Source organism: Topomyia yanbarensis, chromosome 2, assembly GCF_030247195.1.
Source record: "Topomyia yanbarensis strain Yona2022 chromosome 2, ASM3024719v1, whole genome shotgun sequence".
Taxonomy (NCBI): domain Eukaryota; kingdom Metazoa; phylum Arthropoda; class Insecta; order Diptera; family Culicidae; genus Topomyia; species Topomyia yanbarensis.
This window is the reverse complement of record NC_080671.1, coordinates 66,193,139-66,436,931: the sequence shown is the minus strand read 5'-3', so window position 1 is coordinate 66,436,931 and position 243,793 is coordinate 66,193,139. Positions and strand designations below refer to the sequence as shown.

The 243,793-nt window shown below is 38.0% G+C and overlaps 6 protein-coding genes and 2 non-coding genes across 18 annotated transcripts; 4 read left to right on the top strand and 4 right to left on the bottom strand.

Annotated features, from left to right (window-relative positions):
• Positions 1-361: 361 nt before the first annotated feature.
• On the top strand, positions 362-1,349 carry LOC131682905 (transmembrane inner ear expressed protein). The gene is made up of 2 exons (XM_058964717.1): positions 362-857; positions 914-1,349. Exons 1-2 carry the CDS (start codon positions 605-607, stop codon positions 1,024-1,026), a joined length of 366 nt encoding a protein of 121 aa, XP_058820700.1. The 5' UTR covers positions 362-604; the 3' UTR covers positions 1,027-1,349.
• Positions 1,350-5,168: 3,819 nt separating this feature from the next.
• On the bottom strand, positions 5,169-39,372 carry LOC131678251 (probable actin-related protein 2/3 complex subunit 2). Its single transcript, XM_058958262.1, has 7 exons — positions 38,726-39,372; positions 16,206-16,299; positions 15,661-15,950; positions 15,381-15,601; positions 15,224-15,315; positions 6,945-7,054; positions 5,169-6,878 (listed from the first exon to the last, which is right to left on the bottom strand). Exons 1-7 carry the CDS (start codon positions 38,797-38,799, stop codon positions 6,851-6,853), a joined length of 909 nt encoding a protein of 302 aa, XP_058814245.1. The 5' UTR covers positions 38,800-39,372; the 3' UTR covers positions 5,169-6,850.
• A 3,297-nt stretch (positions 39,373-42,669) lies between these two features.
• LOC131678250 (small ribosomal subunit protein bS21m) lies at positions 42,670-43,273 on the bottom strand. 3 transcript variants are annotated; one of them, XM_058958259.1, is made up of 2 exons: positions 43,181-43,273; positions 42,670-43,116 (listed from the first exon to the last, which is right to left on the bottom strand). In XM_058958259.1, exon 2 carries the CDS (start codon positions 43,008-43,010, stop codon positions 42,747-42,749), a length of 264 nt encoding a protein of 87 aa, XP_058814242.1. In that variant the 5' UTR covers positions 43,011-43,116; positions 43,181-43,273; the 3' UTR covers positions 42,670-42,746. The 3 variants fall into 3 exon arrangements, with proteins under 3 accessions (XP_058814242.1, XP_058814243.1, XP_058814244.1); XM_058958260.1 differs by having other exon boundaries at positions 43,204-43,228; XM_058958261.1 differs by having other exon boundaries at positions 42,670-43,110; positions 43,181-43,205.
• Positions 43,274-43,290: 17 nt separating this feature from the next.
• Positions 43,291-44,637, top strand: LOC131678249 (40-kDa huntingtin-associated protein). Its single transcript, XM_058958256.1, has 2 exons — positions 43,291-43,500; positions 43,571-44,637. The coding sequence occupies exons 1-2, from the start codon at positions 43,415-43,417 to the stop codon at positions 44,382-44,384; spliced, it is 900 nt and encodes a 299-aa protein (XP_058814239.1). The 5' UTR covers positions 43,291-43,414; the 3' UTR covers positions 44,385-44,637.
• A 6,200-nt stretch (positions 44,638-50,837) lies between these two features.
• LOC131678248 (uncharacterized) lies at positions 50,838-55,010 on the top strand. Of its 3 annotated transcripts, XM_058958255.1 has the most exons (5): positions 50,838-51,128; positions 51,279-51,326; positions 51,383-51,994; positions 53,136-53,239; positions 53,423-55,010. In XM_058958255.1, the coding sequence occupies exons 3-5, from the start codon at positions 51,517-51,519 to the stop codon at positions 54,758-54,760; spliced, it is 1,920 nt and encodes a 639-aa protein (XP_058814238.1). In that variant the 5' UTR covers positions 50,838-51,128; positions 51,279-51,326; positions 51,383-51,516; the 3' UTR covers positions 54,761-55,010. The 3 variants fall into 3 exon arrangements, with proteins under 3 accessions (XP_058814238.1, XP_058814237.1, XP_058814236.1); XM_058958254.1 differs by having other exon boundaries at positions 50,838-51,326; XM_058958253.1 differs by having other exon boundaries at positions 50,838-51,326; positions 51,376-51,994.
• Positions 55,011-62,025: 7,015 nt separating this feature from the next.
• LOC131678247 (tubulin monoglutamylase TTLL4-like) lies at positions 62,026-146,810 on the bottom strand. Of its 7 annotated transcripts, XM_058958252.1 has the most exons (8): positions 81,615-81,950; positions 80,786-81,514; positions 79,812-80,727; positions 78,754-79,676; positions 78,533-78,694; positions 78,195-78,473; positions 77,550-77,604; positions 62,889-63,044 (listed from the first exon to the last, which is right to left on the bottom strand). In XM_058958252.1, exons 1-8 carry the CDS (start codon positions 81,681-81,683, stop codon positions 63,031-63,033), a joined length of 3,147 nt encoding a protein of 1,048 aa, XP_058814235.1. In that variant the 5' UTR covers positions 81,684-81,950; the 3' UTR covers positions 62,889-63,030. The 7 variants fall into 7 exon arrangements, with proteins under 7 accessions (XP_058814231.1, XP_058814229.1, XP_058814234.1 ...); XM_058958248.1 differs by lacking the exons at positions 77,550-77,604; positions 81,615-81,950 and adding an exon at positions 146,107-146,810 and having other exon boundaries at positions 62,026-63,044; XM_058958246.1 differs by lacking the exons at positions 77,550-77,604; positions 81,615-81,950 and adding an exon at positions 114,709-115,199 and having other exon boundaries at positions 62,026-63,044.
• On the bottom strand, positions 115,958-116,056 carry Trnay-gua (transfer RNA tyrosine (anticodon GUA)). Its single transcript has 2 exons — positions 116,020-116,056; positions 115,958-115,993 (listed from the first exon to the last, which is right to left on the bottom strand). It is a non-coding gene; the product is annotated as a tRNA-Tyr (tRNA).
• On the top strand, positions 141,509-141,610 carry Trnay-gua (transfer RNA tyrosine (anticodon GUA)). The gene is made up of 2 exons: positions 141,509-141,545; positions 141,575-141,610. It is a non-coding gene; the product is annotated as a tRNA-Tyr (tRNA).
• Positions 146,811-243,793: the final 96,983 nt, after the last annotated feature.

Genomic DNA, 243,793 nt, shown 5'->3' with positions numbered 1-243,793 from the left:
CAAATAAATCCATATATGTACCTGATTTCCATTCATCCGACTTAGTTAAAGACGCGAACTTTAAACACCATACTATGTATGTATTGTGAAAAACATCCTTTCGGATTAGATAGCCCGTTATCATTGAACCACTTGATGTAATCGAAGAAGGTGCATGTACCAGCACAGCAGGTGGCACGCCTTTAACGACGCGCCCACAAGCTAAACTGTGAATAAAACTAACGCCTCGGCGATGCAAAGCGTGCAAATAAGATACCACTCCTTTCAGCCATCCTACAGCAAAGAGTTTCTGTATATTTTATATCCTTTGCGTATTTTCCATGTCTCTATTCCAGTTTGGAATTCAACTCCGTCGAATAGACAGAGCCAGACGCATAGGAAGAATGCCATTTAGTTGTGGAAATCAGCTAGTCCATCTCTGGATCATAACCTGACTGGCGCATTATTTACGTTGTACTCGATGGGAGGTTGCGAGGCTAGCAGCAGATGATGCCACAGTTACGATAAGAATCTTCAATCAAGCACAATAAAGGAAACTACGTACTACCAAAGGACTACGTTGATTCTGAAATCATCCACACGGTGCAATTAAGTGTACACCACAATGGACCAGGAGGCCGAAGCCATTTTTGAGCAGGAAACCACGTTGGGTTTGCGAGTGTGGCATCTATTGTTTCTCTGCCTTGGAGCGGTGCTGGGAGTAGTTATAATGTTCTGCTGTTGCATACGCTTCCGAATTCCGCGCACCAAACAGGAAATCGAAGCGGATTACCATCGGAAGAAATTAACCAGAAAATTTCGGGAACGATTGGACTGCTTGAACAACACCGAAATTGACGAGATGGATCTGATGAAAGGTTAGTAAGCGGTTCTCTATAGTACGCATCAGGTTCGAAGTTATTGTCTTTTTCAGCTCTGGAACGCGTACGCGAAGAGTTTCTAGCAGAAATGGAAAACACGAAAAGCAAAGAAGCCGAGCAAAGCAAGGATAACCATTCAATTAATGCAGTTTATCAGTGCGTTTAAATGGTCGGTGCGACTAGACAAAGTAAATTTACCCGTGAATGACGAATTGCGAAGAGAGATAATAAATGTGAATACGAAATCTACTAAAATGAAATGAAATCATTTCAAGGCGGCACTCCTTTAAATAGGTTTGAAACATTCGGGAAGGACTTGTCCAAAAATGTAACAAGGTTTCCCTTTTCATTTTACACGGACGATCAAAAATTGAAAAACATGAACACCATTTAGGAGATTAAGTTTGATAAACCCGTAATATCCAGCTACGGTTGAAAGTATTATCAATCTTCATTTGTTATTTTTTGGTATATGTTGACACAGTGTATCACAGGGTGACTTTAGCATTTATTGACATAACATAAATAAATATAATTTGTCTCATTGTGGAGGTCCATGAAACCAGAACCTCGTTTTTCTCAGTGCGAAGTGGATGTCACTCAGAACCTTTTGCATAAGCCTGCTCAAATAAAAGTATTCTTACAAATTATTAATCTACAAAGATGGCATATTCCAGCCATGAGCATAACCGGTGCCGGAACACTTTAAATTGGTATTTATTTCCTCTCAACTTTCTGCCTATAGTTTCCTGTTCCAACGAGTAACCGCAGCGAATATTTTATTTTATTTATTTATTTCTCATCTGACCCAGTTGGTCTTAACGATATAGTATGGGGATGGGGAAAGGCCAGTTCGAGTGAAACATCAACACTCCTCAATTTATTTCGAGAGTTGTCCTACTGGAGCTGTAGAGCTAGGATCTCAAAAGGGCTCCCCGACAGAATTACTCACTACAATTTCAGAATGAAACGGGACATATCACCCACTAAAACACTGCTTAAGGCCAATTGAAGCGGGCCATGATTCTGAATGTGACATTCATTGTACGTTTCAGATATGTGCAGGTATAAGGATCGCGTGTATTATCGCGAAGGGATCGTGAACGTGTACGATCGCGTGGGCGTTTGTATGTCGTGTATGCTAGCGTGTATGTATTTTTATGTAACTTTAATAACCGTGTGTCCATTCGCATATTCGCGTGCGTTCTTGGATAATCACGCACGGACCGTGAATCTGATAGCTAATTTTCGCTGCACGGTTCAGATGCTAGAAGAGAGTGAGTTTTTCCATATCACTAGAGTTCCCGGTCATGTCGCCATTGAATGTGTTGTCTAGTGAATATGAGCGCCTTTTTTTTGATTGCTCCAACTAAAGGCATGGACCTAGGATGCTAGGGTGTATAGTAGGGACTTCCGGACGTAACCGATTCATGAACACGCGACTACGGGCATTTATAGGTTCACTCTTGGAATCGTGTTTGTAAATTTATAAATGCTAAAACAATCACTTAATCACTGGGGTGTTTTCATGTTTGCGAAATCGCGGACGCAGTTGTGCGTGGACGAAGCTAAATCATTTGTATGTTAAAGTGTTTGTCCCAATTATTCCGGCGAATCTAACTTTCCTAAGAGTCTTAGCAACGAAAACAGTTTGGGCCACTCTTTTTCTTGTTTTAAGCGTGGGTAGACCTAATAATCTACAGCGGTCTTCGTATGGCGGTCCTGCCACGAAAGGCGTCTTAATGCATAACGAACGAATTTTCTTTGAATTGCTTCAATTCTTGCTATCCATGTTGCGTAATACGGACACCATATTATGGGGTTAGATTACAATATTGACCGTACCAATGCACAGTACAGTGAACGGAGACAGCTTCACAAATTCACAGGAAATTTTAAATATGAATCCCATCTGGCGGTTTGTCTTGTTAAGAATAAAGTCAAAATGAGTTCGGAAAGTGAGTGCAGAATCCAAAGTGACTCCACGGTCACACACTTGTAGTAAAGGGTCATGATGCTGATCTCCATCACAATAGTCGTATGAAATTGGCTTGTGCTTGTGATGATACACTGCACTTGTGAATACCGATTGGCGATTATAAGCGAGTTTAAGGAGAACCAGTCATTGAAAGTGTCCAAGAGCTGTTGTAAAGCTTAGCAATCCTTGATGCCCTTGACGATCATCAACGTAGAATGTACCACACCCCTGTGGTAATATTGTATAGATCATTGATAAATAGTATGAATAAGAGCGGGCCCAAATTACTTTGTTGAGAAAAAGTCAAGTTGTTCGAAAATGGGACAGAGAACACACATCCAATTTTTACTCCAAGTTGGCAATCTCTCAGATACGATTCGAGCCAACGAATCAAATCAGAAGACACTCCAGGTGTGCTTTCTTCGATTCGTTCGTCGAATTTCTTTGAAATACCCTGAGCCGGCAGATGTTAGATTTTCGGCGTACGTGACGAATTGATTGTTGTTACGCAAATAAAAAATGTACAGTCTCAGTTCTCTCACATCTGGTACTGGTAATACTCGACGGTTCTTCGTAAAATGAGCTACAGTTCATTCCTCTGCTTGCGGCGACATTGAGCATCCTAAGAACGTTGTCATTGGTAGTTCTTTCCTTTCGACGTGTATATTTACAGTATTTGTTCTTTATTGTCAAGACGAAAATACGGTACTCATCAGCCTGCCTGCTAAAGATCCGTCGCTGCTGTTTATCAAATATTACGAAGCTCACTGCATGGTCCGTTGACACTGTAATAGATGTAGTACTTTAACGAGGAGCACGCTGTTGGATTCATTGCACGAAAGTCTCGTTAGCCTATGTCTTACCATCTGACTTTCCGAAGAACAACTTCGTCTACTTTCTGCAGCTATCGAATAATTAGATGGACTCCCGCAGATTTCTTAAAAACCCTAAGAGCTTCAGGAACTTCATCAACTCGAAGCGAAAATGTTAATCAATTCCTCCGAACGTATGTCTCGATGATATTGAATGAACATCTTCCTTGGATTCGAATAGGCTGTTTGTAAAGTTTTCGCTTAAGTTTTTGTTGAGAATACTGCCTCCGACATTAAAGCTGAAGCTGGCTAATTATCAGCATTGCAAAATTCCAAGACATAGCTTTCCTCCGTATGCTCAGTCCGATACGTTATGACTACCAAATCGATGAGCACCTTTGTATTAGAGTTGATTGCGTCAACGACCTCGGTGTTTTGTTGGACACGAAGCCAACATTCAATCAGCATCGCTCAGATTGAATTTCGAAAGCAACCCGGCAACTGGACTGCTAAAATCGGGCGGGACTTCAAGCATCAGCATTGTATGAAGGCACCATAATGTTCTCTGGTTCACCGACTACTAGAAAATATTTCTTTGATTTGGAGTCCCCATCAGCTTACATAGAACTTACGGATTGAATGGGTGTGGAGAAGATTTGTCCGACTCGCACTACAAGACCTTCCGTGGCTGAATCCTCTCGACCTTCCACCGTATCCTGCTTGATGTCGCCTGATCGCTCTCGTCACACTGGAACAACGCAACAAACTTCAGGAAGTAGAATTTGTAGCAAAGCTACTCAACGCTGAAATTGAGTCTTCAAAAATGTTGTTCCTTCTTGATTTTTGTGCTTTGCAACGTTTTCTACGCTCATCAGGCTTACTACAACCTTGATTCCACCGCACGACGATTTGATTCCACGAGCCGATAACAGCATGTATGCGAACTTTCTCCACAGTCGAGGCTCTGTTCGTCGCACAATTTAACACATCAGGTTGCACGGTCTGCAATTTTATGACTTGATTCATGCTATTCATCAAGACTATTTTTTGTCAGCTAAATTATTTTAATAAAGAAATAAGTATATAAATAAAATGCTGAAGTCTGTAGTTTCCATTAAACATACTAATATACTAAACACGATTGATCGACCTTCCATTACACTTTTCGTGGTAGTTGATTGGCCTTCCGGTATGTTTTTTTTGTTCCTTTTCCTTTTCATGTTCCTTTCCGGTATGTTCCTTTGTACAAGTTTCAGTTAAATAGTTCAGCTATTTGACTGAAACTTGTACATTTTATAGTGATGGTACATTCGGTATAATGAGACTTACAGTAATGGTATTCGGAGTAAACAATCCACCATCATAAAGAATTGAGCTGAACAATAATGGGCTCTAACAATTGCTTCGAACAGACGTTTAAGATATAGCATTTAAAACTATCAGCATCACAATAAAATGAATTGTTTTAATATAAAGTATTCAGAACTGTCATCATTGAAATTAGACAAAAATCACATGCTGTCAATATATCTTACACGTTTCAATTTATTAGATTTAATTTGTTTCCGTAATCATGGTCGCATTTTCGTTTCTACCCACGTTAAAGCAGCAACGGTTCATACGGGGTCGTGTATTCTTAAATATTGCCTAAATAACAACTGAAATTATGTAGTACACTTCAAACGCTTCGGAAGCTTTAAGAGCTTGTTAAAGTGAACTATACAACTTGCCTAGTTATGAGGAAACGGCATCATCGCATTACCCAGACCGCACCTGCCGTGCGACCTTGTTTGACTATATTAGCTTCATAGTTGCTAATTTCGTTTAAACACTGTTCACCTCGAATGGGGCACGATTAAAGTTCACACTTCTTGGTAGAACATTCTAACTGACTACATCTCATAAACAACATTGGTTTCTTAGATACTACATCATCTGCGGAAAATCATTTGCTAAACGGGCGTTTTCCATTGTGTGCTCATGATTGCTCTGCAGCAGCACCACAGCAACGACTTGAATAATGTTGTAATTTCCAAAATCTAACATAGTCAATATTTCAATAGATTAGCTGCGAACTTCCGCCAACTGCACTCGCTCATTTAGAACTCATTTTTAAGCTTGTTCAAGAATACAGTTGTTTAAAGAAGTAGCACAACCCAAAGTTTTTAACTAAAGATAACAATAACAAAATCAAAAAGAGAAAGAGCAAGGTAAAAACGAAATGAATGCAAAACGCTAAAAATTACAATGAACAATACAATAAACAACCATGTTCCTATAAACTGTATAGCTTGCTGCCTCTTTAATCTCGTTAAATGGATTCCTCAAAATGTTAGTTCAGCAAATGGTTTTCTGAAAATGACGCATTATCATTTTTTCATGTAGTAGTTTTTTTGTATTTTTTTCTCTTAAGGTAATTACTTTAGTCGCTTTACACTAGATGGGGATGCTTTTTGATCGGCTGTTACAGGTTCTTGTGTCCTATGTTGGGGTTAACATAATCTCGGAATTGTGCGACACATTTCTTGGATTACTTTTCTTAGCACACAACGACACACGAGAAAACAGGAGCTAGGAGCTATCCCGTGCGCCAGTTGATGTATAGGCGTCTTTCGGTTGCTGGATGTATTTTAGATAAACTGAACATTGTCACCGCAATTTCTCACTCACTATATGACATTCTCTATTTATAAGTTTCACTTTCCCCGTTCAATTGCTTCCTATACTTTAGTAGTTTAGTAGTGGCTGTCCATTATTCATTCATTCAAAGTTAATTGCAATTTGTTCCTTTAGTTAATAAAATATTTAAATTTCTTTAAAAATGTTTTTTTATTATAATTAGTTTTATAATAACTGTAATTTTTTTCTTGTTGGCAGCGGCGATCAAGGATTTTGACTGTTAAAGTTCCTAAATAATGTTCCAAAATGCATGCGAATACATTTTACGTGTTTTATGCTTTTCCATTAGTTTTACTCTCTTTAAATGCTTGGATTTTTACTTTTCGCACATCTACACATGCTCATTCGCAATTTCTAAATTGTATCTCCCAAATATTTGCACAGCGGACGATCGAGGACAGGTTCATTTTTTCGTACTTTCCCCTTTAACCCAATCGCTAGACGTTTTGCTTGGTTTTGTTTTATTATTAGTAAATATTTACTTACACATTTAACAACTAGATGTCAGATGAGTTCCAAAATCATTCTTTTCTGATAAATGTTCGCCCACTGGAAAGGGTAAAAAAGTGCATTAATACGAGAGCAAACACGAATCCAAGCATTAGTGATACTCACGTAATAGTTTTCTTTTCTGTATTTTTCGGCTCGGGACGAGCACGATTGAGCACCTTCAGGAAATCCGACGTCTTTGCCCGCATTCTGGAGTGGATATACGCTTTCGAACACTTTAGGAATAGATATGGTAATAGAATACATTTGGATTAGTAAATTTTGCAAATAACACTTCATTAATTTATTAGTAGTTCATTGACCAATGTTTTTCAGAAAAAATAAAATCATTACATTTATAACTTATCATTAAACGAGCATTTTCATAATTCGAGTGGGTAACCCCAGGTGTACCTAACGCCCAAAAAAGGATAACCCACTATTTGTGTGTCTATTCTGTATCTCCGTTTTAGAGTCTTTGACCAAATTGCTATATAGCAAATTATTTCGTTATTCAGTAGCAAGGGAGACGCTGTTATCATCTGTTTAAAAAAATAGGGAAAGATAGAGACTATCACAAATTTGTAGGTCGTGTAATTGTAAGTAGATCTTCTGTCGTGTATTTGTAAGTAGATCCGTGTAATTGTAAGTAGATCTTCTCCTATCTGAAGATAGGGCACATTTTTTTAATTCAATTTGCCTTCTTACCCTACCGACTGACCGTGCATCAACATGCTTCTCATTCGACTAACGAACGATGAATGAAGCACAAAAATACATGAAAAACTTTAAATGGTAGAAAAAAAACTAGGTACCCTTTTTACCCCACCGACTGACCTCGCATCAACATGCTTCTCGTTCGACTAGCGAACGATAAATGAATCACAAAAACATATGCAAGCCTGATTGTACGTCGATTCCCGGTTTACCATTTCCCGGAAAACCATTTTCCGGAATGTCATTTCCCAGAAAACCATTTCCCGGAATGTACCATTTCCCGGAAAACCATTTCCCGGAATGTACCATCTCCCAGAATATCATTTCCCGGAATGTACCATTTCCCGGAATACTATTTCCCGGAATGTACCATTTCCCGGAATACCATTACCCGGAATGTACTTTTTCTCGGTAATTATTTATACTATTGAAATCTAAAGTAAACATGTAATTCGAACTTTAAGAACAAATCCAGAGCTATGTTGACTTACATATATGGTATTCTATAGCATTCAAAATCTTATCATTTTATAGAAGGCAATATCATGAGTTTATAGAAACAGCCCAACGAATCATGTGTTTTTTACCTTCCAAGATGTTTGTGGACCTGCATACACGTGGCCTGGTTACATAGAGAGAATTCTGGTTTCTAAAAACTTTAATTATCACGAGCGTTTACAATTAACCACTTTTTTCGTGAATGGTCTTCCAGAGGAATGGGTTAAATTTATCGTCGAAATCAAAAGATTTCATTTTCGCCGTTACAGAAGAGTAATCTTGGATTTGTTAAATTATTTTAACAAGGAATCCGTGAAAAAGAAATATTTTTCCTTTTGTATGAGTCATTCCATTTACGTATATTTAGATGGAACACCGAAAGAGCTACCAACTTTTAAACTAAACTAACCTATTCTCCTCTATTCTTTATTTCACATTATTCCGCGACAAATAAAATTTACAATCAAGATATGATAAGCTTTATATATAGTGATTGAAAGTGCTGGAATAAAACATGATGACATTCTTCTGCATTCCAAGTTTTTGTTTGGTTCGCTTGACACCTTATCTTTGCTCTCTGATCATATTAATAAAAAACAAGCTCTCATAAACCAATAAAGTACCTGAAAACAGATTATGCTTAAAAAAGGCAAAGTCTCAAAGAAGATTGTTATGAATTATTAATTGACAAAAAAAGTATTCAAATTTTAAAGAAGACAAATTCAAAAATATTTTTCATGATTTGCCCATCTCCAAAAGAAGGCGAATAAGCTCATAGAATAACAATTATAATTCAAAAAGTTATAACCCCACAGAAAATCCTCCCGATTTTCCCACTGACTAAATCGGTTTGCGTCGGCACAATCGGCCGACTATGCCACCAATTAATCGGTCGATTGTTGCTCCGACTCTTATGGGGGTTTAACATGGACGTCAGCCGACGCGACAACCTATTAAATATGACAGACGAAATCTGTTGAAATCGGTCTATTTCAACCAATTAAATCGATCGATTAGTTGATAGTTTAAAACTGGAACCAGATTCACACAGATTAAATCTGGCGATTAATACGGTGACGAAAATTGTCCACCGACGAAACCCAACTTGGTCGTTTAATTAATCTGTCGACCTCGAAGCACCCGTTTTCGTCGGTCGACTGTGAAATTTATGAACTGTCAAATTTTCTATGGGGAAGGTATGTTAGGACCACTAGTACTTAAATCCAATAAAACACCAAGAATATTTTGAAAGAGTACTTAAAAGAATGTGAAACTACATAGAAATAGAAAGTACATATAAATCAAAAATATGCCAAAAATAACGACAAGGAAGCATGCATGCATAAGAAAGAAAAACCGGATTTTTTAGATGCTCCATAAAAATCCCAAAATAAATATATCTGAAGCATTGTTGATATGTTATTCTAACTTACATTTAAAATCAATAAAATTCCAAACTACTTTGTATGTTCTAAAATAGAGAGAATTTCGTAGTTTGTTTGACATTTGCTGCGTAGCAAGTGTAATCAAAATGAGTGGTGGCAAGGTACGTGGTTTAATTTATGTTCCGGGAAATGGTATTCCGGAAAATGGTTTTCCGGGAAATGGAACATTCTGGGAAATGGTTTTTCCGGGAAATGGTACATTCCGAGAAATGGTTTTCTGGGAAATGGTACATTCCGGGAAATGGTTTTCCGGGAAATAGTACATTCTGGGATATGGTTTTCCGGAATATGGTATACCGGGAAATGGTATTCCGCGAAATGACGTACAACCGCAAGCCTTATATAACCTATCAATATTCGATTAGATCTCTTAGTTGCTCCATATTTTTTTCTGACTGATTATTGCAAACAGTGTAATTTTGTTCAGTACAAAGAAAGCTACTAACGTCCGCAAACTCTACATCTTGTTTCATCCGAAATTTTGAAATTATTTTTGAAAGTCACGACAAAACTAATAATGATACTTCTTGTTCCAGCTATTTTTAGTCGGCCTACATATTTCCGCTACGAGGCCAAACACCGACGCCTGAGAGGTGATTCCACTATCTGGACTAGATATCGGCCCATCAATTCATGGACCGGGGACCAATGGCTTTACTTTCCTTCCGAAGGAAGGCAAGACCACAGATTTTTTTTCACCACAGAAAAATCTCAACAACCTCGGCTGGGATTGAGCCCAGACCACCTTGGATGGCGGTCACGCTTACCACTCAACCATTGGCGCCGTTCACTACAAAAATAATATTCAAATTTCTCAAATGATACTACATTATATGGATTACTACTAAAATTAAAAAATGTAAAAAAAATATTTTGTTGAAAACTCTTTTTGGATTCCAACCAACTGAAGAATTTCTAGTCGCTGATGTTTCAGTAAATTCGTAACATGTCAAAATCGTCGTGCAAATCGGAATAAAAACTTAAACGATAAAGCTTTATTGATTTAAATTTGGCGTATTTTTTAATACAGCGGTATAAAATTTTTCTATGTAGCCTTTTACTGTTATTCTAAATTTCCCGTTAGAAATGTCTGCAGAAAATCAGGGATATCACAATTAATAGTGAAAAAAGCCAAGAAACGAGTCGGCAGTGACACCATTGAGATACCAAGAAAAACACCACAGCTAAAGCAAGAGCGCGTAAATTATACACAACATTGTTGACCAAATTTGATTACGTTGTAATGAACGATGAATCATACATCAAAGCGGATTGTAAACAACTTCCAAGTCAAGAGTTTTACATGACTACTGAACTACTTTTTTCTTGCTTTTTAACGACATTCAATTCGCTCGAGATAACTAAGTAGGAAAAGTTGTGAAAATTTAGAGCTATACAACTCAAGTGAGAGCAAGGATGTGAAAGATACAGATCGAAAAACTAGAAATAGCAGGGACATTACAAAAAATCTTACGGACTAATCTTTTGACTTCTGCTGGCAGGAGTCGAGCTTAGGTAAAGTTATTACGATGGGGTGGGCGTATCGTATTGGTAAATCGATTGCCTTGTGGTTCGAGTCCCGACCCCGCACATATGGTTAGAAATTTTTCATAAGAGATTTTTCTAACCCGAAGAGGCGAATGACCTTAAGGTTAAAACCTCTATGATCGAAACAAAACAAAAAGCAGTTATTACGAAATCGCTAAGGTCTACCAACATGGCACGGCAAAGACAGATCTATCATTCTTTATCATGAGAACCGACATAGATAAATTCCGGGAATTCAACTTGCAGACTCACCATCTGCTCGTGGATTTCAAGGCGGCGTACGGTCAGCGAAACAAACTGTGGCAGATAATGATTGAACATGGTTTTCCGACAAAGCTGATTAAGATGATTTGTATAAAAGCTTCAAATGTCAAAATAGCGGGAGGAATATCCAACTCTTTTGTAACATTCGATGGATTGAGACAGGGCGATGTACATTCACTCTTGTTCCAGAGAATGCTTTAATAAACCACAAGATTGTTCGATTGACTGCACTATCATTGTAAAATCATTTATAATTTCTTTGACTGTAGAATAACGAGAGTAAGATGCTGCTCTCATGAGCTATACGTCGTATGTACGAGCCCCAGCTAAGACAGGTCCTTAGTGGCCGGTAGGAACGTAGCACTAGCTCTACAATTGTCCTGCAAAATAAGAATTGGTTGCAAAGACTCTAGAAACAGTAAGTCAGTACGTCCCGCAACGGAATGTAGTACCAAAGAAATATTTTACAATAGATCATAATTTCGAAAAACGATACCAGACTGGAAACGACGGATTGTTGATAAAATTATTTGATTTGAAAACATAAGGCCAAGTCGCAATTTCAGAGATTTAGTGGTCTCTAAAAGAGTTTATACGTGTGATCTGTCGATAGGTGCTGGTGCGCAGCAGTCTGTTTTCTGCCCCAGCGAGTGCCATAAGCAAGCATAGCAAAAAACACGATTTGATGTAAAAGATAAAACACTACGGCTTTCATTCTTACGGTGGTGATCTTTTGCTGTTTGTTGATCGAAATTAGTGTGAGCTTTCGTAGCAAAGTGCGTACACGCGTCGGTTCAACACCGTGTTGGTTGATTCCAAATATTATATCCGTCCTTCTTCTCGCTGAAGTTAAAAACGAAGTTAGAGCTTACCGAAGTTACCTCTATACAACTCCATATACGAAATGATAGCATTCAATAGTTAACCGAGGTTGAAAGCTTTATTCTGATTAACTGTAATGTGTCGAAGATAAAATTTGGGGTACCTGTCCAAATTTCAGTAAAGAATATGTCAGTGTATTTCTCCATAAGAGGATTCTGAAGCTTGGTAACATCTTAAAACATCAACATTCATAAGTTTTCGGGTCAGCGGAACAACTTGGAATTTTTTTATCCCACAGTCCGACAGGCTAGCCGGATATCTACAAACCTGAAATGCTTATAACTATGGCAGTTTTCTAACCAAATCAAGCTTTTATTGATGTTTTCGAATTAGGATTTTGTGGGTTTCTGCTGAATTCGTTTAATTCCTGGAAATCAAGATTTCTGAAGGAGTGTTCCAATAGGTGCGCTCAACTTCCAAAAGAAGTAGAAACGTTTTGCTTTAGCTTTGAAGTCGTGACCAAGCTGTTTTGCACTCCTTTTTACCTCGAAGCAATTTTTGGGCATCGCAGGCCCAAAAGTGGTGTACGGGTAGCGAAAATGTTGGTGAAAGAGAACATTCCATCTTTTGTCACCAGTCTACAGCTCCGTTGTACTACGGTCAACATCAAATATGACGACACTGTATTAAGTTCATGCACAGTGCATCTTATGTTTTCAGAGCAAAAAACTACTGGCTTAGAAAACAGTTTCCAATGAGCAAAACGTTTGGTACGCGAAAAATGCTAAACAACCAGCCAAACCGAAACCGATCCAGCCACAGCGGGTGATACAAAAGAAATTAAACAACGAAGCATGTACCGCTGCTGCCGAATACATCGACAGCACTTCGGGGCCGTACACAAATGACGTAGCTTTTTTTTGGCGATTTTTGACCCCTCCCTCCCCCCCGTAGCATTTGGTCACAAAATTCTAACCTCCCCTTCATAAATAACGTAGCATTTACCTACCCCCTCCCCCTCGTCCCATGCAAAGCGCCCGGGTGATGAAAGAAAATAATTACATATGTTTTTCAATTATTTTAAATACATGTCCTTTCAAAATGTTTGACGACTTTTATCAACATTTTCATTATAACTGCAAATTGCGTGCAAAATGAGCCCATTTCATGACAAATATAGTGTTGATAGTTTTGTTTTGAATTTTTTATGTCAAGGGGAGCATGAAGACAAGTTCTCTCAGTTCACAATAGTGCAGCTGCCAATGATTCTAAGAACCATACGTTCATCTAAATTACTAAATTTTGTTTGGTTGAATCCGAAGTGAAAATTTAATTCAGCTTCCAAACTAAGTCTACTAGTTAGCAACATTAGCTAACTAATGTAGCCGCATACAAAATCTTTTCGTATTTTTGCGAACTTGTAATTCCGCGAATCGTAAAATTTACCTCATGAAAAACCGCAAAAAAGTAACTTGTTTGAATTTAAATTCATTTCTGTTGGGAATGGAGGATCATTAAATTGTTTTCTCTAAACAATGGGTTTTAAACTTAATGCTACGTCGCACAACTTTTGACCCTACCGTCCCCCTCGTCACACTTCGTCACACATTTGGTATACCCTCCCTACCCCCCAAAATGCTACGTCATTTGTGCATGGCCCCTTCCGACACCTCTCGTACACTCGAACAGACCACCACAAAAACATAAACCTTAGGAGTCTGACCAGCCTCCAGGTCGTGCTACACTGAACGGCGGTGCTTTCAAGGTGCCAACCCAACAGCCGGTCATAAGTGTAGATGAACAGTGCAGACCGGCGCCGAGTGAGCACAGAAACGATGGGCATAATAACGATCGATCAATGTCCTCCTCAGGCAGCAGACGCTCACTCCGTCGTCCACCAAGCAAAAAAAAACAATGACACAACGAAGGCAATGGCTCGCACGATGAAGATACAGTATTGTAATGGAGTACAACCGCTACAATATAACCACATACAACATGAAGCTGAACGCGCTACGATTTTTCGTCCGAGCGATGGAACTCGACATAGTTTTCCTGCAAGAAGTCGCTAAGTCAAAGTCGCCATTTCAGATTTAGTAGCTTTTAAAAAGAATTTATACGTGTGATCTGTTGATTGGTGCAACAACAATGAGCACGATTTTGTTTGCAACTTGCCCAAGCGAGTGCCGTGATAAGCATAGCAATAAAAAACACGATCTGAAGCAAGAGATAAAACACTACGGCTTTCATTCCTACGATGGTGATCATTTGCATGTTTGCTGTTTGTCGATCGATCAGTGTAAGGCTTCGCAGCAAAGTGCGAACACACATTCGTTCAACACAGTGACTGTTGATTCTAAATATTATTGTATCCGTCCTTCTGCTCGCTGAAGGTAAAAACGAGGTTTGAGCTTACTGAAGTTTCCTTCATACAGCTTCATTGTACACGAAAATCTATTCAGATAGCATTCAACAGCTAAGCAGAGGCTAAAAGCTTTGTCGACATCATGTAATCGTCATGTGGGGTAAGTTGAGCAACCACATACTAAATCATTTTTAATCAAATTTATTTTGAAAATGAATTCAATTTCAAATTGTTTTTATTTTTTTGGTTTCAGATTGATGTTAAGGTGCTCATATTGTCTCACATTTTCTTAACCGAGAATTTCAAAAGCATTACTCGGTGGAAAGCAACGAAATTCCTTGTGCAATATTGTTCAATATGCATAAATACTAATGATTCAAGACAGCATACACCTTATCTCGTTTATTCAATTGTTGCTAAGCGTACACTATCGTAAGATATTTATCAACTTTGTTGAGTGACATCGATTTCAAGAGGTCAGTCAGTAGAATAAATCTATGTTGCACGTAATGAAAATGTACGTTTATACAATTTGGAAGCCAACATTCGTTAAGCATATCTATATAATGATATCGTATTCGACAGCCATTATCTTATCACGATATATTTACGAAAGTAAACTAATCGTTAGATATGTGCTATGAATCACCATATACACATTTTTGCTAATGTCTCCAGAGAAGATTATTTATTCCAAAAAATAACTATTGCGAAAGTTGAACGTAACGGTTTATTAGTATACATACCTTGATGTGATAGTGCAAGTAATCACGGAACATATGGATTAAATTGATTGTGTTATCACGTGTTTCCTTGGATGTATGCCTTGGGAACAACACTAAAAACAGTGGAAAATTAATAATCAGAACAGAGAGCATCGTAATCGAGCAGAAAAGAACATACCAAACGTTACGTATCCGATGTTTTCGCCAACCCTTGCACCAGTGTTCGCTAGCTCGAGCGGAGGTTCCCGATGGGAGAACAGCACTTGGGGCGCCGTGTGTGATGCTCTTCTGCCTTCTCGCAGTTCCTGCATGAACACCTTGCCTAACACTACATCGTCTTCGTCCCGGAATATCGTACTAAATACGACGGTCACCCGGTCCGATTTGGCTTCCACGTACCTGGAATTTTAGAATCAGGTTAATTGTATTTTCTAATACCGCCCAGCAATCTTTCATACATCGTCTCGTCATTCCTGTAATTGATCACCGCCCGCTTCTGCCCTTCCACTTCACCTTGCGTCTGGAAGTCGAAGTACTTTTCGAATACGGAAGCAAAACAGTTCCGCTTCAGTAAGCCAATCTTCCGCACAGTTTCCTCCCAGTTGTCGGGAATGGTCTCGAGGTCAACCAGTACCGAAACGTTGTAGCCGTCTTCTGGTGTGATAAGCAGGTCTCCATACTCTCGCTTTAGCAGTTCGTCTGCTCCGTGCTCTTGCAGTTGTTTGTAGAATTTTAACGATATACTTATCTGCAGAAGTAAAGATCAGAGTGAAACATAAATATCTCATTTTTTTGTTCGCCTGCCTTATCATCCTCCAAGTGACCAAATGTCATTGACCTAAAAGCATACTCTCTGTCAGACTCACGGATCGGTATCAATTAGACAACGATCGAGTGAACACTTTTGCTTTCACACGGATGGGGCGGGCAGGCCAATAGTTTGATTGAATAATGCGATGATTGTTGTATGCTGAGTGTTGGGTTGTTATAACGCTATACTTACTCGCACTTTAGTTTTGTCTCCGTTGATGTTGGAAATGTGAAACAACACACCGTCAAAGTCTGCCACAGTGACATCGATGGATTCCGCTTTGTTACTGGAAGGCAAAACATAGTAAGTATCTGCACAAAGACCAACATTTATATGATAATGTAATTATAAATCATCAACAGTTTGAATAGTGCCGCCACACCAGTCACTGGTTTGATGATTCGTTCAAATGCAACAAAGTGAGTCATCGGTAGCGTAGATGAATATACGGCGCCCCCCTGGTGATGGTGACCATGTGGTGCCTAAGTGAATGATGCAAGCAAAACAGAAAAACAGGTATTTTAACAATATAGTTGACCTGTTCATATTGTCATATTGGAGACGGGTTTTCTATTTTTATTTTAAAAATCACTTCAATGGTTTGTCAGAATAGAATGAAGAATTTATTTTGTAATTTTTTAAACAACTTTGAACTATAAAGAGTTATAGTCATAGTCTATAGGAATTTGGACAAACATTTTTAGATAGACATTTACATGACAAATAAAGTTAGGGAAACTCTGTGTACAGCAGTTCACTCGCACGACCTTTTAAGTTGCCATGCATGACAAATTGAAATAACAGAACACAAGCCTACGAAAAATTCAGAGTGTAAATGGAATACTTGACTTGGCTGTACGATATGAATAGGATGGAAAGTCTGTTGAAAAGAGGATGTCAAATCCTTGAACGCAATGTAGTACCGCTTTGCTTTGAGGACATTGCAATTTTCAAAAAAATAGCGACGAATTAAATACACGCCTTAAAATGCAAACATTTTATCTAATATCTAGTAGTTTACTGATTTCGAACTTCTTTGTTAATTGTTACAAATTGATTCGAGGTTACTGGACGAAGTTGTTTAATTTTCAAGGTAAACAACTATTTCGAAAGGTACACAACCATTCTTATGTCGTTTTCGATTGAGAAGCTAGAAACTAACTTAGGTTAGTTGCTTCAAACAAACGTTTTTAAAGAAACTGAGTTGGGTTCTCGTCAAACAGCGGTGGTGTGAGCGAACCCGAAATATATTTCAGGTTAGAACCCAACCCGGTTTTCAGTTCAGTAACGCATAACCTAGGTTCAAAACTGGCTTCAAACAAACGGTTTGACAGCAGTTAGGTCCGAAACTGAGTTAGTTTCTGCCTCAAGCGAAAACGATATTAGACTGTAGGATACAATAATCCAATGGCATATTCGTTTTTACCTTTCTCGAACTTTGATTGATTGATATCGATTTAAAATAAAATTTTATATGACTGAGAATTTGATTTTTATTACCATTAACATCATGATCAGCGAGCAACGATATGTTGCAAAGGGAACCAAGCAAACCTTTAAAATGCAGAAGTCTTCGTCATCGATCACAGGCTTATTGGTGGTTGTGTTGTACTAATTGTAGTTTTTAGTACTAGTGTTCAATTGTTATGTGCTAGTCGTATGTCTATCTGTGTATGTGTTTGTCTGAGTATTTGTGACAGTTCGGTCAGAGAATGGATGCAGACCTGGCGAATATGATAGAATAGTGGGTAATTCTTTCTAGGATTCATTGGTCACTTTTTTCCGGTGTTCATTTCGTGCATTCAATTCGATTCATTCGGGAAGATGAGATAGGATAAATTAAGGTACGAATAATTTACCGACGCATATGAATCATCCATTCGCAGTCAGCATATACTATGAAAACCGGGAAAAAATCTAACAGTATAAGTATCATTAGCTGGTATTTACACGAGTTCAAGTAGTTTGATCGCATGTTACATATGTTCTTTTCTTATTAGTCTATTTTTGTTGTACTTCTACTCTCCCAATAATCGCAAGTCAGTCTCAGTAGGTTCTATGGGATTTCCTATCTACGTGTGACTTGACTTGCGATTATAGGCAGTAGGAGAGAGGGTTCAACAGTGAGACACATTTTTCTACAATTTAATTTTGATGATAATACATGTTAATTGTCTGTGTATGATAAATAGCTCCACTCTGTTGTTAGCTAATATATATATTCTTTCCAGCAGGTAAAAGTCACGGGGAAATAACTTTTCTTTGGATAGTAAATAGTCGGTGGTAAAATGTACCAGTGTGCCCTATGGGTAGGAACTATGAAACACAACGTCGTCTTTAGTGAAATATTGTACTTGTAAATTTAATTCTTTTGTTTTAACAAAGAAAGATCCTAACGCTTCGAATTAATGCTATATTGAGGCGTAAATTGTTTGTTTACGAAAGAAACCGCGTAACATCGGACCACCATATGTGGGTATTAGCTACGATCCTGAAAGAAGAGACAATTTCTTCAAAATTGACAAATTTTTCACTAGATTAGTAGTTTTTGCTATGGAAGATCGGAACCCTTTCACATTTTAAGATAGACCACAAAAACAAAAAAAAATACTGTTCCCCATACGTCATCGTTTCACAGTTACTTGATGGGTTTATTTATGACAATAGTGAAATTACACAGAACCATGACAAGTTACCAAAAAAAACTTTGTTCACGGCAAATGTTGAGCATAAAATTTGCTATAAATAGCAATAGATTAAACACCCGTTCATTCTATTGCTATCCACCGTTACCCTCTCCCCTACTCATGCGCGCCAAAAAATGGGATAAGCGGGAAGTCCCCCAATAACCCATTCTTGATTCATTTAACCCTCAAGAACGCCCTAGGAACGGAACAAACATAATATGTCTCTGCAAAAGAAACAAGAGGTACCCGAAACTCCTCCAAAAGGGCATACAACAAACTGCTGAAAATAGATCAGTTACCGATGGATAGAAGGTCGGAATTATTTCGCGTCCATTCCTAAACAAAATGCAAGGCCTACTATTTGACCTTGACACCACCAATAGGGAGGCGTCGTCCATCTTGGAAGTGCTGATAGAGCAAACGGTCATAGAGGTTCGAAGGATCACCAAAATGGTTAACGGTCCCATTTGCCGAAAGAAATCTTTCTAGATATGGCGCGCGTTTTAATTAGACGATACTACCCCAGCCCGACGCAATGTTTCCGTTGCGGACAATTCGGACATGCATCAAAGGCATACAATCAAAAGGAGGTGTGCCTCGATTAAGCGAGCGAAAATAAAAGGCGCAAGGACAGAACATGCTTCGTAAAACCCGTAAAACCCGTAAAACTTCAAACATAAAAATCGGACTGTGGGATTTCTTTGTAAGAGTCGGATAAAAAAACTTTCAGTAAAAAACCGGAAAAAATTATATCCGATTCTTACAAAGTAGTTTTTGTTAGCCGACTTCTTGAACATCAAGATATACGGATACTCCTTCGAACGATTGATTTATTTCTAAACGATTTTTATACTGGAGGTTCATTCTTGCCTAGTTTTACGGGTGAGAACTTTTTAAGCGATTCTTATACTGAACGATTTCCGTCCGAGTTTTATGCTTGAAGTTTATTTCCGATTTTTATATTCTAATACGTTTGAAACGGGTTTTGCGAAGCATGTTCTATCCTTGCGTCTTTTATTTTCGGCCGCTCAATAAAGGGGCGGGCCATTTGGTATAAAGTCAACGGCAGAAAGTCATTAGGCATAAGGTCATTGGGTATAATGGATATTTGGCATAACGGTTATTGGGTATCATCGTCATTTGGCATAATTTTGAGCATTGATCACACTGCAGGTCATTTGGCATAACGGTTATTTGGTATAATGGTCATTTGGCATAATTTTAAGAAATGATCACACTGAAGCATAATGGACACATGGCATAGATTATTTTATCTCCAGGATAACGGTCATTTGGCATAATTTATAATTTTGCGTAGAGTGAGGGTCATTTGGCATAACAAACATTTGGCATAGCGGACATTAGGCATAACGGACATTTGACATAATTTTGCTAAGTGATCTCACTGAAGGTCATTTGGCATAACAGACGCATTTTTATCAGGGGAATGACTAAGCTGACCAACCGTACGGAATTTGGGAGGACAGTACGGATTTTTGGTCGTGTGTCCGGAAAAAATACTTGTACGGATTTGTCCGGAATTTGTACGGAATTTCCAACTTCAGTGGAAGTGGAAGTACTCCCGGGACAAACAAAAATCTTCCACAAATGGAAACAGACTAAATAATGTTGCAAACTAGTTTCCCAGGTTCCAGAAATGCAATTTTTGTTAGCAAATGGAAACCGGTGAACAAGGAGAGTGCTAAAAACTTGATTTTTGTAAATTTTCTCATAAGCTGTGGAACTAAGCAAACTTTGCGATTTTTTCTAACATAAAAGAAAAAAAATTAACTTTTATGTGTCTCACTATTCGCCTCGACTAGTTGTTTAAGTCGTTCTCCCAAGTTGGGTGGTATTTTGAAAATCAGTGTCTAGCAGCCGCCAAGTCGTTCTATCTAAGTCGAAACGCAATTTACCCGATTAATTTCCGTTATGAAAAATATAGTGCTCGATGTACACATTTGGTTCAACTCAATTTGCCTCCTATGAAGGTATCTCAATATGAACCGAATTATACAATTTCTATCTATCTATTTTAATCTTTTTCGGAACCAAATTATTACCACTGCAGTTCGATTGTATTCTGTAGTTCTGAGATATAATACAATTAAAATATGCAGTGGATTTTAGAACTATCTCAAATTTTCCATTTACATAGATTAACACGTTTTCCTTTAATTTCATTTGAAAGGTTGAACCAAAAATTTAATCATACTCGAAGAACATTAGATACAGAAACGAGACTATTAAGTACAATAGAGTCTTTATATTTACGTTAGATTTTCAGCCAGATAAACTGATTGGGTAGCTTGATACACACAAGGAACATGATGAGTACAAGTGCAAAATGCGTGTACACTCACTTTTATATTCCGTAATGAATTTCTTCTTGTGCAAAGAAGCGCTTTTTTGACTTTAATACTATGTTCACACTACAGAGTTAAAATACGTTATTATAATTAGCAACAAGAAACATGTCATAGATGTCATAGATAGCGTTAAAACACGCTTTAACTCGTAGTGTGAACGTAGTATAATGTTGTGCGTTTCTAAAATTATGGCGTAGTGATGTACCAAATCGGGTTTTTATAATTTTCGGGGAAAAAACCCAAGGTTTCTTTCCCAGTTAAAACGGTTTTTTTTCGTGGGAAGTCTAGGTTTTTTGAGTTTTTGATGTTTTAATAATTGAAAATTAATGTATTTTCTGATTTATGAGCATTATTGTCATTAAGATTGGTTTGAATCTGAAAATTTTGATAAGTCTTTCTCGATATAATCATTGTCTGATCGCTGATCCATCATTTATTTACCAATTTTGTATTTAAATAGCTTTCCAACACAAGCTGAGCTAAGTCGATTGCGTTTCTTGCTGCGAATCAACCACCGGCCGAAAGAATTCGGATTGCAATTTGTGAGAGTTCTGATTGCGGTGCGATGTTTTTGTGCATATTACTCATTTTTACTTTTCACCGAATGAAGTGTTTAGTAAATTTTGGGTAAATTTTTAGTAAATTTTGGGAAGGTATTTAGTAAATTTTGGGTGAAAAATTATCTAACTTTGTTAAAAGTGAAACAACTAAAATGAGTAACAAGCACACATCACATGATTATTCTGATTTTTATTAGGGTAACTGCTTTAAATATTTTAGAATGTTAAAATCGGAAGCTAAAAGAAGCTTTTCCATGTAACAGTCGATTAAAAAAACCGGTATAAAATCCGTAATAAATATATTGGGTTCTTACAAAGGAATCTTCTTCATCCGACTTTCAATCTTGAATGTAACGTTATACGGATTTAGCTACAAGCCAATTATGCTGGAGGTTGCAAATTTTTTCGAGTGAGAATTTTCTAAGTGATTCTCATGCTGAAGGATCTCTGTCCGATTTTTATGCTTGATGTTTATATTCGATTTTAACATTTCAAGATAGTTCAAGTGGGTTTTACAAAGCATGTTCTATCCTTGCGACTTTAATTTTCGGTCGCTCAAATCTAAATACAAGATTCTTAAAAAAGCGCTAAACAAACATTCTATAGTCGATCAATCGAAAAAACAGGTTTCGGCCGGGTTAAAATGATTTGGGAAAAAACTCGGTTACAACCCAAATAGAAACCTCAGCGATACATAATAGAATAGCGGCATAATAGGAATTGTGTTATATATCAGGCTCGTTTGTATCAAAAACCGTCCATATTTACTGTTGTATGTTGTTGTGATGAGATTTGTTACTTCTATTTCAGTTATTGGGGTGATTTTATATTACGTGGATGCCTCTTTGGCCATAACCGGAAACTCTAGTAATATGGGAGAACTCACTCTCTTCTAGGAATTGAACCATAAATTGCAAATTAAGTATCAGATACGCGAAAATACACGCAAATATGCGTCTAGCCACACGGTTATAAAACCGAATTTATACACGAGAAGTTATATACACGCTAGCACACGGGACAAACACGTTCACATACAAACGCTTGAGCCCTTCGCGATCATCCACGCATACCTACGCTTACGATCTTACAAACAGGATAACACTCCGGTGACTAAGTGAACGTTCTAGCACTTATAAATTTACAAACGCGGTCTGAAGAATGAGCCTACATACGCTTGTGTTCGGGCGATCATGAATTGGTTATGTCCGGAAATTCTTCCTCTCGGCCCTAGCCGCCTAGGTCCATGCCCTCAGCTAGACTAATCAGAAAAATGACGCTAATATCTACTTGACAATACGTTCCATGGCGACATGACCGGGAACTCTAGTGATAGAGTTGATAGTGATAGAGAACTCACTCTCTTCAAGCATCTGAACCATAAACTGAAAATTAAGTATTACATTAACGGTCTGTGCGATCATCCAAGAACACACGCAAATATGTGAATGGACACCCGTTTTTAAAATCGAATTTAAGCATGCGAAATGACACGCTAGCACACGCGGCACACAAACATCTACGCGACAAACAAACGCCCACGCAATCGAACACAATAACATCCAAACGCTCGAGCCCTTCGCGAGGGTACACAAAGACGAACATACAATCGCGATCATCCATGTACAACTACGCCCAAGATTTCATAAACACAAAAACGACCCCAATGATTTAGTAACCCCTACAGCACTTCTAATCCGATTAACGCGGTCTCAAGCGCACACAAATAAACGCTCATTCCAACGCGATCGTCAAGTTCATTCCACTGTACAACTGAACCGTACAGTCGATATCACAATCAGACTCACGACCTACTGCAATTGGACTGAAGCAGTGATGAGTGATTCTGGTAGGGAACCCTTCTGTGAACTCAGCTCTACAGCTCCAGTAGGAAAACTCTCGAAGTAGAAAGAAAGGTAATAAAATTTAAAAAATCTATGAGAATCCTATTCTGTCAAAAAATTATGTTTTTGTCTGCCAGTTAGTATGGAATTTAGGAACATATTTAAAGCAGTTGCAAGAAAAAAACATTTTTACCAATTACTTCTCCGCGATGCAATCACATTAAATATATTTTCATTCTCTTCAGACTTTCGTTACCAAAAAATAAAACTTTTTAAAAAATGAGTTTTTTGTAGTTTTAGTTTATAATAATTTTTTTTAATTTTTTGATAAATTCACAACTTTTTATACAGCATTTGTTTTTTGCGAAGAAGAGAATATTCTCTGCAATATTTTCTCGGAGTGTTTTGCTGTGCAAAGTACAGATCTCGAAACACATTTTTTTAAACGATGCCTGCAAAAAATTTTAGGGCCTTTGAAAATGTTGCGCTTGAATCAAAATGCTTTGTTTTGCATGCAAAATGCTCAGAACCCATGCTGCTAAAACGTCTAATGTTTCAACTGTATCGAGGATGATCGTTCGCGATTTTAAAGATTTTTGGGTGAATCTTGGAGGAATTACTGTATTGTAAAATCTGTCGGGAAGTTCCAATTTGAACAACAATCGCTGTAATATTTTAATTCTTGCCGAAGTGATCGTTTAATGTCGAGATATGTGAATATTAAAAACAAAAGTGGAACTCTGGTCAAAGAACGGACTTCGAGTCTTTCCGTATTAGCCCGAGTTTTTGGAATATTTAGTTACAGGTTTCATAGCCTAGCCTTGCGAAAGTCACCTCTATCAGATGTCATCATATCAGGCATTCAATAATGATAATTTTCGATAGATAGCGCCAGGTAAACAAAATCATTTTGCAGAACAATCTACAACATGTCGTTGATCGTGAAGCACTATAATAAAATTCAATATCCTCGTGTTTATTGATAAAATCAAGATTCAACTGCCCGATACGGCACCTCGAACTTGTGATACGGTCTTTAAAAGTATCGCTGTACAGAAAAGTGGAATCGTTACAAAGGATACATGAAAAAACTAATTATGCCTAGATTATTTCAATGGTGATTACACGGTAAGATTGCGTCCTTCCTACCTGATCCGACAATACAAAACACGACAGTATTATTTTACAAATAATGCTTTGCAGTTATCAATGACAGATTCCTACCTCCATATTCTATGATGAAACGGCTCACTATCATAAAACGTAACAGCAGTCGTTAAGGTAACTCCTCTCTGACAATTAATACCAATATACAGTCTTCAATTCCGTTGCCTGATCCCCAAATGGTTGCCAACTTTGTGACACTTGTTCAGGCAATAACGGCAACTGCAAAACCGTGAAAACTGTGTGCAACTTCAAATCAAAAGCCAGAGTTCGCAGTTGGAACGAAGAAAGAAAGAAGATCCAACCGAAACGCATAAGCATTTTATTTTTAATTTGTCGATTTGTATAGAACTCTGTTCTTACGAACAGCTGTTTTTGTGAATTTGAAGTATAGAATACATCCTTTTTATTCCAAAATTTGAATTTGAAAAAAAAATCTGTGCACGTTTCGGGTCTTTGGTCTCTGTACTAAGATTCTAATCAAAATTCATAATCCCGGGATTGGATGGTCGTGGATATTTAAATTCGAAACCTAATTATTTTATCCAATGTGCTGAGCAACAGTCTGTTATAATTTCGTAAGATCATTTCGATCGGAATATCTAATTTTCTACAGAAACCCATATAATTTCAAAGAACCTTCCTGAATGGCAAGAAATTTCAGTTCGTCGTGAACGTAACATGAAGAATGTTAAAAAGAAGGTATTTTTTCTGGATTTTTTAAAAACATAATGCGAAGAACGAAACGATGTCTCGGATTGGTCGAACTAGACTTAGATGGTAAACTAAATATAGTTTGGTTCCATAAATTATAACTGCAAATTAAAGAACAAATGTACATGAAGAAAACTGATCAGGACACTACAACAGGATATAATTTTTGTGCTTCATCACTTACATTGAATCCAGAAAATATTTCGATTATAGAGGTTTTAACATTAGGGTCATTTGCCTCTTTTTTCGTGGTAGGTATCTATTTGAAAAAACTGTAACCTTCTGTGCGGGATTGGGAATCGAACCAATCGATTCACCAACTACGCTATGCCAACCCCTAAAATCATTGTTAAAAATTCCATTGCCTGTAGTAAAATATAGTAAACAAGAGAAACACTAAACAGTCTTAGAAATCAACCTCTGTGTTCTAAATTTTGAAATGAAATGTGTACGGATTTTTCATAGCCCACAGTTGGTCAGCTTAGGAATGACCCATAAGGTTGAAGCTGCACTAAACAATAATAATAATGTGTTGTTATCTATTACCTGATATTGATTATATTTGGAGTGAATACTGATTTTTATTTTATTTTTATTCTCGTTCATTTTTGCAATTATGCATTCGGAAACAGCAGCCCCTCGCGAGCAAACCAGTGATTCACTCGTTTGCCGGATTACTCAAACATAGGGACTATAAATTAGGTTAAGTGCGACAGAGCGACAGCGATGTCGGGCATCACTCGACTTGAAGCGATGTGGCGTAGCCACATTAGGCGTAAATGCTATTATTTGGTACAAAATAATAAACTAATAAATTTTGGTTCAAGTTAAATTTTTGGTACTATTGGTAAACAAACTCATTTAAATATTTAGGTAGTTGCCGTTATGCTCAAACATTCTTATCCACAGTTACCCTCAGACGCTTCCCTCCATCCAACCAGAATACTTGGAATAGCGCCGATATCCTTCTCACTGGACTCCGGATAAGACTTCAACAGAGCGTTCTCCGGGATACAATTAACAATGGCACTCGCTATTGCCCACGGCAACTCCACGGGACTAGGCGACGCACAGTGGCGGATCTTCAAACAAAAGTCTGACAAAACCTCAAATGTTACCTAATTTGGCTGAAAATCACAATTTAAGCTAATTTTGAGGTGCTGAGATCATTTTTGATGTCAAAAGTCGTAAAATATTAAATACATTTTTCCATACAGTGTCATTGAACCTTTCTTATAACTATGATCCCGTTTTCATGATAGATTTTCCGTTACTGTTCACCAATATCAGCAATATCATAAAAAATGAAGAACACTACTTTAAATCCATTGTATACCCTGTTGGTTTACTGTAGATTGTCTAATTATTTTACACAAAACACCATGTGCCTCCATATCAGCAACAAAGCTTCTAAATCTCCTTAAATCTTTTTGCGCACCTAGGCGCAGAATACATTAGTGAAATAAGTATTTTTGATCTGACCTCATCAAACATATTTATACGAAAAAGTCATAGTTCCAAGCAAATTTGCCGAATGGATTTTAATCGCTAACCAAGTTCTTTCGTTTCTCTACACAATGAAACTAGTTGTGCTAAAATCGGACCAAAATCAAAAGAGCAGCATGCATTTGAAGTGAACAGAGAAATTGTGGTTTCGGAAATGAAAATCATTAAAAAGTCAAGACTTTGCTACGTTTAAACTGATGTTAAAAATCGTGTTCTTATCCAATGATCCCAAAATTTTGAATATACGTCATTCAATATATGAGAAATTTAGAAAAAATATAAAATATGAATATTTCAAACATAAATTTTTGAGGTTTTGGCCAGCCTTCAGCCACTGTGCGACGTCGGCTACCCTATGCTACAGCATGCTCCACCCGAGATTAGAAAAGCGTTACTCTTAGAAAACGGTCCTTGTAATCCCCATACAAAAGGACAAAGGCTTATGACCTACCTGGAAGAAAACTCCCATCTTGAACAGTGCCAATTCACATTTCGCAAGGGTGGAGGGACTGGAGCCCACCTTGGAGCCTTTAGAGAAATCCACCGGCAGGCTCTGGCGGTCGATCTGCATGCCGACAAAGCAATATTAGACATCGCCAAGGCCTACAACACAGTCTACCGCGAGGGGATTCTCCGGCATCTAGCTAGCTGGTGAGTCATCGGAAACCTAGGGAACTTTTTCAAGGACTACCTCAACAATCGTGTCTTCCGAACGAGAGTCGGTAGCCTACAATCCAGAACGCATGTTGAAGAAAACGGTATAGCACAGGGATCCGTCCTCGCCACCACTCTTTTCCTCCACAGCATAAACTCCCTCTTTGCATCTCAGTCGTGGGGAGTTTATATTTTCGTCAACGCCGACGACATCATAATCGTCGTAGTTGGAGGATCGACCGCTCGAATGCGGATAAAACTCCAAGCCGCAGCAAACACTATCGGAAAATGGGCTGAAGCAGTGGGGTTCGACGTAGCCGCCGCCAAATACTGGGTATTACGCTGAACCACCGTCTCATTTTAGTATCGCACTTCTGGATTGTCAAACGAGACCGCGAAAGTAGGAAACGCCTCATTCCAACCATCAGTGCCCGAAATCCGACATGAAACAGGAGAACCGCTCTGAATGTCTCCTTTTCGATGGGCGTCCGCTAACATCATACTCAGGCGTACTCTGGAATTGCTCTCAAATTCCGAAAGCTGCTGAACCAACGATTCCCGATCCACGTCCGGATCTGCATTGACGCTTCTAAGTTGCAAGAAAAAACTTGGAGTGGGGGTTTGCGGAATAGGAGCTGGTCTGACCTACCGCCTGCCCACAAGCTGCTCCGTTTTCTCGACAGAAGCCGCTGCCATTACTCCTGCGATTGAAAGGAGACCAAAGGGAATATCTTTCTGACGGACTCTATGTCGATCATATTCGCCCTGGAAACGGAAACGTCACATCACGCCAGGCTGTAACAGACACCTGTTTTCATACCGGTGCACATCTCTTCCGTCCACAACAGTGCTACACAGGTTCTGCGGCGTCATTCCATTTATTACTCTGAAGATGAAAACAAATGTGTTATATTCAATACGTAGCTGAACTGACATCCATTGTAAACAATTGAGCATCAAATGTCACGGAGTTAGTCTGTCACATCGTAGTAACAGTCGCATTACCTTGTTTTGTAAGATCGGCATTCGCTTAAGCTGTCTCTTGGATGCTAAGAAAAGAATAAAAGCACAGTAATCAAAATGGGGAGCTATTATGGTCTTGTCATCCATTGCCAAACTTCCTGGCAGCTTTCCGGATTATATAGTTCACGTGCTCATTAAAACTTAGTTTATCGTCCAATGTGACCCCAAGATATTTGATAGTTGCAACTCGTTCAGCTATCTCTTCATCTTTTTCAACTGTTGCAGTACTTTCAGTTATCTGCCGCGTAGTTAAAATCATATATTTGGTCTTGGAAATGTTCAGTTTGAGTGTTTTCCACTTCAACCAATCACTAAACTTCGTCAGCTCAAGGTTCATTAGCCTGATGCACTCATCGAAACTATTACCGATGATAAACAAAACTGTGTCATCGGCAAACAGGTTTATTTTCGCATGTTCCAAAATGTTTCTCATGTCGTTAATGTATGAGATAAACAAAAGGGGTCCTAGTACACTACTCTGTGGTACACCTAGGTTAATTTCGGCTTCCGATGATGTAGCGTAGTTGTACCTTGTAACTTGCGTACGTCCTTCTAAGTAACTGCGAAACCACGCAAGAGCATTTCCTCTTACACCATATTTCTCCAAAACGCAAACCAGTTTACGGCGATCAATTGTTTCAAATGCTCGTTTCAAGTCAACGAAAACTGCCAAGACAACTTTTCCACTCTCAATGGCCTGCTTCCATTTCAATAATAATAGATTAAGCGCTGTTTCACATGAATGATTTTTCCGGAATCCTGATTGTTTACACAACAGTATACCAGCACTATCTACAAAGCCCATCAATTGTTCTTTAACAACCGTCTCTAAAACTTCTCGTAGATCTGTAGCATATTTATCGGCCAGTAATCCTCTGCTCGTGATGCATTTGGAACTTTTGGAACTGGAATTACGACCGTCTTATTCCACGCTTCCGGAAAACACCTTGTCGGAGCGACCCATTAACAACTGTTAACAGTTTATCAGCAATTATGTCAAACGGATCCACCAGCACCCGCTTAGTAACATTGACCGTTCCTGAGCAATTTTTAAGGTCCGAGACAATCTCCTTAAGTTTAAGCATATTGGCAGGCTTGAAAACACAAAACTAATTTTGGGTTACCTCGCTTTCCTCCACTAGTCGCCCTGTAGGTGGTGGAATAGCTTCGTGAATTTCTTCAACGCTTTTGATAAAAAAAAACTTATTAAGTTTTTCTGCCATAATTTCGTCAGAATACACCCCTGGCTGCTACTCGATCTGGACTAGCTGAAGTTGCACAATGAATCAGTAGATTATTATGCTTGGGAATAGCGAAACATTCTGGTAATCCTAAAGTGTTTTATTGATCAATACCGGCGCCGGCCCGAACGTAGATCGCGGAAGGAAAGGGAAGGAAAGTTTAGTCCGAAACTTGCTTTTGCTAGAGGCCGTATATACTACTGCGCACCAGTGTTGTCAGATATACCGATTTTTACACTCAATACCGATATACCGACAATGTCTCTAAAATACCGATTTTTGATTTTGTATACCGATACATACCGATTTAGTATATAATAAAACCAACGACACGACTAGTCACTGGCATTCCAAAAATGTATCGAAAATCCGGCTACCCCTCAGTGACTCAGGTAACTGGTACTGTCAAATTTGATATTTGGTTACAAAATATATGAGACTAGCAGCACTTATAAATGTTTTGTTATTTTTCTCTAACAACCGGTTTTGTTACTGTTGCAACCGTTGGTTACGCAGTGGTTTATAAACAACGAAAAATATTTCGCTGCTTCATTAAGTCCGGTTAGAAATTCTGTTAAATTCGCCAATCTATCTAGTCCCATCAAACGAAAAAAAAGAGTCACCCATTTTCAATCGTGTATACTGTTTAGCCTGTTTGCATTCGGCACGGTAAATTAGTGGTAAATTGTGAACATTATCCAAAAACTTGAACCTATGCCTCTTTATTATATTCAGTAGCCATGAACAAGGCCGTTACCGCTCGTCATCACACTGCAAATATTCAGCTGAGAATTGACTGCACGGTCTATTGATAGCTACCGGTTTTCCATCATGTCATGGCAGTCATGGTTTTACTCTATAACTCTACTGTAGATAATAGGTAAGGTTTGAGATAAGTTACTGTTTAAAACAGAGCCGAATGTTTTCTTAACCAACTAATCAATTTTCAGGTAAAGAACAAAAATGTCATCGCCGATGTTAATCATTATTAAAGCAGAACAAGACATTTTTTTTCAACAATGAAGTTGAGTTTACTAAAGGAAAAACCCGATTCGGGTCCACTAGAAGACGCGACAGAACTACAGTTTTGTTTGCAGGTTCTCCACGCGGTCAAACGAGTACAGTTCACGCCCGACTGGGTATTGATGTAGCGAAAAAATCGAACTATCAATTTAACTAAACCGTGACCAAGAGGCTGTCACAGTTGCTGAAAAACTTATGATCTATTCAATAATTTAATGTGGTCTTGCTGTATGGCATTGTTCAAAATTATATAAAATCTAGATTATTAAATGTTATGATAATCGCAGGGATGTTATGCACCTCAGAGCAAATAAAGAGAAGAATAACAAACGCTCTTTGCACTTTTCATGCGAACCACCGCTCTTCTCTTTCACAATAAAACTCTTCACTCCGATGTGTGTTGCTCCCACACGTATATTCTACTCCATGGCTGCACACCACAAAAAGTAGAAATAAAGAGGCTCTTTAATGTGTATCTTGGTCCCACGCGCAAGTAAGTAAGTACAACCAAAAAACATTTTTAAAACGTTCTTCCGATTAAACTTTATCTGAATTGTAGTTTGATTCGTCTTCCTACCTGCTTTTCAGTGAGGGGAGGCACAAAAAAGTGGCTCTTCATGGTGACTCTGAACGAAATTGTGCAGCTCTTGGTGCACAGATCCTACTCTTTTTCGTTTTCAAGTTTCTCTTTGTGCGATCGTTCTGCACATCGCAGTATTTTTGTGCTGCTCTATTTTTAATCGGTGTATTTCGCTCTTTGTGGCTCATTGTGGGAGCAAATAACAAGCCTGGATAATCGGAACCAGGATTTTCCTGCTCCAAAAACATACTTTACTTACTCTTGAATGGAAATGCGAAGGGTTTTCTGAGCATCGGCAAAAGTAACTAACTATTTATAATTTTCGGACCCACCACATTGCAGTGGGTTTAGCGTGAATTCGAAAGATTACTTAATTACAGGGATCGATGTTTAGGCCGAAGGTTTGTGTGTTCACATGCATATACAGGGTGTTTGGTTCATGGTTAAGAATCTCTCGGGGGGTAATAGACTGCCAAATTTGGAGAAAAAAATTGTTCTACACATACCATCAAATCTCAACCGTTACAGAGTTATTGAACTTTTTGTGTAAAAAACTTATTTGTTTTAAAATACCTCTAACTTTAAAAGTATACTTTGTATTTTAAATGTTTCAGTTCCATTCTAACGGTGAGAAAATTTACTATTGAATGGTGTTCTCATATCTTTCAAGTAATTAGTTTTAATTACATTTTAGCTGTAAAGTAGTTAAAAGTTAGTGTTTTTGAGGAGGTTTTTGCCAATTTTCTCGAAATAATGAAGTATGATTATAGCAATATCTATTATCCAAAAGTTGGGTTTTTGGACGATTCATAATTTGTTCTTGGACGTCATATTTCTATCTCTTCTCATTTCTTTGTAATTTCATTACTATACTTTTCCTGTAACCGACTTGCAAGTGCTTAAAAGACTCTAATCTAAAAAATATGCTTTATATCGTTATTTACAAGATTTCATTGGAAAGCTGAGAAAATTTCCTATCAGTGTATGTACAAATATCTTTTAGTTAAGTGTACTAAATGATTTTTTACTAACGAAATAACTCAAAATTTGTGTTTTTGGAGAGTTTTTTAATTATTCTAATTATTAATCAACAAAATTTATCGTTACTATTGTTCATTTGATGCCCCTTAATGTTCTCTATAACTTTTTATTTGACACATTGTCTATATCACTTTTCATTTTGCTGCTATTTAATAGTTAACACAGCATGAGCACGCCACAAATGTAGTGGGTTCGAAATCGTTATTTTTGCATATGAAACGATGTGATAAAAACGATTTTGCGTCGAAACCAAAAGAGATAATTGAATGGAGTCAAAGAAAGAACTGTAGAACTTGCTGAGATGCATTATTTCCATGATAATAATGGTGATGTTTATTATTTACTATTTTAAGAAAATTAACGAAAATGCTAATAATAGCACTAACTTTAAACTAATTTACTTTTAAAAGAATACTAAATTCACTTAACTGAAAGGTATTAATACTTTTTCCACTGTAAAATTTTCCTGGCTTTCGAATAAAAAGAAAAAAAGTACAATAAGTGCCATAATTTTTCAATTAGAGCTGGTACTAGTGAAAATGAGATAAAAATATCCATGTTGAATAACCCAAAATCATGAAAATAAGAAAAGGTAAGTGTATCATGTCAAAGAACGAATTAAGCAGCTCACCAAGACTAACAATTTGAATTATTAAAAGGATGAGGTTAACTATTAGGATTTTCAAGAAATGAACGAAAAATCGTTCAAAATTGTTTAATTTTCAATAAATTACTTTGAAAAGGCTACTTGAACTCATTAGCTGAAACATGTGACGGCATCACTCAATGCGAAATTTTCTCACCTTTCGAATGGAACTAAAACATTTAAAATACAAAGTATACTTTTAAAGTTAGAGGTATTTTAAGACAAATAAATTTTCAACACAAAAAGTTCAATAACTCTGTAACGGTTGAGATTTGATGGTATGTGTAGAACAATTTTTTTCTCCAAATATGACAGTCTATCACCCCCCGAGAGATTCTTAACCATGAACCAAACACCCTGTATAAGATTGCATTTGTCGCCTGTTCTGGAGAGCTTTTTGGAAAGGGGTGCAAGTTTATTTGGAATTTTATTATATAGTGTTAACTAGAACCTGGTACCTAAAACTAATTTAATAACTTCATTTTTCAACGAATGGAAGAACTAAATTTCTTTGGAATGTCTATATGGTTCGGAGCATGTAGTAGTTGATATATTTGTGAACATTTATTTTGAGAAAATTAATAATTCGACAAAACCACAAGGTCCTAACAAAGTCGTCTTTATCGAAAATTTTATAAATTGTAGTTTGTTTCCACTTCTACTCCGTCGATTATGTTAGACAAAATAGTAAAATTATGTAAAATTATAACAATGTGCTGTACGTGAGTAAATATAGCCATTAATGGATAATTTTTCGTCGGTTAAATACATTTAAATGCAGAATTGGTTTCTGGATCCCAGTCAGAGTAGGTTCGGTCTAATATTTACAAAAATGACGGTTTCGAACGAATCTATCCCGATTCGAATCTAAAAACAACCTAAAACGGTGTAATATGCCATGGTTCGGGGAAACTACTGAAATAATTGGGAAACTGCAGAAATTCAGTCTTGGGCAAGGTATATTATTTGGTCCTTGCATGCTGGTTATAATTTTCAGACTATTTTTCATATTGCTCTGAAAATCGAAGGTGCTTTAGTAATTTATTCAAGTATAAAATAATTGCTAAGGATTTCCGAGAAGACGTTAACAATTTCACAAACTACATAGCTCGATATAATTTCCGGTTCGACACTACCCTGAAGACTCGCCGCCATTGCAACGATGCGATCTGAAGCGTGATCTGGTTCGGGGGGGAGAGGGTGTTCGGGGGCGGCTCCAGGAGTGGGTCTTGGACCGCCGTGGCGATTTAGTATAATAACGAGTAATCGAACGATCGCGGGTTGTCTTCTTCGGTGTTTTGGATCGGGTACGGCAGTCACGACTTCGGTGTAGCTATTCGAACGAATTCAGAGTTCATGAGAGCGGGAATGTGGAATGCGGCTCCGAGATCTCTTGCGTCCCTCAGTACAATCCCGGGCATAATGATCTCGCCCTCCACACTCGTAGCATCTGTCGTCCGAATGGAAGTTACAACGACCTTCTTTGCCACGCTCGTGCTGGTGGACAGTTCGAAACGAGCACATACGTTTCTTAACGGACGGTAGTAAGAAAAGGCATCCTCATTCGCTTGCTTGCTGGCGTTGATGCCTAGCTCTCCAACATACGACAAATTTTTTTTTTTTTTGAGATTGCGAGGCTTTTTTCTTAATTGATAATTGGAACTATCACTTCACGTTTTACACTTTTTCCACCAAAATGCTACGAAAGAAGCAAATTTAGCCAAAATCTAACAAAAGTTTCCCTTTCCGAGTTCGCCTTCGATTCTTGCGGCAAACGAAACAAATATTTTTTTCCTTGCTGTTACGGACTTTGGTTGTTAAGGTATGCAAATAAACATTAAGAAAATTGAGGCAGTGTTGCGTGAGAAATTCATATTTCATCATTACCGAGGGGTCGCTCAATATACTGGTAACTGGCGGATAATTTCATGGACACTTTTTCTTCGGAATATTTCATGAAGTTTCAGGTCGTGTCGTTGATAAAACTTTCTAGTTAAAAAAAAGTTAAAAAGCTATTAGAGCGTATCTTTTTGAATAGTGCCATAATGTTTCATCATTCGGTTAGAATTCTGTCTGGCTTCCGGTAAAATACTGGCTCAAGTTCAACAAGCGATTACGATTGAATCCGAAAATTTCTAATCTACATATAACTTAACACTGGTTTGCAAGAATGGAATAGAAGTTCATACCGATAAATACTGATTTTTTTACTGTTGTATCACAAGTATCACGGGAGGAGGATATTTGTTAGTAAGTTGGATTTTACATTTTTTTACCGACCACAGAGAGGTGTGACTCCATTATCTGGACTAGAAATCGATCCATAAACTCATGGACCGGGACTAACGGCTTTTAGTTCCCATCCGAAGGAAGGCGTGACCTCAGATTTTTTCACATCAGAAAAATCTCAACGACCTCGGCTGGAATTGAACCCAGGCCAACTGGAATGAGTGGCGTTCGCGCTTACCACTTAACCACCAGTGCCGTCCATATGACCGGGTACTCTATTGATATGGAATAATTCACTTTCTTCTAGCACCTGAACCATACCCGAATATACGAAAGGAAACACGGGTAAAAGTAGAATTTATACAGGCGAAGTTACCATACGCGTTAACACATGCGGCACAAAAACGCACACGCGACTGAACACGTTAACGTACCAACGCTCGAGCCCTTCGCGATGATACACGCGATCGCGAAGTCCCTACGCCCGCACATATCTGAACCGTACAAGGAATGTCACAATTAGAATCATGTCTCGCCGCAATTGGCTTTAAGCAGTGTTTGAGTGGGTGACATTTCCCGTCGCATCTGCAATCGTAGTGAGTGATTCTGACGGGGAGCTCTTCCGTCTTTTTTTACAGCTATCAAAAATTAATTGATGAAAGATGTTGTCTAAATCGGATCTTTTTTGTTGTCAAAATCGCGGTGTGCTTAAAATAGGGAGCACGTCGTTTGGCATGATTTGCAACGTACATTAAATTCTCTATTATATTAGGTGTTGACGCCTAATGTGATTACATCACATCGCTTTGAGTTTGGTGCTATTCGACATCACTGCGCTCCGTCGGACTTAAACTAGTTCATATCTCCTATGTTTGAGTAATCCGAGCAAACGAGTGGATCACAGGTTTACTTGCGAGGGGCCGCCGCTTCCGACGGCTTTGAGCCGTTTCGGAATCTTGGTCACGGTTATGCGACAAAGCCAATGGCTATTTGGTATGTAGATTCAAAGAGCGGCTCAAATGAGCATCATGCAAAACGAAAGCATTTTTCACCTGCTGCTAAGTCAAATGCACATTATGCCAAATAAACTTTATGCCAAACGATGTCCTCCCCTTAAAATGGACCGTTCCAAAATCGGACACATACTGTATTTTAAAACAAACGAAATGCTACATAATTTGTGCATGGCCTCATCCAATGCTAACCCGTAACCCGGGCATGCAAAAAAAATCCAAAATTAGTACCGCGAAATGATAGTTTGAGTGCCTAAAAGTTCTTCTGCAAATTTAAGTTCCTTTGGTTGAGCAAAAAGCTCAATTTTGTGTTGGAAAAGTTAATCAAATGTAACAAGAGCATTCCATTATGTTGCTGCAACGGTTGTCCGCACTGGGACCTAACTTCCATACACGCGAGAATGTGCAATATACACAATCACTCACTTATCGAGAATGATGCATTTTCATTTTTGCAAACTACTCTTTTTCCACACTTATAAACATAAACATTAGCAACTGTATTTAGCACAAGGTTCAGTTACGAGCCGCAATTTAAAAAAAGGCAAGTAAAGTGTATCCAATGGTGAACTTTTTCATCACTTCTCTACAAGGCAACTTGGCCTGTCAGTCTGAGGAAGAAGTAAGAAACTCGACAAACATAAATAAATATATGTACATATCGTATCACGTACAGAAATGCAGTCCTCTCCCTTTAAGGGGCAGCTCGTTCAAATCAGTGGTTGGCGTTAGGCCAAACTACCTCTTGTAATAATTGCAATCGCTGTTCGGTAGCTCTATCAGCGAGATATCGAAAATCATTTTTCAGATATATGTACAACCGTAGGTACAGTAGATGTATGTACATAGCAGAATTGATCGGACGCGATGTTCGTCGAAGTGAAGGTTTACACAATTTATCGGGTATTATTAGGTGACAACCAACGAAGTCGTTTTTTTTTATCTCGTCTCTTATCAGCAAAATGCACATATGTGCGCAAAAGAACGAATCACTTTTTGATAAGACGTTTCCAGTGAACCGCTCGCTTATTTGTCAACTTGCCAACACCCCAAAACTGGGTGCGCGTTCCGAACTTGATTGACTAGCTCATCCAGAATGAAGGGAATCAACTGTCGAAAAATGAACGTTAAAATAAGCACTTGTTACTTTATCTCGCTTGCATAATTAAATTTGGTACCGCTTGCTCTTAGAGGGTAGAGACCCGCGGCAAAGTATGGGCCATTAAGTAAGACCAATAGCGGTATCACCACAGCGTTATGAGACATAAACAAGCCGGGCAGTGGGCGAGAGACGGGTACCGGACACTCGAAGAAAGCTGGAAAGAGCAAACATTCAATTCACTTCGCCAGCCTGGTCCGATGCTTCTGCGATGACAGAGTGCTCGCAAATTAATGTTGAAGGAACCGTTTTTGTTCTGGTGCAGTGCGGTAAGAATACAATAGAACAAAATGTGTAAATTTGAGAGTAATTTAATATTTATATTATTCACGACAGTACCGCAAAACGATTTCTGGTTGAAATTTTTGCAAGCACAGGGACAAAAATATGGAAACTCCATTCCAATTGTTTGGTAGAGATTATGCAGTGGCTATATTGCTTCGTCGTCAATGATTACTTGCTGCATTACTTGGTACTAAAAAGTGTTACCGTTTGGTTTATTAAATTCACTAAACTGTTCGGTACTTGAAAATGAAGTATGCTGTTTGTTGCTTGACAATAACCCGACATATTCCTAGACATTAAACTTTAGTTTGAAGAGATTCTTATATTGAAATAGGATTTCTATATCCATCAGATACCAACTTTCAAGCTTGTTTGAATGAGTTCAATTGAACAATAAAACAATATTATTTATTGTTAAACACAAACTCATTAGCTAGCAACATATTGTTAGTATTGAATATCCTTTCCGTTGTTGTTCCGTTGACTGTTTTTTCTTGACCCTAACGCTGAGTTGACTGTCAAATAGTCAGATAACATAGTGCTCCCAAGTTCCTATCTAATGCCCATGGCAAATCTTATTAGATAATCTTCAGGAAAACTTTCAACTGAGTGATGTTTTAATCCTAACATATATTTTAACAGCAGTTAGAGTTAAGACCCGACTCAGTTTCGCCTCAAGCAAAAACCACATAAGGAAAACATTATTTTTCCAGGTCATACTGAAACCTATTTTTGCAAAAACATTGCGAGCATTCTCTACAGCACAAATCGTTGCTGGTCTGCACATCTCGTCTCGGCCAGACGGCTACGTGACACATTCCTTGTATTTTGCAGCAATTCCATGAAATGTCTATTCCATAGCGACCTTCTCTTACTCCATCATCTTCATTCTAGTCACCACATGCGCCTCCAAAACCATGTTTTCGGGTCGACTAACTCACATCGTACATGGGGGTTCCGGAAGAATTACTCACCCTGCGATAGCATTCTTGTACTTGACAGTCAGCGTTTCCTCCACAATCCGGTTGTTGATCTCGAGCAGAATCATCTTGGATCAGTGCTTCTCATTCAGCTATTCCTTTGGAATTGTGTGCTGCTATTGCAGGATAATCTGATCCCGAGCAAATTTACGATTGGAATTATTTCTAGGGACACCGACACCAAGTTGACCAGCAAGAAAATCGGTCAAACATAAAACAACTCAACACACAGCACTTTTCTCCGGCAGGGCACTATCACTCTCTTTCACACGCACTATTCTTCCAATTTGAGCAGCTCTTCTAGCTTTCCGGGGGCGGCTTGTTATGTGGAAGAAAAAACACCAGCTATGTATACCAGCTAAAATTTCAGACCGTCTCTGGGTAGACACTGAAAAAGTCTACATCCGGTCGATCCGCCGCACAATCACAACTCGTTTTTCCATGCAATCGAAAAAGGACACTAAAATCCTCAGACTAACAGCTTAATTTTTCTAAAAACTGGCCGCGATTGACACACTTTTTCCTCCTCGGCGAGGCGATTGCTCTTTTTTCTTCCTTCTCGGCTAGCTCTGTGATAGAAGAGGCTCCATTCAGTCAGCCCCAGCCGCGGCGATGATGACTGTTCGTCGTATACGCGTTTTGACGGAACACAAAATGAGCGAGCTTTCCGAGAAGAGAGACCGAAGCGGCGAAATTTTGACGTTTCGGATTGCAAAATGGCGTTGACAATTGCAGTTCTCAATGTCCAAGGGGCTAATCGTTGAAGAGCAATGTGATTCAGGATGGTATGCACTGGATGCACCAACGACTACAAAATAACATTATTTTGTAGAAAATGAGGACAGAATTTTATAAAAATAAATTAAAATGAAATTTTTGGCTTAAAAAATCACTCAAACATATCCGTTAGCGTTAAATTTCGACTAAATCTCCTTAACCACTATTGTTTTCCTTGGTGCAATAAAACCAAATAAAATGGTGAAAACTCTGTGGTGACGCCAGCAGGGTCGATGTAGTAAGCGAGGTATGAGAAAGGGCTTCTTATTTTTTTACCTCTGAACAGGGTACCTGGATTTTCAACCGATTTGGATACATTTGTACGTTTTAGATTTAGAACTCCTCCACTTTTAGACTGTGTAAATGAACCGGATGACTTCCCGAGAACTCGGAGTTATGCTCCAGCATTGTCCAGTAGGATTGTACTGTTACAGTCGTGATTCGCTGGTTGGACACTTTTTAACTGGATCGCCTTTTAGTTGGACCTCCGCTAGTTGGACCATTGTCCAACTAAAAAGCATCTGAACGCCAAAATCTCATGTCAAATTAACTTTGACAATCAATCTGACAAAATTTAGAGATGTGAACGGATGTATTTACACTGCCAACATCTCCTTTGGAGAATTTTTGTCATTTGTCAGTCGGTCCAAGTAGCGAATCAAATTCGTTAGTTGGAAAAGGCTGTGGCCCACCCAGCGAATCACGACTGTATTTGCGAATTTCAATGGAGTCATAACAGGGTGCTACAGTGATTTTGTACTTCTCAAGTGACTTAATATAGGTCGTAGATCTCGCCAAATGCAACACAACACAATGTTTGAAAAATATTGTAAACCCTCAAAATCTTGATTTATGACAAAAAAAATATTTTTCCGGACTTTCGGCGTTAAAAAAGTTCTACGCGGTCATTTTCAATCGATTTTAAACTTTTTGAGTGTTCTGGAAAGAAGAAATAAATTTGTCAACAGTATGCTACGTTATGTTTTGTCAAAGATACTTTGTGGTTTTGGGTCAACAATGTGAAAACAGCCATAATTTTGCGATTTGTTCATGAAAATTACTCAATATTCTTTTAAAGAAGCGATTTTGTTTTAATAAAATTTCAGAGAGAACATTCAATTTCGCATGTAACGACCTATTTATGATCAAAATCGGTTGAAAAATGGCAGAGTTATTATTTTTTTCCAGATTAGAAACTTGCTGGCATCAACTCTTAAGGGGTTAGTGAGGTATTGTCTCGCACTATAAAATGCTATAATTATATCTCCCGTTGTATTTTTCCAATTTCAAGCTCAAAGCTCACACACATACTTTTGAATTTATGCGTAATCGAGCAAAAAAATCTATTCTTTGAAAATTTTATTTGAGACTGTCCCCTTAAAATTTCATGCGAGCAAGTTAATAACATTGCCATTTTTCAACCGATTTTGATCATAAATAGGTCGTTGAATGCGGAATTAAAGGCTCCCCTTAATTTCAATTTAAACAAAGACGCTTTCTAATAAAAATGTAGAGCAATTCTGGATAGACATGTGAAAAGGGCATATCGCAAATGAGTGCCTCTCTGTGTTTACTTTCTCTTCCGTCAATAACTAGGCTGATTTTACGTTTGCTCCTTAACCCTTAGCATAATATGCTAGACGACATCAGAGTCTTTCATTATTTATCGAAACAACGTTGGAAAATTTTATGATGACGCCATAATAATCGAATGAGAAGGTAAACACAGAGAGGCTCTCATTTGCGATATGCCCTTTTCACATGTTTATCCAGAATTTTCATATTTTTAATAAAAAAAATCGCAAAATAGTGGAACTTTCATATTGTTGTCCAACTACCGCATAGTACTTTCAATAAAAGTACATAACATAGCGTATCGTTGGAAAGGTAATTGTTCTTCTTTCCAAAACTTTTAGGAAATTTAAAATCCGTTAAAAATGATCGCGTAGAAGTTTTGTTCGTGCTGAAAATACTGAAAAATGATTTTGTGCTAGAAATCAAGATTCAGGGCCGCTATGATTAACAATAAAATCCACTTGTTTTGAAGTCATGCTGTTTCTTTAGATAATAACTTTTCTCAGTGAATGTATTTCAGTAGAAGAATACCTTTAGAAATATATGGTGTTCTGGGTAATTGATTGATGAGGTGATTTTTTAAAAATTTATTTTCAATATTAAGGTTGAACAGAGAATGGGAAAAAATCGAAAACTTTTGTCGAAGCTGTTTTTTCCCACACCGTGTGTTAGATCTTCATAAAACTCAATCAGCTTATGTAGAATGTACGGGTGATTGATTTTTATGAAGATCCAATACACGGTATGGAAAAAGCTGCTTTTTTCGTTTTCGATTTTTGCCCATTCTCTCTCCAACCTTAACCGATTTTTCATACTTATTTCCATATAACACGGACTCCACAACAACGTTCGTTCGATAGGATCACTAAGTAACACACACAAGTCTTGTGTTAGATTGTACAGTTTATAACATAGATTTACATGTAACTCTGTAAGTGAAACATGTTTAATTGTTGGTAGCTAAACGTCAAAATGTTTTCGTGCCGATAAGGCTGTGGTAAACATGTCACCGTCAAGGTTTGAGCCACCAAGGTAGTGGCAACTAAATTGCCATCAACAACGTCTAAAGCAGTGGCGCCACTATACTACCCATAAAAGCATAAGAGTCCCATATTGAAAAACAGCAAGCCGAGAAAAACACTATTGAAGATTTACATTCTCATTGAGCCTTATGGATGGGACAACCATGTGTTTTTTTTTTTTGGTATTTTCATAACAAACCATGTAATCTTATTTGTTCATTATGATTCAATGGTGATACAGAATACAATCCAACAGATAGCTCATTTTCGTCAAAAATCCATATGGGACTTTTATGCTTTTATGGGCAGTATATTACCACCAATATTTCTGGGTATCACTCTCCCACAAGCAGTGGCAGCTATAGTGATTATATTGCAGCTAACGGTTTTGGGCTTCTAAGGCAATACTGCCCAAAAGATTATTGAATATCATTTATCGTATTAAGCAAAGTTCATTTTGATATTTATCTAAGAATGTATTGATTCCGTATCCACGTTGTATTTGCAAATTGCAATCTTGCGTAAATTTTTCGAGTAAATGAAATGAAATATTTTTCTTGCTGTTTTCCTAACAGGAAGTATTCCTGTATTTTTTTTATTTTTGCTAATACATCAAATTAATCCATACCTTTGCTTACATTTTAAGAGCTACCAGGGAACGGATCTACCCGGTTCTTACGCAACACAAACTGAATCTTCCTGTTCATGTCCTCGTTGTAGATAGCTTTGCATCGCTCAAAGTTCACCCGGCGTCTGGTCTGAAATGGTTTCTCGTAGTAACGCGTCCTCCGAAACTGATCGAATATATCTTCCTTGCCAAGAATTCGATTCAAAACGCGACATGCTTCCTCGACATTGTTGTTTTGTACGAACACCGTGCGAGCGATAAATTTAGCGTGGCGCATATTGCTTAGGTTTTCAGATTGTTGACAATCTGCACGCAATCCTTGAGATGACGATGTTTGTGTGAAGATCAGATCACCAACCGGGAAGTACCAGTCTTCACTGTTGCTAGAAATAAAATAACTTTATAACTAATTGAAATTAAAATTACTTCAAGGTGGTAAACACGAACATGACGTTCAGCAAACGACACACAATTTCTTCTCTCCTTCTTTTCTGACAGTTCCCAAAACATATTACTATGTTCTCAAATTTTGACGTTCCTCATTATGAATGAACGAGAGTAGTAGTTATGCTTTTTATGCTGTTTTCATTTGTTTACATTCATTTAAATCCACCTCAGAATAGCGTGAAATTTTTTCATCGAGCCGTTCCTAAAAATTGATTCGATTCGAATTTGCATAAGATGTCAAGTCAATTTCATAAAGATTTAATTCATCAGTATAAAATAACTTGCAACAAACTAAAGAAAATTCAACGAGTGTTCTTCAAGTAAATATAATAAACTACAATTACTATAAAATTCCAATATCATCAACCAATTTTATCACAATTATTCCAGACAATTCGCACCGAATGTTTCCGAAGTGGCAGATGAGTTCGGAACACTGGCCAATAATTTCAACAATTCTTTCCTTCCGGAATACGCCGCCCTGTGCTATATGGGCCAGGGAAAATGCGAAAAAATGATCGGTAATGATGCGGCTGAAATTGATGCTTTACTGAAAGCCGCTCGATCTTTTAGAGCGGCCAATGAGAAGCAAGCTAAAATTTTAGTTCAGAACGTGTCCAGTGATAATCTGGAAGGGGCGTTCCGTTGCTACACACAAGCACTTTCCCGATTACCAGATGATTCCGTGACCAAGGCTGCCATTATTCGAGAGTTGAAGGAGATTAATCCAAATGTAGAAATTACGAGCAACTTTAGCTCGCCAAGCCACAGAATATGGGACCTAGAGCGTTCGGCAGAGGAAAATATTCAGACCGGAGATTTTGTGGCGGCGTTCGACAAACTAACGGAAATATATGATGATGTTACGGAGCGACGGTGTGAAGATCTCTATCTGGAAGTGATGGAAAGAGTGGAAGTATCACGACTGTTACTGCTTTGCTTGCTTCAGCTTCCACCGTCGGTTCGATACGATCACAAGTTTATTGAGCGATATTCATCGATCGGAGAAAGTAATTCAAAACATAGTGGGAACGGAATCCTCTCGGAGGAGCTGTTCTTTTTGCTGCAGTCTTTGGTTATTTCTTGTCAGGCAAAGGATGTAGCGTCGGTAATAGCAGTTCGAGATGAATTGAGCCACTGCAAGCAATTGACTGAATCACAGCAACTGCTGCTGAAGCAGCTTGTTTCAAAGTATTTCAAATGATATTAGAAGATAGTTTTTACCTGCATTGTTATACAGGTAAATATGTATAAAGCGTTTTTTTTTGTCTACAAGTAGCATTTTGTTCACGCGCAACTGTACTGGGCTATTTAAATATCTATTGTAATTCATGTTTATAATATTATTAAAATAGTGATAATAAGATAAGCAGAAGCCTAAAATATCAATACAATATATTTATTACTCAACTCGATTTACTGGTGTTTCTTGGAAGTTCTTGTGTCCGTGTACTTGTATTGTTTTTTTTTGTAATAAAAAAAATCACTTGCATTTCGGCACAAATAAGATTTTTTTGGGCGACGATTTCAACATAAAAAATACAGGTAGGTAGCATGCGAGACCAAAAATGCACTATATAACATGAAAAGGATCGTTTTTACCAATACAATTAAGATAATACAACGATACACTTGTCGGTACATATAGCATGTAACATGAAGTTTATCTACATGGGCTAGTGGGACATCTATGTATCATAGAGGGATGCTTGTCGGTCAATTTCGAAATCACACAATGCCATGAAATCTTATTAGAAGTCCATTTTTTTCTTGTAACAAATTGGTGCATCCAAATTCCAATGAGCATTTCTAAAATAATGTAAATTCCTATAGAACTAATAAAGACTGATCGAATTAAAGGATTGGTAGAAAGAGTAGAAGTATAAGAAATTGCTCATTGGCACAATACAACATAAACCACATCACTCTGAACCCGCATAATGTAACTGCATATAACAATACCTAAATTTCCAACCCCTAAAACTTTAAAAGGAACGATGTGAATTGCCATCACGTGTCAACCAATGTTCATTCCAAGGTTTTCCATCTTTAAAAAATCATTGCTGTTTTTTGTATTGTATAATTCAATATTAAAATATTCCTCAAAAGGGTCAAAGAGAAATTGGTAAGCAAACTTGTTTGGCTTTTATTTCGCTGTTGCCTGGAATTTCTTGAAAAACACACTTAGTTCCTCATATTCACCCTTTCAACACTGGCACAAGCTTTTCTTGACGAAATTATAGCAGATTGAGAGGAATAAACCGAACACGGGTTTTGTTGAAAAAATACTGTTAGCCCTTCAGTTATTATAAAAATTTCAAAATGGCATTTTTGTTGATAAAAAAACTTGGGATGAACGTTTTTGTCCTAATTCTTAAAAACAATAAAATTTCAAATGTAAACTTCTCTCTGATTACTTTCTCTTCCGTTAATAACTCGATCGTGTTTACCTCTACTACTGAACTTTTTAAATGACATCAATTGCGAAAACTTTTTCTTCTTCATGTTCCAATTATTTTTCGTTGGCCTATTTTCGCTACGATGCTAAACACCGACGCCACAGAGGTGACTCCACTATCTGGGACCGAAGGAAGGCGTGACTACAGATTTTTTCACCTCAGAAAAATCTCAACACGATCTCGGCTGGAGTTGAACCCAGACCAACTGACTGGGGTGAATGGCGGTTACGCTTACACTCAACCATCGGCGCTGTTTATCCAAAACTATCGTTTTTCAATATTTACTGGAGAATTGTTGGAAAGTATTGTAATGGTGCTTTAATAATCGAAAGGGAAAGTGAACAAGCGGCCCTTACACTTCAAACGTTTTTGTTAATACTAGAGTATTGACAAAAGTATTTAACGTGTAATGGAAAAAAGTTGGATTGACGATGTGCAAATGGGATTATTTATTTGTTGTATCTTCACCAACAAACCCCTTGACTAAAATGGTGGTTGCTTAAACTTATTATATTTAAGGATGGGCAATATTTTTAGGTTTTATCGAATTCCTTGTCAAGTGTAAGTCAATTACGCTGTTGAAAATACGCTGAAGTCTGGTAACAGTGCTCTTACGACCATAGTTGGTTCTCGTAAACGGTAATCGCAGGAAAGTGTGATTGCGTGGAGCTCGAATGCGAACTTACAGATTCAGGTATTCGTGGACTGTAGAGCAATCCATCTTGGCAGACAGCAAGTCCGAGACGTACAGGGTTTGAGAGCGGTCCCTCCGGATGCCTACATTGTCAAGCTGTATTAATTGACAACGGTTTTCGTAGATCAGCAGCTGGAAACTAAACCGAAACCACTTGTTTCTCCCAATCCTCATCCTCCCGGGGCCATCGTTAGGTATTGCTTCAAGAGGGATTGTGGCCTCTCTCTTTTTTAATTTGTGTTAATCGCTCGTGTCTTACCATTCCTGCCTTTTCTTGCTTTCTATCCAACCTTCGTAATATAAATGTTCTGCTCAGGTCTGCTGCAAATTTCATCAACTGCCGAGACGCAAACCGATCCATAGGTGACATAAATTCCACTTTACAACTACCTTCTCAGGGTTTCTTATCCTTCCTGGCGATAATAATCGTTCCTATTTATCTACTAGCTGGTGCTGAGAGTTCCCGTGCGGCGAAATTTCTTCCTATACCGATGACAATTTTCCGTAAACCACTCCGACGGAGAGATTACCGGCATTCTAGGCCCAAATTTTTTTTCAACATTATCCCGATTGTCTCCGACTTCGTGTTGTTCGTTCTTTGTTTTTCTTTGTTTGATCGACCTTTTATGTGTAACTGGTCTACTTACATTTGTTGCTTATATCGAAATTTATCGCGACGTGAGATACCGACCAACTTGACTCACATTCCTTTACAGTCACTCTCGCTACGTTTCTTCAACGAGTTGTTCCTAGAGAGACCGAACTATATTATATGTCAAATCGGTTTCCAGTCTAGGGACAGATCACTTTGGGAATGTAAAACGAATTTGGTTCAAATTAGAAAAAAATGCATTGATTTTTCATTTTTGCTTCAACTTTGCACTCCCTCGCAGAAATGATTGTTTAACAATCGTCCTACGCCGATCCCCTTTGTTCGATGTTTTGTTGAATGTAGGGCTGGTTTTTTTTGTAGGGTTTTGACGTCTTACACGGAACGCAAAATACATTGCACGCAACGCAAAATGCATTATGAATTTCTATTTTGATGGAAGAAATGCATTTAATTTCGCTGATTTTTAAAAATACATCACAGGTGATCTGCCCCTAGTTTCCAGTACAATTTTTTCCTGATTAGGAAGTTAAGAAATTTTCAAACGTAATTCAAACCTTGATGAGAGGGGTTTGATTTTTTTAAAAAAGCATTTTGGGTATCCAAATGGTTTTAGACACCTACAGGAAGTGACTACGTTTACGTCGAAAAGTAATTGTCTATGATTTTTATGCAATTTATACACATAATCGAATGTCAGCAAAATTTTGCTGAATTTTCATCAGCTGAAAGTTTCAGTACTCCAAAAAAGTTCAGCAATTTGTATTGAATCCATTTGACAGAATCATTTTGCTCGCGGCTTACTTACACTAGACTAGCTCCTTACAGTGTAAAGTTTACACTGTGAAAACATTCGACGAACGGTCGTCATCGAGATCGTCAGCGAAAACAATTAGATGGAATTTATATTTGTTTTGCCGCTTATGCGTAATCGGCACCTTGTGGATCACAAGAAAACGATGCCAATGTTCAAAATCATTTCTGTAAAAGGGGGAAATTACGGCTCGATATGTTTTCTATGTTATACAGTCAAATTCCCAAGCTTCGCTAATAATCACACTAATGATCCACCGTGTTTAGTGTAATTATGACATACTTTGCGTGAATAATTCCTTGCACATTATTTATTTTTTTCCGCCGTAAGAGCCTAAATATTAGGAATTACCACATATTGTCAGTTAGTTTTACTTATGTTGTATCAAATATAGGAGAAAACTATTTCAAAATTTTTGTCCGGTGTTATTTTACTCATAACGAATTTTACGCGGAGGATGCAGTACCGTCCTTACGCATGGGCCTGGTATTTACACACTTCGAATCGAGCCGATTAGTCTCTGCTAACACTCTTAGAGGCCATGCATAAATGACGTAGCATTTTTCGGGGTAGGGGGGCTATACCAAATTTGTGACGACGTGTGACGTGGGGGAGGGTAGGGTTAGAAGTTGTACAACGTAGAATTAAGTTTAAATTTTTTGACAGGCATCAAAACCCATTGATTAGAGTTAACAATTTAATGTTCCTCCATTCTCAAGAGAAATAAATCCAAATTCATACACATTACTTTTCATGTGGTAAATTTTACGATTCGCGGAATTGCAATCTCGCAAAAAATGAAAGGATTTTGTATGCAGATTTAACTTGCTACATTAGTTAGCTAATATTGCTAACTCGTAGACTGTTTGATAGCTGAATTAAATTTTCTCTTCGGATTCAATAAAATTTAGTAATTTAGATAAACGTATGCTTCTTAGAATCAGGAAGGATTGTGAACTGAGAGAACTTCTCTTCATGCTCTATGAAATATAAAATTTAAAACAAACTATCAACACTATATTTGTCATGAAATGGGCTTATTTTGTACACAATAGGGATCTTTAGGGGTGTGCGGGTTAAGGCATATTCTGATAAAGATTAGTACCGTGAGTTAAAATCTCAGTCCTTTTTCAATTTTTTGGCCCGAAACTATTGAAAAAAAAACATTTTTTAGTTTGTTTCCTTTTAGGACAATAGCACATCCAAACCCATTCGACTTGCACGACGCTATAGGTTGCCTTATCAGATGTACCATAGTCTGCAGATGAAACTTGGGATGGCAGGCTGCTAGCGGATTGACAAAGTACCAGATCATGCTGTGTGGGGTGCTGTCCCGGTTAACAATGAGGCGAACGAGATATTTGCAGATACGTCATTTAGTAGGACAACTGTCAGTTTGCTGGCTGAATTTAATTTGGTTTTTTTTTAAATTTAAAAAACATAAAAGAATAATTAAGGTTTAAGAATGATATGAGTGTACTCGTAAGGACACCCGCTTCCAATACATATGAATAACTGGCACAATTTTTCCAAAATAAAGATCCCTATTTGCTGTTGTAATGAAAATGTTGATAAGGGGAAGGGAGGGGGTGAAGGTATAGTGAAATGTTACGTTATTTCCAAGAGAAAGGTTTTAATTTTGTGACAAAATGCTACGAGGGGGAGGGAAGTGTCGAAAATCGCGGAAAAAGCTACGTCATTTGTGTACGGCCCCTTAGAAGGAATCTATCGATGGGTATTTAATAAACTGGCATCAACTTGAAAAAGACATGAAATTTCTTAATTTTGGACCCTTCCATATCAATTGGATAGTGCCAAAATATCAGAGTAAACTTTATATTGGACAGCGAATACTTTACAACGAGATTGTTAAGAAAATTAAGCTTCACTCTATCAGTACGGTTGTGTTTTACTATTCACACTACACTATCCATGATAAATCCGTAATCCTTAACGTGAGAGTGGCTTGGAATGCTCGAGTCGAACAAATGGTAGTTACACTAACGGCCAATTTCTTCTCAGGATGAAAACCGGTTTTCATCCAAGTGAAGAAATTGGCCGTAAAGGAACCTAAATACACGTTCAATTAATTTAAGAATGAATGAAATATAGCGGTGTCCAAAATAAAATAGTACCAATTTTTAACGACATATTTTAGCAACTATTTATTATTTCCTTGTCCTGATACTAGGTGTAAACCAACAGAATACCGTATCCAATAAAATTACAAATACAATTACTATTTATTTTATACCTCTAACACTTTACAAAAGCAGGGGTAGGCTGTGGTTGTCAAATCACATATATTTTGTGCGTACCCAACATCTCGCTTCGGTTTAGTACTTTGGACCCCGTTTTTTGTTACTTCACCCCAAAAAGATTATATAGGGTAAGCGGTTTCGCATGACTCGTGTACTAATCGTTGACATATTTGTAAAAGGTATTATTTATTGCTGCTTAACCGTGATAATCAGGTCCGGTCCAGCTGATGTTGGGTACGAAATACTTGCTAGACAGCGTCCCCCTGTACAAAAGAACCTTTTTCAACACTTAAAAACCACAATCCAAAGACGCAAAATTTCTAAATCATTGAAAAGTCATTAAATTATACATTTTAACCAAATTTTGAATTTCATCGCTACTACCGATCCCTCTTGGAAATCATGGAATCATTAATTATTTTCGATGACATTTTTACAACTGGTAATTTTGACTATACTGAAACTTAAAAATAACTTAATAATGTAACCACCTTTTTTAAACCAAACGAACTTGGCTTGTCGTAATGGAAAAAATCAAACCGAGATAAACGCTTGAAGATTTTTTTTATTGAGTCTTTTGGACCATTGCTTTAACGTTTCCTCTTGAACTCTACGCGATAGGTTAGTTAAAACGTGTACTGTAAAATTATTGTTACTGAAATTATTGGTACAAGTTTTACAATAAAACTATAGTACTCCAATAAATTTATTTAACTAAGTTTAACATTGTTTTCGAGAATCATAATTATAGTATATTTTCATTATAAATTATTTTTCAATATTCTAACTACTGCGATCATAGCACCAACATTCTTTGGCGTTCCCAGTCTCCCGTACCCTCATAATTCTTGTTGGAGTTTGACGCATATTTCTAATAAACAGAAAACATAAAACACTATCATCTGACTGTTAAGCTTACCAACACTAGTGCAAGGAGTCATATCCTGTTTGAACGATTTTGGGGCTTCTTACAGATTTCTGTGTAATATTCAGCTATGAATAACTATAGGAATAAGTTATTTCGTCCTGTGTTCCAAGTAGATTTTCTTTCTGTTTTTTGATGGTATATTGTTACATGTTTCGTAAGATGGTTTCAAGTTGTTTACCTGCGTAGGTCTACATTCGCGCATAGGCATATGCCTACCTACTACACCATTCATGCCAGTTTGTATTTTTATTTGTATTGGTTTCGGTTTATCTTCCTTTCTCGTACACAACGCCGTGCGGTATTTGGCGTTTGGCGGTTTTTGCTCCATTCAGTTTTGTTTCTGCCGGAAAGGAGTTCATTGAAGAATATTTTTGGCTGCGGTAAGTTATACATTTATCATTAATAATTTGAAATTCACTGATGTCATAGCTCATAGGCTGCTCTCGATGCACATTTGTGCGCAGAAGGATCAACCAAGGATTCGGATAGTTCAATTGGATTTAATTTCCCCCAGCGCAACCAAAGTTCCCATTACATTATTCTACCAGACAGAACAGCTGGTAGCACAATATGGCAACTGTGCAGAGTAGCAAGGTGGCACAGCAGTACAATCAACACTACATTCCAGTCAATAGTAATCCGATTCCCGGTGTCATAGCAGTTGGCCCGGCAGCGGTTCAACCCGATGGTCAATACACAGCCGTCACTCAAATGCAGCAGCAACATCAACACCAGGAACGGCAATCAGTGCCAATAAAACCAATAATCCTGAATCATATGGTGGGAGGTCCGTCGGTGAGTGGAAATCAGCTATCAAGTTTCTGCAAACTTGATCAACAGCCAGCGCCACCCGCACCGTCTCCGTCAAATTTATTGCTGCTCGTGGAATGGGATATGCCTCCCGGGGAACCGAACGCTTATTCGATCATCGATTCCTCGGAGCTGGTGCTGCAGGGTGGCAACACGCGAGAAACTATTCATACCGGAAAAAACATCCTTGTGAGACGGGGCAAAAAAATTCAACAAGCAACCGTAGTCATCATTTCCGGTAAGTGAAACTATCTTCAGTGGTTTTCTTGTTCTTATTGGATGTTTGATTTGTTATTTTAAAATATCGTTTCTCTTCTAGTTCGCGCCAGGTTGTTTGCTTTTTAAAATTATTATATATTTCCTAATGGCACAATTAATTGCGATATGCAAACTTGTTATGCCAAAACTATGTCAGGTTCTAACAATAACTGCTGTCAGTTCATACATATGGACAGAGGTTAGGGTTAGAACCTGATTCCGTTTAGCTTAAAGCATAAACCAGTTAGAAATTGTGATCAGACAGAACCTTACTACTACACCAACTAGTCGTGAATTACATTCCGTTGCAGAACTTGACCTATGTTGAAATATTTCGTAACCTATTCTTAGTATTACAATCCTACTGACCACTAATAATTCTTCGCCAACTATTCTCGCTCAAATTTTGGTGTAAACGTTTTTGTTTTCACACTGATGTGAAAACGAAAACATTGCACGATATAAGAAAAAAATATAGCGCTATTAAAATTCATATAGAGTGTTTGGCTCATGATTAAGAACCTCTGGAGGGGTGATAGAGGACCATATTGAGGGGAAACAATCGTTCTACAAATGCTATCGAATCTCAAACGTTACATTGAACTGTATCTGTAAAAAACTTTTTTCGTCTTAAAAAATCTCTAGCTCAAAACGTATCCCTGTATTTTAAATCTTTTAGATCCATTGGGAAGGTGAGAGAATTTCCTATTGGAAGGGGTCCTAATATCTTTCAGTTAAGTATCTCAAGTAAACTTTTAGAACTAAAGTATTTTAAAGTTAGCGTTTTTTACCGAGTTTTCAATCTTTTATCGAAAAACCAATTAGTTAATTTGCTTATTTGGAAGCAGGCCATTTGGTATAATGGACGTTTAGCATAACGGGCATTCAGCATAATTTTGAGAAGTAGATGTGATCATCCATACTCACTGAAAGTCATTGGGCATAACAGACAAATGTGTAGTTTATAAGCGAATACGCCGTAAGGTTATCACTCGAGAACCAAACACCCTGTATAACATTATTCGAATTGTTAATTGAGGTGATCATCAGTCCATTTAAAGACCCTGCCCAGAAAAATACGCTTTTCATTAACTATAGTACAACATATCTCTTATTTACAGATGATAAACAATTTATTGAAACCGAGCTGAAGCAACTTCGTAAGATGGCAGCCGAGAACCTGTACCGTAATATGGCGACTTCATCACTTGGTCACAGTGTGGATGTAAGTTATAATCTTTTTAAAACTGATCTAGAAATAAATTATCCAATTTGCAATGCTCAAAGTTAATGTCGACCTCATCGTCACATGAAGCGGAATGGTGATGATGGGCAGTTAAATAAGAATGCCAATGAGGAATTTTACTTACACATGTGTTAATAGTAGTTAAAACATTTCTCATTTCAGCAAAACGTCAAACGTCGACGAGTGGAACCTACTACCGCCTGTTCAAATGAGATGGAACCTGCCAGCCCAGATTACGAGCCAATGCCAACTCCCTCGCACATTGCGACTGCCAACTGGGTTAACAGTTGCAAACCGGACCGTGTCATATCCCCCTCTCCATCGGTAATGACCATGCATTTATCAACCCCGAAAGCTCCACCGATGACGTTCCATCAGCAGACACAGACGGATTGCAGATTCTTTCCGCAAGAACCGAGTCGCAGCAGTCAACCAGAGCTGGCCCGGCTAGTGTCACTGCAGGAAAGCATCTTAGCGGAGCAGAAAAGCGTTCGTATGGAGAATGAGTACAACAGAAAGATGATGTACGATATTATCGAACAGCTGAACTCATTTTCCGAAACACTGAAACATTTGGTATCAAAAGTTGATTCAGTGCAGAAGTATGAAATAACTGAGATGGTAAAGGAGGATCCAGTTTCCAATGTGTCCAGCTATGTAGTACTGGGAACCGGAGAAGAAGAAAGTCGCGATCGGCTATCAAGTGCAACCGAATCGGTTATTCCCAGACCCCCGCCTTCCAATGAAAACAGCAATAATTTAATGATAGACCAGATAAGTCTACACGAAGACAGTAACATGTCGTTTGGCCAAACAAAATTTTCCGTACCGGAAGACACCTCATCAGCGACGTCTACACCAAAGAATCTCAATTTTTCCAATCGCCTTTCTGCATCAGCACTTAGTCTCAGCAATGCTAGTATGCACTCCCAAAGTAGCAACACTTTGAATCAAAGCAAATCTATCGTTAATGATGTACTCAAGGATTGGAACGACGAGGACAGTGACGATTCAGAAATGACCCCAATTGGACCGAATAACACTATGGTCAAGAAGCAAGTCCTACGAGCAATCAACTGGACCAGCTATAAAGCTGCTACTCGAAAGCTGCTAATGACCTTGTTTTCTCGCTCCATGCTTGCATCACATACTCTTACTGGACGCCCATCGCCAGCCTTCATGGGGGATCGTGCGAAACCGTTAAAGGACAAACTTGACCAGAGAATTATTGCCGACATAATTGCCATTGTAACGAAATCCTGCAACGTTACGGAGTCTATGGTTCGCACTGCTATTACAACCAAATGTGCCGACGAGAACAAAATGAACAGAATGAAAAATAGCAAGGTATCCTCACAGACTGTGATGACTCAATATGTGAAGGATCCATACGTAGTTCCTCAGCCACAACAAAACTCCCCTCAAGTGTCCACAGCGGAAATAGCCGTACCAGTGCATTCGAGGCGGATCAAGCGCGAAAATAAAGAAAACGTGCACTGATGTCAAGAATCCGAAGCGAAAAATTCTGCCAAAAAGATGTTAACTGTTGCTTATTCCGTATGGCCATTACCGAGGCTGCCATCTGTTGTTTTATTCCTTTCTTTCGATAACCGGACGATATTTTTATTAGTACCTATTGTAGTAGGACAAACATTTCAATGTTTAGGATTACATTTCGTTCCATTCTGGGTGCGGCCGAAAAATTAATGTACAAAAAGTATTTTAAAATAAACGTATTAGTGTAAACTTCGACGCCTTTTATATTTTCAATAATTAAATGTACGGTGTGCGCTTATATCCTGGTGCGACGGTTCAGAAGGCATAACGCTAGTTTCCAGTCAAACAAAACTAAACAAGATGTTTTCTTTTTCGAGTGATCGTATACTCGAAGACTAACTAAATAAATTTTTATTTTTGTATATTTCGGATTTCTAAAATAAGAAAAACATGCTGAAGAAAGGATTTACTCGAATTCAAGTTGGTTCGTCCGCTAGAGCACATCAAACTACCAACTATCAATTTTCATACAAAGCTGATAAAATTGGGTCAAAAAGCTGATAAAATCGGGGGTAGATAGAATCGGGGGCAGATAAAATCGGGTCTTCACTGTATACTATTCAGCTAAACCAAATCGTTATTTTACAAAATAAACTTCGTGGGAATCTATCACCGATTCACAATTTGGCCCCATGCAAAACTAACTCAGACATCACTTCGTTAAAATTTTAATAACCTCTACTAAAGCGCAAACTTATTCGCAGTCTGAGAAAGTTGTAGGCTATAAACTTATCTTTCTTATTTTTACGTGTAATACTGATCCATAAAATGCCACCTAGCGGTGAAAATGCAAGTCAGTATGTTTTTCCATAAAAATTGTCGAAAAAATCCATACTAACTTCAAACGTATTTGTCTGGTGGCTAGACTTATCCGATTTGGCTCAAACAGACACTCCTGATCGGAATAGAAATAGACTCATGGGTGGGCCGTTGGAGGTCATATTTTTTCTGGTCACTCTAATAAATATACATGTAACAAAGTAGTTAAAACGCCGCATGCCATACGCATTTATTTACCATTAGTTTACCATAGTTCAGTATATAATTAATAGAAGAAAAATCAGTTCAAAAGGTAGTTATAATTTTGTAAGAGAAAAAGTTAGATATTGCTAAAAAATCTTGAATCAGATGAATGAAAAAATACTTACACCACCTTGTGACAGAAGCGGTGATGATTTGTGTGCTTGCATGTAGTGTCACCCTGTGAACTACAGATCAGCATATGTGTAAAAGATGGCAGGCCCATTTGGCAATAATCGTCGGAAGCGGCGACTCCCCTACCTGAGCTCGAATAGAATGGAAGTGTTATGCATAAAACTTGTTGATGGATTTTAAAATATTAGTAAGTAAGGTTATGTGGTGAAGCTAAAGCTTTGTACACTACCAAAGTTAAAAAGATGATGACGATCAGCCATCGGAAGAGACGGCCCCTTGCAAACAAACATGAGATCCACTAGTATGCTCGGTTTACTCGAACATAGGGATTGTTACGAACACGAGAATTATTTATACCAAGTTCTTGCAAGCACACTTGGGATTTTTTCGTCTTTCCGGTTTACTCGAGCATATGGGATGATTCCTTCTTTCAAGCTTTCTTTGAATCTGTATTAAAATTTAAACAAATACACATTTTGACAAAACTGGTGGATTTTTAGAGCATTTATCGTTATGCAATATTATTTCCCAAAAATAAAAAAAATGGATTTAACCAATTTGCGCATTTGGGAAACAGGACATAGCTTAAATTAAGTTCGATTTTTGTGTTTCGAATTCACAATTATCCTTCTTTTGTATTTGCAATATTTCATAGGTAAACCTATGATCCATCGGATTGTTCGGTTTACTTAAGCATGTGACAGTAAATACTTTTGAAAGTATTTTCATACCTTATGCCAAATGTTACTTATACTACATGGCTGTTATGTCAAATGGTCAACTAACATGTTGTCAAACAACTTCATGCCAAACAGGTCATCTGGTTCATTGAAAGTTGCTGTGTTATGTTGCTTTGCTTAATACTGATTAGTTTTCATATGAATACATTATATAAAAGATTTTCCTTTTTTCAACATGAGTTGTTCTTTTAGTTTCATTTTTGAAACATTTGTATTGATACATTTTAAGAGTTAGACAATGTTTATTTACTTTCGGGGTAGTGACTAGAATTAAAGTTTTTTATTTGATGCGTTTTATTGATCGTATTTTTATGATGGAGAGATATGATTAAAATCAATAAAAATTAAATTTTGACTGTCTCGATTACAATGAAAATGCTGCTTTTCAAACCACAGGTACAGATAGCCTGCCAAACCATATATTTAATACTGAACTTTGATAATTTCATTTGTCTCCAACTGTTCGTCTTTCGACTTCCGGCTTTGAATTTCTCCCTGATCCACTCATTTTGGCTATCAACAAATACTCAAATCAACAAATATTGATAGATATTTTTAACGATCTCGCCAACTTGGTGAGCAATGTTTGGATTTTCGGGATGCGCGAGCAAAATTTGATCCATTGCTCCTCTACAAAATGAGAGGTCTTAAGGTTTTCTAAAAACGCGCTTAACCTTCCGGCAGCCGCGCTAGTGCACCGAGTGCACGCTGCTCTGGAAATCCAGCGAAATCGTCTTAGGGTACCAGCGGCTGCTCGTTCAGTGGGCCATAAGTGCGACATCCGGAGGGTTAAGGGAGCACCAATAAATTACGTAACGCAAAAATTGCCCAAAATTGGCTGCCCCCTACCCCCATGTAAAAAATTGTCACAAATTTCTTTATCACCCCTCCCCTATTACGTACCAAATTCCTAAAAAAAAATTCTTCAGTAAAAACACGTTACGTAACGTTCTAGCCTACTCCCCCGCCCCCATATGTCACATGTTATGTCACAATTTGCCGTACCCCCTCCCTCCAAAAGCGTTACGTAATTTATGAAAGGTCCCCAATAGAAATGCGCCAAGTTTAAGTCGACCAAATTTTGTGCGTAACACTTTATGGTACACAAATACCTCATGTAACAATTCACCATTTCACACAGTCTGCTCTCTCATCTCGTACCGATCCAAAGTCCATAAACGTATCGCTTGTAAACAGCAAACAAACAAAAATACTACACGCATCGCTCCGCTGTAGCGTGTATACTAGAGTGACAGGAAAAAATGACCCCTATCGGCCCACCTCTGAGCCGATTCCTAGTCCCACCAGGAGTGCTTGCACCAAATTTGAAGCAAATCGGACAAGTTTAACTACCGGACCAACGTGGCTGAAGTTTGTATGGGAATTTTCAACAATTTACACGGAGAAAACCCACCAGCTCGCATTTTCGCCGCTAGGTGGCACTGTATACATCGTATTACCACAGTAAGTGAAAATAAGAAAGATAATTTAATTGTCTACAACTTTGTCGAAGACTGCTAGTCAATCCGGCTTTGTTAAAAGAAGTTATTAAACTTTTAACGAAGTGATGTCTGAGTCAGTTTTGCATGGGGCGTAGCAGTGCATGGTTGTGTATCAGTACTCGAGTCAAACGAACTAAACATTTTTGTGAAATAATCGTTAGGTTTAGCTCAATGGTATGTTTACAAGAAATATAGTAAATAATACGAGTCATGCTTTGGTTAGAAAATTTTAGTTCCTCCTGTTACCGCATAGAGGGCGCCAACACTAACTTTTTAACAGAGGGAGATAGAAATTTGGTGTCTTCTACAAAGTTATAGAGCAGGTATTTTTCAGTATTTCATCCGAACATCTTGATACTCTATCTCTCTTCTATGAAAAGTTAGTGGTGGCGCCCTCTATGCGGTCACAGGTAGAATTAAAATTTTCTAACCAAAACAGCCCGTATTATTTAATACAATTATTGTAAACATACTATTCAGCTAAATCTAACCATTATTTCACAAAAATGTATAGTTCGCGGGACTCGAGTACTGATACACAACCATGCACTGCTAGGCCCCATGCAAAACTGACTCAGACATCACTTCGTTAAAAGTTTAATAACTTCTTTTAACAAAGCCGGATTTACTAGCAGTCTTCGACAAAGTTGTAGACAATTAAATTATCTTTCTTATTTTCACTTATAGTGATAATACGATGTATACAGTGCCACCTAGTGGCGAAAATACGAATAGGCGTAAAGCTTTGTAGCGAAGAACAACGTGCAACACGACATCGAATATGAAAACGTCAAATCCAAGATACCCGTGTATATGGGCAATGATCTGACGGAAATTCGCTTACACGATTTGGCATCGCACAATACCACGGATTACATTAAAAGATTCCTTTCGAGATATGGAGAAGTGGAATAAGGCCCAAATGACACATTGAGAAACCTTTTCCCTGGCTTTCTTATAAGTGTTCGGGTAGTGCAAATGCGGCTGAGCCAACTTTGTTGACCCTTGAGGATAGATTGCCTCAATGTGGTAACAACATCCATTTCTGTAGCCAGACGGCACACTATGATATGCTATGCATCATCTACTACAGCCAACACCATCAAACAGCTTTCGACATTTGCGGATAAACCACAGGAAAAAATAAAAATCGAACAAACAATATTCGGCGATATCCCCGAATAAATAACTAATAGGGAAGTAAAATCAAAAACGTGGACGGCTATCCAAAATCACTGGAAAACTCACAAAGCACCAAACATCTAACAACGAAAACCAATACTGCTCTGGCGATGACGATATGGATAAAACACGAATGAGGGAAGAGGCAAACGAAAAGATCAACAACTAGCAGAGGGCAAACCTGACTATTGCTCCCCACCAAGAAAGAAAATCAACAATTGTAATTTTTTTGTTTCTTTGAAATGTATATTATATCCATAAAAGGCGAATTAGCTTGAAATTAAAACCTGAATAAATAATAACTACTTCATACGTTCCGTCACTCAAGACATAATTTTCCTCAAACCCGAAGAACTACTCACCCATAGAAAACAACAACCGCATTCACCTTATGCACATTACAATGCACTAATATTAGTACTGTTGACATCAATTTTTAAACAATTCTCCAAACAACTCAATTAAAAGAATGATAAAAATTCCATTATTCATCTGTTTGTGCTTAACCCTCTAGTGCTCAAATTTTTATTTGGCTTGAAAAAACTTTTGTATGAGGGTTTCGTGATGAGAAAAACGAAAATAGTGTTGATAATTCATGTAACCAATGGATTTTTCATTAAAACCTTAAAATAAGTAGGCCGCCTAGAGGCGGTATTGGGCACCTGGGCGAATAAAAAACAAAAACTTTTTTTCTTCTAGTTACTTCAACATAAGCGAATTCAGATGGTTTATATTTTGGACTCCATCAGAACACAAATTACCAAAGTTAAGGAGTATTTTTCTAGTGCTTTGGTTGTTTAATTATTGACTTCTAATTTATAGTAGGGGAGACCAGTGTCTGCTGGCGATGGTTTCACTTATCATGTTTTATTTTTTAATTTAAGAAGATCGTGTAAAAAGAATTTTCGAGATTCTTCAGGTGGAATTCCGAAGTAAACAAACAAAAAAGACCTAATTTTGTTTGTGGTTACGTATATTGTATATACGGCCACGGAAAGTCCTTTTCGTGCGCTATCGAAAAATCTAGTCATTCGTGGAATAGCTTTGAACTAGCTCTAAATGTATGTATGTATGTATGTTTATTTGCAACGACAACCTGTTAGCGTAAGCTTCATATCAGGTTAAGGAAATGAAATAATAAAAATGCTGAAATTTAAAGACTTCACCTAGGGTAATGAGCCTATTTTCGCCCTAACCATGTGAAGCCGGGGGTTAGAGCAGCGCCTGCCATCTTTGTTCAACGCATTGGAAAGCAAAGATACTGGTGCCAATACATACGCATTGCATCAATTGTATTCCGAGTAATTATTGAAATGGTGATGCACCCTCCCTAATATGACTAAAATGGGCTCTTCACTCTAATATGCTCGAAAACTTAACGCTTAACGTGAACGAAACAGAATGCAATGCAACATAAGTACATGGAAGAATGTATTACACAGTACTTGAAGTGCAGGACTATAAGCAGCGCCATATTTCTAATACAAAAGGAGAAAAAAAGATTCCACCAACTTACCCCAGACTCCCCTAAATATAATCAAATGATAAGGACATCCATATTCTAACAGCAGCACTCACCCAAAGATTTTAAACATGCTTCTTTTCAGCTAAAATTTCACATAAAGCTAGTTTCAGTACGATAAGTAATCACAAAAGACTGATTTTTTGTGGCCCAGGTGCCTTTAGGCGGGCAGTGTTTTACCAAAAAAGCTAAACTTACGAATTATTACACTAAACCAATTCACATCTACAGTAAAATGCTATTAACAGGCAACTCAAAAATATTTTTTTTTTGTTATTAAAATTTCCAAAAATAGTTAAAATTTGTTTAATGAAGATTACCACTAAACACAAAATAGTTTTTTTACACGTTTTCATCGAATTTTCAACTTTGAGCTTCAATTGCTTTTAACAGAAAGCTACGATTATTCAAACAATGTGTTTTTATGAAAGGTGTGAGCGTTGAGAAGTAATACTAGTCCGGATGACAACATACAATCGTGTTTTAGAAATTTTATTTAGATTTTTAAGGAGACCGCCTAGAGGCGGTGTTGGAAACTAGAGGGTTAAATAAATTTCCGTTGTGTATTGTGACCATAAAAACATTAGTAGGTGAATAAAATCTAAATGAAAAGATTGTTACGAATTTGGTTAAAAAATTAATTTTTGGCCAAATAATTTTCTTAGTTTTGGCACTTTCTAGAAAAAAGTTTTCTTTGTTCTGGTTCATTTTTGAGATTGATTGATTGACTTTGGAATTCTCTGGAGATTAGTTTTCTGGAAATTGATGTACTCTGGCAAATGTATTTCAGGGGGAAAACGATCCTGTCGTTTAATTTCAGGTTTCCAAGGAAATGTTATAGAATCGAAAAATTATAATTATGGTGCTGTTGTAAGGTGTGATGAACTCGTCTCACAGGTGACATGAATTCCTTCAGCATTATCAAAAGATTAAACTGCTCAAGTTTTAGTAGGAAGAACTTTAGACACAATCAAAATAAAAAGCGATATGCCAAAATAGTTTCCTTGTTGAATACCGATGATGGATAATAAGATATTTGCGGTGGTTGCTTCATAGGAGCTATTGACAATTTTTAGTTTGCAGAATTTCGGATTAGTAAAGTTACCATTCTATTTTCTAAACGACTTTTATTTCTATCATTACATGCCTACTTTCGTTCCTCTTCCGTACGCCTATAATAAAATTTTTCACGGCTTCGCAATTATACAATTGGGTTTATCATTCATGTCACTGAGGTGACTGTGGTGAGTTCTAGGCTCGGGAATTTACTGGTGGCCCAAGCCTCTTCTAAAAAAAAAGATACAGATAGAGCAATTTGGCCAAGCTTCTAAAAGCTTTGAAGAAGCTGAACATTCGGACAACAGTTTTACTTACTCCTTGTGTTACGAATCAAGAGGGAGTAATTTTTAAGAATTTATACTTAAATAAACTTCACTCTTATCTCTGCCCTAGCGGGTGACTTTTTGCTTTGGATTAATGAAAAGCTAATTTAACGCATCAGCTTCTCTAATTATCCGAACGTACGCTAGCATTGCTTTTGCTTTGTTACAATTGGCTTTTAATGGGTATTCTACTAGTACATTTCGGTTTCATCCAGAGAACACATTGGATTCAGTCTTTTGAACAAAAACCCGCTAAACACAGTTTCCCTCGAGAAAAAAGAAACTACCACGAATCAACGGCAGTTAGATATTAGAAAATAATCTAAATTCTCCTCTCATCCCCTATAATAGGTTTTCACGTTTCTACAAGAAAAATCGTAACTTAAACCTATACTCACGTTACTGCTGTACTATAATGGCATTTTCGGTATCACCACAATGCTGCTGCTTCAGCAGAAGAGCATCGTCTAGTATCAGCTTGATTTTATCACCAAGCCGAATGTTGTCGCCATCGCCGTCGTCTGTTCCGGTCCCCTGCATCAGTTTCATTCCTTCGTCCGGCACTGCCACACTGGGCAGCACTGCACTATCACCATTTGAAATCTGATCGATCGATTCCTGTGATTGGAACGTGGAGTACGACTCTTGCGACTGTAGCTCGCAGCTAGCCGGATCCGACTGGATGCCGCTGTCCTGGGAACCGGTATCGGCATTTGTACTCTCAGGTTGCTTATTGTTGGAGTCCTACGGGTGTGTTTTTGAAGGTTGGAATTAGTGTTAGAGAAATAACATTTACAAATGATACGCGTTTTTATTTCCGTTGACCGATGCATGATACTTTTTGGTTTGCAAATGGGCTTGAAATACAAACACCACAATCAATTACAACATCAAGAATGAAATGGAACGAATAGGCACCTGCTAGTTTGGCTTAATGGGAATGGCTACTGCTATGTGGAAAGCGCTGCGCAGATGGAAGGTGATTAAAACAGTTATACTGTGTACTCTAAATGGGGCCAGAGATGCATGAGATTTATGTGGACGGTTTTTGGGAACAGGATAGGTTTTCAAGAATGGGAGTAATTTTGAGAGATACAGAAAAGACGCTAAGTATTATTCACTAGTTCCAATAGTAACAAACTGCAATTAATAAACACGACCTCGAACAGGTGTTGAACTAAGTTTACCTTTTTACAGCTACGCTCTCAAACGTTTCGGTTCGGTTAAATGATGGGAAAGAACTATTTCTAGATATGCTAACTAATCAGGCTGAATATATCTAAAGTAATCGTCTCCTTTGTTAATTTGTTCAATTATTTGATCGATGGCCTTTTTGTTGAAAATAAAATAAAAATAGTAATTTTATTGAAATTGTTTTATTTGTCATATTCAGTTTCATTTGAATTTGAGTATTTTTGAATGATGTTCATTGCCAGAAATGATAAATCATTTTGTCACAATAGAAAAAAAATATGATGATAGAAGACATAACGTAGTGGTGATATATGGAATTGCTAAAATATATTCGCTGCTTACTTATTCTGAAGTATACATATCATGTAGACTGATATCTCTTTCCTTCTTCCATACAAATGAGAAGCGACAGGAGCTACATCGCCTCTATTGTACGAAAGTAGGAAGTCAGAGCAGTAGCGTGTGGTTGGCCCCCGCCAAGGGCGCCAGCTTCAGAGGGGTGCTGAAATCATGACCGGTTATTTAATTTTTGTAAGGATAAAACATGAAATAAGTCAATGTAATTCGCCGGTTCCAAGTGAACTGAGCAGCGAGCACTGAAAATAATGTAAAGACCAAAGGGTTGCAAAACTGATGCATTGTTTGATCGAGGAGAAACTGAACCAGGTTCAAGTTCTCACTGTTTCATCTGTCTGATCCCCACATGGGGATCATCGGAGTGATACTCTTCTGAAAGAGCATAATGATTTGTCGTGGTGATTGACTCTTTTTAGGTTTTCTGCAAGAGTACTTAGATCGTCTTTAAAGAGAACGCTTTAGATTCATAGGATCCTACATCATATGGCCTCTCTCATAATAGGCATACCTATTTTTTCAACATTCCAAGTGTAAGAGTCATCCTCACGGTTCTCGGTTCAACAGCCGAACAGGCAGACGATTCTTGTCCAAGAAGACGAAATTAAACACTAAAGTTCACACACAATTTTGTCCTATCCATTGCGATTTCCATTCAAAAACTTTTGCTCAATGAAGCAAAGGGACCTTGAAACAGCCAACCCCGTGCTTCGGTAGATCCACGCACAATTTCGAATCGGTGACCCCACCGTCGATCTCAACTTTGTAAGCGGACATACATACCCTTCATACAAGCCTTGCGGCCACTAACGTCATTTGCTGGCTTGAGCGGAATATCACAGAATCATATTCTTTCCAAATCTTTACAATACTTAGCGGATTATCTTGGGTTCGAAAGAAGCTCAAATATGATTTAACTTAATTCAATCAATGTTTTTAAACGGGAAGTTGGAATCTGGGTCTTTTCGGCAGAGGTTATCTATACCCGGGCCTAAAGCCCGGCGCAAAGTGAAAACTTAAAGAATACGAAGGCAGACAGAAATTACGGGAAATATATTAAATTGAAAGACAAGCCAAAGGTAGATCTAGGGGTCCGCAAGGGATGACATTCCCCACGGTTTTCAACCGAAACTGTTTTGTCAAGTCACCAACACTTTTTACACGATTACCTATAAATGAGGAAACATCGGACTGCATTGTAATATTACTTTGACCCTCCCAATTTGCGAAAGAACTGAGCTGAAACACCTGCTTCTCGAGTTTGTGTCAGTGGAATGTTATACAACGAATTCAATGTATTACAATACAATTGTATTGAAATGTCACATGTCTATTTGAAATTCTTTAAACCTTTACATCTGAAGTTTTTCTTCGGGGGGATTCATGTACACCGCGGCATATTCGCTGACAATACTGAAAATGCCTTTGTGGCAAAGTTAACACCAAAGGGGCGCAAAACTGAGACTTGGCCAAGGGCGCCAGAAAGTCACGCTACGGCTCTGCTTATACTGAATCTCAGCAAGTTTGTAATCTAAAATTTACAAAGTATTGTAGTCATATTCGATGGCGTTTCTAGTGCGACAAAAGTTTATGGCAATGCTATTGACAAAGGAGAATACACAAAATCATCATATTCTGCACACACCAGTCGGCGAGAGTATCCAGAACGCTCTGTTGTCTCAAAAAGTCATATTACCCTAGTAACAATTGTGGTTTTATGATAGTTTTATAGCCACTGATAAAACTTAGATTGCACTTATAGCGTGCTATAAAACTTCAATTGTTACTTGGGTACAGTAATGATTGCGAATAGCAAAATATATTTTAAGAGTATGCTACCAGCACTTAAAATATCTGCAACATCGTTAAAACAGCGAAAATAATCCCAGTGTACTACCTTGAGGAACTCCAGCGTATACATTTTTCTAGATATTCTTGCTTATAAAGCTTTGAATCCATAGTGTGCTGAATGCACTTGATTTTTAGTCCACAGCTACTAATTCCTTGTCAGATTATGGGTTTTCTCATATGCCCTATTAAATTAATTTTTTCTCCAATGCCTTCTTAAATTATTTTTCGAAAGTTCAGTTAAAGAGGAAGAGCAAAAAATACCGTAAAACTGAATCCCCGCCAAGGGCGCCAGCATCCCATGCTATGGCTCGGAGCTCAACGTGAAAGTATATGTGTGTTAGTGCATCACTATGAAAATACTACCATTTGCGGGTAAAGGAAAGTGTTGCTGTTGCTGTCTCCAGATTATGGACAGAGTTGCCAGTCTTCTTGTTATACACTTTTCGCTTGCTCTCAAACCAGCCGCGAATTCGAAATTTTATTGCGTAAAGACATTAACGTGTATCCCATTAGAGTAATAATTTAGCGCTAGATACAAAAATATCTATACTATCGACTACACTAGTTTTTTGTCGTTGTATCTGGATGTATGAATTTCTTAGCTTGTCGACCGCCTTCTACGTTACGCCAGTCGTTTAGTAGTTGGTCTCTTGCCCAAGCCGAAAGTTCTAATTTAATGGCACAGGTAGATATACCTAGAAATGGTTCTGGTCCAACAAACATGTTTGATGAACCACGCCTGGCTAATTCGTCGGCCACTTCGTTACCATCGATTCCTTGGTGGCCAGGTACCCAGAATATCATTATTTTATTCCACATTTCGACGACATTAATGCCAACAGTGCTGCTTGGCTGTCCGAGAAGATTGCGATTTTTGCATGTCTGTAGTTTCGTTTCCTACAGACCTCCGAGCAGGTGTATATTGCATATACCTCTGCCTGGAAAACTGTAGGCCACTTTTCCATTGATATCGCTTCTTTAATTCTTAGTCCTCCCGAGCCAGTCAGCTCATCCATTTTAGCACCATCCGTATAGAATGATATTGTACCTTGAGGTAGTATAGGACCCCCTACATCCCACATCTGACGATCAAATGAACTAATGGATCTATAACGTCTTACGTTTAATCACAGGTTTATTTACGGGACATTGTTTGTTTGTTTGTTTATTTATTAAGGCTTTAACCTCGAGGGTCATTCGCCTTTTTGAAAATAATGTACATTTCAAAAATCACAAATTCAAAATTTCATTCAAAATAGATATCAAAATATATATAAACCATCGAACATTATTTTTGTCGACTATCCTGGGTGCACTGCTTTCCGTTTCTTGTGTTGACTTTCTTTCTCGGTGGTGAGCGATGGTCGGGTGTACCTTCTGCTGCTTGCTGATCAGTCTGTCTGCCTTCCCCCTCGCTTGTGTTTGTGTCCATATCGTCATCACTAGAATGGTTGTCGCTGTTAGATTTTTGGCGCTTTTTGTGTTTTCGAGTGACTTTGATATAGCCGTCTTCTTTTTTGTTTATTTCATCCCTGCGTACGGTGAGTATTGGCTTTGGGATGCCGTGGAATATTGTTGGTCCGGCATTCATTTGTTGGCCGGCTGTTTGTTGTGTATCAGCAAATGTTGAAGGCTGTTTGGTAGTGGTGGTTGAAGATGAGTTTTCTTTAGTTGTTTTGGCGCATGGCTTACCGTAGTGTGCAGTCTGATTACAGAACTGACACGTGGGCACCTGCCCAGGGTATGTGCATAGGGTTCTTTGTATGTAGTTAACACCTTGAGATGATCTGCCCTCGAAAGTCAAGTAAGATGGTATAGGTTGGTACAGCCGCATTCGCACAACCCGAACACCGTTGAGAATGCCAGGGAAGAAGTTTCTCCAAGTGTCGTTAGAGACGGATTCCACTTCTCCATACTTCGACATGAATCTTTTAATATAATCCGTGCTAGTACGAGGTGCCAGATCATGGAGGCGAATTTCCGTTAGATCAAGGTCCATATACACGGGGATCTTGGTTTTGACGTTTTCATATTCGACGTCATGTTGCATGTTGTTCTTTGCTACGAACCTTTCTGCCTCGGCTAAGGAGTTGAACGTTATTAGTACTACATTCCTGGTGTGGTGAAGCTGGACGTGTGATATCTCTGTAAGATCAAGTTCCATTTTCACCTTGACCAATTGTTCCACCTCGTGCACTGAAGGTCTAAGACGGGTTTGCGAAAAATCAATCGCGATTGTGTTCTCCCGTAATGGGCGAAATTTATTTTGTTGTTCACTCATTTCACTCGCAGTTAGCTGCAACGGAACTTTCCTGTGTCTATATGCTACACGTACACGTTAGAGCGGCGCGGCGCGGGTAGTATTTTTTGTTTGTGTGCTGTTCGCAAGCAGGTCGCTTTTTGGCTTCTGATCTGTACGAGATGAGGAAGCAGACTGTGTTTACGGGTCATTGTCCTGCTAAGTATCATCTGAAAAAATTGGCAAAAGTCAAGATGACATTTGTCGATTTTGTAACTACGAGCCCGAGAGCTCGTAAATTCTCTACCATTGTGCAGTACTATTTCTTCGAAGGGAGCGATACTTCGGAAGGCATCTTATGACGCCTCACGAGATATGACATACCTGTCGCAAACGGATCCTCAGCTACATTAATAATGCACTACCCGGTTGGGACGACACATGTGGACAAACAACTCGCTTCCAACTACATTGGATTCGGGCAATTTGTAACATGTAGAGCAAACAGGGGCAGCCACAAAATATTACCTGAATAGTGGTCGCAGTGGCAAAGTTTCCCCTAACAAAAAAACGACTGCGCTAGAGTATAATATAATTGCAACTTAACTCACTTCTTTTCTTTTCGCTCATTCTGCACATCAAATGTTCGAATTTGAGCATTTCCGCGGCGAATGCTATGAAGGACAACGTTGCTCTGAAGTACGTGTGTTCGGAGTGTCGCAAAAAACAACTCTGCCTTAATGACGCGAGTAAGAGATGCGTTGAGATTGCCGAGAAAATGCAAGTGTTGAGTGATGTTGTGGATAATCTCGAAGGCGTGATACAAAAGGGCATTATAGCTGGTATTTGCGAGGCTGAAAAATCCATGCTCCCCCGAATGATGTCTGCACTAAAGGAAGTGATAAGAAATGAAGTTGCTGCAGCTCATAATTCGTTCGAAGTCGACTCAATTGCTCGTCCCAATACAACAAGTACATACGCAAGCGCAGTACGTGGCACAGAAGCTCTGTCACGCTCGAAGGTAAAACGGACAGGTACGATAGAGCGACCAGCACTGAAAAATAGCTCATGCGATTTTCCCACAATTGAGGAAGGTGGTCTTTTAAGGTCTGGAAAGCGTCGCAGAATCATCCGTGATAACGAGCACGACGTTGTGCAGAATGAAAATCTTTCGCCAGCTTTTACTGAGTGTGAAAATAAAACGCCAGTACCGAAGTCAAAAACTGTGCGAAAGATTGAACAAACGGTGATTTTCATGCCTAAAACTTCTCAAGTAGCTGAAATAACTAAAAAAGACATCCGAATTAACCTTGATCCGACTACATTCTCTGTCAAAGATGTGAGATTTAAAGATAATGGCGCGGTGGCCGTTAGATGTGATTCTAGCGAACTCGCTCTAAAACTAGTGTCTACTTCCAAAGAGTTGCTCTCCGAGAAATATGATATCGAGATTCAAAAACCGCTCAAACCGAGACTCAAAGTGACCCAGGATGAAATTATTAGAAAACTAAAAGCACAGAACAGTCTGCCGGAATCCTGTGAGCTTAAGATCGTGAAATCACAGAAACGAGAGCATGTGAAGAACAATCCCTTTGTAATAACATTGGAAACTGATGCCAACACCTACAACTGCTTGCTAAAACTTCAACGTGTCAACATTGGCTGGGACCGCTGCCGAATCTTCGAAGACGTCGATGTTTTCCGATGCTACAATTGCTCTGAATATGGCCACAAAGCACAGGCCTGCTCCAAGTCAGTATGTTGCCCAAAATGTGCGGAAGGCCACAAAGCCAAAGACTGCGAAGCCGCTAACGCGAAGTGTGTGAACTGTGTTGGAATGAATGCAGCAGCACAGTCTGCCACCGAGAAAATGAGCGAGAATCACGCTGCGTGGAGTTTGGATTGCCCGCTTTATTCAAGGCGCCTAAAGCTGGCTAGATCGAGGATTGATTACTCGTAGCAATTACCTGTAATAATGGAGCTGTCCGGAAAGGAAACCAGTGCCTACCCTGGTTGGCCAGGTAAAAAATTCGAGAGTATATGTCTTCACGAAGCTAGGATTGATACTGCAATCACATTGAGAGAAACCTCGCAATTACAGCCGTTGCAGTTCACGCACGCCAACCTACCTGGGCCGCAAACTACAAGCTCGGGAAATCATTTGGAAACTAGTGCCAACCCTGGTTCGTCAGGTAAAAATATAGAGCGTATATGTCTTCCCGAAGCTAGGTCTGATGCTACACACACGTTTACCCATGCTACACAGAGTTTACCCATTTGCAGACACAATCTCCCACTGTTTCACATGATCACCTCAACGGTATCTGGCTTTATTACCAGAACGTACGTGGCTTACGAACCAAAATTGATGCTGCCTTTCTTGCTGTACGCGATTGCAATTTCGATGTCATTATTATGACAGAAACTGGTCTTGATGATCGGATCGAGTCTCTTCAACTTTTCGGCAGTTCCTATAATGTATTCCGCTGCGATAGGAACAAAACCAACAGTACGAAATCCACCTTCGGAGGTGTTCTGATCGCTGTTGCTCAGCAACATTCTAGTTCACGTGTGAACATTACCCACGGGACTAATTTGGAACAAGTCTGCGTATCGGCATTCATCAATGGACGTAAGCTTTTTCTTTGCGCAATATATATTCCTCCAGACAACAGTAGAGATGTCTGTATGATTGAGTCACACATTGCATCAGTGCGTGAGCTTTGTGACAAGGGATCAATTGAGGACACTGTCTTGGTTTGCGGAGATTACAATCAACCACGCTTGAGTTGGTTATCGCAAGACAACGTAATCCAAGTTAAAAATGCTGCCCAGTTACCGCCAACAAGTTCCGCCTTAATTGAGGGAATGGATTTTTTAAATCTTAACCAGTTTAATGTACACGCCAATCAAATCGGACGGGTCCTTGACTTAGTTTTCTGCTCGATGCACCACAACATTTCGGTCGAGAAGTCAGTATCCCCCCTTCTACCCGTCGACACGCACCACCCTCCGCTAGTTGTCACGATGCAATCGCCTAGTTGTCCGGCTATGCCGGTAGTTGTTCCAACTAGCCAACAGCTGAATTATCGCAGGATTGATTTTTCCGAGCTGTGTGATTATTTGCTCCATCTGGATTGGTCAATGCATCTAGGAAACAGCGATGCAGATGCAATGACTATGAACTTCTGCCGAGTAATTCAGGACTGGTTGCAGAATAATCTCCCGGTAAAACGACAGCCTGTTTCCCCGGCGTGGAGTACATCGACGCTGCGATCCCTTCGCCGAAAACGAAATGCATGCCAACGCAAACTTCGTCGCAAACGATCGCCGGCTACAAGTCACGATTTTCACGTTGCCAGTGAAGCATACCGGAATCTCAACGCTGTTCTGTATAGATCGTATGTACAACGAGTTCAAGTAGGCTTACGAAGTAATCCCAAAGGATTTTGGAACTTTGTGAATTCTAAACGGAAAAATCACAGCGTTCCTTCCAATGTGTACCTCGATGGAAAGGCAGCGTCGTCCACTGCAACAGCCTGTGAATTGTTTGCCAATCATTTCGCCTCCGTCTTTGCTCCCTGTTCAGCGTCTGATCAGGAAACCGAAATCGCATTAGGAACTGTTCCGCAAGATATCGCTGATTTAAGTACCTTTTTGGTTTCACCCGACATGGTAATAGCAGCTGCAAGAAAGCTAAAAAGCTCTTTCTCCCCTGGACCAGATGGGATTCCAGCTGCAGTCTACTGTCGCTGTGCTGTCGCTTTGGCTGAACCTTTGTCTCGCATCTTCAACCAATCATTTGACCAGGCTAAGTTCCCCGAAGTTTGGAAGCAATCCTACATGTTCCCAGTGTTCAAAGCCGGAGATAAGCGAAATATCAAGCAGTACCGCGGAATAACGAATCTTTCAGCTGGATCTAAGTTGTTTGAAATTGTTGTCAATCAATTCATCCTCAGCCGTACAGGAAGTTTCATCTCCCCAGACCAACATGGCTTCATGCCCGGGCGATCCGTTTTAACAAACCTGCTCGAATTTACGTCAACTTGCATCAATTGCATGGAGAAGAAAACACAAGTGGACACTATATACACAGATTTGAAAGCAGCTTTTGACCGAATCGACCATGAAATTCTTCTCAAGAAGTTGTGCAAGTTAGGAGCGTCCGACAAGCTTACATCGTGGTTACGCTCCTACCTTACGCACAGAACGCTTTGTGTGAAATTGGACTCTTGTATATCGGCTCCGTTTACCAATAGATCAGGTGTACCGCAAGGCAGCAATCTGGGCCCACTACTTTTCTCACTGTTTTTTAATGATGTAGCAGTAGTGTTAGGTTCCGGGTGCAAGCTCATATTTGCTGACGACCTTAAGCTGTACTTAGTCATCCAGTCAGTCGAGGACTGCCGCCAGCTGCAAGCACTTTTGGATCGCTTTGTGAAGTGGTGTCGAATGAATCAGCTTACCGTAAATATTGCCAAATGCTCCGTGATGACGTTCCATAGGAAGAACGATCCGTTAATCTTCGATTACAGTATCGACGGGGTTGCGCTACAAAGAGTCAAAGAAGTCTGTGACCTGGGTGTAATTCTTGACCACAAACTGTCCTTCAATTCTCACATGACCAACATAATTGCGAAAGCAAATCGGCAGTTGGGATTTATTTCGAAGATTTCACGGGATTTTACGGATCCTTACTGTCTAAAATCCCTATACTGCGCATTGGTTAGACCAATCCTCGAGTTCGTCTCACCGGTTTGGAATCCGCATCATCTAACTTGGTGTTTAAAATTGGAAAGAGTCCAGAAAAGGTTTATACGCTTAGCTCTTAGGAACTTGCCTTGGCGGGACCCGCAAAATTTACCACCGTATCGTGACCGTTGCCAGCTGCTCAATTTGGAGACTTTAGAATGTCGTCGTAGTATCCAGCAAGCTACTACCTTGGTGAAAATCTTAAATGGAGAATGTGATGCGCCTGAATTGCTGTCCCGTTTAGATTTCCGAGTAGCAAGGAGAACACGAGATACATCATTATTATTGCCGAGGTTCCATCGGACGTCTTTTGGATTCCATGAGCCACTGTCTTCAATGATTCGAACCTTTTCTCGTGCTGACGCTGCTTTTGAGTTTGGTGACTCCTCGAAAATATTTGCAAGCAATTTAAGAAGATTGCGTTTACTGTGATTATTATGTGTATTAGTAATAAGAAACCTGACATGTAATTTTACTTGACTTTATACTTTAACCTTACGAAAAGATAGTGGTTTTTACGTCCATTTGAGGGTGGCGCCTGGTAGGAGGAGGCCAACTCAAACGGACTTTTTCCCACTCGAATCATTTAGACTATAATGTCCGATGATACATAAATAAATAAATAAATAAGTAATTTATGTAGATGAACGTGATTCTATAACATTTCCCCGAAACCCATTCCTCAGAAAATAATACGCCGAAGCTTTTTCCCCACAAATATATTTTCCAGAAAGTATCAAATCCCTGAAAACTACTTTCCAGACAGTACCAAGCTTCAGGAAAAAAATTCCCACAAGGAACCATAACCTAGAAAATTTTTGCACGAAAGTACCAAAACTCAGAAAATTATTTGTCCGAAAATTTTGTTTTTTTCCAATCAAGTTCGTAACAATAATTTCATTTAGATTATATTCACATAAATGCGGGGGCAATTGCATAGTTGGTAAATTTTTCTAACCCTCTTCTAAAACAGAGGCGAATGAACGTCAGGTTAAAGCCTCTAGAATTTACATAAAAATGCTTGTTATGGTCACAATACAGGGTCCTTTTGTGATATTTGAATATAGAGCATACTATGCTAATATTAGAGCATTGTAGTGCATATAATATAAATTCGGATTTTGGTTATCGCTAGTTCTCGAAGAGAGTTTGTCTATGATTGAGAAGTTCTTCGGTTTTAAGCGTTCTTTTGAGTGACGAAACGTGTGAAGTAATGAAATGGAATAGAAAACGTTTGAAACAGTTACATGAAGTATTTGTGCACCATAAAGAGTTTAATAAATTTGGTCGAAAAAAATTGATGTTTTACTTTGAAAAGTGGATCCAAACAAATGTTTCCAAGAATCAATCTCAAAAGAACAACTCATGTTTAAAAGAAGGGTAACTCTTTTATAAAATGCATACATATGAAAAATAAAAAATGAAATACAACACTTTCAAAATTGTCTCAATTTTTGAACAAGACTGACATAAAGCCATTTGGCATAATATCGTTTGACATAAGACATTATATGCTAGTTGGCCATTTGGCATAACAGGCCTGTGATGTAAATACCATTTAGCGTAAGTTATGAAAATACTTTTGAAAGTATTTAGAGCCTCATGTTTGAGTAAACCGAGCAATCGGGCGGATCATACGTTTACGTACGAAACATTTCCGATGCAAAAAGGGATATATGCTCACCTTTGGCAAATTGTTCATTCATTTCGATTTGAATACAGATTCAAAGAAAGCTCGAAAGGAGGAATCAACCCCTACGTTTGAGTAAACCGGGCAGGCGAAAAGCTCTCAAGTTTGCGTTATTTGGCATACAGATTCAAAGAAATACTCATGTTTAAAAGAAGGAATCAATTCCTATGTTGGAGTAAATTGGGTATACGAATGGATTGCGAGGGACCGCCGCTTCCGACGGCTTACCCTCAGCAGTTTTACACGGCATCAGTTCCTTGACTTAGGTAATGTGCATATTTTAAAATCCACCTTGCGCATAGCACTATTTTATTCTTTTGGATTCTAGAAGAGGGTTACCGCTTCCGATGATTGTTGCCAAATGGCTCCCAAAAATACCTAAACTAAATTCCTACGCGTATGTTTACATTACTAAAAGAAATTTAAAAAGACTACTATTGTCTAATGCTGTTAGAAGTGTACTCTTCGAGGGGAGCAAAATGGACAACATTCCGAAAAAGATTTTTGATTTTCATCAATATTTTCTCCAATTCAAAGCATATGGGTGCTTTCTTCATCTTACCAAACATTCTAGGAAATTGCTATATCTGGGGAATGAACTTCTGGGCATAGGTTCCTTCTGGATAATGCTTTTCTGGGAAAGGGTGCATTCTGGAATATTGTTTTCTAGGAATTGGTGCTTTCGAGGAAACAGTTTTCTGGAGAACAGTTATTTCTGGGGAAACAACTTCGGTGTTTTAGTTTCTGGGGAATGGTTTTCGGGGGAATGTCGTAGAACCGATGAACGTTGCTATTAGACCATATAGGTGTAGTCATTTTTGTACCATATTTGTGTATAATCGGTAAAGGTAGATAGCCACTATTCAAACAGCAAGAGACATCAGTGATGTAGGGCAGGCGGCTTGTTGAAATCGTAGAGAAGACGGCCAATGACAAAAGGCAGTGTCAATCGTCACATTCGCAAGGAACCGTCATGCGATCCAGTTCAACTTCGACATTCTCACATCAAGGATCTTAAAATCATCTTGAATTCAACACTAACGTTCATGCCAAAGTGTGAATAAAGAATCAAGACTGCTAGAGTTCTTCTTCCGTATAACAAAAGCCTTAATAATCGCTTTATAGCGCATTGGTCCGGTCAACATTGAAATATTGTTCTGCCGTTTGATATCCGTAGTATCAGACCGGGGCTGACAGAATCCAGGCTATCAAACACCAGTTCATACGCTTGACTATGCCTCGTCTCCCATGGCGAAACAGATGCTAACCGCCGAGTTTCGAAAACCGTCGTCAGTTTATACACCTCGACACTTTCAGCATCCCTTATGACGTAAAGCCTCTAAGGATTCGCCGAACGAGATGACGGGTAACCGGAAGTTGTAAGCGCAAGTAAACCTGTGATCTACTCGTTTACCAGTTAGGCTCAAATTGACAATTATGGCTGTTTTCCAGAAGATAAAACAAATCTGGAAACCTCGTCTTCAGCGTGGTCACGTCTCTAAACGATGCCAAATGTTCGTTATGGCAAATGACCCTCACAATACGCACATTTAGAAATTATGCTGAGAGAAGGGAAAATTTTACTAAACTTGGACATTAATAGTTTTCAAAAAGATATTGATAAGAAAAATGTAGAGGCGGTCACGGCTTGCCAGAACGTCCCGTACTGGCACATAGGGTGATCTACCTCGGGCCTAAAGCGAATCTATTAGTTGGGACCTGGAAAAAGCACTCTGTGCACAACCAAACAACATGCTCGATATCGTGATAGCCATTCTCACAAACGCAATGATAACTCTCAGCAAGTCCTATGCGATAAAAATACGCATTAAACTTGAGCCTTGACATCGTACAAATAAAGTCCCGGCTCGCATCCAAGCGCTTAAACCACAACCAAGTGTGCATATCCGTCACAACGATCTACCAGCCAATTGTAATGTCAATTATACAATATGTATCTTTCTAACCGCCCTAAAGGCGGCTTTCCCTTCCCCCACTAACACGTGTACTTGTACTTAACCCTTAAATGCATGAATTTCATTTTTCCTTGGTACTCGTTTTTCAGATTAGATACGATATATACCTCTCGTTGAGGCTTTATATCACAAAATTCGGTATGTTGCCAATTGGCAACAATATGCATTTAAGGGTTAAAAATGAAAAATCGGCCTCGTTAGGCTATCGCATTTGGGCCTAAATAAATGGCCGTTATGTCAAACGACCGTTACCTCCAGATAAAAAAAAAATATGCCAAATGACGTTCTGTGTGATCAATTCTCAAAACTATTGCAAATAACCGTTATACCAAATGTCCGTTACTCTAAATGACCTTATGGCAAATGGTCTTATACCAAATGACTTAATGCCAAAATGGCAAACTCTGAATTACTAAAAAGGACTTGAAGGTAAGTGGTCATTAATGGACATTTCTTGATTGTTGTGTATTTCAAACTAAGTTAGGCTGCATGAAAAAAGTTAAAATAAATTATAGGTATTCTATGAAAATAAGATTCACGGTTTTCCGACATCGAAAAAAAATTATTAATTTACTTAATTACTGAAAAAATATGAAATATTTTCCAGCGAACTGTGCAAGTAATTCTGGTTGAAATTTTAATTAACCAAGGCTTAAATCTGTGAAAAGAAAGTTATTTAGGCTGTTGTATATATTTTTTAAATCGTACGCAATTTTTCAACGCAAATGAGTACAGAAACAATAAATCAGTAGACGAATTACATTCATACGCTGCTCTAAATAGAATAATAATCGGGATTGCAGATTATACGGACCTCAAAACAGCACGAAATTTATACTACTTTTCTCGTTCATCAAGATATTGAAATCCTTATTCTACCAGTCTACCAAAATTAACTATTCACTTTCATGATTATCAACTAAATTGTACCTAATTTTCAGTTAACTCATACTTATCTATAGTTTCTTGTGGGGGAAAACTATTGATTCTAACTTGAACTAGCTATAAAATAACATTACACAACAGTTTAACTCTGTTGAACTTTGATAACGAACAAAAAAAAACGTTTTCGGCCAAACAACATTAGCAATAATTATCAATAGAAATACTTTGGCGTATTTTTCGAAAAATAACGATTCAATTATCTATTTATAAAAGTAATAAAAGAGAACAATGGAAATGTTGCCACTTACGACCCTGGATTGTTCGGCAGCGCCAGTACGCTACTCGAAAGGCTTCCCAAAACTCCTGACTCACGCGGTTTTTGGGAAGTTTTTTTTACAAGTTTTTGGTGGGTTTATGGGACGGTTTTATTTGGTTTTGATTTGTACAGTGCCACATGGATGCGATCGTGAGGTTTGATAATTGATTTTGTTGTAGAAAAATAGTTTTATTACAATTTTGAGAAACTGGTTAATACAATTTAGAGGTGGAAGCTATGTAGAATAATATAAGGCATTTACATAAAAACCGCTGTAAATAGTATTAAATATATAAATAGTAGAGTTTAAAAAAGAAAAGAGGACCATTGGATTCACGGAATTTTGATTATTATGGGTTTGATTTGGAACGACGAGGGAGGAATGGCAGCTTTTGGTGCAACCACTGAAGGTTGATGCTTTGTGCGAATATGCTTCTGTGTGGGATCAGTGCTTGCTTGAGGTGTAAACTTGGACATTTGAGTTTTCTTGAGTTGCTGTGTGCTTGTATTTTGTTCTTTTGGCTGTTGCTGTTGTGCAGCATTTTGAGGCTATGAATTTGATAGTGTTATGGTGATGTAGTCATGCCTGGCATATGCACAAAAGCGAGTAAGGAGAAAAGTGACGGTGGATTCTTACCTTTTTTAACGTGCTTGGTGGTACCTGAAGGTGAATCTTTTTCTCGCAATAAGACTGGAGTAGGGCAATACCTTCGGTACGTTTGTGGCAATAACGCTGTTCCCATGCATCCAACAGTCGATTGTAATACCGTGGATATTCGGTAAATCCAATGTAGCGGTGACCATTGGGGGCTGGAAGAATGCGTTCCAGCGGGGCACTTCTGGCGAGTTCGTCTTCGGTGAGTAACAAGCAACGTATATCATCTGGTGTTAGTTCATCCAGAATGGTATTAAGGTACTGAAATAAACAGAATGTGTTAGAACATCGCATAATCTAGAAGTGTTCAAAATAAAAACCTCATCTCTTGCCATATCTTTCTGTATAAACTGATTGTGTTTCAGTCGTTCCGCCTTTGACAGAAAAGACACGTATATTCGTTTGTCGAAACAAAGCGGTCCTTCTAAACCCTGTTCTGAAAGTATTTCCCTCTGTTCGGCAAGAGGTATCCTTGGAGGAATCTGCATTAGAAAGTTTTACTTTATAGATTGACAACTTAGACAAGATCCCATTAACTTACCTGATACATAACCGTGTTCAGTAAAGCTTTCACAAGAGGCCCTTTCACGTGAGCATCCAGTGTCGATGCGGAATGCAGTGAGGGTGAAATGTTCACCTCTAACAACCAAGGAACCAGTTCTGAATCAAGTAACACATCAATTCCGAACAATTCGTAGCAGTTGTATTTACTTGCAACATTCAACTTGGACATAGCATGAATGGGCCCCTCTCCGGCTAGTATCGTTCGGAGGACTAAGTTTCTCAGTGCTCCCCACAGCCGATCGGTATCGATTCCTTGTTCAGCGAAATAGGACCAAAGTGATTTGATCGTCCACTTATGACCTTGGCAGGCATCAGCATCTTCATTGGCGCTGTAGTTGTTTGACAGTTTGTTAATACTGTAGTTGGTTAAATGCATGTATCGATCGTTTAACGTATCGGACTTCTCACTGTACTTAACCGAAGCAAACCTTGCCAGTCCATCAGTATGCATGTAAACCCGGAGAGGATTGATAGACGTCACCAGGACATACAACCGCAGATCAAATTTGCTGCCATTGATCAGTAGAGGTCTTTCGACATATCGTTGAACAATCAGTGGCTTCCGTTTGGGAATTTGTGACCACCGGTTGACTACCTTGATTCCCGTTCCTCTAGCAGACGCCGGCGGTTTGATGATCCACTTGCAATTTCGTTGACTGTACCGTGGCCACATTTGTCGAAGCATTTTTAGGTCCTGTGGTATGATGTAGGTTCTAGGCATGAAGCCAAACTCTTTCTTTCCGTGACGGTTCATCTGGGACTGTAGGTTTCGCCAAACGCGATCCTTTCTACCGATTTGGAAGCTTCCGGGCAGGTGGTTGAATTTCTGATACGAACGCAACGTTTTGAAACATGGACTCTTCATATGCTTGCCCCAGATGCCGATCCAGTCGTTTGTTTCTAAATGGAAGAATAAACAGTTATTGAAAATAGACGTATCGGACAAGGTTGGGTGCAGAAACTCTATGAATAGTTGAAAAACAGTTTAATATTGAAGGTAAATTGATGTTAAAATTATTAAAACCAATTACTCACTTTTCAGAAGCCTGAAACCGCTGTTAATCAAAACTTTCCGCACAATGATCGGTGTAATGAGTGTCATCTTCCACTTGAGCACTTTGTGAATAGCCGGAGGCATCGGGGCTCCTTTGTCTTCGTGTGTTGCGAATGTTATATACGGCGGAACGTGAGGGAATAAGCTGGGCGCTAATGGTCCTTCCGGCGGACAACCACCTTGTACGCAGCCAATCGATGTCACGGGTCCTTTCACCAGCGACGGCGAGGGGGAAGTTGAGTGGGATTTTGCCCTTGCCTGGTACGCTGCCAAATAGGTTTGATAGTTATCCTCTGAGTCGGTAATCGATCCATTCAGCAGCTCATCGTCGTCACCCAGTTCGTCGTCCAAATCATCATCTTCCCCACCGCATTCGTCGTCTAAGTCTTCGTCGTCATCGCCGACGTCGGAGTGCCCAATAGTATCTGTGTCTAGATCCTGGGTATGTACAGACTCGCCACCGCTCGTTCCCGTAGATATTCCGGACGGAGTTGGTGAGGTAGATCCAGCTAGTTGTTTGTGCAATGGAGGTGAAACAGACTTACGTCCAACAAGACTTGACACCATTCCTCCAGAGGCTACGATTGCCGACAGCGTTGTCGGAGCGGATTTAAGACTTGATTTGTACTTATTAACTGCTGTTCCTGTACGCGAGCGAACGGTTTTCGTAGCTCGAATTCCATTTGCGCTGGAAGATACCTTTACGCCCTTCGAACGCTGATGTGGCTGCTGAGTTACAACATTGTTTAAAGCTTCATCCTGGCTCACGACGTCGGTCGCGTTTATCATCTTAGAGGGTGGCGAGTCTTTGAGAAGTAGCGGCGAAGCAACACATTCCAGTGCTTCATCGCCCTCCAACGTTGGCGAGATAGTATCGCGAGTTCGTTTGAGACATAGCTAAAATAAAGTAACACATTACATTGGATATTTGATTACAACAACTACTTGTACTCACATCACGATTGAGAGTAGGCGCCGTTCTACCATTAAGAGACGATGCTACAGCCGGTGCGCTCGTGTAGATCTCGTGTGGTTCCGATTCACTTCGTGCTCTAAGTTTCCTATTGCTTCGATCGAAAACTGTGTTGCGAGGGTTAAACGAACTTTCCAGATTTCGCGCAAAACGTGATTCTAGCTGCCGGTCTCCGGTCATGTAGTACCCATATTTTCGATCCCTCCGGTAAGTGTCCAGATCGTTCATGTATACATCCTTGGCATTGACATTCCCTTCGAGCCGGTTGTGCCCGTTATGCATGACATTTTCTTTTGCATTGTTAACTGCGATACTGGTCACTAGTTCACTGGTTCCAATCGCTGGTAGCACCTTCCGTGTACCGGTAGTTTGCAGACTGAAAGATTCGATTAGTAACGAAGGATTGTCCCCTTTCGAGTTCAGATGCTGGTGGGGGTGGTGGTGGTGGTGCTGGCTGTGATGATGATTATGATGGTGCTGACCTTGAAGGCGGGATTTACCACTTTTGGATTCGTGCATTGGTGCCATTGGAAGGCATTCGCTGCGGCATCTTCGTCGCAATGTGACCTTCTGTGGTACAGTCGAGGTGGATGACGTAGACATGTTGGATGTTGCAGATGACTGATGTTTCAGACGAGAACTGTTCCGGGGGTACTGCGTTTGGCCATTTTGCTGCTTGAAATCCATTATGGTAGCGAATTTGGTCGTTATCTAAGAAGGGAAAACACACGAACAAAGAGATGACATCAATCTTCTAGTGCGCACATTATTGCTCTCATGCAAAGGGGGCAATTAGCGATGTGAATATTACATATTTGAAACACTCATAGCACAAATATAACAACGTGAGGATTATTTTAAGAATCACTGGTCGTTTCATAATAGTTTGGAACTGCTGCAGTCAGCACGAGGCACGTTATACATAATTTCTTAGTGCGATCGACTAATTTGGTACGGGACTCCGGCTGAAATCACCGTCAGATGAAATTGACACAATAATGGAAGCGCGAGTCCGTGCTTTCCACAAACGACACCGCGGACGATACGAGCACATCAGCAAGACTTCAATTTTCGCGAAATGTGAAACAAAACGCAGTTACAAGGTGCTCTCCGTGTTTTACGCACCGTTTCTTCCTACCGCGCACTATACTGTTGCTTCGGTAAGGCCAAACTGTTTGAATATTATAGAGCTAGCTGTACGTATGAGCATTATGGCCGAAGTAGCTGCTTGGCGATGACGACAATGATTACTCCCCACTGTCACTGCTATTAGCTTCTTATTACATTCGCAATATTTACCTGCGCTGGTACCTATCTCTCTAGCAACGAGGTATCAAGTTGTTAACAATGTGCCACTAGGAAGTTGTACTAACCTAAAAAATTGGAACGATGTTACCAATTGAAAATCGCCAAAATGTATTCCGTCAATCGTAAGAAATTAATCACGTTCTTATCCCAACGCTATATTGTATTACCAACACATACGGGAACAGAGTTTCTATTCTCTTCACTCTCGCGAGGTATGAATGTTCCGTGCAACAGTGTAGTGGCTTCGTAGCTGACCGCCGGAGGTAGGATGGGACTGTTGTTGTTTTTAGCCAGCGTAAACCCATACGAGGGCGTTTGCTCTTCTCAATGAAAATGCGAGCGTATAGAAGAATGATGGTTCTCATTGAGACTGTTCTCAAATAAAGCATGCTGTGGGCCAGTGTGATCAAATCATGTATGAAAATGATGGTATATAATAAATATACAATATTATTGTACCAACGCAAAACTAGTACAAATAATAATACAATAATATCACAAATTATACGGAAACGCTTCCATATATTTATTGTTATTAGAAATTCCTGGCAATTTTCTCGAAGTAATTGAATTCTTCATTCATTCATTTATCCGAGTACCGTAAAAGTTCGTTCGAGTTTTCGTCTCCATATCAGTAACAGAAATTTCTTAAATCTGTTGGTGTACCGAAGCGCAGAACGATACCTTGATATTCGAAAAGTAGAGGTAATTTCCAATAAAATGTGTAATATTTAACCCATCCGAACTGTTTCGCCTGATTGTACAGATTACATTAGTGAAAGAAGTATGTTTGAACAAACCACCTCAGCCACAATTAAACGAAAAAGTCATAGTTTATAGGTAACTTAAGAAAAATTTTATAATCGCAAACCAAAGTTGTTTCGTTTCCTATCGAAATGAAACCAGTGTGATAAAGTCGGACCAAAATCAAAAGAGCACCATGACATTGATGAAACACAGAAATTGTGGCTTTGGAAATGAAAATCATTAGAAAGTCCGGACATAGCCATGTTTAAACTGGTGTTGAAATCGCGTTCGTATCCAACTATTATAAAATTTTGAATCTGTATCATTCAATACATGAGAATTTTAAGAAAAATATAAAATATCGATAATTTAAACAGAACTTTTTGAGTGCTCAAGTTTGAAAGAAGAGATCAACCCTAAAGTTTGAGTAAACCGTCGTTTACTTGTGAGGGCTATCTGGTATACAAATTCAAAGAACTGCTCATGTTTGAAAGAAGGATTCTACCGTGTTTCTGGCAAACTGCTGTTGATGTCGATGCCGCAAACGAATGTTGTTCCAAAAGCGACGGAGCCGATGATGTGGTGTTTTGCTCTCAACCGACAGCAACCGGGAAATCACTGCAGACCACGATGATTAGGATGACGATGATGATGGTGTGCTCCATACCCAGACTCTGTGACAGGACGTTGTGGAGTCCTTTTGTAAATAGTCTTATAAGTAGGGTTACTTTCCGTTGTATTTGATTTCATATTATGTTCGAGTGAATGCGGGATTCGGGTTAATGATATTCGGGCAAGTGGTCTATTCGTGCTTATGGCATTCGGGTAAATGGTTTTCGGGCGAACGTCATTCGGGTAAATTAGAGCGAATGACATTCGGCTGAATGTTATAAAGCCATAGAACTTTTGCACACAAATTCGATGATGAATGATAAAATACAGAAGTATTCATAATTATGCCAAACGACAATTATGCCAATTGAATATTATACCAAGTCAAAATTATACCACATAACCATTAGCCAAATGAACATAATGCCCAACGGACTTATGCCAAATCATCGTCAAATGTAATATCTAGAGTATTGAAATGATTACAGCAATTTCACCTGGAACTAATTGGCGATTGCAGTATGTTCACAAAGGTCCTTTTTCTCCGCTTGTATTAGATATATGGCGCTGAATCTCGCTATGTACTTTAAGAAACGTGAGAAACACTCTCCAATGTGTTTATGTTGCATTACATTTTGTTTTGCAGGAGGTGTGGGCGCTTTTGTGTTTTTGAGGGTAATAAGAAAATTTTCTTAATTTTGAACATTTTGTGTAATTTATATTTTTAATCTATTCCGCTGATTATTATATTCTTCAATGGCGTCTGAAAAGTGCTTTCAGACTCCGTATAGATTTCAGGGGAACCCGGGGCTATTAAGACCGTGGGGGTAATTCAGACCCTCTCGATTTATCAGAAAATCGTAAGGTTTTCTGAATGTCGTACATATCCGTGGAAGTGCCATATTAAAACATTAATTTTGACAGATGAATCTCATTCTGCAGTTATTTTACAAAGGAGATACTACATGTTTCATTTTTTTGCCTCCATCAAAACAAAAAAAACATTATTTTTAAAACGCTCAACACTTTTGTGCGAGATGAGCGTACCGGGCTTAACGGATCGCCAATTCCATCAACCACCATTCGGCGGCTAGCATCGGCGCACGCGATTGCCACGCCACAGCAAAGAAAGTACATGATGCGCCAATCGACAGCTGCGACCACTCAGATTATTCTTTTAAACAGAATTTATTATTTTTTGCTTCTTGAGGAGTTTCTCCAATAAAAATTTATTAGGTCAACACAATTCCATAGTAAAAAAATGAAAGTCTGAATTGCCCAGTAGGTAGGTCCGAATTATCCCTATATTGTAAAAGGATGGAAAATCGTAGAGTTTCGCAAATAGCAAAGAGGTGCAAATAAAATGTAGTTTCAAACAAACAATTGGGACCTTTGACCGATAAATTCTTTCATAGCTATCCAACTAAAAGGGCGATTGGGTTGGGTAGGTCCGAATAGCTCCGGGTTCCCCTATGTATGTGTCAAATTTTCTAACTTATTCTTCTTGAAGATAATTGGGTCAATTTCAATAATATTAAACCAAAACGAAAATTGTAACATCGTTATAGGCTGCTATTGAATTTAATTTGGATCGGAGATCTGGTTTCGAAGTTACGGGTTGAAAAGTGCATTCATACATCAAATTTTCATATAAACCGACATCACTTAGTTATCTAAATGGCGCAAAAATTCATGAAAATATTTCCCAAATTGAAAGGATTTGCGATTCTAGCACTCTGAATCTATTGATTGCACACTTTTCTATTGCTATTTGATTGATTTGGTTTGTCAGTTTGAAACGTTGATGTGTTTATGAATTTGGGACAGCACGGTAAATATAGAATACAAGATCAGAATTATCGGTAGTGATACTACTAGCTTTATCTCTCACGCAATCGGACAGTGCCCATTTGTTTGACAGTTATAGGGCGATATGAAATGAAATGATTTTTGTCATGAAAAAAAATCATAAAATTTCCACGAACATTTATAAAAAAAGGTCGATTCGGGTGAGTGAGACGCGGCACAATGGCCACAAACTGAAAAATGGCAAACAAGTGAATTTTTAGCTCTCGTTGATGTTTTCGCGATTAGGTGTCTTCAGCTAAGTTTAATAAGGCATGATTGCGCCTATAAATAGGCTAGCACCTTCATTTTTCTTAAGGGTATACTTCCATATCTGGAATACAAATTAATGCGTTCGCGAAAGATAGTGCATCGCTCGTTTAAATATATAGATAAACAGACAGAAATTATAGATGACAGTGTTCATGGTTAGAATGCCATGAATGGTTCGAACTATTCATAATTTACCAAAAAAATCGACCAATTAAAAATAAAAATGAAATTTTAATGCGGTACTGAAAGTTTTCAATACTCCACGATGCAACTGGACACACACAATCATTAATATTTTTGTGGGTTATTAATAAGAATTATTGTACATCTCCAGTTTTGTAATTCTTCGAAAGACAAGCATGTAGCAATATCAAATTACCGTACTCTATAAACGAGATATACAGTGGTGGGAAATAATGACTATATCATAGTGCGGTATATGCATTTTATTTCACTTGTCTATGAGATTACACGCGTTAAATCGATGAATTGAATACAGCTAGCTGTCAAAATCGTGAATAGTTTAACCTCAGAGTGAAAATAAACTTTCGTTGTTCGGTATTTAAGAGGTTACACCACTGGTGAACGCAAAAAATTAGACATATTTCAGGATTTTTTCTAGACGCAATAAAGAGGAGAATCGAGATCTTGTCAAATGTGATTTATAATACTAATTAGGAAGCAGAAAAAAATATTTTTTTCAAGTAATTTTGTCACAAGATGGCGCAGTATTTTCTCGTAGACGCCTCTTTGAAAAGGCCCACGGCCGGAAACCTATCTCCCGTAATTTTTAACCTAGAGCTTAAAACTAGTTTTTTTTTCAATTCCTTGTAACAATAGTAAGCCTTGTACGTATGATATTCTCGAAATTTTGTTTTTTTAATTAAATGGTTCTTTAATATTTTTATTATGAAAACACTGAAAATGGCATAAAAATCGACACAAAATAGTTGATTTAAAAATGTTTAGCAAGAAAAAATAAAATCCTACGCATGTCGCTCAAGAAAACAATTTTGAATATGCTGTAAAAATTTCAAAACGTGCAAAAACGGGAAACTCAAAAAATGTGGTTTCAAGAAAAACGCGGGTACACATAAGAGACGTTGCGGCAGAATTGAAAATTTAAATATTGTGATTATCACCTGTGGTTGTTTGGTATATTATTTTCAAGACCCTACAGTACATTCTAGACCAATAAAAAAATTCGAATTTTTAAAAATTCTGCGGTGGTGTGCTTAACCGTTGTGTGTCCGACGCGGTACCCGGGTACCTTTTTAAGTTTCAATTAATTAAATTCCTATGTTTTATCCATAGCTGGAAATTGAAATTTTGTGACATCTTAGAACTTCACTAAGATAAGTTTTTGGATTAATAATATTGTTCATATAGTAAGGGTGGGAGTGAGGAGGGGCTCCTGAATTTTTTTACTACGTAACAGGCCGACGTGGGTACCCGGGTACCCACAAAACTAAAATGCCCATAACTAAGGTAATATCCAACCGATTTCGATACTTCTGGTCGTTTTGGATTGAGGAACTCATCCACTTTTGGACTTGGTAAGAATGAATCGGGTTACTTCATTCGGTTCCCGGGAATCCGGGTTTCCGGAAGCAGGTTCCAGTGCTGGGGTACTATTTGCGAACTTCAATGGAATACTAGCAATATGGGTATCAAAATTCTTGGAATTGCATCAGTAGGCTGTATCTCGTGGTTTTGGAACCATTTGGTGATTTAACCCCGGAACGGACATTCCGGAGCAGGTTCCCGTGGGGCCGTGAGTGGCCATTCCATTCCAATTCCATTTTTCAAATTGCCATAGGGTCCCGTAACAATAAAAATAGACTTCCGAGACAATTTGAAGAGTTTTGATACTCATATTGCTAGGACATTATAAAAATTTACAAATCATATCCTAGTACTGGAACATTACTCCGGAAAATCCGGATTACCAGAAACTAGATCCATTATTCCGGTTCTGTTGTACAGAATCAAAAAGTGGACGAGTTCCTGAATCCAAAACATCAAAAAGTGTCAAAATCGGTTAAAGGAAGCCATAGTTATGAGCATTTCAATTTGTGGGTACCCGGGTATCCTCGTTGGCCTGCTAAAGGTGTTTTTTGTTGGACACATAACTGTTAAGTGGAAGTAATAATAGGTGTAAAGTCACTATCGCAGTTTCAAGCGATTTCTCATCTTTTTTTACTTTGATTTATAGGGTTTTACTCGCGAAAGCTGCAAGTTGTTATTTTTATTTGTGATCGTTTGCTATTCCATGTTTCTGCTCTGTTTTAATCCAATTGCACCTCCGATGAGCGACGACTGATAAAAAATTTTTGTCGCGAAGGCAAAACTTTTAAAGAAATCTCAGAAACCACCGGATGCTCGCAGAATAAGGTTACGAATGCTTCGAAATATCAGGAAATCTCTAGACTCGCGAGGAAGAAAACGGAAAACTAACACTAGGGATGACCGTCAAATTTAAAAAAAATGGTGAAAAAGGAACCTTTTCTAACATCTACAGCCATAAAAAACTGCAACTGAATTTAACAACTAGGAAAATCCGGAATCGTTGAATAGACTCTAAATTCCGTGCTGTCAGAAAAACTCCGTTTGTGCTTGAGAAGCATCGCTAGAAAGGACGCCTTTTTGCTCCGAACAGCGAAGACAGCGACAATCCCATTCAAATGTTTTCAGTCTACTGTCGACATTGTACTTTTGTAACCTCTTGGACTAGTTTAGACCTTAAATAAGTATTATTATTATTACTTAAAAGGATTGTTTACTTAATTGGATTAAAATCTTATATAATATTATATATTAATTTTTATATTTATTTTTTGTTGCATTTGATTATATTATTTATGCAATATTTCTCATCAGCGGAGAATTAAAAAAAAACTCCTTTTTCTTTATTAAGGAAAACAATTTAAAATCATCTTTGCGCGTGAACAGCACAAATCCTATAACTAAATTAGTCATGGACTTTGTGTTTCTGCTTTGTCTCATCAGAATCCGGCACTAACTTAGTGACCTAAAAGACGAAACGCATATTCCATAAGTAATTTAATTGATATTGCTTAGTGTACGTTCTAATTCAATATATTGGGTGTTCAGTGACAAGTAGTGACGTTTCATCCCTATAAGAGAAACAGTTAGTAAAACAGTTCGCTCCAAGATAAATACTAGGTGCATAGATTTCCCGTTGCGTACCTGAACGCTTTGGCCCACAGTTGTCAATTCTCCACATTCTCTACACTGTCGTTCATGAAGGCGAGAAGGAAATTCGGTTGTACTTCTATGCAATCAATTTAACGTACAATACGAAGAAAAGTGTAATGAAAAGAATGTTAACAAGTGCCACGTATTCTATGTCATTTAACAAGATTGGAATTTCAGAAAACCAAAAAAACAATTGTTCGAACTCGTTATTGTTACGCTCGATCGAGATGATTATTCCTGATTCATCGATAGCAAAAATATCATCAATGTTGAGTTTATGCTTCTAACATGCCGTAACCTTTTTCGTCGGGTTGTGTTGATTGTGCGCATAGTAACAAGGAAGTGTTTGTGGGTGAAAATTGTAATGATAACACATCATCGACATTCTCGTTATTGCTGTTAAACTCAAGCGGGGTAACAGCGCTCAAACTTTGGTGCAAAAAGTCTGTCTTTTTCACACACTTCCGTATCGTCGTTATATGAATATTTGTCCCATGTTTTATGGGTTTCCCTATATACATGGGACAATGATGCGTAGACTGGCAGCGTAGCACTAATGCACAAGCTATAACATTCTTTCATCGTAATACTACTATACAATTATACTCATCATCCATTATCGCGAACGTTACGCCACGTGACGAATGAATTAAATTTAAAGTCACGTAAATAAAGTAAAAAGTTAAAAGTAAAAAAAGCGTTGCGCCGTCATGAACTACGATAACCAGATTTCATCAATAGCTAAAAACAGCGGCAGGGCGAAAACTTTATTACATGTGACTGATCACCACGTGGTGTTGCCAGGAACGTTATTACCAAGAACCTGCATCCGATAATAGATCCGTATGAACCGTGTAGATCTGAAGAATGCCAAGGTTCACGTAAAACACCTACCAGGGTTTTTTTTCGATGAAAGCAATCCCATTTATGTTTGGAAAAATGTCCACCCAAGCACATGGTAACAACAATCGCCCAAGTGAATCACGATGACGGCTCTAATAATAATACCGCGCAGAAAATTCGCGCTTTCCGAGTGGTTGGCGCCATCCCCATGCGGTTACCGTGGATGGTAGAGTATCGTGACTTCAACTGGTTTGGAGTGGAAAAGATGACTATGTTTGATTGAATTTAAACAAGAAAAATAAAAAAAATAGAACACCACAACAGCGCAGTAGTGTCCCCGCTCTGTGGATGGATGCGTTGGTGGATGGTTTGCTTGCGAGGTAAAACGCAACTTGTGATTAATTGGTGATCATATATCCGATGACGAGAGGGAAATATTTGTTCAAACCATCCGAGTGTATGGCATCGTTTCGTGGAAATGTGTCTATAAATATAAATATTATACACGAGAAATCTACTGAAACATTGGTGACTCTTCCTGGGTTTTATTGTTTCGAAACATTCCGGGCAAAATTCCAAAAACAAAAAACAACAAAGTGGATGAGATAGAAATATGAACTATTTATATCGATTTGAGTAGATTTATTCATTGTTGGCTAATGAAATTGAAACATAGGGAACAATAAAGGAGAAGAAACCGGGATAAGGTTCTAACATTAAAAAAAAGTTGCTATACAGCCAGAGTTACAAATATTTAATTTCATTGATTGAAATTTGATTATATTCAATTGCATTCATATATTCAGTGACGCAACTGAAAACGTCAAACGAGCAAACTGTTCACCCATTCAATGCAGGTTTTTATTCGTCTCCGATTATTGCACGAAGTGAACGTGCAGCAACGAATCAAACGCGTCAAAGTAGGCCCTGGCACAATGTATGCCACAATAATATTTTTTTATTAGGTTCTGTACTGAAACTGTTAACCTCACTTTTCTTGACAGTTCACTAGTATTGTTAAAAAGCTTGTTTTTTGCGAACATTTTTACTGAAGACAAAAAATCTCTATAGTATACTTGAAATTATTGACCGTTGTTTGTGAACGACCCCTTAAAAGCTTTTATTCAACATAACTTCTTAAATATCGAAGATAGAGCTTCAGTATGTTCGAGAAAGTTGTTCGTCTCATCATGATACATATCTTTCCATAAGAGATCGGTCAATTTCTTGCGACTTAGAAGTTATTGGGTGATTTTTGGTAAAATTAGCAACATTTTTAAAATCAATAACTTTTGAACGGGCAAAAACGGGCAGCCAGCTCCAATTGCAATTAGCAGGCATTGTAATTCTCTCTCACACACGCGAGAAGAAGCTTATCCGATGTCCAATTTTTCCGAGATAAGATGAGTCGCAAAATTCTCCGTCTCCACAAATACCGTGAGAATGATTTTCCGGATAAAATTTATTTGACTTTTTCCTTCTCACCGGAGAAGGTGATAAAATTTTAATTTCGTGGAAATCAATAAAAACTTCAAAAAATACACTTGATTACAAAGAAAAGCGGCAAAAAAATATGATAGACTTGTTTTTTCGTGTTTTGGAATAACGACAGGAAAGCAGCGAGCGAAAAAAGGATACCGTGATAAACTCATTCACTCATTCTCCGGCTGTTTTATTTATCCGGAGAAATAACACGTTGTATTTATCCGGAGAAGTTGTGTGAGTGCCAAAAACTTTTCTTGTGAAAATGTGAGCTTTTATTGTCGCAGTAGCAAACTATCCGGGCGCATTTACTCATATGAGCGATTAATGCAATGCCTGGCAATTAGAAATGCTACATCAACACTATAAAATGAAATAGAGTTCACTTCTCTCTCGTTGCCTCCAGTAGAGTTATAGATGATTTGAAAAAAACTATTGTTTTTCAAAAAATGTCAAATATCTTCGAAAATACTCGACATAGGAAAAATTATACGTTAATAAAAATTGTGTATTTTGACGATATAAATAACTTCGTAGAATAAATTAAACCCGTAGGAATGATAATAGAAAAGATGCTTAATGAATATTTCTGGGGGTCATCTAAATATAACGAGCTATGACTTCATAAGCAATTAAAGAAGAGACTTCTTGTATTCAGCAGAGATATTCGTAAAAACACTTTATTTTTCAAAAAATGTCAAATAGAAAGTTTTTCATTTTAATAATTTAAATCTTTTTACTAAACATCTCGAACTTGTCAGAATGATATTTCAAAGGTTATATTATTGTATTGGCTTTAAAGGGATCACCCATAAACAACCAGCTATAATGTAGAAGATATTAAAGATAAAGATTTAAAATTTTAAGCTCGCTCTACAACTTTGCCGAAGTCATAATTTTGATATACGGCTTGTAGTGTCAACAAAACCCTCCGAAAACGTCGATGATCCAACTTTAACGATTTCGGCATAATTAATAGATCGCACGATTTTGTCAAGAAAAAACTCTGTGCAACGTACCCTTATTTATCCTACTGTTTGAGCTAATGCGTTAAATAGCTAGCAGAAACTGTTCTAACTAATATGTTTAAATGGGTATAATGAATTAAGATGTTAAGATGAATAAGAGCTGTGCCCTATACAGAACAAAATTTCAAAACAATTGATCCAGTAAATTTTGAATTAGGATGTACACAACAAAACAACTTTTGTTCGAGACGCCTCTGTTTTTGTCACTCGTTCAATTTTTAGTATTTTGCAAAGAAAATTTGAGAAAATATGGTTCAATTGTACCATTATTATATGAAAGGCAAACAGAGATAAATAGCTGCAATCATCATTAAGATTGATGCTAATCGTCGACAGGTTTTCAGTGGTGATGTTGCGTGGCTTAATTTTTGTCGGTTGTCACGGTAAAGATAGACAAGTCTATCTTTATCAGGACACATGTTAGTGAACTCGGGTGATTCGTAGTTATTCTGCCTAAGCTCGACCCTCATTAACAGAAGACAAAGATTAAGCCCGTACGATATTAAGCCTGTTCTAATGACCCTGCCACTTCTAGTTTTCCGATCTGTTTACTTCTCATCCTTGCTCTCACTTGAGTACTATGGCTCTAAGTTTCATAACTTTCCCTACCCAGTAATCTCTAGCTAATTGAATGTCGTTAAAATGTGAAAAAGAAAATGTGACTAACATAGTCGAAATAAAAAAATATGAATATAGAATTAACACTTTCTGCATCACCAATACAAATCTTACAAAATTGTATCTTTTTACGGAATTGCTATGTCGAAACTGAAGCGAATTGCGGGTGGTCCAACTGCAGCGGTAAAGCTGGATTCTCCGAAGGACCCTCTGTCAAAATGTGATTGGTATATTAAGTATACGGTTCAAATGTGGTAGTGTGAAGAGTTCACGATCGCGTGGAAACGAGCGTTCATATGTTTGCACTTGAGACAATAAACGCTGTCTCAGCGCTAATACGTTGAATTTTATCACCGGATCGTTTTTATGTGTGTAAGATCGCGGGCATAGGTTTGTCTTCGTTATCGTGATTGTAAGTTGTGGCCAAGTTTGTATTATCGTGCAGGTATGAGCGTTTGTATTTTAACAGATTTAATTGCGACGATCTTATGGTGCGTTTGTGGAACTACGTGTATAATTTTTTTTTGTATAACCATGTGCTCATTTGCGTATTCATGAGTACTTTAGAATGTTCGCGCGGGCCGGGATTCTTGTATTTAATTTTGGAGTGTGAGGTTTAGATAGTGACTAAGAGTATATTGTTGTCCAGTGGATATGAGCGTTATTTTTGTAAAAATTGTCCAACTGGAGGCATGGACCCAGGTTGCTGGGACCGAGGGTGGGTTCTTTCGGGCTTGGACGATTAATGATCGGGTGGGAACGGGCGATTATATGAAAAAAAAACTAATCGTGATATGAATAAGTTCGTAAGAGCTAATACGTTAACTTAGTCAAGCGGGACGTTATGTTTGCGATATCGCGGGCGTAGGATTGCATGGATGGTCGCGATCGCATGTTTATAATTTGTATCATCATAATTTTCAATTTGTATCATCATAATTTTCAACATATGGTTCAGATTATAAATGGTTGGATTTTCGATAACCCGATAACTTGAAAATTGAAGAACCCGACACGAACTTGAGATTATGAAAATTGAAAATCCTAACCCGAGAATAAAAATCAACCCGAACCAAACCTAAAATTTTCAATATGAAGAACCAACCAACCAGAAGACTTTGAATTTTAAGTACTAGAGCTCGATTCTAAGTTTATAGAAAAATGATGCAATCATGAAGCATTATAATAAAATACTATTCCAGTTATATATGCCTGTGACAAAATGAGTTACAACGAGTTGTTCATCGCATTTAAATTTACCATTATTGAGCTTCGAATATGTACTGTTCTGATACTCATAAATCGTCGAAATTTTAATTTGAAAGAAGAGTAAATCGGCGGTTTACTCGTGAGGAAACAGAAGTCTTAGTAATAACCGTTTAAAACAGCCTTACCCGTCGTACTCACCCGAATTTCCCTTTTTTTAATCGAAACTCATTCCTGTAAGAGTAGTATTGCATACTTTATTAAATTTATTAAGTTATTGGCAATTCGTATTCGACAGTTAACACGACGCCACCCGCGTTGCGAATTGGTGCGTCCAAATGGGCCTCGTGAGGGGTGTCAATCATGATTTTCCGACGTATTCTGGATGTCACATCACAAGCGTTAGTATGTTCGTCTGTGATGGGGTATGCAATATCTTTTATGCTTCAGATAGTGCGGTCTACGCGTCAGTAGAAATACTTCGACATCTCCAATGGAGTTCTCGGAATTACTTGTACCTCCACAAATCCGCTGGTGGATTGAACAGAACACACAGTATTTTTGATGAATTCTAAAAAAAAAGTGGGATTTAAAGTGTTTTCATGATGGAGCCCAGATCACGACCTTTGTAGTGGTTTAAAGGAAAATTATTTGCTACTCGTAGATCGCATCCACGTCGAAAATATACAAAACATTTTAATAAAAATTAGTAGGCTAGAATTTATGTAGGTAGTTTCAAAATCGAGACTCAGACAATTTGATCTGATAATTAAGGACGTTGTGACTTAGAATATATTTTAGAAACCTTCAAATGTGGGTAAGGGTTGTTTTCATTCAATATTCAATATGCAAATATTGTACTAAAAGACGTTATTATGTATCTACAGGTTACAAGTATATTTAACACCCGAATATTCTAACATCAAGTTCGGTAGTTTGCTATTCTACAATAAATTTTTAGAACGGCAAACTCGCTTATCAGTTGCTGGTAATGATTTCTGAATCTCGCAAAGAACCCGCCAAATTCTGTTCAAACTATTCTACCACCACTAAAACAAGAACACGTTGCCACTAACGCACACTGATTTGCCCAAAATTATGTGTATAATCCCATGAACGAGTTTATGTTGCTACCATGCTGCTTTTGGTTAGGTATGTTTTCTCTGACACACATATTTACTCATTTTTATTTACAGCGTGTCCTTCTTCGGTAGTTTAGGTTACATAAAACACCACAGTCCAGTCCGAATCTACACAAGTTTTTTCGTTGATTCACCTTACAAATACTAACATTGTTGTGCAGAGAACATTTTCCTTCGTAAACGAGCCGTAACACAAACCGATGACGTTCTCGGGTTTGTCATATGCAACACTCACTGACTGCAATTTTCTGCTCGCGTCTAGAATCGAACAGGGAGGAAAATCATGAAAGTCACAACGGTTACCACCTTGTCGCCCACTTGAGCACCTGTATAGGGAACGGATCTATATATAGAACAAGTGGTAGACGTGGCTTTCAATGAAAATGGATGACTAATTTGGCGTTTATAGGGATTGCAGCGTCGTTAATTGACAAATTCATTCAATGCCAAAAATAAGTTTCATTACTGCGGAAAAATAGCCAACCTACCGTCGAAAACTACCTACACAGATGATTAGGACAAAATTGACATCCACTCGTATGACATGGTTCCATTAACACATCAATTTTTACTGCATTCAATTAAAATGTTTCCTCCCAGCGATGCAAGCAAAGCGACGTGTTTATCGCATTCAGTTCACTAATCACATCACTGCAGGACTTACAGCAAATCGAGGAGAAAATCCCACGAATGTTTTTCTCGCGACAACACTGCAGCGCACAAGCCCAGCTTAAAGGGCATGCAAAATTGCAAATGCAAATCGAGTTTTATATCGTGAATAATGGCGATGTTGCTTGGGCTCTCTGTATTTGTTCAGTACTCCCCGAGCGACACAGTGACTGTACCCAACAAACAGGATAAAGTAGCGAAAAGGATACGTCAATAAATAAGCGCTCGGAGGCGCTGGAGAGGAATGCGAGTTTATTGGAATATGTTTATATGTATTGATATAACTTCATTTCAATGATATCTCGTCAACTTTTAAGCAGCGCGAAATTTAAGAAGAAATCGATTCAATACAACTAGAAGCTGAGCTTGTAATTTTGGCGTTCATTCTTTGATTTTTCTTGAATTTTTGAAACGCTGAAAAAAGACTACCGATATAGCGATCTGCTTCAAAAATAGTTCGTGTATTTAAAACATTACAAAACATTCTGGCTCAATTAAGTTTGTTTAGGGGGTCATTCATAAGCTACGTTCACATCGTAAACATAAAATTCCTCATGTTGAGTATATAGCTAAGATACAATCCTACAGTACTACTAAAAATTCCTTCAAATGATTTCAAAAGTTAAGCAGGGAACGAAAATTCATTGATAAAGCAATTAACCCCTTAATGCCCATGTTGATTATGAACAACAACGTTTTAAAACAGCTATAACTTTTGCTTGTAACTAGGGTCATTACCTTTTTTCATTAATAAGTATTATCCGTGCAATTAAAGTGATTGCTACTATTCTGATTGGAGGTGACTGGAGCGCACCTGTCAGTGATATTTTCAATTAACCCATTCATGCCCATGTTGTTTGTGGACAACAACGTTTTTAAGCAGCTATAACTTTTGATTGAGGCAAGATTTCCTCACAAAAACAAGTAAGGCTAATAAATGTGACTATTGGCTTTCATTTGAGTATTAACAGCTCTAGAACTGAAGTTATTGCAGTTAGTCTGATTGAACTCTGATGAAGCAGTGCTGCCAGGGACAGTTGACGTTGACGACGAAAAATGAATTTTTCATATAACTTTGTTATGTTGCAATAATCGTGAAAACTGATAAAACTTATCAATTTAGACTATTTTTGGCTACGTTTTCCACGTAGTTGGACTCTTGTAAATATTCTAGGAGAATTGTAGTGAACATTGAAAGGTTAAAATTGAGCAGCTTCTAGCACTGCGAGGGAAGGATCTACTTTTATGAAAAAAGGTCTTTCGAGTTTCTTGACCTCACTGTTTTCAAGAAAAAATTGTTTTTAAAACCCTACATGTACTAGAAAAAAGTTGGGCATGAAAGGGTTAACGGCAAAAAAAAATATGTTTGATATATCTTCGTTATCTTGCAATATTATTGAAACCTGATAAAACTTATCAAATTAGACTGTCTTCGGCTACCTTTTCTATGCATTCGGACTTTTGTAAATATTATAGGAAAATTGCATTGAGAATGAGAGGATAAAGATTGAGCCACTTCTAGCGCTGCATAGAAAGCACCCATCCTAATCCAAAGATGTTTCTCGTGTTTCTTGACCCCAACAGATGTTGTTTTTATTCGCTTAATTGTTAGTATTGAATCTCTAGAAAAGACTCGCGCAATGCCATTTTCCGAAATTCAAGCTTTATTGTTTTTGGTTATTTTGTTATCGTTTATGATAAATGTATTAATACACCATAACATTACACAAGAGGTCTATTGTTGAATTGACTTCAAAATTGTAAAACAAAATTACTTTCGATTTGAGTATTTTACACCAGACGCTCCCTTTATCAACAGGGTTTTTATATTTGCGAGATCGCGAGTGTAGCTTTGCGCGAATGATGGCGATTGCATGTGTGTGTTTTTGTGACCAGGGCTGTATTATTACACACGGCTTGAGCGTTTGTATGTTAACGGGTTTGATCGCATGGGCGTGTGTGTGTCGCGTATATGTAACTTCGCGTGTAATACTGTTATGTTTGTAATGCCGTCAATCCCTTCAGCCTATGAGAGGGACCAGATCGCAACATCAACTATTAAAACAAAAGTTTATATTCCTGTTCCTAACATATTGAAATCAGAGGCGACACGTGGTTCCACTGTCATCTGTAATACTGATCAGCTGATTATTTCTCGTTTATATCTTCTTACGTTATTCGGGTGCGCTCGACGGCCGACAAAATTGTTGGTTCCATTAGACACCTAACGAATATGACCAAGCAAAGATGTCCGTCGATCGGAAAATTATGAAGCTCTCTCGTTTTGCACACAGTTCTAACGCCTATATGGACATCGCAACAATCCACATTGGTTCAATATTTGATTTGAACCTGTGCACAAGGGAGGAAGAAGCCGTCGCGCACCAACGATTTTCAAATAATTAGTATTAGTACTAAACATTCTGAGCTATGAAGCATATGTATTTTAATTTAATTTTAATCCTTCAGGCAATTCTTTTAGAAAAATAATGCATAGTTTTCGATAAAATCACTGATAATCGATAAATAATCCGACTTGTAGGTGTCCATCTTTCCACCATTCAAGCAGAGCAGTAGCGTGGTCTTCTGGCGGAGTCTCAGCTTAGCGTCCCTGTAAGACTTTAAGGCAATCGAATCGGCGATCGGTAAGCAACGTATATTACAATATCCCTGATGAAAAAGTTCACATTTGGAGGTTTAAAATTGAAAATGCGAAATTAGACATGTGAATACGTGAAAGTTATGTAACATTCCACTGACATAAACTGGATGAAGAGAGGGCCAAAAACACCGATGTAAAATTGAGCAGAAATAACAAATCAGTCGGAAAAATATGAATCAATTTTTGTTTCATTTCTAAGCATGTATGACTTTTATAAAAAAAAATGCGGAAAGTCATTTTCTGAAAATCTTTCGGAAGCGACGCGAAAAACCGAAATTTTGAAGCCTATTTCGGCCAAAGCCATCATTATGGAGCAAAAAAGTTTTGTGGATTTTAAATATAAGTTCACTACAGATTTGTCTGTAATTTCATTCGAAGTCAGGTTGAAGGTAACAGGCGGAGCATTTTTTTGAGAGACGTGCAGATCGTTTAGTGGGTAGACGATTTGCTAGTGACTTCAACCCACCTCTATCACAGAATAATCCGAAGAATTTATTTGAATATTTGTTTCTCCATAAACCGTTTTATCAACTCAAACTTGTAAAAAGATCAATAAACCAGAATTTCAAATATTTGGAGAGAAGCTTGTTCATGTTTGACTGTCGCTTCAATTGCAGATATTTGAACCTTAGGGTCATACACTTCCTTTTTCGGCTTAGAAAAAATCTCTATGTAGGGTTGGCAATCGAACCCAGGTGAATCCGTATAAGGCAATCGGTTTACCAACTAGGCTAAGCCCGCCTCTTAATTGTGATTTTCTGTCTGAAGCAAAAAAAAAGCGATAAGTCTTTTATGAAGGAATATCGCGTCTACGTGTCCGCTCACAACACTGAGATCGACGGTGTGGTCACATATTCGTGTTTGTCATGTGCGGATTTACCGATGCACGGGAATGGCTGTTTGAAGCACCTTTTGCTTCGTCGAGTAAAGATTTTAATGGCAATCGCACTGGACGGGACGTAATTGTGTGTCCCCACAAACTCGTATTTAGCGAAACTGCTTTGTGCTTAATTATAGTACGTCATCTTCGAGGTGGATCGTCTGCCTGTTCGGCTGTTCATACAACGCGTCATGCGTTGCCGCAATGAACTAAACAAGAAAAAATGCCATTTTAGCAATAAGGCTCGGTTTGATGATTGCGCAGAGAATCATTGTCATTCCCAAGGTCTTGCATTGGGATTGTTGAAAAAGTGTGCCTATCGTGGGGAGCGTCCATATAATGTATAAGTTCCGTGTACCAACAGAGCCCGAGGAATCTGCAGCATTCCCCCAAAAACTCTCTGCGCACTCTTGCAGAAACACTAGAAAGAGCTACGAAACCTACCACCAAAAATCATTATGCTCTCTTGGCTTAGAAAGAGAGTGAATCTGATGATCCTCATATGGAGACATCTTTTGTTGCTCCTAAAAACTATAGGCAAATAAGATTAAATTTTTCTCTTGACAGGCCGTCCAATATAACTTTGTGATATTGCAGAGGAGTCGGGATCGAAGAGACTTCAATCTTCACGGTATGACAAGTGATTGTCTTCCCGATGATAATTGTTCTCGTTTATCCACGATCTTTGCTACAACTTTAAGAGAGCCCTGATTTACCGCCAATGACCACATACCTGTCCCACTTATGTTTCTATCAATATAAGCGATAAAATGTTTCTTATATAATATAAAGCGTTTGTAGTTGAAATTATCTTGTCGTACAACTCAAACATGTTAGTTATTTATATTTTCATCCACTTTACACTTTTTATTGTGAATAACTCGTAGCGTGATCGTATAGCAATTTTAGTGGGTCTTAGTTTTGCGACTTTTTGGTTTTTACATTGGCTTTCTTCTTCAGTTCAACTCTCGACAATAATTGAGTATGTACCTGAAAATGGCACACGTATACTGACTTTTTTTTTAATTTATCCTTACTTATTTTATAAAGTACAGTGCTGTTCGAAATAATAGCAGCGCAAGCGTTTTTTTGAGTATGGTGATTTGGCTTTGAATATGTTTTTCATGTTCGCATTGTGTATAGTAATAAAAATTCAGTTCCTGGTGACCGTCTAGCTTACTGACGCCTACCTTTCGATTTTAATAATGCCACTTTACTATCATCAGCTCACTAAATGGTACGCCACTTTTCGACGGTCCACTTGGGGTGAAATTCGACAAAGTTCAGGTGATTGTGAAGGTGCCGTATTATGAGTAGTGATACTTTTCTCGGACTTCCTGCGTGCAAATTTGTCGCGAAATTCGCGAAATAATTCAATGCGCAAACTTATAATTTCAGGTTAATTGTAAGCGTAGGAATACTATTCCGAACAAAATAGATTGACTAAAATGAAAATCTTGGAAACTTTAGCGATTTGAAAACCTTTTGTGGTAGCGCAGCTATTTTTACGAACAGCTTTATATCGACTTTCTTCATTTCGGATGAAGAAAGCTGTGTTTCGTAAACAATAAGCCAATGATTCCAAATGGTGGCGTGTTCTACTCTTCGTACTATAGGTCACTTCCAAAAACATACAATGTAATTGGAGAATAGAACGTATGGGAGTATTTTACATTAAACTCGAAAAATATTTGCGCTGCAATTTTTTCGAACAGCGCTGTAGATCATGATTTCAGCGCCCCTCTGCACTTGGTGCCCTTGACGGGGGCCAACCGCACGTTATGGCCCTGCACGCAAGATCTAAAGTCTAATTTTTAACGAAAAAGTAAACCTGGAATTAGCTTTAAAGGATTTATTTCTACTTTTGTTACACATTACAAAGGACTTATTTCTACTTTTGTCACTACATTGTGATAAAGATACTTAAACTAAGTTTCAAACCTTAAGGTGTCCGTCTTAGGCACATATCCCCCTCTGATTGATTAAAAATCGGAATAATAAATTGGCTTAATTGGCACTTGCTCAAATTATTCGGAAATTTGTGTCTTACCGAATAGTGTCATTATTTTTCTAATGGGAAGGGAAAGGAAGGCGAAAGAAATGGCAAGGAAATGAAAAATGATAACACAATATATTCACACCACAAAACAGCCTAGAGTTTTAACTCCCGACGGAATAATGCACCCTACTGATAAAACCTATAGCTCTGTACCTCACTAGGTTAGAAACAATAACCTATTCTTGTATTCTAGCTCCCTGTAGATAGGTTCGCCTATATGGGGAACAAAAATCAGGATAGACAATTGCATTACTGCAAGGCAGATGATATGAAGTTCCGTAATTGGATGCACAAAAATCGTACGATTAATGGTGGTCAGCACGCTGAATAGTAGTCATGTGATAAATGAGTTTGTAATGCCCAGTCTATGCTATGATTAGAATACCGCAATTGTGCTTGAGAAATACAACAAATTATTCGATATTTTCGGATTTACATCCGGCATTTTTTTTGTTAGAGCACAAGGTTGATTGATTTGGTTGTCATAACTCTAACCCTAGAATCAGAGCTATCAGAAAAGAACTCAGGGGCAGTCAGGGTGAAGACTCCGTACAGTCTGGACAGTGTGTGTCAAAAAGACAGTTATATACTTCATCTTCGTCGGACGAGTGTCCACATAACTTTTTTAGCCTAACGATTTCGGAAATCCACCAATTCTTTACCATTTCTTTCTCCGTCCTCTAAAAGGAACCATAACTGGAAGCAAACAAGCTTCTTGGTATGCTGCTGCCATGAGTGAGTTTGTTTAATTCACAATCGCATCCAAGTCACTTGGAGATTCAATCGTTGGAAATACCCGTAAAACCTAGTCGCCAAGCTTTCTTCGTACAGGTTAGAGCTCGTAAATTTGCAATTATGATATGCAACAATGTCGAGGGAGACATTTAAATGATCAAGGGTGATCTATTTATGATTAGATAACGACAGTTTGAATTCGTTCGGCAACGAGCAAGTTTGCCAACACATGCGTAATACTGTCAGAACAGAGAGTTACATCTAACATCTCTTCTCTGCCAGATCGTGCAAATGTTGGGATACGCAGATTTGACGTATTTCCTTTCTGTGTTATGAACAGTCGTCGATTTGTCGTGTCATTTTTGTTGAAAGCTACAAAGACGGGATTACATAGCTTTCCAACATATAGGTTTTCTTTATAGAAATACGGTTCTTGAAAGTTTTTCGTTCCTTCCAATGTGGAATGGAGTTACTGTACGTTTATGCTAAAGATGAATTTACGCTATTTTAACCATTGTGGCTCAGAGCACTACACATTTCTTCGCCAACCCAGCGAACCCCGAAATAGGCATTAGGGACATGACCGTCAATTGAATCCCATGATTTGCAAAGAAACAAACGTCCAGAATGTCACAGATTCATTTGACACACCCGTGATACGCCCTACGCGACTGGGATATATTAGTCTCTCCAGCCATTAAGTTCTCGGCACGCAGAACTGACTTAGAGACTCCTGTATTCAACCGCCTCTTACGACACAGGAGCAAAATTCTTGACTGGTTTTATCTGAAGAAAAATAATTTACTATTATCGTCCTCCTAGTGGACTACAGCCATTAGCAGAACTAGCAACTAGATTCCAGTGTGAAAGAGATAATAAAAATAGTTTGAAACAACTGGAAAAAGGTTCCAAAATTTAAGGTGTCCGTCTTAGGCACAATTGGTCGGTGTTAAGTCAGACCGGACTAAGTCGCAAAACCTCAAAAAATGAGATAATGATAGCGTTGGATAAAGAATTTCTTCAGCTACATTCGACACTTACCAGATTTGAAATATGTTATAATTAGCAAGAATTATGGCAAAAATTAATCTCGAATTATAACGTAAAGGATGCTGCGATTCAAACTTTAAATTCGTTTTTCTCGAAATCAATACAATGTGACTTAGTCCGGTCTAACTTAACACCGACCAATTCTCCTACAGATGCTAATGTGATTACCAACACGAACATGCAAAACAAGATCGAGCGAAGCCCCAAAAGGCTGACACTCTAGCTATACGATCGGTGCATTAGACATTTATTCTTTCAATAGTTATTTTGGTATTTCTCAATAAAGAAGGCTCGACTGTTGGCAAACTTCATATAATAATAGGGAAAGTATACAACTGAGATTGGAAATGAACCGACTAATTTGATACAACCGCATTCTGACGTAACATATTTTAAGAACCTTTCGATACAATTGATTCACAAGATAAAGTTGAGTATACGTTCATTTAATGTGCTGATATTATAGCAAAAACCATGTAGTGTACATCAAATCAACTTATTAGTCGTAATGGAAAGATTTCACTGCTCGGAAAAAAATTCAAACCAGGTGGAACGGGGACATCCCTCATAAATTCCGAACGCGCGCGTGGCTGCATAGCTATGGCTTCGCCGTAGCTTGAAGGTCAACATATATTCACTGCTAACCTGTAGGGAATGCGAAACTAGGACTCATTCACCACTGTCTTTGTCTGCATTATGACAATACACCGAACAATCCTTTTGCTTAGCATATTGTCCGAAGGCTTGAAAGCAGTAGTTCGCTAACGAAAATCCAATAAGTCGCTTATAGGTGTACGGTAAATCTTACAAAACTAATAACTAATATGACAATGCCACCTTCAAGGTTGATACCCACACTACAAATATATTAGGATGGATTTTTAAACCAAACAAGCAAACGCGATTTAAAGCAAGCTTTGTATAAAATTATCACAATTTAAAATCTCGTGTGCACAAAAATTGCACTTCAAATGAAATAAAAAAAAACTCAAAGGGGTGAAATCATCCATCAGGCCTCAACTCAAAAATAGGTAAAAGAACTGAATCGGATGTTCTGATTTTCTAGAAGTTATTTAACAGTTGTTAAAATTCAAACGAGGTCAATAACCGAGATGGTCAAATTAATTTTGATTTGATTTTTTGAAACACCCAACAACCGGCGGAATGAGTTATCATCAGAAATGGTTTTCTCTATTATTTATACACCTGTCAGCCCAAAGCAAGACACTGTTTCCGCTTCAGTTATTCATTAGAGACGCTATGAGGTGCATGATTAGAAGCTCATTTTGTTTACCAGTCAAGTTAGCAACAGCAGTCGACAGTGTTTTTGTTGTTAGGTCTTTCAACGATCACAAAAGGAACGAAGGGTGTTGAATAGAGGGAAGTACTACCCGTTCAATTTGTGAACTAATAAACAAATGATTCATTATGAAAAAACGAAAGTGGTATAAATGAACTGTCAAGCTATTTTAAAAGATTGAATTTGTCAAACAGCACTATTAATAGCGAACGACGAATCGCTCGCTCTGCACCTTCGGAGCCTCGAGTGTTGCTTTTTCTGTTTGCCTGTTTTCGGAAGAATAATTTTAGCTGTCAGTCGAAAACAAAAACATAATGGGACCTAGCCGAAATCCACTTGTAACTGGCTTGCAGTTCATACAGAACCTACCTATCACCGTTCCGTCAATCACTTGGAATGTAGAACGTTCCCGCTACATATTGTGGTACAACAATGCAGCAAAAAGTGAAACCAGCTACAGTTAACTACAGTTCGTTGACTCCGGTGTGCGAAGTTAGCAATTTCCGGCCGTACAATTCCCAAACGTAGATGTGGTTTCAAATAAATAGTGCAGCTAAAGTGGGTCAATAGACTCAGCAATGCATTACCGAAAAATGTTACGGCAAAAGTATTTACTTCCAGAGAATGTTTGCAACCTGTCAGATGAACTTTTGCATGATTTTACATTATATTTGTTCATTTGACACGGCTTAATGTGTTGGCTTGATTGAACCGAGGGTTTTTACAGTATGTTTTACGATACAAAAAAAATCATCTACTGTTACTGTGCATTTAGTCCTGTGAACACAATTTGAAGTTGCTTGTGAAGATTATTTTTTTCGGAGGTGAAATATTTTTAGTGCTGTCCACTGCAACTTGTGGCTCAGTTAGTCCGCCTTCTCTCATACTTTGTTCACGGCCGAATGATCTTCTTTGTTTCTTGTTTATATGGGTTGTTACTGTGTTTCCGTCTTTCCGGCGTTTACTTCTTTGTTGGTGGTGTTGTTTGTTGATTTGGAAGCACAAGGCGCAACCGTTGTTACTTTGACAAATCTCAATAATCCATGAACGAAAATGCAATCGCTTCATACCCAATATGTTAAAATTATATTAATAGACTAAGTGTTGAATCAATAGGTTGTTTCATTTTTGTTACAGTACTTATGGGATATATGAAAAACATGTGATTACAAGAGCCTGAAATTGTTAATGATTTATCGAATTTAAGATTTGCTATTCGTTGCTACGAAATCGTGATAAAAAAATCACAAAAAATACGAGCTATTTGTTTGAGTGTAAATCAAAATTAATTCCCGAAATAATTATAATTAATTTATCATCGAAGTTGAGTTCTCCTGCATCTGTAGTGGAGCAAATATACCTATGAAAATTGGTAATTTTTTAAACATCGACTATACACTGGTGAATAGACAGATGTAAATTGATTAATAGCTGTTTTTAAACTTAACATTGATTGTTTTGTTAAAGATAAATAGTAGGAGTCATATTTACTATATTTGGTAGACTTCTCCCAACCACACGAAAATCCGTTCCGTTGCTGAATCTGTAAATATTCATTGAACTTTTTATTCGGGCACCAATAAAAGATTAGAGTTGGTCGTTCTTGTGACTAACCGATAAAGCACACAACACTTGGGAAACGCCCATACACCGCTCATCAAAACCTCAAGATATCCTTTTTCGTCGATTCAAAAATGCTACGTTCATTCTCCTAGGAGAATAATAGCATGGCGATGACTGCTACTGCCAAAGCCCATTTTTTGTATCGGCAGCAAACCAATTGCCAAAGCCTCATATTCCGACCATCAATGCTATCGAAAATGGAAGTGTGAATGAACCGTTTTAAAGGTCTTCGACATTCACAGGGCAGGGCTTGGTTTTCCAGTTCCACACAGCGCACCCCCAGTGGCTGTGTTCGGTTGTCACATTTGTCTGGTGAAACCGGGTGGTTGTACAATATACCACACCCTTGATCTAATTCTAGCGCTCTTCCTGTGGTTCCTTGGCCTACCCGTCATAATGTCGGATCCATTGTATAGAGGTATTTTTTTATTCGCTGTGGAAATCGAGGAAATTTGTACTTTTCATTGATGGGTATGATAGTGCAATGATTATTGTTAGTTAGCAGTTATCGAGTACTGGTTTCGCGTTGGACACCTCGAATTTGCAATAAGCGAAAAAATTAAGCAGGCGGAACAGTTCCAAAAGGATCTAGGGTGAATTCAAAACGTTGATGAGCTTTCACAAATAGTTTTCCACATATATACAATTTAAAAAATCCTGGTAAATGGAAAAAATTGTATGCAAAGTTGCACGCTACATTGTTTTTTATGATGCAACAATGTCACTAAAACGCTAAAAAGAAGAACAACAGGTATTGAATCACTTATGCATGCAGAACTCGGAACAACAGAACCCCAAACCCCAGTTACCTAAGATCATATTATTTACGTATCAAGATAAACTCCCGCATCTTTTTATTGTCGACGATTTGGACAATTCATTATTGATTATAACAAGGCTTCGAAGCAATAAGCGTTCGAAATAACTAATTCCATCCCAACTTGAAACAGTAAAAATCGGTTAATATGCCCAGAGACTAACGTCACAATGGTCAATATTTTTTAAATGTGAATTAGTGCCATATTCCATGCGACAGACGGGCTCTTCTTTGACAGTGAAACTGGATTCTCAACGCGAATAATGCTGGGCTCGAGTTGAAAACATTACCCAAAAGGATTCAGGGTGCATCCACCATACTTGCCAATACCTTTTTTGATAAAAACTCAAACTGAGTATTCTACACAGCGTGAAATTAAACCCGTGAGACACTCTAATTTTGGAAGATATATCCACCAAACAAGATGTCGATTCCGAACCAAACTGGCGAAATCAAGAAATCCTGAGATACACACATACCATATGGAACCAATGTTCTATGTAGGTATCGTTAATCCCACTAGTCTATTTCTGGGCAATATCGTTTGGCAGCGAGATTTATGAACCATTTATCTATCATTCAAAAGATACATGCTAGACAACTTACATTACCTTACGTAACCTATTTTTAAAATCGTCGCTGCTGGCACGCACGTTTATCTCCCAAACTCGCTTTATCGACATAATTGTCCTTACTGCCCGTGTAGCACCGTTATAGTGTACAATTTTTATGTATATTTATATTTATATAATTGAACCGATTAAAAGTGCGCAAGACAAAGCACTTCTAATTGTTTAATTCGTTTTGATAAGGAATTTGTGTTCCCGTATATGTATGGTCTAAAAAAGGTGACAAATGAACGTAAAAGAAATTCTACCTTTTTGCCTTTCTCAATAGAAAGGTATTGCAATTGCTCTGAAAACCGACTTTTTAACGGAGGCCCGGAGGGCCGAGTGACATATACCATTCGATTCAGTTCGTCGAGTTCGGCAAATGTCTGTGTGTGTGTATGTATGTGTGTGTGTGTATGTATGTGTGTGTGTATGTGCGTCTGTGTGTGTGTACGCGAACACAATCTCACTCACTTTTCTCAGAGATGGATGAACCGATTTTTACAAACTTAGTCCCAAATGAAAGGTGCAACGTTCCCATAGGCTGCTATTGAATTTCTACAGGATCCGACTTCCGGTTCCGGAATTACAGGGTGATGAGTACGATCACGCAGAAAACGTCGATTTTAAGAAATTCTGCAATGAATGTATAATGGTGAAAATTTTTCCAAAATGTGACCACAACTGCTTCGATTTGTAGTACTAGGTCATTAACAGCCATTCAAAGTCTCTTTGGTCACATTGGCCACCATCATCGGTTCCGGAAGCCCCGGCGGAAGTATCCAAATTCAGAGTAACAGTCACATCGGTTTCTCGGAGATGGCTAGACCGATTCGACTAAACTTGACCTCAAATGAAAGGTATTGCGTCCCCGTAAATGGCTATTAAATTTTATCCCCAACCGACTTCCGGTTCCGGAGTTACGGGTTGTGGCGTGCGATCACATAGCAAATTGTGATTCAAATCGATACTCCGATGGAAGCAAAAAAGGTAAAAATTTCGCTAAAATGTCTCTCAAATAACTTAACTTTGCAGTTCTAGGTCACCGACAGCCAAACAAACTTTCGTTGACTACATTGACCACCATAGACGGTTCCGGAAGTGCCCGGGAAAAGCGGCCATCTTTCAAAATTTACGAACTCACATCAGTTTCCCTGAAATGATTGGGCCGATTTTCACAAACTTAGTCCCAAATGATAGCTATAATATCCCCATAGATGTCTATAAAATTTCGTACGGATCGCTTATATGGTTCCGGAAATATAGACTAAATCGTCCGGTCACATATGAAATTCCCATATAAACCAGAACTCAAAAATTTTTTCAAAGGGGGGACCCCATGAAATTTCAGAAATCGAATTCGTATTTTTGATGCAAAACATCTTTAAAATACATGAAACGTCGAGATTTTATGTTATCTCGAAAAAAATTTTTTTTATAAAAATCGACTTTTTGGGACTTTGCTGATTTCGCACCTTTTTTCAGTTCAATATTACCGTGGCTGTTTTTTCTTTTTCAAAATTTTAGAACTCGAATAATGATTTATTTTCCTGTATATAATTGTCATGTGATGTATAATAATAAAATGTAATATATGCATTTAAAAGTTTTTAATGAATATAAACAACGCACACATTCTCATGATTCATGATTGAGAAAGGCACAATTGCACCGCTAGGTGGATTAAAATAGGTTTTTCAGCATTGAGTTGGGAAAATTATATTTTCGAAAATGATTTGATTTTTCCGTAAAAGGGTATAAACTGAAAAATTAAAAGTAAAACAAAGATGACACATATTCTGAGACACCCTGTATTAATATAAAAACAATTTTACACTCATCTTATTTCTGGTGCATATACGGATTTGCCACTATTTTTCACTAGATTTACAACTTTTAAAAAATCGATTATGTTTTCTTTAATCGATAGCTACTCTATCCAAAAATATAGTCCTGAAGTTTGAAAATCGTACTGAGAATAACTACGGAGGTTGTGCCGCGCTTCTCGTGCAGTGACGTCGATCGTTTTTTCGAAACCACTTTTTTCAGTCGGTAATTACGATGACGAACGAAAAGCTGCACGAATAAAGCTCAACCTACCTTAATTTTTTAGATTAACTTTACCGCACGTACTTAAAATTATGATACAGTGAAGACCCGATTGTATCAGCTACCGATTTTGTCTACCCTCGATTTTATCAGCTTTTTGACCCGATTTTGTCAGCCCCATATGAAAAATGATAGTTGGTAATTTGATGGGCTCTAGCAGACGATCCAAGTTGAATTCGAGTAAATCCTTTCATATTTTTCTTATCTTAGATATCATAAATATGCAAAAATAAGAATTTTTTTTTTTAAAATTTGCGCTGTCAGTGAAATTTAAACTATATAATCAGAAAGGGTCATGAGGCTAGGGACTAAATAAGAATATTTTAAGAGCTTTGGTTTATTAAAAAGAAAGGAAAATATATGTCCCGATTTTGTCAATGCCCCCGTATTATTAGCCTAAAACTCAACAAGAGGCATATAAAAACGGGTTTTCACTGTATCAGTAAAAACTTACTGTTTAAAGAATTTTTCAGTCGCTAATAACAACAAAAACGGGTAATAATCTGGATTTTATACATAGAATTGTTGTCGAATTTCAATGTTTAATAACAGTTGCGAGTTTAAGCACGCAACACAACCCTTACCTATAAAAAGAAAAAATATTCAAGTGTTTCAGATAGTTGGTCTGGGCTGTAGGTGTGATTACCTCATAAATAATTTAACGGAGGGCCTCCAGATGATGGCTGTTACACACGCAATTTTGAAAATTTTTAATATATTCAAAAGTAATGTGCAGATATGCATCTTAATAAACACAAATGACCATTTTGCAGTCGCATTGTTCGCTTGTTCAATTTTTTTTTCAAAGTATGATCATTTTCGAGTCTTTCCATAGAATGTCTCCCTTAAAACTTGTTTTTTTAGAGTCGTCCGACTGAAGCTGTTGAGCAATTCTTCTCAGCAGGGCTCCCTGTCAGAATCGCTCACTACATTTGCAGACGAGACGGGAAAAGTTACCCACTTAAAAACACTACCTAAGGCCGAACCCACAGTCGGGCTGTGATTCTGAATGTGATATTGAGTGTGTGGTTTAGATGTGGGGGCGTGAAACCTTGATGATCGCGTGATAGTTTGTATTTTTGCGTTTGCGGACGTGTTTTATTAAATTTATTTTATGTTCGCGAAATCGCACGCGTAGGTATGCGTGGACGATCGCGAATTGTTCGAGCGATTGTATGATACCGCATTTGAACGCGTGGGCGCTTGTTTGTCACGTGTGCTAGCTTATATGAAACGTTGCGTGTATAAATACGAGAATGGTCCAACTGATGGTAGATGCCTAGGCTGCTAGGACTGAAGGTTTCCCGAAGTGACCGAATAAGGTTCGCGTGGAATGCACGTTTGTATAATCGAACTTGAAACCAGGGATACCAACAATACAGAATAATAGTAATAGAACAAATAGTATTTTTACAGATTTTTCAGCCATTTTTATTCCAAATATGTGTATGTATGTGATGTTACAAAAACTATTTTTAGAAATATTATTTTCAATTTCAGTAATACTTCTGCTTTGTCTCTCTCAGCTTAACCCTCTATATTAAAATATATCTTTACTAGAGTGGTCACCCACTCAGAAAGGTGAAGGTATGTAATACACTCAGGTTAGACCCAGCAAACAACTGGCTGTGGCTGCATTCTACTCTTAGAAACGTTAATTATGCTCTGTGACTTTGTTACTTCTCAATTTATTGTACGAAAAGTCGACAGCTACATTGGTCGACTAAATGTATATAATTATATATCAACGAAAGTCATTAAATGAAGAAGAAAATTATTTTTCCATTGTGCACATCCATAAAGTTCAAGTGTCTGGATGTAAAATATCAGAAAGATTTGTAGTGGTTTTTTCGCGAAAATGTGAACAGGTTCTTGCTTGACTGATTTAAACCATAGCTTCGATGGATAATCCAGCAAAAGCTAAAACGACTCAACTGATTCGATACAGATATAAATTTCAAAATTCGCGTAATTGAAAACTTTGAATTTTTTTTTGCAGACCGTAAAAATACCGCACAAAAAATGTAAAATGTAAACCTTTGTTTGAAACAAAATATATTCGTAGATGATCGATTCAAGCAATTTCGTTCTAACGTTGGTGACCGGTTAACAGAATAATTTTATTAAAATCCTGTGCGACTATGGTCAAAGGCAAGCGAATCCAAAGAATTTGATATACATTTTAATATTTTTTTTATTTGTTTGATGGTGTCGGTTTAGTTGAAGAATTTCGTATGGGGTCGCACTCATCAACCCCATTCCACTAAATAAACCCGAATAAATGTAACGCCAGTTTATGGAGATATTACATATGTCATTTGAACCTAAGTTTGTGTAGGTCGGTCCAGACATCTGCGATAAACCCTTGTGAACTTTATGCTGGATTGTAATCACAGTCATTGAATCGATTGCAATTAATGCAAGCTACAATTTACGGAAGAAATTTTTTGAAAATCGCCGAGAGTTCACACACATCCACAGATGCAATACAACACATTTGATCCGTTTGATTTTTCCGCTAGATGCCAAGAGTTTTTATTATCGTCTGGTGTCTGATTTTAGTTCACTACTAGAGATGGGCGGGTATGTGTTTTATCGTTCACGGACCTGGGAGGTGTTTTTGTATCTCTCAAGTTTAGATCGTGCACTATCGATAAATATTATCATTCATGTAATAGATTAAAACTAACCGTAAATAACAGAAATACTTTAAAATTATAAAAACATACTTATTACTTGCAAAAATCGAAATCACCCACAACTTCTACAAAACAAAATGTAATGCGACATAAACAAATTGCAGAATGTATTTCACATTACTTGCAGTAAAAACGACACTCAGCGCTTATTCATGTGAATATATATTATGTATAAATCGTTATTCATGTGAACATAATATAACAATATTAATTGCAGATTCTTCTCGACGTCATCATCATTTAACACAATTTAATTGGAACACAATTAAAATAAAATAAGTTGGTTATATAACTTATTTGTCTTACATGTCTCACTATCAATTTATAGAATATAATATGATCGATATTCGTTTCACTTATTAAAACGGTTTGACCAGAAAAAAAGTTCCACAAGTCAAACATTGATGTACGTACCTTAGATACTGTTATATTTCATGAAGAATATTAAAAACATTTGTTTTGATTCGATTATCTGAAGCGAAATGTTTCTGCACCCTACGGATAATCGAATCTGGCCTGTATTTTTGAAAAAGAAGTTTTTTTGTAATTTTGATTTCGAGAACATGAATATTCGACATCTTAAAAAATTTCTCTTTTTTCAGTGCATATTTTTGCGCGAAAAAGTTTTATCCCCTATTGGCAAATTGCGGTAAAACTAAACTTAGTCATGCGACACCAATGATTCAGCTCATGAATTTGAAAAGTTATGCGGTTTGTTTTTTTTTCACTCGCAATTGAGTCGTAGATTTCAATAAAAACTTATGTGTTGTTTAAGTTATTTCCTTACCAAAGTTTACAGAAAATATATCCACTATTGCAGAACAAAATGAAATTAACAACACTTTACTTCTAGCGGTATCTGTGAACGTTTTCAACGTAGAATCGCCAAAGGCTCGTATCTGTTCAAAATATGGTTCCAGAACAATATTTCTTTGAGAGTGGTGCATGCCAGAACTCATACGCCCTTTTGAATAATTGATCTTGAGTCAAAATAGTCTAACTGACAGTGGAAAATAGGAAGATTCGTTAACCGAACGCAACTGTAAAGTAATCGCTCGAAGCGAAGATTGTTACGTTTTATGATCTGCTGCTTTATTATGGAATCCTTAAATAGTCATCAATATTGATAGAACCAATATTGCAAAATCTGGTGTAAATTTCAGATATCAGAAGATGAAATTGGCAGATAACACGACGTCTTTAAAAAACATCAGAATTGATGATCTCAGTTTTATCAGTTTTATGAATTTTATCAAAAGATATAATCTTTTTATTGGAAAAGGAAACGTCCAATATCAATCTTAGGTGGATAAAATACGTATCTCTCTTGCTTATTTGGGCTTAATGACCATCTTTAGTCACAATAAAACATTAAACTTGTTTAATAGATTCAAATCAAATCAACCCGAAAGTTATATTAATCTTCCTTGTATATATGTATTGAATTGGTCGATGTTAAGTCCGAACGGACTAAGTGACATTGTATTGATTTTGAGAAAAACGAGTTTAAAGTCCTTTACGCTATAATTCGAAATTAATTTTTGCCATAATTCTGTTTATTATAACATATTTCAAATCCGGCAAAAGTACTCGACTAGTCAAAGAAATTATTTATCCAGTGCAATCATTTTCTCATTTTTTTTATATTTTTGCGACTTAATCCGGACTGTCTTAACACCAACCAATTGTTCCTATCAGGGAACAAAACTATAACATGATCGCTCTTTGTATAGAACTGTATCCCTAGTATTAAGTAGTGTTTTTAACCTGATTTAAAAGATATGCGTCGGTGAAGAAAAAGACCGTTAGCATATAAAATTTTTAAACTAGTCTTGAAATAACTTCAACAGTAATCCTTCAGTTTAAAGAATTACAAAAATACTGATTCGAAAATTGGCACCTTCAAGCTACCGCAATGTGTCTTGTCGAAACAGAATAAAAACACGGAAAAATAAATAAAATACAAATAAATGTGACACTCAATTATTTATAATATAAAAATTTAGTTGTGATATCAACTTCATAAACATTGTTTAGCTAAAATAGACTGAACGTCATTTTTACTTTTCAAAATAGGAAACATTTGTAATTCTTCAGTACAAGTTTCGTAATTAAGGTTAAACTGAGAAAGTTACAAAAAAATTTACGTGATTGTCAACGTTGTTTTTTAATTTCTTGAAAATCAATCATCTTATTCACTGTACTGTTGATCGATTTTCATGGAAATTAAACAAATGGTGTTAACAATTACTTCTTTTCTCGTTGATTTTTGTAGCATCATCATTTCGACCTAAAAGCAACAATTCACTGCCATAGCAGTATACTGTGATACTAATAAATAAATTAATAAAAATGCAATTTCGCTTACATAGGTACAAACACACGAAATATTCGCGTGACACGCCATCGTTGAACACCGTTTCCAAATGGCTCTCTTCACTGTTTATCAAGACCACGTTCTAGCAGTTAATAGCCTCAATAAAGTTGAAAGTTCGGCACTAAAAATAACAAGTACGGCAATTTATTCCAACACTTCACAGTCACTGTAGATTTCGGCGTCAGTTGCACAAACCGTTCCAATAAATCGCACTTGACGGTGATTTCACGTGAACTTGTTTCGAGCGGTTCACTGGCAGAACCGTCATAGGTTACAGAATAAAACAAAATAATCTCAGAGTCACGTTTTCCAGTCTCTCACACACAGGTAACTCTTTCTTGGCTAAACTTTGCCACCAGTAGTGCGAATTACAGTCAGTCACTATCGCTCACATCACATCTTTTCCGAAGCGCTTTCCAACAACTCAACTTAGAAACTTGACGGTTCAGCGCGTTCTCACCGCTCGCAAGTCACCACTTGACTGAACGGAACCGACTATTCAAATTTTTGTTTTAATCGTAAATTTCTGTTTTCCGCTTCACACAACCGCCGCCGTTACGGTTTTTTTTCTCAGAGTGCGCGCGGTTGGGTTGCGATGGTAAAAGCTTTCGCGATTTTCGCCCCTTAGCTCACGGATCGTCCATAAACAGTAACACGAACAAACCGTTTGTAAACCTCTCTTCCATTTCAGCAAGAACCAAACGATTCTTCGTCTGTTTCTTTGGCTTCATTGGTCTTTTTGCATACCGAAAGCGTCACGTCATTAACGAATGATTCCTCTCTGGTGCTGTAGTAGCACGTGGGTGGGCTGGTAGCCGTAAGGGGTTTTCAGCAGAAGTGTGAGGTGCGTGGAAGTTATTTTCATTGTCGAGTTGAGGGCGGTCGGCACTTTTCGTGTATGATGTTGTCAAAGGGAAATATGATGCAGGCCGCAACCAATAGCGATTGTATTGATCTTTTATGCGTTTGGTTCATGAACTCTCGTCTATTGGCGTATCCATGGCGGCTGCTAGTGCAAATGTGAATGAATCATGGGACAAAACGTGACTGGAGCTAATAATAGGATGCTTGACGATGGCATGGAATTCCAGCAAGAAATAAACCATTGAACTACATTTGGTAAGAGGCTGAATCGAGTCTCTATTTATAAGTTAGACGCAGCATCTTGATCGATTTGTATAGCCAAACAAATAAAAATAAAAACAATTCCTTTCGATGCACCGAGCAAAAAAAAGTATAATCCTTTGAGCCGGATTTGAACCAGCGACCTATGGATAACTGCATATACCAGAAATTGACCGTCTACAGTCCACCGCTCTACCAACTGAGCTATCAAAGGCACAGGAAAACAAGCGATCCAAACTCGGTCCTAAAGCCGGCTGCCTGGTTCATAATGCAGCTCAGACTGTGGAAGTGAACCGCGTGAAGGCAAAATTAATAACAATCCCACCGCAACGCATGGTTTCAAGCGAGTGATCAGGTCAAGTTTGCACGAGTTACTTTACGTGATCATTCCGAAGAAATTGAAACCGGTACCAATGTATGCAGTTGCGATGTGTTTTGTTATTCGCTTTCCAACCTTGGGAACTCACATGGATTTACGGTATACCGAAAGTGACCATATTGAGCAAAATCAATAAAGAATTAATGACCGCTAGGTGAATTTAGACAGGGAAATTTTGTAACTCGTAATACTTTAGAGTTATTCAGAAATGAAAATTACAAGTATGAATGTATAATAATCCTCAACAGATTATCTCTATAGCCTTATTTGTGTTTTCGTATTCCGCGTTTCGAATTGTTTAGCTCACGAAATCGGTAACAAAAAGATAATGTTCACATTTTGAATGCGATCTGTTATTCAAGACCATAAGAGTCGATATAATAAATTAACGAGAAAGTCAACACAAATAATACATTCACTACAGTAACCTGCAAGACAACGAAAAAGAAAAAGATTGAGATCACTTGCAGCAATCAAAGAAAAAAATTTACCTTCAAATGTAATTGTTTGATTATAAGAATTTTATAACAAAATTTAATTGCAATAAACAGAAAATCGGCACCTGAAGCTATCGCCTTGATCATTGCAAAATAGACCAACTATATAAATAAATTATAAAGTAAAGAATGTATAAAGTAAAGAATGAAAATTTGAAGATAGCTTTTTGGCCTCGGATTAATAAATCATTTATTTTGCGTTACGATACGATAAAAAATCCTGAAGATGAAGGACGTCCCCTACGAAACGTTGAAAAATAAGACAAAATAGATGTTTAATGATTGAAAGCCGAAACCGTCATCTTTAAATCTTTTTTTTAGCGTTCTCCTACGTGAGCTACAGAGCTAGGTTCTCGGAAAGGGGGAGCCAGAATCACTCACTACAATCGCAGACGACACAGGCAATATCGTCCACTAAAACACTGCTTAAGGCCGATTGCAGGGAGCCGTGATTCTGAAAGTGATATTCATTGTACGGTTCAGATATGAGTGGACGTAGAGACTTCGCGATCGCGTGTATCATCGTGAATGGCTCGAACGTTTGTACGTTAACGTGTTCGATCGCATGTGCGTTTGTATGTCGCGTGTGTTAACGTGTAGGTAACTTCGCGTGTATAAATTCTATATTATCATCCAAGTATGGAGAAATCCGTATTGGCAGCTGCATTACTGCAGGTCAAATGTTGTAAAGTTCCGTAATCGAATTCACACAGATCACACGAATAATGCTCAGCACGCTGAAGTTTGAGTTTGCAATGACCAGTCAATTACCTGACTAGAATAATGCAATTAAGCTTGGAAAAATGCAATAAATTCTTTGACATTTTCGGACTGATATCCGACAGAAAAGTTTTTGTTTAAACGCAAGTTTGTAAGCTACGCCATGCAAGCTGGTTGGCATGTTCGGATTTAGCCCAAGAGCTTGCTCTTGTGCTTTATCCCACTTATCGATAGTGCTGGAACTGGTTCTGGATCAGGACCAACTGAGTCAGTCGCAGCGTCCGCTCTAGCAAATTCGTTCACCCATTCATTTATAGTAATACCGGAATGACCGGGAACCCGTAAAAGATAGACTTAGCATTTAAAATGCTAAGTTCGACGAAATGAATTCGGCATGCGATTACTAATTTTGATTTCGGATCTGCTGAACTAAGTTTTAGGGTAGCTTGACTGTTAGAGCAAAAATAAACTCTTTTACCGTCAATTCCCTGTTAGAGTACCGATTGTACGCCACACAGAATCGGGAAGATTTCTGCTTCAAATATGGTACAGTATCTACCAAGTGAATGGAATTGGTCTAATCTCATTTGGCGACAATAGAAACCAGTACCCGCTCGGCCCTCCAACAAATAGCCGTCCCTGTAACATACTACGGATTTTTCAAGCTGTCGCTTCATATAGTCAGACAGCCATTCAGTAATTATTCGGAGGTTGTCCGGTAGATGGGCAACATCGATCCCGAAATCCTTTTTTTGTTTGTAACAATAAAAAGTGCTGTGTCCTATAACGCGTCGCATTGTCGTGAGTGTCTTACGTTAGCACAATCCCCCAGATTATAGTTTTGGTTCCAAGCTTAACAGCAATACTTCAGGATTGAGCGCGACAAAGAGACAAAAAATATCCGTGAACATTTTTGGCAATCCTGAAGATGCATTCGTGATGCTTTTCTAGCTGTATAGGAGACGTGCTGTTTGAACGTTAGTTGCAAATCTAATATCCAACCTTGATCCTTTACATGACTAATGCGTTAATTTTCTGTGTACAGTAGACGGTAGTTAAAACAATCCGTGTCTTTTTTTTCGTGTCAATGAGATCACCGCGTACTTCTTCGGATTTACACACATGAGATTCATGCTACACCAATCAGCGAAGGTTTCAAACTGTCGTTAGAGTAATCTACAATTTTCAGTAGAGCTAAGGAGGAGAAACATCTTGAGATCGTCTGCGAAGGACAGGCGTCGAGTCTTCGGAACTAGAGCGACGTCGTTGAAGTAAAGCAGCAACATCAACGGTTCCAAGTGACTTCCCTAAGGTGGCGTACACTTGACGTAGAAAGAAATATGGATGCCGATCAGTTAGATAGGATAGAAATAAATGCAATAAACTACCGTTGATTCCAAATCTCTTCATTATAGCGATTGTTACATCATCGTTCGCTTTATCAAAAGCGGCATAGAGGTTTGTGTAAATAACATCGGTTTGAGCGCAATGTTCCATACTCTCTGTTATGTAGGATGTTGGACATAGCAGGTTAGTAGTTACAGTGAGCCTGAAGTGGATCCATTATCACCAGATCGAATAACTTCGAGATAGCACCCAATTCCACGATAATTATTAACGTCTCTTATTTTCCTTTTTATGGAAAATAAAAATAAAAATAAGAGATACGCGGATTTCCAGCAGAATGGAAAAATGACACTGGCAATAGATGTTCTAAAGTTGTGAAAAAGTGGAGTCACTAAAACGTCGATAAGCCTATCCAATAGTGCTGAAGGCAAACCATTAGGTTCCGAAATGAAAGACGATTTAAGCCAAGAACAAACTCTGGTAATCATCGTTTTATTGACATCGATAGCACTCAGATTTTAGCTCACGAGCGGAACTTGACTAATAGAGAGTTCAATTTGATCAACCTTAACATCATTTGTGAACACATTCGCGAATTTCTCCGAAAAAAGTCTGCACATATTTTGAGAAGTGGTTGCTATGCTGCTATTAAATGTCAGACGACAGCAGTCCAGGTTCCATGCGCTGATAATTCACCTATTTCCAGAAATGTTTAGGGTGGGCGACTTAAGACTACGGTGAATATTTTGCAGATATCGAGACATCGAGAGAAACAATCCTAACTAGCTGGTTTATAAGCATGGTTGAGACTGGTGAATAGTTTCTAAGTGGGATCTAAGAGATACATACTCGGGAAACCTCCGCAGAGCAGTTCTCTCAATGGACTTTAACCGTTGATTCGTGCACTTTCGCCAAGGAGGGCGGGTTTGTTGATGATGAAGTTTATTGGGGTCGTGCCTGTTAATAACATAACCCCAAACGTTGAAAATGTATCAACTGCCGTATCAACACTGCTGTGTCAAGTTTGGGGAAGTCGTAGTAGACGAGGACTGGAGAAACATTGAAGTTGTGCTCCAGGGTGCGATCGATCGTGGATATCGATAAAGGATTATGTGCTACTGATTTCACTAGCCATCACTACTGGTATAGTGAAAACCTGAAAAGAAAGATCAAGGTAACGATTATTCTTGTTGGCAATATGATTAATTTGTAGTGATGTGGCTGAACTGTAGCTGTCAAGGAGCATCAAAGCCCCTGAGTGATTAGAATCCGGGTAAAGACATCCTTTGCGGGAAGATTTTTAGGAAATGCTGGGGAGAACTCGTAAACCGATTTAGCATCTTCGAACATAGTAAAAACTGAGCTGCAGCGTACGTCAACATATTTGATTTCATGGGCTCGGTTAGGTGGAATGTACAACGCACACAAGCATATTTTACGGTCATCAAGCTCGCTTGTCGCCCAAACCTGCTCGAGGTAATCCCAGTAAGTCATCTCGATAACTCGTGTGTGCTATGATCTCTCCCGTTCCAAACGTACAAACGCTCGTGGCCTTCGCGATAGCACAAACCGTGAACATGCAGTAGCAACCATCTACACATACTTACGCCCGCGGTCTCAAGCATTAACCTGCCGCTCGAGCGATCATGAGTCGATCACGTCCGGAAGTCTCTACCCTCGGTCGTAGTAGCCTAGCCTCATGCCTTCAATTGGACCAATCAAAAAATGACGCTCATATTCACCAGTTAGCATGTTCCAAGGCGATATGACCGGGAACTCTAGTGATAAGGGGAAACACTCTTCTAGTACCTGAACGGTACACTGAAAATTAAGCATCAGATTCACACGATCATTCAAGAACACACGCGAATATACGAATGACCACACGGTTATGACATTGAATTTATGCATGCGAAGTTACATACACGTTAGCGCAAGCAACAAACACGTTAACATACAAACGCGCGATCATCCATGCACACCTACGCCCGCGATCTCGCTAATATGAAAACAGCCTTTTAAGTAGGTGATCGGTTTAGTACTCATAAATTTACAAATGCGGTCCCAACATTGAACCTACAAATGCCCGTATTGGCGCGATCATGAATCGTTTATCGGTTACTTATGGAAGTCCTAGTCCTAGAGTTAGATCCATAACTCCAGTTCGACCAATAAAAATGACGCCCATTCACTAGACAACACGTTCCATGGCGACATAACCGGGAACTCCAGTGATATGGAAGAACTCACTCTTCTAGTATCTGAGCAGTACATCAAAAATTAAGTATCAGTTTCACGATTATCGAATTTCTACATGCTAAGCTACATACACGCTAGCACACACGACATATAAACGCCCACGCGATCGAACACGATTAACGCAGAAATGCTCGAGCCCTTCGCGATGATACATGCGATCGTGAGGTCTCTATGCCCACACATATCTGAACCGTACAATGAATATCACAATCAGTGTGTTTGGCAGTCTTACCCGTCTCGTCTGCAATTGATTCCGAGGGGGAGCCCTTTCGAGACCCCAATTTTACAGCTCCAGTAGCACAACTTTCAAAAAAAATGCTTCGTGACACCACATCGTTGTTATGCTATCTTATGATAAGCGCGATTTAGCACATTTCGAGAAAAGCGATTTTTTAAAGTTTGAGATTCAATATTTTGAAACTTATAAATGGTATAAACAATACAAAGAAAACAATTGATGCGTCTATCTAGTCTGTATTGATCTCTCAAATATTGCGAAGATCGGTTGACTATACTGCGGGTTTTTACTTAATGTAAACAAAAGTCGCACTCACACATTTTACATTTCTTATAAAAGAAATGTATAGAATTCGCTCAAACTTTCAAGATTTTTTCCGAGGCCCGGAGGGCCGAGTCTTATATACCAATCGACTCAGCTCGACGATTTGGGACAATGTCTGTGTGTGTGTGTGTGTGTGTGTCTGTGTGTGTGTGTGTATGTAACGGACAAATTCTCATTCGTGTTTCTCAGCAATGGCTGAACCGATTTTATCCAAACCAATTTTAAATGAAAGAACTAAAAAACAGTATGAACGCTATTAATTTGTTTTTGATTCTGATGTTTAGTTTCCAAGATATGAATGTTTGAATGCGTAAAAATGGCGTTTTTTGCAGTTATCTGCCGAAATTGACAATATAGATTAACAATTTATATATTTTTAGACAGCTTAAACGAATACCTTTCGAACAAGCTATAGATTGTTGAAATCGGACTATTATCAAAAGAGATATTTATAATTAAATGCGGACGAAAGATTTTTATCATTTCCCATTGCCAGAAATATAACCAAAAACATGTAATCTATTATTAACGCTAAAACGGCTTATTTTAGGTCAATAGTATCTTCGGAGAATTTAATGGAGGAAATATGCCCTTTCTTTTGGTATTGTGCTTTTGCTGATTAATCCCCCTATGAGTGAGATATTTTATCAAATTTTCTTGGAAGTGATTATATCGAAATGATGCCTTCTACAAATTTGTAGCTCTTACTCTTGCGAATAATTTTACTGAAGACTTCAAATATCTATTTTGAATACTTTAAAAGTTATGGCTTGTTGTTTGTGGATTACTCTTTGTCGCCTATTTATTGTTGAATATAGTAATAATCCATTTAAATAAGCCAAACATTATTTCGATAAAACGAATTTTGTATTTCATTTTTCTACCTACAACCGCTAGAAATAATCACAGAACACTTCCAAGTTGTCTGGAAGGAACTTGATAACTTATCAGTGCAAAAATGTTCATTTGTGCGAACCTTCTGACTGCAATTTTTCTAACTAATGACCATCGGATCGATCTGAAACATATCGGAAAATGAAAAGCGAAATAAATAACTTCAAGCAACGGCGTAGCCCAGAGAAGGTTTTGGGGTTTAACACCATACAACGCTGGGCCCCCTCCCCACCACACCCAAAAAAAATATTGGATTGAAGTTGAAAATTTATTGATGCAGACTGATTTAATTCAATATTACAATAACAATTATCTGATCCGTAGATTGATAACCTGTTGTTGTAAACATCATGAGGACTTTTGATAAATTGTCGAAATGGGGTCCTGATATGTAACTGATCTTGATTTCACAGTTGTCTAATAGCATCAATATCAAATTCCTGCCTGAAAACATTCCAATAGAAAATTACAGAGTTCTGCAATCAATCATAGTCCTCAGATTTATTTTCAAATTGATCTCGTTTTTGTAGAGATGTACTGTAATAAGGGTCTTTATTAAATAGGAAGAGAAGTTAAAATTGATTTAATGTCTATGAAACATAGAACTGCTCACCAAAAAAATGCATAACTTTCAAAATTTGCTAAAAATGTTCTTGCCTTTCTCATTCACTCTAAAATTCGTCAATCTAATTCCGACCCGGAGGGCCGAGTGTCATATGCCAATCGACTGAGTTCGTCGAGATCGGAAAATGTCTGTGTGTGTATGTATGTGTGTATGTGGAAAAAATGTGACCTCTGTTTCTCAGAGATGGCTGGACCGATTTGCACAAAGTTAGTCTCAAATGAATAACCTTCCCATCGGCTGCTATTGAATTTTTTATTGATTGGACTTCCGGTTCCGGAGTTACGAGTTGAAGAGTGCAATCACACAGCAAATTCCCATATAAACTGAAATGAAAAATTTTCAAAATCAAATTTGTATTTTTGATGCCAAATGACTTTAAAATGCATGAAACATTGAGATGTTTGACAAAAATTGACTTTTTTTGGACTTTGGTACATTTTTGTCTTTCTCATATAGAAAGGTTATGCAATCACTCTAAAAATTGTCAATCATACCGGCCCGGAGGGAGTATGCAGTGAGGGGTTGCTACTTTAAAATTAAAACTAGTTTAACATTTCTTAACAAGTTGAAAATTTTCGGCCGGATCTGGACCTCCCGGACCTTTCTCCATGATCCGCCGCTGGTTTCAAGCGATGTTTCAGTATCACATAGTATCTCAAGATCGTGGCTGTCGATCCATTGTATGTATGTGCAAATCGTACTGAACATGTAATATTCATTTCCACCATTGTATTGAACATAACCAGCCATGGAATCGTTGTCGGAAAAAAGAGACAAGCAGAATTGCACCACTAGGTGGATTAAGACAGGTTTTTTTGGGAATGCGTCGAGTTGAGACGAAAACGTAATATGATTAATAACGAGGATAACACTTTCCGAATGCAGAGAGAAATTTATGATAAATAACGATTTCCATTCGATTCTAGCAGGTTCTGATCGATTTTGATGAACATTTGATTTTTGTTGTATGACCAATTATATGTATAGGTCAAATGTTTAAAATCAGTAATTTAAGGTCAAGATAGCATCATTTTGAAACCGCCAACTTCGGAGGTTTAGTATCTTCGATGAGTTTTACAAACGTTAAACAGCGCATCATTTGATAAAATAATTTTGACGGTATATCGTCCAAGAAGTATTTATGGTGATTTTTCTCAGGTTAATATTCATGACTACAATAAAGTCTCAACAAATTCGCTAGACACGAACTCTGCTACTATTTTCTGAAAAATTAATTCTGCATAATTTTAAAACTTCAAAAATTACGGTTTCGGAATTATGCCGTTTGGACAGTATGATCGATTTTCACCAAACCCCCACCAAACCGAATTTCTGGGTACGCCGCCGACTTCAAGTAAGTAGAAACAAAGTCGTTCTACACTCGTTCACAAGAAACTTCTTCGAATGCTGAATATCTATTATAATACATTGAAACCCTGATTTTATCAGCCAAATATGAACATATGTTTGATGGGCTCTAGCATACGAACAAGACTGAATTCGAGTAAATCCTTTCTTGAGCATGTTTTCCTTATCATGAAGATGGAAATATGCAAAAATAAAAAGTTCATCATAATCAGAAATAGTTATCAGACTACATCAAGGGACGGGAAGAATATCTTAACAGCTTCAGTTTATTATAAAGAAAAAAAATTGCCCGATTTAGTCAATGTCCCCATTTTGTCAGCCTAAAATACACCATGAGACTGATAAAAATGGGTCTCTATTGTATGTATTATTCACTGTGTTTCACATTAATAGGTACATTTCATTTTTGGGGATTTTTGCCTTTCTCATATAGAAAGGTTATGCAATCACTCTGAAAAACGTCAACCTAATCCCGGCCCGGAGGGCCAAGTGTCATATCCCATTCGACTCAGTTCGTCGAGATCGGAAAAAGTCTGTATGTGTGTGTATGTGTGTATGTGTGTGTATGTGTGTGTATGTATGTGCGTATGTGTCAAATAATGTCACTCATTTTTCTCAGAGATGGCTGGATCGATTTGCCCAAACTTAGTCTCAAATGAAAGGTGCAACCTTCCCATCGGCTGCTATTGAATTTTGAATCGATCGGAATTCTGGTTCCGGAATTACGGGTTTCAGAGTGCGGCCACACAGAAATTTCTCATAAAAACTATAGGAAAAATTAAAAATAGAATTTTTATTTTTGATGCTAAATGTATTCAAGGTGCATAAAATGTCGAGATTTGATGCAAACACGAAAAAAATTTGACGAAGATTCACTTTTTTGGATTTTGCACATTTTTGCCTTTCTTATATAGAAAGGTTATGCAATCACTCTGAAAAACGTCAACCTAATCCCGGCATAAGGTTTCTAGATTTTAACAGGGGCGTAGTTGATGGTTTACGGAGAGGGGTTACACCCCCCCTCTACTGTTCACACCCCTTCTTTAAAAATCTCCTTAAATCACCCCTCAGACCACCACCTCATACCCCTCCCTTTCAACATCATCATCTTTAAACCACCACTATATTACAAAGCATACCAATTTAAGCTGGGGAGTCGTTCGTTCATGGGACTTTCGCCCTCCTCACATACCCATCCCCGCATGACAAAATGAGTTAGCAAGCAGATAACATTGATCTAATGCTGATTAGGCTAATGGAGTATGATATTTTTTTGTTTCAAGTGTTTCACCGTCGACACGTAGCTCATCAAGTTCGTGTCTGGCATGCCATTGTGTATAAGTGCAAAGTGTACTAAGAATGTAATGGACATTTCCACAATTATGTTGAACATAAAAAGCCTCCGTGCCATAGTTTAGAGAAATGAGAAAGGCACAATTGCACCGCTAGGTGGATTAAAACAGGTTTTATTGTATCGAACTACAACAATTTTTAGGTAATTTTCAAGGGGTTTTTTATAGACTTCTTCCAAAATTTGGCGAACCTATTCCAATTCGTATACCAATTAATTGGTATACTTAAGGGTTTATATGTTGCAGATAGAGAAAATACTGCAATTTTCACCTTTTCCTACACAATATTACGAAAGCTTATTAAACAATTTTTCCTAATAAGTTTGTGAAAATTATAAACTATTTGAAATTTTTTAATAGTATAATTTTTTTTATTTAACCGTGATTTTTTAATAAATAGTAATCATCGCTTCACAACGTAGTCTATTTTTCATGGCTAGCGGTGAGCACGATCTCTCGAATTACTGAACTGAAAACTATGGAATAGAAATTAATTTTTAGTATTCTTTACTTTACTCGCCGCGCAGATAGCTCTGAATTAGACCCGCTGGTGCCCTAAGACGATTTCGCTAGATTTTCAGTGCACTGTGCACACAGTGCATTAATGCAAGTGACGGAAGGTTATCGAAAAGTTTCGTGAAAATGAAAATTCCAGTAATGATGATGATTTTCCCAAACGGTTCGTTTTCGAGAGGTTTTTATTTGTTCTTTGGCATTAGGATTAGCGATAATAATTCAAATCAAGGATACTACTGGGAAGTCACCTTTAGAAAAAGTCGATGTCGAAGTAAAATTTGGAACTATGCACGCATGCATTTCAGAGATAGTGTGTTATCCGGACCTGCGATTTCATTTCAACCCTTTTTGTGAAAATGGCGATACTTACAAATGTAAACATAAGGCTTTTTTCATACATGCGAATGAGGGCTTTGAAACGCAACCAATTAACCTAAAAATTTTGATTCTACGATATTGCTTTCTTAAACTACAGAAAAAAATACAACGAGCGAAACAGTATTTTTGTTTGTTTATTTAAAGTTTCGCCCTCCACGCTCCATGCAAACAAACAGGGCGATACTTTTTTTGCTAGCAGTTTAGAAGCTAAACTGTTATTTTCGTATTTTTTTAGGATTATCAAGCTGATACCAGCTGTAAATAGTAACAATGATCGCTATTGAAAAAACACGGACGAAATCGGTGGTGTAGAACGGTAGTTATTGTAAAAAAACGTAAGAACGATACTTCAATGCTGATAGGTGGGACCGAAAAAGTAAACAATCGCCAAAGGGGCGATACTATCATTTTGTAAATTTCAATAGCAAAAACAAATTTTAATTTAATAATTTCAAATACTTTATGAAGTTTTGGGTTTCGATCACTGAATCATGCAATCTAGGATATAAAAAACACAATAGTTCTTAAATAGGAAATAAAAATTTGGAAATATTCACTGTTGATTTTCTTTGAATGGTGTCACTGCTAGTATCGCCCTTTTCAAGAAAAAGCGTTGATTTCTTAGTTCTCAGTCGCGTTGGTAATTTAAGTAAAGTATAAACTTCAAATCGATTAAAAAAATGCGATTTTTTTGGCTCAGTACTACATATAACCCCTTTAGGAAAATTCAGTTTTCCCACCACAATTTAGATATTTTATTAACAGAGCATTAACAATAATTCGTAGCTATGCCTATTTTATGGGCCATTTTTTCGCTTCCCATTGATTTAATTTGAGATTTCTAGCACTGATGTTGTCCTATGCTGATTTGAGCGATTCTCTGAGTCCTGCCACTTTCCCATGTAGTATGTGTTATCAAAAACATCGCGAAGCATCAAGTTCTAAATGTTCTCAAACGATATAATATCCAAGAGAGTGATAAGAGTTATAAGAAATGTCTCATCACACTGTTAGGTGGATTAAAAGCGTTTTTATTCATATCTTTGGCTTTGTTTGGTCTATATACAATCAGAGATGCATTTTAACCCTTTGCGACGCGATTTTTTTTCCATTATTATTACTGTTATTTTTAGCTTTATATAGGTTTTCGGGGTCGCTCATTCTGAATCTGAGGTCGAAAATGTAAAATTCAAAATGGCGGATCCAATAAAGCGACTGTGCTTTGTCATCTGTTTCAATTGTCGCTAACAGCCGGAGTATTTCCTAAACTCTAGAAATCCTCCGTTATGTTTCCAGTTCACAGAAATGGCGATAAAAAAGAAGACAACTACCGCGGTATTACAACGCTAAGCGCAGTTCCTAAGCTGTTTGATATGACTGTGCTGGAACCCATCTTCAGCCACTGCAAACAGTATATCTCCGAGACTCAGTATGGATTTATGCCGAAACGTTCAACATCTACGAATCTTCTGTCGTTCACAGCATATGTGACAGATGCCATGTCTGACGGCCTTCAAACTGACGTTATTTACACGGACCTTTCGGCTGCATTTGACAAGAATAATCACGCTATTGCAGTGGCAAAGTTGGATAGGCTTGGCTTTGGTACTAACATTCTCCGCTGGATGCAATCGTATCATAGTAATCGTCGTCTGCCAGTCAAGATAGGTGATTGTGTATCCGAAGAGTTCTTCGCTTCATCTGGCATTCCACAAGGCAGCCATCTCGGTCCACTGATTTTTCTTCTGTATTTCAACGACGTCAACTTTTGTTTAGAAGAACCACGGTTGTCTTTCGCTGACGACCTCAAGTTATACCACAGAATCCGGAATACTGATGATGCAGCTTTCCTTCAACGCCAACTGGTAACCTTTGCGGAATGGTGCGAAATCAACCGAATGACCCTAAATCTCAAGAAATGCACGTCATTATGCTCTCCAGGAAAAAACGCCAAGTCGTTTCAAATACTGTCTAGCAGAATCCACGATTGACAGAGCGAATTGTGTCAAAGATCTTGGAGTTTTTCTCGATGAACAACTGACGTTTAAGCAACATATCAGCTATATTGTCGCAAAGGCATCACGTTGCTTGGGGTTCATTATGAGACTATCTAAGCACTTTTCAGATATCTAGTGCTTAAAATCTCTTTACTGCTCACTCGTTCGTTCAACACTGGAATACTGTTCATTTGCGTGGAATCCTCATTATCTCAACGGTGTCCATCGAATTGAGACAGTATAGCGCAGATTTGTTAGGTTTGTCCTTCGTCGATTGCCTTGGCACAACCCTCACCAGCTGCCAAGTTACGAAAGTCGTGGTTTGCTTATTGGACTAGACACATTGCAAGAGCGGCGGGACCTATCCCGTACTATGACGATTTCGGATATTTTGCACGATCGAATCGACTGTCCCGAACTTCTTAGTGTAATAAATATGAACGTTCGTCCTCGTTCTCTTCGCAATAATATATTCCTCAGATTACCTCTTCGCCGGACTAACTATGGAGTTAACGGTGCCATCATTGGTTTGTAGCGGACTTTCAACAGAGTGTCATTCGAGTTCGACTTTCACATTCCACGTAACAGATTACAATCTGACTTTTTAAATAGATTAAGAAATTATCATTAGGACCCCACTGTGTCTGTTGCTATTAACTATAAATAAATAGATAAATAAATAAATAAACATTTTACAAGGAGGTTTTCGCTGATTATGATTCCGACATTAGAATCGTAATCAGCGACCCCAAAAAATGCTCATTGCAACAAAATTCGTGAATTTCGAAAAAAAACATGTTCAGCCGCCATTTTGAATTTTCAAATTCTGTTATCAGAATCGTAATCAGCGACCTCAAAAACCAAATAAGCTATTTTTTGCTAGTTGAGAAGTTTCTCTTAATAGACCAACATAATAATAAACTTCATAATAAACATTTTTGCATATTTTGAAATTTGCAGTGTTGTCATATATGATATATTTCCAGTTTAAAACTGAAACTGTAAACTATATTTCCAGTTTAAAACTTAAACTGCATTTTTCTCACAATTCGTGTATTTTTTTTGAGTATGATTGTGTTATTGTGTTTCTCGGATAGTTTTACACATAAAACCATCTTATGCATCAAGGTAACTTGAGCCAATCCCCAGACACAGCCATTTCGTCGCTGTTGTGCTATCTCATGACAAGCGTCATTTAGCACATTTCGAGAAAAACGATTTTTAAAGTTTGAGATTGAATTTCTTGAAACTTATAAATGGTATAAAAAATTCAAAGAAGACAATTGATGCTTCTATCTATTCTGTATTAATCTCTCAAATATTACGAAGACCCGTTGACTATGTTGCGAGTTTTTACTATAAATGTAAACAAAAGTCGCACTTACACGTGTCATAGGTGTGTATTGATGACAAAATTTGTATGGCGTATCATAATTGTGCATGGAAAATTTTCCATAGAAAAAAATCATTAATTATTAACTTTTATTCATATCTTTTGCTTCTTTTGGTCTATAAAAATCGGTAAGATGCATTTTGAAGGGAATGAATCAGGGGATCTAGAAAAATAGTTATTTTTGATTACAGTGCTGCCAAATATCTTATATTTCCAGTTTAAAACATAAGCTGCTTTTTTCTCACAATTCGTGTATTTTTGTTTTGAAAGTGATCATGCCATTGTGGTCCTCAGATAGTTTTACACATTAAAACATTTTATACGTGATGATAACTTGAGCCAACCTTTTTTTTTTTTATAATTATTAAATTTATTTAGGCCCAAATGCGGTAGCTCAACGAGGCCGATTGTTCGTTTTTTACAATAAATATAAAAAAAAGACAACTATGTTAAGTTTTTTGTCGCGTTCATACGCAGCTTTCTGCTGCGTGTTGAGATCCTTTTTCTAGGGGGCGAAATATTGCCAGTGTTGTCCACTGCCATTTGAGGTTCGATCCGTTTGTCTTCTTTTGCGTTGTCGTTCATGTCAATGTCCTCATCCGTACTACTTTCCTGCTGCTCGCGGTCATATGTTCCAGTTTGTGTCTTACTCTTATCGGTCGTCATTGTATGTTCGTATTTTTCGGCATTCGTTTCGTTGTTGTTGTTGCTGATTGTTGGTGCTTGATCCGAAGATGTTGGTTTTGCAGCTGTTAGTGGTTTAGCGTAAGATGGTTCTGGGCTGATTTCAGTTGGATTGGTTAAGTATTCCTTAAGTTTCTACGCAAGGTTTTCCGAGGTGCAGCTTCTTCGTGCAGAACTGGCACGTAGGAATTTGCCCTGGGTACGTGACTAGTGATGTTTGATGAATGAGAACAACGTCACTTCCTAACGCTGTGACGGTTATGTATGAGGGAATTGGCTTGGTCAAACGCATTCTCACCACACGAACACCGTTAGGGATGCCCGGGAAAAAATTCCTCCAAGTCTCATGTGTAACGGAGTCTACTTCTCCGTATTTTTGCAAGCATTTTTTAATCGCGCCGTCAGGGGTACGCGTAGCCAAATCATGGACACGAACTTCTACAGCGCCGTTCTCGATGTATACGGGAATGCTATATTTAACATTGCCGCATTCGGCGGTGTGCTGCATGTTGTTTCGCGAGGCGAATGACTCAGCTTGGTTAATGTTATTGAACGAAATCAGCACGCAATGTTTGATATGATGCATTTGTAGGGTTTTCACTTCAGCCAGATTGAGTTTCATCTGCACTTTTAATAACTGTTCCACTTCCCGAATGGCTGGTCTTACGGGGCATTTCGAAAAATCAACAGCAACACAGTTCGGCCGCATCTGGGTTGCTTTTTGCTGGGCACCGTCACTCATCACTAAATCGCACAGTAGGTATAGGCTATTGTTATATAGACTGCTTGTATGATAGGCACCCATTGATTTTTATGTAGAATTGACCACCAATCTTACGACACAGTGATTTGAAGCAAAAAAATGAATTTTTCTCAGGTCATTTTTCGCTATATCTCAGTAACCAAGTAGAATGTCAAAATTCTGAAAACGTCACTTTGAAGATAATTTTTAAGACAGGTGATGTGGCATATCTAACTCAGTTTACTCCAAAATGGCGTTTGTCATAAGATAGCACAACAGCGACGATTTGAAGTAAATAATTATTTTTTTCTCAGCACGTTTCTCGCTATATCTCAGTAACCAAGCAGAACGTCAAAATGCTGAAAACGCCACAATCGAGCATTTTTTTTTTAATTTCACCATTGATTCAAAAAAATTGAATTGAAATTTTTTTGAAATTATGAACAATTATAACTTTTTAATAATAGAAGCTAGAGTTTTTATGCGTTAGAAGAAAAGGTTAGTCCTCGAAATTTATCTCAAAGTTATGTTAACGAAAAATAACTGCTGAAGCTATGCTACAAATTTAGGTTTTTAAGAATTGATGCTTGGCAGTATGCTTAAATTACGTTCACGGTGGATGATATAGAAAATATAGTTTTGTTCTTACGATAATATTTCACACTTTGCAAGACTTCTATTCCTTTTAATAGTGGGTAGGGTAGTTCTAAATTTGTTAAAATCAAAATATTAACCTTTTAATGGTCAAAAAATTGAAAAAAAAAATTAAATCGAAGAAAAAATGTTACTCAATATGGTTTGGTAGATTAGAGACGACCGCGTTCAGATTATCTACTGCCTCGCATAATTTTGCTGGAGTGTGATAGAAGCAGCGGAACCTTAAAACCAGACAGTTGATATTACTCAACACTCAAATATTTAAGAAGAGAAACGGAAAGGGATCGTCGGTTCCGCGACAGACCTTACACTCGTTTACTATGTGTAATCGAGAAAGATATGCGAGCATGGAGACGGTGGAGTAGCGGTCATAAACGAAACAAAACTGAAACTGTCAATACATTCAATCATGACTCGAAACAGTTAGTTCGAATGATTTTGATGTTTAGTTAATTTTGGCTTACCTATCCTATTTTTTCTAGTATGCATTTTATCTTAAGACAGATAACAAGGTTAGGATATGAACTATGTATATGAAGCTGTCAATAAACGTACGGTCGTAGCTTTAACACAAAAGGTAGACATAACACAAATAAATGATCACTTGTACTAAACATACATATAGGCGCCGCCTGCTAGACTATTACCCGAAGGCCCTCAAGCTACCGTACCTCTACCTTTTCGCTTGACCTAGAACTGCCTGATAGCGAATAGTGTCTGTATTTTGCTAAACATACAAACTATTTTAGTCGCACGATTCGTGCTTGCAACGCACGAACCACAAAGTTGCAACCGTCTAATCATCACTTTGGTGTGTCTATTTGCAAACAAGTTAGCCTAGCTGTTTTTTCGGCACACTAAAATGCGCATACATATACGGTCTACAGGGTGTGGTGCAACTGCTAACCGAAAATAAATCTTCCATTCGACCTTCCACAAATAAAGCACATTCAATTCGTGAAGCGTTCAAAATCACGCGATCCTTCTGGGCGTGCGGTGGGTTGCTATCTCCTTTCTTCCGTAATTACGTGATGTGAAGTAATTTGCATATCATACATCCTTTTCGGAAAAAGGCGGAGAAGGTTCCATTCTGGCATGTTTTAAACTTTTCATTAAATTCTTAACCTAACTCTGGTTGACCTTGGCATCTATTGTCAGGAAATGTATATAAAGGTCGCCGAATGTGCGACGCGGTTCGCTGGTACTGTGACAGACTAGCTTTTTTTGCATAGCCCAAATAAAACCTACACAGGGCAGTGAATAAATGATTGGCAGTCGAGCTGATTCGCGAGACACGATCACTGTCGCCGTCGCTGTTGTCGTCGTCGTATAGGCTTGCGGCACTTGTTTGTATACACGCGCTGCTATAAACCTCAGCCCAACCTGATTAACTAAATCAGCGTGTGCCAAATTAATGGCTGCCAGCGTGGTGTCACCCGGTCACACAACTATTGGTTCCGTTCATGAAGTGCGACTCGTTGGTCACTCAGGGCGGCGACGACAGTGCTTCGAACTTGGGTGAATCCGGCGTCGATTGTATTTTTGGCTGTGCCGATAGCGCAAATAACTGTAACGATCTAGGTTTGCTGTTGTAATGGCCTTGTGTAAAAAATAAAAGAAAAAAATGATTGAGAATAGCAAGTTGCAAGTCTTCGAGCTGGATTCGAACCAGCGACCTACGAATAACTAATCGAAGGAACCTACTCGGAACGAAGCTCCCCGCTCTACCAATTGAACTATCGAAGAGCTCAAAGCTGGCTAAATCGATCGAAACATAAGATTCTGGCACAAAAAAAGCTTACGCGGCAAATGATTTTTGATTACATGACACAAGTGGTCGCGAATAATGCATTATGAGTCGCGCATACCTATCTCGTTTTCATCGTGCATTCAACAGCATCAAATCACAGTCTCTACGCATCGCTCGATCGAGATAGAAGTGTTTTGTTTTCGGTCTGTTGGAAAAAGAACAGTGCAGTAATCCGCGTTCAAGGTTATTTTACCATTCTCTGCCTCTTCGAGGTTTGGACTTTTATTTTCTTTTGTGCGTGTGTTAACCGTTAGGCCACATTCCTCAACCTTTTGTTCGTAAAGCGAGGATTGAACAATAACCAGCTATTTAAGCTGGACTGGTGCGTCGTGGGAAACGAGTATACAGATAAGTGAAATCTACCTTTTTGATACATTTACGGCTTTTTCCCGTCTGCGCGGGTGCTGACCCCGTGCGTTGACGGTGTCGATGGCTTCCTCCCCGGATGGCCAAATGGAGATCGAGTCGACTCCTAAGGCTCTCCCCCGACCCAAACAATATCCAGAGCTCTCGACCGGTCCCTTTGTGGTCTTCTTTCGGCCCAAAACAAAATCGCTGAATCTATTACAGATTTCAAAAGACCTAACGGAACGGTTCTCGGCTGTGATCGAAATAAAAAAGGTCCGCTCAGACAGGCTGAGGGTCGTGCTGACTAACTCAAAGCAGGCAAACGATATTGCTTGCTGCGAGCACTTTACGAAGGACTATCACGTGTATATTCCAGCTGTGAAAGTACAGTCTGAAGGCGTTGTCACCGATGACAGTTTGACATGCGAGGATCTGCTGCAGTACGGGGTTGGCCGTTTCAGAGACCGCTTACTTCAGCCAGTGAAAATACTCGAGTGCAAGCGCTTGCACTCAGTAGTAGTTGCGGGGGATGGTTCAAAAACGTACCCCCAATCAAACTCTTATCGGTTGACCTTCGCTGGTACCGCTTTGCCAAATTACGTCCTCTTGCACAAGGTTCGTCTGCCTGTGCGTCTGTTTGTGCCGCGGGTCATGAATTGCACAAAGTGTAAACAATTGGGTCACACAGCCACCCATTGTAGCAATAAGGCCCGCTGTGGAAAATGCGGGGAGAATCATCTAGATGATTCGTGCAGTAAGAATGCTGAGAAGTGTCCTTACTGTGCAGAGAATCTGCATGATATCTCGGCATGTCCCGCGTACAAACTACGCGGGGATAAAGTAAAACGTTCCCTTGCTGGACGATCCGAACGTTCTTTTGCAGAAATGCTAAAGAATGCTACACCACCAACCTCAACAAACATCTATGCTCACTTGCCTCCTAACGAGGGCGAGGCTGATGACCCACAAGAGGGAACATCTACTAGGGCGCCTAGAAGTTATAGGAAGAGGAGGAACATTTCCTCTCCTAAAGTTCGTTGTAAAGGCCAGAAGGTATCCCTTGACGGGACTCAGAAAGTCACATCTATTGGAAGTGTTGCAACCAAACCGAAGCAATTAGCTCCTGGTCTCGGAGGATTAAACTCAGAGAAGGAGTTCCCAGCACTTCCCGGAACATCAAAAATCCCAAGTGTTCCTCTGTTTCAGTTCGAGAATAATCGCGGCACTGGAATTATCAAACTCTCGGACATTGTGGACTGGATAATAAAAACTTTCAATATAACTGATCCTATTAAAAGTCTGTTGTTAGCTTTTCTCCCTACAGTAAGAATATTTTTGAAGCAGTTGACTGCTAAATGGCCCCTCCTTTCAGCGATTGTATCCTTCGATGGCTAACTCATCGAACGAGGTCACGGATTTGATCACTGTTCTACAGTGGAATTGCAGAAGTATCATCCCGAAAATCGATTCCTTCAAAATTTTAATAAATAATTTGAGTTGCGATGCATTTGCATTATGTGAAACTTGGTTAACTTCCGACATAGATCTCAACTTCCACGACTTTAATATTATTCGCCTGGATCGAGACACCCCCTATGGAGGAGTGCTTTTGGGGATCAAAAAGCGCTATTCCTTCTACAGAATTAACCTTCCCTCGATAACAGGTATTGAAGTTGTCGCTTGTCAAGTAACAACCAAAGGCAAAGATCTTTGCATAGCTTCCATATATATTCCCCCCAACACCGCGATTGGGCATCGCCGGCTACATGACATCATAGAATCCCTGCCTGCACCGCGACTAGTTTTAGGCGACTTTAACTCTCACGGTACGGAATGGGGTTGCCTTTATGATGATAACCGTTCCTCTTTAATTCACAATATTTGCGACAACTTCAACATGACAATTCTAAACACGGGTGAAATGACACGGATTCCTCCCCCACCAGCGCGCCCAAGCGCATTAGATTTATCCCTTTGCTCGACCTCGCTAAAGTTAGAATGCGCGTGGAAGGTAATCCCTGATCCCCACGGTAGCGACCATCTGCCGATCGTAGTCTCAATCAATAACGGCTCAAGGCCATTGGAAACAATCAATATTTCGTATGACCTCACACGAAATATCGATTGGAAGAGCTATGCTGCCGCGATATCCGACAACATCGAATCTACTCAAGAACTTCCTCCGGAGGAAGAGTACAGCTTTTTGGCTGGCTTGATTCTCGACAGCGCGAATCAAGCTCAGACTAAGCCAGTACCCGGCGCGAACATACAAAAACGTTCTCCCAATCCCTGGTGGGATAAAGAGTGCTCAGACGTGTACGCAGAGAAGGCCGCCGCGTTTAAGACCTTCCGGAACGACGGGTTACCCGCTAGTTTTCGACAGTACGCGACGTTAGACAAGCGAATGAAGAGTTTGATGAAAGCCAAAAAACGCGGTTATTGGCGCCGGTTCGTCGACGGATTAACGAGAGAAACATCGATGAGCACTCTTTGGGGAACAGCCCGACGTATGCGAAATCGAAACAGTACTAATGAGAGCGTGGAATATTCAAACCGTTGGATATTCGATTTCGCCAAGAAGGTTTGTCCGGATTCCGCCCCGGCACAGAAGATCTACCGCGCCGCGTCCCGTCACGATAACGCGAACGAAACACCTTTTTCGATGGTGGAGTTCTCACTTGCTCTCTTGTCGTGTAACAATAAAGCTCCAGGGCCAGACAGAATCAAATTCAACTTGTTGAAGAATCTGCCAGACTCTGCCAAGAGACGCTTGTTGAACTTATTTAATAAGTTTCTTGAGGCTAACATTGTCCCACACGATTGGAGGCAAGTGAAGGTCATCGCCATCCAAAAACCAGGAAAACCAGCCTCCGACCACAATTCGTATCGACCGATCGCAATGCTATCTTGTATCCGGAAGTTGTTCGAGAAAATGATCCTATCCCGCCTCGACAATTGGGTCGAAGCAAATGGCTTACTGTCAGATACACAATTTGGCTTTCGCAAAGGCAAAGGGACGAATGATTGTCTTGCGTTGCTCTCAACCGAAATTCAAATGGCCTATGCTAGTAAAGAGCAGATGGCATCAGTGTTCCTAGATATAAAGGGGGCTTTTGATTCAGTTTCTATCAACATTCTTTCAGAGAAGCTGCACCAGCATGGTCTTTCAGCGACTTTAAACAACTTTTTACTAAACTTGTTGTCGGAAAAGCACATGCATTTTTCGCATGGTGACTTATCGACATCACGATTTAGCTACATGGGCCTTCCCCAGGGCTCATGTCTAAGCCCCCTGTTATACAATTTCTACGTCAACGACATTGATGAATGTCTTGACAAATCCTGCACGTTAAGACAACTTGCAGACGATGGCGTGGTGTCTGTTACGGGACCCGAAGCTGTCGATCTACAAGGACCATTACAGAATACCTTGGACAATTTGTCTGCATGGGCTATTAAGCTGGGTATCGAATTCTCCACGGAGAAAACTGAGCTAGTTGTATTTTCTAGGAAGCGTGAACCAGCACAACTACAGCTTCTATTAATGGGTCAAACTATAGCTCAGGTCTTCACAGTAAAATATCTAGGGGTCTGGTTCGACTCGAAAGGTACTTGGGGATGCCATATTCGGTATCTGAAACAGAAATGCCAGCAAAGGATCAACTTTCTTCGTACAATAACCGGAACGTGGTGGGGTGCCCACACAGGAGACCTAATTAGGTTGTATCAAACAACGATACTGTCGGTACTGGAATACGGATGCTTCTGCTTTCGATCCGCCGCGAACATACATTTCATCAAACTCGAAAGAATTCAGTATCGTTGTTTGCGTATCGCCTTAGGGTGCATGCAGTCGACCCATACGATGAGTCTCGAAGTCCTGTCGGGCGTTCTCCCGCTGAAAAATCGATTTTGGGAACTCTCATATCGATTGCTCATTCGATGCGATATCTTGAACCCGTTGGTGATTGAAAATTTCGAAAGGCTTGTTGAGCTCAATTCTCAGACCCGTTTTATGTCCCTGTACTTTGACTACATGGCGCAAAATATTAATCCTTCTTCTTACAATCCCAACCGTGTGCATTTCATAAATACTTCTGAATCTACTGTTTTCTTCGACACATCCATGAAAGATGAGATTATTGGAATTCCGGACCATATACGCCCACAAGTGGTTCCAAATATTTTTTATAATAAATTCCGAGAAGTCGACTGTTCTAAGATGTTTTATACTGACGGATCAAACCTCGAAGGGTCCACTGGCTTCGGTATTTTCAATCAAAAGTTCACCGCCTCCTACAAACTCAGTGACCCTGCTTCAGTTTACGCCGCAGAACTAGCTGCTATTCAGTATACCCTTGGAGTCATTGACACATTACCCGCAGACCATTACTTCATCGTCTCGGATAGTCTGAGTTCTATTGACGCTATTCGCTCGATGAAACATGGAAAGCATTCCTCGTATTTTTTGGGGAAAATACGGGAGCTACTGAGTGCTTTATCTGACAAATCTTTCCAGATTACCTTGGTGTGGGTCCCTTCTCATTGCTCCATTCCGGGCAATGAGAAGGCGGACTCCTTAGCTAAGGTGGGTGCCATTGAAGGTGACGTTTTTGAAAGACCAATTTGCTTCCACGAATTTTTCAGTATTACTCATCAGAGAACCCTCGAAAGTTGGCAAACCTCGTGGAGCAATGGGGAGCTAGGAAGGTGGCTACATTCGATAGTCCCTAAGGTATCGACGAAACCTTGGTTCAAGGGGATGGATGTGGGTCGTGACTTCATTCGTGTGATGTCCCGACTCATGGCGAACCATTACACGCTGGATGCACATCTCCGACGTATTGGGCTCGTGGAGAGTGGTATCTGCGCTTGTGGCGACGGTTATCACGATGTAGAGCACATAGTCTGGGCGTGCACCGAGTACAGTTCCGCCAGGTCTCGGCTTATGGACACCCTCCGGGCCCGAAGAAGACCACCCAACGTCCCGGTTCGAGATGTGTTGGCAAGCCGCGATGTCCTCTATATGTCCCTTATATACACCTTCATAAAAACCATCAATATCCAACTTTAACTGCCCCTTTTTCCTTATCATTCTCAGAAGCGCTCTCTTCCACCTGTACCATACACCCACGATGGTTTGATGCGACTCCAAGGCGACACAAAACATCCCTGTCGAATGAGCCAACAAACACGGGACCTAAAGCACGAACATCACACGCACAACTCGAAATGTAGCCGATCAACATCTGAGCCGCACTACGAAATCGTCTGGAGAAACCCCTGCCATCTCGAGAACGACCACCCGGCGTCCCAGTACATGATTCTTCCTGATGAAGACCACCCTGATTCTGTAATCCATCCGTTGATCTCCCGAAGTCTGAAACTGAAATAATGTTCTCCCCCTGCCATGTTTGTCCACCCTACTTCCCCTGACTCTTATACACAGAAGTAACACCCCTTCCCCCCCCCCCCCCCCAAATATCTTCATGAAGCATTTAGCTCTTCTTGCCTTTTCTAGTTGTAACTATTATATTATATGATCTCGTTGAAAATGCCCAACTCTACTACCACATAAAATAACTCTAATTAATGTCTCCGAATCTTTACAAAATTTAATCACGCCCTCTAATTATTTCTACTTTTAAGATAGTCGTAAAAATTTTCCCCCTTAGTTAAACATTATTTGCTCCAATAATCTCATTGCTAAAAATGTCAAACCATATTGCCATAAAAACTAAATGACCCCTCTAATCTTACGAAAATTATACTACCCCCTTGTGTATATGGGTCATTCCATGCGAAGTGATCAAGGCACGTGTAATCGACCTCCACGGATTTGAACAAAATTTAGAGGAATTGTTCATCTAGGGCCAATATATAAAAACCCAAATTTTTGTGACAATTGAACCACCCCTCGGGTCATGGGAGCACCCCCCGTTTTGGCAAATTGTCAAAACCCTTGATTTTCTTTTGATCATATCTCCGGTTCTATTTACTCTAGAATCAAACCACAGGATGGATTTTGAAGAAAATTGTTCAAGGAGTCTATAAAAAATATTATTTTTTGCCGACAGTGTTGCCAAGTATGCAATTTTTTCAGTTAAATATTAAAAGTTAATTTTTCTCAAAATACGTATATTTTAATTTTGAAAATTTTAATGCCATCGCGTTCCTCAGACATTTTTACATAAAAAACACTTATCATCTCAATATAATATGAGCGCATCCTGAGATACACCGTTTTGAAGAGAAAAAACCGCAATTTCCCATATAAAATCGCAAGCGCACAACACTAAAAAACCAACTTGAGTATTCTGAGTTCAAACATAATTTTTCGTGAAGTAGACGAGAAATGATGAAAAACTACGTATTTGGTTTGCTTCTAGCAGATCAGGGTCGATTTTTATGACAGTTTGAAGATTTTCTCAATTTTGGCCAATAAAAATGGATTTTTATATGAGAAAATCGGAGTTTTTCCCTTCAAAACGGTATATCTCAGGATGCGCTCATATTATATTGGGATGATAAGTGTTTTTTATGTAAAAATGTCTGAGGAACGCGATGGCATTAAAATTTTCAAAATTAAAATATACGTATTTTGAGAAAAATTAACTTTTAATATTTAACTGAAAAAATTGCATAGTTGGCAACACTGTCGGCAAAAAATAATATTTTTTATAGTCTCCTTGAACAATTTTCTTCAAAAGCCATCTTGTGGTTTGATTCTAGATTAAATAGAACCGGAGATATGATCAAAAGAAAATCAAGGGTTTTGGCAATTTGCCAAAACGGGGGGTGCTCCCATGACCCGAGGGGTGGTTCAATTGACACAAAAATTTGGGTTTTTATATATTGGCCCTAGATGAACAATTCCTCCAAATTTTGTTCAAATCTGTGAAGGTCGATTTCAAGTTTGCATCTTTTTTTGATCACTTCGCGTGGAATGACCCATATGTATAGCTATAAATTAGCCTTAGTTTAATTTCAAAAATCAATATGTAAGCCCCTAGTTTTAAGTAATTTAAAATGTAAAACAAAACAAAATTGGCACCTTTAAGCTAACGCAAACCTGCCTTATCAAATAAACGAATTGAAAAAAAAAAAAAACAGCATCAAATGTCGAATAAAGACAACACCTTCGATAGCTCAGTTGGTAGAGCGGTGGACTGTAGATTGGGCCCCGTAGGTTCGTGTCGTAGTTATCCATAGGTCGCTGGTTCAAATCCGGCTCGAAGGATAAACTTTTTGCATGCATTATGAATATTTTAGAAAAGAGCCGTTGATTATACATATATAAAAAAAACTTTCTTTTTACTATCTTTTGAAAACCATATTTGCAATAAATTCTACATTGTGTTCCCTATTTTGTAGGGTCATAGTTTGTCCTTTACAGTTTGGATGACGGTCGACTTTTAAGTTCCTCTATCCACTTATAACCTCTCAGTTTTTGCTTCCCATTGATTGTTTTTTTTTTTTTTTTTTTTTCGAGAGTTGTCCTACTGGAGCTGTAGAGCTAGGTTCTTGGAAGGGCTCCCCGTCAGAATCACATACTACAATTTGCAGACGAGACAGGCAATGTCGCCCAATAAAACACTGCAATAGGCCAATTGTAGCGGGCCGTGATTCTGAATGTGATATTCATTGTACGGTTCAGGCATGTGCGGGCGTAGGGAATCGCGTGTATCATCGCGAAGGGCTCGAACATTTGTACGTTAATGTGCTCGATCGCGTGTGCGTTTGTATGTCGCGTGTGCTAACGTGTAACTTCGCGTGCATGAATTCTATTTCATAACCGTGTGCCTTTCGCATATTCGCGTGTGTTTTAGAATAATCGCGCGCGGACCGTGAATCTGATACTTAATTTTTTGTGTACGGTTCAGATTCCAGAAGGAAGTGGGTTCTTCCATATCATTAGAGTTCCCAATCATGTCGTCGTAGAACGCGTGGTCTAGTGGATATGAGCTTTATTTTTTTTTTGATTGGTCCAACTGAATGTATAGACCTAAATTGCTAGAATGAAGGTTAAAGATTTCCGGACGTGACCGATTCATGATCGCGCATTTGCGGGTTGGCGTTTGAGATCGCGTTTGTAACTTCGTAAGTACTAAAACGTTCACACAATTGCCGCAGTGTTATCAAGTTTACGCGATCGCGGGCATAGGTGTGCGTAGATGATCGCGAAGGGCTTAAGCGTTCGTATGTTGACGTGTTTGTCGCGTGTATGTGACTTCGCATGTATAAATTCGATTTTGAAACCCTGCGGCGATTCAAATATTCGCGGACCGTCATTCTGATCTTTAGTTTTCGGTGTACGGATCACATTCTGACAGGGAGAGAGTTACCCCATATCACTAGAGTTTCCGGTCATGTCGCCATGGAACGATTTGTCTAGTGGATATGGTAGTTATTTTCAATTTTATTATTTTTTTAATAATTAACAAGGACCTAGATTGTTTGTACCGAGGATAGATACTTCCGGACGATCCCGATTCATGATGGCGCGAGCGCGGGAGTTTGTAGGTTGACACTTGAGATCGTGTTGGTAAGTTTATGAGTGCTGAGATTTTCACCTTATCACCGGGGTGTAATCATGTTTGCGAGTTCGAATGTTGCTTGGAAAATCGCGAGGGGCTCTAACGTTTGTGCGCTGACGTGATTTTGTAACGTGTGTTCTTGAATGGTTGCGCGAACCGTGAGTCTGATATTAAATTTTCAGTGCGCGGTTTGAATTCTGGCAGAGAGTGGGATTGTTTATATCGATAGGGTTCCCGGTCATGTCGCCATGAGACGTGTTGTCTAATAGGTATGGGCGTATTTTCTTAAATGGTCCAGCTGAAGGCATGGACCTAGGCTTCTAGGATCAAGGATAGACTTTCGGACATGACCGATTCGTAATCGCGTGCACGATGGCATTTTTGTAGGTTCCCGCTGAGACCGCGTTTGAGAATGTGTGAGTGTTAAGACGTTCACTATCACCATCTTTGTTGACCCAGCTGAAGGCGGGTGTAGAATGGCAGTATAGGACTCGAAAAGAAGAAATAAAAGACAATATATGAGAGACGTAATAGATTAGATAGGTACAAGATACAGCTGAAGTTATGATCATCACATGAGACATACATTAGTACTTCAAACACTACTAATACTTGAATAGCCAATCACCACACATAGCACATCCTTTCTCAATTATCTATTTGTTACTGGTTGATTGTTGGTTATGAGCTGGTGAATAGAGGAAAGGTATAGAACAGACAAAAGGCTCATATCAGCCCTCCCGGCCTCCCCGACACACCACTATCGAGGCGTATTGTAATCAACATCTTGAAGCGGGCTTCTTATATAAATCAAATCCTCAGTAGTCATAATGTTTGGTGGATTATTAACATGAGAACTAATTAACCTCTAGTAGTAGAACTTGGTGCAAATAAAAACTAAAAAGAGCGAAGGTCCTTATATTTAGATAACTCTATTGAATATATTGTGGCTTGATGATGTTTACAATACCGTCAATCCCATCAACCTGCGAGAGGGAGTTTTTGCTTCCCATTGATTGTTGTATAAAAACCGAGTGTAAAATCATTTCCAACCAGATATGGCAAATTTGCCCGCTGAGTGATTGTAACGTTTTCTAGGAAAATGGTAACTGGTGAGGTATCCGGACAGAACATTTTTTTCTCGTTTTGGTGCTTGAACAAAACGAATTTAAATGTTGCCGAGTCTTTCTTCTGTTCGTGAGGTAGAACATTGATGGTAGGTTGAAACGGATCTAAAGCTCATGGAAGCCAATATTATACAGTTCCATCATTTACGGAATTACGCAGATATTGTTCAACCGAGCAATTTGATTGTTTTTAACAACCTGCAGCACGTTGAGTGATTAAACGTTGTTACTACGCACTTTCGATAAAATTACTACCAGTTAAATGTCGAAATAAGGAGAGGTGATGTACGTTATGCTTGTAACCTGTTCAAATTTCTTCTCAAATAGTTCCAACGATGTTAGTGCCCCAAGAGAAATATTATGTAAGGTTTGTTTGTAAGGTACAAAATGACTCGAATGCTGTTTGGCCGAACGCTATTTGACCGAACGCTATTTAGCCGACTCCCATGACTTTACACTTTGTTTAAAAAAAGGTTCTTTTCTGGTTTCTCATCACATTTAATCGACATTTTTTTTAAATTGGATGCCCCATGCACCAAAAATGAGCTTTGCTTTAGAAGATGAATTTCGGGCAGCTAATTGCGAAAGGTTTAGTTGAGCAAAAAGATATTTTTGATAAAAAATTCAAAAATTATGAAAAGTTGTTTAAGCGTTCAAAACTGAACAAATTAAAAGAAAAATGAAGCTGATATGTCAACCCATTCATCAAAAGATTAAAATAAAAAAACAGATAAAGAAAATATCCTATAGATGCGACCTTATTTGTAACGAATGTGATTTATTTGTGTTAAACTGAATACTCTTAGTTCATTTTTGTATATTCGTTGTAATTGGTATAAAGATAGTGTGGATATTTTCCTTCTTTTTACCATGAGCTGCTCCTTCTACACGCTTCCTTTAACTGTCTACAGAAACAATGAACAATATTTTTCATACCTAGCACAGAGCTCGATAAGGTCTTCAGTTTTCAGAGAGAGAGAGAGAGAAAACATAGAACATTGATAGACGACATGAGTTCATTTTGGGTTTATAAACTTGGTCTTTTAAAAAAATGTTTAACCTTTATAATATAATTTATTAATTGCATTTTAGTTTTTACCTTGTGCTACACCAGTGTAGTGCAAAAAAGGAGATGGTGGACCTCTTAAATTACCTTTTTAGTCACGAAAATTGACAAAGGTTTATATATGAGTTGTTGGATATCTCGACTCAAAAGAGAATCCAAAAAAAAATTTTTTACAGGCTTGAGCTTTTCCGTATTATGTCTGTTTCCGTATTGTTAAAATACAATATTCATTTGTAGTTCTTGATGTAACTGTCTGTATCGTTTTTTGAGATATTTGGTAACATTTAACGGAATAACAGACTTTCATATCTGTTATTTCGCCGAACATTTCCAAATAATCTTAGTTTACAAATAACTTGTTTCTCGCAAATAATTCTTGCATAGATCTGGTTGCGCTGAGACATGATGTTGCTCTCATAAGCCTAAGATTAACTCTTATCTCAGATGAATCGACTTTAACAATACCCAGACAGAGGGTTGAGAATGACTTGAACCAGGCGCGGTACGGGCAAATGACATTAGATTTTTTGTTCGTGTTGCAATCGAAAAAATTCCAGATTGTAATAGAGCCACGGTAGGTAGCGTTTTTTTTCATCGCATCGAGTATTGACTGAATTTTGGGAACAAAAAATATATTTTGCAGCTCATTCTACTGTAACCAGCGTAAATAATTTTTTTTTTTATTTCGATTATAGAGGTTTTAACCTTAAGGTCATTCGCCTCTTCGGGTTAGAAAAATCTGTTATGAAAAATTTCTTACCCTATGTGCGGGGTCGGGACTCGAACCCAGGTGCGTAAATAATTGTTGTTCGACATCTTCGCTAATAAAAAAAAGGTTAATCGCTCGACTGTCTTAAGATTTCACAATTCCACCGTATTTTTAATTAGTTTAATAAACAAATAAATGGTGAGCTTGACGAAAATGCTTATAGTTTTGTGATAAGCAAGCTATTAATAAGCTTACTGTTTATAGTATGTACCTACTGTGTGAAAAAAGCAATCTTACCTTTTCGTACTATTCTGATCAGGAAGTTCGTTTGTACTTTTGACAAAATAAATCAACTATTCGATTCTTTCCTCAGCTAAGAATTTAGCTTTCTTCCATTAAGTATTTCACTCAGTCCACAAAATTTATTGTTGCACTTGATACTACAATTTCTTTTTATTGATCGAAACAATTTGGTTTGTCAAAAGAAATCCGACTCCAGCATCGAACTAACACAGGTACCAGTAATGTAAAATGATAACATTCGCACACCATAAACACTCACGTTGGTATGGATTTGTTTACGTTTTGCTCTCGCGCGCGAAAGCAACAAAGCACGCACACTCTGTTGGAGCAAACGTAAATATTACCCACATCCACATAAATTGAGTGGCAAAGAGAAATGCACGATGACAGCAGCAGTACCACAGTACTCACGGAAGCTAACGAAAAAAAAATTCTCGCTGTAGCGCTAGCGGCTGGCCCTTTGCGCAATCTTTTTCACACCACCTCGTCGACCGGAAACTTAATTTTTTCACGAAATACGACGAATTCTTGCGCACCCGATGTTAGTCATACTGCACGGCACTAATTTCGAACGTAAGATGGCAATAAAAATGAAAATAAACGCACACACCGATTGAAAACCGAACAAAGTTTGGCTGGTATCGTCGCGGCTTTCAAAGATGGCCAGAGAACGAATCTTTTGAATCAAAACTTTCGGAATTTTGTGCGGGTTTGACGTTTGCGGTAAAATGCAGGGTTGCTCAGTTTTGGTGGTAAGTTACTCCCTGTGGCTGAAAGTGCAGAAAGCTCATAATATGCCGTTTCATATTAAGATTTCTGACAGCTCATTTACAACCACAGATGCAAAGTCAAACCAAAGGAGTTTGGTTTGTTTGCCTCACGAAATACCTAACCTCAACCGGTTTTTGCAGTGCATTTTTTTTGTTTTCCTCACGAAATAATTCGGCACCGTTTCTTTTTTAACGGGGGTAGAAAGGTCAATGAGGTTTCCCTATAGCCCAGTAAAGTTCTAACTAGAATCGGTTGTGTCACTGGTGCCGGAATATGAACTGGAACCAGCCAGAATTCCAGTTCATTTCCGGCTGAGCTTAACTGGGAGGGATAATATTTAACAAGGTTTTTAACGTTTCATTGCAAACGAGCCATTCAATCATTTTGAGGCGGCGAATTGAATTGGAGCGTTTGGTAATAAATGCTGAAAAACGTCGAAAAATATTTATTAGGGTAACCAACCTAATTTGAACCCCTACATATTTTGGACCCTGTTAATGTATTTGGCTCCTACACCGCCATTTGTTTGGTTTGATGCAGCAATTATATTCCTTGGGTTGTTTATTAAGTTTCAATATCATTAGTTCATCGCTAATTGTTTAAAATTAAACAGAATCCACAGTTTTCAAATATATCACCGAAAACGTTTCATGTTTCAACGATAGCCAAGAGGAACCGGTGGAAATGATACATTTTCAAATTGGATTTAAATGTACAATTATAATATTATTTATCGATTTAATTAGTTAATCTGATTTGGTATTATGCATGTTACGTGTTTGAAAAGGTTTCTTCGTAATGTTTTATCTAAAAAATCTTAAATAAATGGTGTCCACAATATGTCTTAAAAATTGATATCAACTTATTTTGGACACCCCTCGATTTTCTTTCTTGGCAGCTATTTGTTTATCGAGTTAGAATAATCAAAAAGTGAAAAAATTCGTAACGGTAGGTCGCCTGCTCCTTTTGGTCAAATTATTTAAAAATGTTCAAACCAATGGATGTCGAAAATCAAACGATTGAGGAACATTTTGTTAAAGATTATAATATGACCAAAGAGGAGACTTCTGAAATCCATGTTGAAGAACATTTGTAGTTCGAATTTGTTGAATTCGACGAGCTATATGTTGACAAATCTAAGAGACATATCACAACTAAATAATGATAATGAGAGTGTGCTTGCTGAATTCCTAGAATCGCCTGAAACACTCACACGAACAGGAACATCACGATTCAAGCGACGTAGTCCTGCTGTTTTAACATTGCGCCGAACAGTTGAATACCACAAGGCGAAAACTGAAGAAAAAAGGAAAGTAAAGGAAGAGAAAGAAAGAAAAACTGAGCTTAGAAAGAATAACAAGAAACCACCTCGTGAAAAAGAATTAAAAATTAATATTTAGTACAAGAAGATTCCTGACGAACTTTGAACCTTGATTTATCAGGATTGAGGATGTTACTCCATAATGCTGCTACAGATGAATTGTTGCACGAAATATATTATTGTTAACTCTATTGCATAACATTTAATGCTGCTTTGTTAAGTCTGCGGTAACCTAATTGTACCGAAAGTTTTTCAATTTTTCAAAATGATAGAACTAAAAAAATACTTCATGCAGTCAGCCTTCCATAGAAAGATTAATGTACCATTTTTGATTGGCAGTCACTGATTTGCTTATGTTCTTCTTTCATGCATTAAATATACTGCAAAGAGAACGAGTCAGTAGGTCAGTTTAGTAGAAAAAACATCATTGTTTCCAAAATATACTCAGTCACATTCAGTGTGTCCAAAATATGCTTGGAACACTTTCCAAATAAGTGTGGAAGGGTCCGAAATGTTAAAAATTCATGCTGTGAAGAAAAGTCATTCTCGAGTTTATGTCAATGTATAAAACTTCCATTGACAGTTTTCTTTCAAGAACAGTAATTTTGGAGCAGGCTTGTGCATGTATTGCATTAAAAAACATAGGCAAGCAAATATTTTTTGACGTTCACGTAATTTCACTTCTTCTAGGGGTCCAAAATTGGTTGGTTACCCTACCCAAGTTTAATGTGTGTTAATTATTTACTTTAACCAAATACAAATATGTAATAATAATAATAATAATATTTTGTATTTGCTTTAACTACATTTATCAATAAAAATGATTGAAAAGTGTGCTACTCAAGTTTCAGGTTTCCGTATATTATATTTACAATAAGGTTTTTTATACAAAATTGCATCATCTTTCTTTAAAGTGTTATTCACCCCACAAGAAATACTTTGCGACGAATCATGCGCCGAATAGCGCTACGAATCTTGCTGCGACGAAAAATAATCGTCGCATCTCCTTTGAAAAAGCACTGACAATAAATATTCTATCATACACTTTTTTGAGCACGCTGCACGATTAGTATAATCTCACATTTTACACAATTGTCATGTTTTTTTTGTAAATTAATGAATGTGAAATGAACTTTACTAGCGGTAAGCTTTAATCTAGTTGGTACCGCCGCACGGTGCTATCAACGTTGGTACTATTTTTGACTTTAGGCCTGAGTTTAGTCCAGTTTAAGACGTTAGTACCTGTAATTGCAGAAATAGCTGCATCCTGAAGCCAAACTAAAACAGTGTAAATGCCGACATGTTCCTCTTGTATACATGTCAATGATTAGAATCAACTTTTCGACCTTCATGTGCAATATTATGGCTCATGTTACACACAAACCATATGAGGGCAAGTAAGCAAGTTTTATCCCGTACGAAAAATAGGTGATCAAAGTTGTTTTATTCGAATTAGAAACAAAACTGCTTTGATTATCTTTTTTACATATTGCTACGAGAATAAGTGGGACCATTTAATTCCTTAATATAAATCAATAAAATATTTCTACGAATTATTGCCTAAATATCTGTCGTATCTCACACCAAAAGAGTGAATAACGAAACAAAATTATTATGCTGTATTTCACCTTAAGGAGGAAAATTTGGTAAAAACCAAAATTTCTCACTAGGGTGAAAATTTGTCGGTTTCTGATGAGGCGAAGCCGAAACGCAACTGAATATGAAACAAAATTAGTTTTTTTTTCATTGGATAGATCCAAATAAATGACAATCAGATATAGATCGTAAAATGCACTATTTTATAAATTTTCTTATTTACACTCCCAGTTTTGCGTATTGAATCAGAAATTAACTGCTTACAAATTAGCTTCATAAATACTCTAAGCAAAGCTTAAATGAAAGATTTTAAATATACGCTTTGTTCCTGTATGAATAAACTCACATAAACAAAATATTTTGAAATTGATTGCGAACGTAACGGTGATCAATATTTTTGATTCCATTTTTGGCATATGTTTCAATAGTTGCGAAGCACCGGTACATATATCTACTTTATCTACTTATCCAAAATATATCTTGAGCCGCAAATCCGAAAATAATACGACATAAGTTTGGTCAGATTAAAATATTTATTAACTGTATAAATAATTTAACTGGTAAAAAATTAAGTCAGTTTTGTAATGATTATAAGTTTGTTATAAATGGGAATTGTGTATAAATTATAAATTTGTGTATAAATTATAAATGTGTTATTTGTTATAAATGGGAATTGTGTATAAATGACCAAAATAGTTACATGGTGCTCAGAAAAATATATTGCTAGAGTGCTTAAAATTCTCGCTTCAGTTTTAATGTACTTACTCTTTTATTCATAAAATGGTAGATTTTTTGATAGCAAATAAAATCGTTTCAATCTGCATTGATTCATTAACAACAACAACAATGCAAACAAAAATATGAAATATAATACTTGTGAATATAAAATGATCATTCTGTCAATTTTGGTTGACTTTTGTTTACTTTTTATCTACGGCTCGCTGAAAAAAACGTGTGTAATGTTAATTTGCAGAGTGTTGTTGAACCTATATTTATAATTGACATTTATTCCAAACTTGTGGAAACCCTTGTAACGAATATTAACTCCCCCCACATCGTGGTATCATGTGAATGATATTCACAGTTCATTTTGTATTCAAATTGGAATATTTCAACTCATTTTTTAATCAAAGTTTAAATTAAATATCATGGCACTAGTCACAACCAACCCATACTCAATGAGCGCGTATTCAAGCTGCATGAAAACATCCATATGTATACTATTTTATTTCCTTTTATGCAATGCATATTATGTCACTACAAAATTCTGTACATCATCGGTAAACTATCAACTATCCAACACATTAATGTTCTAAGTTCAGAAACATATCGACTACATATTACGAAGAAATGCTAGTTTAATACAAGAAAATATCGGAATGAAAAATAATTCTAATTTACTCATTTTCTTTAACTTGAATTTGTTGTTTTTTAACATTGTCGTGTATCGCAGAACGCAGCCATATATGAATGACAGTATCGTTTGGTTAAAGCTTACCGAATATTTTAGGCCGGTTTAAAAGTTAGTCCGGTTTAAAAACAATTTGTACGCTTTTGAGCCTATATTCCCTATATTGTAACGACGACTCGTTACAATATAATTTAGCAGAAAAACACCTTTATCGTAATATCATAAGTAAACCTTAACGTATGCGGTTTCTATAGTACATATCTCGACAAACATATGATTACGACTTAAAAGCCAATTGTCAAATTTCTCTTTGAAAGGCAATTCCGGACAAACCGTTACTCGCCTATCACAGATATTGGTAGTAAACAAAAGAGAAAAGTTTTCTCTTTCATTAACTGCTATGAAATGTGTTTAGCCATTAACGGTTTGTCCGGAATTTCCTTTCAAAGAGAATTTTGACAGTTGGCTTTTAAGCCGTAATCATATGTTTGGCGAGATATAATTTTTGCATTATCGAGAAGATTCCATAAAAAGTTTTTATTTGTGCGGGGTATCTTCAATGCAAAAATATATTCGGTAAAATCTTCCCGCATATTTGGTGACCATTCCTGTAAGATAATCGCAATTGTATTTGGACCTTAAAAAACCATTTCCTGAAGTTTACTCTTATCATTAACGAAACGATAAACCAACGCTACCGGCAATCATATTGACTATTCCACGTATTGTTAGCGCCACTTGTACCATTTGCCGAATGGGTCGTTAAGTAACGTTACCATTCAAATTTCCGATTTTAGGGCATATTATAAGGGGAATGGTGATCTTATAATCCATTTTTGCGGTACTACATTGTTATTGGATATAACAAGGTACATTAAACATTCTACCATAAACATTTCTTCACCATGCTTTGCGATTAGTATAATCTTACACTATACACAATTCATTTAATGTTTTTTTTACAATATGACAAATCGTGCCGCAAAACAAACATGGTACCATATCACAAATCGTTTCGATCATTTGGTGTATTGTGACCACAGATAACCATTTCTGGAATAGTACAGTTATAGTTTTCGAGCGACACTATGCCATGGGCAAAATGTGATGAGTATGTATAATAAACTACTTTATCGACACTATCAAATGCGGCAGATGTAAAAAGAACTTTATAAATGTTTTTTTTCTGATTCACCCAAGAGCCTCTTCCCCCTCCCCCCTCATCAGTTCGAATAACGTTTTTTATTCTATCGATTTATAGTAATCTGTGATTTGATTGCATGCCGTCTTCCATGTTCGGTTGTTGACATCTTATGGTGGTGGTAGTGCCGCTTTTACCAATTGAGCTATTTCTGTAATCTTGTGGAACGTATTTTGGTCTTCATAATAATCTAGCCACAATCAACTTTAGGAAAGAGTAAATCGACATGTCATATACTAATAAACTGTTGATGATTACGAATGACCATGATTGTAAGAGCTGAATAATTACGGAGCATACCGTATATGGTTGGAACTTCAATTCAAATTTCCCTTAATTTTCCTTGAATTGGTTTAAGAGGAGGTTTGCGAGCCTTTCGGTGATGGTGAGCCGTGTGTTTGATACAATACATTCATATATAATATATAAACCGTTGAATCTGGTTGGTTAGGCAAATCGAGAATCTGGATGATGCATCCGTTATTAGAATTGACCATCTCTCCTCGTCTTGACAGGTGTAGCAACTTCCGGCAGCTGTGTACTTACGTTGTTATAAAGACTCGTGATGTATACGAAAAATATAATACATTTACATTGATCCACTTAAGAAAAAGGTATAAGCTCGGGTATTAGAGGAGGATTTGAAATTCTTGAGTTACTAACAAAACTTCTTAAACGGCAGTGTTACGATGTGATATATTTTGCCATATACGAAATTTGATTATGATTAGTTTTACCATTTTGCTGAATGTGCTTATAAACAAATTGTTGCTATAGATGAAATGTGAATTAATCCAATCGAGCTTCGCTGAGTAAAACATTATTTACAGCCTTGTGGATTCATTTCACCATTTACAGAAAGGTATGAAACTTTAGATTTTGTCCAAAAACGAAACCTGTGAGCCAAAAATTAAATTTGGAATTTTATCCAACCTAAATAATCTGATTTCCACTTGGTAAGAAATAATAATAAAGTATTAAAGCACTTTATCCGTGGATACATTATTATTTTTTTCCCAATAAATATGTGCAAAAAACAAAGATTCGTTATTTCATTTAAACAACACATTCAATTTAATATAAAGGATTACTGAAAACTGTAACAAAACGATTCGACTTGAGGTGAACATTATGGTAATCTTGTAAGGAAATTGTAACGATACACGTTTTTCTTTAAAGCAAACCTTACAGAACCATACGAAAACGACTACCACCATTGTGACTTCAATTCAAATCGTTTCGATATATTTCTTAACAATCCTGCGGAAGCACCTCAAGCATTTTCTAACATACAATATTATATTATAACCATTCCCTATATTATAACAATAACTCGTATCTTCATTCTATGATTTCATATAATTTTACAGGAAAACGCATTTATCGTAGTATCATAAATAGACCTTAACGTATGTGGTTACCATAGCACTTATGATTTTTGTATAATATGGAGGATTCCAGATAAAGTTTTTATTTATGCGGGTTGGCTTCATAACAAATAACTCAATTATTTTTCTTTTCTCCGTGTGTGGTGGCATGAAACACAAACTCAGTCGCAGGGGCTATGAAACGTTAGCTAAGACAATCACCCCGTTGGCATAGTTAGTAATTTAACTTGCGATGTCTTCGTTTAGCATGGACACTTTAGTCAGGTTAAGAACTTATAGCGGACCCTACACGGGACAAGAATATTGATAATAAAAATATTATCAAGACTGCTTCAATACGTCAATCCCATTTGATTTCTACATGATCAATATTTTCAAGACACCCTTACACGATCAATATATTGATCAATAATCGATTTATTGACAATATTTCTGCACGTGTAAGGTCCGCTTATGAGTTAATCGCCATCTGTAGGATAGTATGGTAACTATAGATGGTATGTTTTGCAGCGAAGATTTCGACCACAAAACAATTACACTCTAAAGTAAAACCTACGAGGAAAGAAGTATTGATGATGAACCAATTATTGAATAATATATTGATGTTGCGGAAGCATTTTGACAAATATTAAATGGGATGGACGATTGGAAGTAATTTTGTCAACGTTATTTTGCTAGTAGTTTTGTCTCGTAGCTACTGGACATTTTAGACTGCAAATTAGATATATTTTTGAGTACTTTGTATACTGCGGTACACAATCGTACTGGAGAAAATTTGGGGTATTGCCAAATAATGAGTAATAGGCACGTAAGGAAAAAGAACGTTTTACGATATTTCCCGAAACACATTAGTATGTATCGGGTGCGGGAATACTCCAATTATTTCTAGAGAAAATTTTCAATAGGACGTAAGTAACATTGAGAGCCTCTCTTTGTTTACTTTCTCTTTCGTTTATTACGACGTCATTACAACACTTTGAACTAATTTTCCAGTACATATCGAAAGCCGACGGTTTTAGAGTAGTAAATGTTGAAATGGCCGAGTAATGAACAGAAGAGAAAGACCCCAAAGAGAATCTCTCATTGTTACTTACGTCCTATTGAAAATTTTCTCTAGATTTCTCCTGAAAGAGTGAATCGCGTCTCGCGATGTGGTGGACTTGTGTAGCGGTACTACGGGACTCACCGGTAGTCCAAAAAAGTAAAATTGCCGTTAGAATGAACTAGGATACTATATTTCGCACGAAGGTAAAAATTTTTGGGTGAAAACCAATTTCCACCCGAAACGCATCTACAGGATTAAGTTAGAATGAAGCGAAATAAACTGAATAGATCGCTCTTGATAGCTGTGTCAGCAGGGCGGTTCATTTGGATATTTTCTTCATAAAATAAAAAGAAGTGTATAAAACCTCTAGGTGTGAAAAATAATTGCTAATAGGAACTATATTTGAGTCTACGAAGCTTAGTTGCACTGTAGTAGAATGTAATAAGGCATAATATTACATAAAGAGCATAAGGTCTTGGTATTTCAATTTTTACAGAATTTGCAGCAGTTTTTTAGAATCATGTTCAAGCCACGATCCTATGTAAAACATACTGAACTGCACCAGGAAAATCATTCATTCTTACTAAGTTACATTGTATTAACTAATCACATTTAGAAATCATTTTATGTGAACTAGGAATAAATGCAGCGGATCAAAGGTACCGGCGGCAGATTACCCTTTCGCTTCGAACATCTCGTAGGAAATGTTCCAAGCCGAATGCCGAATTCAAGGTTGCGTGTAATTCGAGACTTTCTTTTGATTGCCAGGAGATGTTTATGTGCGAAAGGAGGATGATTTCTTTTGAGAGTAAATAAATTAATTTAAACAGAAAGGAGACCAGTTCGGGTTACGTAGGTACCTAATGAAATCCAGGAGTTGCCCTTTCCTTCACAATCACTAGGGATCGGTGGGTTGGGAGCGAGGTAGCCGGAGAAAAGATTGTAAGTTACCGCGCGGTGCGACGTGAATGGGATTGAGAACTTCGCTCGATACACAGTAGAAGCTAAGCGAATATAGCGGTTGCTGCAACAGCGGCGGCAGCGGCAAAATTATTGATGATAGACCTCTGGATTGAATACAACAGCATTGCAATGCGACTGAAAATTAATAATCTCCGGAGATATGATAGACAGATTTGCGGTAAGTTCTCGGCCTCTTTTTTCCATCTTGTGTTGTTGATTTTTCGTTTTGCTTTTTATTTCTCGCTGGCTGCTGCTTTTCAACCCGGCTGCCGGGTTTTGTTCGCTCCGAGGGACGCGGATGGATGTTTATGTTGTGTATTTTGGATTTGAATAATAGGGAACCGTTCCGTTTCGTTAGACATCATAACATGGTTCTGCCAGGAAAGCCGAAAGGTGAGAAGAGCTGCAATAGCAGCACCAAGCAGTAGAAGTGGCAGCTAAACAAAATATTCGGCAGAGTACGTCCCCCGGCGTCGTGGTCTTGGTTGTGGCAGACCATACACAAACCGGTGGAACTACAAGCTTTGGCGGGGCGGTGTACGCCAGGCTAGATGTTCACAAGACACTTCGAGGGCGGGTAATTTTCCTATTTTCTCTATTATTTAGTTTATTATCCGCGGTCCATTGTGTTGAAGGACTGGTAGCCCCGGCAGTACCTACTTCTTTACACGTTCGATCGTTTCGGTATCTTTTCATCGGTCATATACAGTGGCTGCCGATGGGGTTGGGCCTTTTGAACTATGGCTGTGTACAGGAAAATACAGTTTCATTGATGGTAGCGCAATGAATGACAAAGTGTTCCTGGTTTCTTTGGCCAATTTGGTCAATGAGCGATTCTAGAGTAATTAAAAAAACATTTATTATGATTGCTATTTGGTCGAACATGCGCATGCAATAGCTGCTAAGATTCTTAAAGGCTAGTTTACAGTTCGGGAAATGGGTCACGGGATTTGATTAGGGGAAATTTTGCGTCGATATCTCTCCAAACTGTCAAGCAAAAAGCTCTGCTGCTACTAAAAAATACCAACATAGAACCGAATTTTAAACCAAATAAAAACATCTTTTCCTCCGCCGGAAACAATTCATGTTGAATTGTTCCCAGAGCCGTAGCGTGGGATTCTGGTGCCCTTGGCGGGGTTTTAGTTTGATATATTTTTTGGACCTTCTCTTTAACTGAACTCTCGAAAAATAATTTTAGGAGGCATGGGAGTTTTTATCATGTTTCCTTACTAATTTACAACACTTCTCAAAAACATGCTGAGGTTTTTTGCATGTGGTAAAACACGCTTTAGTATTCAAAACATATTTTTAGTATCATGTGAAAACCACTTTTATATTTCCATCCGGCTCTGAAAATGAAATACAGTATCAATAATTGGGGCTCGCATGTTCATCGCAAAAGAAAATTCAAAAAGGGTCTTGAAGAATACTTATCTTTGACCCATCTTTTCTTAAATATCATAAACCTAAAGGAAATTTTGGATGGAATTACAACATGTCTTCTGCAAAATGTATAAAAATACTCTTCTCTACAACTTTGTCGGAAACAGCAAAGCGCTATCTCTTTTGGTTCAAAAGATAAATTATCTGATAAATTTTATTAAAAAATAATATTGCCAAAAGTAGGCGCTTTTTACACACACAAACATCGTAGAAAATTTTAAATCGCTAATTTGACTCGAATGAATTAAGTACCGCAAAACGTTGTTTTAAGTTCAAAAATTTTGACGGCAATTGGGGTTCGAACCTAACTGAGTTTTGCCAGAATCAAAAACGGTATTAGAATTTGGACACCACAGATAACAAACATTTAGGCTAGAACGAAATTTCGTAAAAAAGCAGTGTAAACTTTCAACGCAACTGATTGCTACGTGTGTTTGACAACTGCATTGCGTCGATCACTGCGCCACCTACAAACCTTTGTAAAGCGTGTTTCAGAGACTGATTTATACGAAAATTTCAGTAGCGGCTTTTTACACACGTTTCGAATCGAGCCTAAACGTCTGTTATCTGTGTGGACATTTTATTTCTTCTGTAGCAGCGCCTCTAGTGGTCGGATAGGGATAGGGGCGGCGAAACATTTTACGCCCGAGTGGGTAGAAAGCATAGGATGAGGGGTCCTTTAGTAATGATTTTTTCCCTTTTCGCAATGCATACTCTTACATTACACTCACATTAAGTCACGTTCGTTTATGCAATTGGAATTGTGGTACATCGATGTTTTCAAATGTGTGTAGTGCGAGATACTTGCGTTGCACCTCTAAATTTTTTGAAATGGTTCAAAATTTCGAGTGGGTAATTACCCACTCGGTTATTTTCGAGTGGGTAGTACTACCCATACTACCCATGCTTTCCGCCGGCCCTGGATAGGGAATATTTCGACAGCGAATGGTTAGAAAAACACACGTATTTCGGTGGAGAATGTTTCATTTTGACACGCGCACTATTGAGAAAGTTGTGGTAGATGGAAAACGAGAAAAGAAATTTGATCCTACAAATCACATGCCAAAAATCCAACCTGGTCGAAAGTTGGTGCGTTCATTGTCATTTGGAATCCTTGCAATGTTGCTTGGATCAATATGATCTAAGCGGGTTCAGAGACGGTTTATGAGGTACGCTTCTTCCTGACATGAGACCAATTATGCTGTCCAGTCATCACAAAAATTCAGAAGTTCAACGAGTTCTCCGCACTATGTGATTTTACCATTCTCGCATCTGGATTTTGAAGACGCATTCAATCACACTAGCTTTAAGATATTTCATTAGGACATTATGTTAGATGAACGAAATTTGCCAAATACCAATTCCTTCAGATCAAAAAATATTGATCAATTCTCAAGCGGAAGTTAAAGAAAATCGGAGAAAGACGACTCAGAACACTGCACAACATGCAAAATGTTTCCGCTGACCAGTTTTGTGTCGGGTTCTCAGCGTAGGTGTTCCTTGAAATGTTGCACTTATCTCTGGCTTGTTTTTAAATTTATTTTCATAAATTTTATTAAACAGGTTTTATTAAACAGATCAAGATTTAATAAAGTTATAAATGCCCAAAAGTCCACAGATGTCATTGAGTGTCCAGGAATTGGGATTAAAGCATCTGAAATCCGGCAAATAATAAATTCAACTCGCTGATATTCTCGTGATTCATAAAGACACGGTTGCTAATATAGTTCAAAAGCTCAATAAGTGTGATTCTGTCATTCCTGCAAAACATTCGGGACGTCCCACAGTGGCCGGACAAAACCTATTTTTCAAATATTGATATATTTTATTCTCCAAATTTTGGGATCATTGAATGAGAATTAGGATTTCTAATGGCAATTTAAACGTCGCTATATCAAATATAATGATTTTCAGTATCACAGAATCACAGTATCTATCTTCACTTCAAAAAATGTAGTTCTTTTAATTTTGATCTGATTTAAGCACAACTAGTTTCATTTTAAAGGGAATTTTAAGATTTTTGTTTATCATTTCAATATATTCGCCAAGCTTGATTCGAACTCTGATTTATTTTGGCATGTATATTTTAGGTGGTCGGATAGCGAACTCTTTTTTCACAAATGTGTTTTGTACAATCAGGTGAAACAGTTCGGAACGGTAACTTATTATACATTCTATGAGAAATCATCTCTGATTTTCGAATTTCAAGAATTTCAATTACCCGGAGATGTTTAAAATAGACATTTCCAAATGCTTGCTGATAAGAAGGCGCATGGTTCCCAGTGCAAAATAACTACTGAATAAAAGATTTAAAGTAGTTTTGTCCAATTATTATGTTGTTATTGATCATCAATAAGTAAAAAAAGATCTATCATAACAATGGTATTATGCTAAAAAGAAAGGTTCGTTGACACTGTATGGAAAAATTATCTAATTTTTTATAACTTTTGACATTGAAAATCAACTCAGCACCCTAAAATTCCCCTAACATGTGATTATCAGCCAGATTCGGCAATATTTTTGGTTTTGTATGACCCGCCACTGTGCGTCCATAGAAGACAAGTTCTCGGATTGACAGAACTATCGTCAACAAAGCAAAGCAAAATCGTGGGTATTAAAAATATAAATTGCAAAAAACCTATTTTATATTTTTTTTTGTATCTGAAGAGAAAAGAAATGTTTTGTATGTGATTGTATGATGGAGAACTTATCGTTAAAAAAGTTTTTCTTACAATAATTTTATACATTTTTTTAAATTTCACACTAATTGACATACAAAAATGTTATTTTTATTGCAAAATATAATTCTAAGTATCATTTTAAATCAAAATAGGAATTTGTGTAATTATGCCATTTTTAAAAGTTATTCACATTACCCCAACTTAAAATGTCAACAATCTAATGTTCATAGTTTTAAAAACGTAAAAGAAACTATTTCAGTGTATTTGGATCATGGAGAAGCGTTCAATAAAAAGTTTTCCTAACAAAAGCTTTTGTCATATTTCCATAATTCGCATTATTTGCAGTCAACAATGCAATTTTCTATTCAAAAACGCCATTGTAAATCAAAATGCTCATAATAAAAATTTTCTGAAATGTAGAAGTTTTCAAGATATTTTCAAATTTTGTTTTAACAGCACAATTATTTTGTTTTATTACGACCTTTTCATAAGTTATTCGCATTTTCCTATCAACAAGAATAAGTTTTTCAAAAGACCAACGATATTATTACTGTAACTTTCCCTTTGGCATCAAGGCGATATTGTAAACCATTTGATAGCTACATGAAAACAACCAAAATATGATTCAACTAAATAGTTTAATCATCAGGTCCTATAGTTGAATATTTCATATTGTCTTTCAATAGCTTTCAAATGGTTGTTTCTTTCTCTTTAGATTATTATTGACAAAATACAAACAATTTAAAAAATTTTTTTTTTTAATTTTTAACACAAATTTATATTTTTGTAAAAAATGACACATTTTTTCAGTTTATATTTTTTTTTCGCACAGAAGTATTCATTCGCTGTAAGTTGTTCTCAGATAGTTTTGCTGTTTCAAATGTGGTAATCGAAAAATTGAAATAATGCACGTAGAAACGTCTTCGCCCTTTTGAAAAATTCATATTGCAATTGACAGAATAAATCATGGACATTCACAAACCGAACACAACTGCAAAGTTTTGTTCAAATCGATTATGGTCATATTTTCCGATTCTCATGGAATCCCTCATAGGAAACTTTCGTAAAATATACCTACGATTTCTTTGTACATATGATGAATCATTCGTATTTCTACGGTAACGATTTTATTTTTGTTACAAATCCTTCTTGAAGCCGACTAAGCGGCTTCGGTGGGCTTATTGCGTAACTGCTTCATCAATCAAACGAATTGTTTGATGAAATTAACGAAAGACTTTCTAATATTTACGAGCATCTTTCGTAATATGAACGATTTTTATCGAAAAATCCTCAAAATCATTTAGACACAAAAAAGTCATATCGTTGAACGAATTTATGTATTCGTAAATCTGCTACGAATAGGTTCATCCACGGATACGAGCATTTTGTTGCATAGTAAATAGTTAGGTTCTTTCATTTCACGACTTAAAAACATGGCAATGAACGAATTTTTTTTTGTCATATTTAGTGTACATTGTACGAAGTTTATCGTCGAGCACAGAAGTATTTTTCGTGAATGAATCCAACTGTATCGTTATTTTACTAAATGTTTGTTTATAGCACGAATATTTCACTAGTCGCACGATTTCATTTCGTTCATTTAATATTAATATTATTTCATACGATCTTTTAGGATCGATGTTTGACAGCATCGATTTTTTTTTAATTATTGGCAAATTCGATACTTTTTTTCTAAATGCTCATCACGAAGAAAGATGTTTATAATAATCCTTGCTATGAATGAAATAAATTCGTTATAAGTCCAAGAAATTTGCTTTGCACCAATCACGGTTCACGCTAATAACGGTGTAACTCGAATAAATGAATTTTTATCGTTTTGAAATTTTCACAGTTTATTCGAAATTGATTTCTCCAGCGTCGTTCGTAGGATTTTATTTTTTCTTGCTTAATTCTTTTTTAAAAACAATTTTGTGTCGATTTTTTTATGGTATTTTTTGTGTTTTTTCACTCAAAAGAGTGCCATTTTTATCAAAAAATCAAAATGTTGAAAAAATCCTGCGCACGTCGCTTGCTATTGTAATGAGGAATCAGAAAAACTTAAATTTGGCTCTAGGTAAAAAATTACGGGTGATAGATTTCCGATGAAATTGCCCGATTTTTTTTTTGGTTTTTCACTGACTCTCGTGGTGTCCTGGGAAGTCGAGACAAATACGTGATTTGTCCTGTTTTTTCTCCTGAAGGCCTAAAATATTTATTTATATTGAGTCTACGCTGTATTCACTCTTGTCCAGCTCGCAGTTACGACCGACCGCAATACGACAAACATAGCTTAATACACTTTAATCTCCCAATCATGGTATCTGATGTCTTTATTAATCCTTCAAAAGAGCCTCGTTATTTCTCTTTTCAACTTCCTTTTCATACATAGAAATTGAAAAGAGAAAGAATGCTTGTATGTACGTTGGATATAAATGAGGTGTAGTCCGTTTGCAATGAAATTTGGCAGCCGAATAAATCCAACCGATTCCAGTTGTAGACCAAACTTTGGCCGATATCAATGTCGATGAAACGATCTTCTTCTCGGCTTAATTCGTCGTTCAATCCGGAGCCTGAAGAATTTCCTGTGGTCTCTGAGAAAATCGACGTTTTGGTGACTCATCTTCTGCTAGAGTTATCAGACCAATGGCATTTTTTCGTTTTTGTCGGAATTTCGCGAACATGCTTTTAATCCTACAACGGGAAATGGCGAAATATCAATAACTATCGTGGAATAACATTATTGCGCGCACTCTCGTGCTGGTGATTATGGAACCAGATTCAGGATCAATGCAAGAGTACTTAATCTACGATTAATATAGCTTCATGTCTGGACGCTGAACAGCTATTAACCTATCGAGTTTAGCATTCTACATAACTGGGAGTATAGAATGTCGTGCTCAAACTGATTTGATTTACACCAACTTACTCACTCCCTTTTTGACATATAACTATCGAAAAAATTTGAACTTTGGAACGCTAGATTTGCAGCAGTTTCGGTACTAGCTATCCGATCGACAGATGAAGATTGTCACTTATTTTTAGGGATAACGGATGGAAGATACTTGAGACCGTTGATGTTTCTACTTTAGGGACCATCCATAAATGACGTAGCATTTTTTTGAGTAATTTTTAACACCCCCCTCCCCCATCGTAGCATTTCGTCACAAACCTCTAAATATCCCCCCCCCCTTGTAATTACGTAGCCTAACGGTAACTCTCCCCCCCCCCTTTCCCCGTAAATTTTTTTAAAAAAATAAAAAATTATGTTAGTTATTCCCCTTGAACAAAGCTACGTAGCCTGCCATGACCCCCTACCCCTCCGTCGTCACACATCGTCACAAAATGCAAAACTCCCCCCTCCCCCATATAATGCTACGTCATTTATGGATGATCCCTTATGAACAGCAGTGCATATAGTGAGGGTCGCTTATGCCCGGAGTCACAGTTGCGATCATCAAAATGTCTTCATGTGTTAGAAATTGTAGAAATTGCCTTCATACTGATGCTATTGCATCTTTGGGCTTACTAGAAAAATTATTAATGTAGCAATCAGTTGCAAGCACTGACATTTTAAATAAAGCGTTAACGAAGCATCAATCTTTTCCGAGTACTGTCGGTAAATCATCTGGTTCAGCTGTCATTTCCGGGACACTGCATGAAACGGAAACTATTTGAAAACAATCCGACAATATTGTGATGTGACGTGTAATAACAGAGCGCTACTTTCTTTTCTCTGCCAATTTCGCAGTAAATAGCCCTTTTTACTCGTATTAACAAATCAGATCAAATCCACCGCAAGCAGCCCCGCATCCGAATCGGTGTCGCACTTCAAAGCCTGTGCCGGCAATCGGCGTTTTCTGAAGATTCAAAGTTCATTTTGCCCTCGATTTTTTTTCTCTCACTGTTCTCCTCCTACTGTTCGGTATCATCCCACAACCCGTTGATTGTGCCAACAACTACTGCTGGAGGAAAAAAAATAGTTCTTTCAAGCAAGCAAGCAAGTGAACGCAGGGAAAATGGGTTAAAAATTATTTTCAATAATGATAGCACAAATAGTAGCGGGCCGACGAAGGGGAACAAACGAGCGTGTACGCACACCGGGGTAGCTTTATTAACCCCAAATTAGAGAGCGTTCCGCAGCGAAGCAGAAGTGTCGAATGTACCAAAGCAGAAGCCGCCTTATTCGTGTGATGCAGCAGCCGGAGTACAGGGTAGTGGTAGGGCAGGGCTGTTGTCTGTTTTCTTATAGGTGAGTTTATAGCAAATCGCATCCTTACCGATGAAAGGGTATCTGCGGATCAAGAAAGTGAAAAGATATATAGAGGGTTTTCATTTTCAAGTATAAAAAAAAATATCAAAATTGAAAACTGACAGTTGGTTCATCCGGCAGAAACAATTCTCTATCGGTAGCTTATGTCAGTGAACAGTGGCACCACCTGCCGCTGAAAGCTGTAAATACACCACTTTACAAAGCGGGCGGCTACAAATCCTTATCGATTACTTTCAAATTTTAAGTGTATCTTTATACACGTATAATAGGGTGGCAATAAAACGACCAACCCCCAGCGTCGTTCCAAATCATGAAAAATGACACTGTCCAAATTTGGGTGAAATCGGTTAACCCTAACTCCTCCCCCAAAGAGCTTCAAGTTTGTATGTGATATTTGGCCAAAATGTATGGGGAAAAATCGCAACTAGAGGTCGCTGTAAATATCCAAACACGGAGCTAGTAAGGAGTTAATCTTTTAATGATACACGTTTGTCGAAAACTGTTTGTTTTGATTTTTCACAAAGTTGTAAAGGAATAAAGGGACTTTCAGTTTTCACTTGAAAAAATAAGAATTCCCCGCATGATGACGGTAGTGAGCCAAGCAATTTAACGGGGATGTTACCATCTGTATAACGGTAAGAGATAGCGCAATCTGATGTTCTACGAAGTTGTTGAGTATTTAAAAGGGGGTTTGTGTCTCCCCATAAAAATTAGAATTGGGCCGAATGGTGTGTATGAAGCTTAACAAATCGCCTTCAAAGATTTTATTTCTAAGGGGTACCTGTAGGACATTTAAAAAAATACGGTTGTTGCATTTCTGCCGGCGCACTGGCAATGTTGTGCCAGCCAGACCCCAGAAATTCTGCAAGATATATTTTTTCGTTGCTAACAGCCTGCGGGGAATTCTGGCAGGCAGGTCCAAGCGGATACTACCCAGTCAAAAAGGGCAAGTTGCTGGCTAACGGGGGGCTATTTGCCAACTCGGATGCGCTAATTGCCCTTCAATTTGCCAGCAAGTTGCTGGAAATTAGGGGGCTATTTCAAATACAACATTTGGGCGATTTATCGTCGTCATTTTTTTGCCGCTCTACTCGCCCTTAAATCGCCTCTACATCGCCCAGGGAACGCGCCATTTAATCGCCCTTAATTGCCTAATATGAAAATTATAAAAAATACTTATTTTCGGATTCATTATCTACTTTCATAAATGTATCAGTATACTAGGTAATTACCACCAAACTATTGGAAGAATCAATGGTGAAATTGGTATTGCACACCAAAACTTACCATAATCTGACTTTCATTAAGACTTTAGGTCAGAGATCTTGTTCCACTATACTTACACACGATTCCACAATTTCCCACATTCCAGAAAATTTGGCTAAGTATTGAAATTGCCTTTAAATCGCATTCGCAAATTGCATTTGTTCCTAGGGGCAATTAGCACAGGCGAGTTGAATCAAACGTCAAACTGTTTAAATCGCCTGACTATGTTCGTCCGCATTTTTTTTGACCGGGTAATGCAATAGTACACTGGCAATGTTGTTAAAATGAATTATACTTGTCCGTTAAGGGGTTACGACACTGTAGAGCACGAAAAAATAAACAAATTTGGGGAATTTTTCTTGACGCATTGAAGAGATGAATCGAGATCTTATTAAATGGGGTTTGGGACTACCTCCCAAGTTACTTCTCAATCGACTGTACTTTCTCCGTAGGTATATGGCGGTTTAAAATTTTTGGGGTATGGTAGGCCAGAAAGTCTTCATTAGAATTCAATCAGTGGGCAATTTTTCGGATTAACGTATCGTCTGTACTGGACAGGCGAGGAGTTTTCAGCACTAAATAAATGTCATTGAAGTAAGGGATCATCCATAAATGACGTAGCATTATATGGGGAAGGGGGAGTTTTGTAATTTGTGATGATGTGTGACGACAGGGGGTAGGGGGTCATCTCATGCTAGGTAGCTGTATTAAAGGAGAATAACTAACATCGTTTTTATTTTTTTTTTAATTTTACGGGGACAAGGGGGGAGAATTACCGTCATGCTACGTAATTACCAGGGGGTATTTATAGGTTTGTGACGAAATGCTACGATGGGGGAGGGGGGTGTTTAAAATCACTCAAAAAATGCTACGTCATTTATGGATCGTCCCTAAGCAGCTATAACTTTTGGTTTAGACAAGAATTGCTCCTAAAAACAAGTAAGGCTAATAAATGTGATTATTACCTTTCATTTGAGCAGTAAAAGTTACAAATATTAGCTCTAAAACCGAAGTTATTACAATTAACCTGATTGGCTTCCGATGAAGCAGTGCTGCCAGTGAAAGTTTACGTTGATGATGAAAAATGAAATTTTGATATATCTTCGTTATTTTGCAATATTTTTGAAAACTGATAAAACCTATCAATCTAGACTGTCTTCGACTACATTTTCCAAGTAATTAGACTATTGTAAAAATTCTAGGAAAATTCTAAGAAGCATTGGAAGGTAAAACTTGCGCAGCTTCTAGCACTGCGATGAAAGCACCTATCGTTATGGAAAAAGGTTTTTCGTGTTTCTAGACCCAACCATTTTCAAGGAAAAATAGTTTTGAATCCCTGTATACACAAAAAAAAAGTTTGGCATGAAAGGGTTAATTATGATTAATATGAAATTATTTAATGTCGTGCACAATGCACATGCTACACAAAATGGAACGTTACTAGTAGGGGGTTTATGGTCTTTAGAACTGTAAAGTGTCGACCGATTCACAATCAATGTTTTCCTTGAAGCCTGATCAATTGCGCATATTTTTTTCTATGGCGACTGTTTTTCGATCCTTTACCGTATTGTGTATAAACGGTTCTGCGCAAAAGTACATGAAAGATACGAATTACCTCAACCCTGTTTCAATTGGGACCACCCATTTTAATCGATTTTTTTGCAATAGAAATAAATTCCTATTGTGACCTAAGTTATTCCGTTTGATTTTCATTAAAGTTTGAATTGTGAAATGAAAAGAAGTTCTAATTGATATATAAAACTTTTATACAATATACAAAAAAGTAAGAAATGGGCCAAATTACCTAAAAGTAGGTTATGAGCTGTAACGTCGAAATCTGTCAACCGATTTGCGAATACTGAATTTTCCTGAAAGCTCGACCGACTGCGCACACTTTCCTCTCAAACGGTTTTTCGCGATTGCGTATCAGATCGTATGTACGGCAAAACGTCCGAATTGGATCAACCCATATTCTATTATTCACACCCCGATTAAACGAAAACAGTTGATTGTTTCGCCCAAAACAAGATATTAAATAAAAGATGTTATCCGGCTGACCCAAAATCACGTTAATGCACTTGATTTCATTAAGTGTTGTTGCCAACAAAAATCTTTTTTTACGGCTTACACATTTTCAAAAAAGTGCTCCTAAACAACATTCGCCCCTAGCGCACGCACATGAAAACTGAGAACCGCAAAAATTTGTTAGATAGGACAGAACTACATGACAGCCATGAAAGAGATGTATACGCTTTTCATAATATTACCATAGCTGAGAAACAGCTGGGGGTCCGAATTGGCTAGCAGTCCGAATTGACCCACTTCCCCCTAATATGAGCATAACTACTAATGGATGAATAAAATGATTTTTTTATTTTGACATATATGAAACGTTTAAAAAGTATTTTCAGCTATGAAGTAATTATTGTACTCAGACAAAACAAGGCGTATATCCGTCGCACATTCAACGTGGCCAAACAAACATTGAGCAAACAGATCAAACATATAAACAGATATTACGGTTTTTTTACTGCAATATTGTATATTGTGTTCAACTCGAAATACTAATTTGAATAAATATCTTCCGTGTTAAAATTTCGCTTAACCTACAGCTCAATCAATATTACCTTACGCCAAATTGCACTTGCATATAAATAAAAGTGTGCATATTTCTTTAAGTGTGATAGAAGTTCACGTATACGTTTACGACCTAATTACCTAATTACCGTTTACAACCTAATTACAAATAGGGTAAAGAACCTATTTTGCCCTATTATAGATTCTATTAATCATACGGCTTACAATCGATGAAATGGCCTGAGAATGGTACAATACCTCTGTTTAAGAACAACGAAGACTCGTATCGAATGCCCCAATTATCACACTACCATTTGAGACGCAGCTCTAATCAATGGCTTCAAATGGATAGGGTGATACTAAAAATCAATGTGAAAATAGACTAATTACCCTGTCTAACGGTGTACTATGTACCTCCAATGAATAACTGCCGAGAGGAAACGTTTTTAAATTAGTGCGATGGTTTTTGCTGATAAGACGAATTTTTTGAAGTCTTGCTTATGTTGATTCACTTTGCGTTATAGCTATAATAACGTTATATTTGATAACTTTGAGATACACTCTTATTAAGTTATTAGGTTCCGTCAAATGAAATTCCTGATTGTAATTCGAAGTGTTTTTCAACTGACAAGCGTAAATTAGTATTAGTCTCTACCGACTAATAAACTAAGTTCCCCTGCTTGTCAGTGTACACAATGTTCAGTCGTGGTAATATTTTTATTTAGATATAATTTTAACAGCAAGTACGAACCATAAATCTTGAGTACGCACAGCGTTTGATCACAGCCATTAAACCAGTTATTTGCTGGTCAGATAATCTCCGGTCAACTTTGTAGCATTTGCTGATAAATAAATGGGAACCATGCACGTATAAAAGTCCTCGTAAAAGCAAGTTTCATTCGCTGCTTTTAATGTACGCAACGGTGTTTATTTTTCATAGCCTTGCCTTTTTTATCTGCCCACGTCGGATGTTTATTCGACTAGATGTCAGTTTCTGCTCAATATTTTTATAGTTTTGACTTGTAAAATGGCGATTTCTCAGCTGCGACTTAACAGTGGTGTTTTTTAACTGTTCCTTTTCTTCCAAATAATTTGAACTAAGACATCAGTCTTAATGACACCATATTTTCGGTACAATATTCGGAGACAATTGTGGGTATCCCGTGGTGATTCCGGCTCGATCGTTTCGGTATAAAGACGCATCTGCAATGAGTGAGCGTGCAGTTCTTCACATAATAGAAGCTACCTGGTCCAAGAAGTCAAAAAGACAAACCGAATACATCTGAAGCTCCGAAACGGGCTATTATTCCTTTCACAATAGTCTGCTAACCAAAATAACTACAATGCTTTGTCGGCTGGCTACCACGGTTATTAGGTATTCTCCTAAACATAATATCTTTATCGCTTCGCTTCGGACGAGCTGCAGTTGCATCTTTTGCCAGCAACTATCGAGCGTGCCGAAGAAAGTCACCTATTGAAGATTGAGCGTGTACCTATATTCTAAAAATATGTTTTAATTTATCAATTCGGAGTTTCTATAGAAAGGAAAACCACGGCGGAGAAATAGAGGAGTGGTTTGATGACAGCTTCCATTCAGTGGTTTTCTTTTTTTCTGGGGGAAAATCCGACAATGCTAGTCTGAGCGGTTCATTTTTGTGCTGGTTTGTTTGCGACTTTGCGGTGCATCTGGTCTGGCTGTCTGTCTCTCCACACTGGGTACCGGAGATTGCCGTATGATCGCACCTTTTCCACGCATCGGGTCGCTGTATGAACACGTGTCCTCTGCAGCATGTTTTCGTCCCACTTGGTTCATTCGAATGAACGAATATTTCATTGGATTAAGTAAGAAATTGAAACAGATAAACGAAAAGCTGTTGTTTTATGGGATGACCGCGATGGTGAACGACTTCTCGTTCCAGTTGGTGGACTCGAAATGGAGACGGTGTGTCTGGAAAGAGAAATAAAAACAATCAACGGATGGTGATCATTTTGCGCAAATTGGACTGGGTGAAAATGGATCTAGATAATTCCCATTTTTGCAATTATAAAATTGGGTGAACGAAAGATATACAGTCGAGCGCTTCAATAAGAATAGGAAGTGGTGAGACACACGGACCCATCACATAATTTGTGACGATTGAATTATCTAACAGGAATTTTATTCTGGTAGGCCAGGCTTTTCTACTTTTTTAATAAGTTTTGCGCAGCTAATAAAATACTGGTTAGGAGCGCATCAAAATAGGTTTATACGTTTGATTCAATCCCTATGGAATTTGGAGATTTGTGCCTTCCGATTTAGCAGAAGCATTGATGTTTCTTTCAGTTTTTCTTTTCAGCTTCTGTCGAACTCTTGAGTCCTTCACGTCCTTCATTAAAAGCTTGTTTTCATCAAGAGGTAAAAATCGTACGACGGCCAATCCATTGCGTGAAGAGTTTTCAACCTGCAAATCACAACTAAGCTCATTATCATGATTCATTTCGCCTCTAATTGCGGTAGAAAATTATAAATTGGCATTTCGCAATGTAATATAATGTCCTATAAAACTTCAACGTACAGATTAAGTCTTCAGCGGAAACCAGTGTTTATCCAACATTACCCAACAATTCAATCTTTTTGAGAAACAGCGTATACAACAATAATTTCATATTGCTTCCTTGTGTGACTCCTGAGTCCTGATTTGCTGCTAAACTGGGAAGAATCGCGACAATCAGTCAGCCAGTAAATGTTTCTTTAAGACTATTTGATGGTCTTTACAGTTTACAGTTTACTACATTTCACTGTTCAAAGTTCCACAAAAGCCAGTATTCCGTGGAAATTTAAGCAACAATGCACCAAAATCAGAAAATGCAGAAGATGTAAGAAATAAAGAAGGAACTCCTGGTTTTGTCGTCTTTTAATACAAAAATCAAACCACAATATTATTATGCTCATGAAGTGAACCACACTTGTAAATTAATAATATAGAGCATGTACTACTCAAAATTATATGAAATTTTCAATACAATGAGAAAAAATATAATGAACATGATGTAATTAACTAAGAGCAAACCAATTAACATGACAATAATACATTTGTTCTTCATTCTGCTATGACTAAAGGAAATTGGTAACTGTTTTCGATACACCTAGCGAATCGTCAATTCTCAACCCTCATACGCGATTGAAGTCATCATTTCACTCAGACAAGATCATGTGTTTTCCCCATGCACATTTAAAGCCCTGTGGATTATTTCCTTAGTTGGTCAACTAAACATTATTCAAACATAGGAAATAGTTTTCTCGGTCCAAATAAATATCAGCTCGATTAGCATCACTCTGCGGATGCGTGTTTCTTTACAATGCCATCAAATCAAAGAACACTTAAAATTACATACGACAAAATATGTACAAGTTAAAAATTAATAAAATGAAGACTACTACTTATTTGCAACAAAATAGGAACGGGAAAAAATAGTTACATGACCAAAGTGGCTCATTTTCAAAGATAGCATTGTTGATGAATCACCTAATAAAAATAAGTGATGAGGCACGTAAAGAGCTGGCCACCGCCGACAAAAAATGCTGTAACATTGGACATTGGTAGGTACACAAACAATTCTGCAATTTCTTGGTCGAAGATAATTGATTGCCCTCATGAAGGTTTATACCAAACGCTCAATTTGTCTCATGAATGCGTGTAAGTTTACCTGAAGGAAGTCACTTAGGACGACTGATCTTTTGTTTATTCATCAACGATATTTGTTAACAAACAAATCGACAATTTTTGATGTTTTTAAATGGCATGTTTTTAAATGGCAACATGATAGAAATATAACGTTATGTCAATGTTTTCAGATATGCACCAATTTGAAAGTGTAGACCTTGTCCAGGTCCCAGTACCCCAGTTATAGTACCCACGTTTCTTACGCCGGTGCACAGTGATGGATTTTCCCAAAAATCTCGCCAAAAGTCGAAAATTGCATGGTAGTACTTTGTGTTCTAGTACACATATTGTTTTGGCAGATGGCGCTGCCTTATGCTATTTTGAGTGAGACGTTCAAAAATTCACACATTTGAGGTGTTGGCACACACAAATAGTTTAAACGGCCGTTTATGCTCATTTATTTTTAATGATTTCTTTTAAATAACGCAGAAAAAGGTCTTATGGACCTCTTTTTCAAACATATATACTACTTTTAGTACTTACCAACCTGCCACCGAGAAAACAATCGCGCGCCATTTGCAACTAACTTATTCCACGCCGAACATTGCGGCGCACAGATTTCGAACAACGAGCTGAAGATGTAAACAGGTTGCGATGACTATATATAGAAAGTTGCTCAAAAGTCTAACCTTTAATTTGGTATATAAAACGACTTGATTTGATGTAAAATGAGCATTTTACAGCCAAAACCATTTACTAGGTCGGATTTACCCTTACCCTTACTTTACCCCCTTACCCTACTATATATCGTCGCTGTTGTGCTATCTTATGACAAGCGCCATTTAGCACATTTCGAGAAAAACGTTTTTTAAAGTTTGAGATTGAATACCTTGAAACTTATAAATGGTATAAACAATCCAAAGAAGACAATTGATGCTTCTATCTATTCTGCATTAATCTCTCAAATATTACGAAGATCGGTTGACTATATTGCGAGTTTTTACTATGAATGTAAACAAAAGTCGCACTCACACGTGTCATAGGCGTGTATTGGTAACAACATTTGTATGACGTGTCATAATCGTGCTTGGAAAATATTCCATAGAAAAAATCACCTTTTTTAACTTTTATTCATATCTTTGGGTTCATATGGTCTATAAACATTCGGTGAAAGACATTTTAAAGGAAATGAGTCAGAGAATCTAGAAAAAATTGCATCTTTAGAATAGTCTCTGCAATCTCTGGGGCCACGCTGAACTTCTTGCATTCCTCAAGCATATTTCCTATAACACATGCAGATTTCAATCTACCGGCAACATTTTTCGAACAACTGACAGCGATAAAAATGCAATGTAAACAATACACTCTAAACTACTACGACCCATATTTTCAAGAGAAAATACCCAATGGGTCATTTTCTACAACGTTTTTTCCGTGCTGTAATTTGATGTGGGACACCCTTTAATAACGTTTTTCTCGAAACCGCGTTCTTAAAATTAGCGAACACGATAACTCAAAAACTAATCGACGAATTGACTTGATTTTTATGAGAATGCACAATACGTATAGCTTGTCGGATGAAACACAGAAAACTGAATTAACAAATATTTCTCCCTGGTATTTTGAAGAAAAGTGAGCGAGGTGTACAGTAGAATATGAGATTTTTCGGTTCTCATGACGCCATTTTCCGAAACTTGAACTTTTTCTATTCTTTGTGGTTGATCGACTAAGTACAAGTCTAAGCTTTACAAAACTTATTGAATTTCTCGTATCAGACAATTTTATCGAGTGTTATCGTGTTCGCCGCGGCGCTCCTCGACGTCGAAATGGTTAAAGGTCTACTCTTTGTACGCTTGTATGTGTAGCTCCGCGTGACTGAAAATATTGTTTTCGTACACAATGAATGTATAAATAAATCTTAACATTATAAAAAATCTCCATTGTTACCTTGCCTGCAAAATCGTGAACCAAAATTACCTTCGGTTTGAGCACTTTGCACCAGACGTCCCCCTTAACCGTTGCTGGACTTAAAATTATTTTTCTCCAGTTCATCGAATCTGAGTATCCGAGCTGCTCTATGTATCTGAAATACAGTTCCAAACATGTTTTAAATTAAACAAGAAATAGAACGGCGGTCCATACTAATTTAATACAAAATTGTTCGAAATTATAAAACAAAACGCTATAAACTGTGAATGTAGTTGTTTCAGTTCTAGTTCCACATTGGAACACCTCTATAAAACATATGGCTTACTTTTATTGCAGTGGTTTATCAATTAATAAAACGCGCATTGATCATAAACATATTGCAAATTGGAACTTGACAGTAGGAAATAATAACGAAATAATCTCACGATGGTGACGTGTTTGAAATGGTCGAAGAATTCGTTTATTATGGTACACTTGTGACTTGACACAACGATATTTTCTTGAGGTAAAAAGGCGTACTGCAGCTGCCAACAGGGCCTTTTACGGTCTACGTAGCCAGCTTAGGTCCCACAACCTGCAAACGTCATTCGCCTTATACAAGACACTGGTCCTCCCTGTCGCTCTTTATGGACACGAAGCGTGGACGTTGAGGGAGACAGATAGGAGGCGCACGACCAGCCCAAATTTTACACTGGTTTTATTAAATGCTTTTATTGCGTATTACGTAATGTGTAAAAATATAACTACAACACTGCCGGTGTACCATTGGTAGTCAGACTTGAAGCTGAAATAACTTCGTAGTTATTTGCTACTAAATTGATTTGTTTGGATAAGTGATGCAAAAGCATTAATTCCATCGACCTAATTAGACGATGAAAGGAGCGGGTGGTTGAGTATGCGTGTTGGGGGGATGGATTATACACATAAACAGAGATAGAGTTTCGGACTGAAATATATAGAGTTGTTGTCATCTTATCAAATCATAATAGCAAACGTTTTTGAATAACCAGCATACAAACTCCATAATATTTCTTCGTTTTATGTGTATAATCCTTCCGCCTCCCCTACCGACCATTACCTAACTACTTTTACGAAATTAGACAAATGCTTTTGAAGAATTTATTTGAACGTACAAATTAGGTAAAACAAAAAAACGACGGAGTTATTTCACTACACTGAAAATAATCCACACGATAAAACCATTTGCAATAAAACATCATCTTCACGTGACGAATGAAAAATTTTAAAGTCGCGTAAATAAAAAACGTCTCTTTCGTGTTCGTTTTCATGTTAAAAAGTAAACCAAGTGGAAATGCACTATATGTTTTTCACGTGAAAATCAAGTGGAATCAGAATCAGGAATCAGAATATATTGGCTCAAATGGCACGTTCCCCGTACATAGTCGGGGATTTGTGCCTTGCCGTGTGTTTTCATCATTTCCTGAGCGGAAGGAAAGGACAAGGAGGTGTGGGGAAGTAGACTTGGAAGGGTGGGAAAAACAGCACAAAACAAAAAATAAACAACAGGTAAATTAAACTCACAAGTAGTTCAACTTGCCTGCGAATAAGCCTAAAGCTCTTTACCACATTGGATAAGAAACTTTAGTATGTCTCTGAGTTTCAGTCGACCAAACATGGTTTCGTCTATATAAGGACGGCTGAAGACTCGTAATCGCAATTGCGCTAGCGCTGGGCAGTTGCATATCAGATGATATGAAGTTCCGTAGTCGGATTCACAAAGATCACATGAAAAAGACTCAGCGCGCTGAATAGTTGCCATGTGATAATTGAGTTTGCAGTGGCCGGTTAAAGCCCTGGTCAGCATGCCGCAGTGGAGCTTCGAAAAATGTAAGAGATTTTTCGAAACCACTGGGCATGGTTGTATGTGTATAATCCTTCCGCCTTCGTTTTATGTGTATAATCCTTCCGCCTCCCCTACCGACCATTACCTAACTACTTTTACGAAATTAGACAAATGCTTTTGAAGAATTTATTTGAACGTACAAATTAGGTAAAACAAAAAAACGACGGAGTTATTTCACTACACTGAAAATAATCCACACGATAAAACCATTTGCAATAAAACATCATCTTCACGTGACGAATGAAAAATTTTAAAGTCGCGTAAATAAAAAACGTCTCTTTCGTGTTCGTTTTCATGTTAAAAAGTAAACCAAGTGGAAATGCACTATATGTTTTTCACGTGAAAATCAAGTGGAAAGTTCATACTTCGCGACTCATTAGCATGGTAGTGAATGGAAAAATGAACCATAACATGAAATGCTTTTTATTGGATGTCCATCTGAAATTCAAAGGAATTGTCCTTTGAATTTCAGATGGACATCCATTAAAAAGCGTTTCATGTTATGGTTCATTTTTCCATTCACTACCATGCTAATGAGTCGCGAAGTATGAACTTTCCACTTTCGCGTGAAAAACATGTAGTGCATTGCTATATATAAAACTATTGAACTCACCGTTTATGCTACCATAGCTAAAACGAAGTGACATTCACGTGTAATTCATTTGAAATTTATAGCCAGTGGTATTTATTATGATGTTTATGTGCTTTTCATACAACGTTCGCATAAATTTCATTTGAAAACCATGTTTCCCACACTCGATTTTATATTGAAATGGCGTGCATTTCATTTGTTTGAGGATTGTATTAAGGCAATAAATTTCCGCATGATGTTAACGTGTTTATTTTTTTCAGTGTATAAAATCTACCTTCCTGGCAGTTCCTCAAAAAAAACTGAGATTTTGCATTCAATTGGAGCACTCGAATTTTGAACAGCCATAACATGTATCAAGAGCATTTTAGCACTTGTAGGGGAAGGGGGTCTGGAGTTTCTAGAAATGAAAATGTTAAAAAGTAAGTTTTCCCATACGAATTCCCATACAACTTTCAAACGTAATGCACTACGCCGGATCATAACCAATCGACCCCAAATTTTGCACAGTTGAAACCAAAAAAGATTTATGTTGGCTTCTTCATACAACTGTGCCCAACTGTTGAGAAAAATGTACTTTATAACTTTAAACTGAAAATTTTTCATATACGGCATCACTGTCTTTCAAAACTAGTTTTTTTCTAGATTCCTGCAACACTTTTCTTCAAAAAGCGACTCGCTGATTGATTCCAGTGCAAATAGTACCGGAGATATGATCAGAAGAGAAGCCATATTTTTGTTACATTTTGCTAAAATTAGGAGTGTTTCCGTGGGTCGAGAGGTGGTTCAATTGACACAAAATTTTTGACTAAAATTTTCAAATGAATTACACGTGAATATCACATTGTTTTACTTATAGATTTCATTGGTAGAAGAATCGGTGAAATCAATTGTTTTACATGTTTTTCATGCGAAAGTCATGTGGAAAGATCAATAGTATGGCAATGATCATTCAATGGATAAATATGTCATATTCAAGTGGAATTTGTTTGAATTTAATTTGAAACACCAGATGAAATGCTTTTTAATGGATTTTCATGTGAAATTCAATGGGAAGTCATTTCTTTTACTTTTTATCATGAGAACGCACATGAAAGTTTAATGTTTAATTGCATTTGGTTTGATTATTTTCAGTGTCACTAATCTAGAAATGTCACCACCTCGACTATAATGTATTGTGTTGAACTGAGAATTGTCATTACATACTGCAAAATTTACAGTGTACTAGTAACCTTTTGTGCCATGGTGGCGCCAGTGTGGTGTCTTTTAAGAAATGCAGAAGTGAACCATATTGTTATTTTATAATATTTGTTCGATTGCTCGTTGTTGAATGTTATTAAATTCAATTTAATATAACACTATAGCCCGGAGTTCAAGTTGCACATTTTGATTGCCGAAAATTTTATTAGAATTAACTTTAAATCATTGTAATATCTCGGGAGCCGACTGCCCAGAGTAATTAATACATAACAAATTTACCTATCCCGTAATACGTGTGGAGATGTAGATTGCTTTCTTTTCGGATCGACATTCGGATATGGTAGGCGCTTGGAACGAAGCGTGTTGCTTCAAATGATCATTTTGCAATCCTAATTGGTCCTGGTCAATAAAAGAGTTGTAGCAATGGGCGAACTTTTCTGCTTGATGTGCAATTCAAACGTTTTGTAGCTCACATACTAGTATACTCGCTGTGATATATGAATTATAAATGGCAATCTGCAATTTCAAAAAACCGCCACTCGTCATTAGTCAATCAAAAGATATTTCCAGATAGAGCTATGTTTTCGCGTAAAACGACTAATAATAGATCATCGACAGAGCAATGAATCGAGTTCGTTACACCTTAAGTGACCCGTACTGGTGTTTGTGACTTGTGATCGACATTTCTTGTGAAATTAGGTCACCACCTTCTTATTAAGCGATCTAGTTAAAAGTCGTACTGCACAAAATTTAATAAGTGCTGAAAAGGCAGAATTAAGTCGTCTTACGCCGAACTGAAGGTCAACTGCGACTCTGCTATGAAACACCCAAGCACAAAAGAAGCAAAACAGCATTCCCATTCTATAAATAACGCAGCTGCCGCGCCGGAGTGTGTAGGTATAAATTTTATCCAGAGAGGTGTGAAAATAAAGGGCGGAGTTTGATGGGTGTGCGCGAGTGAGTGTAAGCGCAGCCTAACGCTACCAGAGGGTATCGAAAGAGGAAAAAACAAGAGTGGTGGCAGTAGCCAACTCACGTCACGGCAGCTGAACGATCGTTGCCTGCTACGCGACCATACCTACCTACGCGCCTGTATGCGTGCGAGAGAAGCCCGCGCGCAATGGATGGAAGAATCGCTTATTGCTGTCTACCGTCTATCCGTCGGTGATGCGTTGCTGTTGGAAGCGACGAGCTGTTTGCCCATCCATGGTCGCGACCTGGGAGGGAGAAACAGACTCAATAAATGTGAATGTCATAGCCAGCCAGAACGAAACTGTCACTCCGAGCCACAAAAAAGTGTTCATCGAGGAAATGAGAGTATTGTTATCATATGCTTGCTTGAAAATGTTTCCGAACGATGAGTTTCCTTGATTTTTTGTCTAGATTGGGTGTAGCAGTAAATATTATTAAAGTTTTTCTATGATTTTAATGCCATTTTGAAATTAGCCAGATAAATTTTTCGGTAATCCGTGCTGCCACTATCAAATAAATTGTATTTCTATGTATTCAATGATGAATAAGAATTTAGATGCGTTTAAAAGTTTCGAGCATCGTTTTAAGACAATATTGCGATCTTGCTATAATGTAAAATAAACGCTAATTTTATATGAAAATTTCAAGTAATATTTACATTTTAAGCTCAATGAACTACGCCTAAAATATATTTTATGCTTGTTATGAAACCAGTTACGGAAATGTGACGACGCTGTAAATAGGGTTGCCACTCCTCCGGGTTTAACCCGGAGACTCCGGTTTTCGGGAGCGATCTCTGGGTCTCCGTGTTTTTCATCAATTTCTCCGGGTTTGGTGGGAAAAAGCATAGGTTCAATTTTTTTGGAATTAGTTGATTCTTTACAAAATATTTAAAAAGTCTAAATTAACTTTTACTCTGGTTCAGATTTATTTTTCCCGACTAACCCTTCGTTTCAAGGTGGCGAAGAGTTCACCAAATATTGCTAATTTCTTTCACAAAGCAATAAAAATGAAAAACAAAATTTACTACAAATTAACCTTCCGGAAGTCGCGCTAGTGCACTGAGTGCACGCTGCTCTGAAAATCTAGCGAAATCGTCTTAGGGGACCAGTGGCTGCTCGTTCGGTAAGCCATATGCGCGACTTCCGGAGGGTTAAGGAAAGTAATATTTCGCTATGTGCTAGAATAGAAGTCGCTCAAAATGGTGTAAAAAAGTTATTTTACTGCAATCTTACCAAATCATTTCACTCTTAGTGGTGCTTATCACCAGCTGCACTAAGGTCTGGCAGATTTTTTCTAATCCAACTGACTAGGTCAACATCAAACGAGTTCTTGCGGTGTTGTTGCTACTCCAGCAGCGATCCTTAACTGGGCTAGGGAGGTGAGTTTTGCCCCTTTGTTGCGAAATTAAAATTTGTTGGTGACGAATAACCGACACCACATAGTGTGATGTCGCAGCTCTGCCTCCTTTGCTTTCCTTCTTCTGTTAGTTGTGGAGGAGAGCAATGCTCGTTCGACCTCCACAGTGAAAGTAGCTGGTGCTTTTGTATTATTGGCACTTAGTCGGGGAAGTGAAATACTACACCACATTAAACTGATAAAACCGTTCTCAAACGTCAAAAATTTACAGCTTTACTTTAACGTAGTAATAAAAAGCGATTAAAGTGCTCTAAAATGCCTAGCAATCGCTTTGATTCCAATTTCTGTCTCGTTCCACTCAAAATCCACCCCCCCCCCCCCCAGATCAGTGAAAATCCCCGGGTCAAAGCCTCTCCAGAGGTGGCAACCCTAGCTGTAAATGTTCTCTACTCCAAGAAATGGGAATATAGAATCAAAAAATATGCTGTGACGTGCACGTTTTTTGGTAATTCAAAAATACTTTTTGGTTTAAAATAATTTATATCATCTTTCTATTTAAAACATGTGATAAAAGCTATTTTCATATCTATAGTAAAGACCATTAATAATGGTGTAAATCGTGCGAAGAAAGTTTTAAAAATTTGTGACTTATTTGACAATTTTAGAATGAGTGACGCCTTGCTAGTCAGATTTGACGGTTCTCCAGTTTAAAGTGTCTTTTGAGAGTATACTGAGAAAATGAAAATCATCAACGTAGGCTTAGATGCATGCTAATAAATATAAACAAAGTTTCGAAAAAAAATTGGCAAGTTACTTCGACGTGAAGTTTGACATCGACATAATATTTTTGATGTTCGGGTGCTCATGCAGCTTAATCTGATGATCAGAATCATGAAAAAAATCCATTTCTATCTATTAGTTAAAATCTTACACTTCGAAAGTTATTTGCAAAATAACCTTGGCTAAATTTGACAGTTCGACGGTTAAAATTGTTGGATGATGTAAAAAGAAAGGCGGAAACAGTTTTCTTTACTTTATTTAGGTTGGCAATATTTTTCAGTAGTAAATAATGGGGAAATATAAAAACGAAAACATGTTATATCAAACGTTTTTTCGGTTATTTCATTATGTGGATATTTACGTTCCAAGGCTGCAGCCGTACCTATCTACCTATCAAATACCTATGCATTGGTCAACATTTCACAAATCAGATAAACATGCCTCTACCGGCGAGTTTCCTTATTCAAGGATTCTGTTAGTTAAATTTTTATAAAATTAAATTCTATTTTTCAGATTGAATTTAATATTGTATCGGTTTTTATAATCAGTGTAAGAATTTTTTTAGGAAACCGTGGTAGAATGAAAGAGAAGATCGGCACAAAAATCCTATTTTAAAAATAGAAGATTAGACACATCGTTCCGAAATATGTCTCTTTTCACTCGAGTACTGGAAGCAAACTGTCGTCTGACTTTATCCTCAAATCAATGTAAAGCACCCGGAAAAAAACATTCACTGATTTTATACTGTCCCAAGCTCCTTTCCATCACACGATTCAAGTCATGTGCCGGTAACACGCTTGCATCAATGACACGCAAAAAGAAATTTGCTCATTTATGCGTCGCCCACCTTGATTGATTTTGGCTGTCGAAAGTTTTTTTGCTTCTTGACAAGTGCTATTATTTACACTTCGTGCGTAGTGTCTGTTTCTCCCTCCCAGGTCGCGACCAGGATCAACAACATAATAAAGCCATATTCCGGTGCGCGTAGGTTACGATGCCGAACGGAGCGTGAAAACGAAATGAATATCGCTGTTGCTGCCGATATGTTAAGGTAATGATGATGATGATGATGGGTGAGGTTCGAAGCGAAGTATTACCGGAGAAGGGAGGGAGAGCATAAGCAGGGGGCTTTCAGCAGATAAGCGGAGCATGTTTATGTACGGTGCGAGCCGGTCGGTCATGTTGTGTTTGTTGATGGTGCGTGTGTTGCGAATATGTTGAGTTTTCCTGCTACAGTTGTGTCTGGAGAGAGATGCTTTGTTTGGCTGACATACGGTTCGGATGCGGCGTGATTAAGATGCTGTTAGGGGATTTTTTTGTTGAGAAGTGGTTGTTTTAGGGTGACGCATTTTTATGACACTTTCAATTTGCATTCTTATTTTCGATTTTTGATGCTTGACAAATTTAGCGTGTTGAACAATCGTAAGTTACTGTTAGATTCGAACGACTGTTTAAATTTAAATTTAAAAAAATTTAAAAAAATCATGAGCATAGTTTTTAACTGAGATATATAAATATATACTTTAAAATAATGTAAAATTGTAAACTAATACTTTTAAGGAACTAGAAATGTGAAACGGAGAGAATTGGAATAAGGAGATGACATAACAAATGGATGCCATTCTCAGTTTTAATTTATATAGTTACAGTGATTTGATATCATTATATTTGGTCGGTGTTAAGTCAGACCGGACCAAGTTCCAAACATCAAAAAATGAGATAATGATTGCGCTTTATAAAGAATTTCGTCAGCTACGTTCGACTTTTGCTAGATTTAAAATATGTAACAATAACCAAGAATTATGACGAAAATTAATTTCCAATTATAATGTAAAGGATGCTGAGATTCAAACTTTAAACTCGTTTTTCTCGAAATCAATAAATTGTCACTTAGTTCAGTCTGACCTAACACCGACCATTTGTTGACGCATCTTCTAAATTACCCATTTGCTATAGGAAGCGGGAAAATTCAAAAGCAGAAGTGAACAGATGAAATATTAAAGCATCAAAACACTTAAAATAAATATTGTACAGAAATGAAAATCCAAATGACAACTCAAGGAAATTTAAATGAAAATGAATCACAGAAGTGGTTCTCTAGTTATGGTTTATTGAATAGTGAAAGCTGAATGAATAAATACTATGAATTCACGATTATGCCAAATCAAACATTTACGAACACCTATTTTCACAAACCAGGCAATGATTATTTCGAACCCGAGCAAGTTTAGCGAACGAAACCGAGTTGAAAGTCCACCGACCTCTCAAACTCCAATTAATGTCTAATGATAGTCCAGGTTTTATGTTTCGTTTCGACACTTTGTTCTGTAATTAAATTCCATTCTCTTTTCGGATCATGCTTGCGTAATGGCGTATTTGGAAATTATTTGCAAAATGTTGACCAATAGCACCTGCGCACGCGAAGCAAATTACACCTGAAGCAGCAGTGTAATGGCATTTGCTTTACGCAAGCATCGAGCCGAAAAATGCGGTTCCAGTCACGTCTATTTTTGCAACATCGCCGCTCCGTACCCGCAGCGTGCACCTTTTCATCAGCGAGAGAGAAAGTTTCCCAATTTGCTGCATTAATAATGGCTTCTCTAGCTGCCAATCGACGAAGCCGCGGGCACCGCACCAGTCAATCGTAGCCGAAGAAAAGTGTACGTTTCATGCTAAGCCGATATGCGTCAAAGCTGGTAGGCTTCGGTAAACAAAAACTCACTCATTAGTTATTTATGTCACCAGACACCCCGTCTCACCGAGCCGGCCATCCATCGGCATTGGCACTGGTACGTCAGAGATGCTTACGAATCCGGGGGCATTGAAACGCCAACCCGTCCCACCAGTGGATTATTACCGGGCTGATGTCGGCTGTAGCAGCAGCAGCAATGGCCGATTATTGCGCGCAGGTCTGGCAGCGGCAACAGCAGCGTCATCAGAGGCTCGATCAGCGGCCGGCAACCGTACAGAAGTCAAACTGACCAATCAGCAGTCACTTTGGACCACTCGTCGATGACCGTCTAGTTTGTAGTTGGATTAAATGATCTGATGCTGCTACGAATAGCAGCGGATCAGCGAGAAAAGGCACGGTAAATATCGATAAATGGTATAGGTTTTTGTAACCTGATAGGCGCGACGAATGGTCTGGATGGGTGCTGCGCCGTTTGTAGGGCTCTTGTCGCTCGGTGAGTGGAACTTGAAGTTGGTCCTACGCAGTAGAAGGCACGAGTAACATTGCTAGAAGATAGCACTAATAAACTTATTAGTTTTACGACCATTTGGCATGTTATTATTTGAGCTAGGTGTTGTACACAGGCACGTAGCCAGGATTTTATTTCGGGAAAGCCTTAAAAATTTAATGGATAACCAAACAAAATAATAAAAAAAATATCAAAACTAGATATAATGTCGATACTTGTTATATGTTTCTGATTTATAACAAAACTGCTTTGGAAAATTACCGTTGTTATTCCATTCTAACCGGATGAATAAATGAATGCTGATGACTTGAGATAGTTACTGAAAGCTGGACGAAGTTTTGAAAACTTCCAAAAACTAAAATTTTAAAATATATTCTTACACATTTAAAAGGCTATTGTATATCGTGGAAATATTTAGTTTGATTGTCATTTCATTTATCTATTATCAATGAAAATGATAACAATGTACACACTTAGAAAAAATGAAAATTACATTTGACGTAAACAACATTGCGACGTATTTTGCCGTCTAATAATGGAATTTTACATATTTTGACATGTGAAATAAAATATTGTTGCTCTTTTGAACAAAGTGCAATTTTACACGTTCTTGAATGTAAATTCGTGAATTGTGACGCTCCTTTAATGTGCATCTTGCGAAATATAAATATTTTTAACTATGTATATTAAATAATACAAAAAATCAAAGAAACATCGAAAATTGCTCGAAAATTCCGGATCTGGTAGGCGATTTGTGGATGGGGTGAAATATCGATAGAAAGATGGACGACCACTTTGTTTTCGGTAATGTGAGATGGCGTTTGGTCACGGGTTTCTATCAATATTATTAACTTTATTTTGTCGGTACTAAACCCAATAAATATATTATTGTATGAAACCCGTAATCAAATGCCATCGCTCATTTCTGTGGTCAGATAGTTCGACTATGTTTCAGCCTGATCTGGTTCTTACAACTGTTAACAGTTCTGTGGCATCACGCGAATTTATATCACTGACCTTACAAATGATAATATTTCAAACAGATTTTTGCCATGTAATATTAAATTCCTATGAGGGAAAATTGGATTAAACCACTTTGCGCGTTAAGGGCATAAAACCTAACTTAAATTAAGTTTATTTTTTGTGTGTTTCGAATTCATCTCGTCAGCAACTAGCGCCAACTGGGTGTCTAGTTAGACGATGTATCTAAACTAGTACCCAAATAAGCACAAGTTAGACACAATAAAATATTGCATAATGCCAGGCGTTTGGCTCCCAATCTAAAAGTTCTCGTCAGCAAACCTGAGCTTCTGTATTTGCTTCTCGAAACAAGTCATTTGCTTTGAACGTTCATATGTGTCGTGTGAACTGTTTGGATTTTGCCTTTCTCATCTAGAAATGTTATGCAATCAGTTGGAACTTCGTGCTAATGCACTTCACTTGATTCCTGGTCTAGCTGGTCGTGCTAGATTTCGCTGGTCTCATAACCGCCATATCAGTCCTGCACGGCATGATATTCTATATTCCCCTTCTCTCTACGTTGACCAGTTGGGTGCCGTAGTCGATCCAGCAATTCCGGTTGGAGGGTGGCTCCCGGTTCACTGGTATCCCGACGACCCTATACTGGTTTGTCGCTTTCGGTGCTACTCGGTTTAGTCCCCGACGGCGAAGAGTTCCCCGATGAAAAAAGGCCTCCCGCAACCGTTGACGGACGCGTTATTCTTCCTTCGATGCAGGCCGGCAGAATGCCGATGTCAGTCCAGCGATTCCGAGTGGAGGATTGCGTCCGGTTCACTGGTGCCCCGACGATTCAAGCTGGCGATTCGATACGGACTACACGAAATAGTCCCCGACGTTGGATCTTTCCAACTCCGATGAAGAGTTTGGTGACTTCCAGTTCACAGGCGCCCCGACGACCATTTGTCATACTACCTGATCTACTCGAACTGGCGGCGGGCCTAGTCTACTCCGACGGAGAAATTTTCCGACGTTGAAATTTCTCTCGAAACCGTTATCTCGATGCTGGTCGTTTAGGTGCCGAGGTCAGTCCTGCGATTCCGGTGCCCCGACGACCAACCGTCGACGATGCGTACGCTCAGTCTAGTCCCCGCAGGGGATCTAGCCTACTCTGGTCGCGCCCTGTGGTATACTTTATTTCTCTTCCTCAGACTGAGCTGTCAAGTGCCATGGTCGGTCCGGCGATTCCAGTTGGAGTGTAACTTCCGGTTCATCGGTGCCTCGACGACCCGAGGCCGTGTACTGCTACGTTGTTGGTCGTTGCTCCTCTCGCCAGCTTCGTTGAAACACTGACATGATCTGAACGACTGTTCTGTTCACCGCGTCCCATTTTTTTTTGTCCGCGCACATTCTTTCGACAATATTGGACAGGTTAACATCCTCGTCGACAATGGTTCTTATTTCGTTTCGCTCGTGCTCGAATCGCGGGCATTCGAGGACCACGTGCTCAGGCGTTTCCTCTGCATCTCCGCATGCGGTGCAGAACGGCGAACTCGCGTGGTCGAACTTGTTCAGATACTTTTTGAAACAGCCATGACCAGACAAGAACTGTGGCATGCTGAAGTACACCTCACCGTGCGCTCTGTTCACCGACACCGACAGGCATGGAATTAGTCGATGGCTCCATCTACCGTTTACAGCGTTATCCTTAGGGTTGCCACCTCCAGCAAGGCTTCCACCCGGAGATTTTTACTAACCTGGGATAGGTTTGTATAGAAGCACGAGTATTCGTAGAAACCAGACCTACCTGTTAAATTTAAGTGAGACAAGTATAAACTCTTGCAGTATTTTTGTAACTCGTCAAGGTATCCATTACCAAAAAAGACCCACATTCACCGTTTAGTGATTTGATTTGGCAAAGCATAATGGACACCACTGTCCAGAGATTTTCTCATTAATTTGTGTGAAATTTCAACTCCACGGCTTACGCCAAAACATCCAAAAGCCCCGACCACTCTCGCTGTGGACGATAAGCCGAACAAGGATTGCCCTCTACCACAGCTAACAAGTGAAGTAGAGTGAAGCAGGCAGTAGAGGGGCCACGGAATTTTTGCTGGGCGCAAATTCGGTTATTCATCATCACAATAGCTACGGAGGTTCCAAGGTCGTTCCTTTGTTGGAACCTCCGTAGCTATTGTGATGATGAATAACCGCTTTTCTCTCGGGTCAACAGTTAATGACAGTTGCAAGTGCAGCAAACATTTACCCCAGATGAACTCATTTAATAAAAACAATTTTAGTTCAAATTATTGATTGTCGCACTAGATCCGGAGAAATTGATACAAAACCCGAAGGCCCGGAGATGGGCTCCAAAAACCGGAGTCTCCGGGTCAAACCCGGAGGGGTGGCAACCATAGTTATCCCACTGATGCTGCCACTTGATTAAGGTGTCAGCTCGGGCTCGTTTACGGACTCCTCATGGGTCTCGATTCCTATAACGCTCGCTATCTTCTTCGAGTAGAAGATTTATGGGAATCGTTTAAGATATCACGTAGGCTTCCTCTAACGAGATAGTTCGGTACGCACTAGGCACCCGCATGGCCATCAGCCATGCGCTGAACGTGCTCTTCAGCCGAGATGTGCTCCTCTTTATCTGCAGTGCCATCACCTAAGCAGCTCCTGCGTATATGAGCATCGATGTGGAGACACTCGCCAGTAATTGCTTTTTACTGCGAGATAGTGCCGAGATGACATTTACGGCCCTCCCGCTTGCGTGGTCGATCTGGCTATTGAAGTTTAGCCGGTCGTCTAACATCACTCCCAGTTGTCCAGCTTGTCGCTTTGAGTTGATGATACATTCTCCGACCGACATTCTTGCCTGCTGCACTGCTTTTCGGTTGCTTATCAAAACGATCTCGGTTTTGTGGTGAGTTAACGTCAGCTTCTTCTCGCGCATCCAGTCTTCCACAACACCTCTCGCCTCCGTTGCGAGTACTTCTACTTCCTCTAGTGATTCGCTGATCACTAGGAGCACTACGTCGTCCGCAAAACCGACAAGCTTCACGTCCCTGGGGAGGGTCAGCTTCAGCACTCTGTCGTACAGTATTCCAAAGAGTTGAGCCGAGTATGGAACCCTGTGGAACGCCCGCTGTTACGGTTACACTTCTTTTTCCGGCGTCAGGTTCGTAGATCAGCTGCCGGTTCTGGAAATAACTCCTCAGAATCCTAAAGAGGTAATCCGGAACTCTCAGTCTGTGCAGCGAAGCGGCGATTGCGGTCCAACTAGCGCTGTTGAAGACGTTTTTTACGTCCAGTGTAACCACTCCGCAGTAGTGGTCACCTCTTCTCTTTTGCTTCTGTGCAGCATCCATAGTTTCCACGACCGTTCGTATGGCATCCACGGTGGATCTACCAAATGCATATTGGATTGTCCATTCTCTCCCTCTGTGTATGTTGTAAGCCTGTTAAGGATTACTCTTTCAAGCAGCTTGCCGACTGTATCCAACAGGCATATCGGCCTGTATGCTGAAGGATCTCCAAGGGGCTTACTTGGTTTCGGCAATAGCACTAGCTTTTGTCGCTTCCAGATGTCGGGGAAGTCACCATCGTCGATGCTCTTTTGCAACGCGGTCCTAAACATATCCGGGTTCGATAGGATTGCTGTTTTCAGAGCCACGTTGGGGATACCGGCTGGTCCCGGGGCCTTCTTGGTTCTCAAGGCTTTTGCCACCACCATCAGCTCCTCGTTGGTTATCCGAGCTTTTTCTTCCTAGTCATACTGCGTTACGTATGACGTGGATGGACAGGCCATCGGTTCATGCTGTGGAAATAGCGCTTCTACGATGACTTTCATCCTCTCCGGGCACCTATCCGGTTGTACTGCCGGTCCTCTTATCTTCGCCATGGCAACTCTGTAGGCGTCGCCCCACGGATTTGAGTTGGTGTTGCGGTAAAGCTCTTTTTGGCAGGCTTTCTTTCTGAGCTTGATTTCCTTGTTAAGTGCGGCTCTTGCCGCCTTGTACGCTGGTCTTAGAGCAACTCTTTCCGCGACGTTTCGGGCTTTCTGCATCTTCCTCCGGGCTCTGTGGCAGCATGCACGTAGGTTGGCAATCGGCGAATTTCACCAGAAATCTGGGCGGCGACTGTAAACTATAAACCGAAGCTGTTAAAATATTCAACATTGGTCCGTATACATTGCCTCATAATCCTGGATGGTTAACGAAATCAGGTCGATAAGCTGCCAAAATTGCGGGCTGATAAAAACGGGTTTCTTCGTATTCACAAGTTTGCTAAAATTTCTATAAAAAACGTACTAAAATGACTCCGTCTTGGCATCAAGTAAAAAAAAAATGATGTGTTAGTCGTGAGTATCATGTGACAATATCTTCAAACACATAGATGTTAAGTCGATAAGATAATACGTAAACCGAATGATTGTGTATTAATCATTAGGGCAATACAAATCCATGCCACTTGAAATGCATCATAGTTTCATTCATTCATCATAGCTTGAGTGGCCCGGTTGAAATATTATCATTAACCCCCAAAAAGACAAGGGGTCTCAAAGGCCGAGCTAGTTACAGTTCTGTAGTTTCAATGAACTTGTAAAATGAAATGATCGGGGGTTTTCGGTCTTTCGATTATCTCACGGAAAAATCGAAAAAAAAAGTTTTCGATTTCATAGGGTCTTAGGAGCGATGCTTCTAGAACTCACAATTTTAGCTTTTCTTTTTGAGGGTTAAATAAACTATTACTTCACAATATTTTTAACTTATATTCAGGTAAATACTAGTGAAAACATCTATTGACTCAGTATACCGTGTATGCATCCAAATCACACAAGCGAACCTCGTACATTAACGATCCAGGCTTTCCCATGATATTTCCGATTCATTTTTGTTTCTTTCGAAATGTCTCACGCGGTAGGGCACCTCTTCCTGCCAACCACTTTCAGAACCAATTGACTCTTCAGGTTTCTTTCGTGTCCATTGTATTGCAATCGATAAAAATCAGCACACCGTCAATCACTTCTAGTTTACCGAAACTTTTGTAAATGTGAAAATGAGGTCTACTTTGGGTACAGGAGCACTCATCAATCAACGGGGAAAAATAGACCACGAGGAGTTTCGCTGCTACCGCTGCTAGCTTACACACGTTACCGGCAGCACTTGAAAGTTCGTACTTCCCCTGGGCGAAGGTTGCCCCCGCTGCTTTCCACTCAAGACGCACGTTTTTCCCATGCCGAAACCTTCACCATTTCCCCGTGCGAGAGTGACGACGGTATGAATATGTATAGCAACTTTTTTTTGCTTGACAAGCATCAAAAGAAAACAAATTCACACCTTTTGCTCCACTTGTACTTTTTTGTTGTACTAATAAATATATGCATCGAAAAATTAAAAACTGTTACATTGCAAAAGGAGAACCAACTGAAAGGAGGAAAAAACGGGTGAACCACCAGGTAGGATGAGGTGTGAGGTCGCGAGAAAAAAAAGGTGGGCAAGAACGATTTGGACTGATATCGATACCATTTGTATGCAATTAGAGCCGCTGCTGCCGGCTGGCTGGCTGGTTGCTGGGTTCGGTTCGGTTTGGTCGCGCGGTACTCTCGTAATTAAGTTATGAATGTAATAAAACCGGTCGTGGGTAAAATTTGGTTTGTGTATACGCAGTAATAAAGAAGGAAACAAAAAATCCATTTGGCCCCGGCCATGGAAGAGAAAGCACGAGTTGAACTGTATAATTTGTATGGTCGTTGAAGAGCGTAATTTTTTCGCACCTGAATCCGGTAGCCATGTTTTGATCTATATTTTTTCAGGCTCTGAGGGGAGCTGTTCAGTTGAGGTGCACAATTGATAGCTGGAGAAGTGTGCGTGAGCAGGCCATCTTAAGGGAGTACAGCCAACTAGAGCGAAATCTGATCGCTAATTTCCGTATATTAAACCTTTTATACGGAACGAAGAACCACCAAATCTCGCGCTTTAATCAAGGATGATATGCAATACCCACAACGGAAGAATTGGGGACAACAAAAGAATTTTACTATTTTGAGCAAACAAACTCCAACGACGATCCAACATTTCGTATCGGGATATATGACACAAAAGATGTAAGTTTTAATTTAATCTGTGCAAAAAAGTTGTGAATCTTGTTGAACTTCACGTGAGATTATGTGTTTCGGCTATGCAGTCTGCGGTTTACAAAAACACTATAACCGCAGACTGCATAGCCGAAACACATAACCTTAAAGTTACTACAGTCGACCCCCATCCAAAACTTCACGTATACAAAGTTCGGAAGGCACTGAACTGGATTGACAAACAGAACACGGTGACCAAATCTCGTTCAAGGAAGCTGTACAGGAAGTGTCTCACAAAACCGCTGTGCATTCTGATGGAAGATTTTACCTACACCAAGACTGACACCAGCGAAATACTATTTCCCTGCGTCACCACCACAAAGTTTTCCGTTTCTGAGAGAATACAAAAGAAAATGCTGTCAAAATCCTCAAATACCTTATCTAGCAAGCGATCTGTTGATGGAAATTATATCATTCTAATTCAACCGGACCTTCTGATAATATTTCAATAAACAGCATCGAAATGTCACGTGATCTAACTAAACATTATTAGGCTGTGGTCGATATCGATATCGCTAAAGTCCGACCAGATAAACTGTGCGCGATCTTGAAAAGGCAAACAAGTGGTATCGTGTCTCTGTACCTGCCCGTGAAGTAACGATTGATGGCGTAGTCACCAAAATGGAACTTACTTGCGGAAATATTCTGAACTATGGGTTTGGCACCTTCTAGAACCATTTCATTTAGTCAGTAAAAATTATGGATTGCAAGTAACGGGAGTTCAATTCACAATTTTTTCAGTCATGTAGTTAAAAACAATTTTTTTTCAACGGTTTCAGTATTTTTTTATTAAAAACATAATGTTTAAAAAAATGTCAATGAATGTTGGAGAAGGGGACCAGGTCAGCCGTACGACGCTACTTAGTCGCGATGATCCCACAAGAGAGCTGGACGGCTCTGACGTCCATCTTCCGGATACATTTCAGAATCCTGGTGGTCAACTGCTTTGTATCCTTTACCCACCAATTATTTTTGTACAATAGTTTCACTGAAATCGGATAAATTGCAGTGCACTCAGGTTTGTTTACACGGGCAATACGTGCGCTTAAAGAACCGCGGTAATTAAAAAATTCGAGTAAAAAAACAATCCGCATAAAAACCATGTAAAAAACCGCGTGAAAAAAAACCACGTAGGCAAGGACTTTAAATTGTTTTGAAACAGAAAAATCTAGAAGAAAGCCTCTTCGGTTAAGAAGAAGTAAGTGCGATGTGTTCTCTTCCATGTGTCGGAAGCAAGTGATGCCGAAATTATTGAGCTCGCCCTTATTTATAGTTTCTAGTTATTTTAATGGTGTCATCATTGTTACACTTAACAAATTTAACGTAAATGAGAAAATGATAGTAATTAAGTGATGCCTAGTTGCCATTAGTAGATTAAATCATTGAAACATATTTTGCATTGTCTAAAAATCAATGAATTCCGAAATAGAACCGATAAGCTTTAAATACTCAAATGCGCGTACTTACCGTGAAGCACAAGACAAGGTACCTCTGGTTGAGACTTACCGAAGGTAATTCTCATAAAACATTGTTCATATCGTGTGAGCGCGAAATGCTGTTAAGGATATTCATTACAATGTATTAGAAGTTTTAGTTTTTTTAGCGTTTTCAAATAGTATTTTAATATTTTTTTCCTTTTGTTCATTCCGAAAAGCAAACGTAAGAAATCGTTGCAAAACCATTGCAGCAAATGACAGCCAATCGAAGCTTTCTAATAGCGTGAGCTGTGCCAATATTAGGCTTTCAAATCTGACATTCGTATGCTGATGCTATATAATAGCATTAGTAACGCAAAAACGGGTTGTTAATCTCTGCACAGCAATAGCACAGTATTTCGCCTTTTCTGGCATAATATCAAAATTAAATCAGAATATATGGCTTGACGGCTCGTTTAAGCTATGTTATAATGCTTATGGGTTACTTGGGAATAGAGCTAAAGTTCTTATTCTTGCTTTGTAGAGCAATTAGTAGTTTTACTTTACATTCTGCACGGAAAGTATTGTTCCCAAAATCGTGAATAAAGTGCTATGAACTCTGGAACAATCACGTTTTTACGTTACGAAAACAGGACCATGAACTAAAAACAGGTGTTTTATAATCATGTTAAATCTCGCGCCCGTATAACATTTTTATTAGGGGACAGAATTGTTTTTGTTTTGTGAACTTCAGTCACGGTTTCCGCTATGTTATTACCAAATTGAATTTCTGTACTTGAATTAGTTCACAACTTACTAAACATTAGTAATATAACCGAAGGTTGACTCATATTTTATTCGCACATTTAGAAGCATTAGTTCACAAAATCAAAACAGTCTGCATATTGTCATGTGAGCTAGTTCACGGAAAAAATTTCATGAATCCATTCAATCCACGTGAACTAATTCTTTATTCCTAATATATTAGTCACGTTTCAATATCCATGCTCATAAAATAGTTTACAAAATCGTCAAATGTTATTGATGTATCTGTGAACTAGTTCATAATCCCTAGTATAAGTTACGACTGATCATTCGTGCTTGTCAAGTAGTTCACGAAATCATAAAATATTACATTTGTACGGAACTGGTTCATGATTCCTAGTACACGAATACATGAACTGGTCCATGATTCCTAGTATAATAGTCACAATCGACCATTTGTGCTCTTGAAATAGTTCGCGAAATTATAAAATATTCATGTTTTCATGAACTAGTCCAGTACAATAGTCACAACAGAACACTGTGCTCGTGAAAAAGTGCACAAATTCATGAAAAATTGTTCATGGATTTGTGAACTAGTTCATGATTCTTAGTACATGATTTACGATCATTTTCAATTTCATACAACACGGTCATGACATTTTCACATAAACTTTTATACAAAATTTAGAATATTATTCGTGGAATCATTTTACTCCATGCACTATTTGATGAAATGTCATATATGCACAGCTGATAGCGACCAGTAACGCGAACATCGATATTTATTTGATAAGGTTCAGTATGATGCCTGGACAGAAAACTCAAACTGCGATAAGCACCAAAAATATATTATAGAGTTAAAAATCGTGCTTGTGATCTAGAGCACAGAATAAGATACCGCGAATCAGTGACACTTTTATGTTATAGTTAATATTATCACGTTACTTCGTGTAAGAAATCCGTAAGCAACCACCATATCTTGAAAAAATGAAGTGAAATAACGAATATCATTATAAAACTGCTGATATCATGAACATGAGCCACTTCATTCCACGTATCAAGTTCAAAAGCAATTTTAAGAATAAAACATCACGATAACGTGCATATAAATTACGAAAATCCTGACTAAGATTCTGAAATCATAAACATCAATCATATTCGTGACAAAAATTTCAAAATAGTGACTAGGATCCTGAGATCATGTAGGGGAACATGGGGAGACTTGACCAAGCGCAAAATTCTATTTTCGACTATGGTGTCTTCTAATCGATTCTTAATTTTTTTTTTCAAAATATTTTTATACTTGTTTCGATCCCTTAAGGTAATTTTGAAAGTTTGGAGTAGAAAATCCTTTCCTTGCAGAAAATATCACGTGATTAATAAATTTGCAATAAATGATGTAATTTTTTTTATCAAACTTTGTATGAACATATCTACTCGACTACTAATTACTATTAAAGGACTAATATACCATCTTAATCCTTGTGAAGTAGTGACATGATTTTACATAAACTGGAATATTGGAATAGTTATTACTAGAATTCGCATGAAATTGAACGCAATAACTAATGTTGGGGAGACTTGACCAAGATTTTATGGGGAGACTTGACCAAGTGGCGATCAACTGAAGAAAGATACAAAATTCCTAATATTTATTATGCTTTGGTACCTACTGTTAATGTTAATCACGCCATAAAAAAATCCCATCCCAAACATAAGTCTTTATATTTTAAAATTTGTAAGCAAAGTTAGCAATAGTAAGACTGATTTCGTGACGTGTGAACATGCAATGTAAGCAGTACAGTTAATCCTTAAAAAGAAATGCATTTAAAAAAAACTAAATTTATCAAATGCAACTTTTTTATATTTTTTACTGCTACCTAAGGATCTCGACAACAGGGAAAAAAATAATTACAGTATGTTTTATGTCATTATTTTTTGTTATGATTTTTCAAAATTCTCTTGGTCAAGTCTCCCCACGCCTTGGTCAAGTCTTCCCGCAATGGGGAGACTTGACCAGAAAAAACGATCACAGAAAAACTTTTGTAACTTTTCAAAAATTAAATTAAAAATTCTGCAAAAAATCATGAAGACGCGCAATAACTTTGCGCATTATATCTGGATGATTTTTGGGGGATTGAAGGCTTTTTTAGAGATTTATGTAATTTTAGCTGAAAACCTGGTCAAGTCTCCCCATGTTCCCCTACAGCCACTCTACTCGTGACTTAATTATATCACAATAAAATGAATACAAATTACGAAAATCGTGACCAAGATCCTGTAATCGTGAACATAAATTGCATTACTCGTGATTATAATATCAAAAATCGTGCCTATGATCGTGGAATCATGAATATGAACCACTCCATCCATGACTACAATATCACGCTGGTGAGAATAGAAATTACGAAAATCGAGAGTAAGATCCAGCAATCATGAGCATAAATCACACTACTCTGACAGAAAAATCCGATAGTAAACTCAGGACGGTAACGTGAAGAGAAATTACGAAAACCGTGAATAAACTCCTGAAATCATGAACCTCGTTTAACTATCGGCTGTACATTCCCAAATTAAGAACCAGAATCATAACAAAAGCTAAAAATGTCCTGGTAACAATTACGGTAACTCCACCAAACATCTGAAGGTGATGCCATGTGTACATTCGCGGCGAACCGTTTTTGGAAACAATAATAGCTTCACGAACACGAGGTTTAATTTCAGGTATTTTTAGAAAATTGATCACGATTTTCGTAAAAAAAATTTTTACCTATTTTTGAGCGATTTTTTTTCATGTGATAATGGCATACTGGTCTGACTTTTGTCATGTCTTCAGGGATCTAGGAATTCTTCTGAGTTAGACAAATCAGTCTGCGATATTTTTGATTTGTAAGTTCAATTTTATATAAAATATTAATTTCAATCTCATAAAAACTAGGATCTGAATACTTAAATAGATAAATAAATAGTTAATATTAATATATTACCGAAGATAGTCTTTTGCCGTTGTGTGTCCAACAAAAAACGCCTTTAACAGGCTGACGAGGGTACCCGCGTACCCACAAATAAAAATGCTCATAGCTATGACTTTCTGTAACCGATTAGGCACTTTTAGATGTTTTGGATTCAGAAACTCGTCCACCTTTTGATTCTGTGAAATTAAACCGGATGAATGGATCCGGTTCTTGGCAATCTGGATTTTCTGGTGTAATGTTCCAGTACAAGAGTATGATTTGTAAATTTTAATAATGCAGCCCGATTCGTTTTATTAAGTCTAAAAGTGGACTTAGTGAAGTTCTAAGATCCCAACAAACATTAGAAGCTGAACTATAAGACTACTTGTTGATTAAAAGCAGATTAAAGGCTATTTAAGCTGAATAATACTTTCTATTTAAACATTAACAGTTTATTCAGCCTATTTAAACTCCAGTATTCGCCAGTTCAAACTAGGCTGAACTATACTACTAACAAATGTAGTATCGGAAATATTAATGCTTTTATTCAACCATCTTAATTAGACTGAATTACGAGTTGAATAAATGATGCTGTTACCAATACTATTACCTTCAATCATTAAGCTGCACTACATGTCTTCAAAAGGTTGTTTCTACCTATACATTTGCCCTTATACCACCTTCGACTTTTAACTGAATTATGTGTTTAGCAAAGGTACCTACTACAAAAATAGACACGATTAGCGAACCATGACGAATGGTAACCGACCTGGGTTCGAGTCCCAATACACGCACATTATTTTTTTACTTTTAAGTGAAATACTTCTCACTTAGAACCCTTTTCTTATTATATTTGTTGCTTCAACGGTTTGCTCTTGTAACATTTATACAGTGTTTTTTACAATTTTATGCAGTTAATTTTCAATTTCGTCCTGAAAAAATGTCTGCCAACAAAAAGAAGCTTTTAAGTTGGTTCGATGCATTAGTAAACCTAAAAAATAATTCATACCAAGGACTTGCATATACACACACTTAGTTGAATAATAATAAAGTAATAAGTAATGTTTTATACTGATATCTCGGAAAATTCTCGATTTTTCAGGACAAAAAGATCGATTGTAAGAAAATCGTTTCTTTTTCAATGACAATTTTGAAACAAAAATCGATTTTACCAGATCAATTTTTTTAAGTTAACAACATCGATTTTGAAAAATTCGTTTCGACCTCGACCATTCCTATTTCGAAGTACGTGCCTGTCTGTGGACTGTAAAGTCTCTGGAATAACATATGATTATTACATTGGCGACAACTGTACTGGTAAATCTTTCAAGCGAGAAGTAGTCTAGTTGACTAATTGTTTTATTGTTTTTATTGTTTTAATGTTTGTTTCCAACAGTTCCAGGAAAATATCCATGAATTTTAGTCGCTGATTTATGATTACGATATGTTACCACATTGAAGGTGGTATCAAAATCACCCAGCTCATGCGAAATTCTTTCAACCTTGTGTCTAACATCTCCTCTTTCCTAGACCTCGCAAAAGTTGGTCGGTTCCCCACATTCAGAATATAGAAATTTATTGGCAAATCTTTCAAGCGAGAAAACACTATATTTTCTAAGTGTTTCGATATATTCCAATCGACATCGTTTCATATATTACGGTTTAGAAGCAATAACAATAGCAAATTTATTTTGTTGTTTTAAATCTACTGAATTTTCAGCATGTGAACCCAACGATTTACAGTTTTTCAATGTAAAAGTTTACCAAATAATACTTGTTTATGTAAATTTACCTCTTAATTCAAAATGGTCTGTTTACTTATTGAACACAAAAGAAAATTTTTGTTCGCACTATGCTGTAAATTTTTGACACCAGAATTGTTACCATGGACCATCTGACAGGGAATGGTAAATAAATCGAGAAGATTGCCACCTTAGAATTATAAATGGCTTGAATCAACCATTCAGTTACTACCACTTTCATATGACACTACAATCATTAGTTTTTGAAATTAATAAATTGTCTAATTTAAAATTTCCGAATGTTCTAAAAATTATCGCATAAAAAAATTATTGTAGGTTGGGATTCGAACCCAAGCCAACTAGGTACACTCAATTCTATAAAAGGGTAGTGTAGTCTTTGTACAGACTCTATTCAGCAGCCTAGACTTTTCATAACATCGGTGAAATCTTAAGCATTCGATGTATGCAAGATTGGTGCAGACAGTAAGGTAAGTGCTTAGTATTCAACAGGTTGCTGGTTCGGATCCCAGGTACGTGATATTGATATCCAACAGGGTAATACAATTTTTCTCTTATTGTTACGTAACACTAATAAAAGTATATGGCTTCTAAAGAGATTGATGGCGTGTGTAACTTGAAATAAATGTCTTTTTTTATATTTTTTCTATGATAATTTTCTCAGCTAAATAGCGGTAGCGAAAAGGTTTATTTGATAAAGCTGAACTGTGGTTTTCTTCAGGCTGTATACATGCTGAAGAATTGTTCTTTAATATGTCTTAATCAGACAAGCTGAATAAATTCGCCAAATCCCGGATATTTAAGGGTGGAATAAACGACATATGATTACACGTATACCTCTAATGTTCAGCTAGAGCTGAATAAAGCAGCTGTCAAAACGTTTATAAAACCACGAAATGTTTGTTGGGATGTCACAAAGTTTCAATTTCCAGCAAGGGATAAAACATTGAAATTTCATAAATTGGCACCTAAAAAGGTACCCGGGTACCGCGTCGGACACATAACGGTCAATTTAAATTGAAAATATAGTTAACGCAAACTTCGAGTGATGTCGCAGAACTATAGTGATGGTGGCAAGACGCCTGGTCAATAGAATAGGAGTTATCGTTTGTCCACATCTACAAATCTCCTGCCTGTTCAGAAGATTTAGAGCAAAATTCGACATTCTCTTTGTTCGAACATTTTTTGCAACAGGATTTCATGTTGATCGAGATGACCTTGGCGTAGGTTTCGTCCCTTATCACGCTGGAACACAATGTGATTAGCAAATGCGTGTGAAGTTACGTCAGACGGGTTTTTGGATAATATTTTTATATTCCATTTTAGCATTTTCTACACCTTGTAAACATGTAGTCTGGAATAGTATAGCACCATCAGGGATTTCTCTAGAATTCCTTGCATTTTCTCTTAAATACATGGAACGCTTGAACATTTATTTTTGTAAATAGAGAAAATTGTAACTTATAAATTAATAATAAAAATCAAATTCAAATCGATGTACTACCTTACTTGAAACAGATAATATATTTTTGGGATATTTTGCTTTTATTGTTAGTTTTGTAACAGTTTTCAATAAGAATTTTTCAAAATTACATTCAGTTTCTAGTGACTATCTCAAGTCATCAGAATTAATTCTTGCTACGGGCCTGATTGTTCTTCTCAGAACACCTTTTTCAGAGTAACCCGGTGATCAGTATAGCAGCTTGCAAAATAAGTATTTTTAATTAAAAATACGAAACTATTTTCAAAAGCAATTTTAATGTTTATATGTATATTTTTCTTCGTGTTATAAATAAAATAATTTCTCCAGAAACTAATAATTTATTCATATTTACACTACGATAGCAAAGTGTACTACTTAGGATCCATCCATGAAATTTCGTAAAATTTCAAATAATTTTAACATATATAGAGATTACAGTCAAAAGGAGAACATTCTTCTGAACTAGACCGACTAACCTGTTCGACCATTATGCCGGCAAATGTCCTTTCATCTCCATCCAATTTCACAACAATGAATGAAAGTCAAATTGTCAACCAGGATACGTGCGATTATGAGTGCTTCTTAATAATGGAACCTAAAAGGAAAAGCCGAAATCTGCCCAAAGTCCCACGTATTTCACCGGATCCGCCGATAGAAAATCAAAGCTGTTCATCCAAAAATGCCGACCTTTTCGAATGCGCCTCGAAAGAGGACATCAAAAGATGCGCATAGACGAGGAGAAAAAGTCATTTACACGCCAGGTTTTATTGTTCAATAGAGATGTTTTTATTTATTTGAGCTTATTGAAATACTTACAAGTCATTTCGAAAGGTTTTCCAAGTCCAAAAAACCAACAATACGCGATCGTGTATGGACCGAATGGTTGGGCTTCTTTTCAACATACTTCAAACTATGCCTTTCTCGTCTGCTGAATGGAAAACGTGGCGAACGAATAAATGAGCAATAAGTGATTTGTCCGAAAGTTTACAAAAATGAAACATGCTCTCAATGAGGACAAAAGATTGAGCGGTGGTTTCCAAATATCTCGACCAGAATCTAATAAATAGCGGTACAACTTTCATCCACCGCCGCCATTCAGGCACCCATTTCTCACAAATATCTTAAATATTTTTGTGTCCCCTTAACCCGGTGTATTCATCGAACGTACAGCGCTCATATGCAAATGCGGAATCCGACCATTTTCTCACCTCATCGCGCACACAAAGGCTGCTGCCAATGAAAATATGTAAATATTGCATTATTCATTTGCATCTATTGTTTGGCGTTTCCCCGTCCCCCGACGGTCGAGAAACCGTTTGCAGTGTTACAATTTTGTATGCGATTATGTATGTGTGTTTTTATTTACGTGATCTATACGGGTAACCCCCCATGTTCATCTTCGCACTGCCACGAAAACCGTTTTGACAGCCATTTGAATATGCAAATTACCATGCAGCCATTTATCGTCGTTGTCAAACAGCAATCGCTGAATCTTTCGTTCCTGCTTGCGCATATTCATGGTGATTTGGTACGAATTAGATCGAACTACTGAACGAGATACTCAGCGCAAAATTAAAAGACGCGATCATCATGTAGTATTAAAACGTTCCACAAGCTGTCGATTTTTTTTTTCGGAGGAACGGTTACATGTATAATTTTTTTTGTAACAATTCCATTGATTCTGTCAAGAGCACTTCAGTTTTCACGAATCTTATGGTTCTGACAACCGTTCTCTAATTTAAAACTAACACCCAACAGCAACACCCTGCCTCAACTTATTGCCTACATAAAAAATATCGCGGCCATTAATGTTACTAAAACAAGTTCTGACGTAAAAAAACAATCTCATAATTTCCCCATCCCGTTCGTCGTGCAATCAAATTGCATTTAATTCCGCTGAATGTATACCCTTGTAGCAGATAAAAGGCATGGATTTACCAGTTTACAGTATGCTTCAATCCTGCATCCTTTTTCACTATTCCATGAATAGGGTGTGTCCTGACGCGGGCAAAGGGTTCCCCGTCACGAATCGGAACATGATACAAGCTATTTAAAACACGGTATGGTAGGTACTAGCGAGGTAAAAAGTCTGTTAAAAGTATGATAACATCATTTCGTATGAAAATCCGGTACTTTTAGAATCGAAGCAAGGGGTGCCGTTTGCAAACGATAGCGCTTATGGCGGAACTGATTTGGTTGAAATAAACATAAATAAACAGTGCATGGTGCTACGCAATTGCGAATCAGTTAAATGATTGAGTCGAGTAAGCATGCGTTTCGGATTAGAAAGGGTGATGATTTTTTTTACGGAACGAACGTTTAGCTACAGCTGCATTATATTAGGAACATCACTGCACATTACCGATTAATCTGAAACTGATGGCTGATAGTTTCCCAAATTTTCGCATTTATAGTTTTCCATTAATCTGTGATATGACTCATACATTGAATCTAAATTAGAAAGAAACTGCTACAGATTCCCATTGTGCACACTTTGGAATTCCTACCCTATTATACACACACACACCGAATCCCATAAATTTCCATGTTTACAACAGAACAACTTAAAAGCCAAAGCTTACCGCCAAACTGTTTGGAAACGTGTTCATGCTAATCCCTGGAACCCGATCAATTCTTATTTAAATTAAGTTACCTCCGAAAGTGTCAATTTCTCTTTCATCATCTCCAGAGTAAAGCGAACGGAACCGCCAACCGGGCGGAGAACTTCAAACGCAACCAACGGATCAAACAGCTCCAAGCTTTCTCCGGCAAAGTCGGCGATGCGAAGCGCTGGTTCTTCCGCAGTTTTTCAATCGCAGCAAACCGACAAGAATGTTCTTTTCGTCCCGTCCTGCCTTACCTGATGGTTTCGCTGCTATTCAACCGCTATCCCTGGAGGTAGTCGTTTAATCCTAATTCCTTAAGTTATGGCGGCTTAAAATGAGTTTAAGGACAACATGTTGACTTTACAAATGTAATTAAAGCAAAAAGGGTAATTTCAGACTCGATGTGGGATACTGCCTGGAAGGATTCGGTTCAAAATTAAATTAACAAAATCGCGACTTTTTCATAAATTTTATGAAAAAGCTTTTTTTTTTGATTTTTTGTGCGTTATCGTTATATTTTATTCATGAGATTATCATAGTTTTTTTTCTGTCAGTGTAATGTTTATGATTGCAGGATGTATTCAGATTTTCGTATTTTCTATGTAAGTTATCCTGATATTTTCATCCAAAGTATACTATCCAATTTTTACGCGCAGTATGTTGATTCATGTTCTTGATTGCAAAGATGATTTTCGTAATTTCTTTAACCTCGTCGTAATATGTTGTTCTTGAGCTTACAATCCGATTTTGCGTAATGTAATAATATGTCCAGGATCATGAAAGTTTAACCGATTGGTTTTGTGAACTATTTCACAAACACAAACTATGATTGTTCAAAGTTCTAAGAGATTTCTTATATCTGTTGCTAGAACCTATGGCTGGACACTAACAGCTGGCCATTGGCCATATATTAAATTTTATGAAATAGTTCACGTGAACATTTCAAAATTATGCGCAGAGTTACTTGAATGTGAAAATAATTCGAATTTTTTAACAAACATGGTTCTGTGAAATTATTCACGCGAGAATATTAATATCATACACAAAATGGCCAATTTGGTTAACTATATCATGAGATTTATGGCTTGTCGTGATTTTTTTTTCATCATTTTCCTGGTTCGGGAAATGGTAGGGTAGGGATAAGGAAAATAGCAACACGGAGATCATAGGCAATACGGAAGTATTCTTCATTCTCAAGGGAATAAAAGACACTTTTCGTTGAGCGAATATATCAATGTTGAGATAACAGAGCTACAAACCCCCAAATAGATACTGTCATTAAAATTCATCTTAAACGGATTTAGGTTTATAAATTTTTTTTCGTGACTTTTCGAAAACCATAGTTCAGTTTATAACCCTTTTTGGCCAGAAATTCCAAAATCGGTCGTCGGTACTGTCAAAATACTACTGCATTGCTTTCCTGAAGGGCAGTTCCACATCAAATCGTATTAAGCCCCGTAATCGTATTCACAAAGATCTCACGAACAATACTCAGCACGCTGAACTGTAACCTTGTGATAATTGAGTTTGCAATGTCCAGTCAGTGCTCTGACTAGAATACTGCAATTGTGCTTGGAAAAATGCGGCCAATTCTTTGATATTTTCGGAGTCCCATTCGGCAGAAAAGTTTGTTTGAACGAAAGTTTGCAAACTACACCAATGGTTGTCATGTTCAGATGCAACCCAAGAGCGAATCTTGTGCTTTATCCAATATATCGACAGTGGTAGAACTGGTTCTGGACCAACGAAGTCAGTTGCAGCGCCAGTTCCAGCCAATTCGTTTGCCCATTAATTTCCAGTAATATAGGAATGACCAGGTATCCATAAAAGGTAGATAGAATTTGAAATGCTAAGTTCTTCGGTTAGAGCTTGGCATGCGATTACTAATTTCGATCTCGGATCTGCCGAACTATGCGGTGACTAGTTGCACGATCTATTGGGTTACTGCTCCAGCGCCCAGTAACCATAAGACGGTATGTGCGGTATGAGTCCAAGAGTGCCTCTAGAGCCGCAGTAGGTGTTGTCGTGAAGGCACCAGTCATCGCCATCAAGACTATTCTTTGAAGATGGTTTAACTTTGATTGGATTGTCATGAATTCTACTTTCTGCCACCACACAAGGCACCCGTATGCCAGGATTGGTCTAATTATTGTTGTGAAGATCCACTGAATATACTTGGGTGTGAGGTCCCAAGATTTGCCGCAAGGCATTCTACGTTGATCGAAGGCCATTCAAGCATTCTTGTTTCTGGAATCGTTGTCAGCTGTCCAATGTAGTTTTGAATCAAGAGTTACCCCAACGTACTTAACTTGATCTGCGATAATAATTTCAGAGTCAAAGAACTGCAATGGACGAGCTCCGGTTGTAATCCTTCGTTGCGTGAAAAGCACCATTGATTTTTTTTATTTCGATTATAGAGGTTTTAACCTTAAGGTCATTCGCCTCTTCGGGTTGGAAAAATATTTTATGAAAAATTTCTAACCCTATGTGCGGGGTCGGGAATCGAACCCAGGTGCGTAGCGTACAAGGCAATCGATTTACCAACTACGCTACGCCCACCTCCATTGATATTTTATGTGGATTAACTGATAGTCCAACATGAAGACACCATTGCTCAAGGGGAGTGGGCGTAGCGTATTGGTAAATCGATTGCCTTGTACGCAGCGCACCTGGGTTCGAGTCCCGACCCCGCACATAGGGCTAGAAATTTTTCCTAAGAGATTTTTCTAACCCGAAGAGGCGAATGACCTTAAGGTTAAAACCTCTATAATTGAAATAAAAAAAAAAAAAAAAAAAAACCATTGCTCAACAACATACATGACTTGCTGCAGCAAATCAAAAAACACCGGTGCTCGTTATATGATAATCAACGGCGAAACCATATATCGGGAACCCAAGCTCATTAAGTTTCCTCGGCAAGCCATCAGGGACACGGTTCCATACAAGCGGTGACAGCACACCACCTTGACGACATCCGCAGACACCCAACTTCCTTATCTCTACTTGTCTTAACGATGAGCACAGATGTCGGTTGCTATGCATTGCGTGTATCCAGCACCTGCAATATCAAGAAAAACTCCTAAGCTTGATTGCTTTCGCGAAAAAGCTTTTTGAATGTTGTAAACAACATTGTGTAACAGGGTGGTAGTAGACTTGTCCCGCTTTTATGCATGTTGCATTGCATGCAGCGGGTGCTCGCCTAAGCTAACATCCCGAATGTAGTGGTCGATTAAATGTTCCACTGATTTGAGAAGAAAGGAGGTTAGACTGATTGGTCAAAAGCTCTTTGCCTCCTCATAAGTAGTGCGGCCACCTTTGGGAATGAATTTTACAATTATTTCCCGCCACGCTAATGGAATGTCTTGCAAGAGGAAGGCAAGACTACAAGTAAGAACTTTTTTCAAAATATGCTTGAAGTGTTCGTATTCCTTTTGAAGTAGAACTGGAATGATTCCATCTCTTCCCAAAGGCTTATACGGAGCAAAACTTTCATCTCCCATTTGATCGATTCGGTTGTCACAATTCTACGAGCAAATGCCCAAGAATCAAAACTACCTGAAAAGAACTCAGGGTCAGTGATGGTTCCGTACAGCCTGGCAACTGTGTTTAAAAGGCAGTTGAGTACTACATCTTCGTCAGACGAGTAATCACCACTAGCAGTTCAACACGAATTTACATGAAATTCTTTCGATGTCGAAAGTAACTAATTCCATCTACTAGGTTCGTTGAGACTTGCGATATTTGTGCAAAGGCATTTCTAACCGCTTCGCTCAGAGGATCGAACAGCATTTTTGTATGAGTTCGAACCAAGTTGAAGGGTGTCGCAAATCAAGTGGAATTACGAAAAAACGCTGTATAAAATTGCCTAATGTACCGATTCTTTTCAAACTTTCAGCGTGTGGCATATTTATTTCATTCAACTTCAATACCATAACCGTTCGCTCACATTTTACGCTTAAATCTACTCATTGGGTTCTGTAAAATTTCTGGCTGCAGCTTATTCTGGACGGAAACTAACTTTTTCTTCGTGTCTTCCTTAGATTTGACCTACTTGGAATGCTTCCGTAAGGCATGCTTCATAATTGCCCAGTATTTTTCGATGGGCCTTAGTTCCGGAGCGTTGTGGGGGTTCATGTCCTTGAGTACGATAGTGACCCCGTTGGCTTCATGCCACTCCAGGACAACATTTCAATGGTCACTTGCGGCCCACTCCGTTTGCCACATGAGCAGATCGCTTGCCAAATCATGTATTTATTGGCAAACTTTGAAAGTTGTTGCTTCCTTACTTACTCCGGAACATCGAATTTGTGTTGGGCGGTGAAGAACAGTAGCTTCGGAAGCTGCCGGAAGTCCACCTTGGCGTAAGTCTCATCATCCATGATGAGACGTCAACATCTGGGTGTACAGTTTCCGGGCCCGTGATTTTCCCAGCTGAGCAAATCTTGTTAATTTTGGTGAAGTATAAAAAATGTATCACAATAATTATTGCCTCACCCGTTGTCGCGTAGGTTGTGTCGAGACGGTGGGTCATCGTGGCGCTAGTGAATCGTAAGCTACGCTCCAACCGGAATCGCCAAACCGGTTTCGGCACGTACTGATTGGTTCGTCGAGTAGGCTAGGTCCACCGCCGGGGACTATCAGAGTAGATCTCGACAAATCTGGTTAGCTCATTGGAGGGCATCGGTCTTGGGAGAAATTCCACCGCCGGAGAACTCTCAGTCGGAGGTATGGTAGAATCGTAGCTGAGAACTTTTCTAGAAAATCTCAACAAAGTTGGAAACTAAATGGCTCTCGGAAACGGAAGCTAGATGAATCAAGAAAATGGGAGCTAACTGGCTTACGGATGTTCACCGATGATGTTCGGAGCTAAATGGCTCAACGGTATAGTTGTATGGAAAGATCGAACGCACATACTATTCAGTTCCACCATACACGTAATGTCGTACTGAGAGAATTCAACAATTTTGACTTAACAGAACAAAATGTTTTTCTAATAACATGAAAGTGGAGTGTCACAATGTTGGGGTCATGATCCCCGTCTGTTATGAAGATAACGCAATATAATACTGGGTGTCTTTGCATACATTCAATAACACTATTCGCAAATTCCTGTGCTCTATTAATAACGATCAGGCATTGTGATACTTGCTCACTCACGCGAGAAGATGCTTATCCGATGTCGAACTTTTCAGAGATAAGGTGAGTCGCAAAATTCTCCGTCTCCACAAATAGCGTGAGAATATTTTTCCGGATAAAATTTATTTGATTTTTTCCTTCTCACCGGAGAAGGAATTAATTTCGTGGAAATCAATGAAAGTGACAAAATATTCACTTCTTTTCCAAGAAAAGTGGTACAGAAGTACGATAGAATTGTTTTTTCGTGTTTTGAAATAACGGCAGCAAGCCAGCGAGTGCAAAAAGGAGACCGTGATAAACTCATTCGCTCATTCTCCGGCGGTTTTATTTATCCGGAGAAATAACGATTTGTATTTATTCGGGGAAGTTGTGTGAGTGCCGATAGCTTTTCGTGTGAAAATGTGAGTTTTTATTGTTGCAGTAGCAAATTATCCAGACATATTTACTCATATGAGTGATAATTGCAATGTCTGATAACGATTAATGGAGACACTTTATCCCAGTTATCAGTAACAGTCTTCGAGTGGTGAGAATGCGATTGAAGTATGCTTTTGCTTACTTAGTGACTCTACAACCTGTCTCTATCTGATCTGTGGATAAACTACGATGCTATGTAGCTTCAACAATTAGTCCTCTCTAGTGGCGGGAGGTGATGAAAATCTGATGATAAAATTTAATGTGAGATTGATAAATTAGTGAAAGTTCAGAAACAAGATTAGTCTTTTATGATTTTTTTTATAATATGTCACTTTTAAAGTCAAATAAAAGCTTTTCTAACAGTCAAGATCATATAAGTTCGAAACCACCAACTTTGAAGGTTTAACAACCTCGAAGAAGTTTTTCAACATAAAAAAGTGTCGCTTTTGATATAATAATGTTGGTGATTAAATCTCCTAGACGTAATTATGGAGAAATAATTCTTCAAATATAGTAAGAGACTTGGTGTCTTCGGTAAAGTTGTTGATAATGTGATTTTAAAAAAAATTAAAACATGAAGGTTACTCAAATGCATTATATCGAGACATAAAATGTGAACGATATTTAAGAAATTTCCTCAAACTAGTTCTTTTCAATAAAACTTTCTATTGTACGCTTCAGAGACTACCTTGAATTTAATGTGAATGTTATTGTTTATACACTGCAGAAGAGATTTATCATTTACAGTCATATCAGAATAACTTGTTTTAAAGGTTTTTTCTCACATATAGTCTAATATATTCCGATATTCTGAATACACGGAGTATTCATGTCTTCAATAAAATTAGTTATGGAATATCTTCAACAAAGTTTCATTTTGATTAGGCCTTAGGGTCTTAGGGTCTTTCGGTTCTTTTTTTCAGGTTAGAAAAAATTCTAGCCTTATGTGCGGGGGTTGGGAATTGAACCCAGGAGAGCTTCGTACACCTTGTCGACTTACCACTACGCTTTTTCCGCTCCATTCAAAAAATATTTTGAAATACCATTTTCATAAACTTTGCTGAAACCATCAAATTTCGAACTACATTTGTTTGAAGAATAAATAGATTCTTCTAAGAGGTTTAATCACTATAATTATTTTATTAGAAAAGGTGCTGCTTTACGTTGTAATATTCTTTAAAGATAGTAAACATCCAAAGTTGACAGTTTCGAAATAATGTGATCGTGACCGAAAAAAACGTTTTCGCGCATAAATTTTACTTTTCTATGAAGGCTCACAACATCAGAACGAGTCCTCTTATACAAAATTTTATTACACCATTGAGTTTTGTAAGACAAATATACATCATTAATTGCCACTTACTTGAAATATTTTGAAACCCTTATTATTTTCTATACTGTCTAGAGGCTAATTTATCTAATGTTCATAAAAACCGATCCTGACCTTCTAGAGACTAATGGAAAACGTCATTTTTCATCATTGTCTGCTTTCCAAAATGTTATTTTCGTTGTTAATCACATTGAGTTTTTGTCTCAACTCTATGAATTCTCGAAAAAACATTTTAGCAAATATTGAAACATATGCAATTTTTCGATGAGCTTTTGTTTATAGGCAATTAACTTAATCAAACTGCACTTTCCATTCGAAACATTGTCCTTATCCATATTCCAGAACATCTATTCAAAAATGAGCTCAATTATGGGAGCTTGGCTTGGAGATCAGTTGTAGGATCTAATTCCCACAATTTTCTTAACGTCCTCATGATGCCTAAAACAATAGGTTGTTAATGTAGTGATCAGACGATATACTTCCAAAATTATTATTATTGAGTATTTTATTAAATTAGTCAGCATTAAGTTCAATCTAATTAATTTTGGTCAGGTGGCCTGATCAGAAACACATAACAGAAATGTTTCAAAACTATATCTCGCACTGTTACTTGTTATAATTTTCTGTTATTTTAACTACTAACGAAACCAGATTTATGGTAGAGCTTCCAACGAAAATTGCATTCTGTTATAATCTTGTTATTTCATTCTTATCGGGGGGTTTAACCCCCAACACTCTCTGGCTACGCATCTGGTACTCTGCCATTCAGTACTACATGCAATCTACACACGTTGCACATCATCCACAACAACAACAACAACAACAACAAATTCCAACCGCCAACACCTGTTAAACCAACAGCGAATGCAACATTTAAAAATTGTTCCTAAAATCGTGAATAAAGTGCGATTAAATCTGGAACAATCACGTTTTTACGTTACGAAACCAGGACCATGAACAAAAATCAAGGCTTTTATAATTATGTTCAATTTTCCTTGAGTAACGCCCGCATAACGCTTTCATTAGTGGAAATATTTGTTTTTGTTTTGTGAACTTCGGTCACGGTTTCCACCAAGAACTAGTTCACCACTTTATAAACATTATTCATAAAACCAAAGGTTGACTCATGATTTTTTTTCTGGAATTTTTTTTCGTGAACTGTTTCACGAAATTCGGAATTTTATTCATGAATTCATTCAATCCTTGTGAACTAATTCGTGATCCCTAATATATTAGTCACGATCCAATATTCGTGCGAAATGGTTCGCAAAATCATCAAATATTATTCATGCGTTCGTGAACTGGTTCATGATTCCTAATACATTAGTTCCATGATCCAATATCCGTGCTCATGAAATAGTTCACGAAATCATGAAATATTCATGTATTCGTGAACCGGTTCATAATACCTAGTATTATAGTCACAATTTACAATTCGTCTTCATGAAATAGTTCATGAAATCATAAAATATTGTTCATGTATTCGTGAACTGGTTCATGATTCCTAATATATTAGTTACGATCCAATATCCGTGCTCGTGAAATAGTTCACGAAATCATGAAATATTATTCATGTATTCGTGAACTGGTTCATGATACCTAGTATAATAGTCACAGTTTATCATTCGTTTTCGTGAAAAAGTTCACGAAATCATAAAATATTATTCATATATTCGTGAACTGGTTCATGATTACTAGTACATGGTTTATGATCTATGTAGTATATATTTGCGTGCTTATGATATTTAGAAGATCCGTAATCATTTACAATTTCATGAAACATGTTAATGAAATTTTTACGTGAACTCTCACAAAATTTGGAGTATTATTCGTGAAATCATTTTTGTTCCATGCACTTTTTCATTAAATACCCAGCCGCTAGCGACCAGTAAAAAGTACGAGAACCTCGAACATCGTTATTCATTTGATAAGGTTCATTGTGATGTCCGGACAGAAAACGAAAACTGCACTGAGAACCCCAAATAGTGTGCGTGATATACCAAATATCGCAAATGAGCCTTATTTGAATGATTCAGTTCATATTGTCACGTTATTCTGAGTAAAAAATCCGTTAGTAACCAAAAAATAATAGATCACGATAAGGTGAAAAGAATTTACGAATACCATGATAAAACTGCTGATATCATGAACATTAGTTACATTACTCTTTGAAAGTAAGCTCTAAAATAAAATATCATGATAACATGAGCAGATGTTACGAAAATCGTGACTAAGATCTTGAAATCATGAACATGAATTGTTTTATTCATGACTAAAATATCACGATAACATGAACAGAAGTTACAAAAATCGCGACTAAGATCCTGAAAGCATGAAAACAAGTCACACACCTCATTACAAAAATATTTAAAATCGTGAGAAAGATCCTGAAATCGTAAACATGAATCACTCTATTCAAGACTAAAATATCACGATAACGTGAATATAAATTACGAACATCGCAACTAAGATCTTGAAATCATGAACTTTAATCCCGCTTACGTCATGAGAATATATAAGAATCGCGAATAAGTTCTTGAAATCATGAACAACGTTTGACTGTCGACATGAACAAGAATCACAACAAAAACTAAACATGTCCAGCGAACAACAACAGTAACCTAACCAAACCTTCTAATGTAACGCCATGTGTATATTCGGAGCGAACTGGTTTTTAGAAAACAAAAATAGTATCATGAATACGCGGATTATTATTCATAATTTCAGGAACTTGGTCACGGTTTTCGTAAATCGTACAGTTCACGAAATCGTGACCTTTTGTTCATGAATTTATGAACGGATTTTTTTTCCGTGTATAAGCGGTTTAATTATTGGTGGCACACGGCTCATATATCGAGACTTGTCAAATAAACCAACTAAAAAATAACACGTGGATTTTTTAATCAATTCTGTAATCGGGAAATTTTATTAGTAACGCGACCACTGGTGTATCACATTCAAATTATTGATCTAATGATGATCGTAAATTACAACCATTTCATCAGCAGTACTCATGGGATTCTCCAATAATCTGAAACGAACAGCTCCGCTAAGCCCAGGATTGCCTTGCCACGGTTGAATAGCACTTCCCCGGTGATCCTACAATGTTTGACAATAACTCTGATGAAAAGGGAACGAAATTCGATATTGCTGTTTGCTGGTAGCTAAAATGTTACAAATTGTACTTTTCCTTTTCTGCAAAATTACCTTCATCCTCGGCACAGCTGTGGCGACGAATGAGAAGCTAGTTGTGCATTAAACGTCAATGTTGTTGTTTCCATCAACTGAAAAACCAAAGAGTGCCCGAACAATGTCCTGCCTACAGGATCGCAAATGGAAACAAACAGAAACACGCTACTGTCGCTGCAATAGCGTAGAGTAGAGATGATTCGTTACTGTAACTAGCCCGATTGTAATCTGATATCGGACCAATTGTTTGTTTTTCTTCTTTATTATAACTTGATACCAACCGCGCGTCCCTCTTCTTACATTTAGCTCGCCGATCATATCTGCGTCATGTTCAAGCAATCTAATTGTGCGTGAAAGCGCATGAAGGGATAGGAACGCACCTAATCAGCTATTTGAATCAAATTTATATTTATTACCAAAACCGTACTATTCACTTACGTTTCCCTCCAGGGATTGCGACATTCCGGATGGTCGCGAACAATGTCGTTACGAATTTATGTGTACACTCGAAATAGGATGGTTCCATAAATTCCAACCATAAACCGGGCTTATTTTCGAAGAACCACCCCATCTCGTCAGCATTGCCTCTCGTTTAGTTGCACAAATGGTTCCGCTCACCCCTGGATGTTGTTGTCAAAGTTGTGACCCTCGTGAAAACATGAGTACATATCGGAAGCTCAAAGCACAAACCCGTCACACTAGCTGGCACGTCGTCGATCGAAAGCGGGAGAGGGAAAACAAAACTTACAAATTAATAACAATGTCACATCGCCACCATCCGGGTTCAGGAAGTTGTTCAAACCGGGGCAAAACCTAGATGTGTGTATGTAGGTTATTGTATTTGGATCCATAAGAGGGAAGTGATTCCATCTTGTTGTAGAGCAGATTTGATACGTGAAAACGACTTGCGAGGGAAGCAGCGATAAGCAAAGTTTGACAATGTTTGGTATAAAGTATCGCATTACCTTATGAAAAGCCGCTCCTGGTGCGTTAATGTTGAATATCCATGTTTCTTTACAATGTTATGCTATTTATCGTCAATGTTAGAGATTATGATTTATTTATTGTGATAAACGTACTTTTCTTATATTGAAACTAAGCCAAAATTCGCAAAGTTCATCGATTATCGCAATTCTTTCTGAGTTTCTATATGACTAATTTCAATGTACGAAGAATTTTCGATGTTCACAAATCCAGTCGTATTAATCAAGGGCGATATTAATCATTCATCATCGTTGGACTGAGAACATGCCTTATCAATTAAGTATAATTTACTAGTTGTAATGGTACTTTACTCACACTTAGAAATAAATCAAATGATCTATCATGCGTCAAATGAGATCTACATTTTACGAGGACAAATCAGTTGATCTTTACTGCCGGCATTACAAAAGATTTCATCTATTTTCCTAAAGGCTCCTGGAATTTTGATTCTTTTCCCCCAACTAATATCACTAAATCATTTAGAGGCAGCCAATCACCCTCTCTCTCACTTGCCCTCATCTCAATGCTGACCGATTGAATAGTCATGACAACCTGTTGCTGCGTATTGGGAACCGCTGGCTGGACACAACGGTCAAGTGTAGATATAAATCTGTTTTCTCACCCATTACTCATCCACTGGGAAGGGCCGCGGGATCAACTGTTGAAGATTTAATTTATCTCACCAGCAACAACGGAGACAGATAAATACTGCACGGGCCCCGGGCGGGACCCATTTTGGACCAAAGCGGTTCGGTGCCGGTGGGAACACACGACTTTACCGGGCATCACATCAGATCAAGCGAGAAAAAGATAAATTACACATCATAAATATTAAAATTAACAATAGAGACATGTCATAATATACGGTGTTTTCGTTTCAATATTTCTCCTCTGTCGTTTGGGTCGTCATCCCTGTTTGTCTGGTCGTCGCTTATTTTTTTTTCTCTCTCGTTGAATTGATGGTTCAATCATGTCGATTTGGATGCGAGGTTTTTTGTCGGCCATATGAGGGATGTTCATGTTTCATTGGGGTATAAAGATTTTGATATCAGCTTACAAGAAATTATCGGATTATATTTTTGAACAGTAACTCTTTCTCAAGAGCCTTGCGCTCTTTTTAAATATATTTATCGTAAGTATGGAAATGCACTTCTGAAGAGAATAATCCAATTGTACTAATCAATTAATAACTATCTTTGTTGTCTGGCAAGCCAGTGCAAATTAATTTTCAAAGTGAAATCTGAAGAAAACGTGAAAAAACAACATCCGTTCGTGCGCTCGCATATCTGTGTGTCACTCCTATGCGTTCCGTTCTATATCTTCCAAAATTCTTTTGAATGGATTTCTGAAAATGTTGTGAAATATTCTTAGATAGTTTATCTATTGATGTAGACAATAAAAATAAATTGATTTTGCAAAGCATAGTATCCCCTATAAGAATATAAAATTCTAAGAACTCAAAAATCAAAACACAAACAAATTTGAGAACTTCTGAATACCTCAAGAATCTAGGCCTTTTTCAGAGTTTTTTTTCTGTGTGATATGATTCCCGGAGGTAGTCCAAGAGTATGGTTAATATACAACTATAAATTTACAGTAGAGGAAGTCATTTCTTGGGTACATAGGAATCCTAACTATTTTTCCCTACTACAGCCTTTCGATATGCTCATTAGAAATTCTTCAACCCTATTGACAATAGTGGCAATTACAGAAAGAATTGTTTTTATCCACCTAGTGGTGCAATTGTGTCTTTTTCATTTGTCCAAACTGTAATTCATTAGCTGGTTATGTTTAATGCAATTATGGACTTTAGTAGAGTGAGAGAGAAGGATGCGTCAGAAATTCTTTATCTTATTTCGGTATGCGTGGTGGATGAAGGAAATGTGGGTGTGAAAGGTCCAAGGGGGGCTAGGACGTGATGATGGAGACAGGGGTAAGGATACGAGGGGAGGGGGTCGATGCAACAATAAACTGCATATTATACCTTCTATTTGAGACTTGGTTTGACAAAATCGGTTCAGTCATCACCGAAAAACCGATGAAACTTTAATTGTGTGATATGCCCGGATGCCCGGACATCCGGAATTGTCGATTGTGGACGACATATTCAAAGAACTAGACCATATCAATAGATTTCTAGCCTCTGAGGTAACGGTATATATGAGATATTCCAGTGCGACCTTACTAATTACCCTGTACTCTGAGACCAAAAGTCAGGCCTGAATAAAATTCAATAGAAGTCAATGGGATTTCTGTGTCTTTCATTCGAAATCAAGTCGAAGTAGTCGCTGAGAGATAACAGTGATATTAGCTTAGGAACTTGCCCCTCCTCCCCACCGAACCTATGGCGAGTTTGGAAGTATTGCTAGGATATGGTGGGGTTTGGCTTGGGCTCTGCTAAAAATCTAAAAAAGCCATAACGCTGAAAGCAGCTCTGACGAAGCGAGTCTGTGCCGCTTCTGCTAAGATCCTAAGATTTCAGTAATCTAAGATCTTAGCAATAAAAGCACACTAGCCCAACCGGAGTGCTAACCGGCACTGGACCGACTGGATCAGGATCGATGCCAGTAACATTCTGATTATGGTATACTGGCCATGGCGATCGTCAACGGACAGGACATGGATTACAAATTGGACGGAGTCTTTGGGCTGACAGGCATGCTGTTCTACTCCCTGAGTAAGGAAGGATGACACCGACTTTAATTGGCGAGTGAGCTAACAGCACGGTTGCCTCCGTCCCGACAAAACCCTGGAAGATCTCCGGGTACGTTAAAAACTTGTCACCATCAGGGCCGGCGGATACCGTGGGTAGTATGGGTAATACTACCCACTCGAGGGTAGTATTACCCATACCCACTCAAAAGTTTGGAAAAAACTAAAACTAAATATGTAGAAAAATATTAGTGCATTTTTATTCAAACAAAAGGATGCAGTTAGAAATATTTTCAAAGAATAGATATACAATTTGTTATTTTTTTTAGCACGAATTATTACTTGATTAACAATTGAAAAAGGAGTAACACTATTAGCACAGACTAACAGACATAACACTCCAAAAAAAACTTCGTCCGCTTTAACGGTCATTTCAAATATATTTGTAGTTGGGACTGTGGCCACATTTGAAATTATGGCGCCACTGACATAGGAACAAGCATATGGGGGATAGACCACTAGTGAAAAATTGTTCCCTGAGGGGTTAACCTCCAGTAAATGAGTGTTTGGGACCGTGAATAAAAGGTGGAGCTAGTGTTCTGGGAAAATTGTCGGATCGATGTTTTATGAGGGAATTTCCTTATAGTGTTTTGTCTGTTAGTCTAAAAGGTAAAAGGTATACACAAGAGGAATTGATTTCTCCCTCAGAGCACCAGGGAAAGTGAAGAGAGGGCGTATAACATTGTTACGGAAAAGAAGAAAATTGAATTTTGCTCTTTTTGGAACACGGAATAATACTACATGACATCATGAACCAGATCACCGCCTGCCCTCCTTGGATCCGTTAGGAATTCTTTTGGGACCAGATTTCCAGGTAGCTGTTAGCATATCAACCAAATGAGAAGAGACAACTAAACTTGGGTATCTGTCGTGTTTAAAAATTTGTATATGAGAGACATATAGGGAGAACGAGGATAGCTAGCACATCTCTGACTGGAATGAGGCCGAAGGGATTCGTTTAACGGAGATCTGGCGCTAGGGCACTAAGCGCACGGCTAGACAACATGTTTACTGTTGCGATAATAGTCACCATAAGCGTAGAAACCGCTCTCCAAGACCCCACTACACCGGAGATGCTCATTCCACGTATAATGACTGAACATGACCCGAGATATCATCCGAATGAAGTCACGAACTTTTTCCGATCAACGGTTGAATAGAATACACAACGTAGGGCCTAGCGACCAGATGAAACATTATTTCTTTCGTTAGTCCGTCGACAAACCGGTGCCAATAACCGCGTTTCCAGCATTCATTATGTTTTTATTTGATCATTTTTCATCATGATCATATTGAAATTTGTTGCGAATATCATGCATCGGTTATCAACGTGAAGACAATCCTATGGTATACCGTGAAAGTTGAAGTCTTCTTGAACCAGCTGAGGTGCGATGTATAGGGAACAATGGCTGCCTTTGATTCGGACTTGACAACCGACAACTTCAATATCTGGTACCCAGGATTAACTTGGCCCTAGCGAATAATGTTCAAATTATGGAAGATCTACGTCTGAAGTTAACCAAATACATCGTGTTAAACCTAGAAATATCATGGGAATGAAATATAGGGACGCTTGGGGTTTTTGATGTCACATGAGGAAATTTCTGTTAGTTTCTAAGAATTCCGAGACGAGGAGCCACTTACTTCGGTTTTGTAATAGCACCCATCAAAGGACATTCTCAGGCCTTTACGATGAAGATTAGGAGAGGAAATGATTTTCTATTTTCAAAAATTTATAGGCACATTAAAACATGTTCCCTCAATGGGCTTGTCAGACTCTCGCTCTTTAGTGGACAATGGAGCGTAGAAATTAGTTGTGTTTTCTACGTATAGCTGTATGGCTCAATTGTTCGCAATGACGGTATGGCGAACAGATAGACGAGCCCCATTCAAAAAAATAAAGTTTGGAAGAGTGAATCCGGCGAAAGGTTCGACATGAGACTGATTGAAACTAAGTTCTTATACTCCTCAATTTTTGTTGATTTACTTGCAAATCAGAATTTTCACTGACTGAAGCAAAGGGTTCTGGAAGAAGCCAACCCCATATTTTACAATTAAGGCCCCTGTGGAAGACTACACCATCAATCTCTACTTCCAAGGGGGTACGTAGACAAGATACTTCTTCGTACACGGCCGAGTGTTGATTAATATATCGATGATGTTAAATGGGTCTTCGGTCCGGAAATAGACCTTCCAGGGGGCTGTTGTATTAGAAGAATATAATTTATATCGAAATGGAGATTTATTGGCATTATTTTGCCATCGGAGAAATATTCAAATCGACTTCCAGAGTGCCATAGGGGCTGTTTGTTTTCAGAGGCTTCCGTACCCGCACAAAGAAGGTTTTATTGGAGGAAACAGAAAATTAATGCATCGAGATTTAAAACAATAAATCAATTGGTACTTTGCTGTGGCAGATTTGTAGTATCAGTAATAAAAAAAAATAATTTCGCTGAGCCGTCGGTCGCAGATCCCGTTAACAAAGGATATTTCCACATAGCTACCAGGTATTATCCGGAAATTTTCACTTTCACACATACACCGTATCTGAAATCATGGAAATCACTCCGAATCTTACTACCCACTCGGGAAAAAAGTGTTTCGCCGGCCCTGGTCACCATTTAGTTGGTGGTAATAGGTTCGGATGGACCATTCCCGTTTTTACACCGATCCGGTTTTGAACACTATTCCATATGAAGGATAGTGTCAACACTAGCAACCCTAGTCCCTGCTGCAAAGATAATCATGAGATCACAAGAGTCGACTACGTACAACGAGTAGTGATAGTGGCCCGCAGTTGGGACCCAATAAAATGGAGAAAAAGCAAGAAAGTCACACATACGGAGCAGGCGTGGCGAATCAGTTGTCCAGCGGTGGTTTGGTGAGGTCACCACCACAACCAGCAGCTGAAGTCATTTAGCAAGAGCAGGAGGAGGAGAAGCAGAAGCAACAGCAGCAACAACAACAGCCAGAAGATCTCCACAAGTTTGTGGACGCGAGAAACAATGTACATAAGGATATTGAGGAGAGGATTCTCAGAATCCGAAAGGCGCTAGTGTCTGCCGTGAAGGAGTATGACACGGCGACCCGGAGGGCTGATGTGGCTGAGCAAGCATTGGCGTTGGCTAAGGTTATTATATTCCTAGCCCCTCCGAAGCAGGGTAAGAATAAGCAGATTGAAGTGGAGACCACGCCAGTTTCGTGACTCCAAAAAGGATGAGAACCACGCCAGGAGATGGAAGACCAGGCGGACCCAAAAAGGTGAGACCACATCCATGGGTGAAAAGGCAGAATTTAAAGCCTTAAATCCGGAGATGGTGATTGTGTGCAAGGACCTTGATGAAATCACGACGGAAGACGAATTAAGAGGTACACTGAAGCCGCAGTAAAACCTGGGCAAGATGTACATGACGATCCGGTTAAAGAAGGAATACGGAGGAACTCAGACAGCAATGATTCGTTTACCGTTTACCGCTGCAGATAAGGCGCTGAAGCTAGGAAAAGTTACGGTTAGATGATGGAGAGACCCATTGAGAGCCACACTCCGAGTGAATAAACAAGCGGAGAAATGCTTCAAGTGTTCGGGCTTTGGACATTTGGCAGGGGCTTGCAATGGCCCCGATAGATTCGGGATGTGCTGGAAATGCGGGGAGATGAGCTATCTTGCGAGAGACTGCACGTAGAGGCCGAAATGCACTCCAGCGGCGTCTTTGTGTGTAGCTGTTACGCTCCTCCAAGGTGGATAGTAGAGCAGTTAAGCCTAATACTGGAGTAATTAATCGAGCAATTCATCTGTCGGGAGCCGGTAATCATTGGTGGTGACTTCAACGCCTGGACTGTGGAATGGGGCAGTAGAGTAACCAACTCAAGAGGGTTTATCCTGCAGGAAGCTCTAGTGAAGTTAGACGCACGATTGTGCAATGAAAGTTCTGTTAGCACATTTTGGAGAGACGGGAGGGAGTCTATCATCGACGTCACATTCTGTAGTCCTTCATTGACAGAATGGATTGGAGAGTATGCGAAACGTATACGCATAGCGACCACCAGGCGATTCGCTACCGTATCGGTCAACGGAACCATGCGGCTGCATAGAGGAGGATGCCCGGCGAGCAAAAGTGGAAGACGAAAGCCTTGAGGCGCTTCGGCCGAACGGTGGGACTGAGAACGTGGATGAAGCTGACATAACTAACAAGATTGTGACACCACAATGCCGCGAAAACTGGAACCACGCAATAGACGGGGTCCAGCTTACTGGTGGAACGAGATGCTTAATACGCTACGCTACGCTAGAGGCGCTACGGCGGGCTCAGAGAGCAATATCGAAGTCAGATAGAGAAGAGCGCAAGGCAGAGTTTCAGGAAGCTAGGTCGGCTTTAAAACGGGAGATCATGCTTAGCAAGTCACATTGCCACTTCTTGTACCAAGAAGTAGACGCAAATCCTTGGTGCGAAGCGTACCGAGTCGTAATGGCGAAAATGAAGGGCTCAACGACACCAGTCGAAATGTGCCCGAATAAGCTGAAGATAATCGTCGAGGGTCTTTTTCCGAAACACGATCCAACTTTCTGGTCACCGACACTGTATGGCGAAGAAGAAGGAGCAAACACAGACGATCGGTGACTGACTAACGATGAGCTCGCAGAAGCATCGAAGCGCCTGAAATCAAAGAAAGCCCCCGGTCCGGATGAAATACCAAATGTGGTGCTGAAAGCTGCGATCCTGGCACATCCGGGCATGTTCAGGATGGCGCTACAGAAATGATTAAATGAAGTCAACTTCCCAGAAATGTGGAAGGTACAGAAGCTGGTCTTGTTGCCGAAGTCAGGGAAGTCATCGGGTTCCGGACGTACAGGCCCATAGGTCTCCTGGATACATTACTCCTGGAAAGAATCATTCTTAACAGGCTGACGAAATGCACGGAGCGCGTGAGCGCGGACTGTCCAAGGTGCAGTTCGGATTCTGCAAAGGAGCATCGACAGAGGATGAAATTCGGACAGGGCTCGAGAATACTGAGAAGGCATCTAAACGATGCATTTAACAGCGCCAACTGGGAAGCCATCGCTGCAGCGTTGCACAGAATAAGGGTTCCCGACTATCTATGCCTGATCCTGAAGAGCTACTTCCAGTCCAGGCTTCCATTCTCGGTCCAACTCTTTGGAACGGGATGTACGATGGAATCCTAACTCTGCGGCTGCCCAGGAAAGTGAAAATCGTGGGTTCACGGACGACGTGTCACTAACAGTGATGGGTGAGACACTTGAATAAGTGAAGGTGTCGGTGACGGAGACAATAGACGTGATCGAGAGTTGGATGAACGGGGTCAAGCTGCAAATAGCTCACCACAATATGAAGGTGTGGTTGGTAACTGCAAAGTGGTTCAGCGGACGCAGAATCGACAATCGGTTGAACTTCAACAACCACGTCGACTACGCCTGCGAAAAGTCGGCGAAGGAAACGAACGCAATAGCGAGAATCGTGCCAAACGTCGGCGGCCCGAGAAGCAGCACGAGATGTCTGCTATCTACTGTTTCGTCATCGATACTCCGATATGGGGTTCCTGTCTGGAGTGCTGCGCTAAAAACCAAGCGGAACCTAGAAAAGCTGAACAGGACATTCCGGCTGATGGCCGTACGAGTCACGAGTACTTACAGAACAATGTCGTCGAAGGCAGTATGCATTATCGCATTACTTTGGCTGAGGACGTGGAATGCTACCAGCGGAGAAATGCACGTTATGCAAAGAGACTTTTCCGAGCGGACTCGTTGGCTAAGTGGCAGCAGGAGAAGGACAACGCATAGAAAGAAAAGTTGACCCACCGACTCATCCCAAATGTGTCGGCTTGGGTGCATTTGACGCAGTTTTTTTCGGGCACGGATGCTTCCGCAAGTACTTGTATCGGTTTGGACATGCTTCGTCACCCCTTTGCCTGGAGCGTGTGAACGTGCAAGAGACACCGGAACACATGATCTTCGAATGCCTTGGTTTCGAAGAAGCTCGTAGCCAGGTGTGACAGTGGACATTATCGTTAAAGAGAAGTGTCACGACGCTATCAACAGAGTGGTTACGAGGGGAACCAAGGGGCTTAAAGGAATTGCGGTGCTAATTGGCACCGGAGAGGGAGCCAAAGGGCTTAAGAAGTTGTGGTGCTAAAACCAAAGAAGAATCGGTATCGGGAGAACTTCCTTCGCCGGGGAACTCTTCGTCGGCGTAAGCTGGATTCACCGCCCGGAACTGGACTGAGTAGACCGCGACGAGACACCATCAGTCGTGGGTCGTCGGGACACCAGCGAACCGGATGCCCTGCTCCACCGGAATCGTCGAGATGAGCTCGACACTTGGTTGGTTGGTTCGGTTTCAGGAGAACTTCTCTCGCCAAGGAACTCTCCGTCACGTACGAAAAGGGATTGCGGTGCTGTGTGGAACAAGGGAGCCAAGTCGCGGTGGAAACATTTGGCCAGATGCACTGTGCTATATTTCTCCCTGGCACTGCTGTAACGGAAAGTAAGCAGACTAAAAGCATAATACTAAAAACTGTGAGTATATGAAAATCCCTGTAAAAAGCCTTACTGTCTTTTGTAAGACAAAAATTCCAAAAATCAAGAGCGCTGTTTATAAACGATGCTGTGGGCACGAAGGGAGTGAAAAATTTTCTCAATCAACATTTTGTATCATCCCTAACCAGCGCGTACCGTCCGATTAGCCTCCGAAAAAGAACACGATACGGCATTGTCTATGTTCCTTTTGATCGGGATTTCATGACTCTCGGCGTGAGATGAGCCATCCGAACAAAAGGCTGGGCGGCTCCCTTGCAGCCTCTGCCGCTGGTGATGGCGATGATGACGATCGTCGTTACTTCACATGGACCTGGTCTCCCGGGGCAACCCGCACGTTGCGCTCTGTTTACGTCTATTTGTTTGTTGAAATGACAGATTATCAAACATAAATTCCTGGCCATCCCGTCACGAAATTGGACTTGTCCGGAGATGCTGCCGAAAGTCGAAGATGTTTCGGTTTTCTTCCTCTACAAATCAAATTGATCATCTCCGTTTCCCTGGCAACCTCCAGCCAGCTAGTTGCATTCCCTTTAGAGCGATTCGAAACCTCGTTGGACCGTGAGCGACTCATTGAAATCTGTTTTTGGTAAACAGCGATGGACAATAAGATCATAAAACGATTCCGTATATACACGTTCATACTTCACATTCAGCAAGCATCAGACAGTGTGACGTTTTGGAAGGAATTTGAACAAATCGGCTTAATAGAATTAACTTTTCGTGGGTCCCATTCACAAGTATGCAGGTTTTGTTGGTCAATTGAGAAGCGTATTAATTTAAAGCGGACCGTATTGTAAATCTTGTCAAGTCAGTGATATGTGACGGTTTGTGCGTTGAAAAACGAACAAATGAACGGATGTGTTTTGTCGTATTGCTTATTCAACCGAATGTTTATATTAAACTATAGAATGTTTGAGTAATCACAATTTTGAGGAATATCGTAATGCTCGTTTTCTCGTTGCTTGATTATCATCCTTTGGTTGAAGTCTGTAGCTGATTCATTGCATTTGTTCTTACTAAATAAAAACTTTCAGCGAAAATGGCAACGTACCGGTAATTATCTAATTATTTGTTCATTTTTTGTGCAATGGTCATTGAAAGGTGATCGTCAAAGTATCCGCTTTCACTGACCATTTCATTGTTCTTGTCCTTTTTTTTTTTCTATGCCCGGTCAATTATCAGCTTAAAGAATCTCTTCCACTGAACGAACTCTGAGCAGCCGTTGCAGAAATTGAACAAGATTGCTAGCTGCTGTTTTTGCAAACTCATTCATGGCTCATTTCCCACGTGGTGCAAGGAAGTAGTTCAATCTGACTCTTCAGTTCTAGTCGAGTAGTTTCTAAAGGGAAACCAAAAGTAAAAGTATCATGTTTGGATAGTGGTTTATCAGTAGCTGCAGATCTAAATCCGCTTATGCCGAGCGGTTTTACCTTTTCATCGGGGTGATACATGTTCTGTAATTGACGATTTAGTTGGAATTTTCTAGGCTTCAATATGGCCAAAGTCCGTTGAATGAATCAATGCGTGAGATTGTTTGGCACTGTGAAGAGCAGGCCAGACAGGGTGCATCGTTTAGGTACATCGTGGTATATTAAGGTTGTTACATGATTTCATTTTTTTATGATTACAAAACGTTACTACTTCAATATATTGGGTGTTCTGCCATAAATGATGACTTTTTATCTTAATTGTTCACATAATTTGGTTATTTAATATCTAAATATTTTTTGCTGTTGCAGTTAATTGATTTACTGTATCATAATCATGCCTTTTCTAAATGGCGTGTATGAAACATGACGGACCGTAGTATTGCAAAATGTTCTTTTATCAGCTTCTATCGCACGAACAACATGGTTACTTTCAATTATAATGTCACGACGCTTGATTGTTCATTTTATTACGTATGACACAAGTAAGCTAAATTCGTTATTGCAGTAGTATATTTATAAATAATTTGCAATCGTAAAATATTCATGTCTGTGAAGCACGTTTTTTCAGTCTAGTGAAAACGGCGATTACTATTTAAAATCTGACTGACATATAGATTTAATGTTCTGATTTCACAATTTTTAGAAACAATTTTCATGGATTTTGAATCACTTCAGAAGTGGTTTGGAGATGTTTTAAGATCTTTCTTCGGGTGTTTCAAGCTTTTCATTGCAATGGAATCATAGTTCTACTAGTGCTCCTTAAATATAAATATCCTCCTTAAATACATTAATCCTTAAAAATTAGAAATTATATGTTCATCTCTGATTTGAAAATTTTACTCTAGATCTTTCAAGACACCAACAATCCGGTAATGACGGACACGGATCTCTCTTGTGTTACGAACCAACATTTTTTAGTTTATATTCCATTTATGCAGAATATCGAAAACATTAATTCGCATTATTTTAACCTTAGCTGACCAACTATGGGCTAGGAAAAATCTGTAGGGGAGAGAGGGTAACAATGAAACACATTTTTTCTACAATTCAATTTTAATGATAATACATGTTATTTGTGTAACCAAAAGTGATACATAGTGCCACTCTGTTGTTAACTAATAAATATATTTTTCCAGCTGGTAAAAATCACGGGAAATAACATTTTTTGGATAATGAACAGTCGGTGGTAAAATGTATCAGTGTGCCCCATGGGTAGGAACTATGAAACACGATGTCGTCTATAGTGAAATATTCTTCTTAAAATTTTATTCTTTTGTTTTTACGAAGAATGATCCTAAAGCTTTGAATTAAAGTTATATTGAGGCGAAAGTCGTTTGTTTACGAAAGAATCCACTATATTATCGCGTAACATCGAACCACCATATATGCATATTAGTTGCAATCCTGAAATAAGAGACAATTTCTACAAAACTTGCCCAAATTTACTAATTTTGCACTGTATGAGTAGTATTTACTGTGGAAAATCGGAACCCATTCACAGTTTGAGACAGACCACAAAAACAAAAAAATCACTGTTCCCCATACGCCATCGTTTCACAGTTACCGAATGGGTCTATTCATGAAAATTGTGAAATTACACAGAACCATGAGAAGTTACCAAAAAACTTTGTTCGCGGCAATTGTTGAGCATAAAATTTGCTATAAATAGCAACAGACTAAACATTTATTCAATGAATGGTAACTCATAAAGATGGAAGAATGTTTTTCATTGCAAATTTACTCTGGCTATCACAAAACAAACAAATATCCATTAAAAGAGATAGAGTTATCAGATCTCTTCCAAAATATAGCAACACGTGTAAAGAATTAGAAATCGTGAAATATGAGGGAATGAGACGATGCATTATGATTTTATTGCGAATGTTTCATAGTTCCTGCTGATCCACTGTTACCCTCTCTCCCCTACACCTTTGAATTCAAAATTGTAAACACAAAAGTTGATTTATTAAGCAATTTAGTATTTCTCACGTTCATTACATTTTACCACAGGCGATGGGATTTTTTCAAAATAATTTTTGTATTCAGTGTGAGTGGTGGAGTACAGAAAGATGTATTCATTCATGAAACCAAACTATAATTAGTTTACCATCATCGTTTCGTTAATCAAATTCCATGAAGATCCGTCCGAAAATCTCTAAAATCGTGACCGGCCATCTTAGATTCCGATAAAACTTTACAGGTTTAACCGGCATGTAAGACTAACCATTTTCCACAGTCAATAAGATTATTTTGACTCAAGCGCAATTTTTTGTAAGGGCATAGACGTTTCTACGTGCAATAATTTCAATTTTTTTTGTTCGATTGCACTATTCTATACAGTAAAGCTATCTGAGAACGATTTACAGGGAATGAATACTCCTGCACGAAAAAAATATTCAAAATTTTGTGTCATTTTTTACAAAAACAAAAATTAATGATTAAATTTCAATTTGCAAAAAAGCCCATTTTTTCTATTTTTTTATATTTTGTTAACAAAAACCTAAAGAGAAAAGAAACATTTTGAATGTGATTTCATGATGGAGAAATTATCACCAAAAAAGTTTTTTTAACAATAACTTTATACATGTTTTCAAATTTCATACTAGGGTTACTGCTCCCTAATTCATCTTAGCTCCTCTATTCATCTCACCCATTTGAACACGTTAGTTAGAGCAGTATCTGCTATCTCTATTCAACGCATTAGCTTAAATGGTAGGATGAATAAGGGTACGTTGTACTCGACTTTTCGCTTCGCTCAAACCGGAGCATTTTACATTTTACAGGCAAATTTTTTAACTGTACTTCTTCTTAGGTACGTAGCAAAGATGATGATACCTATTTAAGCGCAATCCAGTCACTATAAGTCGAATTATCAATTAAATAATGTGACATACTGACTAATGAGATGAATAAGGGCACGTCTACCCTAATTGACATACAAAACTGTAATTTTATTACAGAATATAATTCTAAATATCATTTTAAATAAAATGCATTCAACAAATATATTGCAAAATGCGATAGTTTTCGAGATATTTGGAATTTTGCTCCAACAAGAACAATTATTTCAAGTAATTAAGTCCTTTTTAAAAGTTATTCGCGTTACCCCATCATAAGTTGTCAAAAGTCTAATGTTTATCTTTTTACAGACATGAAAGAAGCTTTTTCAGTGTATTTGGATCAGGGAAAAGCTTTAAATAAAAAAGTTTTCCTAACAACAACTTTTGACAAATTTTCATAACTCATACTATTTGCATTAAAAAGTAGAATTTTATTTTTGAATATGATTCCAAACGCCATTTTAAATCGCCTTGATGTCAATGGGAAAGTTACAAGAAATGTTATGGGCCTTACGAAAAACTAATTGCTGATGATGGAGAAACACGAATAACTTCTGAAAAGGTCGTAATAAAACAAAATAATTTGGTTGTTAAAACAAAATTTAAAATATCTCGAGAACTACTACATTTCAGATATTTTTTGTTATAAGAGTTTTGATTTAAAATGGCGTTCAGAATCATATTCAAAAATAAAATTCTACTTTTGACTGTAAATAGTATGAATTATGAAAATTTGTCAAAAGTTGTTAGGAAAACTTTTTTATTTATAGCTTCTCCATGATCCAAATACACTGAAAAGGTTTCTTTTATGTCTGTAAAACGATAAACATGAGACTTTTGACAATTTATGATGGAGTAACGCGAATAACTTTTAAAAAGGACTTAATTACATGAATTAATTGTTCTTGTTGGAGCAAAATTCCAAATATCTCGAAAACTATGGCATTTTGGAAGATATTTGTTAAATGCATTTTGATTTAAAATGATATTTAGAATTATATTTGTAATAAAACTACAGTTTTGTATGTCAATTAGTATGAAATTTAAAAACATGTATAAATTTATTGTTAGAACAACTTTTTTGGTGATAATTCCTCCATCATGAAATTACATTCGAAATATTTCTTTTCTCCTTAGGTTTTTGTTGACAAAATATAAAAATTAGAAAAAATGTTTTTTTTGCAATTTGAATTTAATCATAAATTTTTGTTTTTGTGGAAAATGACACATTTTTTTCAGTGTATATTTTTTGTGCAGAAGTATTCATTCTTTGTAACTCGTTCTCAGATAGTTTCACTGTATAAAATAGTGTAATAGAACAAAAAAAATTGAAATTATTGCACGTAGAAACGTCTACGCCCTTTTGAAAAATTGCCCTTGTATTAGAATACTGCTATTACCAGAGAAAATCATGGAGATTCATAAACCGAACACAAATGTAAAGTTTCGTTCGAATCGACGATGGTCATATTTTGCGATCTGCCGGTTTCTCATGGAATCCCTCCATGCTTTTGAAATATTCAGGAAAAATGTTTTCTATTGAACATTTTTCATGTCTAAACTAATAGTTCTTGCTGTGTATGAAGGTTCTTAGAAATTATTGCAGACTTTTATAATTATATTAAAGTAGATATCAAATTTATTAGCTTTGGGGTCTGCAATTTTGGATCTTAGCATTTAGATTCCAAGGCATGGGAAAGTGGATTCAAAAAGATTTTGAATGTACATGACCAGAAATCGCGGAATTGTGAATTTTGACTAAGATCTGAATGCAGATATCAGAGGCCTGAAATATTTTTTTGCGAAATGTTGAAATATGAATACTGAAATAAATAAAATTAACAAAAATAGGTGTACGTCTTAAAAACCGGGTGCGACAAAAATCGATGGAATAAAAGTGAAATACAAAACAGCAGGGGTTTTGTTTTTCGAATTTATCTCATTAGTAGTAAGCACAGAAACGGGAAAGTGCACGCAATTTGCTATAACGCGAAGAGATTCCTTTTCGCAGCTGGAAAATATTTGCTTCCTGTCCTCGTGATAGCACAACACTTGATGATCGCGGTGGGCTTTTCTTTCTTACTTCTGGCTATTATAGACCACAAGTGTGAATCCGTCTTCTTTATCGTTGGCTATCTCACTGATGACGCTTGTGTTTGATTTAGAGTTATTCGACCTGAACCGCTTTAACATATAACGGGCAGGTAGAAATCTGTCATTGATGCGTGCAAAGCGTTATCTGTGGAATGGTAGTGGCTTGTGTTGTATATTGACAGGTAGGAAGGCTGCACTTTTACCACGTAATCACTATTGGAGTATCTAGAAATATGCTTGTTCCTGTATTGCGACATGATATATTTAAAAGCTACATCGCAAATACCCCTGATTGTACAGTCGCATCTCGATTTTGTCGTTATCCATGAATACGAAGTTTTTAAATTTTATTTTAACGCTGTCACGATCAGTGACGTGGTGTAGGTTGTTATGTAAAATGAGTTGGAGCAACCTTTGAATATTATCATTATTGAATGATTGATATGATGTAATTGGATACAGGTGACTGTCGTAAGGCTTGGTTCTGAAAACTTTCACCTGGCACCTGGCGAATATTCTAATACGAAAGGACCCAAAACAAGGAACGCGTTATTTTATATCATTTTGAATATACTTAGTGCTTCCAGTATCAACAATTAATACCAACACGCCAACTAGGAAATTGGTTATTCATATTCTATTCAACATAATTATAGACCTTCATATTGATCTCTAACAGAAAGTTTCTGATACAAAACCGGTTGCAAACGCGAGCATTCGCACATTTTTACGCCCACGAAATCGCAATAATAAAAATGTACAAATTTATTAGCCGTCTCAAGCGACATCACACAAACGGTCGCTCTCGCGCGTTCTTGAGTCGTACTCGTCCGGGAGCTCTAAAATGCGGAACTTGTATACACTAGTTCGCTAAACTTACCTGAAGTTTTCTTTCATAAAATTTGTATCTTCCGTAATGAATAACATCACACCAGAATCAATCTCTTTTTTTATTGACCTAAAAATGTCCATGCTTCCGCTACATTTTTAAATCAAACCTTGAGTTTACACAAAAGTTAAAACACGACTTACTCAATCATTTTGTTTAAGCTGGATGGCAAAGTAACTAAAAAATATTTTTGGATCGTTTAGAAATTTTCTCCGTGTATTTAAAATGGCATTCTCCAGCGATGTACGCAGGGTTTTATTTTTATGTATTGGAGATTTTTAACAAAAAAATTGAACTGATTTTAAAGTCATTTTTATAACTTTTTATGAAATTTGGCGAAAAAATATTTCAAGATTAGTATTAAAAAACCATTTTACAGGATCTCAATTAATCTCTATAGGAATACTTCTGGGATTATGTTTCGTAAAAGATTATAATAGATTATTATAGTTCGCCAACTTCTCATACAGTTCGTAGAACTTGCTTGTACAGAGCTATTTCAAACTTATTTGAAACTCAGCTTCCTAGAATCTCGTATAAGTTCCTTTAAATTCGTACAACTTCTCAAAAGTTGCCAAAATTTTACTCAGAACATCATTGGAATTCACAGAACTTATGCCAAGTTTGCCGAGGTTGTGAAAACTTTATTAAATCTTCTACTACGGTTCACGGATCTTTTCCAAAGTTCAAAAAATGTCTTTTAGTTATCAGATTTTAAATGCAGGTTGCAGATAGTTTAAAGCATAACGTTTACCTCGGCAAGCTCCAAGAAAGTATGTCTTCTTGAAGCTTGCCGATTTTCTTTGACTTCTTTCCAAGTTCGAACACTTTTGAAAAGTATATTTTTCTGATGTTTGTGTACTTCATCATTATGGAAACACGATTCCAGTTAACCTTAAATTGGTATTATCCGAGCTCCAGAGAAGTTTGTATAAACTAGTTTGTATACTATTAACCCTCTTAAGACAGATGTCTTCCGTTTAATTCCACTACAATAGTAATGAAAACAGTTGCTTTTCACAATCAGTATTTTGGTTACGACCTACACTGCCCATATATTCATAAGAGTCCAGCAAGCCGAGAAAAACGCTGTTCAAGATTTACATTTTTCATTAAGCCTTATGGATGGGACCACCATGTTTTGGTATTTTTTTCGATATTTTCTAAACAAACCTGGTAATCTTATTTGTGCATTATGATTCAGTGGTGGTGCAGAGTACAATCCAACAGATATCTAATTTTCGACAAAAATCCATATGGGACTCTTATGCTTATATGGGCAGCATAGTCTTCTTCGGCTTTCATATTATTCCGAAGAAAATTCCCATCACTACAGCTTTTTATGTAGGAAACTTTGGTTTGCTCTTTTTATGTTTTTTCAAATCTCCATTTTTTTTGTTTTGCAGGTTATCAATTAACAATTTTTCAATATTCAACTTTACATCTTTTCATTGTACATTTTTCAAAAGCCCATTATTTGTATCACTCCATGTTTGTCTGGGGTACAAATGTACCCCACAAATCCGTTTGCGTTAGTGTTTTGGCATGTGTATGTATAAGCTGACCAACCGTACGGAATTTGGGAGGACAGTACGGATTTTTGGTCGTGTGTCCGGAAAAAATACTTGTACGGATTTGTCCGGAATTTGTACGGAATTTCCAACTTCAGTGGAAGTGGAAGTACTCCCGGGACAACAAAAAATCTTCCACAAATGGAAACAGACTAAATAATGTTGCAAACTAGTTTCCCAGGTTCCAGAAATGCAATTTTTGTTAGCAAATGGAAACCGGTGAACAAGAAGAGTGCTAAAAACTTGATTTTTGTAATTTTTCTCATAAGCTGTGGAACTAAGCAAACTTTGCGATTTTTTCTAACATAAAAGAAAAAAATTAACTTTCATGTGTCTCGCTATCCGCCTCGACTAGTTGTTTAAGTCGTTCTCCCAAGTTGAGTGGTATTTTGAAAATCAGTGTCTAGCAGCCGCCAAGTCGTTCTATCTAAGTCGAAACGCAATTTACCCGATTAATTTCCGTTATGAAAAATATAGTGCTCGATGTACACATTTGGTTCAACTCAATTTGCCTCCTATGAAGGTATCTCAATATGATCCGAATTATACAATTTCTATTTTGAATCTTTTTCAGAACAAAATTATTAGCACTGCAGTTCGATTGTATTCTGTAGTTCTGAGATATAATACAATTAAAATATGCAGTGGATTCTAGAACTCTCTAAAATTTTCCATTTACATAGATTAACACGTTTTCTTTTAATTTCATTTGAAAGGTTGGACCAAAAATTTAATCATACTCGAAGAACATTAGATACAGAAACGAGACTGTTAAGTACAATAGAGTCTTTATATTTACGTTAGATTTTCAGCCAGATAAACTGATTGGGTAGCTTGATACACACAAGGAACACGATGAGTATAAGTGCAAAATGCGTGTAAACTCACTTTTATATTCCGTAATCAATTTCTTCTTGTGCAAAGAAGCACTTTTTTGACTTTAATTACTATGTTCACACTACAGAGTTAAAATACGTTATTATAATTAGCAACAAGAAACATGTCATAGATGTCATATATATGCCGTAAAACACGCTTTAACTCGTAGTGTGAACGTAGTATAATGTTGTGCGTTTATAAAATTATGGCGTACAATGATGTACCAAATCGGGTTTTCATAATTTTCGGGGGAAAAACCCAAGGTTTCTTTTCCGGTTAAAACGGTTTTTTTCATGGGAAGTTTAGGTTTTTTGAGTTTTATTGTCATTAAGATTGGTTTGAATCTGAAAATTTTGATAAGTCTTTCTCGATATAATTATTGTCTGATCGCTGATCCAACATTTATTTACCAATTTTGTATTTAAATAGCTTTCCAACACAAGCTGAGCTAAGTCGATTGCGTTTCTTGCTGCGAATCAACCACCGGCCAAAAGAATTCGGATTGCAATTTGTGAGAGTTCTGATTGCGGTGCGATGTTTTTGTACATATTACTCATTTTTACATTTTACCGAATGAAGTGTTGCAAATTAAGTATCAGATTCAGAATCCGCGCACGATCGTTCAAAAAAAGGAAACATGCGACTAGCCACACGGTTATAAAACCGAATTTATACACGAGAAGTTACATACACGCTAGCACACGCGACAAACACGTTCACATACAAACGCTTGAGCCCTTCGCGATCATCCACGCATACCTACGCTTACGATCTTACAAACAGGATAACACTCCGGTGACTAAGTGAACGCTATAGCACTTATAAATTTACAAACGCGGTCTGAAGAATGAGCCTACATACGCTTGTGTTCGCGCGATCATGAATTGGTTATGTTCGGAAATTCTTCCTCTCGGCCCTAGCCGCCTAGGTCCATGCCCTCAGCTGGACTAATCAGAAAAATGACGCTAATATCTACTAGACAATACGTTCCATGGCGACATGACCGGTAACTCTAGTGATAGAGTTGATAGTGATAGAGAACCCACTCTCTTCTAGCATCTGAACCATAAACTGAAAATTAAGTATTACATTAACGGTCCGTGCGATCATCCAAGAACACACGCAAATATGCAAATAGACACCCGGTTTTAAAATCGAATTTAAGCATGCGAAGTGACACGCTAGCACACGCGGCACACAAACATCTACGCGACAAACAAACGCCCACGCAATCGAACACAATAACATCCAAACGCTCGAGGCCTTCGCTAGGGAACACAAATACGAACATACAATCGCGATCATCCATGTACAACTACGCCCAAGATTTCATAAACACAAAAACGACCCCAATGATTTAGTAACCCCCAACCCCCAGCACTTCAAATCCGATTAACGCGGTCTCAAGCGCACACAAATAAACGCTCATTCCAACGCGATCGTCAAATTCATTCCACTGCACAATAGGGTGGGACAAAAAATAGATTCCAGCTCCGAGCAACTTTTTGGGTACCATTTGGGTCCTAGAACATCTGGGCAAATTCTTAGCTTGATCCCTGAAACTATATTTTCGCGCCCACTATTTAAAGTTTACATGGGATTTTATATGGGAAAATTAACTTTCACAAAATAAATCCTCCAGGAGTCGCCCATTGCTTCTTAAAAATAAACCGTTATGTGGCTTTTGTAGGAAATTTAACACAGAAACAAAGTCTCGAAAACTACGAAACGATCTGACGCTTGAGAAAAAATTATTAAGTTGAAACCAATTGATGCTCTGACGATTGATAAAATATTCATTGTTTCTAGCACCACTGTTGTTGGTTGTCCAATTATATGCAATTTTGTTTTGATCTTCTCTTAATGTCTCCAAATCATTTTTCTATGCCGTCTGGCCACTTCGCAAGAGTTTTCAGGGATAAATTGAGTCTTCTTTTGTACATAATAAGAGAAAATTAAAGATTTTGTATATAATTCGACCGTCAGCAGCAGTGATGCTATGAAAAGTAAAATTTTCATTAATCTTCAGGGCATCAATCGGTTTTTGCTTAATAACTTTTTCCACAAGCATCAGATCGTTTCGTGGTCTTCTAGACTTTGTTTTCTTGACAAATTTCCTATAAAAATCATACATCTATTTATTTTTAGGAGGTAACGGGTGACTCTTGGAAGTATTAATTTGAAAAAGACGTTTTCCCCATACGAAATCCCATGTAAACTTTAAACAGTGGGCGCAAAAATATAGTTTCACCGATCGAACTAAAAATTTGCAGAGTTGTTCTGGGAGCTAAATGGGACCCAAAAAGTTACTCGGAGCGAAATTAATGAAAATAATGAAAACCGCGTAAATGAAAACCGCGTAAATTTCAAAATCCGCGTAAATGAAAACCGCGTAAATTTCAAAATCCGCGTAAATGAAAACCGCGTAAATTTCAAAATCCGCGTAAATGAAAACCGCGTAAATTTCAAAATCCGCGTAAATGAAAACCGCGTAAATTTCAAAATCCGCGTAAATGAAGACCACTTAAATTTAAGAATCCGCGATAAAGGGAACCTCATTGATGGATACCGCGTAAATTCCAAAATCCGCGTAAATGAAAACCGCGTAAATTTCAAAAACCGCGTAAATGAAAACCGCGTAAATTTCAAAATCCGCGTAAATGAAAACCGCGTAAATTTCAAAATCCGCGTAAATGAAAACCGCGTAAATTTCAAAATCCGCGTAAAAAAATACCGCGTAAAAAAATACCGCGCAAAAAAAAACCGCGTAAAAAAAAAACTTGAGTGTACTAAGATTCTAATCAAAATTCATAATACCCGGATTGGATGGTCGTGGATATTTAAATTCGAAACCTAATTATTTTGAATCCAATGTGCTGAGCAACAGTCTGTTAAATTTTGGTAAGTTCTTTTCGATCGGAATATCTAATTTTCTACAGAAACCCATATAATTTCAAAGAACCTTCCTGCATGGCAGTTCGTTGTGAACTTAACAAGAAGAATGTTAAAAAGAAGGTATTTTTTCTGGATTTTTAAAAAACATAATGCGAAGAACGAAACGATGTCTCGGAATGGTCGAACTAGGCTTAGATGGTAAACTAAATATAGTTTGGTTCCATATATTATAATTGCAAATTACATAACAAATGTACATGAAGGAAACTGATCAGGACACTACAACAGGCAACTCTGGCATATAATTTCTGTGCTTCATCACTTACATTGAATCCAGAAAATATTTCGATTATAGAGGTTTTAACATTAGGGTCATTTGCCTCTTTTTTCGTGGTAGGAAAATCTCTTTCGAAAAAACTGTAACCTTGTGTATGGGATTGGGAATCGAGCCAATCGATTTACCAACTATGCCAACCCCTAAAATCATTGTTAAAAATTCCATTGCCTGTAGTAAAACATAGTAAACAAGAGAAACACTAAACAGTCTTAGAAATCAACCTCTGTGTTCTAAATTTTGAAATGAAATGTGTACGGATTTTTCTTAGCCCACAGTTGGTCAGCTTATGTATGTATATTCGGAAAATTAATAATATCTTTTTTATACCTAAGTAAAATAAGCGAGAAACTTGTAAAATTGTATAAACTTGAGCATTGCTGAACAATGAAATTAGTTATTTGAAATAATAAAGCTACTATAGCAAAAACTATAAAATGCGCTTGGATCGTAATCGTAATATTTGCTTTTGCGGATGAAGGAGACAAAACACATTCGTGAATATGGTTTGTGTATAAGGCTCTGGAACACACTTACTTTATATACAAGTACAATGCACTGGCTCTAAAGGGAGAACACGAAATTATTGCGACACATTCAACAGGGCATAACTTTTTTACCATGGGGTAAAAATCAACCAAATTTTGCACACTTTCTCATTGATGTGTATTGTTTACATGCTGTCAAACTCGAAGTCGTGTTTTTCGATTCAACGAAAATGGAGGTGAATCATCGCGAGTCGAGAGAACAAATTCTTTCCAAACACCTGGAATTTCCTGACCTGTCGCACCGGCAGGTGGGAAAAATGTTGAACATTCACCATTCAACCGTCTACAGAGTGTTGAAGCGGTTCCAGGAGCGGTTGACGTTGGACCACGGCAAAGGAGCTGGAAGAAAACCGGACCGGAGAACAAAAAGACGGAGGGAAAGGTAAAGCGGATGATTAAAGCAAATCCCAACGTATCAAGCCGTGATTTGACTAAATAGATCGGCATGTCGCAGAGCTACGTCCAGAATGCAAAGAAGAGAGCTGGACTACATACATACAAGGTACAGAACTTCCCAAACCGCGATGAGCGGCAACAATCGACGACTAAAACTCGGGCACGGAAGCTCCACGAGAAGATACTGACAAAATATGGCTGCTGTGTGATGGACGACGAAACGTATATAAAAGCCGATTTTAAGCAAATTCCGGGGTTGGAGTTTTTCACCGGCAAGAGCAAGTTCTATGTGGACGACAAATTTAACAAGAAGAAAATGTCGAAGTTCGCCTCCAAATATCTCATTTGGCAGGCCATCTGCTCTTGCGGACTGAGGAGTGAGCCTTTCGTGACAAAGGGCACAGTAAATGGCGAGATCTACAAATCTGAGTGCCTCGAGAAGCGCCTTTTGCCGTTCTTGCAATGCCACTATTCTAAAAGTGTCCTGGAGTGGTATGAGGCCAATTCTGTCCATTTTGTTCCAAAGGACATGCATCCGCCAAACTGTCCGGAGCTGCGCCCGGTGGAGCAGTACTGGGCAATGATGAAGCTGGAACTTCGGAAGAGCAAGAAGACAGTCAAAGACGAGAAGGACATGTTAAGAAAATGAAAAAAAAAACTGAGAAACTGGTACCGGATGACACTGTAAAGACTTTGATGCAGGGCATCAAGCGAAAATGCGCTCAATTTTACACTCAAGGCTCCATCGATTAAGTTTTCTTTTGATTTTTGAAGTAAATATATGTATAAAACTACCCTAAAATTTTGGTTTGATTTTAAACATTATAAGAAAATTGGCATGACATTTTTGGTGTCGCAATAATTTCGTGTTCGCCCTTTACCTGTTCCTTTGACGCCTTCCTGCGTTATCACCGTTACAGCATATCGCTGTATTGATGCAGTTTGTATTGGCGTTTGGTGTTCAAAAACGCTCCAGAATGAATACACATTTTGGTTGGTTTTGGAATTATATACTAGTTAATTTATTAACACAACACCGTAAAAATTGTTAAAATCGGTTAGAAACTACCGGAGTTATAGCAATATTAATGAAAAAGGAAGTTTTGACGCATTTTAAAGAGTTGTTCTATAAAAAATGGAATACAACATAATAAAATATACAAAACACTAATATTCTTTAGCAGGCTGCTTTACGAATGATTTTAGAATAAAACTGTTCAATTTATTTATAAATTCAACGAAGATTGTGCATTTCAGAACAAATTTAGTTTTGGGGTACGAATATACCACACAAAATCGTTTAAGTACAGAAAAGGCCACGAAGACGTTAGAGGGTTAAGGTGATCTTAAAATACAAATGAATTTAAATTTTGCCCCAAGTCCGAAAATTTGCGAAAGGCTAACAATAACCACAATAAAGCCATATATTACATTAAAACTCTCACTCGCCGAAAAATACAACTTTCTGATGATCAAGAGCAAATGTATTTACCTTCAATTGGAAATTAAATATTAATATTTTGATAATGGTGAACTTTTGGAAATAAATAGATTTTAGCAAACGCATAGGTTTTTGAATGGTTTGCTTATACTTTTTACTGTTTCTCAAAAACTGCTTTGCTTATGTTCAAATCCAACACAGGATTTTAAATTGAAAACTTAGGTAACATATTGAAGGTTATTCAATTTTATATTCATTTGGTTACTAGTGCGATCTTCTAGTCTTGCAGTTTTTCCGTAGAATCTGAAATTGAACTTGTCAGAACTGCTGCGTAGTTTGGATAAAAAACTTTTTTTTTATATTTTTGTCTATGAACTTACACGCTAGAATTCAAAAACTCGAGAAGGTTTTATGAAAAAAGTTCTAGAAAAGAAATACGAACCGATAGAAACGGCTATTAAAATTGATACAGAGAATCTCGCTATTTACGTCATACTTTTCACCCAAAGATACTCCCTTGATGAGTATTTTATTGGTTTTAACGAATTATTAAATAATACCAATTATAGTTCAAAGTTATTTTATTTTCCCCATATTATTGACCTAAACCCAAAGAACTCCGAAGAAATATATTTCGTCGCTTTACCGCGCAGCGTTTTTCCAAAATTTTGGAAAAATTAGCGTTTTAGTACCATGTCGCTTTTGCCGCAATGCAATCATTGTGGGGTTACCAAACGTATTTCAATACCTTGGTAATTTGGCGCATAACAATTAACGCATACTTGAGCTTAATGCTTATAATATGCATTGCAGCTTCCTACCAATGACTTTGCACTAGTTGCCGAACTTCGAACAACCACTTAAGCTACAATTAAAGGAATGAAACGCTTCTGTGCAGTTTTTCAATTACCAGAGCACAATCTCGAAAAACTACAATGAATTTGCAGATTTGGAGATGCAATCTCTGCATGTGTTCTATCGCGTTGCATCCATCTTTACCACCTACCAGAAGTCAAAAGGATTACACAGAAGGGTACAAAAATTTGGTGCAGTGTTTTTTTTAAGGTTCAAAGTTGCAAATTCACTGTCAGGAGCCGTTGGTCTAATTGTTTAATTATAGTGCCAAACACTGCTTTCGCAGAGCTGCAACAAGCATTGAAGAGCGCTTATATAAGCATAAGATAAAATTTGTTGAAAATTAGCAGCGATTGAATTATGTAACTATACTATGTTGAAGCAATAATGTAGAGATTGATTTTTTTAATGTTTTTTCGTTTCATGCTAATGAAAGGCAATCTCAATTATCAGAGCTTTACAACACATATGCTGGCGCAACAATGATACAGTTACGCTAGTATCTAGGTATTTTGACGTTTAAATTTGGAGTTAAATTGACGCGGCCAATTTGAAGGCATTTAAATCTTTTTTGGGTTTAACGGGAGGGTGGAAGTATAATAATGCGAAATACGTTCGAAATCGATCCAATTATTGATCTGTCTTTCTTTCTGTCTGTGATTCAATTGTCTTAGAATTATTTGCACGTAAATTAGTTATTTACCTACTTCGTAAAAAATATTTTTCCAAGCCATAAGGATAAAAGAAAAGTTTATTTTTTCACATTCCTTTGGTGCAAGCTTGTGGTTTCCTGTTTGAAGAGAAAATAATGTCACTTCGTGAATGACTTTGTGCTATTTATGAAGTGGCAAGAGCTAACACGTTTGAAGAATGTAGTCGTTTTCTATTATGCTTCAATGAAAATAGCAATGAAGTTGCTTGTGATCTCCTTGAGTGTATCTTTGTAAGATTATAACACTTTTGCAGCTAAATTGATACAAGGTAAAGAATATTTTGTCATCATAATCATTTGTTAGATGCACTAATAATGAAACTAAATGTCAGGAATTTCTATCGATTGGTGCAACACCACTGTCAATAGTATTGGATAAGTCACTTTTCCCTGCACCAAGAAAAAATCGTTACCCCTAGCAGCACTCAAATCGTCCCAGCTATTACCACCATAACAGCACATTGTCCCAAAACGCCGCTTCTGCACATAAATCAAGTGCCATAATTTGATTAAGTCCTTCCCTACGACAACACAATCTGTTTGTTCCGGGGCCCGGCTTTTTTCCCTATACGATGCCCGAACCATGTTCCAATCATCTGTCTGCCATTGCTGTCTGCTTCCTGATGTATGCGAAGTGAATCCGCTTCGCAAACATTCAATTGGCGGGAAAGTAGCATAAAATTAGGTGAAATTTCGGCTTTTCTCACCCCAAAAATGTTCCTACCATTCGGTTTCCGTCTGGTTGCTTGAACAGGGACACTCCTATTATATTTTACCCCATTTAGTGGAGGTTTGCGTACAGAAAAGCACGTTGTAGATACATGATAGGGAATTGGAAAGGGTATGCCGACTTCTGCTAAAATTCGGAATGCTGAGCCAACTTCTCGTGTTTGTTACGACTTGACGTACGTAATAACCGTTAAATAAATCCGAAGATTTTATAAAATATTTACATTGTTCCGATTCGATCGGGTTGACAATCCTTTCGGTGCGAGCGTTTGCAAGCGCCGATGACGACCCCTCCCACCAACCGGCTTGGAATTGGGAACTTGACAGCTTGTCGGTCCAGATTTGAAATGCAGCCTGTCGGTGCTGCTGAGTCACGAGAGCATATTAAATTGGTAAGGGTTGGCGAGCTTCGATTGCATCCCGTGCTCTTAATTTAATCCAACGACGGAGTGAGTAGGATTTAGTAAAAATTGTGCTACAAAAAAATCAGAAGCTTTCGATGACAGCTGTGTGACACCTGTCCAATACTGTTTTAACTTTGAATATTGGTCAACTATTAATTTGAGTTCTTTGAAAAAATGCCAGTAGGTTTTGTTCGACTCAGAAAGAGATCGCCATTTCAACACAAAACATCAGTTTAATGAGAATTTCTGCTCGGAATTTTCTCCTTTGTTAGTGACTATCATCAACATTTGTTAATAGAAGCGTGGTTGTAATGTAGTTATAAAACCATAACGCTTATTTGAATTTCTCAACGCTTTGCTGAGTACGACATGAGGGGGCCATATTAAAATCGACGAACGTATGTACAATTAAAGGATATAATTGCTTCTATACTATTTGGAAATTATCTGACTGAAAATGAGTGCTTCATTGGTTTATTAAAATATACTGTTAATAATATGTTGCAGTCAATTTTCCGCAACCGTTAACGTTAACCTACTGGCAGAAGTGCTCTCTATTTTTTCATGCAGCAGAACTAACCAGTTTCCACCACCGCATAATTAAATAATTGACACAACTGCTTCTGACTGTGAACTTGCAACTTTGAGGCCGACAAGCAAAAACACAGAGCGCAAAATTTCGGTACCCTTCTTCTGTGTAATCCTTTTGACTTCTGGTTATCAGGTTTAGGCGGAAAAGATGGATGCAACGCGATAGAACACATGCCGAGATTGCATCTTCAAATCTGCCAATTCATTGTAGTTTTACGAGATTATATTCTGGTAATTGCAAAACTGCACAGAAGCGTTTCAATCCTTTAATTGTAGCCTGCCGGTTGCTTGGTGTGGAATGTCAAGTCATTGCAAGAATCTGCAGTGAGCATTATAGTTTAGACTCATTCTCGAGCAGGCGGAGCGTGCTGCAAAGGTTAGGTCATTCCTGAAACACGCATGGAATAACAAAAAGAAATATGAATGTTAGGGGTGTGTAGGTGAAAAGTACAGATATTGGATCCCAAATTTGCAGTAAAAGAGAAAGGATTTATCTAGAACTAGCCACCGAGTAGTTGGCCGAAGGATTTGAAAATCAACATTACAAAATATCCGTAGTCAGTGTCATTTTTTATCATCTACTAATCAATTTTTTTTCATTGGTCAAAAATGTGCTTTAAGGTCTTGGAAATGATATACCAAACAACTACAGGCGACAATCATTGCTAAATGAATTTTCAATTCTGCCACAATGCCTCTTATGTATGTATCTAGGGACCAAAGAAGAATATTTTAAGAGCTTCGGATTCTTAAAAAGAAAGAAAAATATATGTCCCGATTTTATCAAGGTCCCATTTTATCAGCCTAAAATTCACCAAGGGGCTAATAAAAACTGGTCTTCACTGCAGTTCAACACAAAAGCTCTGAACAAAGACTGCAGGTTTAACCCTCCGCCACTCGCACCAAATTTTGTAACACGAGCACTCGCGCGTTGTACTTTGTACAACACAGATAGTCTTTAGAATACTTCGTGATCCGTATCATTTGGAGTAGAGGTGTGCGCCGATGCATTTTAAATCGGCGGCGGCGTAAGCGACATATTTGGCCGGCGGCTTTGGCGGCGTCACGCCGTTGGACCCTATCGGCGGCGGCGCGCCGGCGTGTGTCGGTGTAACAAATATTGACACCTATGTAACTAAAAAAAATCTTGGTAGTACAATTCCTTTCCCAAATTTTCGGGTTCTTTTGTATGAGGCACATACAAACAGACGTTACAGCTTGAAGAAAATTCTAAAAAAATCATCGCCCACAATGTACTAGCGACATCTGTTGAACACATTGCCCAAAATATAATTCTCGCAATCACATCAAATTTTTTTAACTGATGCTCTAATAGTGCCCACCCTGCTTGCGAAATGCAAGATAATAAATGAAAGGTGGAACTATTTTTACAGTTGTAAAATTTGAAAAACGAAATAGAAAAATTGTCGATGTCGCATACTACGACTTCGCATGAAATAATGATTGCAATTGACAAATTTGAAGAATGCAGAGTAACCTATTTGTATTTCAATGACCCATAATAATTTTTTATTGTTCTATATTTGGGAAATTAAGCAACGGTAAAACAGTCTTTGTTTTGTTTGAGGAAATTAATTCTTGTTGTCGTTTCATTGTTTTTTGTTTCAATTTAGTCTTCTTTACCGTCGCTCCCGCAGATACCAGGTACCCTAACAGGAGGCGTTATTAATGGCATTACTGCGCAGAAATATCACTTTTAATTATCGTGTAAGGACACCTTTCAAGGTAGACACATCCCAGTTAAGCTCAGCCGGAAATGAACCGGAATCCTGGCTGGTTCCAGTTCGTATTCCTGCTACAGTGACACATCCGATTCTAGTTAGAATCGGTTGTGCCACTGGGTCCCGTGTACGAACTGGAACAAGCCAGATTTCCAGTTCAATTCCGGCTGAACTTTGCTGGGATTACTTCATTTTACAGGCTGGCGTTTACTTTTACTTCTTGTAAGTACATTCCATGGCACTACATTTTCTTTCAACGTAAGATTTGCTTATATCTTGAATGCAAAGTATGCTCGATGTGCTGGAATCATACAGATCTGCACCCTGACGAAACCTAAATATACAGTTATTATCATTCATAATAATTTCACGACTTGATGTTTTAGCTCCTGTTGGGTTGAAGGTGATCATTAAACAAGTCTGATTGAAAATAGTCTGAGCGTATCTCTAGTTTTCGTTGCACCTGCACACCGCCAATTTCTGCAGCAGTTCCGGGGATCTTCAAATTCTAATCCATTGCATACATCTATCCAGATTCGATACACCGAATCAATTAATTTACTAACATCCTATTATGTGCTTACTCACAGATCGGCATCGTGTTGTAACTTAAGAAATGGTTGTGAACAACTCCCGCCTTGCTCACTTCGACAAGAATGAGTTTCACATTTTCAGCCCATTTTGTTTTGGTTTGCATGAGATTAAAAAGACGGTAACGTTTTCGGATGGGTGCAGAAACTAAGTAACGCAAAATCTTTTCACTAACGCAACGCTCGCTGATATGGCGCATTTTTGTAATTTAAATCGACCGTTTTACCTACTGTGGTTTTCTTCGCCATAAGGAAATCAACGAGTGCGACGATCAGCGGCGACTCCGATTGCACGTCTTACCTCTTCAGCGTTAAAAATCCAAAAGCCGCGAATAATGGCGGTTTGCTTCTTTCTCGGCGGAAGTCGCTGTGAGTGTCGACTCAGTTATGTCGACGCCAAACAGTGTTCATGCAGCTTAACAGTTAGGTTGCTGCTACACTATCTTATGCGGAAATTACACGCCACACACCTACGAGTGATGAAAATTCATCTCGTGTTACGTCCTCTTTGTCTGTGATACCGGGCTGATTCAATCAATGATAAATAAACCTCGTATTGAAAATAATTTTTGTGTTTTTGCAAAACTAGTTCACGCAAAAAAAAGATTCCATTATACTCAAATGTTTAGTAGGTGGTTGTACCTGAATATGTTTAATATTTTTATGATTCTAGTTCATAACTTGATGATACATTGATTTATATTAACTTTGTTTACTGAAAAAGTCAAGAATTGAACGATTGTGCAACGATTTTCGTAAATTCTCGTCGTGTTATCGTGATATTTTAGTCTTGAGCTTACCGTCGGATTTTTTACACAGAGTCATGTGTCTTATAGTTTTCTTAATTATTTCACGGACATGAATTGTGGCT

Excerpts from the sequence above, each read along its gene's own strand:
- LOC131682905 (XM_058964717.1), top strand. The coding sequence starts at position 605 with ATGGACCAGGAGGCCGAAGCCATTTTTGAGCAGGAAACCACGTTGGGT. Across the intron at positions 858-913 it reads CGAGATGGATCTGATGAAAG|CTCTGGAACGCGTACGCGAA; the intron begins GTTAGTAAGCGG and ends TGTCTTTTTCAG.
- LOC131678251 (XM_058958262.1), bottom strand. The coding sequence starts at position 38,799 with ATGATTCTGCTCGAGATCAACAACCGGATTGTGGAGGAAACGCTGACT. Across the intron at positions 15,316-15,380 it reads CATCGGATACGTAACGTTTG|TGTTGTTCCCAAGGCATACA; the intron begins GTATGTTCTTTT and ends CACTGTTTTTAG. Across the intron at positions 7,055-15,223 it reads ACTTGCACTATCACATCAAG|TGTTCGAAAGCGTATATCCA; the intron begins GTATGTATACTA and ends CTATTCCTAAAG.
- LOC131678250 (XM_058958259.1), bottom strand. The coding sequence starts at position 43,010 with ATGCGCCACGCTAAATTTATCGCTCGCACGGTGTTCGTACAAAACAAC.
- LOC131678249 (XM_058958256.1), top strand. The coding sequence starts at position 43,415 with ATGTCAAGTCAATTTCATAAAGATTTAATTCATCAGTATAAAATAACT. Across the intron at positions 43,501-43,570 it reads ATTCAACGAGTGTTCTTCAA|ACAATTCGCACCGAATGTTT; the intron begins GTAAATATAATA and ends CAATTATTCCAG.
- LOC131678248 (XM_058958255.1), top strand. The coding sequence starts at position 51,517 with ATGGCAACTGTGCAGAGTAGCAAGGTGGCACAGCAGTACAATCAACAC. Across the intron at positions 51,995-53,135 it reads AACCGTAGTCATCATTTCCG|ATGATAAACAATTTATTGAA; the intron begins GTAAGTGAAACT and ends TCTTATTTACAG. Across the intron at positions 53,240-53,422 it reads CACTTGGTCACAGTGTGGAT|CAAAACGTCAAACGTCGACG; the intron begins GTAAGTTATAAT and ends TTCTCATTTCAG.
- LOC131678247 (XM_058958245.1), bottom strand. The coding sequence starts at position 81,683 with ATGAAACGACCAGTGATTCTTAAAATAATCCTCACGTTGTTATATTTG. Across the intron at positions 81,515-81,614 it reads GCTATGAGTGTTTCAAATAT|ATAACGACCAAATTCGCTAC; the intron begins GTAATATTCACA and ends TTCCCTTCTTAG. Across the intron at positions 63,045-78,194 it reads CACCAAGCACGTTAAAAAAG|GACTCCAACAATAAGCAACC; the intron begins GTAAGAATCCAC and ends ACACACCCGTAG.